Source organism: Simochromis diagramma, unplaced genomic scaffold, assembly GCF_900408965.1.
Source record: "Simochromis diagramma unplaced genomic scaffold, fSimDia1.1 OVJJ01000293.1, whole genome shotgun sequence".
NCBI classification, from domain to species: domain Eukaryota; kingdom Metazoa; phylum Chordata; class Actinopteri; order Cichliformes; family Cichlidae; genus Simochromis; species Simochromis diagramma.
Window position 1 is genome coordinate 24,367,169 of NW_024386801.1, and position 226,131 is coordinate 24,593,299.

Here is a 226,131-nt window from a genome sequence, read left to right on the forward strand (position 1 = left end):
GGTGATTCCTTCCGTAGTCATTGTTCCAGTGTCAGTTGTCAGTTACCAGTGCAATTATTCCTTGAGATACACGGTTTCCACAGAAACATTTACAAAAGCTGAGAGTTCCCTCCAATACTCTGCACAGAGTACAATACAAAGGGGACAACAGTTAGTTTTCTTCACCAAGAAAAGACACGGTAAGTTCACCTTTTTCACTAACTCGAGTCATTCAAAGACCCAGCTCCGACTGAAGCTCAGCCACACTGTTAAATAGTGCCCCTGTGAAGAGATCATCAGACCCAGGTGAGTGTGATTAACAGCAGATGCGAGTGGCTCCAGAGTGGGAACTTTACCAAGGTCCCGATGCCTCACAAAGGTGAGAACACACACCCAACAATGGGCTAGTTAGAGCTGGGAGACATAGAAAGAGTTGTTTCTCATATTACAAGGTACGTTAGGATGGACAGATAAAGGGTCGATCATTGACAGGATCTCAAACAGACCAATGAAACAGAGGGCAGGTGTCTTGGATTCAGTTTGTAATGGGATGTTTTTTGTAGATAACTACACCTTCTGACCCGGTTGGTATGACAGGGTGGAGCTCCAAAGAACACGGCAACGACGAAGGTGGTGCTGGACTCAGGGAACAGCTTGTTCTACTTCCACGCTCAGGTTGCCTTTCAGGCTGCAGCAATGCATAGTCCATTGCAGGCAGGATGAGCTCGCCTGAGCCCTCGGTGAAGGCTGCTGCAGACTGTAGAGATGGCTCGCACAAGCTCTCATCGGAGACAGGAGGCTGAGACAACCCTGCAGAGCTCTCAATGGAAGCTGCTGTGGACCGCTGGGAAGGCTCGTATGGGCTCTCAGCAGAGACAGAAAACTGAGATGGCCTGGTAGAACTCCCAGGAGAAGTAGCTGAGGGAGGCTGAGAGAGTTCAGAGCTCTCAGCTGATGAACATGGTGACAGAACAGGTGGGTGAGCAAAGGAGTGAGCTAATGGCTGAGCAGACGACAGAGCTAATGAGTGAACTAGTAACAGAACAGATGCCTGACCTGGTAACAGAGCTGTCGACTGAACTGAAGACTAAGCTGGTAACAAAACAGGAAACTGAGCTAATAGCTGAGTTAATGACAGAGCTAGGGACTGAAGCAAAGGCTGTAGTGTATGCGGTAATGATGGCTGTAGTAATGGTGGTGATGGTTGTTGAGCTAACCTTTCTGAGCTTCTAGGACACGAGAACAGGGGCTGGACCGGCTCGCCAGAGCCTCCAGCAGAAAACAGGAACAGGTGCAGGCACCTGCCGGACACTAGCCACTCCCACCCGAGGGTCAGCCAGCTGTGTGGTGGCTGACTTCACCCTGGGGACCAGCACGGGTGCCGGGGCAGACTGGACACCAGCCACTCCCACCCGAGGAGTAGGTACGGGTGCTGGAGGGTGCTTTTCCTTTGCCTCTTTTCCTTTGCAGGAACACAGAGAGGCAAAGGAGAAGGCAAACAAAGACTTATCCAAAGTGGGTTTTGCATTTTTACCACCAAGATTAACAGTCTTTGAAAAAACAGTCTCTGATTTAACAATCTTTGGAGACACAGTCTCAGAGTTATTCAACTCAGGAATGACTAGGGATGGGTATCGAAAACCGGTTCTTGTTGAGAACCGGTTTCCACTGTTTCAATTCCTTGGAATTGTTTGCCATTTTCGCAAACGATTCCCTTATCGATTCCAGTCGCCCCGAATGACGTCATCACGTTGCGGAGCGTCATTTACCTGGCAGGAAACACGGTGCCTAAGCGGCTCAAACGCTAAAAAGTTTGGTTGTACTTTACGAGAACGGATGACAACAGGGCAACTTGCAATACTTGCAAAGTAGATATTTCATTTAAGGGAGGAAACACTACGAATATGCAAAAGCATTTGCTCACAAAACACGCGATGACCTTAAGTGAATGTCGTGTTTTTAATTCCGCTCCGAACTCGTGAATCTCAACCCAGCAGCAGCGGTAACGTTTGCAGGTCCTCTCCCGTTAATGCGGCAGGTAAATAATCAACTAACAGTGCATATTATGTTAGCTCAATCTGCCTTATTACAAAACCTGCCATTACTGTGCATTTAGGTGACCATGATGAGAGAGACAGACAGAGTCTGGCTCAGACGCTGGCAGATCTCGCTGCAGTCTACCGTTAGCGTCTCCTTTCAGGCCAGGATAGACGAATGTCACCGAGCAGGGACTAAGTTTGTGGTCAAAGGCTTGCACCCATTTGCCACAGCAGATGCCCTCGATTTTCGGTAAGTGAATGTGTTTAATTGTAGGCAGAGACATTACTGGATATTCGTGTGTAATTGCTACAGAATAATTTATGTTATACTTTGTTATTGCTACAGAAGAATATTTATTTTATTATTTTACATTTACAATTTTTTCCCCCGGGGACCCTGTGACACCCCATTGAAGAGCCATAGGCTGGATCTCTTAAGGATCTCATAAGATCTCACTGCTGGGTTTGTAAGGCCATGCTTCTCCTAAATTTCTATCTTGTTCAAAGAGAAGATATAAAACAAAGTTCTAAGCTAATCTACCTTAGTGTTGTCCTTTTATAAAAAAAAAAAAAAAGAATCGATAAGAGAATCGATAAAGACTCGAATCGTTAAACAGAATCGAAAATGGAATCGGAATCGTGAAAATCTTATCAATACCCATCCCTAGGAATGACAGTACCAAAATTGACTAAACCTGAACGGACAGAACTTGAACCAACAGTCTTTGCCTTTGACTTTTTTGGAGAGTGATAATGGTCTTTTATCCTTCCCTGCTCAAAGGGAGCAAAAAGGTTTTCCCAGTCCACATCATCATCCAGCAGAGAAACACCAAACCTATCTGTGCTGAGTCTATTGCTTGTTTTGTTTGTGGACTCAGGAGCAGAGTGTGAAAAACAGTCATAATCACCCACCACCAGGAGTTGCTCAGCAGAGTCCGTATGGCGACGGCATGAACGCTGCTTTCTCCGGGAAGTGGAAGCGGGGTAAACAGCTGAGCCTCTGGCGCGCAGAATGGTGACACTGAGGCTGGAGCGTGAACATCCGAAGAAAGGCGGAGAATTCCCACAGCTTGGTGGGGGCTTTCGGTAGCTCCGGGGGACCACTCTGGGGGCCGCCAAGAGCCAGTCGAGTTCCTCTAGAGTGCGCCATGGCCTCAAGTGGCGCTCCTCCTCCAGCTGGGCGATGGCTGCCTCCTGCCGCTCGTACAGCCTGCGGTCTGCTGGGTCCATGTTATTGTCAGAGGGTACTGTCATGGTTTGCAAGACAAACAGAGTGAAGATTGAGAGGGATGGACTCAGGCGTAGACAATGATGCAGGAGAGAATGTTTCAAACTGAAAACAAGCCTTTATTTGTGACTGAAAAGAAACACTACAAAATGCCTGTGAAGGTTCTCAGTCATCCAGGTCATCGTAGTCTAAGGAGCTTGGAAAGAAAAGCGTCTGGACTTCTTGGACTTCCTGGACTTCAAGTTGCTTGAAGACGTTTCACCTCTCATCCGAGAAGTCCCAGATTTAAGCCCTGTGGGAGTATCCCCCCAAGAGGGACAGTGGACCCCCTGATGATCCTCTACCTAATCACATGAGCCAAGGTGTGAAAACTGGTGTAGGTCACAATCAGCCAAAGTTTTGCATGAGTTCATTGTGAAACCTAGCCCCACCCCATCATGTGATTTCCTGAGGTAACACCGACTGGAAACTACACAGGGGAGATGGAGTACGAGAACCAAAACCTAAGAACTAGAGAAACAAAAACAAAAACCATCACAATAGGAATCAGATAACAACAAAGATCAATAATAATACAGAAACCAAAACACTGGGTCACCAACCCAGGACATTGACAGATGAGGACTAAGGCACGCAAGGCTTGGAGATGAGAGTAACTAAAGGAGAAATGTGGAACATAGGTAAGAAAACTAAAGACCAGAAATTATAAATATAACATGAGCAGAAAACAATTAAGAAAACCAAAATCACGAATGATACTAAATCTGAGAATATTAACAAAATCCAAAAACATATGAACACTGTACAGACCCAGTGCCATGACACTTACCAGGTTACCTCAGGCAAGCATCAACTGTGGTTGTCTTTAAATCTAAGTTAAAGACTTAAGATATTTAAGATATTAAGATATTTTTGTAAAGCTTGTCAAAGCGGCTGACCTCTTAAACTGTGGTTGGAAGATAGGCAATTGTTGTGTTAGTTTAATGCAGACCTTCCCAAAGTGTGGGGCCCGCCATTGCAGGGGGGGGGGCGCGGTATGAAAAAGGGAGGAAAAAAACGCTTGGACACTGCTAGCACAAACGCAAAGCAGGAGATGAAGCATCGCTGAATATGTTTCCAAACCAACTTCATTCTAAGCCAAAGACTAGAAAATATGGTGAAGCATATCTTCCCTTTGGTTTCACCTGCACAAGTGCCAAGTTAGGTCTCCCCTGCAGAATTGGTTTTCCCTTCGTCGGGAGCAGCGCTGGGGGACAAACAGTATCCCACATTCTTGATTTTTAGTTCATTACTTGTTGTAATGACTAACTACTCCTGACATTTTGGAGATGTTAGCTCTTTATACAGTAAAGTTACAGCTGGATACAAATAATATCAGGCTGATCCTGCCACGATTTGTTCCCCCTGCCTAAACCACGGACAAACAGTATCCCACAGCTGTTTATGTTTTTAAACCCATTTTGCACAGAGAGGCATTTTTTGAAAAATGTATTGATAGCAATGTTGAATATTATTACACAGGGAAAAACACAACTACATGTAAAATAATCACACCGTGACGCCTCTGCCTTTCTAAATGGAGGGACAGTAACTGCGTGTGTGTATGTAAGCGTGTAAAACCTGAAGATAGAGACAAAATACTGTTAATCTGACTATCTGCCATTCTGCAATTCCTCTCATGTAAGCAATAACTTGGCGCACAGCGTGACGTAAAAAAAGGCGCATACCTTTGACGTTGCGTGACGAACTCTGTATTCCTCGTCCACACGTAAACGCAAAAAATGAGTTTTAAAAAAATCTCAGTTTTCGGTGATTCGAAACGCCGTTTACGTGTGGACGAAACAGCTGCGTTTTCAAAAATACCCGTGTAGGTGTGGACGTCTCGTAAAAGAGTTAGTAGTTTATTTTCTTACTACCTGTAATTTATTGCAGATTACGTGTATTTACTTAATTGTTTACTAAATGTTTGAGGTGTGAAATAAATCGCAATGGAGCAAAATATGGGTGTGTGTGGTTAAAGGATGTATTTGTGCGCGTTTGTGCGCGTCCGTGTGCGTGCAGGGGGGGGAACATTTTTCTTGTAAAACAAAGGGGGCCTTGCAAAGAAAGTTTGGGAACCACTGGTTTAATGAATAGTGTGAATGTTTGTAGCACAAATTCATAGGAACCCTTTTATTTAGTTATTAATTTTTATTGATAATTACTTGAGAGAGATTTAGGACATTGCTCTGTAGAATGGAAGATAGATCTTGCGTTTTCTGACATTAAACCTAAGACATAGAACGTTACTTGTATAAACCCAAAACAGACTTATTTCTTCCACTGAAATCAGAATTTTATATATAGCCATTTTTTGCATTATTTCTGAAAGCTAATTGGTTCATGTTGATGACTGACTGCAGTAGCAAATAATGGCCATTTTACTTTTCACTTTTCGATGTCTCAATTTCTCTAGTAGGATCTGAGAGGATTACCAGAATAAGTTTATCTTGTGAAGCCTTGTGAAACGTGCTGACTCATTTAATTTATTCAGTCTCTTTCTTGTAAAGATGATGCTAATATCAAGACAAACACTGGTCCCCTGCTTTCAAAATCAGCTAGGTCTGATTTTAACAGCTGGCCTTCTGTTCCTTGTCTGGAGCCATTTCACATGATAAAATAAGAGTTTCCGCTTGTCCTTGAGTGGACAAGAGCAAAGTGAGCACTATGAAAGGCCCAGAGAGCTTCCATTTGATGACTGGCAGCCTCAGGTCTTGTATCTGGGTGATACTATGGGCCACTTTAAAAGCCGGCCTTTTTTCCTGCTGCAGAATAACACAGAGAAAAGAAGAGGTGGGACGTGAAGAGAGGAGGGGGGATTTAGTGGAAAAACAGGGCCAGGGGGCCTAGCTTTTGAAATAAGACTGCTGCAGATGTCTGAGCAGAAGGATTAGGCTGCAGGCTTTGGCTATATTGTCCAGCTTCACTCGTCTTCAGTTGTGGCCCCTTGTAGCTCCTAGCAGCCTCGGGGTGGTAAGCTGTTGGTCAGAGTGCCAGCTGGCCTCAACGTGTACCCCAACAATGGTTGAGCAAGTCCCACAATTCACTCATCCTCACTCTCTGTAACTCAACACATAGAGTATGTAATGCCACTCAGATAACCATCTTGGTGTTGTTGGTCAGAATGTGTGTCAGTGGGGCCACAATCGTGTGAGAACAACGGGGCTCTACACTCTATGAGGTCCATCAGTTTATTTTTCCCCCTTATCCAGTTCAAGGTCTGGAGTCTATCATAGCTGTCATAGGGCAAGAGGCGTGATACATATTATATACTTCACTTCATTTTTTATTCACTTTATGCAGTCTCTCAATTAAATTTCTCCTCAGGCCATCCTCACATGAACATCTCTTTTACTCCATGAATGCCTTTCTTTCATTAAATCATACATTTAAAAAGTAAGCTCACTCACTCATATCCTTCCTCACACAAAGCCTTCAAAGTCATTTCTACATGGGCCTCTCAGAGGCCTATTTTCTAGTATAATTTCATCGATTATATTTTCTTATCAATCTCCTTGTGTTTCACCTTTTGTCTCCCTGTTTATCCCTGTTTCTCTGTCAAGGTCGTGTGTTTGTGTACTTTCTGTTTTACTTTGGCAGTCTTTAATCCCATGTTCAGTGTGCTTGTTTTTTTCTTCCCTGTTCCGTCAGGTCTAATTTGTCCCAGCTGTGTTCCCATTTGTTTCCTCTTCCCTAATCACCCTTATGTATTGTGTCAGTTTCCCCTTGTCCCTTGCTGGTGCGTCTGCAATCCCTCCTTGTGTCTCCAAGTTTCCTAGTGTACAGGTTTTCTTATTACTTGAGTTTTAGCTTCTAAGTGAAGCAGGCTAAAAGATCTCAAGCAACACATCGTCCCACAATCTAAACATATAACTGTGACACACAAACAGCTTGTCCCCTGGTAAGAAAAGTAAATCAAACCAGCTTTATTGCTGGACACAAGGGAAATGAACTAAACTGAGGATACAAAATAAGATAGGCAGGCTGGCAGGCAGACACACAGCAGGGAACAAGGGAGATCGCGACACAGGACCAAGGGAGACGGTGACATAAATACGAGGGATAACGAGGTAAGTGAGAACAGACGGGGAACACAGCTGACACGAATTAACATGACGCAACAGGGGAAGCATACCTAACATGGAAACACAAGACTTTCACAATAAAACTGGAAACGGGGGAAATAACCAGTGTTGGGCAAGTTACTTTGAAAAAGTAATTAATTATAGTTACTAGTTACTAGGGATGGGCATCAAAACCCGGTTCTTGTTGAGAACCGGTTCCCACTGTGTCCAGTTCCCACAATTCCTTGGAATTGTTTGCCATTTTTGCAAACGATTCCTTTATCGATTCCAGTCACCACGTTGCGGAGCGTCATTTACCTGGCAGGAAACATGGCGGCTCAAACGCTCGAAAGTTTGGTTATACTTTACGAGAACGGATGACAACAGGGCAACTTGCAATACTTGCAAAGTAGATATTTCATTGAAGGGAGGAAACACTACGAATATGCAAAAGCATTTGCTCACAAAACACACGATAACCTTAAATGAATGTCGTGTTTTTAATTCCACTCCGGACTCGTGAATCTCAACCCAGCAGCAGCGGTAACGTTTGCAGGTCCTCTCCTGTTAATGCGGCAGATAAATAATCAACTAACAGTGCATATTATGTTAGCGCGAGAGTCTGGCTGGCTCAGATGCTGGCAGATCTCGCTGCAGTCTACCGGTAGCGTCTCCTTTCAGGCCAGGATAGACGAATGTCACCGAGCAGGGACTAAGTTTGTGGTAAAAGGCTTGCACCCATTTGCCACAGCAGATGCCATACCGATTTTCGGTAAGTGAATGTGTTTAATTGTAGGCAGGGACATTACTGGATATTCTTGTGTAATTGCTACTGAATAATTTATGTTATACTTTGTTATTGCTACAGAAGAATATTTATTTTATTATTTTACATTTACAATTTTTTTTCCTGGGGACCCTGTGACACCCCATTGAAGAGCCGTAGGCTGGATCTCTTAAGATCTCACTGTTGGGTTTGTAAGGCCATGTTACTGCTAAATTTCTATCTTGTTCAAAGAGACGATATAAAACAAAGTTCAAAGCTAATCGACCTGTGTGTTCTCCTTTTTTTAAAAAGAATTGATAAAGAATCGATAAAGAATCGAATCGTTAAACAGAATCAAAAATGGAATCGAAATCGTGAAAATCTTATCAATACCCATCCCTACTAGTTACTTCTTCAAAAAAGTAACTGAGTTAGTAACTGAGTTACAAGATTCTAAAAGTTATTAATTACTTGAAAAGTAACTATTGCGTTACTTTAAAAAAAAGAAAGAAAGTTTAACGCTCTGGGGTCCAGGGTATAATTGGCCATTTTTAACTACTTTTGATTTTCCGTCTACATTTCACCTTTAAAACCTATTTACTTGCCTTGTTTGGTATCATTCTTTTCAGCACAACCTCACGTGTCTGAATTTACAGTTATGTTTTCTTTTTGACATACTGTATTAACACAGTTGATGTAAAATCAGACAAAAAACATAAAATCAGAGTAGGAAAAGTTATATTTTTTATGAATCATATTTCATAACTTTAAATGCAAATATAAATTGTCAATTTTAAAATCATATGCACAAGTGGTGCAATGGTGCATTTTTCCACCAACACGAAAGGGGTGTTTTTTTTGTTTTGTTTTGTTTTTTTGGTCATAAGCAGAGAGTGCTTGCTAGCGCTGTCCTTAGAAAGTAAACGTGACAAAACTATTGAGGAAAAAACGCTGCGTATATATTGTTTATCATGACTCTGGTTTTACGTTGCCTATCAACACAATTTAAAAACTGGTATATATCACCTTGTTGCTTTGTCATCTTAAAGTGGTCATGTGATTGGCTTACCACGGCTACTTCATTCTTCCTCAGTCAAACAGCAGCACTCATGCAGTTGTTTTGCCCCCTTAGCTCCAAGTGTTGTGCCAAAAAGTGATCGTCAGGCAGAAAGTGATTGCAGTCCGCGGGAACGTGCGAAGCTGCTTTAAGCTGTAGTGCCCAGATTACTTACGTAGACAGCTACTTCTGTGCAACTGATATAAGATGCGGTAAGCTGAAGACAGCTTCAACAGTCTGTTTGTTGTAAAATAGTAACGCACTGCATTTTCTTGTTAGTAACAGCGTTGTAGCGACAGAAATAGTAATTAGTTAGATTACTCGTTACTGAAAAAATTAATGCCGTTAGTAACACCGTTACTTGTAACGTCGTTATTCCCATCACTGGAAATGACACAGGAGTGGAGGAAAGGCAGACAAGAGGGAGCAAGGGAACATGAAGGAGCACGAGGGAGAAAGAGAGAGAGAGAGGAGACGAGAGAGAGAGGAGACAAGAGAGACCTGACAGACTGAGGAAACATAATCAAACACGAGGTGGGAAACAAAACACAAGAACTCACACAACCTATATAAACACAGACATACAGAGGGCAAAGAAACAAGGGGAAATGCTAAATAATCAATGAACTAAACAGAACAGCCTAGGCAATATAAAAATAAACTCAAGACTAACTAAATAAACTTAACCATAAACCATAATACAAAATTACATGAAAATACAAGAACACAAAACACTGGGTCAAATGACCCAGGACCATGACAATTCCATATCCCAATTGCTAGTTGTGAATGACCACGGCAGACCCGGAGAGATTTTTGACCAGCTTTATTAATACGCACGGTTGCTGTTACAACACACACAGAGGTGCAGCTCTCCTGCTGCCAGCTCAACATACCAATAGCAACCCCAACCACAGGACCCAGCGCCATACTTTAGTCAGAGGGGCATGATTGCAGATGCCGTGCAGGTGCCTTCCCTGCATGGCACCGCAGGCCACGCCCTGCCATATACCCCCATCGTCTGACTGAGGCCAGGGAGCCATTGGGCTGAAACGACTCCCTTCCCCCCATAAACGGTAGAGAGAAACAGCCCGGACCGTCAGCGTCCCCAGCCCCAGGTCCAGCGACAGGGAAGTGTGAGTTCAGGTGGCCGCCCGCGGATCCAGCGGCGCTGGCAAAGCTGGTCCGGAGGTTGGCCGCATGGCAGGTGGCTCACAGGTGGCTGGGCCGATGTAGGATCAACTTGGCGGGGCCGTCACACAGCTCGCCCTCCATCAAGCAGGCTCCCCTGGTATGGGGACCTCGGGCTTCTCCACCGCTGCCGCTCCCAGCTGAAGCAGCCCCTCCACCTCCTGCAGGCACGGAGCTTCACGTGCCTCCTTCACCACCGGCTGGAACAGCCCATCGCACACCTCCAGCGACAGCTTCGCAGGTTCCTCCCACACTCTCCGTGTGCTGACCTCCGGCCCGGGCTGAGCAGGTGGGTGAGCTGGTGGAGAGCCCAGCAGTTGCTCCACAGCCCTCCTCTGGGGAGCAGGGATGGGCGCAAGCCCCCACCGGGCAGAGCCGCTCCCACCCAGCTGGTCGCAACCTGGGGGCCGGCACGGGCGCCGGAACAGTCGGGATCTCCTCCAACCCAGCGCCGTCAGGGGACGCCAGTGGGGGTGGCGGCAGTGTCGGCCAGGACCGGATTAGAGCCGCCAGGTGGTCATCTGCAGGTGGTCCTCAGTCTGGTCCTGCAGCTCTTCCAGCCCGCGGAGCCACACTCCCGCCTGCTGCCACTGCGTGGCCGCCAGCTCGTCCAACATTTGCGCCAGCTCCTACCTTTGCTGGCCCAGTCCTGGTTCTGCCTTGTCTCCCCTCCTGGGTTTCGGCACCACTGTGAATGACCACGACAGACCTGGACACATTTTGATGAGCTTTATTAATACACACGGTCAGAGAGCTGCAGCTCTCCCACTGCCAGCTCTACAGACCAACAACAACCCCAACCACAGGACCCAGTGCAATACTTAAGTCGGCAGGGCATGACTGCGGACACCCCGCCACACAGGTCTTGGTAGCCAGGGATCCATCCTCCAGGGCCTCCGCTCCAAGCTGCCACCTGACAAACACTGCACCAGAGCGCCTCCTGCAGGTTGTGGGCCTACAGGAGGATGGGCCCATGTTCCTTTTTCGGGCTCTGCCCGGCCAGGCCCCATGGACTAAAGCCCAGCCAGCAGACACTCGCCCTTGGACAAAAATACCCTTGGAAAAGGGTATTCCTTGGAAAAGCAAGGAATAAGAACAGTTTACAACACAGTGCAGTCAGACAAGGATCGTTTTCTTGGCAACCATCAAACCCAGACTCATCCATCAAACTGCCAGACGCACAAGCGTCAGTCGTCACTTCAAAGAAGACATCTTCACTGCTCATTCCAGTGCCAATGTGCTTTACGCCACCGCATCCAGCACTTTGCATTCAGCCTGATGATGCAAGGTTTGGACGCAGCTGCTTGGCTGTGGAGACCCATTCCATAAAGCTTTCTACATGCTGTTCTTGAGGTAATCTGAAGGCCACATGAAGTCTGTAGTGACTGAATCTGCCAAAAGCTTTTAACCTCTGCCTTAGCATCCACTGACCCTGCTCTGTGATTTTACGTGGTCTACCACTAAATGGTTGAGTTGCTGTCATTCCCAGTTGTTTCCACTTTGTTATAATATCAGTAAGAATGGACTGTGGAATATTTGGTACTGAGGAAATTATATGTCTTTTGCACAGGTGGCATTCTATCATGGTACCATGCTGGAATTCCCTTAGCTCCCAAAAGCTTTTTGTAGAAGCAGTCTGCATGCCTAGGTGCTTGATTTTTTTTAACACTTTTTATACACCATATTGTTAATATGGCAAATGTGGTAATATCATAAATAGCTATATATATTTTTTATGACCACAGGCTGTAGGCCAGCAATACAACAACCACAACTTAAATTATACTCTGCTTTATCATCTGTTTTTGTTTAAGTACAACTATTTTTTATTAAATTAATATCATTCTTTTAGACTTAAATTGACTAAAACCACAAAATCAGTAACAAGTCTTTTCTGATGTCAATAATCAAGTGAGCAGTAGTGTAATTTTTCAATAGAGTATCCAATCAAGAAACTTAACTTACTGAAAAAGCTTCAGCTGATCCCAAATGCTGCAGCAATAGTACTGACAGGGACTAGAAACACATTTCATTGCAATGTTGACCCTGTGCTAACTTGCATATGACAAATAAAACTGAAAACTGAAAAAGAGCATATATTTCTCCCGTATTGGCTTTTCTTGATTGGATCTCTAGATTTGATTTTCCGGAATCAAATTTTAAATCCTTCTTCTCACATACACATAATCATTAGTTATAATTAATCGCTGGCTCTCTTTCACAGTGTGTCTTTTGTCCTCTCTTCCTCCCCTCACCATCAGTCAGTCATGACAGAGGGCTGCCCCTCCCTGAGCCTGGTTCTGCTGAAGAATTCTTCCGGTTAAAATGGAGCATTTCCTTCCCACTGTTGCTAAGTGCTTTCTGTATTATCGTAGGGTCTTTACCTTACAACATAAAATGCCTTGAATTGACTGTTGTTGTGTTTTGATGTTATAAAGGTTCCTTTTTACTTGGCATGAGAATGAAAGGAGGGCAAGGCATTTCTGCACTGGTCTCACTTTTCAGGCTGTTAATTTTTTACATACAGTCTAGATTTATACAATTTTGTTTTTGTTTTTTTTAAATCACTTCCTGGTCCTCACATTTCATCTTAATACATCACTGAAAGAAAAAGAGGGAAAGAGGGGAGGCACGTATTCTCAGAGTGAATTGTGGACAAGAATGCCATTGAATTTGGGTGTTTTTTCATGCACCAGCCTCTTTTGTGTGCAGGCTAAGGAAGTCTATTGTGTGGGCAGACACTCTGGGAAAAAGGCGAGCTTGGAGCTGTTGTCTGCTGGTGCTTCTGCAGCGCTCAGGCCCTGAAAGGATCTGAATGAATCTTTGCCATTGGAAGCAGCCGGCCCATAACCAAGAGACAATACCACCAGAAAACTTTGAAGACCAGCAACAATTAAAAATGCTTCACTATATTAATTATGCATTCATGCTTTTGTCTTCATTCTTTTTTTTTTCCTTTGGGAGACCAGAATAGGGGCGCTGTAAGGTTTAACATTCAACAGGTCTGAGTCTGAGAGAGCTTACAGTGAAGAAATTACACATGCAAACTGTGCTTCAAATGCTTCAGTTGAAAATTCAGTGAGAAAGAAAATTATGTTGCAGGATGTGAATTTCAAGTGATTATACTATGATGTTCACCTAATAAAATCAAGCTTCAGTAAAAACACAACAAAACAGGAGTGAAAAACAAAGATCAAGAAAGTTTGGTTTAGCTTCATCTTGCAGAGCATGTTGCTAGGAAACTCTGAGTTACAGCTTGGAGTTCCACTTTGCAGACTCTTTTTCTTTAGGGCCTTTCTACACTCTCCTTCTTGGTTGCCTGCAGAACACACATAAAGCAACTTTCTGAAAGCACTGAGGTGAAGTTCTACTGGCTGGCAGTCCTGTCAGGTGGCTCTGTTGTGCTCAAACATGCCAACACATAGCTCCATTTTCACCATTGGGAAGTTTTGTTTAGAAACAGCTTTGAAAAATCATTCTGTCATACTGAAAACTGAAGGACATGAAATCACAGTCACCCCCTGGTGGTCAAGATTTCCCTTTACTGGTGATTGTTACATTTTATATACCCAAATTTCAGGTGGCACACTGGGCATCTCTGAGATAAAAAAAATATATATATATTCAAGTATAATATTTAATCACTGAAACAAAAATTTTCTATTCAGAATACAAGTCAATAACTGTAATTTGACATCTTAATCAAAGAATTATCCAAAGGTTGGATGTATGTTACATTTTTTTCTGCCTTTCTGTAAAAGAGAACTCAATTGTATTGTAAAAGAGAATTCATGGATAGCATCAATAATTATATTTCAGTGTTAAAAATACATTTTTGATTAATGAGCTTGCGTTTACTGGAGGATTACCTTTTACAAAAACAGAGTGGGTTGTCCCCATGAAAAACATATTATACCTTTTCTGTTGATGCTAAAAAGCTTATTATCCTATGAATCTTCCTTTGAGCTTTTGGTTACACAGGAGACGACACATCATGGTAATTGCTGCAACAGTAGAGTAACAGCTTTTGGTGGAGGCAGTATGATGGTGTGGGGTCGGATCTCACTCACTTGAAAAACAAGGCTTGTCATCATTGGAGGTAATCTCAGTACAGAGAGATCTTAAGATGACATTCTGCAAACCAGTGGCAATCTCGAGATATTTGGTTTGGTCTGGGACCAAACTCCTTGTAGGATCAGTTTGGGCATGCTGTTCATGCCAGTGTGACCAACAAAGCCACACTTGCTTACTTGATGAAAAATTGTATGCCATTCCACAGCAGTGTGTGACAAAGCTAGTTACCAGCCATGGAGCTACCAGGCTTCTTGTCATGGTCCAAGGTTTTTCTGGGTATTTTTGTTGTCTTTTCTCACTCCTCGCCACCAGGGCACAGTCAGAGTCTCGTCCTCGCCTCAGTCCTCACCTGTGCAGCATCACTCACCTGCCGTCCATCACGTGTGATTACTTTTGTCCTACTTAAGGCCTGATTCTTTGCTGGATCGTTTTGCTAACCGTGGTATTCCTCTGTTTGTTGTCAGATTGTGTGTTCATCAACCCCTGTGAATCTCCCCCTGCGCTTCTCTACCCATGTTTGCAGGTTTCAGGTTTTTCTAGTTCTTGCTCTCAGGTTTCAGGTTTTGTGTTTAGCTTTTCCAGGTGAGGTTTGTCTTTGTATTTTTCAGTTCCCCGTTTGCCTCTTGTTTTGTAGTGTTTGTGCAGCCAATTCACTAGCTGGGCCCACGTCCTCATTTTATGTTAGACAGCGTTTTAGTAGGGTTAGGTTAAAGGTGAATGGCTTGGACATGAATTGAGCTGCAGTTTGGGGAAGGCCTCGAAGGAGACTGGCGACGACTCCCAGGCCTGGCAGATCCCCATGCACTAAATAGAAGTGAAGAAGTTAAAGAATTGAAAAGGGGTGGGGCACGTAAGTGAGAATGAACAGCTTGTAGGACTGGGGGAAGCTATATAGATGAGAACCGGAAGGAGCGTGTTTGGAGGTGTGGTCCCGCTCCTGAAATTCCGATACTTAAGCTCCAACAATAAAGGCTCGCGTTTTGTTAAACAGCAGACACACAAAACAGTTCCATTTTGTGTGTCTGCATTTGGGTCCGCTCTCTGTCATCTCCAGTGGTAGTGCACAATGAACTCTTCCCCCTAGGTTATATATTAATTGAGGAGTTATCTTACCCAAAAATGAACATCAAGTTGAAGGATCACCATTTTCACACACTGGAGGTGATACAGTACACATTACAAAGGCAGGAATACGACAGATATAATTGGACTAACAGTCAGAACGAAAAGGACCCAGAAATGCACAGCTAGATGATTTTGACCATGAGATTAGTCAAATTTAAATTGGGCAAGGGTTTAGATTTTTTCCAGAACCCAGCATTTATTCATCCCTCCTTATAGATCATTTACCTCAGACACTCCCCTGGTCCTCATCATTGTCATCATAGATTGATCAGCATTTCATGGCAGCCATATACCGACCTTATTTCCAGTGATGGTTTTCTCCTAAAAACTCCACAGTAAACCATGCCATTTCCTTTGTAAAACTCACTGGCAGAAGTGCCTGGCTTTCAAAATCTGACATTAGAAGTGCTTTCAGAGTCCTCCTAAGTCACCCTGATTCCTGGTGCTTGTTTGGAGTCAAGTAGAAGGATGCCTATTATTTTGCATTTTGGCTAACTTTTGATTGCAAAAGCAGCCCTAAAGTGTTTGACTCACTCTCTGAAGCCTTGTGTTGAGTTCTCTCCAATAACCATTGACTGCCCATCTGACTGGTCCATCTTCTTGATGATTTTCTGGTCATATCTCCTCCCACATCACCTCCGACTCCCAGGTTATCTACCATGAAGTCAGTTTTCAATGAACCTGGTGTCCATTTTGATATAAGAGAAAACAGAGCACCCTTCTACATCCCTGGAGGTCTTTGGCATAACCCTTGCCACCATGCAGTTCCAAGCTTCACTGCCCATCAAAAACCTCAATCACATTAATCCTCTCCTTCAAAACATTCTCCTTGCTCCCTCTTGTTCTAAAAGACAGTTGCTCTGAACTGTAGCTTTGACAACTTCTCATCACCGTCTGAATGGGATCACTTTCTTGTATGATGATCAGCTACCCCACCCTGACGACATTCATCTCTACACAGATGTTGCTCCTTCTGCTGACTTTGAGTGTTATTATTGCCGATGGTGGTTCTCTGCAGCAATTTCTCCTGGATTTTTCCAGTTCCAGTAGTCATTGCAGGCTTTTTATTGGGCCATGAATGGTCAAAAAGACCATTCTCATCCACTCTGACAACTTGCTGTAGTATACATAATTAACAAACGCTGAAGCAATTCCCCTTCTATCATGCCTTTTGTGTGTCATCTCACATGGCTGTCAGTCACCCACCAGTTTTTACTCAGAGCAGAAGATATCCCAGACCATTATAATGCCATTGCTAACTCCCTGTGTTGTCTTGACAGTTAAACATTCAGAGCCTTTGCCCCTCATGCAGAGGTGCCCTGACACCAGTTCCTCTATTTTCAGCCACAACATTCGAGATCTAAACCCTAGCATTGCAGAACTCATCCACCTTTCCCAAGAAGATTTTATTGACAGACTCTTAGCAGGCAATCTGACCAGCTACTGGGCTGATTGGATTACATTTCATTCATTCCACAACATTGGTACCATGTATGATTTGCACATTGACAGTGTCCTTTAAAATCCCCACAATCAAAGCACATCTCAGCAGGATCCATTTCTTTGCCAAAATGTTCACAGGTTCCCCTCGCTTAACCTCAACATTATCTCAGCTGTCACTGTTCATCAAAGGTCTTTGACACAGGCACCCATTCAACCCCACAACATCTGCCCCACAACATCTGCCCCTAAATCTGGATCTTTTATCCTTCTGCATTTTCACACCCAGGCAGAAGTATGGTCACTACTACCTGCCACATTGCTACCAGAGCCTGGTTTCTGTCATGGTTCTCAAGATCTGGAGAGGTGGTGTGTGTGTTTTTTGTCTTCGCCTCTCCCACCAGGGCGGAACTGGGCCTTGATTCCCTGCCTCTGAACCCGCCCTGAACACACACCTGTGGCTCATTCACACTGATCCTGGCAGACTACTTAAGATGGCAAGAGAGGCTGCTTCCTCGCTGGATCGTTACATTACCTAGCATCAGTATAGCCTAGCCTTTGCAAGTATTCCTCGTGATCACCCAGAGTTTCCTCCTAACGTTGTTTTTCTCTGTGTACAGGCCTTCTAGATTCCCTGCCCGTCTTCCCTGCCGTCTGGATTTCTGTGGATGTGTGTGAGTGAGCGTGAGCATTTTGGAGTGGACATTCAGAGTGAGTTGTGGATTAAGTTGAAGAGGAGCGTATGTACCCCGCCTTGGACCGTCCCCTCGGACCCCCCTCCACCCCCTGGAGCCCCGTGTTATCTGTCTCACTTTATATATGTAGATATTCTCACTTGGTGCCACACTGTAAATAAACCCTCACCTTCTCTCTAAACTTCAGAGTCCTGCGAGTGAGTCCTCTGCCTAATAATCTGTGACAGATTCTTTCACATTTTCATCAAGTTCTCTCATTTTTCTGAATTTCTCCTAATCTTTTGTCTGGCCATTCCTTCCACATTCGTGCGGCAGCATCCACTTCTCGCAAAAGAATCCCTGACCGCTTAATCAAGCTCATGGACCACTGGTCATCATAAGCCTACCAGTTATACATTTGCAACAATCTCCAAGACCTCTGCCATGCTCAATCAATACTACTTCTAGGGGATGTTTTGATGCATGCTCAATCACCCAGCTAAGGATATCCCAAAAAGCTGATTCTGTCCACCTGGACGTAGCGTTTTCAGTGTGTACTGGAAATTTCTTTAGTTGATGTATTAATCACATCACTTTAGTAATATTAGTAACACTTTCTGTACTCAGTATAGAAAGCTCACTCTTGACATCAGTTGTATGCATGTGGAATGTGATCACAAGTGGGCCCAAGTTTTATTGCACCTTCACAGCAGACTCATTTTCCTCTTGAAGGCTGTAGACATCCTGTTGCAGAGGAGATGACAGTTGGTCGGAACTTTTCCTAGACTGAAGAGATAAGGATCTGCTAATAATTGATCTGCTGTGGAATGTTTGGGAGGTATAAAAGGGTTCAGGGTGATGTCTTTCCCTCAGAAAAATGGGTTAGGTGTGTGATCTGAACATTTTCAGTGTTTTCAAGCTCGCCTGTTGGTTGCAGTTTTATTCAAGATTTTCCATAACACGTGAAATGAGAAATTTTTCATCACTCATCCAAGTGTCTTTTTCAGTCAAGGATATGCACATCCTCATTATTGAAAGCATGGCCACTGATCTGTAGGTTTGAATAGACAGCAGAGTCTGTTGAGTTGTGCCATCTGCTTAGCCAGTGGATATTTGGTTTCCTCTATGTATAAATCATGGTAATTGTCCTGGCACTTAACAGCATACACTATATTACTCTGTTTGTGTTGGCTGAACCAATCCTTGGGGATGGACCTATTTTTGGCATAGTGTTTTTTGGGGTTTAAAACCCACAGAGAAGCAGTGTTTAAAGAAAATGCGTCTCTACTGTTCCAATACTCCTAACACATACAGGTTTACTAGGGGTTTTTGCTAAGACAGCAGTTGTCCTTCTCTCCTGTATCGGTTGGAGCTTTCTTTAGGTGCGTTCCCAGCTTTGATAAATGTCCAGCTGGGATAACCACATTCACTCAGGACCTTCTCGATATGATGTTCTTGATGATCAGTGGTTGTGACAATTTGCATATTAATGATCAAGAAACGGACCTCACAGCCCATTGTTCTTCAGTGGAGCTAGTTTCAGTCATTATTCAAATGTGCTGTTTATAAGCGTGGGGAAACCTACAGTCAGCTGACACCAAAGAAGTCCCTTGGATGAGTGACAAAATGTTTCTCCCACTGAAAACTTTACGTCCAGATGAACAGAATCAACTTTTTGGGTACTTCTAAAGGATGCTTCTCTCTTGTGATCTGCCTGCACCTGGAGCTACTGCCAGTCCCCTTTGAGCCCTTTCCCCAAACTGCAGCATCAGTTCATGATTCTCCATTCACCATTTTCAAATCTAAATAAGGATGTGGTCCCAGCTAATAAATTTTCCTTTTATTGCTTGGGAACTTCCATTCTCAAAAGAATTACACGGTTATCTTAGGGTTAAATAATTATGCTTTTTGGGGTGGGAGATGAGTAAATGTACAGAAGTTCAAATTTACAACAAATCTCAACTCCCCAGCAGAAAATAAACAAACAAAAAATACTGAACTTTCCAACCTTCCTGCCCCCAGTCAATTTCATTCAAACAGTTATGGTGCTGTGAAGCTATGTGAAGTTATATGTTCACTTATGGCTTTTATTTACACAAAAATTTGGTTTTTCGTATCAATTTGCTGCTGCAATTTTTCTCCTCCACAAAACAGATAAATCCCAGCAGTTATGCCAATGTTCTTTGGAGTTCAAAACAGGTCAGATTTCTTGTCTGTTGGCAGAGCCATATGTTTCAAATACAAGCTGGGTTATTGATTGCAAAGCTCATTGTTGCTGCAGGAGATGTTATGAGGAAAATCAGAGATTGTGTAGTTGCAGTGAATGCAGAAGTACCTCAACACGTTTCTGCCTCTTTAATAAAGTCATCTGTGACCTAGGCTAGCACAAAATAGAAAGTTTTTCCATTGTGTGTCTGATAATGTGTGTGGTGGTCCCAGCCAATACATAACATATCAGCCCTCTTCTCTCCTAAAAAGGATCTTGTTGTCAGTTAAGAGACCACTTAGCGCTCTTATAATCTCATCAGAGTGCAGATAAAAGCAGATCAGACCTGCTGTTTTCTGAAGCCTCCTTCACTGGAGAGGCTGGAGAGGAGCGTTTTGTTTGCCTGTTGGTATGCAGAGAGCAGCCGAGGTGCACAAAAACGCTGGTAATAACAGTACATCTTTGTAAAGGTTCAAAGGCTGCCAAACAACCAGTCAACCCAACCAACTAACTGAGATTCAAATCTGTTGCAACAATGGCAGAGAAACATCAAAGTTGAAGGCAGAGCAAAGTGGCCAGTTCCCATCACCTAAATCAATAAAGACTGGGCACAAAGTAAACACAAAGTTAACAGAGGAAGCCACATTCACATGTTACTAACTGCTTGTTTGGAGTCAGGATGAAATGTGTTTAATCAAACGCTTAGTAACTGTTTCGTGTAGGGGCTTGGATGGGCTTGGCTGACTTAGGGTGGCTGTAGCTCAGGAGGTAGAGCAGGTCATTAACAAATCTTTGGTGGTTGGTGGTTCTATCCCTGGCTGCTCCAGTCTGAATTCAAAATATCCAGATTAACCAGTCTAAAAGCAGAAAGAAAAAAATTAAACACAGAGAGTGAGAACAAAACATGGGATACAGAAGAGCTGCCTCAGGAAGTGTGATAGCAATGGCACAGATTAGAGGATGGAAGGGTAATAACCCATTTAATCTTGAAATAATGATAAGAAGTAAACTCACACAGAAAGTTGGGATCATATTATATGTGTAATTATATGGATGTACATGATCTGCAACAATGCTTAGGAAGATGCATCTCAGAGTAGCATCCACATGGATGGCAGAACCCAAGGTTTCAAGCAAAACAATGACCAAACATGAGACTGACTTCTTCCCATACTCGTGCTATGGGTTCCCTTGGTAGGTCATCCACATGCACCTGGCCAGCCATGTAAAAAAAATATGTGATTCATCAGACCAGACCACCTACTTCCACTGCTCTGTGGTTCAGTTCTGGTGCACAGGAAGAGGAACCCCCACACCGTCAATAACAATGTGCCAGAGGGACCAAGGCTTGGCAAGCCCCAGACCAAGACACACACACATCCCAGATCACCGGCCCCAGACAAGTAGTAGGAAACGGGGATGTAAGAAGACCCGCCTGCTCCCCTTACTGCTTATCAGTGTTAAATGTGAGTATATGAGGTATAAAAAGTGAGAGGTGAAAACTAGAGTACCATTCAAACTGAGGGGACAGATGCAACACGAACACTAAAGCCCTGTGTATTTATTTCTTTATGGGACAATTGTGTGTGTGTGTGTGTGTGTGTGTGTGTGTGTGTGTGTGTGTGTGTGTGTGTGTGAGAGAGAGAGAGAGAGAGAGAGAGAGAGAGAGAGAGAGAGAGAGAGAAAGAGAGAGAGAGATTAGTTGACCTCACAAACACTTGTGATTTTGGCCTGGCAAAATCAAAAGATCAAAATCTACAGGATGCTGCAAGTTCTAAGTACATTCTCCACGTTTCAGTTGTTTAAATGTAAACATTTGAGCTCTAACACTGAGTGTGCTCTGGTTTAAACTTTACCTCTGCGATAAAGCATTATCTTCAATACTGTAGTTCAAGGAGGATCACTACCTTTTAACCTGCATTCAGACTGCTACCAGCCACCGACCGACTTTTTCAAATGTAGTGTGAAACAAAGAATGACTGATCCCTCAGTTAGGAAAGGCTGGGGTAGGGGGGTTTACACAGTGAGTGGGGTTATACAGAAGGGGGGAGTATAATGACACCCAGTCTGGTTTGTGTGGCATGACCTCATTACCTCAATCCATGTATTCACTGTAATTCAACTTCTGCTGTTGTTTGTCATTTTTAAAGCAATTACAATTACAAATTCATTTAGGGAAGATTGCCTTTTCCCTTTCTGCCTCCTCAAGAAATATTTTCTAGCACCATCTTATTTTCTTCCTTTGTCATCATTACAAATGTAATGTAGAATGAAACAGTTAAGACTGTAAACTAATCCAGGTGGACAAACAGTAACTGTATTGACCTGAATTAACCCGAGGTTAGGTGGAGGGGCAGAACAGTACAATGCTTGGATGAATTTCTATGCAACAGTAAAGCTTAAATACACATCAATAAAAACTGAATGAGCTTATCTGATGTCCTGAAAAAAGGACTGGAGAACCTTCTCTCAAGAGATTCATTCAGTGACTGGTGCTTTTTCCCATGTAACATCATCTGTGGGTGGAACATTCCAGTAAATATGAAAAAAAAAAAGAAAGCTCGAACAGATGACCTGGTCTGATTCAATCCCTAGACATCCCTAGACATACCTACCTTCTACCTCACCCAGGTCTAGGTTGTGGGGCCGCAGTTTAAGCAGAGATGCCCGATGTTTAGCCTCTGCTTGATGAAACCAACCGGAACACATCATCTGCAAAAAGCAGTTTCTGTTTCAGTAGTCTCAGACTGAAGAAAAAACCTGACAGAAGACATTCCTGTTGCAGTCCAGTACCTACATGGTACACCAGTTTGACTCATCTGGGAATGCGACATAAAAAGATCTTGTATAAATCACCTTTTTTGAGTCAAGTCATCAAGTGAATGCAGAAAGAGATCTTTATAATCTAACGTTGTGCTTTCCTGTAAATTCACCGCAATACTGCAGGCTAAGGTTATTACTTACATACTTCATTTTGTTTTGCAGGACTTTTCACAATATAAAAAACAGATTGCAAATTAAAATTTCCAGTTCATTGAATGCCACTGAGCAGTCCTTACCTTTAAATAGAATCTCTCTTCTTCCTCTCCTGTACGGTCTTTCTTACATCTTTTTCCATCTCTGAATGCACTATCTTGCTCGCTTTTCTCTTCCCGGAAAATACAGCAGCTGTACCTTTTGCTGGCATACACACTGTGTGACAAAAAGTTTGTGTGTTTGCTGATATTTGTTAGGCTGGCTCACGTTGGAGGGGAAAAATCACTCCCATCAAATCCAGATTGCAGGAAAGTCACTGAAAAAGCACCCAAAAAATCCCTGAATGGTTGCTCTGCAGGGGTACAACTAATTTTATTAGCCTCCTTGGAAACATTCAGCCTAAGAAATGGAAAGAAGGTTCTGCATAAATCAAAGGTAATCCAGAGTAAATTATGCAAATATATTCAATGAGATAAAGAGGGGGTAGTGTGCTCATTTGTTGTGAGGTTAAAAAAAACAGTCAGTGGTTGAAACTGAATTGAGAAAACTTAAATGCTTGTAGGGGCTCAGCATTTTAGGAAAGGGGTGTTGCATCAATTTTAACTCACTGAGACAATAACAAAAGAAAATCTGGTGAGAAAAAGCATACATGACAGGTGGGGTTTGTTGAAGTTATCCCACTTCTTTCTTTTCTTTTCTTTTCTTTTCTTTTCTTTTCTTTTTTTCTTTTCTTTTTTTTTCTTACACACATCCAGCAGTTTCAGTTCATTTCAAACAAAACTAACAATGCTTAGATTGTTTATGAGCTTTGTTAACTGATTAAAGTACATTTAAAAGTTCGATATAATTTATTTATTAAATATCGTTGTTATATTGCAGCTTCAATAATGATCATTAATCTTTTTTTTTTAACTTCAGGTCAGCTGAGAGAAGTAATGGATGGAGGGAATTTTATTTCAGTCATAGAAATACTAAACAAGGAGGAGGTCAGGTGTTAGACTGAAATGGCAGGTAAAACAAAAAAAAAAAAGATGTATTTAATTTTATACGCTATGGGACAGATTTATTAAGCTGGCCAAATTATTGTCATGTTACAATCAGAAAATGATCTATCTGTAGTTCTACATGACTTTAGAGCTACTGGGACACACCCACCTATGCAAAAGCAGAATTGCATTCCTTTGCCCTAAAGCCATCCTTTGAATGAGCTTAACTTGCACTTGCAACGGTTGTTTACAGCTGACAGAAGGGCATGGAAAGCTTTGCTTTGCTTTAATGTTTAACAATTTCTTGTTCTTGTTTCTTGTTCTTCATTAAAGGATAATGCCAGTTTCTGAAATTTGTTCTGGAATTGTTATTTACATCTTTCAAAGTTTAACAGAATTTATATTCTAGTTCCCAAGTATGTTATTTTCTAGTATCTAGTTTGGTATTCATAGTTCTTGATTTCTGGTTTATTTATGTTTGCTCCCATTGAGTCTAGCCTGCCTCTGTCTCATCTCTGTCTCCTGTCATTAGTGTCCCAATTTTTCTTTACCCTCAATCTCCCCAGTAATGTACCCATGTCTGTCTGGTCTATTTGAGTTCTATCTCTGCAAATGCATTTGTAGTCCTGTCCCTCTGTTTTCTCCCTGCCTGTTTCCATGTTCATCTCTCTGTGTTTTGTCCCTTTGTCCCCTCAGCCTGTCATGTTTCCATGTCTGTCTATCTCGATTTCCTGTGTCAGTTTCACGTGTGGTAGTCTGAGTATGAGTTTGAGAGCAGAGAGCATTGGAGAGGAGAGCGTGGGAGTATAGCCAGCGAGACTCGAGTTGGGCCTGGTAGAGTATGAAGCTTGAAATTTGAACATTGCTAAAAGGGAGTTTTTCCTTCCCACTGTTGCCAGGTCCTTGCTCATACGGGGTTGTGTGATTGTTGGGAATCTTCTCTCTTTTATTCAACGGTCAATATAGAGGGCGTAGAGGTGAATGTTGTTGTGATTTGGCACTATATAAATAAAAATAAACAAGTTGAAATACACAAAAAATGGGCTACACACAGTTCTGTATTTTCAGAGTGAATTGGGATTTCTTTGTCATGTTAATGTTTTGGTCTCCATTTCAGTGCAAGGTGGAAGCATAATTCAGCAGTCAGAGGGACAGCAGCCCTGAGAACTCCGCCATCACACGATCAGCCATTCCAGTCAATTACTTATCACATTGTGTAAATGATTCTGTACCACTAAGTAACCACAAAGGTGGAATATGATTCACTTTGCTCGTTCATTTACCCTTGCTTTCACAGCACAGGCCTTTGTCTTTCAGACAAAGCTGCTCAGTTCAGCAAACTTCCAGCTGGCTCTAAACACACTACGGTCCCAGCGTATTATTGTGTAAAACAAGAGAGACACGATTAAATCCTGGCCTTGCCCTTAAACCCTGTGCTCAAACCCTCCACTGCATCCTTCATGCAATGGAGCCACTGCACTACTCCGTGGTCTGAACAGAGGGTGAATAATCATCCCAGAAGGTAATAGTGGAGAGAGTCAACAGTCTGCTGAATGGCCTGGCACTCCTCCACAGTGCTGTAGTGAGCATCTTGCTCGGACAGCTTACGAGTGATGTACAAAATCAGGCAGTTGATCCTTTTACCCGCTAGAACAAAATAGCCTTCTGCTTGAAGTTTTTCCTTCCCACTGTTGCCAAGTCCTTGCTCATTTGTCTGCAAAACAGAAGAGAGAGAAAAGTGTGATGGAGGTTTGTGTCTCCTGAATCCAAAGAGGGAGCTAGTTTCACATAAGAGGGGCCTGAAAGGTAAAAGCTCTGCTTCCTATTTTACTACTTATTGTAGGAACCACTACAGGTCAAATGTACAAGGCAGCAGCCTAAGAGAGCAAAGTGCTCTATTGCGGGGATATGGTACTCTGAGCTCTGATGACGATGAATGGATTATGACACCATCCAGGTAACCAATCACAGCTTAGCATCCCTCTGGCAGGTCCAACCTAACATCAGCACCCTGGTCGGACAAACTGGATTTAACAACATGTGGGATTCCAGCAGCTGTGCTGCAAAGTAGGTTGATCTGGTGGCGATTAGTTAACTACAACACTTCAACAGCTGATTTAAGAAGCCTTATTAAAAAGGAAATAAGGAAGGAACACGTGAGGTGAGGAAAGCAGAGAAGGCGTTGCCTACTGTTGCTACTGCAGCAAACACAGAGCATGAGATAGCCAATAGCTTAGATAGAAACTCAGGTGAATCAGAGGCTCTTGGTGCTTCTAAAGTGTTTACTGTTACATGTTACTGCTGCCATCTCTGATAAACTAAGCTAGAGATTCACAAACTTCGCACACTCTGTCACACTACCATTTTCTTGATGAAACAAATTCACCTCATTATAACGAAGTTATCAAGAACATCAGGAGGACAGCGTCACAGATCTGTGACATTATAAGCATGAAACTATGCAGCTGCAGGATGGTTGCTCTCCTTTTCTTCTCTCAGATGGTCAACCAGGGCATGCACAATGGTGAGTAACCATGGTTACAGGGGGGCACTCAGAAACTCTCATGATCCCCAGTAAAAGATCTCAGGTTATAATAGCCATGCAAAATTAATTATGTACCCAAAGACTAAAACCTAAAGAAATATACTGTGAATATAGAGACATTTTAACAAGGTCAGTCCATCATTCCCTCCACGTCTCACTGTCATTCCCCACATGAGCCTTGAAGTCTGTACACATCCTTACCAACGAGCTCAGCTCCATCAACTTTAGAAGCCACTGTCCACTGACAGCCTTGTCATAGTTGGATACTCAGGCTATGGTGGACTTGGGATGCAGTAGACTATGGTCCATGGTCCAGCAAACTGTGGTTTGTCTGGGGGGCACTTCTGGAGGAACAGTAGGTGGAGGTCAGGTGTGTGTATTGGGACATTCATAAACATGAGAACCCTCAGGACTTGACAAATCGTCAGTATATTACGCCTCAGGAGTGAGAATGGGCTGGGCCAGCTGACCTAAGAGACCAACAAGGTGTGTAGGGATGGAGAAGCTCAGAGAGGTAAGGCGGGGCAAGATTGTGAAAGCATTTAAAAACAAACATAAGAATTTTAAAATGAAGTCTAAAAGACACATTGTGACATCCTCTACATGGACTTCAATACTGATTAATGGAAAACCACTGACTGTTCAGCAGATGTTAGGCTTTTTAGGGCTGCCTTTTTTAGGCTGGTTAGAGTCTAAATCACAAATTATGTAAATATTACCCAACCTCTTTGTGACATTGTGGCACAAGCTGGCAACTGAAACTTGACAGCAACACTTATTTGGACAGTAAAGGGTGAAAATGTACTGATGTACTACAGTTCAAGACTGGACATGGAAAAGGCCAAGCTGGATACATTCAATACCTTGCAGCCCTAGTAAAAGCTATTGGAAAAAAAAACCTAGCCACATTGTAATGTACCACCCACTACTAGTAAGCACAAATCACAGAGTGGTTACATTTCTCAGCTCATGTGCATTCATTTTTTCCCCAGCCAGAAAACCCAGAATCTGCAGCATTTTGATAAAACCACACAACACCTATTGAACAGAAGGGATTAACATGGCAGTTGGAATGACTTCCAAAGAACATGAGCCATATGACTATGCTGAGGTGGCTGTAAAGGACATCAGATTGAGACTAGACTTGAGGACAGAGCCTTTAGAAGATCCTGATCTCACCCGATTGGGAGGGTGAGAAGGGGAACGTGGTCTCATTTGCAGTGGTACAACAATCCCCACTTGGGACACCGACTAAACCTACAGATATGAAGCTATGGGTCGACGATGGTAATTACAACAGAAACCTTACCACAACTCACTGAAGATAAGACATTATAGGAATGCAGAAACAAGCAGGAGCCTATGAAATCAATGAATGGATAAAAAGGGGAGCTATACAGACGGATGGGCTCTTGTTCACATCATGGGAGAATAGTGGCACCAGTGAAACTTTGTCAGCCTCTGATCAAGCAAGCACATGGCCCTGTGCGTGTCAGTAAAAAGTTAACTCAGAGAAATATGGAAGAATTGTGATGGTACCCACAAATGGGAGACATTTTGTAGAACTAAATTGCTCCCTGTCTCAAGTGCAATGAGCACAACCCTTTCGTGGGAAAGTTCCCAGACGCCCCATTCAAAGACATTAGCATTGACTTCACTGTCATGGGAGCTGAACACAGAACAAAGGGATAAATATACTTACTGGTAATGGTGGACAGATTCGCTAAATGGGTGGAAGCAATTTTCTGACTGTGACTATGATAGGGAGTGCCAAGAATCATCAGGTCTGGCAAAGGGTCACATTTTAATAATAAGCACTTATTTGAGGTTGTGAGAGCTTTAGGAATAACGCACCCATTCAGGGCAGTATATCATCTGGCATCTCAGGGTATTATAAGAAGAGCAACCAAAATGACATTGGCACGATTGGCATTAATATCCTCACTGCAGAGTAAGACACATTTGACCCCACATGAACTCTTGACAGTGTGTCCAATGCCTGGACCCCAAGAGTGGGAACACATCTCCTTGCTTTAGACAACTGGCAGATAGGCTGTGATGAGCACATGACTGCTCTAACCAATCTGACTCGCGATAACTCTAAACAGGTCCAGAAAGCTTAAAAGGAGGGAAGACCAGAGCCAACAGACGCCTGTGGTAAAGGTAGCTGACTGGGTGCGAGTAAAAGTTCCCAAAAGGACTTGGGCTGAGCCCAGATGGACTGGACCGTATTGAAGCCACTAGGTGCCTTCCCAGCTTTGACAGATGTCCAGCTGAGATTTTCCTGATTTGTCTATTGACAGTACAGGCTAGAATAAAAACAGGTTTTATGTCCAGTGTTGTAATTTTTGTTTTCATGGTGTTACAGTGAGGCAATGCTACTTTCACAGCATGGTTTGTCATTAATAGAATAAATAAGACTTTTGTTGTTGTGGCAGAAAGAAGACAAAAAGATAATTTTCCAACACAAATCAGTGATGCAGATTTAAAATGTACTTTAACTGAAATATAGCAAAAGTTCAAAATGTTCTGATAATGTGGGGACTTATAAAGTGTCTGCTTATTTCTATTTGTACTCTAAATTGCGAACATAAATAGCGACATTAGCTAATGTAGCTTAAAGCACTAGAAGTTACTAGCTAATTTAAACTTTCTGATCCACTAGTCCGTTGGTATAGTGTGAGCTGCCTGCTAAGAAGCTGATATACTGAATTTTACTTCCAAGGATCTAGACTTTCTTTTAATTTTTTAAAAATTGAGCAAGTACCTTGAGCAATGGTTTCCAGGCTTTCTGAAGGTCTTTCAAAGTTGTTGTGGTTTATTTTACTGGCTTTTTTTCACTCAATGTCAGTCCAAGGGATCAATCAGTGTTGTATCTACACCTAACAGACAACTTAGCAAAGAATCGATTTTTAACTAAACATCTGTAGGTACTAGCAGAAAGCTCCCTCAGAAAGTTTAGGCTGTGTTGAAGAATAAAGTTGCTCATACCAAATGTTGACTTCCAAGGTAATTAGTACAAACTCTGTTTTTACCTTATATATTGTATTTTCATGTTTGCTTGCATATTATAAATAAATCACTGCACCTATTTCCCTAGCAAAAACAAATAAATGGGTGGTTCAGTACTTTTGCACAACAGTTTCCAAAACATGTTTTTAACAAACTAAACTAGTTACCTCTATTTTTAGAATGATCTTAAACCAAATACTAAAGGGTGCTGGCTCCCGTCAGTCTTGTCCCAAAAGCTTATTTTTGAGAGTCTGAGCCTTGTATGTTAATTTGTGTCCATTAAAATTCAAAAATATTGTTAAATCTGTATTTCAACTCTGGTGAATAGGTTAAGTCCAAACAGCAGACCAGACATCTGTGCAGTGCTAGCCAACACAGTGAGGACCACCACAGCTAAATTAAAAAATTGCACTGCAACAAGACCATCCCCTTATGAACACGCACACACGCACGCGCACACACACACACACAGCATACTGTATATTTGCACACATATTATACTGTGCATAGCTATTTCATTCAGTTTGGTTGCTAATCTTGACCCAACCAGACTAACACTCCCACCACTTTGAACCCAAGTAGATACTTTTGTCATATTTTTAATTAATTTAATGAAGCCATACCTTTACAATGGTATATCATGTAAATGGAAAGTAATTATGTGAGTTATTGCATATCTCAATGTCACCATGCATTGCATACAATATCCTCTAGTGGAGTCCAAGAATAATAATATGAAGCTTAGTCTAAGCCTAAGTACATACATGTGCATCTGCTTAGAAATGTGTAAAAACTTACCGTGGATCAAAGAGTAAATGGTAAATGGACTGGTTCTTTTAAAGCACTTTTATACGCTGAGCACTCAAACCACTTTAGCAAGGCCAGATGCAAGTGAGCAGATGAAGGGGACTCCTTTTTTTGTGACATACTTCTAGTAAAGACAAGAACATTAAAACAAATTCTACTTACATTTCAACTGTAAAACACACACAAGCTGTCACTCTGATGAATTAAACCTGCTAACAGTTGTCTTTGGCCACTGGGGACTGGCTTACATCCTCACCAAGTCTCAGTTATAGCATAGAGGCTAAGAGTAGTTAACAATAGAACACAAATGGATTTCCACAGTCTCTCTCTGTACGATAACTTTGAGAAAGCAAAATGTACCTGGAGTGGTATAGACTAAAGTGGTGGAACCTGGTCTGCTTTTCTGTGTAAGTATTTATTTACTCTTGTAGAGTCCAAAAATAAAAACGTGGAGCTGGAAATGAGCAGTTACTTTAACATCTCTGATCCTGGACCAGGATTTACTTGGCAATGAATCAATACCAATTTTAGTAGTATCACCCACCTCCATTTGATAAACACGGGAGCTTCTTGTTCCAGAAAATCAGATATTTCACAGAGAGGTTTGAAGTCCCTTGATCAGCCAATTAAATGCTAGACAGACCACTTATGCCTGAAGGGCACTTGTATAGGCGATAGGACAGGTCTCAGCAGGTTTGGGGGATCCCAAGAACAATCTATCCAGCTTATTCATCAACCTTATCATATAATTTTTACTAAACATAGTTTTCCCTTTTAATATTTCACTTAAATGCAAACACACAAATTCTTGAATAACTAGATCAAATGATATAATGATTAGATTAAATCGACTTATTTATGACCTTAGTTTTCTCATCTATTTACTGCTGTCATATCTTATTTCCATTTGCTGTGCCCCCTTTCCCTCTTAATATGTTTCCTTCAGTGTTTCCTAAGTTATGTATCTTCTTTAGTTCTTTATTTTCATTTTCTTCTCCCTTGTTTCATATCCTTATTACTTTCACTTCTTCTTAATCTTTCTCCCCAACCAAACCAAACTTTAAAATGTTTTTGCATTATTTTAATTCCTATTCTACCCTGACACAAATATCAATTAATAAATACAAAATTAACGGCTGAATGAAGTCGTGTAATTGCCAGTGTCTCTATTAATGGTCGTGTGGAGGAATTGAGCCAGTGAAATGTGGGCGGCGCACCGCCTCGGTGTGGCCGCTCCTCTCCAGTCAGCCAGACTGCGTGAAGAACAACGGACAGAGTGAAACGGCGTCGCACACTGGGACCTGCGAACTGTACTACACATACGTAAATAGCCAACTCACAGCCTGCATAGTACAATATGGAGCTGTGAGGGTCGTGGACCTACTCTCTCTCGCTCAGCATAAAAAACACTACATTGTTTATTTCCCGCATTTACGAGTATTTTCCACCAACATGGAGACTACAGGCTTCTGGCTGCTACTGGCTGCACACTTTATCCTTATCTGCCAACAAGGTAAGGCATGTTGTAATTAATGTTAGTGTGTTATTCACAGAAACAGTTAATAGTGTTTCAAAAGTGCGGTGGCCTTTTACTTGCTGCGCCAACTTTTAGGTGATCACTAGCTTTAGGTAAGTTGAGCAGTACGCTCTCTCAAAAAACAAAAAAAAAAACCCGAAAAAAATCTTTTTGTAGTCTTTGTATTTTGTTAGCATTAGAATTTTTTTTTGTCTGGTCTATATATATTTATGAACTCATTTTCCTAACTGTGGCTGAGATGCCACACACACACTTCTTTTCTTAATTACTCAGTGGGATCTCAGATTAAAATGTTCTGAGGCATAGAGTGTCACACATAAATTCTAAACTAGAGCTGTCAAGCATGAAAGGAGAGGTCTGGACACGGTCTAACTGGTTTATTAAGAGTGTCAGACGCTCTGTATTTATAAACAACAGCAATTGAAACCCAGTAACACATTACACAGTAACACACACACACACACACACATATATATATATATATATATATATATATATATATATATATATATATATATTCATAAAACTCATGTACATAAAATATGATGTTTATATCAGAGATGTGACTTTTAGTTTTGTAGATGTTAGTTTCTGTGGCTATGGAGACGTTTCCAATTTTTATTTATGTATTATTTATTGATTTATTTTTTGACTGATGCCATGGGAACGTGCAATCATCATAAATGTTTACGTTTAACTGTTTCAGTCTACTCGCACGCAAAAACTATACTTAACTGGCAAGTTAGTTGGCAGATCTATATTCGTCTTTCCACCAGAGGAACTCAGGAAGTCTAGAAGTTCCAGGCAGGCAGTTTTAAAAGCTTGTTGTAATATCTCAAGGTCTATGAACTTTTGAGGTGGGATTTTACAACTGCATTTAAAATGCAGTGAGATGGTGATCTGATGGCACACTGTTGGTGCACTGTTGCCTCATAGTAAGCGTGTCCAGACCCGTGTAGGATCCTTCTGTGTTGAGTTTGCATGTTCTAATCATGCTTGTGCTCCTTTCCTTCAAGAAGTCTAATTTTTTCTACCAGAAGAAAATATGAAAACTTGTTTTTTCAACATTATTTTGACAAAGGGGCAGGCTTACAACTGGAGTTGGTCCATAGGCATTGCACAGTGCTGGCCCACTGCTCCCAATGCTTAAGATGGGTTAGATGTGGCTATGCTATAAATATTAGTAAAAATTATATATTGTCTTAAAATATTAGCAAGGTCATTAAAAAGAAGTAACTCACAGCCAGTCTTTGTTTATTGATTTTCATTTGGTTTTGCTGTTAGTAGCATTTAGTTGCTCTTCTGGTACTTTAATCATTTTACATGACCATCCACTGCAGGCAATGTTGTCTTTCAAGTTATTTGCTGAACCCTAGAATCAATTCCTCCGTGTTTAGTTGCTGTTCTTTCAACACTTAAAAAAAAAAGACTGATAAGTTGGTCCTTCTGGTCTTCTTGTCTCCCCAAAAGGAGTTTGTTTCTTGCACCATCTCCCAGTACTTCCTGGGACATGGTGCAAATTCTAAGTTGCTTAATGCTGCACTATATTTCAATATAAGTCAATATATTAGAGCCAATTTATAGCTTCTATGATTACTGTTTTCATAAAAAATGGAAATACAAAAATGTCTTGCGTTATATTGGTACCTCTGCAAACTTTAAAATCCACTAGAATTTACAATTCCTGTGGGGGGGGTTGTTTTGTTTTTTGGTATTAATGGACACACTGGTAGGTCCTGCAGGGTTATGGAGCTTTAAAAAGTCATTGGAAATTAATTAGTTTTTTTTCCTTAAATTTAAATTCTGGAAGAGCATGTTTTAAAATGTAGCTATGATGACATGTCAGGGCACAAAAAGACATTTTAGCTTTCTGAGAAGGCAGCACAGGAATGGTGGAAGAAAAGATGTACAAGGAGAAAACTCAGCACCATCTGTCCTCCCATAAGATACTTTTGAATGGGCAGTGCAAGCCCCGTGCCCTACTGTGTCTGGGCTCATAGAATCTCCTGCCCACTTATTGTCTAACAGGGAGTCTGCTGACAGATGGCGGTCACAGTCAGCCTGTCTGACACTAAGGCACATGGAGGAGGAAGCTGTGGAAATGATACTCATCACACACAGTGAAGATGCTCACTTCTGGCTAAAATAAATGCTGTTTTTAGTCTGTGCTCACATTTTGTATGAAAACAAATGCGTCAGTGCTTTTTATTTTCGTATAGACTTTTATTTACTGAGTTACTGTATCAACTTCAATGGCCAATCAGTGTAAAGTTGGTGTGTGGAAAATGCTGATGTTTTGATTCAACTTAAGTTTAACAATCAAATATTCTATAAAAGCCTAGATTCTGTTCTTTCTTTCAGGAAAGACATAAATGATCACCACAGACTACCTCCTGTTTGTCTTTCTTCTTTAGATTAATGTTTTCCCCCCCCCCCCTATTTATTTTTATCCCTTGATATCTGTCCAGTGCTGCTTGGGGAGACTGGGAAGACATCCTTTGCTGCCCAACTGGTAGTCTGGAGAGAGGGATAAAAAGAGCAGATTTCCAGTTGTGACAGCGGGGATATTTGATGACCAGATTAGGTGGTATTAAGCGTAACTCGGGCATACAGAGAAGCCATCGGTTTAAATCCTCCTGAGTCTCCCCTCTTTTCTTTCCATGGGCCCTTGGCTGAATGGTGGCTGGGGTTATTTGGGGAAACAAGCAGACGGGTATTTGGTGGAGGTCAGCTGAGGAGGCCAGTTGGTCGAGCTCAGCCCAGTGAATTATGCTGTGAGAGGGGAGATTTGTTTTGAAATAGCAGGAAAGGGGGCAATGACATACAGAAGAGAGGTCTAAGGGGTAGAATGAGGTGGAACGATGGGGTGCAGAGCAACACAGAACAGAAGAGGGTAATGGGTGTTTTTCTTCTTTTTTACAGGGGATGGGAAGGTGGGGAAGTGTGATTCACGATGGCAGTGTAATTTGTCCGAGTGGTGGTGAGGACGAGAGGGCACTGTCACACTGTGAAGCTGGTGCTGAAGTGTGAAAGCACATTTTGTTAGGAGTGGGGAATAAAGTAAAGAGTAAATGCACACATTTGCCCTCCAGTACCACAAGATTGTAGGCTCACAGAGTGATAGAGCACAGGTTAAGCAGCTCTTCTTCCTTTGTTGCATTTTAACAGCCCCAGCAAAGCCCACTGTGCATTTTGGTTCTCCAGCCTCACTTTGTAGTCCACTTTTGTGGACTATAAAATATGTCTTGGCAAAAATGCCGAGGAAAGAAACATACATGTTTGTCTCTTTCTGCTCTTATGAAACAAATGAAATAACAAAACTGTGAAAAATGTGAGTAAAACAATACGTTGATTTACAAACACATATTCTTTTACAACATAATATGTGTCGGTCTAGGTTTACAGTCGTCCAGATCATGGTAGTCTAAGGAGCTTGAAAAGAAAGTGGCTGAACTTCTTTAAGTTTCTTGAAGATGCTTCATCTCTCATTTAAGAAGCTTCTTTAGTTCTAAAACCAAATGGTGGATTCCTAGGTATTTAAACCCTAGTGGGAGTTGTCCTGTCGTGTCCTGATCATTGACCCAATATTGATCATGTGCCTCATCATATTAGCCAAGGTGTGAAAAAATGGCACAATTATCAGCAGAGGTTTTGGGTGAAACCTCTGTGAGACCTTGCCTCACCCTATCATGTGACCTATTGTGATCACCTGACACAAGATATGAGTGGGGGTTAATGCGCCTGAGAAGGGATCTTAAAACTGCATAGTAGCTGGCAGACAGTTGATGTCACCCTCTCAAAAATGTTCAAAGATGGTCGTTCACAGTGGATATAGATGGCCTCTTTCAAACCATCTGTCTTCTGTCCAAAATGTGAACATTGTCACCCTTGAACGAGTGATCTTTGAGCTTTAGATGCAGCTGTACAGCTGTCTTGTCCTGTCAAGGTGGCTCTTCTATGTTGTCCCATGTGGAGCCGCTGTTTCGTTTCTCCAGTGTCTGAGCAGTCCTCACTGCACTGCACAGTATACAACATTTATAATATCCCAGTAAAGATTGGACGTCGGATGTGCAGGTCCATCGGTCCATGACCAATCCTGGACATGTATACAATGTGCAATCTTGGTCCACAATTTGGATCTCCAACCATGACCCAACTTGGACTTTGGGTCTTTTTTTTTTTTTTTTTTTAGATGTCATGTGGACATCTATGACAGGTGCAAGAAATTTACATGATAAATAAATTTTTTTTGTTTTATTTTTTACAAATATCAACATTTTTTGTTATCAACATGATGTATATGAATAGAGATTATTTATAAACAAACAAAGTTTATTATGCGTTAGCCTGTTGATTTACTCAGTACATGTGGGTATTTATTTATTTTTTTGTTATTTACATTTTTTCAGTTTTTCTTTAACTGGCTTATTTTTTTTTATTTTATTTATTATTTTAAGTTTTCTTTAAATGTGTTGAAATCCATGTTAAAATGTAAAAATAATAATGGTATTTAGTATTTAGAATTCTTTTAAAAAATTATTTTAAAAGGAGTACAATGTGTTTAATAAGTTTAAAAGAGCAGTAATAATAATAATTTTTTTCAGGGCCCTCAAAGCACTGTACAATTCCACTATTCATTCACACACTGGTGGAAGCAGGGTACAGTTGTAGCCACAGCTGCCCTGGGGCAGACTGACAGAAGCGAGGCTGCCATATCGCGCCATCGGCCCCTCACCAGTAGGCGGTAGGTGAAGTGTCTTGCCCAAGGACACAACGACCGAAACTGTCCAAGCCGGGGCTCGAACCAGCAACCTTCCTGTTACAAGACAAACTGCCAACTCTTTGAGCCACAATCGCCACACAAAGAGCAGTATCCTGTTTTACTGTGAAGAGCTTAGAAAGAGGAAGTGAATGTGGTTGTGATCGGTTGCAGGACTGGGAGAAGTTGTGATGGAAAGTATGAGAAGTTTGTAAAAGTGTTTATATATGAACTGGGCTATCTGCTCGACAGTCTTTATCAGTGCACACATTTTGCAAACTGCCTGTGAGAAGCTGGGGACATTTCTGCTCAATCTGCTGCTCAAATCCACCATGCAGCTGCTTACCTTTGTTTTAGCTTAAGAGCCCGCGCCATCTTTGAGATCTCCACTAATTACGCTGCATTCCTTCACACATAACTGTTTCTGTACAGAAATCATGCTGCCCACCCTCTGGAAACATGGGACTACAGTGCCTATAGAAGCATAATAAAAATAAAAAATGTCTAAAATGAGTTGAAGTTTGACATTGAAACAACGTCCACAACAACCACATTTTACGGAGACCAACACTAGATGTTCAGTAGATGCTGAAAAAAAAAAGTTACCTGGCATTACAAAACAACAATGTAGTGGGATAGAGAGCCACATACATACACTTAACTGTTTCATCCAGAGGTGTGCTGACTCTCCACAGGCACAGTTCTTCCTGTTTTATATTTGAAAAGCAGCCCCACATGCCTCCCCTTTTGTTGATTTGTTCATTGATGACTGACTTCTCAAATTGTCCTGTTTGGAAGATATCGTTTCATCTCTCAACGAGCTGAATTTCAAATTGCAAGGACAGCACAATAATGGCAACATGTTCTCACATTCCATAAGTCCCTGAAGCTATGGGTTGCATGACATAGACACCAAAACCATGTCTTGCACTGTGTTATAGGACTGAGAACAGTATAATGTTACTGATGTGGAAGGGAAAACATCTTGTTGGGCTTATTCAGACACACTAGCTACGCCCATTCACAACTTTCATCACTATTTTTGAGTGACAGAAAATGGGTTCAAATTCCCTTTGAATTTGAAAGCGTGGAGGGGAAAAAGTAGAACTATTATAGCTGAGCAGTTACATGCTGAAGATGATGTAACAGTGGGCATATCACCATTAAAGACAAAGTCACCAGCAGAGATATTGAGCTATTAGGCAATGGCATGAGACTCTACTACCCACCAAGGGAAATCTAGATATAGTTTGTGATGTTTTCCATTCTGTCACTAGTAAACTGGAGATAATGTAACCCCATTTCCTCTTCCTGAGTATAATCACACCTCTTTGGATCACTCTACCCTCATTCAGCTAGTGTGTTACATGTCCCACCAGAGACAATAAAACACTGACTTACTATACAAAAGATGCATATAGCTCATCTCTCCTGTGTATAAACATTTAGAACACAGGAAGCTTTCATCCACATTGTGTAAAGAAAACCTCTGAAGGACTGTTTTGATGCAACAATGTGGGGATTGCTTTGTGATGACCATGGAGAGGACATTGATTGTCTGGTGGATTGTGTAACAGACTACAGGGAGTGCAGAATTATTAGGCAAGTTGTATTTTTGAGGAATAATTTTATTATTGAACAACAACCATGTTCTCAATGAACCCCAAAAAAACTCATTAATATCAAAGCTGAATGTTTTTGGAAGTAGTTTGTTTGTTTTTAGTTTTAGCTATTTTAGGGGGATATCTGTGTGTGCAGGTGACTATTACTGTGCATAATTATTAGGCAACTTAACAAAAAACAAATATATACCCATTTCAATTATTTATTTTTACCAGTGAAACCAATATAACATCTCCACATTCACAAATATACATTTCTGACATTCAAAAACAAAACAAAAACAAATCAGCGACCAATATAGCCACCTTTCTTTGCAAGGACACTCAAAAGCCTGCCATCCATGGATTCTGTCAGTGTTTTGATCTGTTCACCATCAACATTGCGTGCAGCAGCAACCACAGCCTCCCAGACACTGTTCAGAGAGGTGTACTGTTTTCCCTCCTTGTAAATCTCACATTTGATGATGGACCACAGGTTCTCAATGGGGTTCAGATCAGGTGAACAAGGTGGCCATGTCATTAGTTTTTCTTCTTTTATACCCTTTCTTGCCAGCCACGCTGTGGAGTACTTGGACGCGTGTGATGGAGCATTGTCCTGCATGAAAATCATGTTTTTCTTGAAGGATGCAGACTTCTTCCTGTACCACTGCTTGAAGAAGGTGTCTTCCAGAAACTGGCAGTAGGACTGGGAGTTGAGCTTGACTCCATCCTCAACCTCCACCTTGCTGGCGTCTGAGTCGGACTGGAGCTCTCTGCCCTTTACCAATCCAGCCACGGGCCCATCCATCTTGCCCATCAAGACTCACTCTCATTTCATCAGTCCATAAAACCTTAGAAAAATCAGTCTTGAGATATTTCTTGGCCCAGTCTTGACGTTTCAGCTTGTGTGTCTTGTTCAGTGGTGGTCGTCTTTCAGCCTTTCTTACCTTGGCCATGTCTCTGAGTATTGCACACCTTGTGCTTTTGGGCACTCCAGTGATGTTGCAGCTCTGAAATATGGCCAAACTGGTGGCAAGTGGCATCTTGGCAGCTGCACGCTTGACTTTTCTCAGTTCATGGGCAGTTATTTTGCGCCTTGGTTTTTCCACACGCTTCTTGCGACCCTGTTGACTATTTTGAATGAAACGCTTGATTGTTCGATGATCATGCTTCAGAAGCTTTGCAATTTTGAGACTGCTGCATCTCTCTGCAAGATATCTCACTATTTTTGACTTTTCTGAGCCTGTCAAGTCCTTCTTTTGACCCATTTTGCCAAAGGAAAGGACGTTGCCTAATAATTATGCACACCTGATATAGGGTGTTGATGTCATTAGACCACACCCCTTCTCATTACAGAGATGCACATCACCTAATATGCTTAATTGGTAGTAGGCTTTCGAGCCTATACAGCTTGGAGTAAGACAACATGCATGAAGAGGATGATGTGGACAAAATACTCATTTGCCTAATAATTCTGCACTCCCTGTACATTAATTTCTGTACAGATAATGGTGTACCGACCAGGACTGTACATCAGATTCTATGACATCAAGGGTGTTCTTAAGCAGAATAGGAGAGCCTTTTGAGTCAGGAAACAGAGAACAACTGAAGAGTATACAGAGATAGCTGAGGAGAGGCATCAGTGAGGGGAAAACACTTTTCCATTACTACCTACTCAGATTGACTTCCCAGGTTTGCCATGGTTCTCAGAGTTTTCCATTAGGTCATAGTACCTGGTACCAGGTACTAAAGTAGTACCTAATCTGCCCGGTTCCAAGTGATCCGAGCAGGTGCTAAAATGTGGCGTGTCAGACTGCATGCCACCAGCTTGTCAGTAGCATCACTCATGAGAGTCTCGTTCACAAAAATCTATACTGCTATTTTTGAAACGATCAACGAGGGAAATGGCTACAAAAAACAATGCCGTGGTCCCCGAGTCTGACAAAAAGCCACAGGCCGAGCAGCAGGTATGTTCTTGCCTCAATGTCCACCTTTGTTGTAGTGTCCTGTGATGTAATATTAATTACATCACAGGACGCTTGGACGCATTGCTCTGACAATGACCACTCACATTTGGTGATACTCGATCTGAGTCGACTCATGCTGAGCCGTGGTGAGTCAAACCGAGTAGGTACTAATGGAAAACAGACTCTACAGACAGAGGGTGGAGAACCAGCTACAGCTGAACAATGTTAATGGAGTCTGGAGGAGTCTTAAGAACCAGTCTAAGATTACAAGACGAACTGCCAACTCTTGGCAGTTCGTCTTGTAATCTGAAGGTTGCCGGTTTGAGCCCCGGCTCCGACAGTCTTGGTCGTTGTGTCCTTGGGCAAGACACTTCACCCTTTGCCTACTGGTTGTTTTGAGAGGGCCCGGTGGCGCTTTGGAAGACCAAAGCAACGAAGGCGACAGGTCCATACTGTACTATCATACTCACACTGAGAGACCAGCTGGAGTACACAGGTGTGTACCACTTGAATCCTGGACTGTTGTACCAACATAAGAATCCAGAAATGTGTGTCCAATAGGGTCTTCTGCAATTCAAGCAGCCCAGGTCGAACAATTCTGGTTCCATATCCACCACAACTCTAATTGCTTCCTCCAAAAGTTCTGACTCAGCAATTGTTGGCCTTATCGCCAATTGGGACAACAGGAAGTACAAACACCTGACCAAGTACTTTATTGACTGTTGCCAGGGTAACCACCTCCAAATCAACACTGGGAAAATCAAACGGCTGGTGATGGACTTTTACAGGCACAACCATCCTCCTGCACCAGTGAACATCCAGGGAATGGACATTGAGATGGGGGACTCATAAGTACCTGGGTGTTCACCTGACCAGTAGATTGCATTAACAATTCAAAGGCCATCTACAGGAAAGGACAAAGCAGGCTGTATCTGCTACGGAAACCGAGGTTATTTGGAGTGCAGGGTCAGCTCCTAAAGACCTATGGGGGTGTCCAAACTCATAGGCTGCATCCTCCTGAGGCCGCATTTGTTGGCCGATTACGTCACAGTGTCGCGACAAAGGCTGTCCAAATTTGTAGACTCCTCCAAATGCGGCCGACAAGTGCTGCCTCCTTTTCCAATGTCAATCCAAGCTCATCTTTTAACATGCTACTTACAGTAATGGAGACAACAGCAGCGGTCAGTTCGAGTCTTGGTATTGTTGTTACCTTGATGGGAGCAACTCTGGTCTTTGCTGTGACTAAAGCACAATGCACTTTATCATCTTTGTTTACATGTCTTAAGTACGAACACTGACCGTAAGAATATAAACTTGTATCAGAAAAGTGATGCAACTCTGTTTTTACAATTGGGCCAAAGTCTTTAGGGACATAACAGCGTGGTATTACGATTTTCTCTATGTTGTCTAAGTTGCTATTGTAGTTATTCCACATTGGCCTTAATTCACTGGGAAGTGGATCATCCCAGCTTGTGCCTTGTTTGCATGTCTCTTGAAGCACTCTTTTGCCTGTAAGTAGAAAAGGGGAGATGAATCTCAATGGGCCGTAAAGGGATTCAGCCATAGACGGGATGCCTTGCCTTGTAGCATGTTATTGTTGGGGCGAAAATGAAACCTGATTGTCTGCATCAATGTGAGGCATCAAATACTACTCTGAGTTTGTCTGGTTTTTGGGGATGATATATCCTGCGGTGAGGAATATACCACTTTTCTCCTTCTTTTGCTTCACCGTGCACTTCCTCTGCATCACCCTTTTCTACGATTTCAATCAAGCTTTACATGTTGTTCCTTGTACCTTTGGGTACAGTTTGGTTTGAGGCTTTGAAGCCGCACAGTGGCCATTTGCTTATTGTCTGGTAAGAGGGGTCTCTCCTTAAATGGAAGTGGCATTTCATAATGTCCTTCAGTGTTTTTGTAAATCCCTTCCTTTTAACATGTTAAGAAAGAGAATGTCATCTTGAGACACTGACCTGTTATCCTTGTTATCGTCCTTAAAGTCAGACTCAATAACCTTGATTGCATCAGCTGGAGTCACTAGTGGGAGCTCTTTAACTGCAACTCTGACACACAGTAGACATACTAGAAGAGTCATCGTAAGACAATGCCGGGCGTGCAATTCTCCAGCCCAATGCTGTGCGAACTGCATAAGGTTCATTCTCTCCTCCTAAGATTACTTGCTTTGGAGGAGCTTAGCTTATTCCTGAGAGCAACTCTAGCCAATTAAAAGGACAACTTCACAGTCTGGTGGTTGCAGCCTATTCTGTGTTGATCTGAATTTGTGGCTGGTTTGTAGCTCATTTACCATTGTCATAGTTGAAGTTGTGCAGACAGGTAGGATGTTTCTTTTCTTACACACTTCACATAAAAGTCTGTAATAACAGTTCTTTGCGCTGTGGGTTTGAGACAGCCATAACAGTTTTTTCTCCTTTATATATTTCCTTCATTCCTCAAATGTTTTGCTGTTTATCTGTGGGCAACTGTGAAGTTTGCCTGTTGTTTTGACAAAGCATGCATGGTGCTTTAACATTTGGACTGTTTTGTGTTTTCAGTCTCAGTTAACGACTACATGTACAGAACACTTCCGGTGTTCTGTACATGCAGGCAAGGTTTGCAGAGTGGAGAGCCTGAAATGATGTGATCAGGTTGCACATGATCTCGGCTTCAGAAGACATGAACTTGGCAAAGTCCTTTAAAACTGGAAACTTCCCACTTTCTTTCATAAACTGAGTAGCTTGACGATTTCACCTTGCAGCTGCCCAGTTTGGTATCATTTGAACAAGTTTTTGGTTCTCCTCACAATCGTCGAGAATATTTAAGCCTTCCCCTGAATCCTGTGGAGTCATTTGTTTGGATCTTTGGCCAATTTGCCAGACTTTCTCTGAATGCTTTCTGTACATCAAATGGATGTTGTACATGCTAGGGCTGGGCCATATCATACCGTTCACGGTAATACCGGTATAATGTTGGGCAACGATAAGAAAATGAAATATCGTGATAGAATATGGGTAAAACACGCATGTGCAGTGCCTTTGTTTTCATATGCACATGGCGGAAAAAGCATGGCGGCGACGCAGAATGAGAAGGGCGAAAGCAGATCGTTGAATGAAATGGATGAACCAGAATTGGTTTGTAAAAATGCTGCAACTTCAGTGGTGTGGAACTGGTTTGGCTTTTGTCCATCAGATACACAACAAAGCACTATTTTTGGTAGAGCATGCTAGCGGGCCGTCGTTATTACCGTGTTTTTTTGGAAAACGCGGCACACTTAAAATCAGTCCTTTGATTTTTCTGAAAATCGACAGTGCCCCTTATAATCCCGTGTGCCTCTGGTTGTGTTTACTGACCTCGAAACGATTTTATGTCGTACACGGCACTCGAAAATCTGTCAAATGTTTTAGTACGACTTTGCTAAGCTACGAACCCGCACCGCTTGATGGATTGTTGGAGCATTACGGCTGTTGTAGACATGTCTTGCAGCCTCGCGGAGTGATACTGTGCTTCAACATAATATTACCGTATTGTGTGTGTATAACCTCTTTTTATGTTTTGTGGATGTTATACATGGTTATGCTGAGGATATGTCGACCAGTTTCCACTGGAAATGCCTTTTGGTTAAACTGTCAGCAAGGAATTTGCATTTGCACTGTTAAATTTTTATATACCTTTAATGCACATAAAAAAACAGCTGCTTGTTTAAGTGAAAATACATTGATGGTTTTTTTTGCACTAATAAAGTTGTGGAGTTGTAAAGTATTTTGTCTAGTGTCAATTATATCGTCAGTTATATCGTTATCGCAAATTTTCAAAGGTTTATCGTGATAAATATTTTTGGTCATATCGCCCTGCTCTAGTACATGCATCCTTGTATGCTTGACTGTCATTTCTGTAGAAGATGCCATCAAGCGTTTGTCAAGCTGGACCTCCTACGTATTTCTTTAAGTAGTGCAGTTTGTTAACAGGGGAGATGTGCAGTAAAGGAAGCTTTCCACTCATTGAATTGTATTGGGTCACATGTTGTACGTACTTGTTTTGACCATTCATCGTAAACTTTGAGAAGCCGTTTTTCCTTTCTATGGGCCTCCTCCTTCTACAGGGCAATGTAGTTGACCATTGGATCCCAGAAAACCTGGGTTGGAGCTGTGGAACTGGAACCTTGAAGTGGCTCTCACTGGGACCACATAGCTGAGCGTGGGTTGATCTCCTTCTCTGTTTGGGATAGAGCTCTTTTCAGCTTGGGTCAAGCTCCTATTGAAGCATCCCCGGTTAAAAAGATGTTCTCTCAAATGGTTGGTTCACAATCCTTTTATTATACTGGGAAACAACAAAGTATACATTTACAAAAACGTTGATACCAACTTTTTTCCCTCATCAACCTGGTGCTAAGGAACCGTTTGCGATTTATACCTAATGACCAGGTGTAATACTTTCATTTTTTTGACCACTGTCCCATAAACGTTTTGGATATTGATCTGGTTCGTTAAGTAACAGAGGTGGCTGCTAATCAGTTTCAGCTGCTTTGATGTTAATGAAATTAACAACATACACTTGAAGGGATAACAGCGAGACAACCCCCCGGAACAGAAATGGTTTTACACTTGGAAACCACTGACATTTTTCCCTTTTTATCTTTTCTGATATTTTTTTTTTGTTTGTTCAAAACTAGTTTTGCATATGGCTAGGGTCGGTGTCACCAGTGGTAGCATGAGGTGATACCTGGACCCTACAGAGGTTGCACAGGCAGTCAAAGTCCATTGCCAAAAGGTTTGCTGTTTCGTCCCAGCACAGTATCAAGAGCATGGAAGAGGTTCCAGGAGACAGGCGCTCTAGGAGAGCTTGTCAGGGCTGTAGAAGGTCCTTAACCCATCAGCAAGACCACTGGTACCACTACACCACTTGCTCCTTTGTGCAATGAAAAAGCAGATTGTCAGAGCCCTACAAAATGAACTCCAGCAGGCCACTGGTGTAATTGTCTCTGACCAAACAATTGGAAACAGGCTTCGGGAAGGTGGTCTGAGAGCCCAGTGTCCTCTGGTTGTCCCTGTGCTTTACAGTTTTTATAAATGAGAGCAAATTCAGCTTAAGCACATGTGACAGACCTGAAACAGTATTATTAAACAGTATTAAACACATTATTAAGCATGACTGGCTTGGTGGCGGGTCAGTGATGGTCTGTGGAGGGATGCACAGACCTCTACAGGCTGACTGTCCCTGACTGCCATTAGGTATCTGGTTGGAAAGATCAGTGATTTTTGAGTTCCTCCTGGTTCATGACAATACTCACCCTCAGTGCAGAGAGTTTGCAGGCAGTTCCTGGAGGATGAAGGAACTGATACCACTGACTGGCCCCCGTGTTTGCCTGACCTAAAGCCAGTAGAACACCTCTGTGACAGTTTGTTTCTTTGAACTCTGGCTTGATAAATTTTATTTCCAATATATTATGTGGCCTTCTTTTGTTCCTAACCTAACATTACCGAGTATATATCTAGTAACAACTATACCAGGTATTAACCTCTCAAAGCAGCACTAATATCGCCTCTCACTCTAAGACAGCTGGGATTGGCTGCAGTCCCATCGCGAGTGGATAGGAAGGAAATGGCTTCATATTATATACAGTAAGCAGTAGGTTTCCATATAAATACGCATAGAATTCTCTGTACCACTACAGCACAGTTTGGGGTAAACTCCACCCCTCCAAACTTCTTTGGAGCCACTAGAGCAAAAGTCATAGCACTTGGTAATCTCATCATGTGAAAAAAAATGCTTATTTTTGTTTGTGTTTTACAGTCATCTAAATAATTATGGTTGTTCTCCTCCAGTTCAGATAAGTAGCCATTTAGAGAAAAAAAAATTGAAAAAATTAAATCCCAAATAAATGTCATCATAATAGATGTCTTTCTGAAAGTGCTTACAATATAAAGTGCCTTGAGGTAAATGATTTGGTGCTATATAAATAACTGGGAATTGAGTATTGCAAGGTCATTTAAATCATTGGAGTCCAGAATATCATTTTGCTCAAATATATGATCAAGTTGTGATAAGAACAAACAGATTTTGCATGAGAAATAGAGGGAGAGAAATAAAAGGATTATTAAGAAATTGCAAGTAAATAAGAAATCACCAGACAGTGCCAAAGAGGGAAAATTAAATAGAAGTATGTCAAGGTTACGAGAGGACAAATCCATAATTTCCTCTGTGTCTGCCCCCTAGCTGCTAATTTAAATTAGGTCATCTCTCAAAATAGTCATGTGTGCCCAAGGTGTTGAGAGCAAATGCCCGCCTGTTAATGAGTCAGTGATTGTGTTATTGATGATGATCACACACATCACAATGGATATATGCAAGTAAAAAACCAATTGATGTTTGGCTGCAAACTTGCAGGCAGGGTGGCTGTGGCTGCCCCCTGCAGATGATGTAGCACTGAAATCTTTAGAAGGTCAGCGGGTAGGACGCCCTGCTTAGAACACTATGGACAGAAAACTCAATCATCTTTTTTCCTGTGAGACTGAACCCGTGTTTTTTCAAGTTGTGGTCTGTATGCTACAAATGGGAAACACTTTTCTAATAAATACCCCATTATACAGCCACCATTTACAAGCTTATCTGTATGTGAATTTGGTAATAAAATACTTCTTGATGGAATTAAGTGCAAGATAGAACTGAGCTTCTTAGATTAGGGGAAAAATAAATTTTATTTATGTAGTCTCATAAATAATGGATAACTTTTGGTTAGCTGGCCATTCAGTCTTAGATAAATTTTATTCATATGTCCATTGTATATGTTAAATTTCAAATTCCTTTTTTGCAGACATACTTTTGAATGGCTCTTTACGCTAAAGCTGATTCAAACCTGTCCATTGAACCCTGATACTTTGCTCTTCACTGTAACGATATTATCACAATATCTTCTCAGTCAAATGTTGTTTTATTGGTGTTGTGCTGCCTTTGTTGGCATATTAATATAAAAATGGGTATTTTCAGTATTATATGTGCTCTATAGACACAATGTTCATTTTCAATTTATAAATATAACACAGTTATCAGTGAGTGGAAACTGCATACTGGACATCTGCGCATCAAAAGGACCCAGTCGAGGTTCAGGAATCTGATTAGTATGCCTCCTGGGTGAGGTGTTCCCAGCATGTCCCGCAGGAAGGAGGCCCTGGGGCAGACCTAGGACACAGTGGAGAGATTGCATTCCATAATTTCCTCAGGTATTAATAAAGTATTCTGATTCTCTCAGCTGAAGATGGATGGATGAATGGAAATTTAATGACTGGACTTGTTGCACAGGTGGCATCCTATTATGGTGCCACACTGAGCTCCTGAAAGCCTCCCATTCTTTCACAAATGTTTGTAAAAGGAGTCTGCGTGCCTAGGTGATTGATTTTTATACACCCGTGGCTGTGGAAGTTATTGAATTCAATGATTTGGATGAGTGATTGAATACTTTCAGCAGTATAGAAATAGACTTTTTTTGATCACACATTGGGGAAATTGACTTGTTACAGTATCGCAAGGGACGTGGGACACAAGGTAAAATTGAGATATATTGGGAAAAAAAATTTTTAAAACGGAAAAATATTTTTAAAATAGTATACAACAAAGAAAAATACTATACGATACAATAGTACAATATACTATATAAAGATTGTTACTATATACAATAAGATACACCAAGAGTTTTATTTTTATATATGTATATAAAGTGCAGTGGGAGTGATAAAAATATTTATGTATTTTAAACAGTATTTTTCCTGTGTGGATATTTTACAGTCTTAAAATGAGGTTCTCATTCAACCTGGGTTACTTCAGTGTTTACTGCCCATTTTCCCTAGTTGGCAACTTGGAAATACTACATGCCTTGGATGCAGCATTAAAATCGTCAAATTCATTCATGAAGTAGTCTTTTGATTTGACTACATGCTCTAACCGACGTCCCTAGGCATACCATTTTCAATTGATTTACTCTCCAACTGAGGATTAAGTTGACAAAGTATTTAATCCAAGAAAGAGGGCTTTACATTCATCCTCACACTTCCCTTCTCATTGTTGTTTCTGTGGGATACAGTGCTGGCATTCTGCTCCATCCATTTAAGTCCAGTGTTTAATTAAGTTGTTTTTCTGTTGAAGGAGCTTTTCTGGGGGCCTTTGACAAACTCTTTCGTCAGTGTGTGTACAATCAGATTAGAAACACATCTGCTGAGAATCAAAACACCTCTACTTAGAAGACATGCTTTATAAATAAGGAAATCTGCGAAAAAGGTAATTCAGTGCTTAGTTTTGCAGGACTTATTAGACATTAGAAAAGGTAGAAATTTTGAGTAAATAAGACAACAAATATTTGCTTTATCTCAAAAGTTGGGCAGTTATTGCCTTTGAAATGCTTTTTTTTTTTAACTTTTTTTAAATGTTGGGACAGTTTGTGTGTAAAACGATGTATGATGTTTACCTGGAAACACTTGTGCAAAATACTAAACCACCTATTTGCTTAATATTTATAACTAAATGCTAAAAATCTGGCCCTCTTTAACAATCTATTAAGTTGTTTCCTTTTCCTCTCCATGCTGCTACCTCTCTAGCAGACAACCAGATAAAAGATAACAGAAGCCATCATAGTGTCATTAGCACTAGTCATTGTCATTAGTGTCAAAAGACCTCAGCCTGCCCAGCAGATAAAGCCAACTTTGGTCCACCTTGTACAGAGCATAAGTGTTATGTGACTAGTCCTGTTTATTGTTTTGGTAAATGGATTTGTACTTTAGTGTCCAAACCACAGTTATGCCGTCAATGAGCATTTTACTGGTGTTAATGAGCAGGTGGTGAGGTCACACCAGATGAAGTAGGCGATACTCTGGATCATCAGAGAACTTCTGGAGATGGCATTTTGTGGTGTTGTATCTGAAGTCCGAAGTATAGAGGATAAAGAGGAAGGGACAGAGGACCGTCCCCTGAGGGCCCCCGATGCTGCATATCACCACTTCAGACACACAGACCTGAAGCCTCACGTACTGTCGTCTTTTGATGAGGTAGTCCATTGTCCATGCAGTCACAGTGCTTCTAGTACTCTACAGCTGTGAAAGTGATCTTGCCAAAAAGTAATTCTGTGGATTGCATCATCCACCCCAACACCAGGATGGTAAGCAAACAGCAGGGGTCCAGCAGCAAGAGAATGGAGGTTGTTGATCCCCTCCAGACTCTTCATCAAGTGGGAAAAGTAAAAACACAGGTCTAAAATGGTTAGGCTCCCTGGGGTATACAGTCTTTAGCACCAGAACGACACAGGAAGTTTTTCACTTTGGTGGGAGGAGTGGGAAAATGCAAAATCTTGTCCGAAGAGGGGAGAGTAGCACATTGGGAGTGGGGCTTGAATCAAAAGTCCATTTTCCATTAGTACCTACTCAGGTCGACTTGCCATGGATCTACGTGACTCGACTCACATCGACTTGCTTTCCATTACAGCCCAGTAGTACCTTGTTTGCATGCTTGTTATCATTGCAATGAATCTGCACGTCCTGCGACGTAATTACTATTGACACGACTGCGACACACCAGTTGGTGGCATGCAGTCTGATGCTGTCACATTTTAGTACCTGTTTTGATCAATTGGAACCCTAGCTGAGCAGGTACTAAAAAGTGCCTGGTACCAGTTACTATGACCTAATAGAAAACCGTGGTGAACCGTGACGAGTCAATCCGAGTCAGTACTAATAGAAAAGGGGATAATCTCCCTTTAAAAAAGGGACTCAGTTCACGATTGATCTATTCTGTAGTCTGTATCCATAACCAGTTTTGTCAATACTCTGACTGAGGGTTGGTTCACGCTTACGCAGAAGTGCAGTCAAGACAGAGCAGTTGGATAGGACTCCTTCTTTTGAGGTCCAGGGAAGCAGGACTGCCAGGCCTTCAGTTAATCATTCTGGGTATGTTTCATTCATTAGCAGCAGGTTAATTTGTGCAGCCAGACATTCATTGTTAGTTAGTTAGCTTCTTTAGCCAGTAAGTGGGATTCATATCATGGCCTGGTGCTGTCCAACTCTTCATGCTTCATTCTTTTTTGGATATCTGCAACTGTTGACGCTTGTTCAGGGAGGTTGCTATGGTTGCTCTTAGCACCACCAGATACCCAGCATTGTTATTATGGGTTACATCCTTCTCCCACATAGTCCTCCAGTATTGCTCCATCTCCAGCCTTGTTTGTTATAGTTTCCCTGCCACTGAGTGTACACCTTCGATGGTTCAATGGAGAACAGCTGGTTTATCCTCCTGGCTTCTAGAATAGAATAGGACTTTATTGTCATTGTACATGTACAACGAAATTGTAGGTGCTCCACACCGACTGTATCTTATGTATGTGTGTATGTATGTGTGTATGTATGTGTGTATGTATGAGTGTATGTATGTGTGGAAAAACAAGAGGAAAAAAATACAAAAATAAGAAAAAGGCACACATTGGAGAACAAAACAGTTGCAAAGTGCTCAGAGGCAGTGCAAAGAAAGGATTGGTCCGCGAAGAGTCAGTGTGTGAGTGGCCTGAGTGATAAAGGTTACTCAGACCATGGCTTAGATTGGTGAGGCAGGATTGCTGGGCAGCAGGTCAAACAGGTGGTGAGCGGGGTACAAGGGGTCCCCTGTGATGGCACTGGTTTTCCTGAGACCTTCCTGACGAAGGTCTCCAGGGGTAGCAGAGGGCAGTAAATTATTTCTTGGGAGGTGTTAATTACCCTCTGTGCAGTCTTCCTGTTCTCATTAGTGGCCTGTCCATACCAAATACCCAGGCAGTAGGAGAGCACACTCCACTGAGAAACATTAGAAGGCCAGCAGCAGCTTCTCATTAAGGTTATTCTTCCTTAGGACACGAAGGAAGTGCAGCTGTTGCTGGTCCTTCTTTACCAGAACGTTGGTGTTGTCAGTCAAGGTGAGACCTGAAGTCCATTAGGAATTCTTTGTTTTAAGGACGTTCAGCTTCAGGTTGTTTTCTGAGCACCAGTGGGACAAGTTCTCTACCTCCGCCCTGTACGCTGTCTCATCTCCATCAGAGATGAGCCGAACCATGGTGGTGTCATCGGCATACTTTATGATGGTATTCAGTGCCTTCAACAAATGCACTGGGGCTTGGTTCCCAATAAATAACTTAGATGTAGAAAAAGGTGCTTCTATGTATGTGTGTGAACAGGTGACTGAGATGAGGCGTATTGCATAGTGCTTTGAGTACTATTTGAGTAGATTAAAAAAGTGCTATATAGTAATCAGTCGTTTACAATGGTTTGAGATCATATTCAGAGTTTGTTAGTGTCTGTGTGTATGAAATAATTAATTTTTTTCCTGTTGTTTTTTCTTTCATTGGATTTTCATAGAAATAAATAATTCATCCTGTATTTTTACCAGTAATTCATCCAATGAAAATATTACTAATACCACCCCCACCATGCTCAAATCCTCGTTGGCATCAAGAGCTGAGGGTCAGGGATTCGGGTGGAAGTAGAGGGGAGGGGGTTGTTACACATTCTGGCATGAGCACCAGTTCTCACCCCACAGCCTGTAGATGTCCTGGCTCTCCCAGGGTTTAGCTAATCCTCTTATTCAGCTTCTGGCTGGAGGCTGCGGGGCTCCCACAGACCGGAGCACAGAGTCGGCCACTCTCCGCTGAATAAACACAGTGACACAGTTGTGGTCTTTTTCTATTTCGTACAGGCGCTGAGCAAGAATTCTCCATAGAATCTATTCTACTCCTTCACTCTTTTCCAGTAAGCATGTTAACCCACCACCCCCAATCATCAAGACCTGAATTACATCTCTCCTACTCAGTCACCCTCCCATGTTCACTTCTTTGTTCTTCTAAAATCAGCTTTTCTCTCTTGATCCCCTTTTGCTCTATAACAGAAACCTTTTTTTTCTTCATTATTGATGGCCTCAGGAATATTTTCTCCAAACAGCGCAACAAACACTAGCCACATTGTGTAGTGTGACATCATTTTGTGCTCCCTCCACAGAGGTTCCCAAGCGCTTTGCTTGCCGAGTTTACTTAACAAAGGAAATTATGATTTGTCAAAAAACCTGAACATCGTGGACTGTAAATGTGCTAATTACCTCAAACTTAGCATAATGTCATCCATCCCAGTCACCTGTCCCAATCAATTTGGAAAATAAGGTTATTTTGTGCTTTCAGTTAGAGCACAAGTGATACCAGACTACCATTTAAAAAATGAATTTGAGGCATGGTTGCAAAAAAAATCTTTCTCTTGCATGCTCATAGACTAAAAAGGAATCTGATGCTACTTCTGATCTATTAAACATGCTAAAATGTCTTAAAAAGAGCACAAATTCTCACAGCTTTGAGATATGTTTGTAAATTCAGAGACAACTGTCATTTTTAATTTGAGTTTACAAGCTTTGACTATTACAAAGTTAAAGCAAATATGGGAAAGTGTATAGATGTATATGTGGCTTTTAAAACTTCAATTTAGTTGTTGGGTTCCTGTTAATATGCACTGCAAATAAAAGTCTTATTACTTTACAAGAAGAGTGCTAGAGAGCATAATTATTTCTTGATTAAATTCTATTCACATTAATTGTCAAACATTTTGATTATTGGTTGTTTTTTATGATTATTTTTAAACAGATGTCCCTAACATGAACTTGTACCAGGTTATTAAATGCTAGTTATTAATTGTCTATGTTACAAAAATCCAAGTTTTTAAGTTTCTGATTGCAAGCCACACAAAAGATGAAATTTGAATGATTTTTTTTTGTTGTGTTTTTTTTTAAAACAGGCAATTCCTTTATTATGTAGAAATTGTAACCTTGTGGATATGTAGTGACACAAAAACTGAGAATTTTTAAAAGTATATTTGAATCATTTGAGAGGTTAAAAAAATCTACAAACTCAACAAATAAAGTATGCGTAATCAAATTATCCAGACAAATTATTTGTCATTGGCCTAGGTTCCCAGCTTTGCCTTGTTGGGAATTAAGCTTAGAGTGTAACTTTGATAACCTGAAATTTAATCTAAACTGAAAACTTTAGTGCTCTTAACACTTTCGTGACAGATTGTTAGCTAGGGAGAGTGTGACGCCAGTGTGTATATATGTATGCACAGCGACATCTGCATACACAGGAACAGACTGTAATAAGCTCTTGTTGATATACTGGTTACAGAGCAAACAGGTGTTACATGTCAGAACTGCTTACTTACACTGTCTGGCTGACATTTCCAGCTTAAGAGAGACAGAGCTCACAATTTCCTGTCAGGGTTGGCCCTACTGACAGCACAGAGCTCACACCCCAGACCTCGGCAGCATTTTAGCTTGTGTCTCCAACTTAACATGGCTTCTGTCTGTGACTGTGCCATGTTGGCTTGAGCACAACACCAGACTGTCATTAGACTGCCACTTTTGCCAAAGAAAATCTTTTTGTAGAGGTATAATGTACAGCAAAAGTCTGCCATTTGAAGTTTATTTACTCTCATCCACAAATAGTAAATGCTTACATCTTTAGCAAAGATTTTTTTATTTGTCTAAAATATTTACATTGACTGCCATTTACTCACTTGCAGCACAGCCAGAAACCTCACCACCTTCCCGAATTAATATGCCACACACTATAGAGCAAGTTCACGCTCACATCTCTACCCTATTAAGAAAAAAATGGGGGTAAAAAAGTAGCAAAATTTTATCACTAACAAAAAAATGGCACTGTGACACACACCCCAGAACACACACGCACACACTGGCGTTATGTTTGGGCAGCAGCCCTTTTATTTGTGGCAACACAAATTTTCTGATATATCTGAGCAGTATTATCAGGTGCTTCTCAAGTGAGTCTCCTGTCCTGCAGATGAGCTCCATTCAACAGCTTGAATTTAATTTGGTGGCAGTACCTCTTGTTCAGCCGTAGGACTTTAATAATATCCATGAAGTTCTCCACCTCCTGAAGGTTCTGGTTAAAATGACGCTTCAGCTCAAAGTAACAGTTTTCTTAAGTAGAGCAAAGACTCCTGATACGAGGTGCAGTCCATGATGGTGGAGCTTGAGTCCATTTCACAGCAGCCTGGCCTATAGAGAGAAAATACATTAATGAAAAAAATAAGCTAAAAATGAATAATTACTCAAATATGATGCAGAATATACTTAGGCTGCTTGCCCAAGTCAAATCTGTCACATCTGTGTATTTAAAAACAAACAAACAAACAAACAAACAAACAAAAAGATCCCCATGAACTAAACAGAAGAGAAGAAGTTAAAGAATTGAAACTCGGAGGTAGGGTGGGGCACGTAAACGAGAATGAACAGCTTGCAGAACTGGGCGAACCTATATAGATGACAACCGGAAGGAGCGTGTTTGGAGGCGTGGCCCCGCTCCTGAAATTCCGATACTTAATCTCCAAATAAAATACCCACTGTTATTGTAGTTAACTTGGATATGTTAAATAATTTATGTAAATAGTTCTACTATTCATAGATAAAGAAACTGAATACTCTATGTAGAACATGTGTTGGTGACCATTTGTTTCTGTCTTGCAGCTGAAGGATATGGATACAGGAATCAGCGCAAATTTTCAGAAGACATTGACTGGTCGTATGCAGGTGAGTCAACAATCACAGGTAACAAAACGAAAATGTTCAAGCAACTTCTGTGCATTCAGAACGTTCCTTTCCATGTGAAAGTAGAGCAACATGGTGTCAACAGATTTGGGAGGTCTTCATTTTGTTATGTGTTTGTGTACACTGCTGTTTGGTAAGACTCTTGAGTATATATATTATTAGTGTGGGTCTTTTGAAACTGAGTGGATGCTTGGTGAAGTCTTGGGACTCGTCTGCAAACTCCAATCCACTTTTTGTGGTGGGGGAATAGGTGATACCCCGAACACGGTGGTGTTCTGGGGCATTGACATTGCTGGCCCTGGACTAACCTTTTCCTAACCCATGGCAGGTTGTGGGAGATGGGGGTGCCTACTGAGCCACAGGAGGTAGAGGATTACCCTCCTTCCGGGGGTAGTCCTCAACCTCTTGGTTTTACCTGTCCCATCCTTCCCTCCTCCACACTCCCTCATACAACACATCACTCACACACGTAGTCTTGAAGGGGGTGTCGTGGATTGCGTAGGTTAGTGTGTAAGGCCATGAAAGGGCCCCCTGTGTAACGGATATTCATGAATACACGGATGCGCCTTATGCCCCCCCGTCCTCCTTTTTTAATTACACACAGGGGTTCAGTAAGGGGGACATCTTCCTACACCCCTGTTTCACACACTCTGCCTCAGATCGGGGGCAACAAGCAGTTTGTGGTGGTTCAGGGCGACATCTGCTCACCAACACCATGGGGGGGGGGGATGTTTGCACGTGTCTTTGTCTTTCTGTATGTCATCAGTTGGTAGGTGAGAGCGAGTGAACGAAGTGTATGAGCGTGTGTGTGTGTGTGTGTGTGTGCATGGTGGGGTCTGGGTCTGGGGCTTGCTGGGCCTTGGCCCAAGTGGGACATGGTGACCAGGTTGTGTGTACTTTTGGGAGCTGCCTGCCTTCAGGCTTCTGGGGGGCATCAATGCAGTTACCCTAATTATCAAGTACATTTGTGACAAAGACACAGTGACTGCGTGTGAGAATGCCTGACTCATACACTCTCTCCCCATCTCCTTCTCACGCTGTCCTCTCTCTCACACACATACTATTGGAAAATTGTTGATTTATGTGTCTGTGTTTTTTCACATTTTTTGTGCTCCAGGTCTTGTATGTTTGTTTTTTTGGGGGGGGTTGTTTTGTTTTATTTTGTTTTTGTCTCTTACAGGTGCAGTAGTTGGCAATACATTCTGCATTTTATTTGTTTTATTTGTTTAAAGTTTGTGGCAAGCCTATTCATGCTGTTATGCATTAAGCAAACACCAAAAGAGTATGGTAGGTATAGAAGCTCTAGCTAAAATAAAGAGTCTCAGTGGCATGTAAAGGAAGAAAGAGCAGAAAGATAAACCTATAAGACTTCCACACCCAGTACTGGACACCACTACCAACAATACAGACTGCATTGCCCTTTAGCTGCTGTTACATTAATCTTGAAACTTGATTTTTAGGCGAGAGGTTTCTTCCCTTTATGTGTTCTTAAGGATCAAATACGGGCCTATCAGACTGCCAGTTTTTAGAATAGAATAGAATAGAATAGAATTCAACTTTATTGTCATTGCACATGCACAGGTACAGGGCAACGAAATGCAGTTTTGTTTTGAAAGATTCATGTTTCCAAAAAAGAAAGGGGGGACAAAGGAAAAACTGGTGATAAACTGACTTTTCTTCTGTCACCATTAGAGCTGCACGATTAATCGTTAGAAAATCGCGATCTCATTTCCAAATGACAACGATTTAAAAAAAAAAAAAAGACGACGACGACGATTGTACCGCATTTTGATCCGGGACGTAATCTGCATGAAAACAAGCGCTCACTCTTCCTGCTCAACAAATGACAAGGGCGGAGCCTTATACCACGTGATACAGAAGCTGTGCCGTGTGATGCTAAAATTGGCAGGGAAAAAACAACGGAGAGCACGTCAGGGATGACGAGAAAGTGACAGGAGAAAATCCGTCCCGGTCAACCACCCAAACATCAATAACGGGAACCTTATACAGCGCTTCCCTATACACGTCGAACTCCCGCAGGCACAAAGAAATTACGGAGGCTATCACTTGTCACCTGACCAAAGATATGGCTCCCATCAACACTGTGCAAAACGAGGGATTTAGGAAAATGATCAACACCCTAGACAAACGCTACACAGTGCCGTCCCGCAACTATTTTTCTATTGTTGCACTACCTGCTCTATACATGCAGCGTCGAGCAACGGTGGAGACGGAATTACAAGCAGTACAACATTTAGCGGCAGCGACAAAACGTGAGACATTTGTTGTTTTTATGTTTATTTATTATTTTTATGTTCAGTCTCAACTGTTACGAAGTTGATGTGCAGTTAATAAGTGCAATAAATATTTATACTGGAAAAGAAAATCGTGAGAGAATCGTGATCTCAATTCTAAGCAAATAAATCGTGATTCTCATTTTATGCAAAATTGTGCAGCCCTAGTCACCATCATATTTTGAGATTTTGGATGATTGGATAGAACCACTGGATGAACTACTATATATGCAGGAGTATTTAGAACTATATTCCTAGGACTATGCTCTTTTAGACCTCAGATAAGACTGCAGAGATCTCAGATGACATTCCTAGAATCTACTGGAGCCAAACAAAGTTTGGGGGGGTGGGTGGATGTTACTGCCCTGAGTGTTCCAATTACCTCAGAGACCACTGTTGCTTTCATCTTCCACATCTTTTCTAGCTCCTCTTTCGGCTCTTGACCCCTCGAGTTCCTTATGTTCCAACTTATTGATATTGTTGTCGCTTTGCTATTGCTACATCTATCTTTACATCCTATCTTTGCTTAAGCATCTTAAAACACTTGGTTCTAGAACTAAACAAGCCTCTGGGATGAGAGGTGCAGTGTCTTCATCAAAACTTCACTAAGTCCAATCACTTTCTTTCCACGCTTCTTAAACTACTATGACCTGGATAAATGAGAACCTATGCAGACATACTTCCACGATGCTTCCCTTTCTTGCTCCTCTTTTTTTCTCAGGTTTCTGAATCCCTGATGGATTCACTAAGTACATAAGTACATCAGTTTGATGACATCTGATGTACTCATGGATCTTTGTATTTTTATTGTGGACAGTGGTTCTGATAGTGGCTATATAAATGATAGACAACTGTTAGATTGATAAATGTAAGGTTTTCCTACTTGATATTCAGTTTTTGTTGAAAAAAAAAAAGGGTCAGTTTCAACAAAAAATCTAAATTTGTTTCAAAGAGGAGAATACAATGCTCTCACAGTTACCCCAAGATAAAAGGAGTGATATTCTGATGTTGGAGTTTTCATGAACGTGAACTGTGCTGAAAACTGTTTCTCTGACTGAGCAAACACAAATGAATTAAACAAGCATGTTCTGACTTCTCCGATCATTCTCTAAAGTGGAAATGACTTCTCCATATTTTTAAGTTGGTCTTTGTTATGAATTCAAAATGATGTCACAAATTGGGCAGATGTCTCAACAATCATTTTAGTAACATACTCTGGACTGCATACTTTTATAAACAGGATTTTAACAGTAATCTCAGGATCAATGAATATATACAGTATATTCCAAATATTTTATAAATATTTTGTATTTAATTGTATTAAAAGACAAAACACATCAATAGCATTCACTAAGAAAGTTTTAGAGACTGGCTGAGATGGCGTGTTGCTTCTTCTCTGTAGAAAGCTCTTGCTTCACGATCTTTAAGAGGTGGAGATAGTGTCAATGTAATACAAATGAAGCGTGGCTGTGGAACATCAAGCACTTAATAAGAAAAGCAAAAAACCCTCATTTTAACATTGTCATAAAGTTCAGGAAATACAAAGAAGAGAATTGTTTATATAATGGTGTTCTGTAAATACTTTGTCAATAATTCCTACACCTTTGACACACAGCATCACTTTCAGTCTTCTGTCTGGCTTCCCACAGAGTTGACATTCACAAACCTGAAACAATGACTTGGTGATGTTCCGGGGTAGGATGAGAGCCATCTTTTCAATTTCTTCCATGTACAAGTCGGCCACAATGGGAGAAATTGGGGAGCCCATGGCACACCCATGTTTCTGTGTGTAGTACTGACCCTTGTATATAAAATATGTGTAATGAAGACAGTTCCAAAGGTAAACACACTTGGTCGATGCTGAGAGTAGTCCTGTTGCAGAGGTTGAGGTCATCCTGTAATCTCTTACAAGCTACCTCCAACGCTTCCGTGACTGGAATACAAATAAAGACACATGTAACATCATATAAGGCCATTGTTTCATCTGCTCCTGTAATGACATCTCTCACCTTCTCAACAAAATCCAAAATGTTCTGGATGTGGTGTCCAGAGCTGCCTACCAAGGGGTTGAGAATCAAAGACAAAAGATTTTAAGATGTCATAGGTGACGTAGTTGATTATACGGACAATTGGTCTTAAAGGTGTGCACTTTTTACCAATCTTCTGTAAACCATACAGACTTTCTTTTCACGTGTGTTATGAATAAATCTTCTTTTTTTCGGTACCGGTACTAGTTTTATTTTGTTGTATTTATCCGCGACACCTTAAAGGCCGGTCCGTGAAAATATTGTCGGGCATAAACCGGTCCGTGGCGCAAAAAAGGTTGGAGACCGCTGTGCTACTTAACTGACGAGATCAATGTTACAAGTCAGTTAAACTTCAATATCACAGAAGTTTAACTGACTTGATGCTATACTATGATTAAAAAGTGTTCTTTTAATTTTTGTAAAACGTGCACGGCGCATAAACACCTTGCATCCCCACGCACGGGGCGATCCACGCTAACTTGCTAACGGAGATTTGCCGCTTTAATGCGGTTATGGCATTAACGTCATTTTAACGAGATTAACGCTGACAGCACTAGTATATATGGATAAAGTACACATCATTTGTGTATGTTTAATCTATGTTTAAATGTCCCTTAGCATAATGTCCCTTGACCAGACACCTTTGGTAAGCACACAAGCTTTTAGCATAATTTTTCTGCTGACTTTAAAAGTTATTGGTTTTGGCAGGTTTGAGGTAATCACTTTGGAAAAATGTCGGTCTGTTTTATCCTTTCCACAACCAGCTTTGATCTGTGTTGTGTATCATTGCCCTATTGAAACGCTGAACACATTTGAACTGTTTTATTTCATTTTATCCACTTTGTACCAGTTCCGCTGGCAGCAATATTCCCCCAGTTCCAACCCAATATTTACCAGTTGGTACTATTTTCCCTGTGGTTAAGTACCTTAGCTTTATAAGTAAAGGTGAGCTAATCTGAGTTGATGTACAGTAGCTAGTATCACCAAAGGTTTTACACCCTGTGGTCTATCCAGATCTTTTCATACTGCTCAGATGACACAGAACAGACCAAAAACAAGAAAACACATTGCTGTTGTGTAATAACACCCTGACATAGTTTTTAGGGTCAGATTTCTCAGGGAAACTCTAATGTGTATATAAGTCCCTTCTTTTCCAAAAGATTCTATATCATACAATGTTTTGATGATGCTGGTGATGAACACTGGGGTGGCTCAGGAGGTAGAATGGGTCAGAAGGTTGGTGGTTTGATCCCTGGCTGCTCCAGTCTGCATGCCAAATATCCTCGGGCAAGATTCGAACCTCAAGTTGCTCTCTGAAGCATCCATCAGAGTATGTGTAATGTGTAATGTGTGTGAATGTCAGATAGAAAGCACTTATGTAAAACCATACAGAAAAGTGCTTGTGTGAATGGGTGAATGAGGCATTGTGCAAAGCGTTTTGAGTGCTTCAAGAGAGTAGAAAAGCGCTATATTAGAATGAGTCCATTTGCCATTTAACACTGCTCTTGTCCAGAAATGTTACAGATGTGCATACTGTCTGTTCTATAGCAGCACGTGGCTCACGTAATATTAAAGAAAAACCATTTTAAGTAAGTTTTGAGCTCTGCTTAAGCATTTGCATTTACTTTGTTTCTCCATTCATTTATCTTTGTTTTTCCAACAGTGCGCTCACTGGTTTAACTTAACTTCTACAAAAATCAGCAGGGAAATGAGAAGTGCTTCACGTATTTAATCAACCACAAAATCATATTGCAAATTTCAGAAAAAAGTCATTGTAATTCATTTCCCAGATTAACTCTAATCATAAGGTATAAAGTTTACATGAATTCACAAAATGGTAAAATGTCAATTTTTTTGTATTGGAGTTTGTATTGTATTTTTTGTAGACATTTCTATATTAGATGGAGGAAAACAGGAATTTATTCTGTCATTTAAATGTTTATCTATTAGTTAATTACTTTGGTGTAGTATGAATGGACATGGAAGAGGTCTTTATTAATAGAAAAAGCTTGAAATGTCTGAAAATCTAATTAAAGGTTTAAACTCTATGCCTTCCTTCACATTTTTGAAGCTGTCCAGTGGGCAGGGCCAATTCTGGGCCCCAGGCCTTACTTTTGTGACACCCCTGAACTCGAGAGAGTCACCTACTCAACTGAAAATTATTGAAAGTAACAACTTTCACTTTTCACTATTTTTTTAAAATTTATTTTGGGTTTGATTATTATTTGGTTGTCTTTCCACCAAGATCTACACCGCCCCAAAAATGATTTATCTGAACACTAATTGTCTATATACACACTCCAGGAACATTAAACCAGAACAACTGGGCCAAGAAGTTTCCATCCTGCAGCAACGCCAAGCAGTCTCCCATCAACATAGAACAGAACCTGGCCCAGGTGAAACTACAGTACCAGAAGTTGAGCTTTGATGGCTGGGAGAATCTGACAACTAACAGAACAACAATCAAGAACGATGGCAAGACTGGTAATAACAGTAATGCTTTGGATTGTTTGGTTTTTTGTTGTTGTTGTTGTTTTCTAGAACATCGAGATTTTGATCTAGTTTTGTCAGTTCTACATATTCACATATACTTATATCTCAACTACTGTATGGAATAAAATAGACATTTTACACACATTATGATCGCCAGTGGAGGAGTCCTTTTGAGCCTAGCAACTGATTTTTTTTTCTCCTCAGACAATAAAATTGAAATCTTGGAATATATTAACAGCATTTATTAGAGCACCAGCCAATGTATTTTTTAAGTCATAGCTCCTATAAATTAAGAGATTGGCACTATAACTACTATATCATTTTTTTGTTTCTGTAAGGGTCACCTGTATGTGCAAGCTCAAAATTATATATTTATTGCTACATTATAATTATTGTTATCCATTAAATTTCAAATTGTCTTTTACAAACAAGTAGAAAATAGTAAAGCACATTCTCATTTTTTAAAGTAATTATTTACTTCCATCACTGAACAGAAAAATGTCTTTTTGTGGTTGAAAGATTCATTCATTTCTGACTTCTTACAGTTTTTTACAGACGCTAGGACACATTTCCCAATACTTAGGTCACTTTTGCAAAACTCTTCACACAATTCTCCTAACTGACCTTCAGCTTGGCAAAGCAGTTCATTTCACATTCAAAATGCACTACAACTACCAAAACACTTTATTCAGGTCTCAAATAAACTCATTCTTCCAGAACACTAGCAAAGGTTGACAGCCGACAAACACACTTTGTCACCCACAAAACAATGACCTAAAAAACACTAGCAACATGTAGCATTACACAGTGTTTTCTTGTGTAAAACAAGGACACATCTCTGTTTATAATTTCAATATATGTTACTGGAATGAATCAGACATCATGCAGAATTTGTTAATATTTGTTTATGTATTTTTATTTTTTTGCACTAAGTAATCCCAAAATACAAGAATTTGTATACACACCATCCACTGATACACATACAATAGTAATGCTATTCTACTCCGTCTCCTCCATTTGGCCACAGGTTCTCATCCACATCACATCTTATGTCATCTAGGGCAATACACCTAGGAAAGAATCTTCTGGCATGCCAGAATTGAAGGAGTTGAAAAATTGAAGGAGTAACACCTGTGTAGATGTTCATCTACAATGAGAATCAGCTGTGGCTGGTTAAACTGCATTTTTAGATTTAAAATATGTTTCAATAAAATATTGCTGTTGAATTTTGCTGTCTTTTTAAGTTTTGCATTGTGTTATTGTTTTGGCCATAAGTTTAACAGTTTTGAAAACAGTATGTAAGCACATGCAAAATGTCCTGTACGTACAAAGATTTTTGGCAGTTGTTGTGTCTGAGTGAGAAAATAATTCATGAAATTTGAGAGATGTAGTCATTGAATGCATTTTGTGCCAAAACAATGATAACTGATCCTCAGTTTAGCCCACATAGATTTCTGTTGTGCTCACTGTGTGAGGAGTTTTGCAAAAGTGACCTAAGTATTGAGAAATGTGTCCTAGCGTCTGTAAAAAACTGTAAGTCCACAAGCTGAAATTTAGATATAAAAATGTGAATTTTTAAAAAATTAGGACAGGCTAATAAAAAGAAAAAAACTGTATACTTGTACAAGTCAACAAGAATGAATTAGCAACAGGTTGAGCTAATATTTTCCTTACCTCGACGAGGAAATTAGATTTTTGCCAAGACAAAAAAACGTCACAGGCTTAAACTCACATGGATTAAATGGCACACAAAGGGAGGCAAACAAAGAGAGATCACAGTTACCAAAACATATCAAAGGGACTTTTCTTCATGTGTTCAATAATCTGTGACTTAAAACAGGCTTAATATCATCAGTTCACAGTAAATAAGGTATTATCACAACAAAACCATAATTACATGACCGTGGCAACACGATGAAAACATGACCACTTTTGTGATCCATTCAAAGTAAGTTTCGATTCTTGAGCGTATCTTTTTAGCAAGTTAAAGAAAAGGCGACTTTTATTCAGGTCTGTTTTATGGTAGAGTGCAGGTGCTGCTAGAGTATTAAATAGAGAAGATCATCTTTTGATATTCTGTATGTTTCTAATCCATTGTTTTCAGGACATTTTCACTGTGTTGTGGTTGAGTCTTCAATGCAGTAGGCAAAGAATAAAACTGAAAAATCTGGGATATCAAAAACTTGAAGCAGATCTACAGTCATTGCCACTGCAACATCTTGTTTCTTTTCTTTTTGCCATTCTGTTGTAGGGTTGTTCGATATAACGATATATATCGGTTTCGTATTACGCTATTGTTTGTTTCGTGGTGTCGCAAAATAAACAATTTAAGGGAATATTTTTTCAGCGTTTTGATGGTCACTGTAGTGGTTATATTAATTTCTTAAAGTTCTCTCTTTCTCTTATATTTAAAATAACCACACTACGCAACTGTTTTTACACATTGTCATTAGCAACAATGATGGTAAACCCATCGTGTGGCTCCACCTTTGGCTTGTTTATTTTCCACATAAACCTTTCACAATGAAGCTGAAGATCCTGTTGAGATTTTCAAAATAAACTGAAGTGATGACAAGCAGAAGGACCATTTAAAACAAATTGAGGACCTTATTTCTAAACGAGGGGCTCCCTCTGTAGCATTGACATGGTTTGGTTATGAAAAGTCTGACACGGACCAGAAAACTGCACTATGCAAATTATGCATGAAACCGGTCCCCACCTCAGACTCAAACATGGCAAACCTCTTCTACCACCTACGCAAGAATCATGTGAAAGAGTATCAAGAGAGTTTATGGATGAGAAGCAAAAAAAAAAAAGCCATCAGGTGCTAAAAATAAACCTTAGACTCAAACGTTAGAACAGGCTTTTCCCTGTGTAATAAATAATCACAAAGAAAATTCCGTCCGTTACAAGTTGTGTCTAAAAATGTACAGTTTCACGCATCAGTCAAAACACTCAACTCCAAGTGTACGACGCCCACCTGAAAACACTTCACGCAAGTCGAGTTGCCCAAGATTCACAGAATTTACAGAAAATGTAAATTTTTGTCATATATATCGTTGTCGTGACAATAAATGTCTTATATTGGGATATGAGATTTTGGTCATATCGCACAGCGCTGTTCTGTTGTAGACTTACTAGTATGCTTTTGCCCGACCCAGTTTGGGTCACGCAAGCTGTTGTACAAATGGCATCTCTCTTTATACATTAGTTTCAATGTAGCTTTTTAATAGCAATTATAAAATAAAGAAAATTCAGTCTCACACGTGCCATTTTTTCTCACATCTCCTTTCTGTTAGTGACCGTCAATGTGGATGGTGACTTCTATGTCAGTGGAGCAGGTCTCAGGTCAAAGGTCAAGGTGGGGTGCATCACTTTCCACTGGGGGTGCTGCAATGCTTCTTCAGAGGGCTCAGAACATAGTCTGAATGGTGTCAAATACCCTCTAGAGGTGAGTCAGCTTATGTGAGTAGTGTTGAGCTTGGTAATGACCTAAATGTTAAATATTACTTACAGACTCAAATTCATCTGTTATGATCAGGAGAATTTAAACTATATCTATAAGTTCAGCTCTGTCCAGAAATTAAGCATTCAGCTATGTTAAACTCTAAGATCAATCTAAATATCATTAGCTGTCTTTATTATTGTGTTTTCATCACAGTTTTGTTCCGTCTTTATTTAATGATAGATTAATTAGTATTATTTACTATTTTTTGTTTTACCTCTGCAACCTTTGTTCCATTTTTATAATTTTATTTTCATTTTATTTGCTCTACTTAATTTAGTTTCACATTATTTCTTGTATTGTTTTGTTTACTACTTGAGATGATGCATCTCAAGGCATTTACTTAAATATGATAAAAAATAATGTTATAATATTATATAACATTATAACCAGAATTCTTATAAAGCAACAATAAAATATCATCCTAATTTAAAACAAAATCATTTCATATTTTTAAAAAGGACCTTTACAAAAAGAAATTCAGTGTCTGAATTAAACAATCTCACTGGACTGATAGACTCAACTTGTTGGTGTTTATTTTTTTCTGTTTACTCCTGTAGATGCAAATATACTGTTATGACCCACTTCGATTTGATTCTTTGGATGAAAGCATCAAGGCTGGAGGCAGAATCACAGCACTCGCTGTTCTATTTGAGGTTTGTGGTGTGTGCATGTGTTCACTACAAGGCATATTGTTATGTGCTGAGAACAGGTTTAGAGGTTTGTATGACTTGTGTGCTTAAAGAGTAAAGCATTGAAATTCAAAAAGCTATTCCATGCATGCGTGACAATAGAAGAAGAGAGGTATTACAATAATTAAAATAAAATAAAAGTTAAGCTTGAATAAGTTGCTGCAATCATTGAGGAGCTTAGCATGGAGCCGCTACTCCTCTGTTGAAAAGAGCTGATTGGGGGCTTTTTAATTCAAAACAGGTAAACATGTTCAAAGTGATACTGCCAGTGTATGTAGTACCGTGGCTTTGTCCTGTCTTCCTACCCTAACCCCATCCAGTCACAGCAGATGATCATCCTGAGCCTGGATCTGTTGTAGGTTTCTTACTGTTAAAAGTTGTGTTGAGAAGTTTTTCCTTCTCACTTCCACCAAAGCACTTGTTCATAGGGGGTCATATGACCGCTGGGGTTTTCTTTGCTTTGCACACAGAGGGTCGTTTGATTCTTTGTATTATTGTAGGGTCTTTACCTTACAATATAAAATGCTTTGAGGAAATTGTTGTTGTGATTTGCCACTATATAAATAACATTGAATTGAATAGTAATGTTCAATCATTAGACTGAAGGTTTATTTTTATTGTTGGTGTATGATCATTGCTGTGTTCTTGTCTGTGTGCTTATGTTCAGTGTCAGGGTTCATACTGAGCATAGTAAATACTTTTTCTTAACATGCAGTCTGCTTTGTGCAGTCATGTTGCCTCTGGCCATGTTGGCATGTTAGAACTGTGAAAGGTCAGGTTGGAACAAATCTAAGACGAATGCCTCATGTGAAACAGCAGGGAATATCTGTGTGTCTTTCCAGCTAAAGCTTGGGCATAAAAACTACCAGTTAACTACCAGTTTTGTTTCTTGCCAGCAAGTTTGGCAGTAACTGGGTCATAAATAATCTTCTTCTCATGGTTTTCTTTTTTTTTCCTCAAAATTCCAAAAATGTGAACGCTTTGTTGGTGAAAGCAGTGTAACCATGAAAGTTCTGGTTTTGAATATGTCCTATAGTCTTGTTTAATATTCCCTTTGTGTTCCTTTTGTTTTTCTTAACTTTATGGTAAAATAATAAATGGAGCACTTAACAGTGCAAGATCATACATATCTTTAGCAGAACCTATATCTAAAACATAAAATCCATGACATGATGTTATGTTTATAATTTTGAGAGGAAAGGGTTGTACGTTGTTTGTTTTATTTATTCCTTCATATTTTATGACTTTGTTAACCTACAAAGTTTCAGTCCATAGGAACTTATAGTTTTACAGTATACTGGCTGTCCTGTTTATTTTCTGGGTTTTTTTTTTTTTTCCAATGGTATTAGTGTTGTTATATTTGTTAGTAAAGCTATTTTAAGATATTCATTTGGAAACTGTATGTATATGTGTGATTTATCTGAAGTAATTATGTTTTCCTTTTCACAGATAAGCACTGAAGACAACATGAACTACGCTGCTATAATAGAAGGCATCAACAGTGTGAGCAGATATGGTACAGCAGGTGGTTTTTTGTGTTTTCTCTTACCTTTTCTTGTGTTGTGTGTTTTTAAGCTGTCTTGTTTACTGTCCAGGAAAGAGTGCCAGGGTTTCACCCTTCACCCTGCAAGGTCTTCTGCCAAACTCCACTGAAAAATACTTTATCTATAATGGCTCTCTGACTACGCCACCTTGCGGCGAGATTGTTGAGTGGATCATCTTCAAGAACACAGTAGCCATCTCCGATGACCAGGTGACAAATCCAGTTCCAGTACATTTAAATTAAAATGTATACATTTTCACTTTCTATTTTGACATCTGCTTCGAATCCTGCATGTTGTTTATTATTTTTATATTCTTGTTTTAAATGGTAACCTTCTTTATATTTGTCATGAAACGCTGTGTGGCAGGCAGGAGATGTGGACCCAAAATGCAGGCGCTCAGACTCAAGGTGTCAACTCAAAGTCACAGCTTTATTGGCTGGCAGGAAAAAACATACAAACTAAACTAAACTGGGAAACAACAAACTAAAACTCACAGTGAGACACAGGGAGATCCACACAGCATGAGGGACAACGCGACACTGACTCAGAGAAACACAGGGTTTAAATACACTGGGAAGTAACGAGGGGAATGAGACACAGAAGGAGAGCACAGCTGGGGGAAATCAGAACTGACGAGAAAAGGAAGCGTAACCTGAACACATTCACATAAGACACGGACCTTCAAAGTAAAACAGGAAGTATGACACAGAGACGCGAACTTGACACGGTGGAGACAGCAACTAAGAAACACAGAGACATCACCAGTAAGGCAGAGGACTCTATGAACCAAAAGACAGAGGGAAACGCAAACATGCAGACACAGACTTACACAGAACAGAGGGGACACAGAGAGACATGAAGGGCAAGGGACCAAAACTAGAAACCATAGAATAACTCACACACAAGTACAATAATACAAAAATCACAAAGAACTAAAAACGCTGGGTCAGGGGACCCAGGACCCTGACAATATTGATTTCTAAATGATTGCACCACTTTAGGCAATAAAATATGTTAGCTTTTACTGTAAACATACAGTAGAATTTAAACATATTGTAAACATAACTTTCTCAGTATAATAGAGGGGTCTTTTTGCCTTAAGTGGCTCGACAAAACCTAAAAGCCCAGTTGGAGATAATGGGTATCATGACGGAAGTTATCTGAATTTTCTATTAGGCCAGGCTTTCACCTTCAGGGTCTGTGCATGCTCACTCTAAAAATACAGCGGCTTGCAAAAGTATTTGGCCATCTTGAACTTTCCCACATTTTGTCACATTACAGCCACAAACATGAATCAATTTTATTGGAATTCCACGTGAAAGACCAACACAAAGTGGTGTACATGTGAGAAGTGGAACAAAAATCATACATGATTCCAAACATTTTTTACAAATAAATAACTGAAAAGTGGGGTGTGCGTAATTATTCAGCCCCCTGAGTCAATACTTTGTAGAACCACCTTTTGCTGCAATTACAGCTGCCAGTCTTTTAGGGTTTGTCTCTACCAGCTTTGCACATCTACAGACTGAAATCCTTGCCCATTCTTCTTTGCAAAACAGCTCCAGCTCAGTCAGATTACATGGACAGCGTTTGTGAACAGCAGTTTTCAGATCTTGCCACAGGTTCTCTATTGGATTTAGATCTGGACTTTGACTGGGCCATTCTAACACATGGATGTGTTTTGTTTTAAACCATTCCATTGTTGCCCTGGCTTTATGTTTAGGGTCGTTGTCCTGCTGGAAGGTGAACCTCTGCCCCAGTCTCAAGTCTTTTGCAGACTCCAAGAGGTTTTCTTCCAAGATTGCCCTGTATTTGGCTCCATCCACCTTCCCATCAACTCTGACCAGCTTCCCTGTCCCTGCTGAAGAGAAGCACCCCCAGAGCATGATGCTGCCACCACCATATTTGACAGTGGGGATTGTGTGTTCAGAGTGATGTGCAGTGTTAGTTTTCTGCCACACATAGCGTTTTGCATTTTGGCCAAAAAGTTCCATTTTGGTCTCATCTGACCAGAGCAGCTTCTTCCACATGTTTGCTGTGTCCCCCACATGGCTTGTGGCAAACTGCAAACGGGACTTCTTATGGTTTTCTGTTAACAATGGTTTTCTTCTTGCCACTCTTCCATAAAGGCCAACTTTGTGCAGTGCATGACTAATAGTTGTCCTATGGACAGATTCCCCCACCTGAGCTGTAGATCTCTGCAGCTCGTCCAGAGTCACCATGGGCCTCTTGGCTGCATTTCTGATCAGCGCTCTCCTTGTTCAGCCTGTGAGTTTAGGTGGACGGCCTTGTCTTGGTAGGTTTACAGTTGTGCCATACTCCTTTCATTTCTGAATGATCGCTTGAACAGTGCTCCGTGGGATGTTCAAGGCTTGAGAAATCTTTTTGTAACCTAAGCCTGCTTTAAATTTCTCAATAACTTTATCCCTGACCTGTCTGGTGTGTTCTTTGGACTTCATGCTGTTGTTGCTCCCAATATTCTCTTAGACAACCTCTGAGGCCATCACAGAGCAGCTGTATTTGTACTGACATTAGATTACACACACAGGTGCACTCTATTTAGTCATTAGCACTCATCAGGCAATGTCTATGGCAACTGACTGCACTCAGACCAAAGGGGGCTGCATAATTACGCACACCCCACTTTTCAGTTTTTTGGGTTTTTTTAATGTTTGGAATCATGTATGATTTTCGTTCCACTTATCACGTGTACACCACTTTGTGTTGGTCTTTCACGTGGAATTCCAATAAAATTGATTCATGTTTGTGGCTGTAATGTGACAAAATGTGGAAAAGTTCAAGGGGGCCGAATACTTTTGCAAGCCACTGTAGGTGTTTTGTGGTTCATGTAACTCTGTTTCCACACAGAATGAGCTTGGAGTCCTGCTGGCTATTTACATTCAAACATTAAAGGTTACCATCCATTAACCTAATAAATAAAATTAAAAGACTGGGAAACAGTTTATTGGCAGATCATAGTGGAAATAAGTTTATTGCTTGAATAGACAGTATTGTTTTGTGTTTTGTGTTCTAAAAGCTGTAATTCCAACAGTGTAAAACACACACAGTTTGCATCGCACTGGACAAATCACCACATTAAACAATAAACTGAAGTTGGTGTCATAAACACTAACAACTACATGGGGAAGGGGGCAGATGGGATGGACACTCACTGAAAACTGTGACTCGATAGAAGAATCGATAGAAAAACCCCCAAAACAAGTATTCCTATGTTCGTAAGCAACCCCTTAAAGAGATATTTAGGTATCACAACAGAGAGGGGCAAGAGAGAGAGAAAGGGCGAGACAGACAGAGCATGACTGAAACCCATACAGAAGCAGTCTTTGCTTCAAACAATTATTGGCTTACAGAAGGTTTCTGAGCTATTCAGACTTGATGAAGTACATTAGACCCACATAATTGCATGTACCTGCACAAACATGTAGATGCACACAAAAGGTTTTCAACAAAAACATTCCACCGTGATCCCTGCTGAGGACCAGATGTTGTTTTCAACCTGACTCATTCACTTCAAACACAGCTACCATTAGATAGGTTTCACTCTGGTGAACTGGTGACTCAGCAACACAAAAAGACCTGGATGTCCATGGAAGACAACAGTGGTGGGTGATCACAGAATCATTTCCATGGTGAAGAGAAACCCCTTCACAACAGCCAACCAAGTGAACAACACTCTCCAGGAGGCATATCAATATCCAAGTCTACCATAAAGAGAAGAGTGCTTGAAAGTAAATACAGAGGGTTCACTGGAAGGTGCAAGCAACTCATAAACTTTAAGGCTAGATTAGATTTTACTAAAACACATCTAAAAAGCACAGAATGATGGCAAGAAAAGAGTATGGAGAGGGCATGGAACAGCTCACAATCCAAAGCATATCCAGGCAATATGATGGCTTGGCCGTGCATGGCTGCCGAAGGCACTGGGACACTGGTGTCTGACACAGGACAGAAGCAGCCGAATGAATTCGGAGTTTTTCAGAGACATACTGTCTGCTCACATCCAGCTAAATGCAGTCAAATTGATTGGGTTTCATAATACAGATGGACAATGACCCAAAACATACAGCCTAAGCAACACAGGAGTTTATTAAAGGAAAGAATTGGAATATTGTTGAATGGCCAAGTCAGTCACCTGATCTCAACCCTTTTGAGCATTTCAATTGCTGAAGACATCTCTGTGCAGAAGCCCGGTGCTGACAGCTAATAATATATATATATATATATATATATATATATATATATATATATATATATAAAGATTATTTGGAACTGTGAGTGATGCAAAGCTGATGTAGTAAAGTGCAAAATAAATAATGTTGGAAATTAGATTAGCGAGTCACCTTTGAGTCTTTAGTGGGGCATGTAGTCAGATATAGTTTTGAAGTTTGAATACCTTAAAAGAATCTTTTATTGTTGCCCATTCTTTTTCAAAGACGTTCACCATCATAAAAATTTCGAGGAGTTTAATAAGAAATATTTTTAGGCTACCTTTTTCTTTGTTTATTTTATTCCCAAAGTCTTTTCTGTAAAAGAACCTGCTGAAATCACAACCCCACAGTTAGTGCAACCTCACAGTACAATCACTCCTAATTATTAGGTAACCATTCATGGCAGAGTGCTGAACTCATGTTTATAACTGTATTGATTCCTCTGTTGCAGCTGGTAATGTTCTGTGAGGTGATGACGATGCAGCAGGCCGGATATGTGATGCTGATGGACTACCTGCAGAACAACTACAGGGAGCAGCAGGAGCAATTTATGGGTCTGGTGTTCTCCTCTTATACGGGCACTGAGGAGATCTTCACACGGGGTTTGTATCCAGAGTTTTGTTTCTTAGGACAGTCATTTATACCAAGGGCTCTAGTCATCTGAATGAAATCGTATTTGACTGAAAACTAGTGATGTGCGGATCGATACTGAAATATCGATTCCTCCAATACCAGTCATTTATGTTCTGGAATCGATTCTCACATTAAAATATCGATATTTTAGTAATTTAGGGTAAATTTGTAGTTTATCATTAACAGGAACACAGTGGAAAGCAGCTATATCATTGGGATTGTCTACATTGGAAGGAACTACTTCCTCTTCCGCCTTTCATAGTCATGTGCGAAATACGGCTGTATAAATGTATCGCAGCCCCTTGGCGTGCGCACTCACAACAATGTCTGGGCGTAAATGGAGTCAAAGGCAGACGTATTTTACCTCCACAAACAGCCAAGACGCGGTTTGCGATACATGTGGCAAGACCACTAACCTCGTCAAATACCTCACTGTAAATCATATCACAGAATATGACGAGCGTATGTTGAGGCGAACTGAAGAGGAGGAGAGGGGTAGGTGCCGCTAGGGCGAGACAGACGTCTCTCGCGGAGGCCTTTAGTGCTGCAGCCAGGCAACATGCTCAAATGGCACACAACTTCAGTTTTCTATATGATAATTCTGCATTATTAAGTGATAAGAACAAGTAATCTGAGGTCCTGTAATCATTATGAAGCTATAATTTGAGATACAATAAAAGATACAGTAAAAAAAATAAGTTTTTGTACAAAGTATCGGATCAGTATCACCGATGCCACCCTGAATTTTACTTGGTATCGGATCGGAAAGGAAATCAGTGGTATCGCACATCACTACTTGCAAATGTTTTCTCTGATTAAATACATCAGCTGGATTGTGTAGAATACATAGTGTTTGCCTTTTTAACCTAAAGACATATAAAGCTAGTATTTGCAGAATTTTAAATAATTTTAACTTTGTTATTTAAAATTGAAATCATGATATACTTTTTAGACTAAATCATATTCCATATGCATGAAGCAGGTTGAAGCATTAGTTGAGGCAGAGCTACTAACAGAGGTTGACGCCTGTAAATCTTTGGGCTGGATGTACCTGTCGTCATGAAATTATTATCTGAAATAAGTTAACACAAAAGTTGTTGGAGCATCCAAACAGACAGGTTTGCTTGTTGTTTTTGGTGACAGACCTTGTTGGAAGCTGAGATGTGGCAGTCAAACTACTGAAAACTTAAAAACCGTAAATCCTCCACTTTAGCCATGATAAAAACTTTTTTCACATGGTATTGATTAGTTTGGAACAAGCAGCAACTGAAGAACAGGGCTTAAAAATGAATTTAGTGTGGCATTCAGTTTTCCAATCAAACTTACTAGAATTACCATTTAACTTTCTTAAATATGGGGACCTGTGGCTCCAAAAAATGAACATAGCAGCAGCCAAAATGCTAGATGATGGTAATGGGTGGCAGCACAGTGGCCACCTCCATCTTACATGTACAGTAATCCAGTAATTGTAAACAGTAATTGAACTCGTAATCACAATTCTAGCTTACCTAAAGGACTTATTCAGATAAAAGAACCCACCCACCACTTTAATCACACTCTAGATCTTGTTTTAACATATGGCATAGAAACTGAACATTTAACAGTGTTTTCCGAAAACCCTCTCTTGTCTGATCATTTCCTAAAAACATTTACGTTTACAATATTGATTACACAGCAGTGGGGAGTAGACTTCATCACAGTAGATGTCTTTCTGAAAGTGCTGTAACTGACTTTAAGAATATAATATACCTGCTGTTATCTTCTTCAATGCCCTGTACCAACACAGAGCAGAGCAGCTAGCTGAACGCTACTCAAACAGAGGTTGATTATCTTGTTAATAATTTTACCTCCTCACTTTGTATGACCCTGGATACTTTAGCTCTTGTGAAAAACAGCTGAAATCAAATCAGAAGTACTTGACTCCTTGGTATAATTCTCAAACACATAGCTTAAAGCTGATAACTCGTAAGCTGGAGAGGAAATGGAGAGAAACCTTTTGGATGGTGCCAGTAGTATCCCATTAAGGAGTGATGGCCATCTTCAACCAAAACGCTGACACAAATGTGACACAGGAACTGTCAGTCATTAGTCTCTATCCTGCCTCTTCCCTTTGATACATGGCTACAATGCAAAATCAGGGTTTCCAAAAAGTTGATTCTGTTCATCTGGACGTAGCGTTTTGTGGGAGAAATGTTTCACCACTCATCCAAGTGACTTCTTCAGTCTCAGCTGACTACAGGTTTCCCCAATCTTATAAACAGCACATTTGCATAATGACTGAAACCAGTCCACTGAAGGAACAATGGGCTGGGAGGTCAGTTCCTTAATCTTAATTATGCAAATTCTTATGACCATTGATCAACAACCACTGATCAATGGCCATGAGTACCATTTACAGAGAGTTGGGAAATGGCTGCAATCACAGCATTGTAAGATGGCGAAAGATGGACCCTTAGGCCCCCTCCTTGATTCAGAGATGGTCTTTCCCTTTTCACGTAAATGGCCTCCTCGACTCTGCGCTCAAACCAGCGTTCCTCCCTGTCCAGGATGTGTACATCCTCATAATTGAAAGAGTGTCCACTGGCCTGTAGGTGTGAATAGACTGCAGAGTCCTGGCCTGACGAGGTGGCTCTTCTGTGTTGTGCCATCCACTTCGCCAGAGGTTGTTTGGTTTCTCCGATGTATAAATCCTGGCAATCCTCCTGGCACTTAACAGCGTACACTATGTTACTCTGTTTGGGGGACCCGATCCTTGGAGTGGACCAGTTTTTGGCGCAGCGTGTTTTGGGGTTTAAAAGAGACCCGGTGTTTAGAAAAAAATGCGTCTCAACTGCTCCGATACTCCTGACACATATGGGATCACTACAGGTTTTCGCTTGGGCAGCGGTTGTCCTTCTCTCCTGGATCGGCTGGAGCTTTCTTTAGGTGTCTTTCCAGCTTTGACAAAAGTCCAGCTGGGATAACCACATTTACTCAGGGCCTTCTTGATGTGCTGTTCTTCTGCCTCCCTGGCCGCTGTGTCTGTGGGGATGGTATGTGCTCTGTTTTGGAGTGTCCTAATGACACCCAGTTTGTGCTCCAGTGGATGATGAGAGTCAAACCTTAAATACTGATCCGTATGTGTAGGTTTACGGTACACGTCAGCTTTTAGATGTCCCCCATTACTGATGGAAATCTCACAGTCTAAGAAGGCTAACCTGCCACTTTTCATATCCTCCCTGGTGAATTTGATTTGTCAGTCCACCGAGTTAATGTGATCCGTGAATTGTGGTATGTCCTGAGATTTGATTTTTACCCAGGTGTCATCCACATATCTGAACCAATGGCTTGGTGGTGTTCCAGGGTAGGATAGCAGAGCCCTCTTTTCCACTTCTTCCATGTACAAATTGGCCACGATGGGTGAAACTGGGGAGCCCATGGCACACCCATGTTTCTGCCTGTAGAACTGACCCTTGTATGTGAAGTAGGTGGAATGAAGACACAGTTCCAAAAGCAAACACACTTGGTCGATGCTGAGAGTGGTCCTGTTGCTGAGGTTGGTGTCATCCTGTAATCTCTTACGGACTACCTCCAACGCTTCCGTGACTGGGATGCAAGAGAGATGTAACGTTGTACAATACCATGGTTTCATCTGCCTCCATAATGACATCTCTCACCTTCTCAACAAAATCCAGGGTGTTCTGGATGTGGTGTTCAGAGCTGCCCACCAGCGGGTTGAGGATCGAAGCCAGAAACTTGGAGGTGTTATAGGTGACCGAGTTTACGTGAAACGGGAAAGACCATCTCTGAATCGAGGAGGGAGCCTAAGGGTACATCTTTCGCCATCTTACAATGCTGTGATTGCAGCCATTCCCCAAATCTCTGTGAATGGTACTCATGGCCATTGATCAGTGGTCTTTGTTCAGTGGGTTTTGGTCAGTGGTTGTTGATCAATGGTCATGGGAATTTGCATAATTAAGATTAAGGAACTGACCTCCCAGCCCATTGTTCCTTCAGTGGGCTGGTTTCAGTCATTATGCAAATGTACTGTTTATAAGATTGGGGAAACCTGCAGTCAGCTGAGACTGAAGAAGTCACTTGGATGAGTGACGAAACGTTTCTCCCACAAAACGCTACATCCAGATGAACAACAACTTTTTGGAGATTTACTTTCCTGGATGATTGAGAATATATCAAGACAAAATCAGGGTTAAAAGTCTGAAAGGGGGGGAAAAAATGCCCTGAAACTGAAAAGGGGGGTTTGAAACTGAAAAAAGGGAATTTGAAGCCCCCCAAAAATTGAAACTGTAAAAAAACGAAATTGCATAATTTTGTAGTAAACAAACGGCAGACACCGTTGAGCCATTACAACAGATTTTAGGGTTCCCCACCTCCTGAATCCCACTTTCCTACTCATTTTCCTGTTTAGAAGCAAATTCACACTCTACAATTGAGAACGGAAACTAGAGGGTTTCTTTTTTCATTTTTTTATTTGAGTACATTTCAGAGCCAGTGCTTTTTCACTTTTACTTGAAAAAAGAAGTTGACACTTTTGCTGGAGTATTTTTAACACTAGTATCTGTACTTCTAATTAAGTACAGAATGTCTGTACGTTTTCCACTTCTGTCTGGCTTACCTAAGCTCAAAGTGGGCTGCATGTGGCTCACAATGTAAAATGAATTTGTTGACATCCCTGTATACTACTCCGAAAGCAATTCTCTTTTGCAATGTGAAGCTTGCAAAACTGGGTGTTTAAATATAGGACTTTACATGACAGGTTTTTTTTTTTACATTTTTAACCAGCAAATACTCAAACACTATGTGTGTATCTGTCCCAAAGTACAGATCCTGATTCATTTTGATTATAAGAAAGGGTGAGAATTTCAGGCTTTTAAAAATCTGCCTCACATTTCAGTGTGCGGAAAGAAAAAAAAGGGTCTGAAAGTGGGTCAAAAGACCATTTTTCCAAAAATATATTTTCAAAATTATTTGACATATGAAGCTTAAATTTCATCATTCCATTCTATCATATATCTTAAAACTTTGGACCATAAAAGTTTTAGGTAAATTGAAGATGGTGAAGCAAAATATTCTAAACTTCTGTTGATTTTTAGACAAATGATCATGATGTAAAAATAGAGCTGAAGTGACCTGAATAAAATGTCAGTGACAGACAGAGAATGGGGTGACTTGGGTACCAATTGATTTTAACACTGCATGTTGTTTCTACTCAATAACTGGGATTGATCTTTGGCTTTGAGGAGAGTTTGTTCTGGTACCAGAGAAATATTTGATGTTGTTTTCAATTAATGTTCTAAAATATTCTTAAAACATTTGAGAAGCTGGTTTTGAATTGCGTTGACTTTTGCCTCCACCAGTTAGTTTTGGAATATGCAACACTTTAGCATATTTTATTGGAGTTAGCAGAAATTAATTTATTAGTTGTTACACACACATCTGTATATATTTTGGCAACATTACAGGACAAAAACAATCTTCTCCATAATCAGTTCCATTTGTTTGTCTGTTTATCAGTCTAGCATCCACAGTTGTAAAGATGTTTAAATATTGTGTGATGGTAGATATCAATAACAACTGAAGGTGATTTCATTTTGGTGAAAATTGTGTCAAGGTGATACCAAATGTGAAAAACAGCAAAAACTTTATATTACTTTTAAAGGATTGTCTTCAAATTTTACAATATCCTAGACCTTAGAGAAATTGACTATCTAGCTTGGCTAAGCACACACTTTATTTTTTTAATATGACACACTACATCTGCTAACCTCAGCATGTTGTAGTAAAAACATAAAACATTAAAGTTTTAGTAAGCTGTTAGGACGCTAGGGCTGGGCGATAGGGCCTAAAATCCATATCATGGTATAATTTGAAGCATGTGCGGTAACGATATAGTTCGCGATATATTTTTTTCTTCTGTATACCGTATTTTCTATACTTAAAATCCTTTAATTTTCTCAAAACTTGACTGTGCACCTTATAATCCGGTGCGCCTTATGTATGAATTCTGATTGTGCTTATTGACCTCAAACAGATTTTATGTGGTACATGCTCAAAAATCTGTCAAAAATGTTTTAGTAGGACTTTGGTAAGCTACGAAGCCGCACCACTTGATGGACTGTCGGAGCATTATGGGTACCGTAGTCAGGAGCCTCGCTGAGTAACCTGGGTCCAAAACTCCGTCTGCTTCGGGTCCCAAAGTCAAATGAACACTGCGGCATCACTGAGAGTTAAAAACGGTCTAAATTCTTTCATCTTTAATAAAATGATCAGCACTGCTGCTTTACCAGGTGTAACAATTAAGTTTAACATCCAGGCATCCATGAAAACAGAATTTATTACATTTAACAGAGTTAGAAGTTAGCAGGAAGTTAGCTTGCTCGCTTCCACCTAAACATGATATTGCATGTTCTGACTGAGAGATTTCTGAAAAAATTCAAACGTACAGCTCTGCTGTCACTTCCAACATGAATGAAGAGAGGAAACTAAACAGCAGTGACGTTCTTAGGGTTGCTGAAGTTGGGCTAGCTGGTATATAATGATGTGCTACATGATCACTAGTGACACAGCTATGTTAGCATAACAAAAACGCAGTGAAGCTGTAGGATGAACGCTAACTTTTTTCCACTCGATAAACGTTAACGTGAGGGTTCCTGATGGTTTGGGACAAATGCAATCGCATGGCAGGATGCTATGAAGGGACCAAACTTCAGTCAGGAGAACAACTGAGATAATCCATCCACAAAACGAGGTTAGTCATTAATATACTGCAACAACATGGGAATAGAGCAGAATTCATTCATTAATGAATCAATGGTACGGAAGTGGAGAAAGCGCAGTTTTTGGCTTTCCTCATATTCCAAAACGTGCTTCGTCTCTTCGCTATTACTGTCACCCGGCATAATTTGCAGATGATATTTCCTGCAGCCGCTGCGATGCTTTTGACCAAAACAGGCGCAGCTTGATGACACCATCAACATGCACTATCAGGGTAGAGCGGTATAGTCAAAATCTCTACCATTGGCCAAATTCATATCGTTTCTACCGAATACCATTTATACCGAATATCGTTTATACCGCCCACCCCATAGGACGCGTCCCTTTTCTGTGAAGTCTAGAGGGCATGAGGGCAACAGTGCAAACTATATATAAAGTGGGTTTCCAAACAAAAACCCCATTCTTCACTGAAAGAAAAGAACACGTTAAACTCTAGAGCAGCGGTCCCCAACCACCAGGCCACGGACCGGTCTGTGAGTCGTTTGGTACCGGACCACGAGAGTTGAGGCTCAGGTGGGAAATTGATGGTTTTCAGGGTTTTTATCATTAACTCTGTTTCCCTGGGTCTTTGTAGTTGTGTCTTCTTATTATTATCTTATTTTGAAAGAAATATTTACGCGTTACCATGGTGGCCAGAGAGCAGACAGGAGGATGTTACTCTTAATGTTGGCGCATTTCAGGAGGACGCTGCTAATAAGGTTACACAATTACACAGTTAATTGGCATTTATTATTACATTTATAAAATACCACAGTTTTTGTTTTGGCCGTATCATTTTATTTTGTTGTATTTGTTCGCTGCACCTTAAAGGCCGGTCTGTGAAAATCTTGTGTGACATTACACCGGTCCGTGGCGCAAAAAAGGTTGGGGACCGCTGCTCTAGAGTGAAACAACAAAGGTACAATGCCTAGGCAAAGCAATGGCAGAGCACTCCTAAAAAGCTTCTGCTAATCTTTAAACAGCAAAACAAACTAGGCCCCACAAATTTACTGCCATTATCTTCACCACTAGAACAGCAGGAACATATTTCCCGACACTTGTTAGCCAAAACAAAACAAAACGTATGATGTAATGATAGAAAGGTGCTATACAAGTACAGTTTTGCTTATCTACTTAGAAAGTATACTCCATTAGATGTTACAAACTCATCGATGCTGGGTACTGGAATTTACACAAGCCTTAGAAGAAAACTGAAAATTACTGGAAGCAGCAGCAGTCATGCCAAACTATAATATGCTGATCACTGTAGTTTGTTCAGTGAGTATGGTTTGATTGAATCGGTTTCCCTGATATAGGAATAGGGAAGGGTTTCAAAGTACCAAAAAAATTAGTTGCTGGTTTTAATTTAAATGTCTTATGAGATCCAAAAGTCCAAGAAAAAATTTATATATATATATAAAATATATATAAAACAGGTCCGCGGCTCCGAACCATAGTAAAGGGACCTCTGGCTAATACGTCGGGTTCATGTCGGGCTCATAACCGAAAACTAGCTTTACTTTGTTGTCTGGGTCAACTTTGCTAGTGAGAGACAGAGAGACGTTGAAAGGCTCCAACGGAACTTATTGCTTCGGAGGAAAACACGAACACAGTGTACAGTCAAGTCTTAACAGCTTACTTACAACTGGGCTTGTCAGGCACTCTTCTTGGCTGCAGTGGTTATTATTATATTTACATGCTTCCAGCTCCCGTTTCTGGTCGGTGACAACTCGTACTTTTCCTTTTTCTCCCTCTCTCGCTCACAGACACATAACAAGTATGGCAGTCCATTCTCCCTGCAGCACGGACTACACTGCCCATGAGGCTACATTCTTTAGGGCTATGCCTGTAACGCTAATGCGTGTTTTGTTCGGGTTTCCACCGGTGTGGAATTATCAAAAATAGAGAGGGCATAGCCTAACATATGAAACAGGAAAAGACCGGCGTGTAATCCCTTTATTTCAACAAAGTAACTGTATTCTAAATACCACCTTTTTAAACGGTAACTGTAACGGAATACAGTTACTCATATTTTGTATTTTAAATACGTAACAGCGGTACATGTATTCCGTTACTCCCCAACACTGTTTATAGACATGTCAGCATAGAACAATTAATGTTGGTTTAGTCAACATAGCATAGGTTTTTTTTCTGGTCTTTTTTTTGTTATTGTTGTTGATTTTCAGGTCACTTTGGAGTGATTCATTGGTGCGTCCGCTGTTTTATTTATTACTCTTTATGTCTTATCATTTCTCTTTCTGCACTCAGCAGTATGTTTGATCTGCCTTCAGTCCTGCCCTTTAACTACAAAAACACATAAACACACATACACAACCCAACCAGTCAGTCAGTCAATCAGTCAAACCACGACCACACTGAGGTTTGCCACATGGAAACACATGGTCTGTTTTCCCTGACAGTTGGTTTCAGGGAAAACAGACTAAAATTGGAGGGAGAGGGGGAGAGAGAGAGAGAGAGAGGGAGGGAGGGAGGGAGAAGAGAGAGAGAGAGGTTTGTGCATTCTTTACCAAAGTTCTCGTGGTTGGCACTGCCCTCTAGTGGTCCAAGCAAAATATTTGTATTTATCAGCTTGTATTTATCTGTTCCCTCTTCTGCTGTTCGTAGCTAATGATATCAGGATTTTCACTTTGATCCCTCAGTAAACAGAGGTTAGACTGGTTAGAGCACTGAGCCTAGCTGAGATCCAGTGGAAAAGGAAATTTGCGAATGATTGGATAGAGTTTTCTGTCTGTCACCGCCAATCCTCAGTCTGCTTTAATCTGTGTTAATCCCAGACTTCATAGTGTCAGTCATCTGCATTGTCTCTGCACTACTAATCTCACCTCTGACCCAGAATCATACTTACAAACACAGACAGGAGCCATTTCAACAGCCACAATTCACTTTACTCATCCATTGCTTACTTACCGGTAGTTAATAATTCAGTTCAATTTAATTAAATGTTATATATACAGCGCCACATCGCAACAGCAGTCACCTCAAGGCAGTAACAAATAAATCAATAAACAAATAAAGGCACATCATGATGGGCGCTAGGACAGTTTATGGCCCACCAAAGTCAATTTTAAAGGTATAACTATGGCTTCACATCTAAATTGAATTAATTCTTGATTATGCTCTTCAATTTTATAGAAGAGCACAATTTTACAGTTTTATGAAATTCAGCTTTGTAGTTTTTTGTGTAATTTTCCTAATCAGCAAACAAGCATTGAACACATTTCACCACTGAGTTGCTTCAAAAGGACAAGCTATAAAACATAATGTGATGTGATAACCTGCATTGAGGATCAAGACAATTTTAAAAGCAAAATCATAAAATGTAATATTTTCCTTTTAATTGACTCTTTCTTTTTTTTTTAATGTAGTCAATCATACATGATAATGTATCCAGTGTTCCCCTGTTCATCAAATCTACATAAAAGCTACTGAAATAATAAAAGTTACTATAATAGAAAATAAAGTCAAGGTAGATCTTAGTTTTGGTTAGAGTTTTGGTTCCTGTATTTGAATTTGTGTCCATAAGTGCAGGCAAAAATGGAATATACACTGTAGAATGTGACAATCAATAATACCAAGCCAGCCACACTGTAATGAGTACAACATTTATTTTATTTATTTTTATCAGGATCTGAAATGACTGAGGAAATGTAAGCTGTAAACCATCTGCAGAACTCGGGGGTTTAAAAGAGTGCATCACAACATATTTTTAAAAAGAGAGGTTTTTATCTGTGTGTTTCAGTCTGCAGTTCAGAACCGGAGAACATCCAGGTGGCACCACACAACCTCAGCAGCCTGCTGGTGACATGGGAAAGGCCACGGGCAGTGTATGACTCCAGCATCGACAAGTACTCAGTCAACTACAGACTAGCTAGTACAGAGAATGCTGTCTCATCTGAATATCTGACTGACGGAGACCAGGATGTGGTGAGAAAGCAACCAACAGTTCATAATCTAAAAAACATTTTCTCTTAAATTTTGTGATATTTGCCATCTGTCCATCCATCCATCCATCCATCTTCTTCCACTGATCAGGGGCCGGGTCATGGGGGGCCAGACAAGGCAGAGAAGCCCAGACCTCCCTCTCCCCTACCACCTCCTCCAGCTTGTCCAAGGGAACACCAAGGCATTCCCAGGCCAACCGAGAGATATAATCTCTCCAGCGTGTCCTGGGTCTGCCCCGGGGCCTCCTCCCAGCGGGGCATACCTGGAACACCTCGCCCAGGATGCGCCCAAGAGGCATTCTTGTCAGATGCCCAAACCATCTCAACTGGCTCCTTTCATTGTGGAGGAGCAGTGGGTCTACTCTGAGTCCTTCCCAGATGGCTGAACTCCTCACCCTATCTCTAAGGGAAAGGCCAGCCAACCTTTGGAGGAAGCCCATTTGTGCTGCTAGTATCCGCACTACCCACAGCTTGTGACTGTAGATGAGGGTAGGGACGTGGATCAACCAGTAAATTGAGAGCTTCGTTTTTACATTCAGCTCTATCTTCACCATAACAGACCAGTACAGCGTCCGCATCACTGCAGCTGCAAGACCAATCCATCTGTTAATCTCTCACTCCCTTCTCTCATCACTTGTGAACAAGACCCCGAGATTTTAGTTTAATTCACTTGGGGTAGGAAGTTGTCCCTGACCCGAAGTGAGCAATCCACCCTTTTCCGGCTGAGGGCCATGGCCTCAGATTTGGAGGTGCTGATTCTCATTTCCACTGCTTCACACTCAGCAAGCTGTTCCAGTGCGAGCTGGAGGCCATCATACATTAAGGCTAACAGAACCACATCATCTGCAAAAAGCAGAGATGAGATTCTGAGACCACCCAAGTGAAAGCCTCCCTCCACTTGGCTACTTCTAGAAATTCTGTCCATAAAAAAGGGCCTGTTGTAATGGGTCCCGACATCCCATACTCCTGAAGCACCTCCCACCTTCTCCAAGTCCACAAAATATATGTAGACTGGTTGGGCAAACTCCCATGCACCCTCAAGTATCGTTGAGAGGGTAAAGAGCTGGTCCAGTGTTCCACGACCAGGACGAAAGCCGCATTGTTCCTCCTGTATCCGAGGTTCAACTAAAGGATGGACTTGCCAACTCCATGGCATAGACTTTCCCAAGGAGGCTGAGGGTGTGATCCCCTATAGTTGGAGCACACCCTCCGGTCCCTCTTCTTAAGTATCCGTCGCATGACAGTTTGCCAAGCTAACCAAGCCCAATAGGACTCCTCCTTTAGCCTGGTGGCTCCCTTCACTTCTGGTGTCCCAACATTTGGTTCGGCGGTTACTACCACGACAGGCAGCAACCACCTTACAGCTGCAGCTCAGTGCAGCGGCTTCAGCAGTGGAGGTGCTGAACATGGTCCATTCAGACTCAATGTCCCCAATCTCCCTTGGAACGCTGTTGAAGCTCTGCCTGAGGTGTGAGTTGAAGATCTTGCAGACCAGACCTCTGCCAGGCGTTCCCAGCTTACCCTCATTATACATTTTGGTGCGTCAGGTCTGTCCAGCATCCTCCCCCCCACCACCTGATCCAACTCTCCAGCAGGTGGTGAACTCTCCAGCAGGTGGTGATCAGCTCAGCCCCTCTCTTCACCCAAAATATTTCCACAGGTCTGGTGATACGATTACAAAATCAATCATCAACCTGCGGCCTAGAGTGTCCTGGCACTACATGCACTCATTTACACCTTTATATTCACACATGATGTTTGTTACAACTGTGGTTTGCACAGACGTCCAGTAACAAAACACTGCTCAGGTTCAGATCTGGGAGCCCATTCCTTCCAGTCACGCCCCCTCCAGGTCTCACTGTCATTGCTTACATGAGCGTTGAAGTCTCCCAGTAGGACAACAGTCCCCATGTGGAGCACTCTCAAGCACCCAGGGATTCCAAGAAGGCTGGGTACTTTGAAGTAAACTGCGCATAAGCGGAGACGACAGTCAGGACCTGTTCTCTGACCCGAAGGTGCAGGGTGCAAGCCCTCTCATCCAGAAACCCCAACGTACAGGCAACAAGCCGAGGGGATACTAGAATACCCACCCCAGTCTGCTGCCTCTCAGCAAGGGCAACTCTAGACTGAGACAGAGTCTAGGCCCTCACCAGGACCCCAAGCCATGCATTGAGGTGAGCCCGACTATATCCAGCAGGTACCTCTCAACCTCATGTACTAACCCAGAAACCAGAGAGGTGACATTCCATGTCCCAATCACTAGTTTTGGTAGTCAGGGTTTGGTCCGACAGGGCCTCTGCTCCTGGCCGCCACCCAAAGCACATTGTACCCGACACCTACGGCACCTCCTGTGGGTGGTGGGCCTGCAGGAGGATAGGCCCATCTCCCTTTTTCGAACTGTGCCTGGCTGTGCCCCATGGATGCCATTGGGCACCCTCCCCGGGCCTGGCTCCAGTGAGGGGCCCTGGAAGGGTGAACTGTTCCCTTGGACTTATTCGATTCAATTCAGTTTTATTTATATAGCGCCAAATCACAACAACAGTCGCCTCAAGGTACTTTATATTGTACAGTAGATCCTACAATAATACATACAGAGAAAAACTCAACAATCATATGACCCCCTATGAGCAAGCACTTTGGCGACAGTGGAAAGGAAAAACTCCCTTTTAACAGGGAGAAACCTCCGGCAGAACCAGGCTCAGGGAGGGGTGGGCATCTGCTACGACTGGTGACTTATACTCATGGGGGTGTTTTGAATTCCTCATTGTTTGGTCCCTTACCCAGGACCAATTTGCCATGTGAGACCCTACCAAGGGGGACAACATAGCCCCTGGAATCCCTGGAACACACAAACCCCCTCCACCACGTTAAGGTAGCGATTCACAGAGGGGTGATATTTTCGCCAATTATATTAACCATTGACCTCTATGAAGCCTGAATAAGCAGCTGTTGCACAAATGATAATCACCGAACCTCTAAGAACTGTGCACTGTTTACTACTACTAAAAACTGTCTTCTCAAAAAGGTGTTCACTAGGCTGCTCAATGTTTTTGGTGTGGATTTAATGGTAAATAATTCTTAGTCATATTGTCATTTCATAGTCTAGGGAGTATGTTGAAGTTCACCTGTAGGCCAACCCAAAAGTATCGCCCTGGATTTTATGTTAGACAATAAACTTTGTGTTGAAATAAAAGTTTTATGACACTTCCACAATATGTGCAAGATACTTGCCAAAAGTAAAATGTCTTTTTTGCCAAATGATGAATGTCTGCAACAACTTCTGTGGTGTTTAATCGCAAGGTAGCAAATTAAATAAGTCTTGGACACAGAAAATTTTCAGCATTAATATCATTAGGTGATGAGGTAAGGATGCTTACTTACACTCATTAGACACTTTGTTAGGTGCACCCGTTGAACTGCTAGATAATGCAAATATCTAGTCAACCAAATCACATTGCAAAAGATGAACATTTTCTCAAAACAGAAAGTATCCAGAGAATGGCATGTGTTTGGGTGAAAATGCTGTTAATGCCAGAGGTCAGAGGAGAATGGCTAGAATGCTTTGAGCTGATAGGATGGCAACAGTAATTTAGATATCTACTGGTTATAACCAAGGTATGCTTAAGAGCACAGCATGTTGAACCGTGAAGAAGATGTGTTACAGCAGCAACAGAAGAAGGCGACAATAGTTGCTGCTGTCAGCTAAGAACAGGAACCTGAGGCTATAACTTGTAGGGGATCACCAAAGTAGAATAGAATAGCCTTTATTGTCATTGTACAGAGTACAACGAAATTGGAGTGCCACTCCCTTGGTGCAAGTTTCAATAATAAATATAAATGTAAAATATAAAAAGTACAACAAAAACAATCGTAAGTACTCAAACAATAGTATGTACAATATATACAGGATAGCAGCATTAATATAATGACAGTGACGGTATGGAATAGGTTCAATTGTTTTTGTGCTTATTTACTACGGTGATAGCTCTGGGAAAGAAGCTATCCCTGAATCTGTTTGTCCTGGTTTTATGTGACCTGTACCGTTGGTACCGGGCACGAGCCTAGTTTTAGGATAGCTGTAACATTCACTTGTACACTGTACTTTGACCATGGTTTAACTCCTTGTGAGTGAAATAAAGACATGCAAATGACTGTAGAGAATGGAAGTAGGTAATCTTGGTACTGATGTGATATTCTTTCACCAGGGTGCGATACTTGATGACCTCTTGGCCAACACCAGTTATATGATCCAGGTTGTGGCGGTGTGCTCCAACGGTCTGTACGGACGTTCAAGCAACCCATTGATGGTTGTCATGCCCATTGACAACCCTGGTAAGAGCAAGCGTGCCCATCACCAGGCATAACCACAAAATCTATTAATTGTGAAATAGTAAGGCTAGTGCAAATTGTGACTTTGTGACAAACCTGCAAGATAGCCAGATCTGTATATTATAAAATTAATTTGTATTGAACCTTTACAAAGTGCAAAATAATTGGTTAACACTTAGTAATGTTATTGGTCACATTACTGTTACTAAGTCATCATTTAACCATATTTTAAATATATTCCAGTCACTTTTACATATTATTAATAATTAATAATTTAAATTTAATCTAATAACGTGGATGCTTTTTTATTTCATTCAACATTTTTATTTACGATGGCATTTTATTGTTTTTTTTTATTTTCATCATTTTCTTTTGCTATTCTCTCTTTACATTTTTCTGTTGTTTTATGGTCATAAATGGAATAAACTGCATTAGAAGATAAAAACTTATAAATTACCACACACTAACAAGGTCACTTTTGTAACGGTTATCTGGTTGTGGTTGAGGCTAGAGAATTTCTTTTTTCCGTCTAAAAGGGTTTTGTTTAACCTTACTTAACACAAAGACCTGAAGCTGAGGAAAAACTGCTTCAGCCCTTCAAACTAACTAAATTGTTACTGAAATATGATCATTGGGGTGCAATTAATTAACTTTTTTGGTTTCTTACACATTTTTCTTTGTAAACAATTTATCCCAAATATCTGTCCTCCCCTAAATCCTGAATAAATATTTCTTGTGTTTTTCCTCATCTCCTTTTCATCCTACCCATTTTACCTTCCCTATGGTTGTACACATGTAACTGACTACATTTGATTTAACACACAAAAACATGTTTCATCTTGTCTGTGTTTTTAACTGTTTCTTTAGATTCTTAAAATATACTCTTCCTGTATTTAGAGTTAAACAATATACTTGGTTTAAAGAGTCATTTTTAGTGTTGCAAAGCTGCCATCTTTGTTTTGCTGTCATCCACATTCACATGGCATCTGTTCTGCTTCCCAAACCTTTTGTTTTTGCAGCCTTTTGTTTAGTGAGGACTGGATTGGCAGTTATAGTGACTTTGTATTTCAGCTGAACTTAATAATAAATAAACCGATATGTGTTCTTACAATCAAAAAGATGAAGTATCCTATTATCCTGTATCTTATTGTAATATTCTTCAATATTCATTAGATTTACATAAGTGAATTTTTCCTAACTTGGGTTTTGGATACATGCTAACATTCTGGCAGTCATAGCTGCCTAGAAATAGTTCTGTCACAAAAAAACATAGAAATCGACATCTTAACAACACCTTATTATGTTAGTATTAGATTACTACTATTAGATTACTACTTATATTTAAGTAGCATTACCTTATTTTCAGGTATAAAGAACACTCTCTGAAATTAGGAAATGGAGCGATTCTGATGTGACAGCTACTTATATTTAAGTAGCATTACCTTATTTTCAATTATATTGTAGGGTCTCTACCTTGTAAAGTGCCTTGAGGCAACTGTTGCTGTGATTTGGCACTATATGAATAAAACTGAATTGATTATGGCATTTACAAGATTGTGAGGAATAACTAACAAGGCAACGTTTTACTCACCTTTAAAATTAGTCACTTTTAAAATTGAAAAAATATTTCAGACCGAGTAAAGTGTATAGCATAACTTTATTACTGGACTGGTTGCGCAGGTCCTATCATGCTACCACACTGGAATTCACTGAGCTCCTGAGAGCAAACCATACATGATTATAGTAGGAATTTTACGATCACCAAATGAAGTACGTTCAAAATACAATTCCTGTACAGAAATTTGCAAAAGTGTTATTTATGATCTATAATGATGATGATATGTGTTCTAGGAAAAAATACTGATATGTATTTCATTTGTAAATGCCATGGTGCTAATGTTGATAAAGTTAACACACATATCATTTCCCTGAGTCTTCTCCATCAAGCCTGTTTCTTTAAACTTGTAAAACCTCACTTCATGCTTCACAAACAAGTCTGATCTGGTCCTTGTGGTGTGTCATTTAGCTTCAAACAGGTAAGAGCCACTAGCCCACCATTTACACACCTGCCCCCTTAAATCCCCACTGTGTGCTGTCTCTAAGTTCAGTCAGCTTGTGCAGCATTAGCAGATAACTCTCCTTATGAGTTTGTTTTATTCCTCTTAGGGAACAGGTGGATCCAGTCTGAAAACAAAAGTTTGAGACAATCGGAGTTAAAGAAGTAACTTGAAAGCTTTTTGTTCAGATTCCTTTCTGTAACTTGTCTAGTTTTACAAGAATGAAACAGGAAAAACTACAAGTTGCAAATGCTTTATGTGTTTGTGTCTTTTGGGGATAATTCCTGCATGCAGGTACCCGATATGTTGTCACCATTTGTTTTTTTCATAAATTGTCATTTTATCACATGTAGTTGTCTGAATAATCCTCCTCTTTTTCATTTTCTCCATATGGTTTTTTGTATTGTCCTTTTTTCTATCCCGAGTGACACATTCCCATTCTGATTATTGGTCCTAGAATAGCAAAACTAAATGAAAGGATTAATTGTCCAGGAGCTTACCTGTTCTTGTCTGAGATGTTTTCGTCTGTGTTTCCAATTTGTTATGACCTTTGTTACCTATTTCTGCTTTTTCAGCATTTTCTTTCTTTGAACATTGTTTTTAATTCTGGAAATTAAAAATAACATGAATATAAGTTGAAGGAAACTTAAAGCCATCCTGAAGAAAATTTAAGCTAGAGTTATTTTGAAAATAAGTGATTTATTCTAGTTCTTGTTTGCATTGTATATAACTAATGTTGCATTCTGTTCCCTTTCTAGAAAATGCACTGGATCCAGCTTCTTATGAATATAGTAATGAGGTAAAAACAAAAATCCTATTTTCCCCATCTCATTGTTTAATTGTAGAATTACTGTTACTTGTCAAAGTCTGTAAACCATACTTTTACCAACAGGTCAAGTATGATCTAGATCTTACCTGGGATGGAATAGGACAAACTAAGGACTACGATCTGGATTGGAGTGCAACAAACTTGCAGAGGACAACAACTTCTGAATCACCTTTTTTGCTTTTGCCTACTATTAGAACTACAACAGTAGAGTTGGGTCACAGGAAAGTTACCAAGGATCCAGTTCCTCCTCTTAGATCCACTCAATCTGGTCAAGTGTTGAGCAATTCTGAAGAGATGCAACAACATAGTACCTCCATGTGGTCACCAGAAATGACCCTGCCACCAGAAACAAAGGGAAGAGCTAACTTCAATGCCAATGCTCTGTTTAATTTAACCAAAACAACCAAAGAAAACTCACTTTATACCACCACTGCTCCTTTACACCGCACGATAAAAATAGATGGTGTTCATGGAGGCATTACCCTAAACGGAAAAGGCAAAATAAAGGGAGGTATAAGTACCACTGCTCCCACAGTAACCACTTCAAAGGCTGATTACATTAATAGAGGATTAAGTCAACAAGATTATTCTGGAAAAGTAACTACCACTACTCCTACAATTACGAGTGCAAAGACCAAAGAAGGTAATGTTTCTCAATCAGGCAACACTGCAACCAATGTCATGTCTCATATAAGTAACGTGAGCAGCACAACGTCGTCTTCTACATCCTTCATCCAAACCAAGACTGATCCACGTTTGGCACGCCCAACAAACAAAGACAACACCACTGATAGAAGTCTTTCTACTAAGCCCAGAGGTATTCCAGAGATCCAGACAGAAAGCTCAACTTCCAAACCTTCCTCTTCACCTACCAAAACATCTGTCCAATTAAGCCGCATTCTCGTGCAGACCACAAAGCCACTGTCCAATGGTGAGAGCCTATTTGTGTTCCCCTCAACTTCCTCCTCCTTCACCTCCTCTCCTTTGTGTGATGCCGTGGATTCCAGCTGTGCCTCTTCCACCTGCTTGCATGATCCTACCTCCTCTTGGCCTGCATTGTCTCCCTTGGACTCACAGCTTACTGCTACATCCCTGTCACCTGTCAAAGACCCAGTTTCCCAGGCTTCAGTCTTCACGCTATCTGCCTCTACCCTGCCCTACCTCCCTCACCCCTCACACTCCCTGTCTGGTTGGGCGACTGACCCTGTCTTTCATGGTGTTGGGTTTGATGATACTGATAGCAATGATGTGTTGTCTGGATCTTCAAGTAATCCCTCAGTATTTAGCAGTACACCTCCACTCCAAGCACTTCTAGACCCGTCTGCTATTGTTTTCACCACCAAGCTCTCTGAATCTTCCTGGGATCAGTCCCTCTCAGCAGCATCTCTGTCTGTTATCCCCACCCTAGAACCTTCGGTTCATCTGTCTAGTAACCGCTTCCTTTTTGACCCTACCCTTGGATTATCTAGTTCTTTCTCATCTGTTTTTGACAATTCAAGATATGCCACAGGGAAAACAATAGAGACTTTTCTCAAAGAGGGCAGTGGTGACAGGTTTCCATTAGTTAGCGATGTGCATGCCCTGTGTGACTGCTCTTTGGAGCCATCAGCATCCTCCCCTTGGTTGCATTTGTTAAATGTTGAATTGTCCTCCTCAGCCTGGGACTCTATAAGTTTAGAGCTTTACTCAAGTGTGGGCTTCCTTTCAGCCACTCATGTTGACTTTGACAATTTTCTACACTCTTTATCTGTGGTGGGCTCTGATGGTCTGTCCTTAGGTCAGCCACTGTCATCCCGTAGTGCTATCTTGCCTTCATCATCTTCTTCACACTCCCAGGTTCTCCAAGCCACCCAAAGTGACCTGCCAATTTCTGTTGCAGCCACAGCATCTGCCATCATGGAATCCTGGTTCTCTGTATCATCTGTGCTAACTCCTTCACCCACAGCCTCCCCCACCACTCTCGCTTCAGAGGGACAGGTGATAGACACCAGTACCAGTGCATCTGGCTCAGGCCTGTTCCCCGACTCCCAGGAGGGCATAGATCAGGAGTGGGACATGGTTCAAACTTCAACCTCTGGGGAGAGCATGCTCCCTTACTCGATGAACGTTATTAGCAGTGCTTCCCCATCTAGCTCCTCAGAGGCTGGCCAGAACCCAGATGATCTGGATGAACACTCCTCAGCATTTTATTTTGAAAGTGAGAGTAGCAATGCATTGGGCTTCGAGGTAGGAGACACGACAACAGAAGCAGTAACCTCTGCTTCACATTGGTCGCTAGGTAGGGAGGAGGGGAGCAGCTCAGGGCAGAGTGAAAGCCTCTACGACAACGAGACATCTTCTGACTTCAGTATCTCTGAGCACACAGAAAGGGAGTTGACAGAAGAGGAGCCAGTAGCAGGTAAAACAAAACAAAACAAAAAAAGCTGCCAGTGCGCGGGGGACAAAAACTTCACCGCATTTGCAATTTTGCCCTGGAAACTAGGAAACACATGCTTTGTTAGAAAGAATTTTGAACATCCAAAAGACTAATCTACTTCTCTTCATTTGTAAGAGAAGAAAAAGAAAACGTCATTTATAATTTCAGTCTGTTAAATCAAAATAAAGAAAATTCACTTAACTATACAGGCCCCTTAACTATTATGAACCTTTCATCACATTCTTCACTATTATTTCAGATATATTTATCTTAATAGATTGCATCCAGCCATATATTGTTGTTTTTTCAAACTGCATATCAGGGATGTAAATAGCTCCACTTCCATGTGAAGTATTTTTCTTATTTAATATAATTCTAATGGAGCGTCTCTGATGACATGTGAGGCAGTAAGATATTCATGACCACTAATAAAGAAGAAGATGCGAAAATGCAGGAGCCCTAAACGCTGCACCACATTTGATGACAGAATAAAACCTTTTAAAGAGGCCACACTATCATGAGATAGAGACAGAAAGTTAAAGAATATCCTGACAACAACCAAAATTATTACTGTAATTAAAAAAAAAAAAAAAGATGACATGTGGTCTAGCTTTGGTCATCAAGGTTTAGTGATGCTCAAAAACCCTAAACACTGAAATGCCTTTTCAAATGTTGCTTGACATGGGCACCAGAGGGCAGCAGAGCTGTTTTGATTTTCAAAGTGGTTCACATATCTATATTATCTTTATATTGTCTCAGCTGTGCTATGTATAGGTTGTAAATATCAGTGAAAAGTGATTTAAAGTTGTAGTATTTACAAAGTAAATCAAGTAATGAATAACAGAGAAAGATTTTTTTCCCTTCCTGACAGGCTTTGATTTTTAGTTTATTTAAATGAAATTCACATTGATCTTATTAAAATCTTGCTGCAGGTGGGTAATATCATAATTAATATCCCTGTTACTTCAAAGTTGCATAATAATAATAATAATAATTCTTTAAAAAACTTAAAATATCTTTTTTTTGTTGGTTGGATTTTTCTTTTTTTTAAGATTTTCATCCATAAAGCTTTGTTCGTCAAAGTGTCCTTGAAAATACCAAAATTTTATGATTTAAAAAAAAAAAAAAGTTTTCACATGGTCTTGTTGTAGAAGGACTTGGTGTGTTACTGCCCTAATAACAACAAAGGCCAAATGTTTGCAAATGGAAAATAAAAGTAGTGGGTCACTCCTTTTATTTTATTTTTTTAGAGGTAATTTGAGGTCAGCTGATCTGTGTTGTATGATGTGTATTGAACATTGCCTTGACTTTTCTTTCAGATAAACTAAAAATAAGGCCTGCCTGGTAGCTAAATATATGTTAGAGGGAAACCTCCAACCTTTTTATTTATTATATTTGTTAAGAGGGGGTTTTAAGACTGTTGGTTCCTTAAGTCACATATTTGATTTGATTTGATTTTTAATTTTTTGAGTTGAGTCTTCTGTTTCAATTTCCTCATTGAATTGACTAATATTTTTCATCATCTAGTAATTAGTCCAAGATTTAAAACCGGCATAAAAAGGTGTGCTGGATGAATGATTGGATGAATTGGTTTTACTTTTAAAGCGCACCACAAACTCGATATGAGCTGGTTAACAGGTCTGACCCACTCATTCATGACAGTACAGGGTCAGTCTGTGCAGAAAAGGTCTAGCAAACAGCTTTTCAGTCATGTGTAGTTCACACTATTGTTGTTTTTACAGGCTGTCAGAAAGGATGGTTTAGCAGCTAAATTCAATTCAATTTTATTTATACTGCACCAAATTACAACAACAGTCACCTCAAGGCACTTTTATGTTTTAAGGTAAATCTTACAATAATACAACAGACAAATGCAAGCGCTTTGGCAACAGTGAGAAGGAAAAACTCCCTTTTAACAGGAAGAAACCTCCCGCAGAGCCAGGCTCAGGGAGGGGCAGCCATCTGCTGCGACCAGTTGAGGTAAGGGGAGCTGCTGAGTGACCTCAGGTTCAGCCATTATAGGTTATGTACTTTGAGGAATCAGTGATGGACTTTTCATTAAAGGCTTTTGTGCCTCCCTGTGTTTCAAATGGTTTGGCAGGTGTTTTTATCGTGATGAATTTTGTATTTGTACAGCACATTAGTCAATTTTGAATGAGGGAGAGCATTGTGTTTTGAGATATAAATGTGTTTTTTTATTCTAAAATAGATATTAGAGGTATGAGAATGTCCGACGTTGTTTCATAAACACTTTGAGTAAGCCAAGAAGAGCTCAGTTACATTTCATTTGCTTCTTTTTTTTCTTGTAAGTCTTCAAATTATTAATTATTCTTCACGTTTTTGGGGTCACCATTAAATTTGTATGTGTTACCTGCCAAGATGATGAAGTACAAAGGGATAGTACTATAAGTTCTAATTATTTTTGATAATAATTTATTTTGCAACAAGTTTGGAAGTTGGTCCACAACTTGTGTTTAATTAATCAGATGTGAAATTTCCATTTGAATCATGTTTCAGTTGAGTGAAATGTTATTTAGGTCTTCCACAGCGTACATTTCTATCCACTTTTACAGGAAAGGTGCACTGTGGGTATTTTTCATATATCATTAAGAATAATTAGTGAAAGCTCACAAAAATAATACCTAACACCTGGAAACAGAAGAGCACAGTGCAAAGAAATCTGTGTAACCTACGATGCTGTATTACCATTTTGCTACGTGCTCTAATGCAGCGGTCCCCGTCCCCTGGGCCACGGACCGGTACTGGTCCATGAGTCGTTTGGTACCGGGCCACGAGGGTTGAGGCTTGGGTGGGAAATTTATGCTTTTCAGGGTTTTCATTGGTCTTTATCCTTATTTTCTTTATCGTTTTTATCGTTAACTTGGTTTTCCTGGGTCTTTTCCCGTGTGTTATGACTAATTCTCTTTTTTTTTGGTACTGGTTTTGTTTTGTTGTATTTATCCGCGGCACCTTAAAGGCCGGTCCGTGAGAATATTGTCACACGTAAACTGGTCCATGGTGCAAAAATGGTTGGGGACCGCTGCTCTAATATATAAATAAATAAATTACTCACGTATTCACTTAAGTAATTTAAGTACAATGAAAAAAGTCAATACAACCCCACAAGAGAAAGGAAAGCTTGTTTTATTATTCTTGGAGGCCTCATATTGAAGTTTTGCAAATGTGACATCAGAAAACCCTTTTGATGCTGATTTTTAATTCTTTCTTTTACATTGAACTATCTATGGTTGTTTTCCTATTTTCTTTCCTCTACTTTTAAATGTTCCATGCTTATATGCTCAAAGTTTCAAATATACTTCAGGTAAAGTTGTTCAATTGAACCAAGTGGGAGAGTAAGTATAGTTTGTTGACAAGACCTGATTGATAAAATTATGATTTGCTTGACTAAATATGTCTAAATCTGTGGGCTGTAATATATTTTGAAAATGAAAGAGCAGTTAGCAAGCAAGCAGAGGACGTTATTTTTGGATTGGCAGTCGATAGTGTTACATTTGTGGTCCTATGCTTTATCAGTGTATTCTATAAATACAATAATCTGTGTAAAGATATACAGATTTGCTAAAAATGCAGTAAAGTCTGAAGGCAGGTTATAGACTTAAATTTTAACAGGTTTACAAAAAACCCAAGGCAAAAATGGTCTGTATTTGTATAGCGCTTTACTAGTCCCTAAGGACCCCAAAGCGCTTTACACAACCAGTCATTCACCCATTCACACACTGGTGATGGCAAGCTACAGTGTAGCCACAGCTGCCCTGGAGCGCACTGACAGAGGCGAGGCTGCCGGACACTGGCGCCACCGGCAAGGGCAACAATGCTCTATTTAAGGTTTCACAACATAAATTTACTATAAATTCACTAATCAGTGTACGACCATCTTTTATATATATTTTATGGATAGGAGGTCAGAAATATGGTGGCTTTAGAGACTACACTTTGGATTCTACATGCGAACAATATTTTTATACTTTCTTTTGCATTATTTCCATTGATTCTAGATTGATTTTGACCCTGTGGTTACATTTCAGGCAAAATAAGCAAACATTTAAATGCATTTGCTGACTGTCACAAAAAACCAAAAACAAAGGAAAAGCTGGTTAAATAGTGAAAAACATGTTTGAAATAGCCATATTCTACCTTTTGTTTCACCTAATACTTACAATTTAAATGTATAAAAATACCATGACTATAATGACTTTTTTGTAATTAAAAGTTAACTATATCCAGTTTAAACTGACACGTTTAAAATATGACCCTGACTGGGTTTGTATGCCACTGGCATATAGTGTTTGTGGCTCTGTTGACCAATTTTATTATACTTCTTGAGCCTTCATCTAAAAAGTAGGTGGGTTTTGACTTTTATTTCTGCTCTCCAGCAGCGTTTTTTTAGCTGTCAACTCTTTTGGTGTTATTTCTCTACAGATGCTAGTAACAGCAGCCACGAGTCGAGAGTTGGTTCAATCAGGGAACAAGAGAGAAAGGCTGTGGTTCCTTTGGCTGTCATCTCCACCCTCACCGTCCTCGGCCTGATTGCTCTCATCTGTGTTCTCGTCTACTGGCGGTAGGTACTGCCGGTAAATCTGCATATAATGGAAAACAGTTTATGCATGCAGGATACATAGTACAATTTTATAATCCCCCATCTATTTAAAATTTACACTTTATGTAGTGAGATTCTTTTAACACATTTACACAGGTGGTTTAGTCCAAAGGTAAGTGAGAGTTGTGAACAATATGGTTAAAACAAAGGCTTTTTTCTGCAGCCTGTTGTGCATTTACCATGAACATGGTGATGTGCAATAGAAGACCACTTCCCACCCAAATTGTGCTCCATGTGAGAATGATCCAGACAACTTGTTATCCATAGGAGGGTCATCCATCATGGGTAATAATATCATGCAATTATTCTTGTACGTATGGTACAAGATTAACATCAGGAAGAGACGTGACATTGGAATATCATTTGAAATCATTGAAAAGTTCATTTTTCCTTTTCCTGTACCAGTTTTATGTCAAAAGTGCATTTTTGTTTACTGAAAATACTGAAAAACGCTAACACATTTAGCATCCGACTTATTGTCTAATCCAAATCCTCCTCCAATAATTTCATAATTTTTGTCACGTTTTCTCCTAGTATCTATTAAAAACACATATGCATAATCCCCATCTCCACTGCCCGCCTTCTAACCCAACTACACGTCACATATATCTTCTGATGATCAACATCAACCAGAAGATTTTCACATTTTTCTGGGAAACCTAATCTCTTCAAACATGGGCTCAATCTTGATCATGCATCGTATTGTGTGTTTTTATTTGTGTTTTGTTGAGCAAATACACACACTTCACAAATAATACCTTCTGTTCATGCTGAATGAAGCCTTTCATCTGTTACTGCAGCTCTCTGTTGATTCACTTTGGATAACCTTCAGAGATGCCATTTTTCTTTATTTATGGAGACATATGAAATGCTCAATATGAAGCAAACTGAATGTTCTTTAAGGATAGTCGTAGTTTTTTGTTTGCATGCTTTGTTTTCTCCTCGTCACAAACCCCAAACTTTTTTTTTGTCTTGTTTTGACAACAAATCTTGAAAATCTTTCTGACCGTGAAATACCCAGCTCCAGAAATCCAATCAAAGACACGCTGTCAAATGCAGTGTAAACATTTTTAGTTATTTTTCACAGAGTACATTTGTCAGCTGCCATGTTGAAGATAAACATATTGCTCTTGTTTGGCAATCAGCTTGTTGTTGTATCCCTAAGACTGAGCAGTGCTAAACTGGTAATAATCTGTAGAGCAGGAGGATTAATCCTTAATAAAGGATGTGCTTTGGCTGCAGTGCTCTGAGCATCACTCAGAGGAGAGCGTCCTGGGAGGGCTGCAGGATCGAAAAGGACATCTGACTGATTATGTCGGATAGAAGGAATCGTATCAGCTTCTTGTAGGGCGAGCAGCAGGAGGTCAGACTGCACTAATCCTCCTGTTGTTGTGTCCTCCTTCACTAACTCACAACACGGTGCTCATTTGGCCACTGCTGCTGTGCATTTGAGATGAAGCAGGGTGAGAGGATTTCGATTGACTACAAAGTTGCAGCAAGGTGAGAGTTGTGCAGCAAATCAGGATATAGCTAAACAGTCTTTAAAGGTTTGGATATGCGCAATATTAATATTTATCCTACATCCTGAGTATCTCACAGGATGTGGATGGTAGCTGTTTTCAGTTCAGAGTGTGTGACTGTGTGTTAATGTGGTTGTTACTAAGCTGCAGCTCAGTTACTTAATTTAATCTGAGCTTCTCACAAGTTACTATAATCAATATCAGTATATAATCAATATAATTGCATTAAGTAGTTTCTATGGTGTTATATGTATGTCAAAAGTCATGCGGGAGAAAAAAATTATTTAATTGCACGAGTACTAATTGCTACTCGCGCAATTAAATTCATGTAAATTCAATAATGCCCACATACAACTCAGAAGCCATGCGTTGAAATAAGCAATCAGGTATGCAAGACTGCGTTTGCGTGCGCTTCACGGTCTTACGGTTAGCTCTGTGCTCGAAGCTGAATCCTAATTGCTCCAAACAACTGACTAATTGGAGGGCGGAGCCAAAGGAAAAGTAGCCCTAATATTAAATCCTAGTGTAGTAGTGGAAATTACATTACTGCTAAAGAAATCGTTAAAACTAGAGTACTCAAAGAGAAGTTCTGAAGTCTCTGAACTCCTGTTTACATTATCACACACCTTTTAAGATAAAAAAAAAAATCATAATGAGTTTCTAAGAAAAGGAAAAATAGTTTTTATTCTTTCATTCTTAATTAAATACATTTTCCAAAATGTGAACAAATAAGGTGTGCTGTCTTTTTACAACACAACACGACAGTAGTAAGTAGCTCATTTTCTGATCTGAATTAGTGGCCGATAAAACAGTTAAGGTTTTTACTATGATTTTGTGTAGCAACCTAAAGGGTCAAACTACACACCATCCTTGTAGCTGCTGTTTGCTATGTGGGCTAAGTTTTCATACTTTGCGGTCATGTCAGTCCACTACGTAAGAACGAGTTTTACCATGTACCATGTTGTAGATCCTTAAATCTGGTGTCTTGCCCTGGACTTGCAGACCAAAGGGAAAAAGCTATGCATCTGTATGTTTGCACTGCTAAAATATTTGTACAAAATACTTGTACAATTGTCTTTTTTTAAATTATTTTAGTTTGATAAGTTTATATATTTATTAGTTGATATATTTATATACATAGTTTATAATTGTGTTCATAATAAAAGCAAGAAAAATATTAAAAACTAATTCTACTAGGTGGTTAGATTTGTGGTTATTAGTAAAATTATTATGATTTATAATATTAAATATTAATATCATTAGAATGAAACTTTTTGCAGTTGTGGAAGAAGTATCTATCCCAAATCCTATACTTAGATAAAAGTAGTCATACTACATTCTGTGAAAATAAACTTTTAATGAAGTGCAAATGTTCTGCATTAAAATATGTCAATCTCTATATAATTGCTTGTTTGTTTTTAACCTGTACTGTCAGGCAGGTTTAGCGACAGAATCATGGCCTGAATGCTTTGTTGTGCCAAACACATTTGCTTTTTCCAGGACGAGCGCTGTAGACTCTGGGGTTAATCGTTTTGTTTTTATAAATTGTGTTATTATCTGTGTGGGTATTATGCCAGAGTGGACAGTGGGTGAAGGCCAGGTTGCCGAAAGGCAAGAGGAGAAGGCGGAGGAACTGAAGAAGAAAAGGGACAGAAAGAAAGAGGGGTGGGGGATAATCAACGACCAGTTGGGAGGAGCAGGGAGAGGAACCACCCCCAACCCACCCTCAATAACGCCAGACATGCGTGTGTGCACCGCAAGAAAACTGTTGATTAATTTAACTATGCATTTTTATATTTTTGTCTTCTAGGTGCTGTATGGGGTTTGGGGTTTTTTTGTTTGTTTTTTCTTCTCTTACAGGTGCAGCATTTGGCATCACATTTCTATTTGCACTCTATACTTTTATTATGTTTTTCCTGTTTTCGCCCCCTTCCATTTTTTTTTTCTTCTGCTGCCTGTCAACTTAGACAAGGTCATAATATACTATATACTATATTACATATAATCTAATAAATAAAATAACACTAATAGAAAATGATAAATAAACAGATGAAAGAAACACATGAAGAAGAGGAGCCTATAGAGAATTTAGAGAGCTCGTCTTAGAAAAGCAAAATGTGTTTGGCACATTTTTGGATTCAGATCATAATGCTAATTGCAAAACCTGCCAGACAGGACTGAATTTTTAAAAAAAAAGGTAAATGGACTGGTTTTTATATAGCACTTCTGTACATAAACACTCAAAGAGACTAGGGGTTGTTGTATCCCCTCGGATTGCTGCCAGTGCATTTAGGCTTCCGCCGCTTAATGAGGACAGGATTTGTTCCCAGGTCATTTGGGTCGGGGAGCAGGTACTGACTGTTGTTTGGCATAAAAGTCCAAGCAACAGTTTAGCCTTCTTGGAGTCCCTGAATGGGGTGCTCAAGCTGCTACACCTCATTACTCTGTTGTCCTACTGGGAGACTTTAACCCTGATATAAGCAATGATAGTAAAACCTGGAGGAGTGTGACTGGCATGCACAGCCTTCCTCATCTGAAACACAGTGGTATTTTGTTATTGCAAATCACAATTTGTCCATAATGAACACCATGTTTGAACATAATCTGCAAAGGGTGGACCAAAATCATAGTATACATATATGGAGGAGGCATATGAAACTAATCCTTTTAGCTGCAATGCTGCCTAATGTAGTATACAAAGTATTGTAGATCAATTAAATTTGTTGCTTTGGAATGTGTGAATAACCATGCAACTGCCCAATGCTGGGAACTATTGGAAGTCTACGTCAACCACTTGACTACCCTGAATTATGAACCCTCACTGATGCGACTGAGACCACTCAAGGACTCTGGCTGGCATTAAAAGCGAAATCATTTAAGGGATACGGGTCCTATACTCCTTTCTGCTTATAGCTCCTGTTGACCTAAACTGTGTCATTTAAAAGAAAAAGAGAAATCTTTAATCTCGTAAAGATTCCATTTATCTGGATGCAGTGTTTTCAGTAGGAGAAATACTTTATCCGAGTGAATTAACAATCATGAAGATGATTTTGTGGCTTATTGTTGCAGTGGTACTAGTTTCAGTCATTGTGCATCTGTACTGTTAGGCAAACACTAGCAGTCATCTGAGACTAAAGATTTCCTTACCTTGAGTAAGTTGTAGAACAACTATCTTAAGAAAAAAAACCTAAACTGAAGAATTAATATAGAAGTAGAATGAAGTAGAATGAATAAAGTAGAAATTATTCTGTTTGGTTTGGAAACTTGATGCAGGGCTAATCAGACTAGATTAGTGGACAGTGGGGGGCTGGCGTAAAAACCTCTGAGACCTGTTGGGAGATTGTTTTTGTTAGTCAAAGTAGTTTCTCAAAGTATTTGTCATTAATCTCCAGTGTTGGTCAAGTTACTTGAAAAAAGTAATCAGTAACTAATTACTGATTACTTCCCCCCAAAAGTAAACCCGTTACTTTACTGATTACTTATTTTCAAAAGTAATTAGTTACTTAGTTAATTTTTAAAAACACGATTTGCAACCTGAAGAGGTGATAAAGCGATAGATCTTCAGCCCAATTCTACTTTTTCTGCATAATCCATCATACAAAATGTAATCAAATGGAAAAGTCTATTTTTAAAACTTGTTTTAATCTTTTAACTTTATGCATCAAGCAAACATTAAATTATATACAAAATTCTCAGATTGGAAGAAATTTGTTTAACATTTAAACCTATTTTCTGCACATTCCAGCACATAAAATAAAATATTATTTTGTGTTTACACTCACTCTTTCAAATAGATGCATGTAAAACACAGCAGAAAATAAATAAAGTCAAAGACTCAGCGGTCCTGTTGCTCTATTTTCACCTGTAAAGCAGGAGTGGGGCAGGCGGAGGTTTGCCCTGGTGCAGGTCAGAGGAAGGATCTGGGAGTTTCACATTCCCATGGCAGCATACTCGGTGCTTGCTTGGAAGTTTAGGGGTTTTTTTCGCTGTAAAAAGAAGTTTTCTTCCCACGCAGTGAACAGCGGACGCTAATGTTTTTGTCACTTTTTACGGAATCAAACTCAAAGTAAGGTCAGTACTTCCACGCTTTAAACGCTGCAGGGTCATACTCTCTCCTGCACTCGATATATTATCCATTGTTGATCTGCACACAGCTGTTGCCACGACCGTCGCACTTGCTTACGTCATTGTCATGAGACACTCGCAAAAAAATCTCGGTTTTATTAACGCAGTAACGCAGCGTGCTTATGGGAAAGTAACCGTAATCTAATTACCTTTTTTGCAATAGTAATCCCTTACTTTACTCGTTACTTGAAAAAAGTAATCGGATTACGCGTTACTGCCCATCTCTGTTAATCTCAGAGATCAGCTCTGATTCAGTTTTTTTTTCCCCATCTGTGAAAATCCCTGATGCCCATGTCTGGCCGAGACAGTACAGAGGTGCTGTCATCTGTTTACAAACCTATTAACATCTTATTTACTGGTGTTATGGGGAGATTATTTTGTATTTTCTAAAATCTGGGCTAATGCTAAATTACATGAAAGCAAAAAGCATTTCCTGCCTATCAGTGCAATGTTGATTGTTGTCTAAAGGAAGTGTTTGTTTTTCTGCAGGTTGTGTTTCCAGTCGGCTCACTTTTACATCCATGACAGCTGCTCAACCAGAGTCATCACAGCACCAGACACTGCTATATCTGGTAACATGCACACATCGTTTTGTGTGTATCTGTGTGACATATTACATTGACATGAAGTTAAAACCCAAAATTAACATCTTAACAACGTAACATAAGCCATTTGAGGACTTACATACTAGAAAAATTGCCTTCATTTCAAAAACAATATTATACTCTCAATTTCTCTTAAATATCCTTTCCAGAAATTTAACAAACACCCCAAGTTGTCAATAAATCTCTTCACTTTGCATGAAAAACAGGTCCTTAATTTCAAAAAATGTTTTGTTTCTAAATTTTCCAGCCGACAGTGTAAAGATGCTAATTTACCAAAATGTCATTAGTTTATGGAGCTGTCCTCATTTTGCTGTAAAGTTCTCACTTGTCTAAAATATTGTTTGTTCTCAAAAAGTAATATTTTCACAAATGTAACAACTTCATGCATTACATTCATCCATCCATTTTTTTCCACTTATCTGGAGCCTAAGCAAAGAAGCCCAGACCTCCCTCTCCCTAGCCACCTCCTCCAGCTCCCTGGGGGAACACCAAGGCACTCCCAGGCCAGCTGAGAGCTATGATCTCTCCAGTGTTTCCTGGGACATGCCTGGAACACCTCCCATGCCATGCCCATGCCCCCTCAACTGCCTCTACTCTGGGCCCTTTCCCAGATGGCTGAACGCTATCTTAGAGAGAAGCCAGCAACCCTTAGAGAAAGCACATTTCCGTTTCTTGTATCCGCAGTCCCATTCTTCGGTCACTACCCAAAGCTCATTCCCACTGCTTCACACTTGTCTGCAAACCACACTCCAGTGCGACCTGAAGGCCACCACCTGATGAAGCCAACAGAACCATATCATCTGTGAAAAGCAGAGACGAGATTCTGACACCACCCAAGCGGAAGCCTTCCGACACTTCGGCTTCCGAAATTCTGTCCATAAAAATTAAGAACTGAATCACAAAGGGCAACTCGCACTGGGAACGAGTCAGAAGGATCGAATAGCTCATAGCAACAGGCCACACACCCCACACTTCCAAAGCACCACCCACAGAATACTCAGAGGGACACGGTCAAATGCCTTCTCCAAATCCACAAAACACATGTAGACGGGTTGAATAAACTCCCATGCACCCTCAGGTATCCTTGCTAGGGTAAAGAGCTGGTCCAGTGTTCTACGACCAAGTCAAAAACCGCATTGTTCCTGCTGGATCCAAGGTTCGGCTAATGGATGGACTCACACACTGTGTTAGGTTTCTTGTGCACCACAGAGGTGACATTCTATGTCCCATTCGCTAGTTTTGGTAGCCAGGGATCAGTCCACCAAGGTCTCCACCCTTGGCCACCACCCAGCACACATTGCATGCGACCCCTATGGCCCGTCTTCAGGCTGTGCCCTGCCGGCCCCCATGGGCAAAGACCAGACACCACCAGGCACTTGCCTTCGTTCACCCTCCCCAGGATTGGTTCCAGGGCGGGGCCCAGTATATCTATACTGGGGCTCCGGGATGATGGACTGTTCCCTAGGTTTCTGTGAATAGGTGTCTTTTGAATCGCTCTTTGCCTGGTCCTTCATCCAGGACCAGTTTGCCATGGGAGACCCTACCAGAGCACAAAAGCCCTCCGACAACATAGCCCCTGGCATTCCTGGGACACACAAACCCCTCAACAGATTCACGGAGGGGTTATGCATTATATTCAAATATTTAAATACATTATCAATAACCTTGTTGTTGTTGTTTTTTTCTAGATTTAGTTAAAAAATACTCGTCTCTTTTTTCCTGAGACTTGGTGTTTACTCCGTGATCTTAAGTTTGCACAAAGAGGGAAACTTTAACTTGTGTTTTAAACTTCCGAATTTAAAGCCAAATGTCATTGTATTTTATTACATGTACAATGTGCAGGATCTAACCCAACAGTTTTCACCATTTTTCATTTAAAGGTTCCAACATGCATGTTGCCTTTTCCAACATTCACAGGGCTCTGTTCCATGAATTCATCCTCCATAGTCATAATGTCAATGCGTGTGTGTATGAGGAAGAACCTGTACTGTGACCTTCACTGTGGTGGTCAGTAGGCCATCAAGCCCTGAAACACAACTAATTTTAGTGCCATTGCTGAGAGTGCACCCAGTATTCACTGCCTAAAATAGGTGTGCCAAGCTTGTAGTGACATACTCATAAATACTTAAGGGAGTAATTACTGCCAAAGGTGCTTCAACAAGGTATTGACCAAAGGCTATATTCATAGCCGGATTTATTATGTTCACATTCACATTGTTTTCATCATTTATTTTTAATAAATTTACAAGAATTTGAAATTATGTTGAATTTTGAGTTTAAAATGAATTTAATAGGTTTTGTATAAAAGCTGTAGTGCATACTTTCTGGATGCACTGCATACCTGTTTATTTAGTTAAATGTGTTATTATCACAACCAAGAAGTCCAGAAACTTTTTTTTTTGTATTACATAATGGACAAAAAATTGTTATTTGGAACATTTGTTAGTTTTTTGTTTTGTTTTGTCTTTTGTCATTGTTGTTTTAGTTTTGTGGGGGTTTTGTTTCCTAGGTGAGCACAGGGCTTTTCCAGTGAAGGACTTTGTCAAGCATGTTGCTGAACTTCACCACACTCAAAGCTTCAAACGAGAGTTTGAGGTATGACAAAGATTCAATTATATAATACAATTTTACAGTGGTGCAGTAGTTATAGCACAGAAAGACCGCTTTCATAGGGTGGATTCAAACCCAGGACCTTGTTGTTGAGCTCAGTTTGGATTTGATTGAAGATTGATGGAATTTTAAAAGTTTTATGTTTGAGTAGTTGTGTGAGTGGTGTTAAGCTGGTTTTATGGTCCTCTCAAATGTATCCATCCATGTACACTACTGGGGACAGAGGGGGAAAGGGCTTTTTCACTGTACTCAGTGGCTAACTGACTGACCAACAACAATGCAAGCAAGAGTGGCCCACAGACCAGTTTTACTCTCTACTCACTACAGATCACAATGTCGTCTATAAACATCATCAGAATCCTGCCTAACCTCATCTGTCAACTTGTCCATTGGGAATGAATAAATAAATGAATACAGAAAACATTTGGGCAACCGTCATACTGACAGTTCGTGAAGTTGCTTTGAGGCACATCCTATTGTGCAACATCAAAAGTGTGATATGGGTTAACCCTAACAAATCAAAATGCTGATGGGAAAATATTTACAAACAGTTTGATGTGATTTCTCCTTCATGTTTGCAGGAGTTGTACTGTGACATAAAGCTATGTGGATCTGTAATTTGTAATTGTAATTTGCCCTTTTGCACTTCTTTGGTTTTTGTTACGGAATTGTCCTGCTTGTCTGCTGCTGATTCGCCCTCAACCTTAGAAACTGAAGCCCAGTTACGAGGTAAGCCCCTGTCATTTATTCATGTTGTTGTGTACCACCAGATGTGTATCTGTCTTGTATTGCACGCTGTTTCCTTGTCATAGTATCAGTAAAGCACGTTTACTCTGTGGCAGCAGTAGAGGAAGGCATGACTGCATTATGTGAGCCGCAGGGTTATTACAAAGAGTAAAATGTGTGCATAAAGGTCGTTTCTAGTTTCAAGAAAGCCAACCAAAATCTGTTGGAAATCTGTTAAAATCTCAAAATCTTTTCTTTTAACCATGAACTGTTTTGGAAAACTAGTTGTATGAAGTTTTAAAATACATACACTATATTGGCAAAAGTATCCACTCGTCTGCCCTCACACGCATATGAGTGACATCCCATTATTAATCTGTAGAGTTTAATATGATATTGGCCCACCTTTTTGCAGCTAAAAAAGCTGCAGGTCTTTTTGGTAAGGCTTCCTACAAGGTTTAGCAGTGTGTTTATAGTCATTTTTGACCATGCTTCCAGAAGCACATTTGTGAGGTCAAACACTGATGTTGGATGAGAAGACTCTGCTCTAATTCATCCCAAAGGTATTCTGTCTAGTTGAGGTCAGGACTATCACAGTACCACGCTGAAATTCACTGAGCTCCTGAGCGTGACCCATTCTTTCACAAATTTTTGTAGAAGCAGTCTGTATGCCTAGATGCTTTATTTTGTACACCTGTTGCCTTGGAAGTGATTGCAACACCTGAATTTAATGTTTGGATGGGTGAATGAATACTTTTGGCAGTAAAGTGTATCTTAAGAGGGAATCTGATGCAATGTTTATCCTTGATGGTCTGATCCGCAGCTATTGCAACAGGCGTGTGGTAAGTGGTTTTGAGTCGAAAGGCGCTTTCTATCACAAGTTTATTTTACATTGTATGGAATGTAAATTGAAATCTGCCAGTGTGCAACTGTACTCACTTATGATACATTTACCGAGACTTTAAGTTATCTTTGAAGACCCTAAGCTTTGCTCTGTGTGTGCATGTTTCTAGGAGGCACATATGTGCACTGTGGACATAGTGATGTCTACTGACAATGCAAATCATCCAGACAGCAAGACTGAAAACAGACACAGCAACAATTCGGCCTGTAAGTACAGGTTCAGACAGTGTGATGTGCTTCATGTTCAAGATTCAGAACAGTTTCAGATTTCTAACTTTTACTAAAGGACTTATTTTCATCTCTTAATCACAAATAAGATGGATAAAAGGCATAACATAGTTATGATAATGTTAGGTATTTTAGGATATTAATTGTTAAGATTTTGCTGAGTCTGTGTGCTCTGCTAGTGTTGATCAGATGCAAATTAATGTTTCTGTTGAGTTGAGGTTTTAAAATATTGTTTTTCAGCCGAAGTTCTTTTCATTAACAGGTACACATAAATACATGGTAAGGTATGTGTGGCCACAATACTCAACAGAGCACCACATATAGATTCTTCCATCACTGAAACTAGTCCCACAGTGCTACTGTTTATGACACACTAAACAAAACTATAAGGATTAGTAGTCACAAAATGCAGTTTTTAATTGATAGTTTCATTTATTAGAGAAAAAATCTACTTAACCTACCTGGCTCTGTGTGAAAAAAGTAGTTGTCCCTTCTTGTTAAATCTTGACTTAACTATGATCAACACGTATTTTTATAAAACTGAGTTTAACTTCAATAGCCATGCCTAGGCCTGATTACTACCAGACATGTTGAATCAAGAAATAGCTTAAGTAGTAAAAACATTGTTTCCTTCATTCCCCTACTTACCTCCTAAAAATCAAGTGGATACTATTTTGGAAATAGATCCTTTTGGCAAAAGGCGAATCTCTGTCATGTGCAAACTGATATAGAGCTTAAGGCCTATTACTTGAGAAAAAACTAAAAATAATTGGGTAAAAGACATTGGGGTGGATTTATCTGATGATGAGTGGAGATCTTGCTTGAATCGTATACATACCTCCTCCCTTTGCATTCGCCATGGTTTAATTCAGTTTAAAATTCTTCATCGTCTTCATTATACAAGAGAGAGGCTTTCAAAGTTTTTCCCAGAAGCCAATCCTGCCTGTCCCAGGTGTGGACATAGTCCAGCAAATGAGGGTCACATGATGTGGTCTTGTCCTAACCTGGACAAATACTGGGGAAATATATTCAAAGTATTATCTCACATCAGTGCGCAAAATTTAGTGCTTGATTTCCGCATTGGCATTTTTGGAGTTATGCCACCTCAATACGAAATTAGTACATCTCAGGAAAATGCCATAGCATTTGCTACATTGCTTGCCCGTAGACTCATTCTATTCCACTGGAAGTCTGATAAGGCTCCTTCATATATACAATGGTTAAAGGAGGTGCTTTTCTTTTTACCACTGGAAAAACTTAGACACAGAGTTCTCTCATCACAACAAAAATTATCTGCGACTTGGAACCCATTTATTGACTATATAAAAACGTATTTTCCAGATGTGTGACGTACATTTTCTGTTTGTTTTGTTTCTCTTTACATGAACCTCGGGTGGGGAGGGAGGGGGGTTCTTTTTTTTTCTTTTTTTAACTGTGCTTTACTTTTTTTATGTATAATCGCAACGTTTTCATTTTGTATTGTGACCATGATTTGTGTAAAGCGATTAAATTTAAAAAGTCAAAAAAAAAAAAAGAAAGCTAGAGTGCAGGCTCAAACTGGAAGTTTGTAGTGTCCAATTTCTATTCTATCATTCCAGTTTTTTTTCCTTTTTAAGTTGAATATGTAGGCGAAGTATTTCATACGCAGTATTGCAGTTTTTTATGCAGCCAAAACATCCATCCATCCATCCATCTTCATCCGCTTTATCCGAGGCCGGGTCGCGGGGGCAGCAGCCTAAGCGGAAAGGCCCAGACCTCCCTCTCCCCAGCCACCTCCTCCAGCTTATCCGGGGGAACACCAAGGCGTTCCCAGCCAAAACATCAAGATTTAATTTGGAACAATAAAAAATATAACTTCTTTATCCACCAAAAAAAAAAAGAATGAATACTGGTGCATTTGTTACACGTTTATATCCAGATGCTGGTCCGGAGATTTAATTCTTCTTCATTTGCTGCACTTTCAGCTGTGGCTGCTTGTTCATTCCTGAAGAGTCAAGACAGCAACTGGGTTTTCAGTTCAGAGCCACAGTAATTAGTTGATTAAGAAGCCTAAAATCAACCAATGAATTAATAAAAATCTTCTGTAGCCTTATCAACACACAGGACTAAGATAAAGCATTAAGCTACAAATTTTGGTTTTGTATATGTAAATGAGTAATCCATCCACATAAAAAGAAGAAAGAAATTAAATGCACTCAGCACTCAGAGTATAAAAACATGTATATAAAAGATGGGCACACACCATGACATCACTTTGTTCTGTGAACCTTTTTCTCACTGTTTTAAGCTTTGATTTGAGCATTTTTGTGATTGCTGTCTTTTTTATTTGGAGTCACAAGTGACCAAAATTGTTAAATAAATTTGAAATAACATGTCATTTCAAACTTTAATAAAAGGAAAAAAAAAAAGAAATAGCTTAAGTAGAACAGAGACAGAGTAAAAGGTTAAAAGATCCCAGAAAGCAACACATCATGCCATAATGTAAAGAAACAGTTGAGAAACAAAGTCAGTGACATGAATTAGTCCAGAAAGAGTTAAAGGCTTTGGGACTCCAGCACAGTGTCTGAAACATACCACCTCTGAATGGCTCAAAACCCTAACAAGTCAGATTTAGGCAGCAATTAGTTTTTCACATTGGATCAGGTAGATTTGGGTACATTTTTCCCTTAATAAATAAAATCATGATTTAAAAACTGCATTTGCTGTTTGGTAGGTTCTGTATTAAAATATGTTTACGTTTAAGTGTGACAGATGAGCAAAAAAATAAGAAACTTGGTAGGGAGGAAATAGTTTTTAACAGCACTATATGTTTATTTTTGTCAAAAGTAAAGTACAGTAGAGGATCTAGAGTAACTGGCCCATTTCAGGACTTTCCTCCAGGATTACACCCCAAAGAGTTCAGGACCAGAATGTAATTGATAGTCATAAATTCTACACTCTATCAGGCGATGCTGAAGGAGAATGTCTCGTCATGCCCTGAAGTGTTTTAAATTTCAAAATTATATTTAATATCCAATTTATATGGAAGATGTCAAATTTGCTTACATGTCTTTATCTAATGTAAAATGAATTCATCTAATTTGTTATCTTTACTGTCTGTGTGTGTCTGTCTTTGCCTGTCAGATGATGATACCCAGGTACACCTCTCACTATTGGCCAACAAAAAAGGAAAAGCAATGGATTACATTAACGCAAGCTACGTGGATGTAAGGAAAACATTTTAATAAGCTACATACAAACTGAGGCCTTCATCCTCACTCTGAAGCTCATTTCTGTTTATTCAGCCTCTCAAACAAATAGTCTGAGGGTATTTTTATTCCCAGAGCCACTCAACACTTCCCTCTAGTCTTCCAAAACCAAGTCAAGTCTCCCTGCTGCATATTTCTAAACCTATTCACGAGAGGGGACCTGCGAAGCTCTCTATTATGCTAGTAACGGCACCAATAAAACCTTATTTCCAACATCTTGTTGTTTTGTGAAAAGCAGAAGCGACACAAAAAGACCTCTCTGCAGTCATGGCCTCTCTGGAGAGCCGGCATACAGGTTAGAGTTGGTAAAAGCACATTGAGAATCTCTACAGCTCCTACTTTTGTCTGCTTTTGGTGCATTGACGACAACTTCATGCTGTCAGTCAACTGAAGGTTATCAAACTATTAAATGGAGTGATTGAACAGCGCTCTCTCCTGAGAACACGTGACAGTCTTTCGTAGGCTGGCCTTAACTAAACAAATCACCAGAATTCTGCCATCTTGACATTTTTGTTAAACACACACACACACACACACACATATATATACACACACATACACACACACATGTTTTGTTTGATTTGGCAATTTAGTCTCCAATTTGAGCACCTATACAGGAGCTTTCTTGGGCCCTTTCTCAGTAGTAAAAAAAAATCTAATAAATTTGAGTTGTGGGATTTAGATTGACTGTGAAGTGCATTTAAATGCTTCATTTTCAACAGGAGAACAAATAGGAAGCTCCAAGTGGACTTTGAGGAGAAAATATTTTTTGAGCACATTTTGTTTTTAAAAATCAACTACAACAAGAAAAACTTTATCATAAAAAAGCTACAAATTCTAGTGAAACAGGTTGAACTCGTATTAGACTGAAAACACCAGGAGTAAATGAAAATATGCTGGTATTCCTGAACTAGCATCTCTTGTAGACGTGTTTCTAATTTTAGAGATATTGCACAGATCCTAAATATTGATTTAATATGAGCTTTGAGATACCCTGATCAAAAATGACTCCTAAGGTTTCTGAAAGTGTTACTGAAGGCCAAGGCAAGTCATCTACATATTCGTCTCCATTTTAGAAGGAGGAAATTCAAAAGACATGCCTGAGTTTAACTACATGATGTGAATCATCTGGCTTCATGGATAGATAAAGTTGGCTATCATCTGCATAGAAGTGAAATTGTATGTTATTTATTCTAATAATATTGCCTATTATTTAAATGTATAATGTCAATAGAATTGGTCCTTGACAAAAAGAAGAAATAGCTATCAATGTGGTGTTTAAGCATTCAGAGCAAAAACTCTAATGAACAATCTTTTTATTATCTGCACTGTTTTTCACATTGCAATGTAAAAGTACATGAACACAACAAAGTCAGCAGAACAAATTTCCCATCTTGTACTTAGTACATCTTGCACATAGACCTGTGACATTCTGATTTGCCAAAGATCATGTCAGCACTTTGTGTTTCTCAGGGTTTTAAGAAGCCACGGTTGTACATTGCTGCTCAGGGGCCTGTGAGGTCGAGCATTGAGGACTTCTGGAGGATGATATGGGAGCAGAACATCTGCATCATCGTCTTGATCAGCAACCTGGTGGAGAAAGGATGCGTAAGTGTCTCGTCATAGTTTCTGAAATTACATTTATATTTTTGAGTTGAAATATATATGAACATAATCTGATGACACACACAGAGTGAACTTGTGTTCACTCATGTTGGTCAGTAAAGAAAGAAATGATTCTGTAGCTTTAAAAAATATATTTTTTACACTTTTACAGTGCTCTTTTATAAATATCGATCAACCAAAGAAGAATCTTTTCCATCACATTTCTTTTAGCATTATATGCATGTGTTTACTGTGTCTTAGAGAATATATGATCAGTACTGGCCACTAGAGGTGCAGGAGGAGTACGGCAGCTTTCTCGTGACTGTGAAGAGCACTAAAGTCCTCGCCTACTACACCCAGAGAACCTTCACCATCAGAAAAATCCAGGTAAAAAAGGTCAGCCTGTAGCAGTCACCCTTAAGTATCCTGTGTAATGACAGAATTTCAATTCATTTTCTGTTTTATAGCTCTAATTTGCAAAGATGATCACTTCAAGAGAAATAAAGACCCTAAAATATTAGAAAGGAGTTCCCTTAATGGGAACCAGTTGGGGTGAGGGGAAAGAGAAGAGAGTAGAGAGACTGCACTACATACAATATATTTAGATTTTCATGTTAATTGTAACTAGGCCAAGTAGGAGTGGCAAGAAATTATTTTAGGGTGGCAGTACCGCAGTAGATCCATCCATGGATGGCACAAGTTGGAATTTCACAACTCGAGTGATGTCAGTGAGTCACTGTTGGTATCTTCCTGTTACTGACTGCTTTGTTCTTGTCCACCTGCAGAGTTCTCAGAAGGGGCGGGCCAAGGAGGGGGCTAATGAGCGGACTGTGACACAGTATCATTACACCCAGTGGCCTGACACTGGCGTTCCAGACTTAGCTCTGCCGTTCCTCTGCTTCATCCGCAAGTCGTCCAGAGCCAGGACAGATGACATGGGGCCACTGATGGTTCACTGCAGGTGGGAACTGCCAGAAAGAGTTAAAAATCTCATTTTCATTGGCAGCTGAATATATATTCTTAACTCTAATATTCTCTTTGGCGCGCAGTGCTGGTGTTGGCCGGACGGGCACATTCATTGTCCTGGACAGCATGCTGACGCAGATCCAAAATGAGGGCTCCGTCAACATCATGGGCTTCCTTAAACACATTCAAACTCAGAGGAAATGCCTGGTGCAGACAGAGGTCACCCTCATTCCTGTCCATACACACCCACACCTATAGCCAGTCAACACACCATCCATTTACTACCATTAATAATAATACTAGCTAATAATAATGACTTCTTTGTGGATGGTAAATCCTGAGTCTCTACATGGCAAGTTCAGTGTCATTGATCCATGCACCCAGACTGGAACAACTGACATTAAATTGGAACCAAACACTGATGCAGCCCAGAAGATTAAAAAAATAAAAAACGAGAACCTCACTGGCAATACTTAGATTTTTCTTCAAGCAAACCCATGCCTTGGTATGCTGAATCATTAGCGGTGCCTTTCACTGGAACTAAGGGGTTGAGCCCAACTCCTTAAAAGTAACCCCATATCCACCAAACATTACACTTGACAGACTCATCCATCGGGCTGTCAGACGGAGAACCATGATAGAACCATGATTCATCACTTTTCACTGCATTACGCCGCTTAGATGCAGCTGCTCGGCGATGGAAACCCACCCCATGAAGCTCTTTATGCACTGTTCTTGAGCTAATCTGAAGGCACATGTGGTTTGAAGGTCTGTAGCCATTAACTGCTGAAGACGTTACACACTATCCACTTCAGCATCCGCTGACCCTGCTCTGTGGCTTTAGCGGTCTACTACTTCAAGGCTGAGTTGCTGTCATGCCCAGTCTCTTCCACTTTGTGAACTGTAGTAATGAGGACATTTCCCAACTGGACTTGTTGCACAGGTGGAATCCTGTCACGGTAGCATACTGAAATTCACTTCAGTGCCTCAGACTGACCCATTCTTTCACAAATTTTTGTAGAAGCAGTCTAACAGAGGTGTCTGATTTGATATCCTGGTGGCCACCTGAATTCAATGGTCTGGATGAGTGAATGATTACTTTTAGTAATGTAGTGTAGCAGTATGATATAGAGGGGTTACAGTCATTTTGATCACTGTTGTATACACCCTCTACATTCATTCCCATAATGAGTGTATATAAACCTCTGACAACAACTGTAGACCTTTCTTTCAACCATATTTTGATTCTGTGTAGAATTAATAAAATAAATTGAAATGATTGCTAGAGATCTTGTTAAATATAGCACTGAACAGAATATTGTTCTCACGAATACATTTTTAGTTTCTATCTATATTTTTCACTGGCAGGCAGAACTAGAATGCATTAACAACCTTTTTTTCACAAAAGTTCATCCTGATCCCGAAGTCCCAGAAATAATCAACTTTGAATTTTTGTGACTTGTTATTTTCCGACAGCCATCTTGGTTAATTCCATCTCCCATTTCTAAGGCCCACTAGGGTTATGATGGTTTGTCAGTTTCTATTTCATGGCTAAAACTGTATCAGGTATAAATTTAGGACAAATAAACAGAGAAATAGGGAAATAAATTATATTGCTCCTGCGACAACTTTGCCTCGCTGTTCTAAGCCCCTGCTATAAGATTAGCATGTGCACATGCTGAAGCCACACTGAAAATAAGTCTGTGATGTTTTTTGGCCTCAAAAAGGACAAAATCCAAAGCCTAGAGATAACCTAGATATAACACAAGGTGCTGCCCCCCACTCCCAAGAAAAGTTCAGCAACATAGAACAACAGAAGATGCCATCAGCAGTTTGTTTGCTTCAACAGGGAATAATGCCAAAACAACAAACAATCAGCAAACATTTTACAACAATTTTATCTGATCCTAACAGGACAGCGAGTCTGTACTTGCTGACAAGAGGTCAAATTTGTCCTCTCAAACAGAGTCTGCAACTGGAGGAATAAAAATGAAAGCTGTTGGGAGAAGTTTATTTTAGAGTTTAATTTTAAAATATGCTGCAAGTGTCACATTTTCACTGATTCGTTTATTTAAAGCACATTTTAAGTGTATTATAGATTTATTGGTGAGATGATGTTTTATATGTGCAGCTCGTTAAACTGCACATATAAAAAACACTAAATGAGGCACAAACTATGTGTTACATTGTGACAGGAATGTCTGGGTATTAATTTGGTGATTCAGAAAATGTATGAAATGATTGTATGTCTGAGTGTCTTTACATTACTGGAATTGTGGCTACTAGAACAAAGACCACTCACCAAAAAGACCTTCTTAATTAATCGGATTAATTTGACATTCATCTGCATCAGACTGTCAAACTCCACATCTCCTTTATTAGACAGTAAGATTTTTTTAATGTTCAAATGAATAGAGTTCAATGTTTAACATTTTAAACTTCCTACCTGGCTCAGCCAACACACACACAAACACACACACACCTTGAACAGCGGAGAGAGAAAAAACACATACTGAGAAAAACATAAAAACAACAACATGTTGTGATCAACATAATCCTGAATCATAACAGTCTCCTGTTATGAGACTGTTAAAAAAGTTTCAATGACAAATTTAAACTTCTTGTTTTTTTCTTTCTGCAGGAACAGTATGTTTTTATCCACAATGCCCTGGTGGAAGCCATCTTGTCTGGTGAGACAGAGGTGGCAGTGGCTCAACTGCATACGTACGTGGACAAGCTGATGACCCCAGGGCCTGATGGAGGAACAGGGATGGACAAACAGTTCAAGGTAAGCCTTACTCTCAATATGTTTCATTGAGACAGACAGTCTCAGGCAGTCTTCATATTAGTTAGTATGAAACTATTATCTTACTTATTATCAGACATCTTTTAATGAAAGATGGGTTTTTTTAGTTGTTTACAGTTGTTTACGGGTTTTTGATGTTTTCCACAGATGGTTTGTTACACCAATCTGAAGCACTGTGACTATTCCACAGCTCTGCAGGACTGCAACCACAACAAGAACAGAAACTGCTCGGTGATACCCAGTGAGTCTGACACACTCATCAGCTGCAGCTGAAAATACTGCACATACACAAAAACATCTGTCTGCACAAACATGTTCTATCTCATATTGCAGTTGAGAGGTCACGAGTGCATTTGCCGACAACAGCAGGGGAAACATCAGACTACATTAATGCATCATATATCGCAGTAAGTCATATATATATATATATGACTCTGTGTGTATGTGTATATAATTCATCAGTAACAGCCACCGTTTAAAGTAATGAGGTCAGTAAGTGTGGCTGACATGTTCCTCCAGGGTTACAGGCACACCAAGGAGTTCATCATTACCCAGAAACCCTTGCCTGTCACCATAAAGGACTTCTGGACAATGATATGGGACCACAACGCCCAAGTCATTTTGTCACTGCCTGGGGTGAGGAACCGTTCTTTTTAAAGACATCCCTGAAAGAATCTTGTGACTACATCCTCCTGGGGCTCTTTGTACCTGTTTGTTCCTTCAAATGTTATTTTAATATTTATTTTATATCTCAAAATATCTTTTCTGATTTAATATTTTAATGTTTTGTGGAAAATGTATTGAGGTTTTCTTGACGTCTTAGCCCAGACTAGCGATCTGTTCAGGGTGCACCATGACCTTTTGGAGAAAGTCATGCTCTCTCTACAGTATCATGGTACATACTGTAATTACAAGCAGTCAGGTTGGAAAAAATGTAGTTGCAAGTTGGAGATATCTGTGAATTGTCACAAATGCAATGTAATGATTTCCTGTGTTGGTAGATGGAGGAAGAAGCAGAGCCATTTGTTTTCTGGCCTTATAAAGGGCAGCTGATCAGCTATGAGATGTTCACTGTCACTCAAAAGAGTGAGACTCATGTTTGTCTGTCCAACGAGGACCTGCTGGTAGTTCAGGACTACATACTGAAAGCTACAAAGGTTAGTAACATGGCAGTTTGAATTCCCTCTAAAAAATGTATCCCAGCTTTAATTTAAAACCCACGCCCATAAGAATAGTTGTCATGTGGACATGAAAACTCACTCTCATGACCGACTGTGACTGATGTTTGCTGTCTTTTCTTATCTTAATAGGATGACTACGTTCTTGAGGTGAGACACTATCGTGCTCCCAACTGGCCAAACCCAGACAGTCCCCTCACTTCCACCTTTGAACTTCTCAAACTGATGAAGGAAGAGATCCTCACAAAGGACAGCCCTACTGTGGTCCACGATAAGTAAGACCCTTGGACTACTTACAATACTGTCGTCTGGTCTGATACTTGTTTTGTAATCTTTATATTATTCACGATCCATATCTATGCATCTGTCTGTCTGTGTACCTACCTACTCAGGCCTTCTTGTCCAACCTCTGAACCTCTTGTCTGACCTCTCTGTCAGGGTGCTGGTTCAGCATTTTGAGTTTATTCTGTTTTGTGATTCTTTGTATTATTGGTTTAGGATTAAGTTTTATTCCTCGAGTTTAGTTCCTTTTATGTTTTGAGTTTTTTTGTTGTTTATTTTTCAGTTTACCTGTTTTTATTCATGTTTGTTAGCAGCCAAAATACAGTGAGGAACATAAGTATTTGAACACCCTGCAATTTTCAAAGTTCTCCCACTTAGAAATCATGGAGGGATCTGAAATTCACATTGTAGGTGCATTCCCACTTTAAAAAAAACAATTAGGAAGTGACATTGTATGATTTTTAAAGAATGTATTTGGACACCTGAGAAAAGTAGTGTTAATATTTGATACAAAAGCCTTTGTTTGCGATTACAGAGGTCAAACGTTTCCTGTAGTTCTTGACCAGGTTTGCACACAGTGCAACAGGGATTACGGCCCACTCCTCCACACAGATCTCCTCTAGATCTGTCAGGTTTTGGGGCTGTTGCTCAGCAACATGGAGTTTCAGCTCCCTCCAAAGATTTTTTATTGGATTTAGGTCTGGAGACTGGCTAGGCCAGTGGACAGGTGTCTTTAAAGAGCTCAGACAGGTGCTAATAATTTAGATTAATAAAGGCATAGTAACAGGTCTTTGAGAGCCAGAATTCTTGCTGATTGCCAGGTGTTCAAATTTTTATGTGCAGCAGTGCAATACAAATAAATTCTTTAAAAATCATACAATGTCATTTCCTGAATTGTTTTTTAAATGCTGTCTCTCACAGTGGCAATGCACCTACAATGTGAATTTCAGACCCCACAATGATTTCTAAGTGGGAGAACTTCGAAAATTGCAGGGTGTTCAAATACTTATGCTCCTCACTGTAAATGGTTACACTTTTTGTTAAAAATCAATTTTTGCCTTTGATTGTCTGCATTTGGGTCCTCATAAAAAGCTGCATGGTCTGCAGCCACAGACCGTGGCACTCCCAAATGCACTTCTAGAAGAATGGTCAAACATTCCCATAAACATACAGTTGAAGCTGCAAAGGGTGGGCTGACATAATATTTACCCTATGAATGAAGACAAGACAAACTGATATGCATGCAATGGCAGACAAGCAAATACTTTTGGCAATATAGTGTATATAGTGGAGATGGAAGTTGTGGGTGTATGTGTGGGTGTGTTTGTGTATGTATATAGATAAGATAGATATAGATATATAGAGAGAGACGTTGGATCTCGGACTGGAGAATAATAAAAAGGCCGCTAGAAAAGCTGCAGCCACCAAATATCAGCAGAGAATAACCTAAGTCCTAAGGCGTCAGCTGAATCGGAAGAACAAGATTCGTGCAATCAACACATACGCCCTGCCAGCTTATTATCAGACATCAATAAGCTGGCAGGCCCAAGGGAGAAGATAGAAGCCATTGACATCAAGACAATCAAGCTCCTTACCATGTATGGAGGGTTTCACCTCAAATCCAGCACCCTGAGACTGTATGCTAAGCAGAAGGAAGGTGGCCAAGAACTAGTGAGTATCAGAACTACTATCCAGGATGACACAACAAAGATCCATGAGTACATCAGGAAGATGGGCACATAGTATTGCTTAGTGAATACCTCAGGCAGCAGAAACCAGAGAAAGAAGAAGAGCAAGAGCTCCCATGATGACAGACCCGCATGTACCACCGACAAACAGAAGAAGGGATATTGAGAAATCCCACCAGTAGCTAGCTAGACTGAAAGACATCACAGAGGCAGTAATCATGGCAACAAAGGAACAAGCTCTAAGCACAAGATCCATACAGGCTGGGGTCTAACACACCAGGCAAGACCCGAGGTGCAAAGATGCCCCTGAGACAATCCAGCATAACTGCAGGGTGTAAGATGCTAGCAGGCAGGGCATACAGTGGGGCAAAAAAGTATTTAGTCAGCCACCGATTGTGCAAGTTCCCCCACCTAAAATGATGACAGAGGTCAGTAATTTGCACCAGAGGTACACTTCAACTGTGAGAGACAGAATGTGAAAGAAAAATCCATGAATCTACATGGTAGGATTTGTAAAGAATTTATTCGTAAATCAGGGTGGAAAATAAGTATTTGGTCAATAACAAAAATACAACTCAATACTTTGTAACATAACCTTTGTTGGCAATAACAGAGGTCAAACGTTTACTACAGGTCTTTACCAGGTTTGCACACACAGTAGCTGGTATTTTGGCCCATTCCTCCATGCAGATCTTCTCGAGAGCAGTGATGTTTTGGGGCTGTCGCCGAGCAACACGGACTTTCAACTCCCGCCACAGATTTTCTATGGGGTTGAGGTCTGGAGACTGGCTAGGCCACTCCAGGACTTTCAAATGCTTCTTACGGAGCCACTCCTTTGTTGCCCGGGCGGTGTGTTTTGGATCATTGTCATGTTGGAAGACCCAGCCTCGTTTCATCTTCAAAGTTCTCACTGATGGAAGGAGGTTTTGGCTCAAAATCTCACGATACATGGCCCCATTCATTCTGTCCTTAACACGGATCAGTCGTCCTGTCCCCTTGGCAGAAAAACAGCCCCATAGCATGATGTTTCCACCCCCATGCTTCACAGTAGGTATGGTGTTCTTGGGATGCAACTCAGTATTCTTCTTCCTCCAAACACGACGAGTTGAGTTTATATCAAAAAGTTCTACTTTGGTTTCATCTGACCACATGACATTCTCCCAATCCTCTGCTGTATCATCCATGTGCTCTCTGGCAAACTTCAGACGGGCCTGGACATGCACTGGCTTCAGCAGCGGAACACGTCTGGCACTGCGGGATTTGATTCCCTGCCGTTGTAGTGTGTTACTGATGGTGACCTTTGTTACTTTGGTCCCAGCTCTCTGCAGGTCATTCACCAGGTCCCCCCGTGTGGTTCTGGGATCTTTGCTCACCGTTCTCATGATCATTTTGACCCCACGGGATGAGATCTTGCGTGGAGCCCCAGATCGAGAGAGATTATCAGTGGTCTTGTATGTCTTCCATTTTCTGATGATTGCTCCCACAGTTGATTTTTTCACACCGAGCTGCTTGCCTATTGTAGATTCACTCTTCCCAGTCTGGTGCAGGTCTACAATACTTTTCCTGGTGTCCTTCGAAAGCTCTTTGGTCTTGGCCATGGCGGAGTTTGGAGTCTGACTGTTTGAGGCTGTGGACAGGTGTCTTTTATACAGATGATGAGTTCAAACAGGTGCCATTCATACAGGTAACGAGTGGGGGACAGAAAAGCTTCTTACAGAAGACGTTACAGGTCTGTGAGAGCCAGAGATTTTCCTTGTTTGAGGTGACCAAATACTTATTTTCCACCCTAATTTACGAATAAATTCTTTACAAATCCTACCATGTGAATTCATGGATTTTTTTTTTCACATTCTGTCTCTCACAGTTGAAGTGTACCTCTGGTGAAAATTACTGACCTCTGTCATCATTTTAAGTGGGGGAACTTGCACAATCGGTGGCTGACTAAATACTTTTTTGCCCCACTGTACATGGAACGCCATAACCAAGTGGCGGCCTAGTCCACAAGAACATGTACTGAGTATGGCCTAGAACTCCCAAGGTCAAAATGGGAGACGCTCCCCAAGGTGGCTGAGAATGACCAGGCTAAGCTCTTGTGGGACTTCCAGATACAAACAGACAAAGTGGTAATGGCTAACCAACCGGACATAATGTAGCCATGCCAAGTAGTAGCAAAATCAGGAAAAAAGAAAACACAAGAAGTTGGAGCCACATGCCCATATAATTTTATTTATTTTGTTTTTTGTTTTTTAGTGTGGGTGGGTTTACAGCAGGACTGTTCTGTGCTCTTTCGTCTCTGACTCGCCAGTTGGATGCCGAAGCGTCAGTGGATGTCTTCCAAGTAGCCAGGCTGATGAATCTCATGAGATCTGGAACCTTCAACAACATCGTAAGTTTGTCTGTCTCACAATAATTTTATTGTAATGTAATGCTGTAAAGTGTACCTCATTAAATTCGAATATTTAAAAAATATATAATTAGCATCAAAACAACAAGGCAGCTGTTTTTATTGTAATAGGCTCTTTATATGTTGGGTTTTTTCTGTTTGTTTAAGGGTATAATATGCCTTAATGGCTGTGGCCTTTTTCAGTAGAAAGACAACAGTGAAACGGCAAGAAGCACGACAATGAGTTTGAGGTGTTGACTTCACCTCCAAATTCTCAATCTAATGAAGCATAAGCAATTGTTTTTTTCCAGCACTTATTTTGTACTGGACAAAAAAGTCTGATCTATGGAGATACCTTCAAGGGTCTAGTGGAGTTCATGCTGTTTTGGTGGCAAAAGGGGTACCAACATGTCAATTCATTCATCAATTGTCAATTCATGTTAATGTTATTGCCACCTTGAGGTGGCAACAATCCCTTCAAGTTTTATATTGTAAAGATCCTACAATAATGCATAAAAGATCCCAAGCGCTTCAGGGCTCGCAAAATTTCAAGATCCCTGGTAGCCCTTCGGGCAGGGACTCTTCAGTTTTTGGTAGCCCAAAATAAATTTAAGTAGCCCGAATAAAAAAGAGCAATTTTTTGATTGATGTTTTGTTTCCTGTTTTGTTTCCTTTACAATATTATACATTAAAGTATAATATTGTAACGGAAACAAAACATTAATTAAAAAATTGTTGAAAAACAAATTACAACATTGTATAAAAATTACAATCATCAACTCAAATACTTGGTTCTAATTGAACAGAAATTTCTATGAACTTGTAAGAACTGTGTAGGACATGAATCAGTCTGTGTCAGATCCTGAGTTTGAAATTTCCACTGAAGTCACGGGTAACAGGCAAGTGGAACCAAGATCGAGGCCATTTGCTTTTTGAAGTTTGCAAAGACTGCTAAATTGTGCCAGTGGTAGTTCACTCTTTGCAACATAGTACGCTGTTTTAAACTGATTTTCAGGTTTATTTTTAGTATGTTATTTGCAATTGGTGTTTGTTCTGGGAAAGATATTGCAGACTGAGCAATAATGCATTTCTTGCATTTCTCATGGGTTCTAATGGGGGCCTTTCTTAAAATGACTGGTCACAGTAACAAAGGCGCTTGTCGACTCAGAAATCGAGAGAAAACCAACAACACACCCGGCAGAACATTATGTTATTTACACGGGTGCACATAAGTGGTCCGCATGTGCGCATTCGCTGTCAAAATAAAAGACGCGCACCAGATAAGAAGTTGCAACGCGCGTTTGCGTCCATATAAAAAGCACTGTTTTTGTCCGCTAGAGTGGGATTTTCACGGCACATTCCGCACCACATCTCTGTGCGTTCATCATTTGTTTGAAGCCAGCTCACATCCTGCAACCACTTTTCCGAGAATACGCGCTTCTTTTGTGGTTCGGACTCCTTCTGACATTTCTTTGGAGGTGGAGGAACACCAAAGTAATTGCTTAAAGGAGCTTCTTCGACATCTTTAAGAGTTCTAAACAAATGTCTGTCCTCCAGAAAATCTTATGTACGCAAACACGCGTTGCAACTTCTTACCTTGTGCACGTTTTTTATTTTGACAGCAAATGCGCACCTGCGGACCACTTATGTGCAGCCCTGGTTATTTAGCTCGTCATATTTCAGCCACAGAAATTCTTTTGTCCATGAAACCATAAAGCTGCACTTTCTTTTTGCCTTGTAGTCTGATTTGTCATAACTTCTCCGTTTTGTGGTAAGCTTTTCTTTGGCTGTCACTTCTTCACCCTGACCTGTCTTATTTGGCTCAGCAGAACTAAAATATATATCCTGCTGCTTTTACACACACACACATAACGCTCAGCGATTCTCTGCGCGATCAACCTCTCACATGTTTAAGCTGCGGGAGATTTCCCTTGTCATGTTTGCGTAGTAAGCTAACGATTGATAAGACGATGTCAGAGGAATTGGTGCGCAAATTATCATCACTCACCAATCAGTGCTGTCGCTCTCTATACACAGTTCGCGCGATTGCAAAGTGAAAGCAAAAAACAAGCGCAAATTCAAACGAAATTTCCGAAAGAATGCAAAAGCATTGACATATATTTTACCTTCCTACGATAGCCCGACGGGCAGGGCAGAGATAGATTTTGGTAGCCCGACTGGAAAAATCGCTAGCCCCGGGACGTCGGGCTAGCGATTTTGCGAGCCCTGTGGAGCATATACATATATATAATTGTACACATAAAAATAAATATACTTTTTGACCTGGAGCCATTTGTTTCAGACGAATGCCATTCTGTGCTCCCATTCACTCTTATTCACTAATTTCTCCAACCAGTTTTGGAGAGAAAGAAAATAACCTCAGTTTTTAACTTGCTCTCCTGACCTCAATTTAAGCACCACACATACCAAAAACCCACACATATGGACAGCAACTTGTCAGGATGCTCACAGTTTTTAAAACACATAAATATCACATTTGATCTGAATGTGATATGGAGAAGCCTCATTTTAAAGCCATTTTGTGAGAGGAGTGCAAAGTGCTTCTCTTACAGGCATGACAGAGAGAAAAGGGGCCATTTTCTCATGTCACGCCTCCCTCATTTTAATATCAATTGTGGATTGGTTGGCCTGTGTCATAGTCCTGCTCCCTCACCCCTAAGGGGCACACCTACCAGTGGCTGTCATGTGTTTTGTCAGGAAGTCTGTCAGTGGCTTACAGTCTGCACTTTTACTTCTCTTGTACTGACAATTTTGGATGCAAGGGACATATTTCTCTCTTTTTTTAAACATCTGACAACTTTCAGTATGTTTAAAACAAACCACTTTTACAGTGTCTGCCACTTTATTAGGCACACTTGTTTTCACTGTACACAAACAAGCTGTTTATCTAGAACTTTTTGTTCACATCCACAGTGTTCCACATCCTTGCAAAAAACTTTTTGCAATTGAATTGTAAATTCTAGTTGTTTTAGAAGGATTTTAAATTAGATTCTGGATTTAACAGGGAGTCAATGTTAAAAAAAAGAAAAAAAGAAAAAAAAGAAAAGCCAATATTAGAAAAATATGCTCTCTCTTGTCAGTACTTTTGCTGCAGTATTTTGGATCAAGTAAGAGAGGTTTTTTTTGCAGAGTCCCATAATAATGAGTTACAATAGTCCAGCCTACAAATGTATGAACTGGTTTTTCAGGAAAAACTTTTTTCAGCAAGGCAGCATGGTGGTTTGGTGTTTAGCACTGTTGCTTCACAGCAAGAATATCCAGAGTTCAACTACACCATTTGGCCAGAGCCTTTGTGTGGAGTTTGCACGTTCTCCTTGTGTTTGTGTGGGTTCTCTCTGGGTACTCCAGAGCCTCCCACAGTCCACAGACATGCAGTTAGTGGGGTAAGATTAACTGATGATTTTAAATTGCCCATAGGTGTGAATGTGAGTGGTTGTCTCTGTGCATCAAATTGGATCTCCAGGGTATCCCACCTCTCCCACTGTAGTAGCTGGGATAGGCTCCAGCACTACCTCCTGAGCCACCTCGCAAATGTACAGGTCATCTAGTAATTAGAAGGTTGATGGTTCAATCCCTGGCTACTCCAGTCTGCATGCCAAATATCCTTTCGCAAGATAACCCCAAGTTGCTTTCCAATGTATCTATTGTGTGTGTAAATGTTAGATAGAAAGCGCAGAAAAAGAAGTGGATCGGTGATTGTGGCAGGTTGTAAAAAGCACTGTGAGTGGTAAGGTAGAGTAGAAGAATATGCACGGCAGGTCAGTTAAACACACAAAACTGTACAATGAACATATAATGAGTTGTTTACCCATTTTCTAGGAGCAGTACCAGTTCTTGTACAAAGCCATGCTGAGTCTCATCGGGACACAAGAAGACGAGAAAACTCAGTCCTTTGACGCTAACGGGACCATCGTGACGGAAACCACCAGCATGGCTGAAAGCATTGAATCCCTGGTGCCAACGAATAAATAAAACCAACAAAAAAATACTACACTTTTACAAATGAGCAACAGCATTTCGTCCCTTCCCTGAAACCACCAACAGAGCTGCTAGTGAATCCAGACTCTCGCTACAATCACTCAAGAAATCTTGTCATTCAAGACTCTGCCTTTTGTAGATTGAGACTGGTATGAGTTTCCTCTATACAGTTTTGTAATGTGTGCCTTTTTGCTCATCTTGGATTTCTAACTGTGATATGAGCTGTAGACTAATTGTTCAATGTTTTTAATGCTGTACTGCCCTGAGACTAACTGTCAACGCCAATCTTATATTTATTGGCGCTGAGCCAAATGTGGGGGAAAAGGGAAAAGCTGCATCTTTTGACATCAAATGCTAAGGTCAAAGGAAAGACTCTTTGTCAGACTCTTTCAATATTGATTTTGTTAATGTGTCTTTAACAGAGTACTTGCTCTGTTAAATGTAAATTCTGTTTAAATTGGTGTAGCATGCTGCAGTCAAATATAAAACAAGGGTATCGAATAGTAGATTAATGTACTGTAAATAATATTATAATAATACCCTGAATGGACCAAATTTCTATTTATGCTTTTCACCTTTGCTTTTATTTTTGAAGGGTTTAATTCTAATTGCCTAGCTGCTTTTATACTATGGATTTTGTAACAGTCATGCATGGGTACTGACCTTTTTGTTTTATTGGTTTGTTTTTTTAGCTATAAAGGAATCGCTGCTGGCTTATTAGCTAAGGGATTAAATAAGGGAAGGAACACCAAAGAGAGCCTGTGAGAGTGTTTTGTTACTGTGTGTTGAACCACAAATATACCTGCAAAGATGCAACAGACACATGAACTATTAGAGGTTTGCTCAGAAGTTAGTTAAATACACTGTTCTGCATACAAGTGATGTTGGAAATTTCCAATTTAAACATTTGGTACCAAGATGATGTATTAAGTCCATTGTAGACAGCAATTAGCAAAACTGTAGATTAGCAGAATGAGTTTCAGCTCATTAATATGAAGCCTTACAGAGAACCAACAGGAGGCAGGTCAAAGGTCACAAGGTCCAGACAAAAGGAACAAAAATGAGGAGAAACAGCCGTCTGTGAGCCTGACAGGGGAGAGATGTTACTGAATCAAGAAACACCGAAAATGGAGACATACCCAATTCCATTTCTAATGATGATTCTTGTCTGTGGATTATACAATTCCCTTAACAGAGTCATGGACTAATCCCTGGTTATTTCAGTTGATTTTTGCATGTGTTAATCCAGGCTAAGACACTGTAAGAAATGTGCCTTTTCAGGACAGAAAATAGGTCAGTGTCCAGACGTTGTATCCACGTTTTAATTTGCATTTTTGACTTTTCATGAATACAAACTTAATTGGTCTCTGCTTGGTGCCCTACTTTATATAACTGCCTTTAAATCAAGAAGGAGCAAAAACGCTGATCATCTTTTTCTGAAGAGTTGAGCTCAACTAATTAAGTGATCAGAACCATGTCACAAATATAAAGGTCACAAAAAGCAATACAGGTGCAAAAGTCTGTATTACGCAATAACTGTTTTTAATATCTTAAAGCTTTGTGCTGACAAATATCAGCCATAATTGTAAACATGTACATACTGTGTATTGATGCAAAAGAAATAGTGTGCTGCAGCCTTTATCATCATTTGGCCTCTTTTGGTGTCAAGATGATATATTAAGTCCATGCTAAGCACCAATTAGCAAAGCGGTAGATTAGCAGAATGATTTTCAGCTCACTGATATCCAGCCTTATAGGGAACCAATGGGAGGTAGATAAGTAAGTAATCAATAAAAAGATAAGTAAGGGAGAACTAGTGCGTGAAATGGACAAATCAAGAGTGTGGAAAGTTCTGAAGATAACAAGGAAACTGATTGCAGCTGTAGACCGTCATAATTCTCTTCCATTTGGGTCTGTGGGTGATATGTTCCTGTTGTGGTTGGGAAGTGAAGGACTATAGCATAATAACAATTATATTTATTATATTGTGCATTTTAGGACACAGTATAAGGTACGTCTGTGTGTTTTTGAATTTTGCTGGTAGTGCACTTCATTCAAGATTCATTTCTATTGGAATTTAATTCAAATCTTCATTCTGAGCTTTCTCAGCAAATTCTATTGAATATAACGATATCCCTAAAATTCATAAAAAAAATCATCCTGGCTAGTTGACATTAAATTCTCAGTGGATGGATTCTCAACTGATTTAAATGTTAGCGCATTTGCAATTAAATTATTGCACTGTTTGCACTAAGATCCAAGCATTACGAACACCAAGGCCTCAAAGCTACAACACCAATGAATAAGGAAATCTTGTGGAGAAAAGGTCTTCTGCAAAATGTTGGAAGCTTAAAAATGCTCAGAATGAAGGAAAAGATTCACTTTACCCAAATACCTTGCAAACAAGAGAATTCCACCTACCTGCACGGCTTTGCTATCAACATGGCTGAATTCGATGGATTCTGTAGTGCTCTAAGCTTAAAAATAAAATTAAAAAAAGCTTAAAAAATTTAAAAAAGGTCAGTTATGGATATAGTAACAATCCAACGAAGAAGAAATTTAAAAAAACAGACTATTACATTTATAATTGAATTGTGACAATCCGAATCTATAAATAATGAATGAGAACGATAGTAACGTCTGATTTAACAAGAACACATGAAACCGAATCACATTAAAAATGACAATCTGAGTTTGCTGTGGATGCAAAATCAAAGTTCTACAGGCCAAACAACAAAATGCTGTTTTTAAAGTCTTGTCAACACCTATCACTAACACAAAATATATAATAGACACAAATATCTCTCAGGTCAATGTGAAATCTACCTACCTTACAGGAAGACCTCTGCTGCTGAGGATAAATTCATCCGAATCACCAGCCTCAGAAATGACAAGTTAACAGCATCTCAGATTAGAGCCCTGATAAATGCCACACAGCAGACACATCTCTACATCAACTGTTCAAAGGAGACGATTATACGATTCAGGCATTTATGGTCAAATGAAACCTCTACCATGGAAAAGCAACAAGCAGAAGAGATTTGTTGGCGCCAAGAAACACAAGGCATGGACATTAGACCAGTGGAAATCTGTGCTTTGGTCTGATGAGTCCAAATTTGAGCTCTTTGGTTCCACCAGCGGTGTCTTTGTGCGACACAGAAAAGATGAGTGGATATTCTCTACATGCATGATTCAAACAGTGAAGCATGGAGGAGGTGTTTTGGTGTGGGGGTGCTTTACTTGTGACACTGTTGGGGATTTATTCAAAAGTGAAGGCACACTGAACCAGCATGGCTACCACAGAATCCTACAGCAACATGCCATCCCATCCAGTTTGTGTTTAGTTGGACCGTCATTTATTTTCCAATAGCAAAGTGACCCCAAACACACCTCCAGGCTGTGTAAGGGCTGTTTCACCAAGAAGGCGAGTGATGGAGTGCTGCACCTGATGGCCTGGCCTCCATAGTCACAGTCGTCTGAAAACGCTCCACGTCCACACTACCGTTTTCAGTCGTTTTCACAGAGTTGTGCGTCCACATTGAAACGCCTGAAAACGCTCACGTTCCAGTACTGTGCATGCGTGAAACGCAAGACGATTCGGCCTTCCTCATTTCTGTCAGCCATTTATTTACTTTCCAGCTCTTTGAAACATCGCGCCAAAATGTCAAAGAAAAGCACCGAGTTTTTTAATTGGACTAACAATGAGGTGGAGTTGTTGCTGTGAGTAACACAAAAGTACAAAGTTGCAAAAGCGAGTGAGAATTAAAGAATTTGAAGAAAAGCTATCTGGAGCATGTACAAAACTGACATTAATCTTTAATAAGGCTGTCAAAATTGAGAGCAAACAAAACAACTGCTGTGTAATGCCCTCCGCTATCTTTATTTAATTGGTCACTTAACTGCATCACATGAAGTCCTGTAGTGACTTCAGTTAGCACTAGCTTGTGACTCCTTGAAGCTGGATTTGTGTGTACTACCAGTTTCAAGCAGAGATCTTTCTTGTGTAAGTTGAATGTGTTAACCACTACATAAAGTTCTCACTAGTCTTTTGACTCTAATAGGGGACAAAATTTACAAAATCTGCTTCATGTTGCTTTCAATAACTATCGACTGTTATCAGTCAGTAAAGTGTTTGCTGAGGTCACAGGAGGGTAATTCTAGACTTCAATAGAATCACACAAAAAGAGGAGTTGCCCTCTGGCAGCCATTAGAAAGAATGCAGGATAAAGGCACTTGGCACTGAATTTAACACCTCCACCAAGCCTGAAATGGAATGAAAGAACAGTTGTCAAGGTAACAACCACACACATGCACATACATAAAAGAAATTGCTGGATTTATCAGATGGTACTGGGAGCATTATTTGGCAATGGAAAAAAGATTGCCCACACAAGAAGGTACAACAAGGTAAACAAAACAATCTACAGTGCTTCAGATAACTTTTTATTGTGAATTCAAAAAAATCAGGGCACAAACAACCTTCCTGGGTAGGCATGTTAGGGTATTATTATAAACTCAGAATGAAAGCAGGTAGGTGAGCCAGAATCTGTCTGAAGAGTTTAAAGGTCGATTAATGACATGAAATGTAGACAAGATTAGAATTTACAGTCATTTGCTCTTCTTGATGTTGTAGCTCTACTCCTGCAGGGTGCTTTTGGAAATGAAGTGTAGTCCTTCCTCTTTCAGCCGGGCCAGCACTGGTTCGTAGATCTCTTTCACCATTGGAACCACCAGACCCTTTGTATTGATTTCACCTACAAAGTAAGTATAGAGAGCCGGTAACATTATATTCTCAAGTATTTATCTAATATTCAGTGAATGAGGTTGGTGACTAAATTTAGTTTGAACATAGTTTGAATGCTCTCTGCAAAGTGAAAGACCAACGAAAATGAACATTTTTGAAAAGTGAAATCACTAACCGTTAAGAACCATCCGAGCAGCAATGGCTGCTGGGTATCCAACAGTCTTGGCCATGGCTGAGAAGCCGGTGGGGTCGCCATACACCACCAGGCTGATGTGTTTGGTCTCTAGTTCTCCAGTTGGATAGCGAACCCCCACATCGTTTCTCAGAATGATCATGTCTCTTTCTCCCTTATCTGATGACAAGAGGCAATAGTTCTTTTTACACTTGGTGTCACATTTAATACTCCTGTTCTTCTAATGTGGTATTAATGAGCTCACCGAATGAAAGTTTAGTTTCCAAATGTTTTGCAAGGGCAGCCAAAATGCTCTCTGCATGGGGCACTAGCTCATCGCCAAGCATCCCTAAGCTGCAGAAATATAAAAATGGTTATTAAAATAACATAACCGTTACAAAACAATACTTAGGGCTCGAAAGATAATTACTCTGCCCTAATAACCCCACACGCTGCAGCGGCAGCCCACGTGTCCTTGGCTACATCTAAAGAGATGAGCATTTGCTTTTTGTGGCTGGGTTGCTGGTGAATTGAATAAATGAACAACAAGTCTTTCAATGTGAGCTGCAAGCGCCTTGCTTTTTACCCTTTAACAACACAGATGGAATGTTTCCAACAGTTCACTTTACCATCAGAGGAATTTACATTTCAATGCCAGTGTGACCCTCTTGCATTCACTGCCAGCACTGTGAGAACAATGACTGCATGAAGCCTTGGTCTGAAGAGACCCTTGGAAAAGCTAATTTAAACTGATGATTGTGCATACTACACCACTTCAGGCGTACTTGTTAGGCAGGCAGTAATAAGTGTGTAGAAGATGCATAGCCTTGCTCTTGGGGCGCTGTGTATAGGGACAACGCAAACTCAGAAGAGCAGTATCAATCACAAAAGAATATACCAGATATTTGGATGTCTGCTAAAGTAGTACAGGATTCCACCAAATGACAAAACAATTCAAATTATTTCAGGCTTCATTTCATCTTTATACTTTTGATAATCACTTTCTGACTTGATAAGGACGAGACTCTTCTGAAAGGTGCCAATTCTCACACACTGACAATATGATACAAGCTTTTACCTTCACATGGTTTCAGACTGGCCAAATATATTGAATAAGGGGAGTTTTAACATTGCATTTAGCTTCAGTGTAAACCATAGATGGTATAAACCAGTGGTCCCCAACCCCCAGGCCACGGACCGGTACTGGTCCGTGTACTGTTTGGTACTGGGCTGTGAGAATTTAGGCTCGGGTGTGAAATTTATGGTTGTCAGGATTTTTATTGTTAACTCTGTTCCCCTGGGTCTTTTCCCGTGTTGTAGTTATAGGTCTTATTTTGAAATAAATATTTACGCATTACCATAGCAACTAGAGAGCATTAAGGGGCAGAGAGGAGGATGTGACTCTCAGTGTTGTTGGCGCATTTCAGTAGGACGCTGCTAATAAAGTTACACAACTAGTTATTATATTTACAAAGTACCACAGTTCATCGCATCATTTTATTTTGTTGTATTTATCGCGACACCTTAGTGGCCGGTCCATGAAAATATTGTCTGGCATTAAACTGTGGCGCAAAAAAAGGTTGGGGACCGCTGGTATAAACAATAAAAGGCGCTGTGACATCACTCACTGGTTTATGAAGTACTGTTTTAAAGCCTCCCTCATCTTCGTGTTTTGAAACCGTATGTAATGAGTGAGCGATAGATCTGCCTGTGAAACTGCTAGTTATTTGCCAGTGTGCATACACTAGATACGAGGCTCAAAATGAACAAAATTTACAAAACTATTCATTTTAACCCCAAATGACTGACTGACCCATAAATTAATCAGCGAAATGTTGTGCACAGAGGCCAGGCCCAAATGCAGTTTTCTTATTGTGTCCTACTGGACAGGCCTGTTTTTGCAAACACAGGACAGATCCTTGTTGTCATTAGACTTTTTAATTAGATTATAAGGCCACTGGACTCAGTAGTATATAGAGCCTAATCGTGGTTTGAAAAAAATATTAACATACATGGCAGCCATTCTCAGGTTCAAGAGTCTTGACGTCCCTCACATTTTTATTCTACTGTTCCCTTTCCCCCATTTCTATTAATCAGAAAGGCTTGAAAGTGAAAAGTGATTTAGTTTCTGAGATATCTGAAGACTTTTTTTAAAGGACCCATGGACACTATGAGAGAGATGGTACCAAAAGGAAATTTGTTAAAATCTTGAAAACACAATAGGAGAGAGACAGCTTAGCTTTAGTTGACTAAAAGAAGCTCTTTTTTTTTACTTCAGGATGGCTTCTCACCATCTCAGAGTGTCCATCCGGAAGTCATCCTGCCCTGTGTGTTCATATACAGCTTGTTCAAAGACATTTTGGGAAACAGAAGAAGATAAATCCATCTGCTGACAGAGGAGTTCTTTCTGTAGAAAGAAGAGAAACAAGTCACTGCATTGCATTAATGAATCATGAGACTTCAGGGCTACATTTTGTAGGTGGGCTGCTATTTATTTGGTTCTCTTTGCATTGTCTTTTCAGATAAAAAGTTCTGAGTGTTTTCAGAGAAAACCCTTGTTACATCAATCATCATCAACCAGCTTTTGATTTCTGATAAACACAACCCAAACACGGAGCACTAAGGCTGCTTTTTCTTGTCGAACAGATAGCAGATGACAAATATTGTCTGCTGTATACTCTCATCAATGCCAGAGTGCCCCAGCTCACTGCAGCCTTGATGCTAATAAACAGCAACTGTAATAGGCTCTACTGCCACAGTCAAGAGCTTCAAAGCAGCTTGTTACATTAAACTGAATGACAGAAAGAAGCAGGGTGCACTGTTAACTGACTATTTTCCGCCCACATCTTTGGATGCTTTTGAACACTAAAAGAGGTTCTTACCCATGAAACTGGTGATGACGTGTGCTGCAGGATGGGACTGGGATCGCTGTTGATTAGACCCAGTTTAATGAAACCACTCATGGCCTTCGAGAATCCCTGAGTAACAGGACAAGAACGGAGGTGACCAAAAGATGTTAAAATAAATTGGGTTTCAGGTTTAATCAGGGGATTATGTTACATGGAAGGAAAAGGTTTTAAATATTTTGCTGAGTGCTGGATATTTGCAAAGTTACATGGACACAGAAAAATGTCTATTTTGCGCACCTCAAGATCACAGTGATACCATTGCTGTGCACTGATTGGCCACGCTGATGATTAATGTAGGACTTGTACTTCTGTAGTACAAGTTAAGTTTAAAGCTCATTTTGTACCACTGCCAAATCTGTAGTGAGATTTAATGTTCTGGGCACTTATTACTGATGTGGCTTTGTTTGGTTAGTGTTAACTGATAACTCCATCCTCGTGTCTTAATATGGTCACTCCTGTCTTCAAAAACTAACATGGTAGGTGCCAAAATGCTAACACTGAGGTGTCAAAATGGGGAGTCCAAAACCCATGCATTTCAGAGACTATTTATGCCTTTTATAATCAAAGATAATTATAATTTCAATATTAGATTATTACAGATTATAATTATAATCTAATATTGAATTTAATTATTTCTTAAGCATAATAAATTCTGTATAGCAGTTGTATTTGTATGTGCAGTTTGTCTATGTGTGTTGTACCTTAAAACGCAGAGTTCCTCTGATGAGCGTGTGTGCTGTCTGGATGCCGTATGGCTCAGCGTATATCGTGCTGTCACGATTCGGAAATCCCTCAAGGTTGAAGCCTGGAAAGAAATCCATTGGAGTGGTGGAATCCATCAGAGAGCCACCAGGTGGGACATTTATCACCTCAAAGAAAGACAAAAAAATCTTATCTTTACTGAAAGTAAATAATAAAAAAAAAGAAACATATTAACAATTTATGGTCTTTTGAGACATCCATACCTGGTTGTCTTTGAGAAAAATAGCGGGACTGATAGTGTTGAGGAGGACACCATATGGGCTCCAGCTGAACTTGTAACGAAGAGGATTGTCTGAGCACTCAGGAGCAAGAAGACCACCACAGAATGAGCTGTAGGACTCCACCTAAAATGTATTCAATGTATAAAGAATGACCAGACAGCTACACAAAAATGCAGCTAAAGCTACTGTTGATATGCAGAAAGTACTTAAAATATCTAGTAGGTGGTATATGTTAGAGTGACCAAACGGAAGCCACTACTCAGTAAAATGCACAAGGGCCCATCTTGAGTTTGCCAAAAGGCACCTGAAGGACTCTGACCATTAGAGGCAAAATGTTCTGGCCTAATGAAACAAAGATTTAACTCTTTGGTCTGAATGCTAAGCTTCATGTATGTTGGAAAATGTGAATTTAATATTTTTTTGAATAAGGCTGTAACATGACAAAATATCAAATACGTAAAGCATTGTAAATACTATCTGGATGCACTAAAGTGTATTTATAATGATACCAACAAATATAAATTTTTACAGAAATGTCTAACAAAATTGTCCAAGCAAGGAATAGTTGTTAACCAGCAACCAGGTCACTGGCAGCCAAGGATCACTGATACACATCAGGAGAGAAGGCTGGCCCGTTTGGTTTGATCCAACAGACGAGCTACTGTAGCTCAAATTGCTGAAAAACGTACTGCTGATTAGAAAGGTGTCAGAATACAAAGTACATCACAGTTTGTTGCATATGGATATATGTCAGGGTCCATGCTGAGCCTTGTCCAGTTTGGAAAATGCCAACAATGGGCACCTGAGCATCAGAACTGGACAATAGTGAAACTGAATAATGAAAGACAGTGGCCTTGTCTGATGAATTGCATTTTCTTTTACATTACGTGGCTGGCCGGGTACATTGTTTACCTTGGCAACACCTGGCACTAAGATGCATATGGGAAGAAGACAAGACATGGGAGCAGTGAGATGTTTTGGGCAATGTTCTGCTGGGAAACCATGGGTCTTGCCATCCATGAGGATGTTACTTTGAAACGTACCACCTACCTAAGCATAGCTGCAGATCATGTACACCCTCTAACCAAAACAATATTCCTTAATAGCTGTAGCCTTTTTGGAGCAGGATTGGTTTAAGGAGAACAAGAACGAGTTTGACCCTAACCCTAACTCTCAACCTAATCAAGCTTAATAATCTGTGGCATATGCTGGACAAACAAGTCCTATTTATTCATATTTTTTAATACATTATATTATTTATATATCATAACAGTTGCCTTAAGGTGCTTTATATTGTAAAGAAGCTACAATTATGCAGAGAGAACCCCAACAATCAGATGAAACCCTATTAGCAAGTACTTGGCAGCAGTAGGAAGAAAAAACTTTATATTAACTGGAAGAAACCTCCAGCAGAACTAGGCTCAAGGAGGGTCTAGCCATCTGCCATGACCAGTTGGGATTTAAGGGAGAGAGACAAGACAAAAGACACGCTGTGGAAAGGAGCAAGAGATTAATAATAAGTAGTGATTAAAGGCAAAGTGGTGAATAAACACAGCGAGTGAAGAAGAAATAATGTTATGCCTGATCAGTGTACCAAGTAATCTCTGTGATCTAATAGTTCAGGCTTTAATCTGATCCAAATATTCAGCTTCTAGTTTTTTGCATTTTTGGTCTTTGTGATGTTAAAGAGAGAGGATATTCTTACAGAGCTATCTCAAGCAAATGGCTATCTGTAAGCGAAGAAACCCAACCTACCTGCTCTTCAGTGCGTTTTTGTAATAGGAGTTGCCAATCAAAAGCAGTGTTGGGCAAGTTACTTTGAAAAAGTAATTAATCATAGTTACTAGTTACTTCTTCAAAAAAGTAACTGAGTTACAAGATTCTAAAAGTAATTAATTATTTGAAAAGTAACTATTGCGTTACTTTAAAAAAAAAAGTTTAAGCCTCTGGGGTCCAAGGGTATAATTGGCCATTTTAAACTACTTTTGATGTTTCCTCTATATTACACCTTTAAAAACTATTTACTTTGCCTTGTTTGGTATCATCCTTTTCAGCACAACCTCACGTGTCTGAATTTACAGTTATGTTTTCATTTTGACATACTGTATTAACACAATTGATCTAAAGTCAGACAAAAAACATAAAATCCGAGTAGAAAGTTAAATTTTTTACTGTAACAACCAAAGACATGTTTAATGAATCATATTTCATAACTTTAAATACAAATATAAATTGATAATTTTAAAATCCTATGCACAAGTTTTGCAAACAACAAAGTTATCTGCAGCCATTTAGTTTTTACCCCTTTTTTTTTATAACCATTTCAAATTATTTACATAACAATCAGCTCTTCTGCATTCAATAAGATGCCACACAAATTATTTGTGCCACTCCAAATATTTCTGTCCACTATAAAGGAGAACATCACAGCCTGACACCTGCAGGTCTGACAGCAGCAGGTGTATCACTCCTTTTTCTACCTGGAGACAGCAGGTTCATTGTTCTGACACACAACACAAAACTATCCACAACACTACACACTAACTACACAAGACAACACATTAACTACACAAGACAACACATTAACTACACACTCCAAACACGCTAAACGTCACAAATCTCTCACATCTCAAAACTCGCTCTTTCTCTTTTTCTGCTCCCTCTCTCTCTCACCGTCACTCCTAAAACTTCCCACTCTTCCTAAACAACCAAATGTCATGTTGCCATATCATTTTTTGATTGGTTGACATGGTGCATTTTCCCACCAAAACAAACGGGCTGTTTTTTGTTTTGTTTTTTTGGTCATAAGCAGAGAGTGCTTGCTAGCGCTGTCCTTAGAAAATAAACATGACGAAACTATTGGGGAAAAAACACGCGTATATATTGTTTATCATGACTCTGGTTTTACGTGGCCTATCAACACAATTGCTTAAAGATGTAGCACCCAGATTACTTACAGCTACTTCTGTGCAACTGATATGAGATGCGGTAAACTGAACACAGCTTCAACCGTCTGTTTGTTGAAAAATAGTAACGGACCGCATTTTCTTGTTATTAACTGTAACGGCGTTGTAACGATAGGAACAGTAATTAGTTAGATTACTCGTTACTGAAAAAAGTAACGCCATTACTTGTAACGCTGTTATTCCCATCACTGATCAAAAGAGAACTTTAAACGGAGTATGGCGTTACAGAGATGAGTTAAAACTGCTATTTCAGTCTGTGGTTAAACTTAGACTAGACAAGTGCAGCCCCTAAGTTAAATAAGATTAGTCTCAAAACCTGAATGAGGCAAAGTCACTGTAATATAGTTCACAAATACAAACATGAAACTGAAAATGAGTATAATAGGTCCACTCTAAAGGAGTAATAGTAGGTAGACAATTTTCAATTAGAGAACATTTTTTTCCTATGGTCTCTGAATTCAGCAGCACCCAAACATGCAGGCAATGTGAAACTGTGTGATCCATAATTGGTTAGTTTATGCTTAAAGAAAATCATGCATGGAAACAAACCTGACAAATCAGTGCTTACAGAAAAACCATTGGATTCAGCTTCCACTGTATGCTGACTGACTGAATGATTGCATGAATAAGCAGGTCTACAGCTGTTCTTAATAAAGTTAGTGACAATTGTATTTATGTATCTGTCAAAGTCTGATCAGGTTAACCACTCGATATGACAGAAGCTGGCATGAATCTTTAATCTTGAGTTATGTCTAGTTTTAAAGTGTTCAGTCTGTCAGAACAATATTGGGTTCAATTTGTTTGTTTACATTACTAGTTTCTAAGAAAAAAACAAACAAACAAATTCCAGTTCAAAAACTCCACATTAGCCTGTGTCTGTCTGCTTGAACTGGAACCTGTGTGAAACTCAGCATGTGTTAAACATGCTACTTTCCATGTTGAGCCATAGTGTGACTGTCCATGTGTGTTTGAACACTGTTTATATGGCACACATACAGGTGCCAGATTTTCTATCTCAGTGTTGCAATGTTCACTCACAGTGCAGCTTTCAGCTTTGGCTTTGTTGATACACTCCATGGCCAACATGTGGTCGATGCCTGGGTCCAGTCCCATCTCATTCACGATCGTGATCCCTGCTTCTTCTGCACTAATACACACAAATGCATTCAACATGTAAATATGCATTTTCACTTTTCATGACTATATTTCTTAATAATATTAGGGGGGATCTTTTCTGTTTTATTTTATTCTATTTTTGCTATGCATTTCACTTTCTTATCAAAAGAAAAATAAGAAAATTTCATTATAAAATTCAAAGTTTAAACTTTAAAGTCACAGCTTTTTATCTCATAACCTTCAAACATTTAGCCAGTGCAATAATTATGTGACACAATAACAAGGAACAAGACTAACATTTGCCTATACATTTGTGCATCCCAAATCCTATGCATATGTTTTACAATAATTTATTAATACTGCTGAGGATGATGTGCACAGATAGGAAAATAATAGAGAAACATTTATTGAAAGTAATCCTGAATTCCTAACAGACTTCTGTGGACTTGATCATTACCTGCTGTGCAACGCCTTCATGGCAGGACTAAGGTAGCTGGCTGTCACCATGTTCACCTTCCTCTTTATACAGTGTTTGGCGATAAGCGGATGGAACGAGTAAGGCAGCAAGCTGAGGAGAAGATGAAGGGGTTGACTTAAGTATAAGCGGACTGTTATTTTAATCTAATAATGTAATGTTAAATTGTAAAACAGTCCAAAAATAACTGGGCTCCATTAAATTACTTTGGAGATGAAATGATAAAAAAATAAAAAAGAATTTGTTTTGTGGTAATACATATTGTGGTAAAGTATTCATCTGGAATAAATGAAATCATTACAACTTTACACATTACTTAATAATTGCCACCAATGTTATATCTGTCCTGCTGCTATACCTGATGACCAAGTCATGATCTCTGACCAGAGAGTCTAGGTGTCCCTCTTGGCTGCTGACATTCAGCATGACAGGGATGGTGTTGGGGTATTTGGCTGCCAGCTCCTCTGCCTGGCTCAATAGCATCGATGCTAAACGCAAACAAAGAAACAATAACCACTGTGACACATAATTTTCTGGTCTTTGTCAACTTTCTCAGTTTCAGTTTTTTTTAAGACTTTAAGTAATGTACTCTTTACTGTGCTTATAACTGTTAATGTAAGCCACTCAGCTGGACTCAGCTGGAAGTTTGTGGTGTCTTTGTAATCTAGGCCATTTTAATGCAATTATCAATGAATATTGTGGCTCAGGGTTTCATTTATATGTTAGCTCAGTTAACGTGATGCACTGTGCTACCCAAGCTACCCAGAATATATCCATCTTCTAGATATAGTCAAGGGCACTCATTATTATAATAATAACACCAAGATACCTAAAGTTCTAAGTTGGACAAGAACCCCAATGGTAAGATTTACACTTTAAGGGTAGTGTTAGAAGTGTTTTATCACTTTTACTAGAGATGAAACAATATGATTTATGATAAACTGTATCTAAGTGAACTTCCTCAGGCTAAAGGAATAAGTCACAGTTAAGCTTCTTAAAGATGAAAATATTTAAAATAGCAATGAAAGTCCTCTGACTCTCAGCCAAACTGCAGAAGTAAGTCTTCTTGGGGTCCAACATGGCAACAGAAATCTAACAGGCTAACCAGCATTAAGGTTGACACCAGTATACTGATGCAATGTTTTCACTCTGTTGATCTCCAAAGCCCCAAAACAATTTAATCTCAGTAGAAGTACATACATCTATGTTAAGAGGGAAAACATGGTCAGTCAGTAACCTGCACTGCTTACAGTTACCCTTTGGCAGAGTTGAGTAAACACTGACTAACACTGTTCAAGGTTGTGATGTGTCCATTAGATGGGCTATACAAATCACTCACTCCTCATAATTCTTTCAAAGAGACCAAACTAACCCTTAATAAAAATATTAAACATTGACCTTTGGTTTCATTATTTATCTGAAAATGATAAACTTGACAATAAAGACTGACATGAATTTTAATCCCACAAAAGCCCAGAACATTTCAGTCTTAATAAAGTTTAACAGGCAAACTCACCCACAGTGACCTGGGTGCCCTGATCACGGGTCAGATACTCCACAACAGGTCCAGACACATATCCTGAACCCAACAGCAGAACTCGCTTCATGCCGGCCTTCTTCATGATCTGAGTTTTCTCCCTTAAGAACATCAGACAGGCTGGGTTATTATGGTAAAGCATGACAACATTTCAATTTCTGAGTCTCCAAGTGGGAAAGTTACATACTGAACTCCACAGATTTGAGTTCAGTACCTAAAACATGAGATTTCAAAAACTGAAGCACAGCATACCTAGGATATCAGATATGGATATTTGTTGCAAATAAAAAAGGAACACCAGAGATGCAGTTGATGAAACTCTGATTCCTTGCTCATTCATCTGTTTGCACTGATCATGTTTGCACTGATCACCACCTGCACTCATGTATATATCTATCTACTTAGCACTTTTAATTCTTATTTTTATGTCTATTTAAGCATTATATGACAGTATGTTTGCACTAAGTACCGCAGCAATTTCCTAATGTTGTAAACCTGCTCAACATTTGACAATAAAACCCTTTCTGATTCTGATTAATGTTTCCATCTGATCCTTAAAACTGTATGATTTGACTGGAACAACACAAATTACAGGTTTTCTTTTTTTCGATCAAGGTGTTTTTATTGAACAAAGAATTGCTTCCAACAACAATTACGGCAATATTAACAAACAGTCGTGCCCCCCCCCACACACACCCATCCAGAACAGTGTAACTAAAACCCAGCCAGAGAGGAAAGAAGAGATAAAATAAAAGAAAATTACAGATACAAAGTAAATAATAAAATAAATGAACAACAGCAAGGGGAAAAAAAACAAAAAAGCTACACTGTAAAAGGTTCGGTTCGGAGGTTTTATGACACATGGCAACCTTTTCTTACTTACTTTTAAAGATTAAGTCCGGATACTATTGCTTAATGTGCGTGTGAGTGGGGTGGATCTTTTCCAGCTGAGTATAGTACATGACATCCTTAACCCATTGCCCATATACAGGTGGAAGTGGCTCTTTCCACTTCAATAATATCATTCTATGGGCCAAAAGAGTGCAGAAGGCCATAAGATTAGAGTGTGATTTGGAAAGACTGGCATCACAAAGCGTCACCCCAAAAATAGTTATAAACGGGCAGGGTGCAATTGGAACACCAAATATGTTGGACATGGTTTCAAATATGCTTTTCCAAAAGCTACCCAGTTTTGGACATGCCCAGAACATGTGAAATAGGGAAACAAGCTCTCGTTTGCATCGGTCACATGTGGGGTCAAACCCATCCTTGATTTTGCTCAGTCTAGTTTTAGACCAATGGAGACGGTGAACCACTTTGAACTGAATCACCACATGTTTGAGGTAAATAGATGACGAAGAAATTCTATTGATTATCTTTACCAGTGTCCGGCAGCCTCGCCTCTGTCAGCGCGTCCCAGGGCAGCTGTGGCTACAATGTAGCTTGCCATCGCCAGTGTGTGAATGGGTGGATGACTGAATGTAGTGTAAAGCGCTTTGGGGTCCTTAAGGACTAGAAAAGCGCTATACAAATGCAGGCCATTTACCATTTGTTCACCAGCTGTTCAAATGAGGAAAAGATTTTGTCCGTGAAAAGAGCAGTCATTGATGTTATTCCAAGCTTTGTCCATATGTTAAATGCCTTGTCCGTTAAGGATGGGGAGAACATGCAATGTCTATGCGGTGGTGCATTAAGAGAGAGTTCAGTCTGTTTAAAGTGCCTTCTGAGCTGATACCATAATTTCAGTGAGTGGACAACAAGAGGATTCGTGGTGAAGCTGGAGATCGGTCCCGCCAGAGCAAAGACATCAGGGAGGATTGACTCACCGACAGCTGCTCCAGTGTTACCCATGATGATGATAAATTATCATGGTCTTTTATCCAGTACAATAATGCCCTTATATTAGCTGCCCAGTAATAAAACAAAAAATTTGGGAGTGCTAAGCCTCCTGCGCTTCGCGGTCTTTGTAATGCACTCTGTTTCAGCCTAGGTGGTTTTTTGTTCCAAATGAAGGAGGAGATTTGACTATTTAGATTATTAAAAAATGACTTAGTTAAAAAAATTGGAAGACACTGAAAAAGATATAGAAATTTAGGAAATATAGTCATCTTAATGATATTTAATCTACCACCCAGCGAAAGAGGCAAGGACTCCCACTTTCCAAAATCCTCCTTTAGTTTAGACAATAAAGGAAGATAATTAGTTTTATACAAGTCTCTATGGTTCTGCGTAATCCAAATGCCCAAGTATTTGAACTTGTTATAGCTGAGTTTGAAAAGTGCTAAAATAGACTACAGTTCCCCGGTTATTGTACCTAAAGGCATTGCCTCGCTTTTCCCGAAATTCACCTTATATCCGGAAATCGTCCCGAATTCCTTAAGTACATCTAAAAGTTTAGGGAGGCTATTTGAAGGGTTGGAAATAAACAAGAGCATGTCGTCGGCATAAAGAGAGACTTTACGCTCGATATCCCCACGACGTATTCCCTCAACCTCAACACAGTGTCTCAGAGCAATAGCTAGCAGTTCAATTGCGTTGGCAAAAAGGACACAAAATTACTCCAGAGGCCAAATTTTTCAAGCGTATGGAAAAGAAAGTCTCATCTCACCCAATCAAACGCTTTCTCAGCATCAAGCGAAATAACAGTTTCCAATACATTACCTTTGACATGGCTATAGATTATATTTAATAAACGTCTAATATTAAAAAACGAGTACCATATCACACAGTGGATAAAACAAATGATGGTGGCTTTGCCATTGGAGCGGATAACATGTATACTGAAAAGGAAATTGGATGTTTTTGAGAAGGTGTGGAGACCATTTGTGAATTGTGTAGAAGGATTTGTATTATCTGAGGAGGACGAGGACTGAGACAATGACATTTGATTTGGGATAATGATAAATTTAGGCCTTTAACGGAGTGATAAATCTGATGACTTTTTTGTTTTCTTTTTGCTGTCTGAGAGGAGTGTATGTTCATGTAGTATTTAGAATGTTGGACTGTTTGTAAGTCATTACAATGTAAAAAAATAATAAAGATATTGTTGGAAAAAAAAAAACGAGTGTCTGATCGGGTGAGATAATGGAGGGCAGATGTTTCTCTAAACGGCGGGCCAACACTTTAGCAAGGATTTTGGTGTCCGTGTTCAGCAAAGATATTGGACGGTATGAGCCACAATCTAAATGATCCTTATCCTTTTTTAGAATTAGGGAGATCACTGCTTGACGCATTGTTGGAGGCAAGGATTGTGAGAGGAAAGATTCTTCAAAAGTCGATTTTAACAATGGATTCAATTGGTTAGAAAGGTTTTAGTGCGCAGGCAGATGGTGGTGAATGACTGACTTTTCTTCTTGTTGAAGCTGTGTCACTGCACCTGAGCCTAAAAGGTAGTCCGAATCTATTTTTCTGGTGTGCTGTAGGTTATTGTTATGTACTACATTTGTTACTCATTTATGAAGCACAGTACATGTTTCGTACTTGTAATTACCGCTACTTGTACATATACCTAAAAAGTTATGCAAATATGTACCCATAACTTGTTTTTCAAAATAATAATAAAAGGGGTGTGTCTCCAAACAGCCATCTCTTTCCTGACAATTCCCTTTGTGCATATTCTCTTACATATGATAAGTCAACATTGAAACACCTGCGGCTTTTAGTCAGGTGCGGCTAATGTATGTACAAAACAGGATTTTCCCCTGATTTTAGCTTGTGCGGCTAATATTCAGGTGCGCTTTGTAGTCCGGGAAATACGGTATATGTTTTATGGACATTAGAAAAAAAAGAATATTGACTTGAATTTGGGTGTTACACCCCGGCCTAGGCAACCGGCGTGCAACTCAGGAAAAATAGAAATAAGGGGAAAAAGGGCCCCCAAGCTCACTGCTCTTAAGGAGGGCGAACTCATAAAAAAGACTAATACGGGCTTCCACAAAAATAATCCCAAAACGAAAGTATCGACAACTATTTTCTTTAAAGCAAAATATGATATTTATTTACATCACAACACAAGGCGCCAAACTATTTACAACGGGGGGGAAGATCGCGACCCGGACACACTGAAACACAGGGTTTAAATACCTAGAGGGAGCAATCAGGAAATGGACAACAAGAGGGAAACACAGCTGGGGCAACGCTTACACTGACGAGACAGGGGCACGTAAATTGAACACACTAAGATAACACAGACTTTCAAAGTAAAACAGGAAACACATAACAGTCACGCCAAAACAAAACGCCTAAAACAATACACTGCCAACGCCGAACCGTAACATTGGGTTACGAAATCTCCATACATCAGCTAACCCGTAGTTATGAAGAAAACGCTGTATAACACTTGCTGATTTTGAAACAGGCGTGCTTTTGTGCGAGCTGCGGTCCATAGCAGATAATGAGCAATTTAGGTCGCCACCAAGAATAATATTATGTGTTGCCATGTTGGGAAGCTGTGCAAAGACGTTAGTGAAAAAACTATGATCGTCCCAGTTAGGGGTATAGACATTCGCTAAAATCAAGGGGAAACAATATAAATGTCCTACAACTACAACAAAACGGCCTGCAGGGTCTTCATCTACAGTTGTGGCTATAAATGGTAAAGTTTTGCTTATCAATATTGCTGTCCCCCGAGCTTTAGAATTAAATTTAGAGTGATATATCTGGCCTACCCATCCAGACTTGATTCGAAGATGATCAGCGGTACGCAGATGTGTTTCCTGGAGAAATGCTATATCCGTTCTAAGTCGTTGTAAATGAGTAATAACCTTTTTCCGCTTGACCGGATGGTTGAGTGATTTTACATTCCAGCTTACAAAATTTACCACCCGATCACTAAATGATCGCGCTGTACTCATCCCTGCTCAAATAGTAAAATATGAAAGCTCCAGATGCACGACACGCATGGGAAAAGAGGAAAGAGAGGGGAAGAAGAAAAAAAAACAAAAAACAAAAACAAAAAACACAGTGATAAGTAAAATAAACATATCTGGCTGAAGCCCAAACCAAGAACACAATGAGCAATTACACCAGATCGAACATGGTGACTGCCAAACCCCCTGCAAACAGATCCACACATATAGCCTAGTGCTTGTTTGGGTTACTATAAGCCAGACCCTTAGGCTCCCGCTGGCCACTTGACATAACATATCCTATAAAAATAAAAACAATAAAGAAAATATATATATTAGGGGTGCAACGATACACAAAATTCACGGTTCGGTTCGATACTTTGGTGTCACGGTTCGATATTTTTTCGATACAAAAAAATGTTCATGCATTTTTAATTTGTCATTTATTAAAATTATAAATATATATTTTAACTCAAAAGTACAGTTTTTAAATTTAACCCTAACCCTTGTGCGTGTTTTTTATTTTGACAGCGAATGCGCACCTGCGGACCACTTATGTGCAGCCCTGGTTATTTAGCTCATCATATTGCAGCCACAGAAATTCTTTTGTCCATGAAACCATAAAGCTGCACTTTCTTTTTGCCTTATAGTCTGATTTGTCATAACTTCTCCGTTTTGTGGTAAGCTTTTCTTTGGCTGTCACTTCTTCACCCTGACCTGTCTTATTTGGCTCAGCAGAACTGAAATGCTTTTACACGCTCACTCACATAAGCTCAGCGATTCTCTGCGCGATCAACCTCTCACATGTTTAAGCTTGCTGCGTGAGATTTCACTTGTCATGTTTGCATAGTAAGCTAACGATTAATAAGACGATGTCAGAGGAATTGGTGCACAAATTATCATCACTCACAGATCAGTGCTGTCGCTCTCTATACACAGTTCGCACGATTGCAAAGTGAAAGCAAAAAAACAAGCGCAAATTCAAACGCGACTTCAATATGTCACATATTGACAGTGGCTCACCGATGCCAATGACATAATTACCCAGCTACATTTCTGAAAGAATGCAAAAGCATTGACATATATTTTTCCTACAATAGCCCGACGGGCAGGGAAGAGATAGATTTTGGTAGCCCGACTGAAAAAATCGCTAGCTCCGGGACGTCGGGCTAGCGATATTGCGAGCCCTGTATCTGATTGAGGAATCACTCATCTTTGGAAAAGAGAGTTTATTACAGAGAAATGGCTCTTTCCAAAATAAAAGCTATACTATCCGCTTCTTCTGGGCTATATTCTCAGCAGCATAAGGAGAATCATGTGCTAACAGCTGTCTAAATGACTCGGCTAAAGTTAGTAGCATGCTTGCTTTTTTTTGTCTGCTTCCACTTGTCTTTGCACTAGGATGATGTCGGCGTAAATGTGCAGTCATATTCGTTGTGTTCCCACTAGTGCTTTCAGGTTAATCTCGTTGAAATGACCTTAACGCCACAACACGGCAAATCTCCGTTAACGAGCTACCGCCGATCGCTCCGTGCATGGGGCTAGACGGCAAACACGTTAACGAGCTAACTGCGCTAACACACTAGTTCACACCAATGTAATTGAGCATTGCATGGCACATCCAACATACTGTTTTACTTTAGTCCATGACTCGCTTACCTTCAGGGTCATACGTCACATGAAAACCAAAATAATTCCAAACGCCAGATCTGAATGTTGCAAGTAGAGCTTAACTTCTGTCTCGCTAGCTTGCCCTGCGCTCTTCCTTCTGACTATGCTGTCTGTGTTGAGCGCTCAGTGGATCTGCGCTCGACAGTGCAGCCTAGGCGGAGTAGTCGAACACAGATTCACTGAGCGCTCAACACAGACAGCATCGTCAGAAGGAAAATTGATCAAATAAATTACAAATGTTGTATTGTTCGATACATATGCGTACCGAACCGAAAGCACTGTATCGAACGGTTCAATATCGATACGAATATCGTTGCACCCCTAATATATATATATATATATATACATACATACATACATATACACATACATACATCTATACATCGACGTCCAAACAAAGTGTAGGACTTTTCTAAACCCAATGGTATTGTCATGAAATAAAATGAACCAAAATGTGTTTATGAAATAAGTTTAAATGTCTGAACAAGAAGTGTGTCTTTAAACTTTTCATCACAGTGCGAACGCTACAATAAGCAGAGTCATGTACACTCAGCCATAACTGAGACAACCAACCATAGCACTGATCTTAGGCCCGGCGCTCCCACATAGAGCATCAGGCGCAGCCTCCTCAAACGTTGATAATATGTTCTTTAACATATTCCATTGCCTTCGCTGCATCCAGAAATTCTTTCTCCTCCCCGTTGTGCATGATACAAAGTCGCGCTGGGAACCTGATCCCAAAACGGATACCTTCCTGCTCATGGAGAAGTTTCCGGAATTCTGTAAAAGCAGCCCGAGCTCGGGCCACCGAGGTCGTAAAATCCGGGAATATTGCAATTGGTCGTCCATTGAACCTCAGCGGAGCTTGGGTCCTGGCACGGCGTAGAATTTCCACACAATCCTGGTAGTAATGAAGCTTAGCTATGATGGCCCGCGGGTTACCACCCGGCCTTCTCGGGGCCAGACTCCTGTGTGAGCGGTCGACAATAACATCTTTATCCATACCCAGCGCTTCATGTAGTAGCGCGGATACGGCCGTGGTGGAGCTCGAATCCGGGCCCTCCGGGACCCCTATGATACGGATATTAGATCTCCGCATCCTGCCTTCCATGTCATCACATTTATCTTTCAGGTCAGATAGCTCCTTCCTCAAAGTCTTCACTGTAGATTGCAAGGTGACCACCTCATCGCTCCACATTGACAGCCCGTCCTCTACTTCTTTCACCGTGGCCTTAACTCCATCCATTTCAGTGCGCGCTGCCGCCGCATTGTTAGCAATCTCATTTCTCACTTCTTGCACGTCAGCCCTAATGTTATCAAAATCTTCTTTCAGTGCATTCCTGAGTTCTTCTTTTAACACCACGCTGATATCCTCTTTGATGGATTGAAGAAGCTCCAATTTTAGGGCATCAGTATCCACAAAACGCCCATCGCTCTGCTGAGCCTGTTCCTCAGTGGTCGCTGAGCCGGGCGCCGCCCTTGGGCCACCATTGGTATTCTCGCCCGAAGATGCGCCAGGCCTAGCCGCTGTTCCTCCGGTGTACTTGTATTTCCTTAGGTTAGATGCCATTTTGTCTCGAATGAAGCTTTAATATAGTATATAAAACTGTTAGCTTCCCCTGTAACACAAAATAAGACTTTGTAGGTTGAAAAAAATCTATTTCTGAAACTCTGTTAGCGGGAGCCTTCAGAAACACGTCCTACTCCATTGCTGGCTCGCTAGCGCCCCCCAAATTACAGGTTTTCTGGTCAAATCATTTAAAGCAACAAATAAAAGTTTTAGATGACGAAGCTGTCAATCCGATTGTTAAGTGATGACGTGACGAATCCTACTTCCGGGCCTAAAGTAGTCTGCGTTTAATATTGCTTTTGTGTTGTTAACATGTTTAATGTTTTGTATTTTCTTCTATTTAATCTCAAAAAGCTCCTAAAACAGTCAGTGATCACTGTTGACCGCCCTCGGCTTTTATTACCGCTAATCATTTATTTAAGCTCAGTTTTTAAAACCTTAAGTGTAACTGTAACTACAGCCCAGCCCATGCAGCAGTATATGAATGACTAACCTCGTATTGTGGATGGATTATCTCAGTTGTTCTCCTGGCTGAAGTTTGGTCCTTTTACATCCTGCCATGCGATTACATTTGTTCCTGACCACTGAGAACACTCACGTTAACTTTTATCGAGTGGAAAAAAAGTTAGCTTGTTTATATTATGCTAACATAGCTGTGTCGCTAGCGATCACGTAGCACATCATTATATACCAGCTAGCCCAACTTCAGTAACCCTACAAACGTCACTGCTGTTTAGTTTTCTGTCTTCATTTATGCTGGAAGTGATAACAGAGCTGTACGTTTTAATTTGTTTCCAAAACCCCGCAGTCAGGACATGCTATATTGTATTTAGATAGAAGCTAGCAAGCTAACTCCCTGCTAACTTCTAACTCCGTTAAATGTCATCAATTCCGTTTTCATGGATGCCTGGATGTTAAACTAAATTGTTACACCTGGTAGAGCAGAACGCTGATCATTTTATTAAAGGCGTGCCCCTGACGCCAAAAACAGTGCCAGCAGAGTGAGCAGATGCACCATAGAGAGCATCCTGGCGGGAAACATCTTAACCTGGTTCGGGAACAGCACCATGCAGGACAGACGAGCTCTACAGAGGGTTGTGCGGTCAGCTGAGTGCACCATCCGCTCCGAGCTCCCTGACCTGCACTCAATCTACAGCAGGCGGTGCTGGACCAAGGCCAGGAAGATCGTGAAGGACCTCAGCCATCCCAACAACGGACTGTTCTCTCTGTTGAGGTCAGGAAAGCGATTCCGCTCCCTGAAGACCAACACAGAGAGACTGAGGAGGAGCTTCTTCCCGCAGGCGATACGGTCTCTCAATCACACCACCACACAGTACTGACCCACACATACAGTTCTTACACACACACTGGACTTTCTGGACTTTGTTTTTGCACAACACTGGTCACTATATTCTTCATTTCCGGTTAATACTTGTACAGCTGCTGTTATTGTGTATATATTATTTATATTTAGATTTCTTCATACATTCTTATATAGTTCTATATTGTGTATTTTGTTGTACAGTTATTTTATTTTCAACTTTAATTTATATATTTTATCTTATTCTTCCCAGTTAAATTTACCCTTCATTCTAATTTGTGTTGTACAGTTATTTCATTTTTAACCTTAATTTATATTTTATTCCTTCCTAGTTAAATTTACCCTTTTTAATTTTTCATATTTATTTCCTATCTTATTCATAGCCTTTCCTTTTTTTTGTTTTCTTTAGGTCACGAGCAGTTGTCCAAGCATTTCACTACATATCGTACTGTGTATGACTGTGTACGTGACAAATAAAATTTGAATTTGAATTTGAATTTGAAATGTTTTGAAACCGAGAAATGGATTGAAACTGGAAAAAAAAATGTAAGCGAAAACAAAAAAATTACAGTTTCAATTAATTGTTTTTCACTATCATTTTTTTTTTCGGTTTCAATACAAGATTTTTCAGTACATTTATTTCAGTTACAATATTTTTTTTCGGTTTCAATATTTTTTTCGGTTTCGTTTCAAGGTGGCATTGTTCTGATTCCATAGTCTTTCCCTTTTCACCTAAATGGCCTCTGTGTTGTGCCATCCGCTTCGCCAGAGGTTGGGAGAATATTCCAGTGTGTACAGCTGATCTGGGACTGCTGCAATGATCTGGTGTCCAAATCGGATGGGAGGTAAGCATGGGAGGAGGCGTTGGATTCGGGGGAGGGAGGGAGATAGTGAGGGCGTATCAGTATCAGTGTACATGTTTCATGCGTGTGCATGTGTGTGTGTGTATCCTGTGTTCATCTGAGAGAAAGTGTCACCACACCCGGTTAAGCGAAAGTCAACAGTCTCTGTAGTGTTCTGTTGCAGAGTGTAGCAACTCTGGTTAAACACCAAGCTAAACCTCTGTCAATGAATACACGAGTCCGAGTAGAGGTGACTTTTTACTCAGAATCTTCATTTGACAAGCGGTGAAAACTGTGGTTGAAAAGAAATACAGAATAGAAAAAATGATCGTGTTTACATAAATATTGTATCACGAAATAACTCAAAATATGACTTTACATCTTCGTGTTAGCTTGAGCAACAGTAATGATCATCAAAAGGAATGCCTTTTTTAACATGGTAAATGGCCTGTATTTATATAGCGCTTTACTAGTCCCTAAGGACCCCAAAGCGCTTTACATACAGTGGGGCAAAAAAGTATTTAGTCAGCCACTGATTGTGCAAGTTCCCCCATTTAAAATGATGACAGAGGTCAGTAATTTGCACCAGAGGTACACTTCAACTGTGAGAGACAGAATGTGAAAAAAAATCCATGAATTCACATGGTAGGATTTGTAAAGAATTTATTCGTAAATCAGGGTGGAAAATAAGTATTTGGTCACCTCAAACAAGGAAAATCTCTGGCTCTCACAGACCTGTAACGTCTTCTGTAAGAAGCTTTTCTGTCCCCCACTCGTTACCTGTATGAATGGCACCTGTTTGAACTCATCATCTGTATAAAAGACACCTGTCCACAGCCTCAAACAGTCAGACCCCAAACGCCGCCATGGCCAAGACCAAAGAGCTTTCGAAGGACACCAGGAAAAGTATTGTAGACCTGCACCAGACTGGGAAGAGTGAATCTACAATAGGCAAGCAGCTTGGTGTGAAAAAATCAACTGTGGGAGCAATCATCAGAAAATGGAAGACATACAAGACCACTGATAATCTCCCTCGATCTGGGGCTCCACGCAAGATCTCATCCCGTGGGGTCAAAATGATCATGAGAACGGTGAGCAAAGATCCCAGAACCACACGGGGGGACCTGGTGAATGACCTGCAGAGAGCTGGGACCAAAGTAACAAAGGTCACCATCAGTAACACACTACAACGGCAGGGAATCAAATCCCGCAGTGCCAGACGTGTTCCGCTGCTGAAGCCAGTGCATGTCCAGGCCCGTCTGAAGTTTGCCAGAGAGCACATGGATGATACAGCAGAGGATTGGGAGAATGTCATGTGGTCAGATGAAACCAAAGTAGAACTTTTTGGTATAAACTCAACTCGTCGTGTTTGGAGGAAGACGAATACTGAGTTGCATCCCAAGAACACCATACCTACTGTGAAGCATGGGGGTGGAAACATCATGCTATGGGGCTGTTTTTCTGCCAAGGGGACAGGACGACTGATCCGTGTTAAGGACAGAATGAATGGGGCCATGTATCGTGAGATTTTGAGCCAAAACCTCCTTCCATCAGTGAGAACTTTGAAGATGAAACGAGGCTGGGTCTTCCAACATGACAATGATCCAAAACACACCGCCCGGGCAACAAAGGAGTGGCTCCGTAAGAAGCATTTGAAGGTCCTGGAGTGGCCTAGCCAGTCTCCAGACCTCAACCCCATAGAAAATCTGTGGCGGGAGTTGAAAGTCCGTGTTGCTCGGCGACAGCCCCAAAACATCACTGCTCTCGAGAAGATCTGCATGGAGGAATGGGCCAAAATACCAGCTACTGTGTGTGCAAACCTGGTAAAGACCTATAGTAAACGTTTGACCTCTGTTATTGCCAACAAAGGTTATGTTACAAAGTATTGAGTTATATTTTTGTTATTGACCAAATACTTATTTTCCACCCTGATTTACGAATAAATTCTTTACAAATCCTACCATGTGGATTCATGGATTTTTTTTTCACATTCTGTCTCTCACAGTTGAAGTGTACCTCTGGTGCAAATTACTGACCTCTGTCATCATTTTAGGTGGGGGAACTTGCACAATCGGTGGCTGACTAAATACTTTTTTGCCCCACTGTATCCAGTCATCCACCCATTCACACACACATTCACACACTGGTGATGGCAGCTACATTGTAGCCACAGCCACCCTGGGGCGCACTGACAGAGGCGAGGCTGCCGGACACTGGCGCCACCGGGCCCTCTGACCAACATGTACATATCAACCTCCATGAATCACAAATAAAATATAATTTTTAACAAATACCGCTATTTATGCCTTTTTAACACCTTCATCATGAAATAAATACACTTACGGCGTTGCCTGAACGATGTTCCCAAGTGGATGGCTGTGGATAAGCCTCAGAGCAAAACCGCATGTCACTCTCCCTCTTAGAGCAACCAGGATGAGGAATTAAACAGGAAATGAAGCAATACAGGGAACCCACCAGGAAGTGAGGTTATTAGCAAGTTCACCTTCAAAATTAAATCTTCTTAACATTTTTAACTCTTTTTACTGTTCTTTTTAACTTAAATACAAACAAATTATTTATTTTAAAGCAAAAATTAAAGATAAATGACATAAATGCCTTTGAGGCATCACAGTCGCCAGTGGATCCAGGTGGCCTTGAAGGAGGTACAAAGAATTCTGACAATCTTGTTATCATGGGAAGAATTTGTTGTTCCAGTCAGCTTCAACCTTGGTAGGCCTTCAGCTGGCGCCATGAAGTGAATGTTTGGGTTTAGTGTGAACAACTGCATCCAATTTTTACAGTTGGTCTAATGTCCATCACTGGCAATGTTCCCTCTAAGCTGCGTGCGTGCGCACTGCTGGCATGGTCTCTGCGCACAGAAAAAAAATCTAACCAGAATTGAAATTAAAATTAATACTTTAACAATTCTGTTTTGCAGTGTTAGTCAGTAAGTGACTGGCTGCTCCAGTATGGGATTAGAATGATGCCACCTTATCCCATAGTCCAGCCAATAATGCGATTCACATTCGTATATACACAGCTAATCAACGTCGTTGACAGGCTATGACAGCGTCCTTATGTGCTGACACTGGTGTTTTAGCTAGCAAACCGGCTGATGAGGAGTGAAGCCATGTTAATGACAACGTGTACAACCATTGGAGATGTGAGCAGGACAGATGGAACAATTGACGGAAAAAGTGTGGACTTTATACCAGTTTTTAAATTGTGTTGATGGGCCACGTAAAACCAGAGTTATGATAAAAATATGCAATGTTTGGTTTTCTTCCTGAATACTATCGTTGTTTATTTTTAGTGCGGGAAGAAATGGTAAAAACGGCGTTTTATAAGGAAAACGCTCAAAAGCTTGTGAGCAAAAACAAAACCAAAAAACCCCACCCTTTCCTATTGGTGGAAAAATGTACCATGCCGACCAATCCAAAAAATGATATGGCAACATTAGGGGTGCAACGATATTCGTATCGATATTGAACCGTTCGATACAGTGCTTTCGGTTCGGTGCGCATATGTATCAAACAATACAAAATTTTTAATTTATTTGATCAACTTTCCTTCTGACGATGCTGTCTGTGTTGAGCGCTCAGTGGATCTGCACTCGACAGTGCAGCCTAGGCGGAGTAGTCGAACGCAGATTCAGTGAGCGCAGGGCAAGCTAGCGAGACAGAAGTTAAGCTCTCCTTGCATTTTTTGCATGCAAATTGAACCTCCCCCACCCTCATTCAGATCTGGCGTTTGGAACTATTTTGGTTTTCATGTGAAGTATGACCCTGAAGGTAAGCGCGTCATGGACAAAAGTAAAACAGTATGTTGGATGTGCCACGCAATGCTCAATTACATGGGTGGGAACTAGTGTGTTAGCGCAGTTAGCTCGTTAACGTGTTGGCCGTCCAGCCCCACGCATGGGGCGATCCACGGTAACTCGTTAACGGAGATTTGCCGTGTTGTGGCGTTAACGTCGTTTCAACGAGATTAACGCTGACAGCACTAGTGGGAACACAATGAATATGACTGCACATTTATGCTGACAGCATCCTAGTGCAAAGACAAGTGGAAGCAGAGAAAAACAACAAGCGCGCATGCTACAAACTTTACCCGAGTCATTTAGACAGCCGTTAGCACATGATTCTCCTTATGGGGACCTGATATGTTTAATATGCTGCTGAGAATATAGCCCAGAAGACGAGTATAGTATAGCTTTTATTTTGGAAAGAGCCATTTCTCTGTAATAAACTCTCTTTTCCAAAGATGAGTGATTCCTCGATCAGATAGATTTATTTTTTTTATTACTTTGGTATTTCAGCAACATTAAATTTAAAAACTGTACTTTTGAGTTAAAATATATATTTATAATTTTAATAAATGATAAATTAAAAAGGCATGAACATTTTTTTTTGTATCGAAATAATATCGAACCGTGACACCAAAGTATCGAACCGAACCGAAAATTTTGTGTATCGTTGCACCCCTAGGCAACATGGTATTTTGTTGTTTAGGAAGGGGGAAGTTTTAGGAGTGACGGCGGTGTTTTGAGATGTGAGAGATTTGCGACGTTTAGCGCAAATCTTGTGTAGTTAGTGTGTTTTGTTGTGTAGTTAGTGTGTAGTGTAGTCAATAGTTTTGTTGTGTGTGTCAGAACAATGAGGCGACTGCTGAATGTTACAGGTGTTACAGGAGTAATACATCTCCTGTTGTCAGGCCTGCAGGTATCAGGCTGTCGTTCTCCTTTATCTCATAGTGGACAGAAATTATTTTTTGGAGGGACACAAATAATTTGTGTGGCATCAAATTTGATGCAGAAAACATGATTGTTCTGTAAATAGTTTGAAATGTTTATTGTAAAAAAAGCCTTGGCTGCATTTTTAGGTAAACAGCTGCAAAAACTTTGTTGTTTGCGTTACTTTTTTGAAGAAGTAACTATATAATTAATTGCCCAACATTGGTCATTATATACTGTATTTTGCAGACAGAGTTACAGGACTCTTCTGAAGGCTCCCGCTAACTGAGTTTCAGAAATAGTTACAGAAGTTATTTTTACTGTGTTAACATACTACACAGGTCATGAACAAGATTCTTTTTAAATTTTCGTTGTAAGTGGGCTAAAGCAGTTAATTAAAAGTAGCTAACATAAATGTAAACACTGTAATTTGATTATTTTAATAAACCATGTAACTTGGATGGATTCGATGCTGGCGTGACCACAGTGCACACGTCTGCTGTTGCTCACAGTGGTCCAAGAGACCGCTCAGGGAGTTTGTGTGTTCACTCAGACACACGAAAAATTAGAGGGAACATTGATGACTGGTCACCAATTATCTCAATTCCCGTTGTTCTTCTCCAAGATGTTATCCATATTGCAGAGCCATGAGTTTCTCCAAGATCGCATCCATGTTGCGTTCAAAACACAGTCTGAGTACTCACAGCCCTGCCTATCATGTCGGCCAGCCTTGTGGGATTTTGAACAGCTATAGCCACTTCTTATTCTTCAATAAGCCAGATCCGAGCCAGCTCCAATCAGCCAGAACTCTGTTATCGTGGTTCCAAATTGGTAGATGTTGTTCATTGTCCTCCATCGAGAGTGTCGCCAGACACACAACGCAACCGACCATCGAATATCTGGCAGCAAACGTCTCCGCAGGACAATCTGGCTCTCCCAAGCCCAGCAAGGTGTCAATTCCGTTACGGGAACAGTTGATCAAATCCATAATTCTTTAGGTTTTAGAGAACAAGACTGAGAAACTCTTTGAGGGTTAGAGTTAGAAGAGACTAGACTAACAGACAGAAGCAGCAGCCGGGAAGATAAGGGAGGGAGAGGGGAAAGATGCGTCCGCCTCCTCCGAGAGTCAAAGAGGGTAATGTGTAGAAAGGTTTGAATCAATGTCTTAGTTATTTACAATACAGTGTGTACAAAGTCAAAATGGCAGCAATAGGTAGCAAACTGTATGACTGATGAAGAATTGGACAGAATTCAGACAAGAGGAAGGCTAGCAGTGGAGAAAGTGGGTGAAACATGGGAAAAAATAGGTTAAAATTCTGGCGGCCACCAGTGCTTCTCCTCAACCTTTGCTTAATGCAAGCCAATGATTTGACCTTTCTAAATGGAGTAAGACATTTCCACAACCACAGGATGTATGTTTTCCATTGTGATTGTTTAATGAGAAGCACCGTATTATTTAGGGTTCAATAGCCCAATTAAAACCAATCAATCAGTTGATACCAAGATGGCGCGGCCACGTCCAGACGCCTTCCTGACCACTCCGCTCCGACTATCTACTTTTCTTGTTTTTTACCTATTTTTTGCTCTGGTTTTCATCCCAAAATCCTCTAGTCTTATAGTTTACGACAGCGGATCACTTGTAAACATCGGTGCCAAGGTTGCACATCTAATCTTGGACACTTTTAAACCTGACCCTTCCTGGCCGTCAGAGATTCTACGCGGCGCGGAGAACAACAAAGGACGGGCCGCTCATCCGAGGCGCAGAACAAAGAAGCGCCGGGGGAAACGCACTGGTATTAGGAACAGACTGAGACAGCAGGCGCATCGCGCACCACTGCCCAGTATCCTACTGGCCAATGTACAATCCATGGAGAACAAGCTCGACGACCTAAGAGCAAGGGTCACCTTCCAACGTGACATGAGGGACTGCAACATTCTGTGCTTCACGGAGACATGGCTGACCCCCACCGTGCCGGACCAGGCCGTAACTCCGTCGGATTCATTCTTTGTGCTCCGCACTGACAGAACGGCAAAGTCGAACAAAACCAAAGGTGGGGGAGTGTGTTTCATGGTAAACAGAAAGTGGTGTGATGCCAGGAGCATTTCTACTCTCTCCAGCGGCTGCTCGCCACATCTGGAGTTCCTGAGCATTAAGTGCCGCCCTTTCTATCTGCCCCGTGAGTTCACCTCGGTCATCGCCACGGCGGTCTACATCCCACCCCAAGCGGACACAGGTATGGCTTTGTCCGAATTACATGATGTGCTGAGCTCGCTTCAAAACAAGGACCCGGGCGCAGCCCTCATTGTAGCAGGAGACTTTAACAAAGCGAACCTCAGACAAGTCATGCCAAACTTTTACCAGCATGTCTCGTGTCCAACGAGAGGGGATCGAATTTTGGATCACTGCTACACGCCATACAAGCAGGGCTACAAAGCTGTCTCACACCCGGCTTTTGGGAAGTCTGACCACAACGCCATCTTCCTCATCCCCCAGTATAAACAAAGCATACGGAGGGAAGACGTGACCACGAGAGAGGTAAAACGGTGGACTGCCCAATCAGAAGCTACGCTACAGGACGCACTCAACGACGTCGACTGGGACATGTTCAGAGCATGCGCAGTCGACATCAACGAGTTTACGGAAGTAGCAGTATGCTTCGTCAATATGCTAGCGGAGGAGATTATCCCCACTGCGAGAGTCACCACATTCCCAAACCAGAAACCGTGGATGGACAGATCGATCCGCACTGCAGTAAACGCCAGGACCGCCTCCTACAACGCGGGTCTCGCCACTGGCGATATGAGCGCCTACAAAGCGGCCTCATACGGCGTGCGGTGAGAGATGCCAAACGCCGGTACCTGGAACGTGTGGAGTCCCACTTCCACCAGGGCGACACACGGAGTATGTGGCACGGACTACGCACCATTACGGACTACAAAGCTAGGGACACTGCGCTGATCAACGCTGACTCTGCATTCACCAACGAGCTGAATCAGTTCTACGCCCGTTTCGAGGTTAGCCAGGCGGCTAATGCTATCTACCGCCTGACTACCGAGGACAGTGACCGGTGACCAGCATCGCGGAGCATGACGTCCGAGCGGCACTGAGGAGAGTGAACACAAGGAAAGCGGCGGGGCCAGACGGCATCACCGGCCGTCTGCTGCGCTGCTGTGCTGACCAGCTAGCAGGTGTGTTCACTTACATCTTCAACGAGTCCCTGGCGAAGTCTGTGGTCCCCACATGCTTCAAAAGATCCACCATCATCCCTGTGCCCAAGAACAGCAAACCCTCATCCCTGAACGATTACCGGCCAGTTGCACTGACCTCGGTAGTAATGAAGGTGTTTGAGAGGCTGCTGAAGAACATCATCTCCTCCTCCATCCCAGACACCACAGATCCGCTGCAGTTCGCCTACAGATCCAACAGATCCACAGAGGATGCCATCGCCCACATCCTACACACCACTCTCAGCCATGTGGACAAGAAACAGGGTAACTATGTGCGAATGCTGTTTGTTGATTACAGTTCAGCGTTTAACACAATAGTGCCCTGGAGACTGTTCACAAAGCTGAGGGATCTGGGACTTAACAGCCGTCTGTGTGCATGGGTGTTGGACTTCCTCACTGGCAGAACTCAGGTGGTGAGGGTGGGCAGGTGCTTCTCCAACAGCATCACCATCAACACAGGAGCACCTCAGGGATGTGTCCTCTCGCCACTGCTCTACTCCCTCTACACTTCAGACTGTGTGGCCACCCATGGCTCCAACACCATTGTGAAGTTTGCTGACGACACAGTGGTGTTGGGTGCCATCTCCAACAACGATGAGGCGGCCTACATGGATGAAGTGAAGAATCTGGCATCGTGGTGCCAGGACAATCACCTCCAGCTGAACGTCAGCAAGACCAAGGAGCTGGTGGTGGACTTCAGAAGGGGTCAGCACAGAGACTACAAGCCCATTATCATCAATGGAGCTCCAGTGGAGAGGGTGCAGTCCTTCAAGTATCTTGGTGTCCACATCTCCTCAGACCTGACATGGGCTGCCCACATTCAGGTCCAGACCAAAAAGGCTAGGCAGCGCCTGTATCACCTACGACAACTGAGGAAGTTCAGGGTCTCTCCAAAGATCCTCAGGATTTTCTATACAGGCGCTGTGGAGAGCATCCTCACACAGAACATGACATCGTGGTTTGGGAACAGCTGTGTGAAGAACCAAAAAGCTCTCCAGAGAGTGATCCGTACAGCAGAACGCTGCTGCAGGATTGCTCTCCCCCCGCTTCAGGACACCTACACCAGGAGATGCCGGACTAGAGCAGCGCAGATACTGAAGGACCCGTCCCATCCTGGCAACAAACTGTTCCAACTTCTGCAATCTGGTAGAAGGTTCCGCATCTTCCGGGCAAGGACAGAGAGACTCAAGAGGAGCTTCTATCCCCAAGCCATCCGGGCCCTAAACACACACACCCGCCCTCTCACATCATCTATAATTGACTGAGACAGGACTCTCTTCCAGACACTAAACCAAGGCACAATGTACATTTCAATTCCTTTAATTTTAAATATGTTTATATTGTCTATCCTGTAAAATAGTCAGATGTCTATTCATATTAATGTACAGAATTCACCTGCTTGCTGCTACTACTGCACATTCACCCAATGTATATACTACATATATATATATATAATGTTCTTCCTCTACACCCCCCCCCCCAATTTTTTTGCACATGTCGAGGAGCGTGTCAGGCTACATTTCACTGTGTGTTATACTTGTATAACTATGCATGTGATAAATAAAGAACCTTGAACCTTGAACCTCAATCATAGCAATAATTCTCCAATGGGAGATCATTTGTTTAGTTAGATCTAGGTTGGTACTTTTCTTGCCAGGCAGTGCATTTTTGTTTAAATTGGAAGTAAATAATAAAAATGTCAAAAAGTAGCATTTATAGTACATTATATTATAATGCATAATACACAATACATTAACTGTTAGTAAGATTTAAAAAGCCAGGTAACCTATGAGTATGCCTCATTTAAATATTACTATGCATATTCCTTTTTATGTATTTGGGTTTTTTTTTCTGTTTTGTTAAAGGAATCTTTGGCATCATAAAAGTAGTGACTTGTGATTAAACAACGTGACAATTAAAGCCATGCTCTGGAAAACCCAGAGTAGGACTTTTAATCAAATTATATATCCTTCTTAAAATATCTGCTAGATTCAGTAAAAAAAATCAGTTTGTGATTTTATATTGGCCCTCAACATTACACCAGCACCACCACCAATATTATTGGATGATTGAGGCACCCAGAGTGACCTGTGGGATTAAGATCCCATCACCCCCCTCAAATCCCCCCCGGAGTCAAACCCGTGGGCTTGTTATCGCTGGCCTAATTGGAAACCGCATTGCACAAATGCTCTAGCCACAGCGGGACTGACTGTAGGTCTGCCTGGCACTTGTATTCTTAATTAAAAAAGAAAAGGCAGACATTCACTCAGGAGGATTACCCCCTAAGTTTACATATCTTAAGGAGCCAAATTCAGTCAAAAGGATTAAAAATTTGATGGCATGGCTTGTCTCGAAAAATTATACTTAGGATCAGTTAAGAAAAAAAACTCATCAGGTCTTAGAGCTGGCCTAAATATGACCAAATGGAAGGCTTTGGTGACCATGGATTCACTGAGGATGGTGAAAAGAGGATGAGATCCCTCCAAGCAAGCTGTTCCTACAGCCTTCGAGAAAAAAATGCATACAGTCTGATTGTTAATGATTAATAAAAATATTCATTGGTTAAACGTTATAAAGTCATAGATCTGTCAATAGATCCAACAAACACATTCAAATATTTGTAAATACAACTCTTGCGAACATGTAAAAAAAAGCTAAGACTGCAGAAAAATAAGCAAATCAATTACAAATAATCAACAGATCTGAGAAAATAATTACAGCAGATTTAAAACCATTCCTAAATGCTATATGCTATAAATGTGATTTCCCAGATGACGAATGCTAAATGTGCAAATGATTATATTTTCATGTTTTTGAGAAATCTCCTTTATACAGAGCCAGACTGAATTGACTTCTGTGACTTTGGTACTAGAAAAAAGCATTAGATCACAGGGCATGTTTACTTACAAGTCTAAGCTTCAAAATGTTTTACATTTGTAAGTGACTGTCTAGACCCACAGTTTGCTAATAAGCTGCCATAAGTTAACTGCAGATCTGACATGTAATAATAAGAACATGCAATATTAAATAGCTAGATTTGTTGCCTGGGCATGTAAAGTAGATGCTAACATAAACAAGTAAACCTGTCCTCAATGTTAGTCTTCAAACTTACTTAATGTAGCAGATAAGACAAAAAAATATTCCAGTACTGTTTTCAGACATTGCTGATGTAGAGAAAATGGAGAAAACGTACAAATCTGATGTTATTTGAACGCTGTCTTTTTCCATAGAGTCACAAGCAATGAACTGTTTTATGTTATTATGTTATGTTATTTGTACTCATTTACTTAAAGACCCTTGAAAAAAAATGTTGTATTCTTTTAAGATAAATCATCTCTACGAAACTCCTAAGTGCAGTCAAGGTTCCACTGTTAACAGTGGAATTCTAGCAGTTATATCCTGCCTCCAGTCTTTGTCCTAGCTTTTATTTATGCACAGAAGTAAAACTGGTATTGATTATATCTGTTATATTTGTTGATTACATCTTACATCTGATTACACCTCAAAAAAACCTGTATGTTAACACCAGACAAAACAAGACAGAAAGACTCAGCATAATGAGTGATTGGGTTTTTAGTGTAAAAGAGTAGAAAATATATGTCTACCACTTGGTGAGTGCATATTCCAGCTTCTGGAGTTAGTTAGCAGAGATGGCCTATTTACCATGCTAGCTAAGTAAGGTGTTAATGCAGGCACAGCAGACACCAGAAGGCAGCACATAGTAATGGTTAGTTACTATGAACAAAGATCCTCAAACTTCACAAATGACAATTCTAGGAAAGGATTACTTAAGGAATGCAACAGCAGAAATGGCACACTAGAAACCAAGTTAATAACTGAGGTTAACAAGCTCTACAATTTAGAAATTCAGAGCTGGTGAGCTATTGCACCTTTCCTGTAATCGTTAGACATTGTATCTTACTCATAGAATGTTTTAACAGGTTTGATGAACATTTAAAATAAGAATTACATTCAAACGAAGCATTTAAATGCAAATATAACAAACAAACTTACATATTCACAGTTCCTGTCTGAAGACTTACCTTCTTTCTCTAAGTTTTTCAATGTATTCAAACTTTGGAGTAAGTTTTCCGTTAGAGGTGATGACAGCCTTTAGGAATAAATCAGAACATCCAAACCAGACATGAATTTCACTTATTTGCAGAAAGAGTCAAACAAACATCCGTTACATACACATATCTAATCCAAATAAATAAATGTATGTTATCAACCAAAATATTGAATTTGAAAATGAAGTAAAACACTCAACTAAAAATAGCATCATGCCTTTGTAACAAATAAAGTGAGATACTTCTCTCAACCAACATTTCACTACTTACATCTCTGACTTGTGGGCTAAATTCTTCTTCGTCCAATGGTCTGGTTGAATCTGAAGGTAGCTGGTAATGACATATAATTTACTCAAAAAAAAAAAGGAAACACTATGTGAAACATGTCATAGCCCTCTCCCATACTTGATCAGAAAACACCACCAAATGCACTGCAAAATTGGTGGCATCAAACCAGACGTCTTACCATCTCCCAGATGTAGGGGAAGAGACGGTCACCAAAATACTCTGTGGCTTCGATTGGCAGCTGAGCAGGAAGGTTGTCAATGGAGCACATGAGAATCCCGTTTCCCTCCACGCTGCCGGGACCACAAATAAAACCAAATCAAATGTTAAAATTCAGGCATTTTACTCTTTCAAAAAAAAACAAAAAAAAAACAGTAGCAAGTATACAATTTGATGGCAGTCTCAAAGAAGTTAGGAGGGGACAACAAAAGGCTGAAAAAGCAAGCAGCACTAAAAAGAAACAGCTTTGCGTCTATTTAGGTTGACTGTCAATAGATCTGTAACATGAGGAGGGTATAAAAAAATGTTAATTTTAGTAGATTAACAAGTAAAGATGGGCAGTAAAGATTGTATTAAAAACATTCATGATTCTGTTATTGGTTGCACATCTGGAAAGGCAACATCAGTGCTGAAATGTATGTAGCAATTTTAGAGAGACATATGCTCCCATCCAGAAGAAACTGTTTTCAGGGAAGGCCTTGCTTATTTCAGAAAGACAATACTTTTGAGTGGGCCCATTTCCATATGGAAGCAAAAAAACCCTGGACATACTGAAGTCAACTTTTAACTTTGGAACATTTAGAAACATAAAACAGAAACTAACAGGGCTATTTTTCTGTATTAACTTGTGTATTGCTTAATTGTAAAACCACTGAAAGACAAAATTTGTTGATGTTTTCTTTATTTACCTGTTCACCTTTGCAGTTATATTGGGCTCTCAGACAAGTCTTTTTTTTTTTTTGACAACTTTATTTATGATTTTCCAATATGACAAAAGTACAGAAAAATATAACTCGAATTGCGACTACAAACACTGCCATTGTGAAACCGGTTGCGCCACGTAGTGGCAAACCAGTTGGATGTAGGAAAATGTATAATCTATGGGCACAAACAAAAAAATACTACCATGTGAAACCCAAAAAACAAAACCCACCAAAAAACAAAACAAACAAAAACAGAATAAAATAAATACATAAATAAAAGGGGGGGCTGCATTGTGCGCAGTTCTTTTTGGCTTGCTACAGATAGTAGGTGGCTTTAAAGAAAGAAAGAGAAAAAACCCCAAACACAGATAAAAGCAGTAAATGACAACTTCTCCACATATTCGACAAAGGATGACCAGGTTTTGTAGTATTTACTTTGAGACCCTCTCAAACTGTATCTCAAATACTCTATCTGCAAGCACCTCATCACCTCTCTCACCCAAGACTGCTGTCATCGGATTAGGATCAGTTGTTTTCCCACACACATATGAAAGAGCTTTAAAAACTAATTCCCAGAACCGGTTCAAATCAGAGCAGGTCCAGAACATATGGTTAATATCGGCGGGTGATTGGTTGCACCTCGGACATCTATCATCAGAGGAATTGTATATTTTGGCTAGTTTAGCTTTGGTTAGGTACGCCCGGTAAAGAATTTTAAACTGTATTATACAATGCCGTATACAGATTGAGGATTCATGGATCTTGCTAACACTAAGATCCCATAGGTCGTCTGGGATCTGGAGGTTTAAGTCCAGCTCCCAGGCATTTATGGCTTTGGACACAGAGTCTGCCTTTATATGCTGCAATGTGCTATATATTTGAGAGATGTGACCTCTAGCAATAGATCGAAATTGCAGACAATCCTCAAGTGAATGTGTGTGTGAATGGGTGGATGATTGTGCATAGAGTAAAGCGCTTTGGGGTACTTAGGACCAAGTAAAGCGCTATACAAATACAGACCATTTACCATTTACCATTCAAGTGTACAGACATTAGGTAGACTTGGATAAGAAGTGAAGTGTTTAACTGCAAAGCTACGCGCTTGTAAGTATCTAAAGAAGTGAGTCTTTGGGATTCCAAAATCTTTAGACAATGCTTCAAAGGATAAAAATGACCCTTTAACAAACAGATCAGAGAAGCAGATAATTCCTCTGCTGTACCAAACCTTGAACCCTGCATCGCTCAGAGCTGGTAAAAAAAAGATGATTTGACGCAATAGGAGAGCACTGAAACCAGACATTGAGAGAGTTCTTAACCACAGGATTTTTAAAATGAACATTGCGACTGACTGGTAGACCTGAACACATTATTGCAACAGGGGATATGGTGAGATTACCGTCTAGCTCCATAGTGGACCAAGGCGGCCCTCTGCCCTCCCTAAAAGCCCGCATCCAGGTGGATAATTTCACAATATTGGCAGCCCAATAATAATACATAGAGTTTGGTAGGGCCAGGCCGCCTTCCGACTTAGAACACTGTAACAAGGATTTACGGATCCTTGGAACTTTTTTGTCACAAATAAAAGATGATATGAGTTGAAAAAGGTTTTAGGAAGAAAAAGGGGTATCATCTGGAAGAGGTACATGAATCGAGGCAAGACTACCATTTTAATCGTGTTGACCCGCCCAGCAAGAGAGATGGGTAATACTGACCAGTGTGCCAAATCCTATTTTGTTTTCTCTAATAAAGGGGTAAACTTTTGTTTAAAAAGATCCTGATAAGCGTCTGTGATTTGAATACCCAAATAGGTGAATGAGGAGTGTTCCAGTCTAAACTGAAAGGCTGAGTAGTCCGCTTCCTTCGCCAGACTGTTAATAGGGAACAGTGTGCTTTTAGCCAGGTTCAATCTGTATGGAAGAAATATAGTATCATCAGAATTCAAGTATTTTTAGACATTGAATTTATAACACTGAATTTTTATCCTCCAAATTTCCCTGCAAAAATTCACCTGCCAAAAATTCACCTGCAAAAAAATCACCTGCAAAAAATTCACCTGCAAAAAATTCACCTGCAAAAATTCACCTGCAAAAAATTCACCTGCAAAAATTCACCTGCAAAAAATTCACCTGCAAAAAATTCACCTGCAAAAATTCACCTGCAAAAATTCAATTGCAAAAGTGATGAACTTGAATGACCCAAGCCAGAGCAATCAGGATGTGGATGGGGTAAGGTACTGACATGTTACAACTTTATAGTTGTTAAATTCTGGGTACAAGTATCTTGTACATGTTTTTTAATATTATTATTATCCTACCCAATTACATGTTTCTTTTAATCAGAGTATGCTGTTTTAATGACTTTACAATATCACTTACATTGTGTTCCTTACATTTTCCCTAATTGTATGTTATATTAATCCTATACTTCCGTTTTAATATTTCTAATGTTTGCCTTGTTTTCTTCACTGTCTGGTCTGCCTCTGTCTCACCTGTATGGATGCATTTACATCTAAATGTCCCCAACAAAGGATGTTTTAATTCACCACTATTCCAGTGAAACACGAGTCTCCCATCTTCCTGCTACCTGTCTCGAGTTTTTGTTCACCAAAGCACACACCAACTTCATACTGACGGACAGATCACTGCCCTTTTGCCGCCTTGTCTGACCGTGTTTTGTGGCTTTGGTTCACTTCACCTCACTCTTCCCCATTCTTGTCATTAAATCAGGCCGTTCTGCAACCATGGCAGCCATTCACTCTATGGCTTTATTCATGGTGTATTTTACCCCTTCACCAAAGGCCATTCTCGTTTCCAACATTATATTTGCAGTGTTCGTCTATCTATCAATATCTGCGGAGTATTTTTTTTTAACGAGTATCCTATTTTCTAAAGCACAGCATGTAAAGGGTAGCTCGGTTAGCAGGATGCTAGCATGTAGTGCTTAGTGAGACACGCCTCAGACGAGTTGAGCAAAGACCCCGTCTGTGTACTTTATACGTGAGCAACGGATTTAAATAAAATTAACGTTTCAAAAGAAAAACTTGAAGATAAAAAACAATATACTTACCGGAGAATCGCCAGGGTTTGCTGCTTCCATCTTGCTGCTCCTAAATTCAAAACTGCCTCTGCAGACAGGCAGGGGAGGCGTGGAAATTGTCTTTGAGTTAGTCAAACGTTTTCCTTAGTTCGAGTAGATGATAAAATAAAATAAAAATAAATGGGATTTTAAGTAGGACTAGGCGTTCTGTAATGATCTCTATTTAGGAGAAAAACGTAATCACTCACCTTTAAACAGCTCTCTTTTAGGAGACACACTGCTGGCTAACGGTGTCATGTGATCAAACAGCGTAATTTAATTGGCTGAGAGCCGCTCGACTCGATCTAGTGCTGATTGCTCTGGCTTGGGTCATTCAAGTTCATCACTTTTGCAGTTGAATTTTTGCAGGTGAATTTTTTGCAGGTGAATTTTTTGCAGGTGAATTTTTGCAGGTGAATTTTTTGCAGGTGAATTTTTGCAGGTGAATATTTTTGCAGGGAAATTTGGAGGATAAAAATTTAGTGTTATAAATTCAATGTCTAAAAATACTTGAATTCTGATGATACTATATTTCTTCCATAAATCTGTAACCAGACAGGCGGCCAAAGGAACCAATGAGGTCCAGAGCTGAAGGAATTGATGCCTCCGGATCTGTAATATACAGAAGGAGATCGTCTGCATACAAGGAGCACTTATGAATAGTGTTTCCCCTAGTGATCCCCCTTATTCTGGGGTCCGTTCTCAATGCTGCCGCCAGCGGCTCTATTGACAGATTGAATAGCAGGGGGCTTAAAGGGCATCCCTGGTGGGTGCCTCTATGTAAGGAAGAGTATTCTGAAATAGTGTTATTGGTGCAGACTGAAGACAGGGATGCTGAGTACAGAGTCCTGATCCATGAAATAAAATTAGAACAGACGCCAAATTTTTTCAAAACGGAGAACAAATATTGCCAATCCACACAGTCAAAAGCCTTCTCGGCATCTAGTGAGACTATTAGTGATCAACTGAATGGTCAGAATATAGGATATTTAACAGCCGTCTGATATTGAAATATGACTGGCGGTTCACTATAAAGCCTGTTTGGTCCTCATGTATAATAGAAGGTACTACCTTCTCAATACAAAGTGCAAGAGCTTTTGTGAGGATCTTATAATCCACATTCAGTAGACTAATGGGGCGATAGGATCCACATTTTTGAGGATCCTTGTCTTTTTTGAGTATTACAGAGATTGTGGCTTGGGACAGAGTTTGTGGCAACGTGCTTGTTGCCTGAATTTCTGAAAAAACCTCAGACAGTAAAGAAACTAACTTGCCGGCAACGCGTTTATAGAAATCACACAAGAAGCCATCTGGGCCCGGTGCCTTGCCATTTTGCAAAGAATTAACTGCCTGCAATATTTCCGCAGAGGTAATAGGTCTTTCCAGTAGCTCACGTTGGTCTGGGTTAATAGTGGGAGTATCTATGTTCCTCAAGAAGGAATCCAAGTCAGCCTCTGAATAATCAGTGCGGGAAGTATAGAGATCCTGATAAAATAGCTTGAAAGCAGCATTAATTCCGTCAGGGTGTGTTACCACCTGACCGGAGTCTAACTGTATGTCGGGTATAGATTGAGCTGTGGCGGATTGACGAAGCTGATGCGAAAGATATCTACTTGCTTTTTCACCATGCTCGTATACATGATGTCTTGATCTAGGTAGGAGCTTCTCAGTTTCTTTAATTGAGAGAGTGTCAAATTCAGACTGCAGCAGTACCTTCTGCTTATATAAATCAGCGGTTGGACAGGTAGCATATTGTGTGTCAATGTTAGCTATGAGCTCCGTCAGCTCCTGAAGCCGTTCGTTTCGCTTTTTATTCTTATAAGATGAAAAATAAATAATTTGGCCCCACAGATATGCTTTTAGCGACTCCCAAATTATAGATTTTGAAACATCTGGAGTGTTATTTGTTTCTAGAAAAAGCTCGATGTGGTGTACTATGAACTTGCAAAACTCCTCATCTGACAATAATGCTGAGTCAAATTTCTGGAACCGCTGCCTTGCTCATACGTTTGGAAATGCTATATCAACCTGCACTGGTGCATGATCAGAAATTACAATTGCATTGTATTTACACATGGTGACCCTTGGGATATGGAAATTATCCAGACGAAAATAATCAATCCTGGAATACGAATGATGCACAGGGGTGAAGAAGGAATAGTATTTTGCTAAGGGCTCAGTGATACACAGTGGATCTGAAATGCCATAGTTTTGAAGAAATGTCTACAGCATTTAAATTCTATGTATATCGTTCATGGACGATTTAAAATCTTCAAATCTACAATTTCACACGTGCTACACCTTAAGTTTTTGCTAATGCAATCATGCTTTTAATAATTTAAAAATTATTTCAGACTGAAAACTAAATCAAATTCAATTTCAATTACATTTTATTTAGCACCAAATCACAACAACGGTTGCTTTAAGGCGCTAAAGGGAGCAGATTTCTTGCAATGCTACTAAATTATCTGCCTGGAGAAAATCAGTCTGCTGTAGAGCTGGGCGATATAAGATTTTTTCATATCACAATATGTTTTTTTTTCATTTCAGGCGATAACGATATCTATCACGATATAAGCCAAATAACTATATTTGTAAGATTTAAATGTGCCGTTGCTCACAAGTAAAATGTGAAATAATCAGCAGCTTGTTTTGATTTAAATATTTATTTCCCATAATAAGTTCAACAGGGTAGATGTACTTAAGGAACATGAGACTTTTTCAGATAAATAAAGGCAAATATTGCAAACTACACAAAAGGCAGCCGCTAAAGCGTTTAAGTTTCAAAATAGAACAAACGAAACAGACTACTAAATTGTCAATTCAACTTAGAAACAAAATATTAATTCTAAAAATAAATCTTAGTTTGTTTTACAGAAGAACAGACAAAATTGACTAACTTTTGTCAATATCAAATAAACTGAGAACTAAAAGGAAATTCTCAATCTCTCCTTGTTGTATAGCTTAGCTTTTCAAACAGTTTTAACAGTTACTTTAGTCTGACAAAAGCCGAATGACGAATTAGCGCTTCCAGTCAGAGATTGAGCATGCACCAGTTTATTGTATTACCAGACTTGCTTTTGGCACAATTTACAGTGCGCGCTACTCTGTTTTTTGTCAGACTTGAAATAGCCGAAATACCTTCACACTACGGAACTTCTATGGCTCTTCCGTTCGACAATCTCTCCGGCATTGGAACCATCATCTGTTTTCTCTTCGGTAACCTTCGGTCACGCTCGGTTGATTTTTCTCTAGTCGGCACACTCATTTCCTCCGTTACCCGGGCGGCACAGCGGCTGGCTGCTTCCCAAACAAATACACATGTACGGCTTGGCACTTGTGCTGTACGTAACAAGTCACGTGACGTGACGCTGCGACTGTGATTGGTTCGGCTCTGCGCTACTTAATTTGGATTGGCTGTTCTTCTTTTTTTTTTAAGAGGACAAGAGCGGTGAGGTCTATCGCAATAGTTTATTTTTTCTATCGAGAAAAAGTTATTTCGCAATACATATCATTATCGGTCTATCGCCCAGCTCTAGTCTGCTGTGTCAGTGACATCGTTTATGCTTTCCAAGGTTGACACACATAGTGATGTCTTTTCTACCACATTGACAGGACATCTTATTTATTTATGCATTGCCAAATCACAGCAACTTTATGGTGCTTTATAGGGTAAGATATATAATAATTAAGAAAAAAATGCCTACAATCAAACAACCACAAATGAGCAAGCACTTGGTGACAGTTGGAAGGAAAAATTCCCTTTTAACAGGAAGAAACCTCCAGCAGAACCAGGCTCAGGGAGCAGGTATGTGCCATGACTGGATGAGGCTGAGGGGAGGGTGACAGGATAAAAGAAAAACTGTGGAAGAGAACCAGAGATTAATAACAATTAATGATTGAGTAGTGGTGTATAAACACACAGACACTGAAAAGCAGTGAGGGAAGTTGAAATGCTCAGTCGTCATGGGAAGCCTCCAGCAGCCTACACCTAGTGCAGCAGAGTTGCAGTCTTACACGCCTCTCTGCAGCTTCTCTCCTCCTGTTACCCCACCAAAACCCCATTTCCATTGAGACTGTGTCAGCTCCCAAAAAGACAAAAAACAAACTAAAAACCAGCAACAAACAACTTAAACATAAAAAATCCCAAAGAAAGAACAATACAGTATCCACATCTGAACCAAAGAGCAAAACAGTGAAATGTGGATTATTAAATATTAGGTCTCTCTCCTCCAAGTCTCTGTTAGTACATGACTTAATAATTGATCAACAAATTGATTTACTCTGCCTTACAGAAACCTGGTTGCAGCAGGATGATTATGTTAGTTTAAATGAATCAATACCCCCATTCTAACCATCAGAAACCTCGAAGCGCAGGCTGAGGGGACTATATGGCAGCAATTTCCCACTCCAGCCTTTTAATCAACCAAAGACCCAGACAGACTTTTAATTCATTTGAAAGCCTGATGCTTAACATTGTCCACCCCAGCTGTGAAACTCAGAAACCAGTCTTACTTGTTATCATATATCGTCCACCTGGGCCTTACACAGAGTTTCTGTCTGATTTCTCAGACTTTTTATCTGATTTAGTGCTCAGCTCAGATAAAATAATTATTGTGGGTGATTTTAACATCCATGTAGATGCTAAAAATGACAGCCTCAACATGGCATTTAATCTGTTATTAGACTCAATTGGCTTTTCTCAAAATGTATAAGAACCCACCCACCACTTTAATCACACTCTAGATCTTGTTTTAACATATGGCATAGAAACTGAACATTTAACAGTGTTTCCTGAAAACCCTCTCCTGTCTGATCATTTCCTGATAACATTTACATTTACAATAATTGATTACACAGCAGTGGAGAGTAGACTTCATCACAGTAGATGTCTTTCTGAAAGTGCTGTAACTAAGTTTAAGAATATAATCCACCCACTGTTATCATCTTCAATGACCTGTACCAACATAGAGCAGAGCAGCTATCTGAACGCTACCCCAACAGAGGTCGATTATCTTGTTAATAATTTTACCTCCTCGCTACGTACGACTCTGGATACTGTAGCTCCAGTGAAAACTAAGGTCTCTAATCAGAAGTACCTGACTCCGTGGTATAATTCTCAAACATGTAGCCTAAAGCAGATGACTCGTAAGCTGGAGAGGAAATGGCGTGTCACAAATTTAGAAGATCATCATTTAGCCTGGAGAAATAGTTTGCTGCTTTATAAGAAAGCCCTCCGCAAAGCCAGAACATCTTACTATTCGTCACTGATTGAAGAAAATAAGAACAACCCCAGGTTTCTCTTCAGCACTGTAGCCAGGCTGACAAAAAGTCAGAGCTCTGTTGAGCCAACCATCCCTTTAACGTGTTATGATTCAGTGTCATGGATATTTTTTTTGTACGATGTTTTTTGTCTGCCACACCAGAGGGTGCCAAAGTTTGTGTCCTGTGTTATTGCTGCTATGTGAGTTACAGGTGGAGGCTGACCATTGGTGGAGGACTGGGAGAGGCCGGCTATAAATGAGGACCCTTCTCAACCGACACGACCCCGCCTACTTCCTGTTCCCAACGAACTGTGCATGTGGCTGCGTGTGAATTTGTATTCTGGGAGCTTTTGCCGTGTTGTAAATAGTTTGTTGTATATAGATGTAAATAGTTGTCGATACTTTTTTTTACTCGGTAGCTGTAGGGGTGAGAAGCCATTTTTCTTTGGGAACCTTTTCTCCTGTTTTTTGGTTAGGGAGGCAGGTAAGACACCTGTAATTTTCTTTTGGGGTTTTCTGTGAAGGTAAGCCAGCTGCATTTCATTTCTAGAGTTTTTTTTGTTTGTTGTTTTGGCCATGCTCACCCTGACGCCTGCTACCTTTTGGGACTTAATAAACTGACTGGCTGTTGTGAAATCCGTGGTAGCTGGTTTTTGTTGGTTCGTCTTCCTTGAGAGCAGGGAGTGTGGGGGCATTTCTCCTTATTTTTATTTTCCTTATGTTGCACGCCGGTTTTCCCTGGGCTGGGGTGTAACAAACGTTAACTAGTAATGACTTCATGAACTTCTTCACAAATAAAATTTTAATCATTAAAGAAAAAATGACCAATAATCATCCCACAGAAGTAATAATATTAATAGCTACTCTTAGTATCATTGATGTTAAGTTACTCTTTTTCTCCAATTGATCTTTCTGAGTTAACTTCAATAATTACTTCCTCCAAGCCATCAACGTGTTTTTTAGACCCCATTCCTACAAAACTGCTCAAAGAAGCCCTGCCATTAATTAATGCTTCAATCTTAAATATGATCAACTCATCTCTAATAATCGGCTATGTACCTCAGGCCTTCAAACTGGCAGTAGTTAAACCTTTACTTAAAAAGCCATCTCTAGACCCAGCAGTCTTAGCTAATTATAGGCCAATCTCCAACCTTCCTTTCATATCAAAAGTTATTGAAAGAGTAGTTGTCAAACAGCTAACAGATCGTCTGCAGAGGAATGGTTTATTTGAAGCGTTTCAGTCAGGTTTCAGAGCTCATCACAGCACAGAAACAGCTTTAGGTTAAGGTTAAAGGTCTGACTGATCTTCTTATGGCCTCTGACAGTGGACTCATCTCTGTGCTTGTCCTGCTAGACCTCAGTGTAGCGTTCGATACTGTCGATCATAATGTTCTACTAGAACGATTAGAACGTGCTGTAGGTATTTCAGGTACTGCGCTGCAGTGATTTGTATCATATCTATCTAATAGACTCCAATTTGTACATGTAAATGGAGAGTCCTCTTCACACACTGAGGTCAATTATGGAGTTCCACAGGGTTCAGTGCTAGGACCAATTCTATTTACATTATACATGCTTCCCTTAAACAAGATTACGATTAAGCAAGTGACCCCATAATATGGCACAGGGTACTTATGTTGTAAAAAGTTTTTTTGTTTTTCTGAAAAGTACAATGAAATTACATAGTACTTAAAATTACTTACATAGTACTTAAATTTACTTACAGTGTAATTATTTCATTATTTCCCGTAAAAAAACTGACTTGTTACCCCCTTATTCTAGTACAATTTTAAGTTACAGTAGAATAATTTAAACATTATATTAGAAGTATTTGTAGGGTAAATATAGTTACACTGCAATTTCAGATAACACATGTTATAATTGCATGTAATTACAGGGTACTTAAACTCCTAAGTCAAATGTTGTATTATAAAGTGCTCCTGAGTTTGTCTCCTGAATCCAAACCAGGAGATGGTTCCAAAGAAAATAAAGTCTGAAAGGTGAAGGCTTTGCCTCCAGATCTACTTTTATATACCCAAGGAACCACAAGTAAGCCAGCAGTCCAAGAGCAAAGTGCTCAACTGCCTGGTTCTGCTGAAGGTTTCTTCCTGTTTAAAGGGAGTTTTTCCAGTCGCCAAAGCTCTTGCTCATAGGGGGTCATACGATTGTTGGGGTTTTTTCTATTGTATATTATGGTAGGGTCTACCTTACAAAACAAAGCACCCTGAGGTGAGTGTTGTTGTGACTTGGTGCTGTATAACTAAAACTGAACTGAATTGAACTGAAATCAGGTGGCATGGTACTGTTCTTGGCCTTCATTAAGTTTAAGAAGCCAACTGCACTGGTATATTTTTATGTACAAAGCCATCCTGGGTGAACTTCCTGCAGCTATGTAACCTCTTAATCCCTTTAAACAGCTGCTGTGATTTGCGGTCTCTTATTTTGCACCTTGTTCATTGAAAAACCTTCAGAGCACTTTAACAGAACAGAACTGAATAGCCCTTTATTGTAAATGTACAAAGAAATTATGGGTGATCCAGACCAACTGTGCAGGAGTAAATATAAATAGCCAGCAGCTGCTTGTCTTTGTCTCCCTGGGAAAGTTCAGAGCTCTAATAAAGACTGTTGTAACTGAAGACTGTTATTCATAAACTAGACTTTGTATTTGTATTATTTTGTTTTATGTGTTTTAATGTTGTATTTGATTTTTAACTTGTAACACTGTAATAATATGCCTTCCTCGCCAAGTCTCCCTTGATGTTAATCTCAAGGGATCCCTGATTAAATAAAATAAATAAATATGAGGTCTTTAGGATAAAATAAGAAAGGAGTTTTTAAAAGCCAACTCAAGTAATAAATGCATGAACCAGTTTTTCTACATCACTCTGAGATAGGATGTTAGCATGTTTTATCCATGTCCAAATGCAAGTAAACAGTCCTACAGATTTGGATAATATGTGCATTGAAAGACCTATCCTGGTCAAAAATGACTCCAACATTCCTCACACAAAGGTCTAGCAGGATACGAATGGTGAGTTACGTTAATAAACCAAGCTGAACAGAAGAATATACAGAAATCATAAAAGATGCTGCTTGATGTAAAAATTGGAGTCTTTGCCTCAATCCTGAAACCCTGATCCAAACAGAAACACAGTTGATGCTGGCACAAAGGCAAAACATGAACCGTTTGCTCTATACCTGTCATGATCAATATGCTGGTCAGCGTCATACATGCAGAAAGGCTTATCAATGGTGGTGCACTCATTCATGAACTCTATAGAGCCTCCAGTGTCAGCAGATATGTCGCAGATGGCCAGCAGCCTGCAGGAAGACAGAAAAGAAAACACTTATGAGGGTATAGCAGGCTGTGGGGTAAGGTGATCCAAACGGGTATGTCCTACAGGGAGGAGGCCCCAGCACAGACCCGGGACACGCTGAAGAGATCTATTGGCTGGCCTGGGAAAGGTTTGATGTTTCCTCAGATAAGTGGGGTGCCTCTGCCAACTATAGATAAGCAGAAAAAAATGGCTGGATGATTTGTTTTATTATTTTAGATGTTAATTTTATTGAAGATGTCATGAGATGTCAGGAATCACAATGCTTTTGTTTGTTTTTCAGATGTTATTTTGCCATATTTTAGTAATACGTGAACAGCTTTTGTAGTAACATGTTTTCATATTTATTCTCATATTTAACATCTCAAAAAGTTGATTCAGTTCATCTACACGTAGCGTTTTCAGTGGCAAAAAATGTTTCATCGCTCATCCACATGACTTCTTTGGTCTCAGCTGATTGCAGGTTTTCCCAACCTTATAAACAGTATATTTGCATAATGACTAAAACTAGCACCACTAAAGAACAATGAGGTCAGTTTCTTGATCATTAATATACAAAATGTCATGACCATTGATCAACAATTACTGATCAAAGACAACAAAATTATCATCCTTCTGGCAGACAAGGGTAGGTACACGGTTTTGCTAAACCAGAAACTATCATGAGAAAATTTTCTTGCTGCTCAGTTACAAAAATACTTGAAACAAGACCAGGAAGTGACTACAGGAAGACGGTGATAGATTGTCTGAAGCAGTTAGAACAAGACAATACTACTGACCGGATGTCATTTTTTAATTAATTTATTTTATTTTTATTTTTTCTTTTATTTGGTTTTTATTTATATATAATGTATTTTTATTATTTAGTTCCAATGATACAAAAGTCTTGTATGATGTTACGTCTGTCTCATTTGTGTTCCAGTCACTGAAGCAGGGAAGGCAGTTCATAAGAGATTACAGGATGACCCCAACCTCAGCAATAAATGGCCTGGTAAATGGCCTGCATTTGTATAGTGCTTTTCTAGTCCCTAAGGACCCCAAAGCGCTTCACACTACATTCAGTCATTCACCCATTCACACACACATTCACACACTGGCGATGGCAAGCTACATTGTAGCCACAGCTGCCCTGGGGCGCACTGACAGAGGCGAGGCTGCCGGACACTGGCGCCACCGGGCCCTCTGACCACCACCAGTAGGACTGCTCTCAGCACCAACCAAGTGTGATTGCTCTTGGAACTCTGACTTCATTCCACATATTTCACATACAATAGTTATTACTACAGACTAAAACATGGGTGGGCCTTTGGCTCCCCAGTTTTACCCATTGTAGCCAACTTTTACATGGAAGAATTGGAAAAGAGTGCTCTGTTATCCTACCCTGGAACACCACCAAGTCATTGGTTCAGGTATCATTATCATTTCATTATCATTTTTATTTATGAACTGAACAGAAACAGAAATACAAAATAAATATTACCAAATAACTTATAATTTATAATATTAATACCAAATAACGGTCATACTGTATTAAATGCCAGTGAACACAAATGTGTTTTAGATGTGTCATCTGTAGGGGGACATTATTCCACAGTTTAGGCACTACAAACCCAAATGCTCGATTGCCTCTGTGAACGAGCCTACACCTTGGTATGGCTAAAAGCAAAAGATCATTTGAACTAAGAGATCTAGAAGTCGGATAAGGCTTCAACAGGTAAGACAAATACCCAGTAGCCTGTCCATTTGGAGCTTAGTAGGTCAACAATAAAATTTTAAAACCAATTCTGAAGTGAACAGGGAGCCAGTGAAGAGAGAGAGAGAGAGAGAGAGGCAAGCACTGGTGAAATATGTTCATGTCTTTTAGTTCACATCAGAAGACGAGCTGCAGCATTCTGGACCAACTGCAGTCTTGGATGGCAGGTCTGACTAACTCCAACATATAAGAAGTTACAATAGTCCAGCTGGGATCTAATAAAAAGGTAAAGGTATGTGGATGACACCTGAGTGAAAATCAAATCTCAGGACATACCACAAATCACTGATCACATTAACTGTGAACCAACTGCTTCCTAAGCAAAAACCCTTAGTGATTTCTCATCTGTCAGGAGTATTAGAACAGCTGAGACATATTTTCTCTAAACACCACGTCAGTCAGCTGAAACTGAAGAAGTCACTTGGATGACTGACGAAACCTTTCTCCCACTGAAAACGCTACGTCCAGATGATTTTCTTTTAAGATTTCCTTACCTGGATGATTGAACATCAAGACATTTTTCTTCTTTGTTATTGAAGAATGTGATAACTGGTTTGAAATGCGTTTGTTATTGTTTTTCATTAAACGGTTTTCAAATGTAACTTCAAACCTGAGTGTTTCTTAGTGTTAGACCAGTTGGTTAGTCTAATTTTTTTTTCTTGTTTAGTCAACTAAGAAATTAGTCGCCAGGAATATCCCTAAAAGATAAACATGCAATCGCTGTTGAGATGCAGTAGCTACCACCACAGTACTTTTATTCATTCAGTAGAAAAAGATTTCCAGCCTGTATTTGTGATTTTCCTGTGCTGCATTCTTACTTGTGAGGAAGCTTTGGTGATCCCTCGTTGTATGCAGATGAGGATTTTTGTGGTCTCATGAGCATCTGAGCGTCCAGTCGCCTGAGGAGTCGAGGAGTGTGGGGGTCCCAATAAATACCATTGATCAGACAGGTTGTATAGGGTGCTACCTATAGTCAGGAAGAAACCACTGTCCAGTCATTCACTATGTGTTGAACTACAGTGTGTCAGCCATTCAGCAGTGCTTTTGAAATCTCAACTGTAATTTAAATCTACAACTACAATTCTGAAAAAGTTGGAATGGTGTGTAAAATACATATTACACATTTTCTACAACACAAAACAAAAAGATATAGTACCCTGAACTGCATTAAATAATACACCAACAATAAACAGTAAGTCTCTCTCTTCTAAGTCCCTGCGAGTAAACAGTTTTATAATTGATCAATTTTTATTTATTTATTTATTTTTGCCGCCTGTCCCATTTGGTTCTTTTGCCATCAGAATTATTGTCTGAAGGCCAAAAAAGACGCCCAACAGATTTACTTTACCAAGTGGACCATCCCGGCCTTGCCGTATTGGTCCATTTGATTGACCTTTGTTTTTATTGTTTATTTATTTTATTTTATTTTCACTTGTTACATACGGGGAAGACATGACTGGGGGAAAGGAAAGGGAGAAAGAATGAGAGGGAGGGGAAGAAAAACAGCGGGGAAGAGGAGCGGTGATAAAGAAAAGAAAATTGATCAATATACTGATTTAATTTGAGTTAAGGACCTGGTTATACTACAATGGGTATGTTAGTTTATATTCACGTGCAACTCATTTTTAGTATCTTGCCCAAGAATAGTTTGCCTGGGATCAAACTATCAACCTAACAATTGGTAGATGACCTGCTCTACCTTTATAGCCACAACCTGAACAGAAAGGGTGGACAATAAGTTAGTTCCACACCCGTGGAGGCCAAAAACTCAAAAATGTTCTGTGCTAGGACCAGTTCTGTTTCTGTACACCTGCTTCCTTTACACACTATCATTCGAAGGCATAGCAAATATTTTCATTGCTATGCAGATGAAATCCAGCTTTATTGATCCATGAAGCCAGATGACACACATCAATTAGGTAAACTGCAGGCATGTCCTGGATGGGACCTGAATGACCTCTAATTTCCTGCTACTAAATTCATACAAACTGAAGTTATTGTATTTGACTTTAAAACATGTTGTATGACTACTTTAGGCTTGGTGTTTGATCACAACTGTTTTAATTTCATGTCACCTGTTATTTGACTGCTCCCTAATGTGGAGATCAGGGAAATATTTTACTGCTACTATTCATAACCATCATTACCATTACATTAATTATCATTTCATCAAAGCATTTATTCAATAGATTACACATGTTCTTAGTTAAGATTATTACACCTATCACAGAGAGCTTCTGTCTGGTAAAAGGTCAGAAGCGTCAACGGGCGGGGTGAGGCCGAGTGCATTTTGAGGTCGAGACACACACACACACACAAACAGTAGTTAGACTCATGTTTAGGTAAGAGTTCAAATAATAGTTTGCAAAACCTTGTAACTGTAAGATTATGTCTACCTAAGGGACAGTTTGTTCCAGGAGATAAGCGAGAGTTAGAAGATTAATAGGAAGCACCTGGCCTCAAGACGGAGAAGATGTCCTTTTAAATGTGTCAAAAGTCGTCAACAGAACATTTGTGGTTTTGAAACTTGTGCATGTATTGTATCTGCTTTGACACATGAGGGGGCGTCATAAATAATACCCTGATGTTATAAAAACAACTGCTTGTGTATTACTGGGCGGAGATCAATGCTGTCTGTGTGCAATGTTCATCTCCCCACGCGTGTGTTCATTAAAATCATTGTTTGACCGACTCTCCTGGACCAATTGTTGTTTTTTGTGCTCACCCTCAATATTTGAACCCGTAACACTAACTTGAGCATTGTGCCTCACGTTAGGGAGTGTGTAGTTTCGTTCTTTTGTCCGATAACTTTGGAGAAACTTAGCCACCATTTTTACTGGCCTACTATGCCTAAAGATGTGGAATAATTTTGCTGCCACTCCAATTTTAAAGCATAGAGGAAATCTGGCTTTCCCAGTTGGAGCGCCCAGACTTCAGAATAACTTGCCACTTCAGAGTCTATACAGTCTTTCAAATTGCATATTAAAACTCACTTTTAATTCAAGTTCAGTTTGAATACCATCAGGCTTGTTTTATCTTTGTTTGCTTTGTTTTCATGTTGAATATATTGTCATTGCCTCATCATGTCTCATTTTTCTGTATTTGCTTTTCTATTGTGTTTTCTTGTTCATTAAGTAATTGTGAAGCTTTGGAAAAAGGATGGTATTAGTTATACTAAAATAAAGAAAATATTAAAAACAGCATTAATTGTGAAAGATTAAAACGGTAACTATGTGCATTTTAAAACTGACCTCACATATGCTTTTTGTTTTCTCAAATTAGTACTCCACACTATGGACTGTTCTCAGTCCAGCTATGGTTCAGCTATGGTTCAGCTATGGTTCCCCTACTGCTCTGCACAAACATGGATAAAAGTTAGCATTAGTAAGTGTTAAATTATCAACTCCAGACAGATTTGGTGTTTAACACTAAATCAGAGTTAACGTACCAACTCTCCAAAAAGAGTTAAATTAACACTCTCTGGTGTGGACCCATATAGACACTTTAATAGTGTTGAAATCAAATCTGACAGTGTTAATTTGGACATGCTGGATTTGCTGTGTAGGTCCCAGAGACAAACTTAACACTACAGCTGCAACTATCTTACTTAGGTTTTAATGTTGATTAATATCTAAGCATTGACTTTTTGAAAACCCAACCTTAAATATGTTGGCAATACATCGCTAAGTAGCTTATTATTTTAATGTATCTGACTGATTTCACTGGGTGACATTAATTCACGGGGCACATTCCTCATAAAGCAGATAAGACAGTTACAGACAGTTCCATCACACTGGAAAAAAGTCTTAAGCGAATGTGAGTCCAAATGGTGTGTGTCTCTATGTTAGCCAGGATGTACCCTGCCACTCGCCATGTGGCAGAGCAATAGTTCTCGAGGCCTTCTGAAGGCCAAAGTTTTTCTTTGGTTACTTTTTCACTCATTTTTTAGTCCAGTCCATGATGATTTTCAGAGGGATGTGTTTCTTGTTTGTTAAACCACTTAAAACCGACACATGATTCCCTTAAAGGCAAAAACACCTAACTCAAGAGATGAATGAATTATGGGTCTATGCATAATACAGAACCTAGCAAAGAACCAATTTTAAAATATAATATAAAAAGCTAATAACTAATAACTAGTTATTGGCTAATAGCTATTAGCCAATAACTTGCATATCTTGCCTGGTATGCATTATATTAGAAAAAGTATTTTTGAGGAAACTGGACAAGTGGAGGACAAAAGAAGTGGCAAGCCTAAAAATAAAAAAAATAAATCTACAACAGATGAACACTATGTTTTCCATTTTTCTCCTCAACACTAGGGCTGTTCAATATAACTATATATATCGGATGATGATATAAAAACGTCTATCGTTTCATTTTACGCTATCGTTTGTTTCGTGGTGTTGCAAAATAAACTGTTTACGGCAATATTTTTTCACCGTTTTGATGGTCACTGTAGTGGCTATATTAATTTCTTAAAGTTCTCTCTTTCTCTTATATTTTATATAACCACACTACAGACGGACAAGCGCCTGTTTTTATGCGTTGTCGTTAGCAACAACGACGGTAACACTATCGCGTGTCCGCTTGTTTATGTTTCACATAAACCTTTCACAATAAAGCTCAAGATCCTGTTGAGACTTTTCAAAATAAACTGAATCACGTGAAAGAGCAGATTATTTACGGATGAGAATTAAAAAAGAGCCGCCAGGTGCTAAAAAATAAACCTTAGACTCAAACGTTAGAACAGGCTTTTCCCCGCAGCACGCCGTGTAATAAATACTCACAAAAAAAACAGCACCCTTTACAACTTATGTCTAAAAATGTTTCGTTTCATGCATCTGTTACAACACTCGACTCCAGCTACATGACGCGCAGCTGGAAACACTTTACGCAAGACGAGATTCACAGAATTTACAGAAAATGTTACATTTTTGTGATTTATATTGTTATCGGGACGATAGATGTCTTATATCGGGGATATGAGATTTTGGTCATATCGCATAGCCCTACTCAACACCATACCTAACCAACACCTCATCGTCTCCTCTGTTCACTTAACCTACATGTCCCTGAGGACACTCTCTGCCACTTCATCTAACAACTTCTGCATCCAGTAATGCCATTTCTGCATGCATGTACATTTCCAGAATTCCATATTCTTTTCTAACCGACATCCAACCTGTGGGTCAAATGCACTAACAATATTCACACCTTCATTTTCCAGCTTCAAATTCATGATGCTGTCTGACACTATTCTTTCAAGATTACCCCTACTCCTTTCCACTTGCTCTCTACAGCAAAGTAGAACAGTCCAAATCCAGTGCTACTGACCTTGCTACCCTTCCACCTGGCCTCATGCACACACAATAACTCACTCTTCCTTCTCTCCATGTCAGTGAGCTCTCTCTCTTTACCAGTCATAGACCCTCCTTTTAAAGTCCCAACTCTCCCCTCCATAATCACATACCTTACCCCTTTCCTTTCCCTAATCTCTAATAATCTATATAAAAACATAGGGATTACCATGGTAAACACAGATCTAGAACCCTGCAAGTGGGCTTTATATTTCTACTTAAATGACACATCAATACAGCATGTGTTTTGAAATGCCAGCACAACTTGACTTATTCATGTCTTATGTGGGCAGCACGGAGGTCAGCAAGAAGGTCCTGAGTTCAATTACACCATCAGACCGGGGTCGTTCTGTGTGGAGTTTGCATGTTCTCCCCGTGTTTGCATGGGTTCCCTCTGGGTACTCCGGCTTCCTCCCACCGTCCAAAGACATGCAGTTTGTGGGGATAGGTTAATTGATTAATCCAAATTGCCCATAGGTGTGAATGCGGGAGTGAATGTGAGCGCTGTCATGTGGCTATCTGTCTCTGTGTGTTAGCCCTGCAACAGACTGGCGACCTGTCCAGGGTGTACCCCGCCTCTCGCCCTATGACAACTGGGATAGGCTCGAGCACCTATCCTGAAAAGGATAAGCGGAAGCGAATGGATGGATGGATGGATGCCTCATGTGTTGCTGACTGAAGTAGAGGACAAGGCCCCCGAATAACAGACGGGGGTTGGAGTAATGTTGTAAGCAGGCCTTAGTGACAGACAAAAATTAAGAAACTCACGCTGGTCCTGAAGTGGGAAGTGTACAGTTCTGGATGGATCTCGTACTCAATGGGGTCATAGATGCAGTCACTCTTTCTTACAAGGTGGTGGTGTCGGCTAAGGACGGTGGCATACACTTTGGTCATATCTGGCAAGAAAACATACAGTTTGCTCTAGTTAAATTAAATAATATAACTTAATGATAGTGATAAAAACGAACAAACACAATTGCATAATAAAAGGTTGTAGGAATACAGTTAGCTTTAGCCATAAATTAGTATATATCTAATCTTAATGTCACATTAATGATTCTAGTAATATTTTGACTTAATCTTTAATGATAATACAGTGAACTGACTTTGAATCCTAATAATTAGAGAGGTTTACTGTGGTGGGATGTGGAGTTGTGTGTGGTGTGGAACAACAAAGGTAGATGGAAAGCTGCTCTCATAAAAGCAAAGTGTTAAAATCTCCCAATTCTTTTCATCTTTGGGCTGAAGGAAGGACAATACTCGGTGTATAAATGCTCAATCAACAATCATTTATTTCCATACAATTCAACACTTAAGAGCATAAGAACGTCCGGACGGGAGAGATGCTTGCAGAGGGTCACAGCATGTCTCAAACTGGTGACGGGTTACTCAGCTTCTTATAGCCTCTAGTGGCCCCCACCTAGTCGTAAAAGCCTAAACATTCACATTCTTTCTCTGTTACGGCACCTAAGTTATGACCTCGGCTCCCTGTCTTTCTGCTCTCTGTAAAGGTGGGGGTATGGAATGTGGTCTATCTCCCCTGTCCTAGACACAGAGTCTCCTGCATACAACCTTTCTTTTCATGATTCAGCAGTATGAAATGTCAAGAAACAGTGTAACACATTCACAGCAGATCAAGGATACAGAGTGATGCACACTTATCTAATGAACTACAAAATGAATATGTTCTTTTAGCCCAAAAGTATAATGAGAACTAAACTACATACACAGCACACCATCTAAACTAAAGGAAATTATATGACCTACAGCAGTTAACATAATTCAACTACTTTAACTACAGATATAAGATAACATATGATAACAGAATAATCTCACAAAAGGAAAACACTGCAAATAAATATCACTTGACTTGCCAACTTGCAACTAACCAGGGAACATCATTCATGTCTCACAGACTACAAGGACTGTACGAATTACTGGCATTAAATGTGTTCGGACCAACTTCTACCACCCTCAGACTGATGGGGTGGTGGAACGGCTGAATAAGACTTTAAGCTCCATGATTCGCAAGGTCATTTACGCGGATGAACACAATTAGGATTGCCAGTTAGACCCTCTTTCGTTTACAGTGAGGGAGGTGTCCCAGAGTTTCATGGGATTTTCTCCCTTTGAGTTACTGCTCAGCAGAACTACACTACTGCCCCTTGTGATGTGATAGCTCTGTTTGAAAAATCTTCACCGAGCATAACACCCCAGTAGATCTCAGACCCAGCAACAACCTCAGACAACAAAATGGAAAAACACTGGAAAAAAAGAAAAGAAAACAATGTTGTGTATGTTATATGATAAGCAGTTCTCAGACCAACACATAGGAGGGACGAAACAACCACTCCAAAGGTACGTAGCGCCACAAGAGAGATCCAGGTCTTTAGGACAAGATTCAGCTATAATTTCACTTCAATGAGGGGACACACTGTTTTCATGATGCTAATATTCACATTTTGGACAGAGAAGATGGATGGTTTCAGAGAAGAGTAAATGAGTAAATGGATATCCACTGAATAGAGGTAGTGACCTACAACACCAAACAGGTGCCACCTATAATACAGTCCTGAGATCATTTTCCAAGTGATTCACCTCCAATTCACACTTTGTCTCATGGGATCCTAATGACTCACATGATGGCAGAACGGGTCAGTGACTCTCAGTATCTCAAAGTTGACAACCCCACAAAAACAGGGATAGAGATGACAGACGTTTTATTATCATCATCTGGTATATTTTGTCATATCCCACAGCCCTAAAATAAATTGTCAGATATTTTGTTTTTTTAGGTTCATGACTTTCCAATTTATTCACAGAGGCAAAAATAAAGGAACATAGTAAAAGTTTGGTTAATAGTAAGAACTTTTTGATCAATCTAGAAATTTATAAATGTTGTTATTTTCTAAACACATTTCATTTGTATTATAATCTGTAAGCAATGTTTAATTTAAGTCCTTGTGCTTTTTGTGGTGTCCATGTTTTTCCACATTCCAAATAACAAGATCAGACAGACCATTTCCCCAAAGAACTTGTGTGTTTAAAGTGCTACAACCCACCACGGTCACTCCAACAGCTGAAAATTGCATGATGCTCAAAATATTTCATACCTCCTGTTTCAGAGACGTCCTTCAACTCGTGAGGTTCAACATATTCAACAGGAAGCTCGTTGATGATGTCTTGGGCTCCCTGCAAGAAAGAAAAAAGATGCATAAAATGAAACATTCATCACAAAATCCTCCTTAATGTATTTTTTCTGACTGAGTGTTTGGTTGTGTCTAAGGTTTTGTACCTTGGAGACATTTCCTGTTCCAGTGAAGCAAAATGTGAGGGGTCCAATGGATTTGGGCATAAGCCCCATTGAAATTTCATACCCACAATCCCTGACTGCTTGGATGGCCTGGCTTACATTCCTATAGTTATGAGCCATACCAATGTGCTGGATATGAATCATGTGGAGAAAAGGACATCACATGTGAACTCTTTATAAGGACAAAGTTGTTTTTAACATTTTTTTGAAATGATAAAGAATGTCCACTCTTACCATAAACGGAGTGTGGTGGCCAAGAGCCAAGAAGCGCAGCCCCAATCCATGCAAAATGTTAATCATTCCTGAACAAAAAGAAAGAGAGATTCATTTACTTCAAAAAGAACAATTTACTAAATAATAACACACAAAAATGTTGTACTGCTTGAAATTCCGTCTCCACCGTTGCTCGACACTGCGTGTATAGAGCAGGTAGTGCAACAATAGAAAAATAGTTGCGGGACGGCACTGTGTAGCGTTTGTCTAGGGTGTTGCTCATTTTCCTAAATCCCTCGTTTTGCACAGTGTTGATGGGAGCCATATCTTTGGTCAGGTGATAAGTGATAGCCTCCGTAATTTCTTTGAGTTCAACGTGTATAGGGAAGCGCTGTACAGTGGGGCAAAAAAGTATTTAGTCAGCCACCGATTGTGCAAGTTCCCCCACCTAAAATGATGACAGAGGTCAGTAATTTGCACCAGAGGTACACTTCAACTGTGAGAGACAGAATGTGAAAAAAAAAATCCATGAATCCACATGGTAGGATTTGTAAAGAATTTATTCGTAAATCAGGGTGGAAAATAAGTATTTGGTCAATAACAAAAATACAACTCAATACTTTGTAACATAACCTTTGTTGGCAATAACAGAGGTCAAACGTTCACTATAGGTCTTTACCAGGTTTGCACACACAGTAGCTGGTATTTTGGCCCATTCCTCCATGCAGATCTTCTCGAGAGCAGTGATGTTTTGGGGCTGTCGCCAAGCAACACGGACTTTCAACTCCCGCCACAGATTTTCTATGGGGTTGAGGTCTGGAGACTGGCTAGGCCACTCCAGGACTTTCAAATGCTTCTTACGGAGCCACTCCTTTGTTGCCCGGGCGGTGTGTTTTGGATCATTGTCATGTTGGAAGACCCAGCCTCGTTTCATCTTCAAAGTTCTCACTTATGGAAGGAGGTTTTGGCTCAAAATCTCACGATACATGGCCCCATTCATTCTGTCCTTAACACGGATCAGTCGTCCTGTCCCCTTGGCAGAAAAACAGCCCCATAGCATGATGTTTCCACCCCCATGCTTCACAGTAGGTATGGTGTTCTTGGGATACAACTCAGTATTCTTCTTCCTCCAAACACGACGAGTTGAGTTTATACCAAAAAGTTCTACTTTGGTTTCATCTGACCACATGACATTCTCCCAATCCTCTGCTGTATCATCCATGTGCTCTCTGGCAAACTTCAGACGGGCCTGGACATGCACTGGCTTCAGCAGCGGAACACGTCTGGCACTGCGGGATTTGATTCCCTGCCGTTGTAGTGTGTTACTGATGGTGACCTTTGTTACTTTGGTCCCAGCTCTCTGCAGGTCATTCACCAGGTCCCCCCGTGTGGTTCTGGGATCTTTGCTCACCGTTCTCATGATCATTTTGACCCCACGGGATGAGATCTTGCGTGGAGCCCCAGATCGAGGGAGATTATCAGTGGTCTTGTATGTCTTCCATTTTCTGATGATTGCTCCCACAGTTGATTTTTTCACACCAAGCTGCTTGCCTATTGTAGATTCACTCTTCCCAGTCTGGTGCAGGTCTACAATACTTTTCCTGGTGTCCTTCGAAAGCTCTTTGGTCTTGGCCATGGCGGAGTTTGGAGTCTGACTGTTTGAGGCTGTGGACAGGTGTCTTTTATACAGATGATGAGTTCAAACAGGTGCCATTCATACAGGTAACGAGTGGGGGACAGAAAAGCTTCTTACAGAAGACGTTACAGGTCTGTGAGAGCCAGAGATTTTCCTTGTTTGAGGTGACCAAATACTTATTTTCCACCCTGATTTACGAATAAATTCTTTACAAATCCTACCATGTGAATTCATGGATTTTTTTTTCACATTCTGTCTCTCACAGTTGAAGTGTACCTCTGGTGCAAATTACTGACCTCTGTCATCATTTTAAGTGGGGGAACTTGCACAATCGGTGGCTGACTAAATACTTTTTTGCCCCACTGTATAGGGTTCCCGTTATTGATGTTTGGGTGGTTGACCGGGACGGATTTTCTCCTGTCACTTTCTCGTCATCCCTGACGTGCTCTCCGTTGTTTTTTCCCTGCCAATTTTAGCATCACACGGCACAGCTTCTGTATCACGTGGTATAAGGCTCCGCCCTTGTCATTTGTTGAGCAGGAAGAGTGAGCCCTTGTTTTCATGCAGATTACGTCCCGGATCAAAATGCGGTACAATCGTCGTCGTCTTTTTTTTTCTTTTTTTTTTTAAATCGTTGTCATTTGGAAATGAGATCGCACATAAGTATGAATCGAGATTGCGATTTTCTAACGATTAATCGTGCAGCCCTACTCCAACATGCACAAACATTTGACCACACAGCATACAATTCAACTGCACAAATGTAATATCTTCGCTAAATTCTTATCAATTCCCATTCCTACTCCCTGGTATAACTCTCAAACTTAAAAAATAGAACCCGTAAGTTGGGGAGGAAATGCCATCTCAATTTAGAAGATCTTTATTTGGCCTGTAAAAATAGTTGCCCCTCCATAAACCTAGGGTGTCTTGTTATTCATCACTGACTGAAGTGATGAATAAAAACAACCATAGGTTTCTCTTAGGCACTGTAGCTAGGCTAACTAAAAGTCAGCATTTTGTTAAGCCAAGCATTTGTTTAACCATAACTATTAATGACTGAATTCATTTTTTCACAAATAAAGATTTTAACAGTGTTAGGAAGGTTATTTTTAAAATGTATTCCACAACAGATTACATGCCCCAAAATGTATTTTGTAACGTATTCTGTTACGTTACTCAGTGAGAGTAACGTATTCTGAATACTTTAGATTACTTAATATATTATCATGCTTTTTACAACTACATGAATGTACTATTGCTGTGTGATTTATTACTATTACTGATGGCTACTCGTCATACCAATACCAACTAGATTTTTAAATCTTAATATAAAATGAGTAACAGTAGGGTGGACATTACGTAAGGCTGCACTTTTTGCAGCGTTCTCGTATAGAAAACTATTCCTTGCGTATATAAAACTGGTCCACGGCTCCGAACCGTAGTAAAGGGACCTCTGGCTAATACGTCGGGTTCGTGTCGGGCTTGTAACCGAAAACTAACTTTACTTTGTTGTCTGGGTCAACTTTGCTTGCGAGAGACAGAGAGAGGCGTTGAAAGGCTGCTCCAACGGGACTTATTGTATCGGAGGAAAACACGAACACAGTGTACAGTCGAGTCTTAATAGCTTACTTACAACTGGGCTACACTGCCCATGAGGCTACTTTCTTTAGGGCTATGCCTGTAACACTCTGCTTATTGCCTTCATATTAAATTATGTTTTGAATAATAATTTTAAAAAACATTTCTTCATGTCATTATGCAGGCCGCAAGTAGTGGTGACATGGGCCGTGAGATTGAGAAACAGGCATTAGAGCCTCTTAATGCGTGTTTTGTTTGGGTTTCCACCGGCGTGGAATTACCAAAAATAGAAAGAGCATAGCTTAACATATGAAACAGGAAAAGACGGTATTGATTTGAAGCTCCTACGTCATGTTATAATGGTGTAGATGTTAATTAAGATTAATAATAATTCAGTGTCCAGAGTTTTACTGACCCGTGTACATTCTTATTGGCTTGTGAAAAGCTTTTATTTGTATATTTTTAAATATTAATGCAATCTAATTAACACAGTATTTTATATTACAGCCTGCTTACTGCAGGTATCTACAAGTACGGCTGCCGTCAGAATTCATTAAGCTGTACAATTTAAACATGATATCAGGTATCAATCATGGTCTCAGTACTATCAAGTTAACAGTTCATCTGCATGTTTCAATAATAAAACTTCTTGAGGCTTACTGCAGCGGTGGATGGAGCAGCTACAAAGTTTGTTCTTATTCACGTTAGAATTTGTTGATCAGGTCCTTTGATGAAGGATTCCCACTAGCATTTTTCTCAGTGAATGATTTAATGGTGCTGTTTATGCTATAAACATGTTTTCTTTCACGCAACCTGAGCTCACCATCTTGGTACCGGATGAATGAGGTAAGCTGTATAAAGCGCTTTGAGTGCTCGTGAGAACAGAAAAGCACTCTACAGGAACCAGTCCATTTACTGTTTGTCATAAAGAACACCCTTAAACCCTTTAAGCCTTTTGTTTTCTGACTTCGCTGGGCCAGGAGGAGCTCTTCTTGATCCAACTAATTGTGGGTATTTATGTATGGGGTCAATAGTGTAGTGTCTAGCACATTTTCCAAACATGCAAAAGATCTTTGGTTTAAGACCAGGAGGAGGCATAAATTCCTAGAAGGGTTGCATCAGGAAGGGGATCCGGCATAAAAATGTGCTGAATCAAGCACACGGATCCATGTCTAAAAATAAGGGAGCACACGAAAGAAGAGTATGGCTGGACAGAGGGATTTCTTATGAGTCCTACTTTCATTATTTTTTTATGTCAGTAATGACATAAAATTCTGTAACAGTTTATACTGAATAACAGATTTTGATCTTGCAAGTCCGAGTTAACAGTGTCAACAGTGGTCAGACTGATCAAATGATAAAGGCCATGTTTTTACGAATGATTCACTTCTGTCCATGATCTGACCTGATCTTCACTGATCCCAAAGTTTGCTACAGTGCAACTCTTTCTACACAGTCAGGGAAATAATTAACAAGATTAGGAATCCCAGCAGCCTTTCTTACCTGCGACACCAGCCCACTGGCCAAATGCTACAATCCGGTAACCATTAGCATCAACCATCTTCTCATAATCAATGAGCCGGACCTCCTGCACAGACAAAAGAAACTTTGTTAGTGTTTTTGAAGAGTGTGAATTTTAATGGAAAATGAAATCCAGCCTTCGGCAGTGCATGCTGTATTTCTTTATTTACTGTACATCAAAATCATTAGTTGAGTAGCAACTAGGGATGGGTATCGAAAACCGGTTCTTGTTGAGAACCGGTTCCCACCGTTTCAATTCCTTAGAATTGTTTGCCATTTTTGCAAACGATTCCCTTATCGATTCCAGTCGCCCCGAATGACGTCACCACATTGCGGAGCGTCATTTACCTGGCAGGAAACAAGGCGGCTCAAACGCTCAAAAGTTTGGTTATACTTTATGAGAACGGATGACAACAGGGCAACTTGCAATACTTGCAAAGTAGATATTTCATTGAAGGGAGGAAACACTACGAATATGCTAAAGCATTTGCTCACAAAACACACGATGACCTTAAATGAATGTCGTGTTTTTAATTCTGCTCCGGACTCGTGAATCTCAACCCAGCAGCAGCGGTAACGTTTGCACGTCCTCTCCCGTTAATGCGGCAGGTAAATAATCAACTAACAGTGCATATTATGTTAGCTCAATCTGCCTTATTACAAAACCTGCCATTACTGTGCATTTAGGTGACCACGATGAGAGAGACAGACAGAGTCTGGCTGGCTCAGATGCTGGCAGTTCTCGCTGCAGTCTACCGTTAGCGTCTCCTTTCAGGCCAGGATAGACGAATGTCACCGAGCAGTGACTAAGTTTGTGGTCAAAGGCTTGCACCCATTTGCCACAGCAGATGCCCCGATTTTCGGTAAGTGAATGTGTTTAATTGTAGGCAGGGACATTACTGAATATTCTTGTGTAATTGCTACAGAATAATTTATGTTATACTTTGTTATTGCTACAGAAGAATGTTTATTTTATTATTTTACATTTACAATTTTTTTTCCTGGGGACCCTGTGACACCCCATTGAAAAGCCATAGGCTGTGGATCTCTTAAGATCTCACTGCTGGGTTTGTAAGGCCATGTTACTCCTAAATTTCTAGCTTGTTCAAAGAGAAGATATAAAACAAAGTTCTAAGCTAATCGACCTTAGTGTTGTCCTTTTTTAAAAAGAATCGATAAGAGAATCGATAAAGAATCGAATCGTTAAACAGAATCGAAAATGGAATCAGAATCGTAATTTTTTTTTATCAATACCCATCCCTAGTAGCAACAGCTAGAAATCTGAATCCGTTTTCATTATTTGTTGAGAAGTTTGGACACATAGTCATTTATGGGTTTTCTTTATTTATGTCTTTATTATTTATTTTTCATTTTAGTGTATTTTGTTTTTAGATTTTTCAAAGTGAACACCAATCATTTTAAACCCCCCAACACCTGTGGGAAAAACTCCTATGCTCCGATCCCCATCAAAAGTAATTTCTCTCTCAGATATATGGTAGACTCCTTTCATCTGTTTATTCCTCACCATCCAATGTTAAATCTGCATGGGAGAGAGAGCTGGGAATTAGCCTGAACAAGTGTTGGAATGTAAACCTCGATTCACACCCACCTCTCTTTATACAATTTCAGGATTCACCTATCTAAAGCTGTCTATCAATTTTTTATACTTAAAATCAATAGCTTCAATAAATGTCAAGTTTTACATTACCTTTCTCATATATCGATTAGTCAATTGGAGTTCTTACCATTTATCTTATTATTATTTTCTTTATTAATAAATTCACCTTATTATTGGCAACACAACACCTACTCTTCTTCTGGAAAACAGTGCCCTGTACCACACTCAGTGGCTCCGTGAAGCAATGTCTTTATTTAATCCAATTTTATAATCCTTGATCAGTCTCCTGATAGTGATCCCAATTTCTTGTCCTCCCACCTTTCCAAATCTAATAAGTCATAACCAATGGATCTTTTATTGTCATTGTTTGGACTTGTGACTAAGATTGTTTCACCCTGTCAAACCGCGTTAAATCTAAATTTAACTTAATAAAATTAAATGAAACAAATAGTAACTCAATCTGATTTAGGTCCGTACATTGATTAGGACACTCCAAAACTTTGATTTTGTATTCTTTGATCCATTCAGAGGTAGACTTGCTGGTGTGTTTTGGATCATTGACCTGCTGCATAACCCAAGTGTCCTTGAGTTTCAGGGCACAAACTGACAGCCAAACATTCTCCTTCAGGAAACAATTTCCTTTTTCAGTAAAGAGTCGAATTCATGGTTCCATCAATTATTCCTTTTGTATAGTTTCACTGGTTCTTCTATACTTATACTAAATAATTTTCATTACTTTATATACCACTTCATTTAAATATGACAACTTAACCTATAATAATACAGAGTAACAGATTTTATTTATATTCTATATTAACGACTCAAATCATGCAAATCCATGTCCCCCTTTAAGCAGTGATTACATTGTGCAACATGGACGGTTGTAGACATCATAAGGGTGAAGTCAACCATTTGGCTACATGTGCAATTTTTGCATTCTAATGGTAAATCTCTACAGAAGTGTCTGCCCATAAAAAAAAAACAGGAAGATGAGCAGAAATCAGCACAGACTGTCATGCTCACTGTCTGATGACAATGATGTTTGGACCCAAGGAGAACCCAGGAGATATAAAGAATAATCAAGGTTTTATTTCAGTCTTACCCCCACATACTGTGAGATGCGACTCTCTACTGAGAGAGGACCGCTGCTGTCAGGCTACAGCAAGTTCATGAAAAATTTAACAGACGTAAAGCTTGTGAACTATGACAGCTTTGGTTTTAACTTGATCTTAATCCAGTTTTGGTGTTAATGTGTCAAAAAATGAAAACAATCATTGCTGGAAGCAGTTAACAAGCTTGTTTTCATTAACATTTAAACTGTCTGTGTCACGGTTCTGGGGCGACTCAACCCAGCATTTTGAGTTTATTATGTTTTGGTTTATTTTTTGAATGATGGATTGTTCTTTATGTTTCTCTGGTGCTTTGTTGATTATTATTATAATCTATGTTTCAGTTATTCTTGTTAAGAGATTAGTTCTTATGTTTGGTTTTTCTCTGAATTATGATTTGCTTGGGTTTTGAGTAGTGATTCATATTTCCTGTTTTATTGTGAAAGTCTTTGTCTTATGTTAGTGTGCGCAGCTTTGTTCCCCCTGTCTCATCAGCCCTGATCTCTCCCAGCTGTGTCTCCCTCCTGTTGTCCATTCCCTCATTATTACCCTGTGTTTTCCCGTGCTCGGTGTCGCGTCGTACCCTCAGATCCTGTCTGTGTGGTCCAGTTAGTGTTTTCATGTTTGGTTTCTTTTTTGTTGGTGCCAGCAATAAAGCTGTGGTTTTCAGTTATATCTCCATCTCAGAGTCCTGCACACAGAGCCCTGACAGTCTGAGCAGGTGATTGAAAGGACTGAAATTAAAGGTGTTGGCTTTTTATCCCAAAAATTGATCACATCACGTGTGTGTGTGTGTGTGTGTGTGTGTGTGTGTGTGTGTGTGTGTGTGTGTGTGTGTGTGTGTGTGTGTGAGAGAGTGTGTGAGTGAGAGAGAGAGGAGAACCTGCAGGTCTCTACTGCTGTTGGGATTGAATCACAACAAAAATAAAACACATGCTGGAAAATGGAAAATGTGTGTCAGGCGAGTCTTGGTTTCAGGTTTCAACACTCATGCCTGTCATTGACCTTGTGAAGAGTGATCATAGGATTGCTTCACTTTGCCTGCAGTGCATGAACTGAAACTTGAGAAGAGTTCAGCTACTCAAGCAGCAACATCTCAATTAATCGATTTAGGTTATTAAAATATTCACAGAGAGCAACATAACTGCTTGTGGAATTTTGCTCCCAAAACGAAACAGCCAATCACTGCGATGAATAATCAGTCTGTTGTACATGAATAAAGTTTGTAACCAGCAGCTAGTTTGGTGATCAGAGCACAGTTAGCTTGCACTACATTTTTTGTTGTTGCTTATAATAGTCCTTTTAACAAAGACAACCCCAAATGACAGGTGCAACCACTGTCAAGTGTTGAAGCAACACGTACATCTAAATCCTGCCTTAAACCCTCACGCTGTTGAGTTCTTGAACCTAGGATCTTCTTGCTGTAAGGAAAAAGTGCTGACCACCACACTGCCCACCTTTGTCTTTGACTAAGCATATTACTTAAAAGAAGAAAAACTCATACTGTTTAAAAAAAGTTATTTTCAAGGCTAGCAAAAGAAGAGAAAAGACACCAAATAATGCTTGGGAGGAACTTCTTGTATCTCAGATAAATACAGACTTTCCCTGCATCATTTACAGTTGTATACTGGAAACAGGGCTGGGCAATATGAGGAAAACATAATATCACAATGTTTTTGGCTATATCACAATCTATATCACAATATGTTTAAATAGCCTCCAAAAACAAATGTTATTTTCAACCATATAGTGCCTAAAATTGCACTGGTATACTCATTCAAATCGACCACTCAATATTTTTTTCTACTTTGAATTAAAAAAATCATGTTTTAACCATCAGTTGCACACAGAGGCTTTTTTTTACAGATGACAATACTGTCACATTAAGTCTCTCTGTGGTCAACACTAGACCTTTAACAAACAAAAGATCATAGCAACAAAAATTTACAACAAGCAAGAATTCACGAGACAAAACAAAACAGTTAAATTAAAAAGGTTCTCTTTTGTGCTTCTAACCTATAAGGTTATAATAAAAAATGTGATCACTTCAAATTACAGAAACATAATCCTAGACAGTGACTAAAAACGAGTGACCAAGAACAGTCGCGGGTGTCACAGCTGGTTCATTTAACGTTTTCTTTGGTGTGTGGGGAGACGCTGACATGCAGAGTTTAAAACAGGCTTCATTTTGCAGTGGATGACTTTTCAACTGGTAGAATACATTTGTGGTACTGCTACCTTTTGCGGCAATATTTTTAGAGGATGTTTTGCAAATTACCACATTTTGTTCGACACTGTCATGAAATCTAAACGACAGCGAGTCTCATTATCTCGCTCATCTAAAACTCCTGCTGTCGCCATGTTTTTCCCCACCTGGTAGTATATAAACACTAGGGGTGCAACGATACTCGTATCGATATTGAACCGTTCGATACAGTGCTTTCGGTTCGGTACGCATATGTATCGAACAATACAAATTTTTTAATTTATTTTATCAACTTTCCTTCTGACGATGCTGTCTTTGTTGAGCGCTCAGTGGATCTGCGCTCGACAGTGCAGCCTAGGCGGAGTAGTCGAACGTAGATTCACTGAGCGCAGGGCAAGCTAGCGAGACAGAAGTTAAGCTCTCCTTGCAACATGGCAAATTGAACCTCCCCCACCCTCATTCAGATCTGGCGTTTGGAACTATTTTGGTTTTCATGTGACGTATGACCCTGAAGGTAAGGTCATGGACTAAAGTAAAACAGTATGTTGGATGTGCCACGCAATGCTCAATTACATGGGTGGGAACTAGTGTGTTAGCGCAGTTAGCTTGTTAACTTTTCAGACCAAACATTGTTACATTATGTCAGACGATTTTGTTTTATTTCATTATATATTTTTTGTTTATCTGAACAATCGTGTTGGCCGTCCAGCCCCACGCACGGGGCGATCCGCGGTAGATCGTTAACAGAGATTTGCCGTGTTGTGGCGTTAACGTCGTTTCAACGAGATTAACCCTGACAGCACTAGTGGGAACACAACAAATATGACTGCACATTTACTCCGACATCAACCTAGTGCAAAGACAAGTGGAAGCAGACAAAAACAACAAGCATGCATGCTACAAACTTTACCCAAGTCATTTAGACAGCCGTTAGCACATGATTCTCCTTATGGGGACCTGATATGTTTAATATGGTGCTGAGAATATAGCCCAGAAGAAGCGTATAGTATAGCTTTTATTTTGGAAAGAGCCATTTCTCTGTAATAAACTCTCTTTTCCAAAGATGAGAGATTCCTCAATCAGATACAGGGCTCGCAAAATCGCCTGCCCGACATCCCGGGGCTAGCGATTTTTCCAATCGGGCTACCAAAATCTATCTCTGCCCTGCCCGTCGGGCTATCGTAGGAAGGAAAAATCTATGTCAATGCTTTTGCATTCTTTCGGAAATGTAGCTGGGTAATTATGTCATTGGCATCGGTGAGCCACTGTCAATATGTGACATATTGAAATCGCGTTTGAATTTGCGCTTGTTTTTTGCTTTCACTTTGCAATCGCGCGAACTGTGTATAGAGCGCGACAGCACTGATTGGTGAGTGATGATAATTTGCGCACCAAGTCCTCTGACATCGTCTTATCAATCGTTAGCTTACTATGCAAACATGTAGGGGTGGGGGGAAAAAATCGACACTGTGTAGTATCGTGATATTTTGTTTTCTAACAATGTATCGATACAGGGACAGGAGAAATCGATATTTTGTTACAAAAAAAGTTTTTGTGCTCTGACTTCAGAGCATGTTGATCCTTTTTCTGAGCAAGAATCCTGACATTCCTTCACTATCCAAATGTGTTTAACTTTTTTTTTGGCAGCAATAAACATGACAGTTTACTTATTTTAATTTAAGACATGTTTTATTTTAATTAAGTTTAAAACTTTTTTATTTAATGTAAAATTATATTTTGTTTTAATTTACTTTCAAATTCTTCAGTTGCTGAATGGGCTGCATAGTTTTCATAAATTGCATAGTTCAGAATAGCTATAATTGTACCAGATGGTTGCATTCAGTTAAGTTGGACTAGACTGTAATACAAACCGTCCAGTTTGTCAACAATAAAACTGACTGAAATGAGAGAAAGACTGAGTGCGAGACTTTGTTATTAGATAAAATGAATATTGATAAAGTTTACCTTTATGCACATAATCTGAATATTGCAAAATATTTTAAAAAATTGCAATAATATCGTATCGTGCGTTAAGTATTGTGATAATATCGTATCATGGGATGTATGGTGATTCCCACCTCTACAAACATGACAAGTGAACTCTCCCGCAGCAAGCTTAAACATGTGAGAGGTTGATCGCGCAGAGAATCGCTGAGCGTTATGTGAGTGCGTGTGTAAAAGTAGCAGGATATATATTTTAGTTCTGCTGAGCCAAATAAGACAGGTCAGGGTGAAGAAGTGACAGCCAAAGAAAAGCTTACCACAAAACGGAAAAGTTATGACAAAGCAGACTATAAGGCAAAAAGAAAGTGCAGCTTTATGGTTTCATGGACAAAAGAATTTCTGTGGCTGCAATATGACGAGCTAAATAACCAGGGCTGCACATAAGTGGTCCGCAGGTGCGCATTCGCTGTCAAAATAAAAAACGTGCACAAGGTAAGAAGTTGCAATGCATGTTTGCGTACATAAGATTTTCAGGAGGAGGACAGACATTTGTTTAGAACTCACTCCGCGGCTGCTGAGTGAGCCCTCATCTGGGACTCTCCTCAGCTCTTACTGGGACAGTGGCGCGGCTGCCCCTCTGTTGGTCTTCCTTGGTCTCATGTGTTCTGGGGGCCTCTGGATGTCTGGAGTTTTGATCTCCTCCATACCTGCTTCATGCCCTGGAGGACGGGGCTGTGGCTCCCCACACTCCCTAGCAGATCGTTACATGGAGAAACCTTTGGAATGCAAGCATGCTGATCCACACAGGTATGCACACAGGTGTACACACGGGTATTCACAGACGCGGACTACAGCTTTCTTGGCTGCTGCCTCAAAGCACATTATGCGCTGTCTATCTTGCGTGCTGCACAATATCGTTTATTATTTAGTATCTACTGATATCTACTGCTAGCTAGTTTATTGTGATGGTGCCGTTTTTTTTTAAATTTATTATGTTGCTCTTTGTTGTTTGCTTTCTCTTCTGTTTTTTTTCTCCATACAGGTGACTCAGGAGTTTTGTTCTTTTTTTTTTTTTTTTTTTTTTTTCTTTCTTCCCCCCCTTCTCACCGTCTCTTCTCCCATTTGGTTTTCTTTCTCTCCCTCTCTTTCTTTCATTCTTTCTCCCTGTCCTATCCTCCAGTCATGTCTGTCCCGTTTGTAGCAACTGAAAATAAAATAAATTCATAATTATAATAAAGGTCAATCAAATGGACCAATATGGCAAGGCCATGACGATCCACTTGGTAAAATAAATCCGCTTGGCATCTTTCTTGGCCTTAAGACAACAATTCTGATGGCTATAGATCCAAACGGGACACAAAAAAAAAAAAAAAAAGAACTCTTAAAGATGTCGAAGAAGCTCCTTTAAGCAATTACTGTGATGTTCCTCCACCTCCAAAGAAATGTCAGAAGGAGTCCGAACCACAAAAGAAGCGCGTATTCTCGGAAAAGTAGTTGCAGGAGGTGAGCTGGCTTCAAACACATGATGAACGCACAGAGATGTGGTGCAGAATGTGCCGTGAAAATTTAATAAATGACAAATTAAAAAGGCATGAACATTTTTTTTGTATCGAAAAAATATCGAACCATGACACCAAAGTATCGAACCAAACCGAACCGTGAATTTTGTGTATCGTTGCACCCCTAATAAACACGCATGCTCAGTGCAGTGTGTCAGGTAGAAAACTTTCCGGTTAGGAGGGGGGATTAATGATGTAATTCGCTGAGAAAAAAAACTCAGCGAATTAAATGCAGACAGCTTAATATTGCCATGGCAATTTATACTTGATGGTTACGATAAAGCCATTTTAACCATCATATTTGGAAAAACTCGTGATACCATCAAGTATATTCGATATATCGCCCACCCCTAACTGGAAACATAAATAAACTGACTGAAAAGCAGGACCACTGCAGGGTATTTTAGGGCTTACCTTTTTCAGTACGTCATCCAAGAGCCCCATGTTGGCTTCCTGAGCCTTAATGGTGTGTGAGAAAAAAGCATACGTCTTCTTGGGAATGATCTTCTCCTCCGGCGGCCTCTTCACTCCAATTATCAGTGATGCATCTGAAATGTTCTCCTGAATGATAGCCCCTGCCTTCATATAGTACTGAAAGAAAGTACGGTCTAAATGTTATGGCTTACAAAATGTTTTTAATGTGTCTTCAAGTTTGTCTGTATTTTTAGTCCCATAAGCTATACATTTTATAGGTACAATATGTTTTTAGAGGAAGCAAAGATGCCTAAAAGTCACCAAATGTAAAATTGCTAAATACTATCCAAAAAAATTGATTCTGTTAATCTGGACGTAGCATTTTCAGTGGAAGAAACATTTCATCACTCCCCCGAGTGACTTCTTCAGTCTTAGCTGACTGCAGGTTTCCCCAACCTTATAAACAGTACATTTGCACAATGACTGAAACTAGAACCACTGACAAACAATGAGCTGTGAGGTCAGCTTGATCATTACTATGCAAATTGTCATGACCATTGATCAACAACCATTGATCAACACCCACTGATCAATGACCATGAGTATTCCCAGTTGGGGAATGGCTGTAAGATGGCGAAAAATGTACCCTTGGGCCCCTCCTCGATTCAGAGATGGTCTTTCCCTTTTCACGTAAATGGCCTCTTTGACTCCCCGCTCAAACCAGCGTTCCTCCCAGTCCAGGATGTGTACATCCTCATCATTGAAAGAGTGTCCACTGGCCTGTAGGTGTAAACAGACTGCGACCTGATGAGTTAGCTCTTCACTGTTGTGCCATCCGCTTTGCTAGAGGTTGTTTGGTTTCCCCGATGTATAAATCCTGGCAATCCTCCTGGCACTTAACAACGTACACTGTATTACTCTGTCTGTGTCAGGGGACCCGATACTTGGGATGGACGAATTTTTGCCGCAGCGTGTTTTGGGGTTTGAAAGTCACAGAAACGTGGTGTTTAGAGAAAACATGTCATAGCTGTTCCGATACTCCTGACACATAAAAGATCACTACGGGTTTTCACTTGTGCAGCGGTTGTCCTTCTCTCCTGGATCGGGTGGAGCTTTCTTTTGGCGCCTTCCCAGCTTTGACAAATGTCCAGCTGGGATAACCACATTTACTCAGGGCCTTCTTGATGTGATGTTCTTCTGCTTCCCTGGCCGCTGTGTCTGTGGGGATGGTGTTCGCTCTGTGTTGTAGCTTCCTGATGACGCCCAGTTTGTGCTCCAGTGGATGATGAGAGTCAAACCTTAAATACTTAAAAGCTTTTTGGTTTACGGTACACATCAACTTTTAAATGTCCCTCATTACTGATGGAAATCTCACAGTCTAAGAAGGCTAACCTGCCACTTTTCATATCCTCCCTGGTGAATTTGATGTGCTGGTCCACCGAGTTAATGTGATCCGTGAATTGTGGTACGTCCTGAGATTTGATTTTCACCCAGGTGTGATCCACATACCTGAACCAATGACTTGGTGGTGTTTCAGGGTAGGATAACAGAGCACTCTGTTCCATTTCTTCCATGTACAAGTTGGCCACAATAGTTAAAACTGGGGAGCCCATGGCACACCCATGTTTCTGCCTGTAGTAGTGATCCTTGAATGTGAAATATGTGGAATGAAGACATAGTTCCAAGAGCAAACGTACTTGGTCAGTGAACATCAAATGAAACCATCTGCCTGCATAATGACAGCTCTCATCTTCTCAACAAAATCAGAAGTGTTCTGCATGGTGTTCAGAGCTGCTTACCAACAGCTTGAGGATCAAAGCCAGAAACTTTGAGATGTTATAGGTGACCGAGTTGATTATACAGACAATGGGTCTTAAAGGTAAACCCTCTTTATATTATTGATATTATTATTGATATTAATGATCAAGAACCTCACCTCAAAGGTCATTGATCGTCAGTGGTGCTAATTTCAGTCATTATGCAAAGGTACTGTTTACAACGTTGGGGAAACCTGCATTCAGCTGAGACTCAAGGAGTCACTTGGATGAGTGACAAAACGTTTCTCCCACTGAAGATGTTATGTTCAGATGAACAGAATCAACTTTTTGGGATTTCCTTACTTGAATGATCGAGCATGCGTCAAGATATTAAATACTACCTTCATAGATCTGAAAATCAAAACAACACCACCTGAAGAAGTGAAAATTAAACAAAGTATTCCTTCTCTCACCTTCTCGTGAATAGCTCTGCGGTTGGATGGCTGTACCAGGACTTTTACGCCAGCATTTGTGAGCTCTTTGACATGTCGTGGTGCCAGTGGCGCCCTCCTCTCCCAGGGATTGACATCCTCGCGACGTATAGCCATGACGGCCCTGTGGTGCTCATAGCGCCGCTGGGCCATGAGGCTGGTGCACATTCCCTTACCTTGATGATGGAGGATTCGGAACATGACTTCACCTCCTCCTGCCTGAATTAAAAGAAGAGAAACAGAAATAGAAAGGGCAACCTGTGACGAGGCTAGGGAGAGTGTGGCTGAAAGGTCAAAAATTTGCTGCTGGGAGAGAAGTGACATGAGCTCACAAGGAAGCTGTTCTTCCAGACCAGGAATCAATCAAATCAAATCAAATCAAATCACTTTTATTGTCACATCACATGTGCAGGTACATTGTTACAGCACATGTGAGTGAAATTCTTGTGTGCGAGCTTCACAAGCAACAGAGTTGTGCAAAATACAATAATGTAAACAAGCAAAATACAAGAATGGCTACATCTGAAACTAATAAATATATGTACAATATATAATAGTATATGCATTTCTGGATGTGTATACTAAATATTTTTCTACGTGTGTGTGTGTGTGTGTGTGTGTACACATATTTTACAAATTAAATAGAGTAAACAATAAATAAAATATATAAAAATATACAGAGTTGAGACATGTGCAAAACAAGTGGCATTACTGTACAGTATGGAGTGCATAATGTTAAAGTTCCAGTAGTGAAGCTGAGGTGTCTATGACGTGTTCAGCAGTCTGATGGCCTGGTGGAAGAAGCTGTCTCTCAGTCTGCTGGTTCGGGACTGGATACTGCAGAACCTCCTTCCTGATGGAAGTAGTCTGAACAGTTTATGGCTGGGGTGACTGGAGTCCTTGATGATCCTCCCCGCTTTCCTCAGGCACCGCTTCCTGTAGATGTCTTGGAGGGAGGGAAGCTCACCTCCAATTATCCGTTCAGAGCACCACACTACTCACTGGAGAGCTTTGCAGTTGTTGGCGGTGCTGTTGCCGTACCAGGTGGTGATGCATCCAGTGAGGATGCTCTCAATGGCACAGTGATAGAAGGTCCTGAGGATGCGGGGGCTCATGCCGAATCTTTTCAGTCTCCTGAGAAAGAAGAGGCGCTGCTGCGCCTTCTTCACTGTTTTGTTTGTGTGTACTGACCATGTAAGATCCTCAGTCAGATGTACACCAAGGAACCGGAAGCTGCTCACTCTCTCCACAGCAGCGCCGTTGATGGTGATGGGGGTGTGTACTTCTCTACACCTCCAGAAGTCCACTATCAACTCCTTTGTCTTTGCGACGTTGAGGGTGAGATGGTTGTCTTGACACTAGTGGGTCAGGGCGCTGACCTCCTCCCTGTAAGCTGTCTCATCACCATTGGTGATAAGACCCACCACTGTAGTGTCGTCCGCAAACTTCACAATGATGTTGGAGTTGTTAGTGGCTGTGCAGTCGTAGGTGTAGAGTGAGTATAGGAGAGGGCTCAGTACACACCCCTGTGGAGCACCAGTGTTCAGTGTGATGGGGGATGAGGTGATGCTGCCCAGTCTGACCACTTGGCGTCTGTCAGACAGGAAGCTAAGGATCCAGCTGCAGAGGGAGCTACTCAGTCCTAGATCCTGCAGTTTCCTGTCCAGCTTCGAGGGAACGATGGTATTGAATGCTGAGCTGTAATCTACAAACAGCATTCTCACATACGTGTCTCTCTTCTCCAGGTGTGACAGGGCAGTGTGTAGTGTCAGGGCTATGGCATCATCAGTGGACCTGTTGTGGCGGTATGCGAACTGTAGAGGGTCCAGTGAGTCGGGTAGTGCAGAGCAGATGAAGTCCCTGACCAGCTTCTCGAAGCATTTGCTTACGATGGGGGTCAGGGCTACAGGTCGCCAGTCGTTCAATGAGGAGATGGTGGAGGATTTGGGTACAGGGACGATGGTGGCCATTTTGAAGCAGGCTGGGACTACAGACAGAGAGAGGGAAAGGTTGAAGATGTGCGTGAACACTCCAGCCAGCTGAGCCGCGCATGACTTGAGGACGCGGCCGGGAATCCCGTCCGGACCAGTAGCTTTGCGTGCGTTCACCTTCCTGAAGCACTTCCGCACATCCTCCTCAGACACAGTGTGCGCCCTGACGTCATCCGCGGTGCGCACACTGTCCGGTCTCATGGTGTTCGCTGTGTCGAATCTAGCGTAGAATACGTTTAGATCCTCACACAGAGAGGCCGTGGTCTGCGGTGTGCTGGTTTTCCCTCTAAAGTCTGTGATCGTGTTTAGTCCCTGCCACATACTCCGAGGGTTGTCAAACTGTTGCTCCACCCTGTCCCTGTACTCACATTTGGCTGCTTTTGATCGTCTTCCGGAGTTGGTAATGTGCGTGTTTGTAGTCCGATGTGTTCGCGGAGGCAAAGGCGGTGCTCCGTGCCGCCAGTGCCGCGTGAACATCTCCGTTAATCCAGGGTTTTTGATTTGGGAAGGATTTAACTGTTCTGGATGGGACGACATCTTCCACGCATTTCCTGATAAATCCGCAGACTGAGTCTGTGTACTCGTCAATGTCCCTAGCAGCCACGTGAAACATTTCCCAGTCCGCGTGATCAAAACAGTCCCGCAGCGCAGACTCCGATTGGTCCGTCCAACAGTGCACCGCCCTCCGGGTTGGAGCTTCCTGTTTCAGCTTCTGCCTGTAGGCGGGCAGGAGCAGGATGGAGCGGTGATCTGATTGGCCGAATGGGGCGCGGGGGAGGGCTTTGTACGCATCCCGGAAAGAGGTGTAGCAGTGGTCGAGTGTCAAAATGGATGTGTTGGTGGAGTTTGGGTGAGACTTTCTTCAGGTTTCCCTTATTAAAGTCCCCGGTCGTGATAAACGCTGCCTCTGGGTGTGCGGTTTCCTCGCTGCTGATCGCGCTGTACAGTTCCCTGAGTGCTCGGTCAGTGTCGGCTTGTGGGGGAATGTAAACAGCCGTAATAATCACTGCTGTAAATTCCCTCGGTAGCCAGAATGGCCGGCACTTAATCATCAGGTACTCCAGGTCCGGTGAGCAGAAGGATTTGACTGGGTGCACGTTCGCATAATCACACCAGCTGTTGTTGATCATGAAACACACACTACCGCCTCTGCTTTTCCCAGTAAGATCCTGTGACCTGTCCGCGCGATGCACGGAGAACCCCGGTAGTTGTATTGCGGAGTCCGGTACCTTGTCTGATAGCCAGGTTTCTGTGAGGCAGATCACGCAGCAGTCCCGCATCTCTCGCTGGAATGAGATCCGTGCCCGAAGCTCGCACAGCTTGTTCTCCAGAGACTGCACATTAGCCAGTAATAAACTGGGTAACGGTGGTCTGTTAGTGCGCCGTCTCAGTCGAACCAGAATGCCAGATCTTCTCCCTCTGCATCGGCGTTTGCGGCCACCAGGGCCAGAGAACAAAGGCGTCTCAGGTGAGATGAATGGGGGGTCTGCAAACGGAGCGTCCGTGTTGCAAAACTTAAACTCCGGAAAGTTATAAGAAAGACCGTCTTTTATGTCCAGTAAGGTTTGTCGGTCGTACACAAGGAGACATGTGCTACTCGCGAAAAAATGAAGGAAAAGTAAAATTAAACACAGAAAAAAGCTGTTGCTTGGGGGAGCTCGCGACGAGGCTGCCATACTCGGCGCCATCTTGAGCAGAACAGAATCATATTAACATGTTATAACATTTAAATTATTCTTAACAACTACAATATTTTATTATTATTGATAATACTCACTTCAGTTTTATTTATATAGCACCAAATAAAGCCGCAACACTGCCTTCAAGTCAGGGGACAGGGCTGCGTATAGGGCGGCCAGGGCAGACCTGAGTAGAGGCATCAGGAAAGCTAAGGCTGCCTATAGGAGGAGGATTGAAGATCACTTTGCTGACAACGACCCCAGAAAAATGTGGCAGGGGATCAATCACATTACCAACTACAGAAGCAATAACCAGGCGACGTCTAGGACTGATGCCTCGCTGGCTGAGGATCTAAACCGTTTCTTCGCCCGCTTTGAGATGACCAGGCCCTCAGCTGTCACACCACTTCCACCCGCCCCCAGCACTGGCACACTAGGGAGCATCAAGTGAGGTGTGTTCTAAGGTCAGTGAATCCCAGGAAGGCGGCAGGTCCTGATGGAATACATGGAAAGGTTCTCAGAGCATGTGCTGACGAACTGACCGGAGTCTTCACTAAAATCTTCAACCTTTCCTTGTCATCAAACACCGTCCCGCCCTGCCTCAAAACCTCCACCATCATCCCCATCGCCAAGAAGACAGCTGTGGCCAGCCCAAATGACTACAGGCCTGTTGCAGTTACGCCTGTAGTGATGAAGCGCTTTGAGAGACTAGTCTGTCAGCACATCAGGGCCGGTCTGCCTCCCACTCTGGACCCCCACCAATTTGCCTACAGGACAAATCGATCCACCGAGGACGCTATCACCATAGCGCTCCACACTGCGCTGAGTCACCTGGAGCACCGAGGAAGCTATGTGAGAATGCTCTTTCTGGACTTTAGCTCAGCATTCAATCATATCATCCCGGAGATCCTGGTCCAGAAACTGTCTCACCTGGGACTCTCCACCCCCATCTGCCTCTGGATCAAGGACTTCCTGACAAATAGACCACAGTCTGTCAGACTCGGCCCCCACCTGTCCAGCATCATCACACTCAGCACCGGGTCTCCACAAGGATGTGTTTTGAGTCCCCTCCTGTTTACGCGCTACACATCTGACTGCTCCCCTACCCATCTCTCAAACACCATCATAAAGTTCGCGGATGACACCACAGTGGTTGGACTCATCTCAAGGGGGGATGAGTCAGACTACAGAGATGAGGTCAACAGACTGACTGAGTGGTGTTCAGTTAACAACCTCCAACTGAACACCACGAAACCTAAAGAACTTATCTTGGACTTCAGGAAGGGCAGAGCAGACCCGGCCCCACTTTACATTCACGGGAGCTGTGTGGAGAGGGTACACTCCATGAGGTTTCTGGGTGTGCAGATCTCTGATGACTTCTCCTGGACTGCAAATACCATGGCGGTGGTAAAAAAGGCCCAGCAACGTCTCCACTTTCTGAGAGTGCTCAGGAGGAACAACCTGGAGGAGAGGCTGCTGGTGACATTTTACAGAGCCACCATAGAGAGCATCCTAACGTACGGCATAACAACATGGTATGCAGGGTGCTCAGCTGCGGACAGGAAAGTACTGCAGAGGGTCATCAACACAGCCCAGAAGATCACTGGCTGCTCTCTGCCCAGCCTGGAGGTCATTGCAAACTCCCGGTACCTCAGCAGAGCTGGCAATATCATCAAGGACCACTCTCACCCCAGCAATCAACTGTTTGAACTATTACCATCAGGCCGACGGTACAGGTCACATAAAACCAGGACAAACAGATTCAGGGATAGCTTCTTTCCCAGAGCTATCACCGTAGTAAATAAGCACAAAAACAATTGAACCTGCTTAGCTATACCATACGTCACTGCCATTATATTATGCTGCTATTCATACTGTCATTATATTAATGCTGCTATCCTGTATATATCTTACTTACTATTGTTTGAATACTTGCGATTGTTTTATTGTACTTTTTATATTTTACATTTATATTTATTATTGAATCTTGCACCAAGGGAGTGGCACTCCAATTTCGTTGTACTCTGTACAATGACAATAAAGGCTATTCTATTCTATTCTATTCTATTCTAAATGCCTCAAAGTGATTATTGTTACCTTATCATTATTATGATAAGGTAAAGACCCTACAATAATACAGACAAAAACCCCAGCAATCAAATAATTCTCTGAGCAAGTACTCTTGTTCTATGGCCTCACCAAACTCCTTCCACACCCGAGCTTTTGTTTCAGCTGCCAGGCATTCCCATCAAACACTTTCTATATGTATGGGTGCATCCTCCCTTACAATCTGATCTACCTGACCTGACCTGCAATCTGGGGTGTTCTGGTGCCACATGTACTTATGGACCCTTGTGTTTGAACTAGGGATGTGTGTGACTAGTCTTTCATATGACTAATCGTCACTATTGTCACTAGTTGGAACTGGGGATGGCACGATGCCACCTTTTTATTTTAGATACCGATATTTTAAATTTGGATATCTGAAAAACAAATGAAGTGCAATATCAGCATGAAATGGTGTTTATATTCAACAAACAATTGTAGAATGGACCCTTGTAGGCTTAAAGGCATCATTTAACATCAGTTGTTTTTCTTGTTTTTCTGTTTTGATTATAATTTAAATTCATTCATGCATTCAATATTGGAGAATGTGATTAATGGTTTCAAATGCCTTTGTTTAGACAGTTTTTTACCATTACATACTCAACAAATTTAACTTGATATCTGAGTGTTTTTCAACTTTACGCTAGTTGGTTAGTCTAATTTATTTTCCTTGTTTAGTACACTAAGAAATCAGTCACCAGGAACATCCCTATTTTGAATGTAGTGTTCAACATGGATTTGCACATAAGTCCAATAACAAAACTCCACTTAGCTTAAGCTTACATAAAGCTCAGGCAGGCCGTTCCGCCCGATTACACCCAGCTGGCTCTTAAGGTTGTTGCCTACGTCAGTGTTGAAGTCTCCCAGTAGGACAAGGGTGTCAGCAGGTGGAGCACCCTCAAACGCCCCACCAAGTGACTCCAAGAACGCTGGGTATTTTAAACTGTTCTTTGGCACATAAAATCAAATGACAGTCAGTGTTCTGTTTGGGTAAGTGGAGCAACCCTCTCATGCACAATGAGAACCTCAGTGTACTGGTAGCAAATTGATGGGATACAAGAATACCCACCCATGGATATTCTGGGGTTGCCTCTCACCGAGGGCAGACTGAAACAGAGCCCATTACAATGGTTCCCAAGCCCAAGCCACGGGTCGAGGTGAGCCCGACTATATCTAGCCAGTATCTCTCAATCTCATGCACTAGTACAGGGCCCTGTCTTAATATGCGTACTTGTGCATATTTGCGTTCTCGCGTACTCGTGATACGTCATCAGTCGGAGACCAAGTACTGTTCCAATTCAAAGTACGCATCAAGCCGAGAACGCAAAAAAGTCCCGGATGTGTTCTCGCTCCGCCCGTTTTATCGAGCATGCATCGGTGGTGACTTGTGTGGACTTGGTACAGCTAAATATCCCAGAATGCATTTCGTCCAAAACTCAAACGCGGCAATGGCGGAGAGGGGCTGAAAACTTTTAAATATTAGTCTTTCTGGGTCACAAAATAAACTTTTAAGTTATTTTCAAGCGAGAATGTAGCTGTGTAAACTTCAAATATCTGCTCGATTTATCAAGATATCATATATTTCCAAACGTGCTGCGACGTTTTCGGAGACGTCTGTGACCCGCCAGCTCCATAGAAGACAGCGAGGTCGAGGATCATTAGAGCCGGCGAGAACAGCGGACTCCCGGAACATCGTTTTCAACCCCCCCGCAGTCTTTTCGCTACTCAGGTTAAACAAACCCCAAACCCCAGCAGCTGTCTATTGAACTAAAATAAAAATAAAGGTGTTCTAACATCTCACCTGCTTGTTTTTATTAAGACATACATGTACACTATTTTTATTAATAGAGATTTCGCTACTGAGGTTAAACATGATATATAAGTAACTTAGATCACTTCTAAATGTTAATGTTTGGTTTATTTCAGTGTTTTATTTGTTCCTGAGTAAATCGGTTTGTCTGTGATTAAAGTTAAGCTTCATAACATATTACTCACAGTTAAATTAAGAGGGGACAGCAGTAAAAACTCCGGACCTGTGACATCATCAAGTACACTGGTGTTCCAGTTGTACAAATCACGAGTCCGTGCTCGCGTTCTCGGCAAGTCCGTACTCCCGTGCGGTCTAGGCAAGTCCGGTCTCGCCGAGAACGCGAGTACGTACTTCCGTACTTAGAATTGAGAAAGGGCCCAGATTCCTTCCCCCACCAGCGAGATAATGTTCCGATACCCAGCCTCGATAGCCAGGGACCGGACCCCCAGTTTCCAACGATGATGGCAGCTACTTAGTTTTAATATTTCTCTTTCTGAGTCACAAAATAAACTTTTAAGATATTTTCAGGCAAGAAGGTAGCTGTGTAAACTTCAAATATCTGCTCGATTTATCAAGACATCACATATTTACAAAAGTGCTCTGACGTTTTCTGATTAAACAGAAATGTGAGATGGTCGAGAATTTGTCCTGTTATATTTGAGGGAGCAAGGAGCAGACGGCTGAGTTTATTAAACTCCACCGAGACAATCTACAAATTTCATTAAAAGTTTAATAAACTATTATCTTGTCTTTATTTTTAGTTAGCACATACCTTAAACACTTCAAGTTGTAAGATAATAATAGTTAAATAAGAGCAGACGCATGCTGGTGCAATAGGCTGTATGTTTTACATCCAATGGATGCATGATCTGATTGGTTGACTAATCACAAAAATAATCGGTGACTAGTCGACTATCAAAATAATCATTTGTGGCAGCCCTACATCCATGTACATACTGGAAATGACAGCTTCAACACGGCATTTAACCTTTCATTAGTCAACTGGCTTGATTCAAAATGCAAAAGAACCCACCCATTATTTTAGACACACTCTAGATCTTGTTCTGACATTTGGCATAGAAACTGATCATTTAACACTATTTGCTGAAAACCCTCTTTTGTCAATCCATTTCCTACTAACATTTACATTTACAATAATGGATTACACCACAATGGAATAGATTACATCACAGCAGATGTCTTTCTGAATGCGCTGTAACCAAGTTTAAGGATATAATTAATCCACTGATATCTTCTTCAATGCCTTCAATGCGGAAAAAATTGTAGAGCAGCTACCTGAAGCTACTCCCACAGAGGTTGATTATCTTGTTATTATTTTTACTTCTTCACTGCATTCCACTCTAGATATTGTAGCTCCTCTAAAAAAAAAAAACCCTCACATCAGAAGTACTTGACTCCCTGGTGTAACTCACAAACACGCACCTTAAACCAGAGTACTCCTAAGCATGAGAGGAAATGGCGTCTCACCAGTAGGGCTGCAGCTAAAAATGATTTTGGTAGTTGACTAGTCTGCCAGTTTTTTTTTGTGATTAGTCAGTTAGTCAATGATTATTTAAATAACTCTTATCTCTGTGTCCTCTGGGAAAATATCCTGTTCTAGTTTCCAGTACCTCACCTGCTTAAGTCTGCCCACCTTAATATCACCCTGTTGTCTTGTCCCACGACAAATTAAAATAATGACCTAGAAAATCTATTTGAAAAAAATGTATTTTTAACAATATTCAATAAGACTGTCAGAATAAAAATGAAATAAATAAAAATATTAAGTAATACAAATTAAAATACTAGTAGTATTTAAACATAAAAAATAATGTGTACATGGGAAACTTTAAAAAAAAATTCCCGTGTACAACCTTATCTTTTTTTTTTTTTACCACTCAGTGGAACATACCACATTTAATATTGTTACCAGACTGCGTTTTGTTATCTCTTGTAACTCTCCGTTGAATCTTGGGCTTCAGTGCCTTCAGTGAGGACTCTACATTAAGGCAAAAGGTTGGTGAACAATTAAAATGATTATACCTCACAACACTTTAAAACTATTAAAATGCATGTTTTGTCCTGTACTATTATTCTGCTTTATTCTGTATTATGTTTGATGTAACTGCCATTTCCCATGGGCCATGCCCAAGTCAGAGTAAGGCTAAACAACACCTCAGTGCATTTGCCAGACACTTTAGAAATGCTCCGGAAAACGTAAGAATAACAAAATTGGATGCTTCTGTTAAGTGAGCCTTAATTACAACGGCATATGAAGTACATTACACTACTTTGTGATCGATAAGCTTGTTGAACGCCACACTATTAACAGTCATTGTCAAAAATCTTACAACACAGACACAGCAGTAAAATCAGTAAACATATAAGTGGACCTCAGCGTTGATTTTAGCTAGCAGTGTGGCTTTAATCGACAGTCTGTTACCACATGAGTCAGTTGTGTTCAACACGCTTAACATTTCAAGCGCTCGATAATGGGTTAGACGTGCTGCAGCTACCCGAACCCACCTTACTGACTGCTTTCTCTACACCACAACGGGTCCAGGCGATGAAATTTGGCGACTATTCACCGAAAACAGTGGAGGTGAGAAGACGTTCAACTTTACGCAGACACTACTTCGCACGCGCACAGGCTGAACCAAGCTACTTCCGGTCACTATTTCAAAATAAAAGTAAAAAGTAAAACCTCACGTAAGATGACAACATTCTACCGTACGTACCTAATGTGATACGCAATATAATCTAACGTAATGAAACCAGCAGAGGTAGAGGTCCTACAGGGTATGACCGTTAGTGTTACGAATGCGTACGTGCGTAAGATATGTAAGCTAACATGGGTAAAAATTACAAATATTATTTTTGTGCAGATTTTGAGGACTCACAAATGCGTGCATCCACAAATACGAAGCAATTTAATCACATGTAAACCTATTTTATGAATGCGTTCATTAAAACCTGGATAAATAGTGATTATTTACACACAACTTATTAAGTTCACCTTAAAAGTTCTCTTTTAAAAACTCTTCTTTGCATGCAAACTTCTAAAACTACACGTAACATCCATCTCGCTCTCTTAAAAAAAACCTTAAATGAGTGTGCACCAATCGCCTGATACGCACAAGTCACGTCTCACGCCCACGTGGGGTTTTGAAGCACTGCCAGCTTCGCACAAATCCACAAATATAAGCCGCGTTCAATTCCCAGTGTAAAACTGGGACATCTGGCCTTTCACTGTTCTTCTGCATTTTTTTAAATGAAGCGTTCCTTTTTTAAAAAAAAAATAAACAGAACAGCTTGTCGCCCATCTACCAGAAAACATAGTTTTAACAATTAAGCATTACACAGTAGCCTATGAAGGTTTATATATGTTTTAAGTAATTTGCTACTACATCCTGAAGTATTCAGGATTAGTCATTAAGCTAATTGTGGCTCTAGCTCGGGAGGTTGAGCAGATCAACTACTAATCAGGATTCAATGCCTGCTCCAGTTTACCTGTCTCTAGTATCTAGATACTAACCCCAAGTTATCTCTGATACGCCCATCCAACTATGTGTTTGAATATTAGATAGAAAGCACTTATGTAGAAAAAAGTTCTGCGTATAAATGGGTGAATGAGGCAGTTTGTTCGAATTGCTTTTAGTGCTCGGAGTAGAAAAGTGGAGTAGAAAAGTGCTATATAAGAACCAGTCAATTTATTATCAGAGAATGCCTGATTTTTCACAACAGGCCTCTGTGTAGCATTTATAATTGCTAATACTATTAATTTTCTAGTAGAGGGGTTATGGGCTGTTTGGTTTGTTTAGAACTGTCAGTTGTTTTGTTTCTTTTTTAAAAAAATGAGGAGTACAGAGAAGATTTTAACACAGGGACATGGACGCAGGTTACATTTGTGGATCTGTGCAAAGCTGGCAGTGTGAAATTTACCTCAAAACCCCATGTGGGCATGAGATGTGATCTGTACTCGTGAGGCATCAGGCACTTGCTGCACACGCATTTAAGGTTTTAGTGAGCAAGAGGTATGTTACCAGCAGTGGACAGCGGTGGATCTAGAGAAATTTTCTTAGAGTGACATGAGGGTGGCACGGATATCAAATGGAGTTGCCAAATCAAAGGCATTTCTTAATACAGATGCAGGGTTTACATTCTGTAATATACATAATGCATGGTTAAAATACATCAAATGCAGTAAGTACACACGTTTCACAGCTAAAGACATTTTTATTTCAAAAAGTTCATAATTAGACCAGGGCTTTTATGATTGTATTGGGTTTTTGTTACCTCTCTTGTGAAGCACTTTGTGACGTCTGTCTGTGAAATGTGCTATATAAATAAACTTTTACTTTAACATAGCACAACCTCACGTGTCTGAATTTAGAGTTATTTTTTCATTGACGTACTGTATTAACATAGTTGATCTAAAAACACAAAAAACATCCCAGTAGGGAAAAACCACAAACATGTTTAGTGAATAATTTTCATAATTTGAAATGCAAATATACATTTAACAAACTTTACAAATTTTGTAAACAATAAAGTTATACACAACTATTTACCTAAAAATGCAGCCAATGCCTCTGGCATTTTTTTGTATAACCATTTAAAACTAATGAACTACTAAAACTAAAATTACAGAACAATTAGGTTTCACAATAAGATGCTGCAAAAATTATTTGTGCCACTCCAAAAAAAAAGTTTGTTCGCCACAAGACAGAGGAGAAATTCCCTGGCCTAAACCCTGTTTCCCTGACAACAGGAGGTAAATGGACTGGTTCTTATATAGCGCTTCTCTACTCTGAGCACTCAAAGCACTTTATACAACTAATTCATTCACCCAACTCATTTAAGTTGTTAGTGCTCACTATCTAACATTCATACACATTTACACTCCTGGATGCATCAGAGAGCAACATGTGGTTAGCATCTTGCCCAAGGATATTTGGCATGCAGACTGGAGCAGTCTGCTAGCCTGGGATTGAACCACCAACCTCCTGGTTAGTATCTGACCTGCACTACCACCTGAGCTACAGCCAGCCAACCAAGGACAGAGATACAGGTGTATCCCACTTGGAGACAGTGATTGCATTACAATCTGCCTTTTGTGACATTTTAGCAGCAACTGTGACATTCACTAGTAATCTCATTATTCTGGAGAAACCAAAACAAACGACCACACTACACACTAACAATACACTCCAAACAAACTAAACATCACAAATCTCTCTCGTCTCAAACTCACTGTTGATCTCTCCGCAATCACTGCCAAAATTTTCCCTGCATCCTAAACAAACAGATGTCAGGTGTTGCCATATAATTTTTTTTGATTGGTCGACATTTTTCTACCAATAGGAAATGGGAGGCACTGTTTTTCTTGGTTTATTTTTGCGCTGTCCTTGAAAATGCCATTTTTAATGCTTTTTCCCCACAATAAATGTAACGACAGTATTCATAAAAAATTATCACATATGTTTTTTTGATCATAACTCTGATTTTAATGGCATATCAATAAAAACTGAAAACTGGTATATAGAGTTTGAAGTCCGAACTTTCAACACAAGTTGGCTGCAGCTTGTTGCTGTGTCAGCTTACATTGGTCATGTCGACCCCACAGAGTTAATAACACTCACCTTTATTCCATTTCCAGACTGTGTTGAAATCTAAAACACAGATGAGCTCGGCACAATCATAGTGGGTTGCTACTGACAACAAAAAATAAAGCTGTTCCACGCTATGAGATGAACCATTTTTTAATGGGTGAGAGGGGTTAACACAATGCAATATATTCACTTTTAGAATTTACATTCAGTGTTAATTGTAGCTCAAAGTGTTAATACTAGCTTATAAACAACGATGTCATTTGCAAAACTAGGGTGGCACTAGGGGTGGCAAGAGATTATTTTAGGGTGGCACATGCTACCCCATACCACCACAGTAGATCCGCCCCCGGATGTCACCTGTAGTTTTAGACATGCATACATAAATCAGTTGTATCGTAAACAATTGGAACACGTTGTTTTCTGGTTGTTGAGCAGCCAGTCTACTCTCCTCTACCCTCTATGTTTTTTTTTTTGTCTTGTTTTTTAGCGAGACATACCACGTCGACATGACCGGACTGGTAATCTGCCTTAACGGGCATTTGCACGGAGGACCGACAAGTCCTCGAAGGGCAGCTGCGCACGTACAAGCACTGTCAGCAAGCCTATTCGTTCGTTTTCATTAACGAAACTGTATTGCTCAATCAAATCTGTTAACGCAACAGGACCCACCCCTACCTTCGCTGTAGGCTCATGCAGCTTGTAGAACAAAGTTTAGTTTGGAAAAAGTGGCGAAAATGAGAAGGTAAAAGGCAAAGAGAGGAAAAGAAACTAAAACTAAACAGCGAAACATGTCAAATTCACCTACACGTTAGCCTGCTGCAGCTGTACTGTCAACAGTAGTACCAGCAACGAACGGTAAAACGAATGGTTACTTTGACCAATCCCAGTGGCTGAAGTGTGGTTTTTAATTGTCATACGCTGCGCTGCAGCACAACTGAGAGCCCAGCAACAACTGTACTTAAGCCTGTTTCAATAGCAATTATCAAACGAAATTAAATATGTAAATAACATGTATAATATTATATATATTTAATTATATTTGTTTATTTACCATATGTATAGCGATCACGGTAGGCCTGGACAAAATGCTAGGACCAATTTTATTTTACTGTCTCAGTCCAGCCATGCAAGTCGAGACAAGTGTTTTATCTATCTATCTATACATACATATATATCTTCTGTCTGTACCCTATGTGGGAGGCTTGAGTGCTGTGCATGTGCGAGATATTAGACAAAAAGTACCTTATAACTATGCTTCTTTTTCTCAAGAAAAAGTGTTCAGTTATAAACTGCTGTAGGAGACAGAAGCTATACAAATGACCTTTCGTAAAAGCCACCCATTAATACCTTCCTTCGGCTCATATGGAAGATGGAAATCCTTCTATCAATTAATTTAGAGACAGCCTTCTGCTGCATGCATCACATGGAGACGACAGAACAGAAAGGTAATAGAGACGGGTGTGTTTCAAAAGTATTGCAAGCTCTTTCCAAATATCAATAGTGGATTAATCAATCAATGTTTATCCTCTACGATCTGTGTGTAGTACTACTGAATGGTTCAACATTAATAATTATATATATATATATTTTTGGAAATGAAAAACATTACCTCAAACATACACTATAAAAAATGTCTGAACTTTTTTTTGTTGACTAACAGGTTAAAAAAAATTTTTTTTTAGCCCATGACACATTTAAATAACAGAAGCTAACCCAAAGAATGCTTTAGAGACAGACACATTTATAGTCCAGGTCTCCAAAATACCGGGTTTCAAAATACATGAAAAATATATAGTGTCTTCACATCTTTCTGGGCCTACAAAATCTACTATGTATATGGCTTCATGATAATGGTCCGGGATTGTTTGGATATTTTTGTGGAGACTGAATATCAGTTTTTTGTATTGCTTTTAAGTGGGTGAGTGATGGTGTTCACTGTGATTGAGCAACGTCCATTTAGTAAGTGTGTTTCAGCTGGATGGCTGTGCTGCCCTTTGCGTTTAAAGTTGCCTCGAGCCTGGTACACCACTGAAGACTAGGTAGGTAAAGTTAGGGTTTTATTGTTTTTAGCATTTTAGGCTGGGAGTTGCACATAGTAAACCAGTGGCACCAAACTTGGTAGGAGGTTTGAGACCATTCATTATTATGGTCTTGTAGCTGAGGCAGATAGGCTGTTTTAAAGTTGGCATTGTGTGTACACCGTGTGTGCATATGTCACTGTTGATGGATGCTAATGAGATCGTTGTGTGGTGAGTGTTTTGTGCGGTGACCTTTAGTGTTGTGGGGAATATGCTACTTTTGTTGGATCACTTGTGAGTGTTGTTGGCCAGGTGATGGCAATAACACTGAGGGGTGCTGAGCCACCCTTGATGTGATCGTTGTGTGGCCATAGCTCTCCGTTTGTGGTTGGTCACTAGCATGCTTGCTTTACTGAACTTTGGAGTTTATAGTAACTTGTTGTGGTATAGGGCCACTTGTATGTGACCATTTGTGTGGTGGAGACAACAGATCACTTGGTTGTGATTATTTGTTGGTACTTTTGGTTTTGCGTTGTAGCAGATCAAGTAATCATTTTGGGTTTGACTGTGGTGCTCCTTTGTGTTGGTCACATGTTACTTTTTGTGTGTGTTCAGTGTGCCAACTTCAAATCCTCATGCAGGGGCATCCATGCCTAAGGATGCTAACTATAATGTGAACACTGCTTTTGCTAGTTTTTTTTTTCTTTCAGGTTTTTTTTTGGGGGGGGGGGGGTCAAGTACCTGAAGGCTTCAAAGGGGCTTTTAATTTGTTTAGGGGTCCTAGAGGTACCGGTTGGAGGGAGGAAGTGTTACGTCCCTCTGCAGCCTTTAATCTGCTCAGTGTGTTCAGCTGGTGCTAATTGGCCACACCTAATCAGGTGTTGATCAAAGCATACCTGAGGCAAGCTTTCAGACGCCTCACTAGCCGTGCCTGGGTGGCACCAGCCATTTTAGCCAGCCTGTGATGCCATTGTAAGATTAAAACCTCTTCCTATTTACACTCTGGTATTCGTCTCCTTTTTTATGTTGCGGTCTTGAGCTGGGTCGTAACATTTGTATTTACTAATTATTGTGAAAATCAGAGGGGTTTAGTAGTTATTAAAATGTGTTCAGCATATTTGCAAATTGAAGATGATTTGTCTCATAAATTATGACTCACTGCTCTCCCCTAGATAAACTGCCTTTATACGGTAAAAGTATTGATATTGGCAATACTGGCCCTGTATTTACTTGGTATCCGATCGATACCAAAATCAGTTTCAATTCAATTCAATTTTATTTATATAGCGCCAAATCACAACAACAGTCGCCTCAAGGCACTTTATATTGTACAGTATAGCCTATAATAATAGATACAGAGAAAAACCCAACAATCATATGACCCCCTGTGAGCAAGCACTTAGGCAACAGTGGGAAGGAAAAACTCCCTTTTAACAGGAAGAAACCTCCGGCAGAACCAGGCTCAGGGAGGGGCGGCCATCTGCTGCAACCGGTTGGGGTGAGAGAAGGAAGACAGGATAAAAGACATGCTGTGGAAGAGAGACAGAGATTAATAACAGATATGATTCAATGCAGAGATGTCTGTTAATACATAGTGAGTGAGAAAGGTGACTGGAAAGGAAAAACTCAATGCATCATGGGAATCCCCCGGCAGCCTACGTCTATTGCAGCATAACTAAGGGAGGATTCAGGGTCACCTGGTCCAGCCCTAACTATATGCTTTACAAAAAGGAAAGTTTTAAGCCTAATCTTAAAAGTAGAGATAGTGTCAGACTGGACAAATATTTGTTCAGTGTGCTGTTGGTAGCTTCCAAAAAGGCCATAACCCGTCGTTGGCTTAATGAGGATACTCCTACTATAAATGAGTGGATTGACGTGATATATACTATTTTTGTTATGGAAAGAATAACTTTTAGGCTAAAGTTGCAGGCGGACTCATTTGACGAATACTGGTCGAAATGGTTGAACTATGTACAAAATGGGAGGGCTGATTTTGTATAATCTCGTTGTATTTTCTGGTTTGTTTGTTTTTTTTGTTTTTGTTTTGTGTGTTTGTTCGTTTGCCGTTTCTCCCCCCCACTGTGGTTAAGTTGTATTGTTGTACATATTGTATAAATAAGAAAACCAATAAAACATAAATGAAAAAATAAATAAATCAATGATCAGGCTTTCAGTTAGCCATTCTTTCTTGGATGTCTGCAACACGGGCAGAGGCGGTTAGAAATGACTGAAAGATTAACCTTTTAAAGCCGGTCAGAGCGGGCATGCTCCGTTTTGCGTAACTATTTTTAAATCCCGGTAGCACTGTAACCACGTGAGCTAGTGCAATAATTTTTTTTGCATATGAAACCGGAGGAGTTGTACTTACATCTTATGCCATCAGCTTGTCCTAGGTCACAGTTTCCTTCCACATATAGCTTTGCAAAAACTGCATAAAAAGCACTTGCAGCAACAAAAACATAATATTCCAGAAACACGCTTTGCCGATCCAATCAGCTGTTCATAACACTTCCTACGTCCATCAGCGCGAACTATCGCATGTCCGCCATGACCTGCCCGAAACCGGAAGTGACGTCATTTTCGCGGAAATGTAGTTTTTTTTTACCATCAAGGCCTCATGAGCTTATACTGGTGTTTTTAAAAGTTATCTTTGACTTTATGACTTTCTGTGTCGTTTCTGGGATGCTTAGGACTCATATTGCACTGCTGGAAATAGTTTATTTTGATGCACATGCTGCTTTTTTGAAAATTTGCACTATAATATTTATTTTCGTTTTTCCTGCAGTGTATAGAAATTGGTGTATTTCAAAAATAAAACTATGAAGACACTCAAAATAAATTTCCTGTGGTGGGAAACTATTTTGTGCAACTTTTTTGTATTTACAGTTTTGAGGGATAAGCCTCTTAAATTTCTCTAACTAGAAATATATGTTAAAAAACCAAAACGATTTTCAATTTTTTTGTAGTTTATTGCACTTTTTTGCAATTTATGTAATTACTATGCACTTAATGCATGCATATTATTAAAATTTAGGCTGTAATGGTTGTATTGATGTATAGCAACTTGAAATGCTCCCAAAAAATGGCTCTACAGCATGTAAAAATATAATATAAGCTCTGGCAGTCTTGGTTCTATGGTAGGTCTATGGTATGGTATGGTAGGTCTTGGTTCTATGGTAGGTGGCTAGTCTTAAAGGGTTAATAGGCTCTGTTTTGAGTTTTGTTCAAAAAAGAATGACTTCATATAAGGAAAAATATATATCACATATGCAGGACACCTTAAACTAGTTTTTTAATTAAGCAGCAAGGCAGAACAAAGTCGGGCTGTATCAAGACACGAGGACTAAACCCCAATTCAACCAGACCCAGAACTGATCCGGAATTAAAACAGGACTACAACAGTTCAAAATCAGGACTACTTAGGACTTAACCAAGACAGAACCAGAATCAGAACTAGATGATTGTAGCACTATCTGTGGGGAAAGAGCGAGACACCTGCCTGTCCCCTGTGCTCTGGAAGAGGGACCCTAGAACACCTCCTTAGCAGCTGCCCGAGGGCCCTGGCCGATGGTCGGTATCGTTGGCGGCACGACCAGGTGCTCAGAGTAGTTGCTGAAAAGATTGCCTCAGCAATAAGCACCAGCAAGCATCTTCAGGCTCCGAGGAAGGAAATCTCTTTTATTAAGGCTGGAGAGAAACCCCAGGTGTGCCCACATTTGACAACTGGCCTCCTCAACACAGCCTCTGATTGGCAGCTGCAGGCTGACCTGGGTAAACAACTAAAGTTCCCTCAGAACATTGCAAAAACATCACTCCGACCAGACATGATAATTATTTCTGAAGCCTCAAAACAGCTGATCATGCTGGAACTTGCAGTGCCCTGGGAAGAGCGGATTGAAGAGGCCAATGAAAGGAAATGAGGAAAATACCAGGAACTAGTGCAGGAGTGCAGGGAAAGGGGCTGGAAGACTTTCTATGAGCCCATAGAAGTCGGTTGTAGGGGCTTTGCAGGACGATCACTCTGCAAAGTCCTAGGCCGGCTGGGCGTGGCTGGGGCAGCCAAGAAGAGGGCCATCCAGGCTGTGAGTGAAGCGGCAGAGAAAGCCACAAGGTGGCTGTGGATCAAGAGGGCTGATCCGTGTTTAGCTACTGGTGCGCAAGTCGGGGGCTGATCACCCCCGGCTGGGTCGCCTGGGCGAGGGAGTATAATGTTGTGAGACCCGAAACACCTGATGACACTAGGATACATCACTGAAGATGTGTACCAGTGCATCCAGGAGATGTGTCTTTATAACTAAAAATCATCATAGACCTGCACTACACTTATTTTTTAATTCTACCAAAGTCCACTATTTCGATTCAGAAAAGTTTATATAATTATTTAGCCTTGTTGTGCAAACAAGCCTGCATAACTTAATAAATATAGAATTTGAAAAATAACAAACCTAAAAAGAAACACTAGGTACGAGATACATGAGTACCTATGATACGGTGATACTTTTGGTAAACAACCATTTGACTAACATGTGTGTCTGACCTGCTCTTGTTCCCTCTCTGTTCTGTCCTCATTCTCCTCTCTCTCCCTCTCTGTTCCTCTCTCGCCCTCTCTGTTCCTCTCTCTCCCTCTTTGTGCTGACAATCAAGCCAAACACCAACATCATCAAATATACAGTTGAAACCAGATATTTACATACTCTTCAGATAAAAACACAAACACTTTTTTAATTGTAACATCAAATCAGACTAAATGTTTATTTTTTTTTAGATTGATAAATATAAAAAACATATTTGTTAACTTTAAGAGTAAAGAGAGAAACTATCTGTATTTCTTAATTGTAAATGGCACCAAATTGTATTCAAAATTCAGCCACACTTATGGAGCTCCACAGTTCTTTTTCTGGTGTTTTGCTTGATGTCTCCCATGTCAAAGAAACAGGCTCTGTGTTTTGCCTTATATGGATCCACAGCTGTGGCACCAATTTACTCACATGGACTCTACTAACCTATCAGAAGCTTCTTCAGCTCAGAATGGAATCTCTGGAGTTTTCTTATTAATTAACAATAAACTTAGTGTACATGTACTCCTAAATTTAATGAAAGTGATAAAAAAAATAGACAGCTCTCTCTTTATTCTGACATTTAACGAATTCAAAAGATATTTCAATATTTATTTATCCAAAACAAAACAAGTTTACTCTAAATTGATGTTGTACAGTAAAAAAAAAGTTATTGTGTTGTGTATGTAAATATCTGGTTTCAACTGTGAATATACTGCTGTGTGTTGAAATTCCTCTTGTTTTGCATAGAAATATACTGAACAACATACAAAGCATAATATATAAAAGAACATCTACCAGAGTTTTTTCTTTGAAAGAAGCTCCTTATGTCCATTGTTGTGTTCATCAGTAAATAACTGAAACCGATTTAAAGTGCTTTATTTAGCCGTGGAGGGTAACAACTGAAAATATGAAATAAACACACATGTAAGCTAAGACTCTCTAAAGAAACAGCATTGTTGTTGTTCGGCTTTTCATTTCGCCATTTGTTGATTCACTCGAAGAACAAGTAACGTAATATGGGTCAAGTGATCAGTTTGACATCAATCTTTTGTGATACACCGTCATATTTAGATTATTTGTACAGTACGAATGATTTGCTTTGGTACCTGGTCGAACTTCTAGTGATGGGTCGTTCGCGAACGAAATGGCTCTTAGGTCCATATGACAGAGAATGTGCATGTTCTTTTTGTTTTCATATTTTAATTTATATTTAATTGTGTTGTGGTTTGCAGTGTTTTGTGTTGTTTCACTTTAAATTTGTAAAAGGAAAAAGCTGAAAATTTAAATAGTTAAAAGTTGAAATGTGAATAGTTGATTTTTGTATTATATGATTTATTTATTACATTTTATGTGGAGTGAATAAATAAAAGTATATTTACGGTGGCCCCTAGAGACAAAGCACATACAGTGGGGCAAAAAAGTATTTAGTCAGCCACCGATTGTGCAAGTTCCCCCACCTAAAATGATGACAGAGGTCAGTAATTTGCACCAGAGGTACACTTCAACTGTGAGAGACAGAATGTGAAAAAAAAAATCCATGAATCCACATGGTAGGATTTGTAAAGAATTTATTCGTAAATCAGGGTGGAAAATAAGTATTTGGTCAATAACAAAAATACAACTTAATACTTTGTAACATAACCTTTGTTGGCAATAACAGAGGTCAAACATTTACTATAGGTCTTTACCAGGTTTGCACACACAGTAGCTGGTATTTTGGCCCATTCCTCCATGCAGATCTTCTCGAGAGCAGTGATGTTTTGGGGCTGTCGCCGAGCAACACGGACTTTCAACTCCCGCCACAGATTTTCTATGGGGTTGAGGTCTGGAGACTGGCTAGGCCACTCCAGGACTTTCAAATGCTTCTTACGGAGCCACTCCTTTGTTGCCCGGGCGGTGTGTTTTGGATCATTGTCATGTTGGAAGACCCAGCCTCGTTTCATCTTCAAAGTTCTCACTGATGGAAGGAGGTTTTGGCTCAAAATCTCACGATACATGGCCCCATTCATTCTGTCCTTAACACGGATCAGTCGTCCTGTCCCCTTGGCAGAAAAACAGCCCCATAGCATGATGTTTCCACCCCCATGCTTCACAGTAGGTATGGTGTTCTTGGGATGCAACTCAGTATTCTTCTTCCTCCAAACACGACGAGTTGAGTTTATACCAAAAAGTTCTACTTTGGTTTCATCTGACCACATGACATTCTCCCAATCCTCTGCTGTATCATCCATGTGCTCTCTGGCAAACTTCAGACGGGCCTGGACATGCACTGGCTTCAGCAGCGGAACACGTCTGGCACTGCGGGATTTGATTCCCTGCCGTTGTAGTGTGTTACTGATGGTGACCTTTGTTACTTTGGTCCCAGCTCTCTGCAGGTCATTCACCAGGTCCCCCCGTGTGGTTCTGGGATCTTTGCTCACCGTTCTCATGATCATTTTGACCCCACGGGATGAGATCTTGCGTGGAGCCCCAGATCGAGGGAGATTATCAGTGGTCTTGTATGTCTTCCATTTTCTGATGATTGCTCCCACAGTTGATTTTTTCACACCAAGCTGCTTGCCTATTGTAGATTCACTCTTCCCAGTCTGGTGCAGGTCTACAATACTTTTCCTGGTGTCCTTCGAAAGCTCTTTGGTCTTGGCCATGGCGGAGTTTGGAGTCTGACTGTTTGAGGCTGTGGACAGGTGTCTTTTATACAGATGATGAGTTCAAACAGGTGCCATTCATACAGGTAACGAGTGGGGGACAGAAAAGCTTCTTACAGAAGACGTTACAGGTCTGTGAGAGCCAGAGATTTTCCTTGTTTGAGGTGACCAAATACTTATTTTCCACCCTAATTTACGAATAAATTCTTTACAAATCCTACCATGTGAATTCATGGATTTTTTTTTTCACATTCTGTCTCTCACAGTTGAAGTGTACCTCTGGTGCAAATTACTGACCTCTGTCATCATTTTAAGTGGGGGAACTTGCACAATCGGTGGCTGACTAAATACTTTTTTGCCCCACTGTACAAACTTCAAATCACGTACGAACTCTGAAGCACGTACAAACCCTGAAGCACGCACAAACTCCAAAACACGTAAAAACACGTACAAACTCCAAAACACGTAAAAACTCAGAAGCACATAAAAACTCAAAAGCACGTACAAAAGACAACAGAAGTGCTCCAGGATGCTGGACGCAGTGTTGAGCTTTTGTTACCTAGTGGCTACACAAGCCAGCAAGTACCAACAACCTGAAGAGCTGGTTCGGAGCCGAAAGAGCCGGGTCTCTAAAAAGAGCCGGAAATCCCATTACTACGAACTTCAGTTTTCCTCTGTCTGCCTGGCTGCGCTTCTCCAACAGCGCACTCGCAGGCAGCCCCGCCCCCTCGCTCAGTCGCTTAGGGCAGGGATAGCTCAGTAGGTAGAGTGGTGGCCCCATGATCGGAAGGTCGGGGGTTCGACTCCACTGAACGGCTACCCTGAGGTACCCCTGAGCAAAGTACCGTCCCTACACACCGCTCCCCGGGCGCTGCACTGGTGGCTGCCCACTGCTTCACTGGGTGAATGGGTTAAATGCAGAGGAACTATTTCCCTATGGGGACTAACACGCACACTTAAAAAAAAACAACTTTAGTGCCTGAGCTCGGATCATACCAATATTAGGGGGGATTTACTCACAGTCGTAAATTCCCACAGTGTGCACTATGTGCTTCGAATATTGTGTGTAGTTTTTGTTTTATACAGTTGTCAGCCAGGCATCTAACTATGAAAAAATTACACTCCAAAAGACCCCGGGCTTCTGAAAAAATAACCCGGGCTTAAGCCCAGTAAGCCGCCACCCCCCCCCCGCTCCGCCACTGGTCTGCAAAAGTGTTGGTTACTGGAGCCTGAGCATTGCTGTTAAGT

General features: G+C 40.5%; 2 protein-coding genes across 6 annotated transcripts; one reads left to right on the forward strand and one right to left on the reverse strand.

The window, feature by feature from the left end:
* Positions 1 to 31,445: 31,445 nt before the first annotated feature.
* Positions 31,446 to 126,683, forward strand: ptprz1a (protein tyrosine phosphatase receptor type Z1a). Of its 5 annotated transcripts, XM_040026719.1 has the most exons (31): positions 31,448 to 31,721; positions 54,593 to 54,655; positions 61,299 to 61,478; positions 64,787 to 64,938; positions 65,553 to 65,648; positions 67,134 to 67,200; positions 67,280 to 67,437; positions 71,909 to 72,059; positions 82,604 to 82,788; positions 87,011 to 87,137; positions 89,950 to 89,990; positions 90,084 to 90,951; positions 91,900 to 92,418; positions 96,877 to 97,015; positions 103,189 to 103,271; positions 105,814 to 105,899; positions 106,623 to 106,643; positions 107,654 to 107,750; positions 110,895 to 110,977; positions 112,493 to 112,627; positions 112,886 to 113,020; positions 113,410 to 113,585; positions 113,674 to 113,809; positions 116,232 to 116,378; positions 116,544 to 116,637; positions 116,730 to 116,803; positions 116,916 to 117,032; positions 117,398 to 117,553; positions 117,707 to 117,849; positions 121,795 to 121,930; positions 125,768 to 126,683. In XM_040026719.1, exons 1-31 carry the CDS (start codon positions 31,661 to 31,663, stop codon positions 125,918 to 125,920), a joined length of 4,779 nt encoding a protein of 1,592 aa, XP_039882653.1. In that variant the 5' UTR covers positions 31,448 to 31,660; the 3' UTR covers positions 125,921 to 126,683. The 5 variants fall into 5 exon arrangements, 4 of the variants coding, with proteins under 4 accessions (XP_039882651.1, XP_039882652.1, XP_039882653.1 ...); XM_040026717.1 differs by having other exon boundaries at positions 31,447 to 31,721; positions 90,084 to 92,418; XM_040026718.1 differs by having other exon boundaries at positions 31,447 to 31,721; positions 90,084 to 92,418; positions 112,886 to 113,011.
* A 3,665-nt stretch (positions 126,684 to 130,348) lies between these two features.
* On the reverse strand, positions 130,349 to 212,723 carry aass (aminoadipate-semialdehyde synthase). The gene is made up of 24 exons (XM_040026721.1): positions 212,576 to 212,723; positions 202,446 to 202,682; positions 200,216 to 200,392; positions 191,348 to 191,432; positions 186,652 to 186,719; positions 186,400 to 186,546; positions 186,218 to 186,296; positions 183,873 to 184,000; positions 178,563 to 178,711; positions 175,855 to 175,977; positions 163,576 to 163,687; positions 163,380 to 163,439; positions 163,083 to 163,150; positions 140,808 to 140,929; positions 139,650 to 139,779; positions 139,274 to 139,384; positions 138,739 to 138,847; positions 134,717 to 134,857; positions 134,453 to 134,620; positions 133,725 to 133,820; positions 133,134 to 133,249; positions 131,108 to 131,196; positions 130,846 to 131,022; positions 130,349 to 130,680 (listed from the first exon to the last, which is right to left on the reverse strand). The coding sequence occupies exons 2-24, from the start codon at positions 202,662 to 202,664 to the stop codon at positions 130,562 to 130,564; spliced, it is 2,793 nt and encodes a 930-aa protein (XP_039882655.1). The 5' UTR covers positions 202,665 to 202,682; positions 212,576 to 212,723; the 3' UTR covers positions 130,349 to 130,561.
* Between the last annotated feature and the right edge of the window lie 13,408 nt (positions 212,724 to 226,131).

What these genes read in the sequence shown, in the direction of transcription:
- aass (XM_040026721.1), bottom strand. Translation starts at nt 202,664, where the DNA reads ATGTTCCGAATCCTCCATCATCAAGGTAAGGGAATGTGCACCAGCCTC. An exon ending in CCAGTGGGCTGGTGTCGCAG is followed by an intron (nt 186,720 to 191,347) that starts GTAAGAAAGGCT and finishes CTTTTTGTTCAG; the next exon opens with GAATGATTAACATTTTGCAT. An exon ending in GGAAACTAAACTTTCATTCG is followed by an intron (nt 131,023 to 131,107) that starts GTGAGCTCATTA and finishes TCTTGTCATCAG; the next exon opens with ATAAGGGAGAAAGAGACATG.
- ptprz1a (XM_040026717.1), top strand. Translation starts at nt 31,661, where the DNA reads ATGGAGACTACAGGCTTCTGGCTGCTACTGGCTGCACACTTTATCCTT. An exon ending in CAACAGTGTGAGCAGATATG is followed by an intron (nt 67,201 to 67,279) that starts GTACAGCAGGTG and finishes TTTACTGTCCAG; the next exon opens with GAAAGAGTGCCAGGGTTTCA. An exon ending in AGAAGAGGAGCCAGTAGCAG is followed by an intron (nt 92,419 to 96,876) that starts GTAAAACAAAAC and finishes ATTTCTCTACAG; the next exon opens with ATGCTAGTAACAGCAGCCAC.